The 270,676-nt window shown below is 31.7% G+C and overlaps 2 protein-coding genes across 2 annotated transcripts in view; both read right to left on the bottom strand.

Annotated features, from left to right (window-relative positions):
- Nucleotides 1–12,314, bottom strand: part of LOC115881101 (MOXD1 homolog 1) — a 91,791-nt gene extending 79,477 nt beyond the window's left edge. Inside the window, exon 1 of the mRNA XM_030898476.1 lies at nt 12,002–12,314. The gene's annotated coding sequence lies outside the window, so the exon portion shown is untranslated. The remainder of the gene's footprint in view (nt 1–12,001) is intronic.
- A 76,879-nt stretch (nt 12,315–89,193) lies between these two features.
- Nucleotides 89,194–218,431, bottom strand: LOC115881162 (neuropeptide CCHamide-1 receptor-like). Its single transcript, XM_030898540.1, has 6 exons — nt 218,191–218,431; nt 170,057–170,395; nt 117,092–117,318; nt 102,612–102,937; nt 100,041–100,282; nt 89,194–89,591 (listed from the first exon to the last, which is right to left on the bottom strand). The coding sequence occupies exons 2-6, from the start codon at nt 170,296–170,298 to the stop codon at nt 89,372–89,374; spliced, it is 1,257 nt and encodes a 418-aa protein (XP_030754400.1). The 5' UTR covers nt 170,299–170,395; nt 218,191–218,431; the 3' UTR covers nt 89,194–89,371.
- Nucleotides 218,432–270,676: the final 52,245 nt, after the last annotated feature.

Genomic DNA, 270,676 nt, shown 5'->3' with positions numbered 1-270,676 from the left:
TAATTAACTATAAAATCAATAACGTCGCATATATAAAGTAATTTATTTATAATTAAAATAATAAAATATGAATGCTGAAAAAGCGGAAATGCTATTAGAAATAGCATAATTCGAATTAAAGAATTACGTGTTGAAAATTCAAAACCGGAAATATATTATAAACATAAAATATTTAGTTTTCATCATTATTTAAATTTTATTAAGTACGAGTATAACAGAGACAAATATAGTATAGGTAATAAAGAAGTACCGCTATTACTTTTGCTAGCTAAAATTAAAAGAACACCAAAAAATTGTATGTTATATTTATTTTTCAGAATTTTGTTGATCTTTCCAGAAGTTTTTAACACGATGACGACATTATCTCGAATAATACGAAAAGTTTGCGAACTTTCCAGATGTCCAAATAAAATGTTGTCCTTATAGACTAGACATACGTCTTTAAAAATTGCAGGCAAGTCTCGCTTTTATAGTTGCATGATTTTTGCTGGAAATGCAAAAAGTTTTGAAATTTATTGCACTTGAGGGAATTCTTTAATATATTTTTATTATAAAACTTTTGAAAATTTACCTATTTTCTCTTTTATTTACATCATTAGAAATTTATATTAGTATAACCTCTCAATAAATTTATATTGTTTTTCTTTCCATATAGAGTGGCGCCTCTCCTACGACACCGAGGGCTCCATGGAGAGTGATAGTTTTTATTGAAATGAAGTTTTGGGAGCTTTATAGGGTGCGTGGTATTTATTAAATGATCTTCGGATTCTAGAAAACAAACAAGGTGAGTTTCATTGACTGTAAGGTTTTTAGTATGGAAACATTTTTAAATATCAATAAAATCGACCTAAATTGTAATTTACCCCGTATATGCAGTTAAATAAACGCTGTACTTTAAACCGAATTAGAACTTGACTTGAAACTTGGATCGCAATCTAATGGGCAAATTCGTGACAAGGCTGACTTGATTTTCCCTTACGTCTCAAGTGCTGTACGGTGGAGCCTCTACTCGTTCTGCGACCAACGCAGAAAATGCTCATTTTCTCTCATTCGGCTAGCGAAGGCGTATATGCCTTCAAAGATGGCGTGGAACTGAAATCGACATTGTTGCCATATTAAAATGTGAAGGTCTGTAATACGTTTGACGAAAATATCTTTGAATGAAAAATCCTCGTTTATGTATTGAAAATGTATTTGTGTTAAAGATAGAATAACCAACAAAAATATAAATTCCTTTATAGTTACTGAATTTTTCGTATGAACGAAAAAGTCGTTTAGATGGCTTGGAAATCATGACTATTTGACATTTACCATAATATTTTACATATGAAATAACAGCGATGTTCATTTCCCAGCCAACTCTGACGCCATTCCTTGTTTAATCATATATTGTATTAAATTGTTTAATAATAGAAAATTCGTATTATTAACTACCGTACCCAAAATCCGTAAATTTACGGATTAATCCGTAGTTCTGGCAACACTGTCTCCGGCAAATACCAACTTTGTCGACTGAAAGCAGAACTGCGGTACAGTATTCTTTATCCGCTGCGCTGTAAACGACTGTCAGAGCGCAGCGGCGCAGAGCTAAATTAAATTTCGGACAGGTTGACTAGCGGCGACGTATTGCCAGCTACATCTCAGACAGGTGTGCCACGAAATCGCCCATAAAGTTGCGCATCTTCTTATTTCTTCAATCAACGTTATTATATTTGATTTAGTTGGGTTGGGATGGTTCTCTGGTTGGAGGAAAATCTCTGCTTGACGGTGAGCGGTGAGCTTGTAGACGGTAAGAAGAGGCCGGGTGGGCAACTCAAAAGGTACACAGGATAGTTTCCACGAAAACTTAAAGGGGATTAACATGCAGAATGAGTGACAAGAAGCAGCTCACGATAGAACGCAATGGAGAAGAATTGTAAACTCAGTTAACAACAACAACCAAAAAATAGAGAAGCAACACAAAGCAATGAGATTTTTGTTTTGAAAGAATATTTTCTAATAGGTTGGAGGGTAGTTTCTCATAAAACTATTTTGTCTTAGTGAATACAGTAATGTTTACATTTGCATGATTATGATCATCGCTGGATTACCTAGGTAAGTATTAGATATATACAAGGGTATTAGTAAACAACTTTCTAAAGTGCAATATCAAGTTTAACTAAAAAAGAAAATTATCGGTTAAATAGAAAAAAAAATGCTGTAATTTTGTGACATCCTGTGCGTAGTCTTATTAACCGATTACATCATTCTTCATTATTCATGCTCGATCATAATTTAAGATTCCGAAAGAATTTTGCTGTCAGATCGGCGACATAAGATCTAACTTCCGTCGATTTAATGCAGGGTGGAGCCTGTAATAAATTCATATAATTTAGTACAGCTTTGAAGTAAATAACTGTTTATTATGTATGAAAATTGTCAATTTATGATATTTCATAGACAATTAGATATGTTATTAGGCGTGGTAACTAAAGAATAAATCTCGCTGAAGAAAATCCTGCATATTATTTGGAATAATAATGTGTATAGATTATTTCAAAAATAAGAGAAAGATAATTTAATTTCCTTTTAAATTCTAGTGCCTAAAAAATCATACTTTCTGCAAAATACCAGATTTATTTATTATACCAGGTTTTACAAATAACAAAAGTTCAAAACGAAAAATGGTTGAATATTGTGGTTTGAAGCCCATATCTACAAAAATGTGATTAGTTTTAGAGTTTGTTTTTCACCAGAAAACTAAATCTGAAATAAGGATTGGAAGAGAGAAACGTTTGCTCAGCATGAATACCGTTTGAAATTAAAGTGCTTAACTTATATGTATTCTAAGAAATCTTCCATTTAATTAAAATTTACTGTCAAATCACTATAATGGCAGTTTTAGATGCAAACGGGGTTTAGAGAGGTAAGAATGGATGAATTTTAAAAATCTTATTGCATAATATACTGATCTTTTCTGAGAAGTGTATATGTTACAGTGAAAGTCGGAAATTCAGTGATTGTTAACATTCACTAGGAAATGTTAGCACTTACGGATTGGACGAGTGAATGTGGTATTATAAAGAGATTTGTCGACTTTTCCTACTAATTTCTAACATTCACTATAGTAAAAATAACATTTACTGAAGGTTGCCAGTAAAAGTTATTCTATTGTACAGGGCGAGTGTGGTGAGGAAGAATGTTGGTAGAAGTTAGAACAAATAAATCTTTTAAGAATATTGAATCACCTCAATATTCAAACTGATCCACATATCTTAAAATTACAATTTACTCTCTTTTGGTGTATTTATTAAAACTTATACAAAATAACAATATAAGCTACTTCAAGCATATAAAAACGTTTAATAAATTCATAGTCACTAGGTTCCCTAATATCTTTTTCTCTTGCTGCTTAACTTTTGCTATGACTTCATTATATTGCAAAAATGAAAAATAAGCACTATTACGTTCTTGCGAGTGCCGAGTTTAGCTTAATTTTTCACAGAAAATTTCTTCCGTAGGGAAAATACCTCACAGCACCTTTTACAACGATAACAAAACAATTATACATAACCACAAAAATAAAGCAAAGCGAATTTACGCCAGATGTCTGTCAACGTTGCCAACGTTTAGCCCAATTTAATGTTATCCTTATATTGCCTATTATTGGCATATATATATATATATATATATATATATATATATATATATATATATATATATATATATATATATATATATATATATATATATATATATATATATATATATATATATATATATATATATATGAATATAGTAAAAGTTGGTTTCAAAAATATGTTGTTGAACTCTTACTGGCGTAGTCTTAGCAAATATATGAATGTGAGGTTTTATATAGTATATATGTTAACAATCACTGATTTCCAACTTATATACTGTAACATATACATATATATATATATATATATATATATATATATATATATATATATATATATATATATATATATATATATATATATATATATATATATATATATGAATGCTAGTAAAAGTTGGTTTCAAAAATAGCTGTTGAACTCTTACTGGCGTAGTCTTAGCAAATCAGTGAATGTGAGGTTTTACTAGTAATTGTTAACAATCACTGATTTCCAACTTTTACTGTAACATATACATCTCTGAAAATTACAGAACATATATTAATATAAACTCATATGTATTTCAAGTATCCTATGTTAAATTTACTTACAAACCCGTAAGAGGGTAGTTCTGTGGGCGTTAGAATCACGTCACCCGTACGGTAGAAAATGTAATAAACCAGAAACCTTTTACCCATCCTTGGTCCTAAGACCCTCCAGCCAGCAAAACTAGTTCGAGATTCGAAAATGTGGAGACGGTTGTTTGCCAAACCCGCGCTGATTTTGTCGAATAGTGGCACAGTCTAATTAGGCAAATGTGCTGGGAGGAAACAATTATATTTATCGCTAAAAAGTAGGTACGCCTAACGAGAAACGGATATTAGATTTTTAAATCCGAAAAAATAACTGTAAGAAGCTTGAACCCATTGAAGAAGAGAGTTTATATCTGAATAGAAAAAATCTTAATGACTGGAATTTGTTGTTGTTGATAAAAGCATAGTTTAAACATCAAAATATTATTATATTAACATTTCGATACTCTCAGTAGCGTTTTTAGGGTTCCGTACCCAAAGGGTAAAAACGGGAACCCTATATTACTAAGACTTCGCTGTCCGTCCGTACGCCCGTGTGTCACAAAGGTCTATCTTATGAACCGTTATAGCTAGACAGTTGAAATTTTCACAGATACTGTATCTATGTTGCCGCTATAAGAACAAATATAAAATCAGAATTAAATAAATGTTTATAAATAAAAAAGTACTTTTACTAAACATTATCTTTTAAGTAAGAATTTTACATAGAATCTTTCAAGTCCTCGGTGGCCGCGTGGTTAAAGCGTTAGGACTTTACGCTGCTATTACGTTGGAGCCGTAGAAAGGCAGGTTCGAAGCAGACGAGCGTTCAAACCATCTCCTTAAATCTTTTAGCCATGAGTTCTGGCGTCTTCCTACTGATCTTTTCCCTTGCAGTTTGCCCTCTATTATGAGGCGCAGTATTTCGTATCTACCACCTCTCATCACATGACCCAGGTATTGCATTTTTTCGAAGAAATTAATTGGCAGTAGTTGGCATTATTTGGCAATAGATGGCGTTATTTGGCAATAGATGGCATTATTTGGCAATAGATGGCATTATTTGACATTAGTTGGCATTAGTTGGCAATTTTTGGCATTAATTTGGCAATGGTGTACAAAATTTTAGCCGCGGTTGACCCCTCGGGAAAAAGGTTCTAACAAAAAATATCCAAAATTTACTGAAAATTATGAAGCTATTATTTATAGTACCTCTTATCTAGTCAAAATTTCTTAAAAATTCCATTTTGTTATTTTCCATACCAGTTTCGCCCTCTAGCGGCCGTTCTACAAGCTTGAAAATAATTTGCAGCAATTTCTCATGGCGTCTTTAGTTATACATATTTTTTTCTGCTGGCCCTACGACTAATACATTCCGAGATCTATTCTTAGTGGGACACCCTGTACAAAGATGTGGAACACTGAGGTCAGATATTGCAGACCATCAGATCATATAAAGACAATAGAAGGTCCTAAGTTCTTTTAGTTTCAAAAAAAAACATATAATTTCTATGTCTACGTTCTAAGATTGTTTGCGATAGATGATGGCTATGAATCTGGGGTTTAAGAAAGATTGAATGTCGGCAGTAAGTTACAAGTAATGGTCAGTTTACGTCCAACGGTTATTTGTTAGAGCTTAATAAATCGGGTCCGTTTGCTTGGAAGAAAAGATCGATATGCATATTTGGTCCAACGCACATAACTAAATTCAAGATAAACTCGTGTATTTGAATATTTTGGCAATATATTGGAGATTTATTGGCATTTACAGTATGTAAGGAGCTTTTTGAAGCTTTTATGTATTAACGTATTTCAGTAAGTTAGTGCTTTTGGGACATTTTTACTGTAAATACAGAACGAATGTAAATAAGCTCATTTTTATCTTAAATTAATATTAGTTTTCTGTACCTTTACACAATTATTTATACTGGCCACAGTGGCGTAGCGTGCGTTAGGGGAGCCAGTGGCGGAGAGCCTCTAGGGGAGAGGTTTGCCGCCCCTACAGAGTCAATCCGCCGCCTTTATAACAATTTGTTGTCGCCCCGCAGGTACTTGGAAGGACGCCGCGGATCGACCCCTGCGCCCCCGCCTTGCTACGCCACTGACTGGCCCTGATCACTTCATCTGCGTGGTCTGTATTTTAATGCGTGCGACAGAGATTAACATGTGTATACTACTGAAATAAAGATAATATATCTAAGCTAAATATAATCTATTACAGCTGGAGTAAAACGAGTAATTAATTGTGAGAAATAAAGTTCCAACCCTAGATGCAACATTTTTCATAAACGCCTACTTGTGCGGTTTGAAATTTTGATGCAAAATCCGGTAATACCGCGTAGAAGAAATCGATCAACCCAACGTTTATCTCTTTTTAATATATTTGATTTTCTAGTAAGCTGTGTATGATCTCTGTCTTACACGTTAAAATCCAGACCACGCTGTTTCGATGACCAGATCGATACAGGGTGTCCCAAGCTGAGAGTGCATTAGAAGTTTCTAGAGAAGTACAATAAGAGCTAGACCGGAAATTTTTGGCACATTATTGTTTCAGAACGAGATCTATCGATTAAAAATATTTTCAATATGGCGGCACTTCCGGAAATACTGGAAGGTGACAGCAACTTTCTTACTTTAAATGTACATCCCCATTTTGATATCAAGCACTATATATCTAACATATATACAATTTATACCTAACGTTTTTGAGAAAAAATATTTAAAATTTTTGGAGGAAAAAAACTACCTGTCAAAAAACGGGGGGGGGGTTGTACCTAAACGTCAAATTTAGTGATTACTACAGCCACTGTGGCATAAAGAGAAGACATGTCGCTATCTAATTCAAAAATTAAATTGTTTGAATGTCATATAATATTGGCCGTAGCTGTCATGGAATCTGTCTGTCATTCAAACAATTTTGTTTTTGAAATACATAACCACATGTTTTCTCTTTATGTCAAAGTGGCTGTGTTAATGTCTAAATTTGAAGTTTAGGCTATAACAATTTATTGACAGGCAGTTTTTTTCCTTTAAAATAAGAAAGTTGCGGTCAACTTCCGGTATTTTCGGAAGTGCCCCCATATTGAAAATATTTTCAATCGATAGATCTCGTTGTGAAACAATGATGTGCAAAAAATCTCCGATCTAGATATTATAGTTCTCGAGAAATTTCTAATGTACGCTCAACCTGGGAGACCCTGTATATAACTATAATGATCTCTGTATACTTTTTATTTTATCACTATAATATTATTTTTGAAACTCTGTTAATTTATTAATTTTATCGATAAAATAATTTATATTTTTATTTTTTTTTAAATAATTTTTATTTTTATCGATTAAAAATATATTAATTTTATTAATTTTACCGATTATTTATTCAGTCTCACACAACCTATATTTTTATAATATTTCTTGACATACATAAAATTATTAAAACATAAAATTATAAAAATCTTACCGGTTGTATAAATTCAGTTTATAAAAAATATATTAGTCAACACAATCTACACCAGGTTAATATTGTGCCTCAACTGATTTTTAAGGGAGGTAGTACAGTCGACGTAATCAATTCGTTTGAAAACGAGGGTAACACGAACAATACCAAACACAATCAAGGGGTAAAAATATGAGTCATGTCCGCTTTGTGCCGCTTGGCACTTGACCAAATGGCACACAATACATTCGACTTCGGTTTCGGTTGCATATTTGTTCATATAACATTCTAGCGATGCAATTTTCATACTTTTTACGTGTTCTTTCAAACCATATTGTCAGAATTTTTGTATTATATGTTTACTAACGTGAAATTGATGGAAATAAAATTATACCGTATCAATACGTTATTTTCTGGAAATATCAGTATAAAATCAGAGATATAAATCCAGATATCTGCTTTTTCATTTTAAAATTCACCAATTTACAATTAAGACGGAAACTTAATTTACGAAAATGAAAATTATTATTATTTACAAGATTTCATGAATTTAATATAGGAATAACAATTTGTGACAATGAATGAGATGAATGAGATATACAGAGTCTTAAATAACTGCAAATATGTTCAGGGCTGGTAGATCTCGATAAAAGAAATATATTTTCTCTTTACCGTTTTTCAAATAAATCCAAAATAACCGAGTTATTTTACTTGGAAAATTAAAAAAAAATTGCTAAAATTTTGAAAACCATTGGATCTTTTCTGGATTTTCTTCCTTGTAAATTTAATCTACTACCTATGTTGCCATATAATCAAGAAATTGTGTTTTTTAACTAAAATACAAAAAATACGAAAATAACCTCATAATCTTGTTTCTGGGGCCGAAATATACTCCTCCTAAAAATATTTGCACTATTTAAGACTCACCCTGTATAATAATAGGTATTTCGCCACTTGCACTCTAAGGAAATTTACAATATGAAATAACTATTTTTTTGTAAACACTGGCTGCTAATCCAACAGACCAACAACAAAAACGATTTACTAATAAACAAATTTGCTTAACGGACAAAAAAATGCTTAGGAACTGACACAAAATACAGTTTACATATGAATTAAAATGACAGGTAGGACTATCACTGACATGTACTTTCTCGTTGAACAAACTATATTTTTATTAGTTAATGTTTGGGTTATACCGAAGACCTGCTGAAAAGTCGAAGGTCAATAATTAAAGAAAATATATGTAATTGAAAAATGGGTTTAAATAAGTACACCATAAAATATGTTTTCCTACTATACCGGGTGCGCCTCAAAAGTGGCTCACCCCCTATAACTTTTTTATTTTTTCAGAGACAAAAATGAGATTCGGTATGTTAGTATATGACATAAATTAGGATTCATTCACGTAATCAATTGTTTTTGGTCACTTCCTGTTTCACCGGAAATGACTACAACTTTTGATTTTTAAATGGCACCCTCGGTATTTTTTTACTTTATTCGATAGAAAATGACATTCTGAATAGAATGACATATCATATGTCAACTTTTGACATTCTCGCTTAATAAAAAATAATATTTTAAAATTCAATTTAGGGTGTCATGGCTATGTTAAAAAAACTAATTCTTAATCAAGGAGCTTTGGAAAAATAGATTTGATCGTATAATGTTTTTTAGTGTCTTGTCCTGAACAGTTAGAAATTGCACAAATCGTATTTTTAATCATATCTCAATTTTTTCAAATAGAACGAGAGTGGCTCATTAGAGTATTTTTTTAAGAATAATTTAATACCACACACTTGGTATTTCGAGTCAAATTTTCGTTACGAACTGCAAGTTATAATTTCAAATAAACCATATGCGAAATGTCAAAAGTTGACATATCATATGTCATTCTATTCAGAGTGTTATTTTCTGATGAATAAAGTAAAAAAATACCAAGGGTGCCATTTAAAAATCAAAAGTTGTAGTCATTTCCGGTGAAACAGGAAGTGACCGAAAACAATTGAACACGTCAATCAATCCTAATTTATGTCACAAACTAATTTACCAAATCTCGTTTTTTTGACTGAAAAAATAAAAAAGTTATAGGGGTGAGCCACTTTTGAAACGCACCCGGTATAGAAATACATGTTTTTAGTTTTCCCTTGTTTTTTGTTTATAAAGAGTTTTTCTTAGTACCAGCGGAAGTTCTAGGTAACAAGGGGAGATACGGTAATTTTTGGCTTTTTGTGATAACTAATACCTATAAGGTCAATCAAATATTAGAATATTTATTTTCGGTTATCAATGTACCATTTATAAACCATATTTGCGAATTTATTTTAGCGTATCTTAACAATGTATTGCATTCTTCGCAAAATATTTTGCTTATTTTAAAATAGCTAATACCGTTTACAACATACGATCGAAAAAAAACCGCCTCAAAGATGGCTGGACAATGACAACCGATGATAATTTTGGCAAGGTCAAGCCCTAGACGTCATTAATTGACCCGTAGTCTTTTTTAATTTTAAATTAAAACAGTTTATTATATTTTAAGAACTTAACGAAAAATAACATAATTTTCCAGTATCAAGCAAGAAGCGCTAAACGAAATATTAATTAAACGTTTTTGGAGACTTTTTATTAATTTTTTAAGGGAGAATATTATATTATTATCATATATTTTTTGGGAGAATAACTCGAATAAATTTTTGTTATTTTTGACAATCGATGACAATCTCCATATAATTTTACATATAAAATGACAGCGATCTTCATTTCACAGCGATCACTGGCGCCGTTTTTTTTTGATCATACGGTAATTAGTAATAATGGAAAATAATTGATTTGACCAGAGATTATTTTTCTAAAAAATGAAACATATTTTCATAATATACTGTATGATCGAAAAAAATGATATTATTAAAAATAATATAAAAAGTCCAGTCAGCCAATGGAAGATAAAATCGTAAGTTTTTGTTGCATAGAGTAACCTTAGTATTGTACCGTATGATTGAAAAAAAAACGGCGTTTTAAAAAAAGATATACCCTTTCCAAAAACGACAAACAAATCTATTTCAAAATTTCTTTTCTGGAATTTAAAAAAATCTAACACCATTTACAAATAATTTTTACTCAATATAAAAATAAATTCCAACTTTTTTAAGGCGAACTGGCAGTAAGCGCCATTAAAGAGTAAAGTAGATATAGTATGAGCCAAGTAAATAACGTCTAGGTCTTGACCTCGCCAAAATTATCATCGATAGTCATTCTCCAGCTGTCTTTGACGCCGTTTATTTTTATCGTATGGTATCTTTTCTGAATCGGTAGTGAAAACGTAGAAACGGAATTAACTATTTTAGAACAAACAAAAACTTTAATAATTATTGTTTTTTATTTTATGTTTTTTTTCATGTAAAGACGATCCGTGGACATCCTGTATAGTTAATCACTTAGTTACAGTAAACTATCATACCCCTATCAACGTCCCATACTATAATATTAGATATTATTTATCCCCAGTAGAATTATCTTTAATGAATGACATGCTTTTTTATGAATGAAAGTTGTTTCCTTTGCCCAACTTTCTTAGTATAAAATATAAACAAGGGTATAAATGAAAAAACCACTGGTCTTCGTGTATACAGGGTGAGTCTTAAATAAGTCCAAATGTTTTTAGAGGCATTATATTTTGATCCTAGAAACACGTCTATGAGGGTTTTTCGCGAAAAAAAAAATTTTGATTTTTTTAAATTCTTAGTTAATAAACATAATATCTTCATAACATGGCAACATATGTAGTAGATTAAATTTACTAGACCCACACACAATTTACAAAACCCAGAAAAGTGGGAAACACCAGGGGGGGGGGAGGAAACCCAGTGGTTTTCAAAATTTAAGGGAAAAATATATTTTTTTTTATTTTCCAAGTAAAATATCTCGGTTGTTTTGGACTTATTTGAATAACCGTAAAGAGAAAATTTGTTCCTTTTATCGAGATCCACTAGTCCTAAAAATATTTGCACTTATTTAAAATTCACCCTGTATAACTAGTATTTATCAATAAAACTAATAAAAGTTAAGTAAAAAGTTCGACAAGTTTCGATAAATATATTGTCTATTTCCTCAGGACTATCCTGCTTTTAAAAGTCTTTTCTTTGTCAAAAACAGTAAGTCCTGAGGCTTCTTTAACTTCATTAAGGACAGTACAGTCCTGAGGAAGACAATGTATGTTTCGAAACTTCGACTTTTTACTTGATTAAATTGAGTTCCATTTGAACCAAACAAAAAAAACCTATAATTATTATAAAGTCACTATTACAATTAACAAAATACAAACGGTTTTTGTTAATTGCAAAGATCAATAAAGAAACATTTTTTCATACATTTTTAATATAAGTAGTACTTACCCACGGAATACCTACACCTTCATTATCCACTCACCAAATATAATCCAAAACAAAAACTCCAATATCGTTAACGGAAAAACCGCCGTCAAAACTTTACCAACAAACCGGACAAACATCGATCTTTGCCGCAAAAAATCTCACCATCCTTTCGTCAGAGCGTACCGCCGCGAGACTGAATCGAACTTCGCCCGCCGGTACCGGGCTCGCGATGGTCTGGTACCCATGCCCATTCGCCGTTGCCAGGGGGCGACCCTCTTCCTTTCTTCGGCAATGCACCCATCGCCAGCCACCGGCCGGCTACCTACAGATGGCTTTCAATGGGCGAGAGAGCGTCCGCGCCAGCCGGTTGTACCGCGGTAGTAATTTTCGTTTCAGGCGATGACGGTTAAAGAAGCAGTTTTTTTCCTTTTCGTGGTACGAGGATTCGTCGAAAAATTTGATGCGAAAAATTTACTATACGTTTTGGAAAGAGAGAGAAAAAAAACGGCGTCGCGGTAGCCGTTGAAATGACCCTCGATGATAGCAGCATTAATAATATCCTCGCGACAACGCGGGGTAAATAAATAGTGGGGACTGATAGTTGACAACATTGAGGCTGGTTGTTATTATGAGCAGTTCTCGAGTCGTAATCTCTCTAATGACCCGAGACTTGAAGAGTGGATAAAAATATTCTATCCTCCCCGACACAAAATTTCGCCACTCTATAAATTTGACTGTTTCATGTTTCATAACTTTCTATTTTATAATCCGATTTTTATGATTATGATATCAGTGTGAAGATAAATTTATTGGCATTATTTTTTATTATTTTAATGGCTCTTTTTTGGTTTATACCGGGGTAAAATCAAAACGTTGTTTTTAGCAACAAATTCAAAACACCCTGTGGAAAAAATGATGCGGGCATTTTAGATAAGAAACAGTTTCCTGTAATCTTAGATGTATTCCTAACATTTTATTTTTTGAATTATCCCTTTACCTCTATTCTTCTATGAGATACAACTTTTTATGTAAAGTATTGATTTCAGAGATTATTTTATTGACAAAAACAATACTTTTATAATAATTTTAATAGCGCGTATGTCCACCTCTCGCGGCAATAACAGCTTTAGGTTTTGTCGTATCGAATGAATAAGGGTAGCTATTCTTTCTTCATCTATAGCTTGATGTATAACAAGCCAAAGATCAAGAAAACCTTTTACAAGAGCTCTAGCTAGCATCCGGACGCTAGCAGAGGAATCTCCGTTAATGATAGCCATAGTTCTTGTAAAGTTTGCGGTGGAATAGGACGACGACTAATAGATCTTTTAAGTTCATCGCACAAATGTTCAATTGGATTCAGGTCGGGACAACAAGGAGGCCATTCCAATATTGGTAGTCCAACCTCATCTAGGTACTCGTTAACTACTCGTTACCCCGTTGAATGTGGGGCCTGTCATTAAGTTAAAAAAGCATCACCACAAATTGATTTCCAATAAAAGGAGCAAATGAAACAATAACTTCTTGGAGGACATCCTCAATGAAACGGTGGACATTGAGAGCTCAATTTTCAACAATTTCAAGATTGTAAAAATATCAGTACTTTATTTAAAAATGTGTAGCTCATAAAAGAATAGATATAATATGATAATTCAAAAAATGAAATGTGAGGAATACATCTAAGATGAAAGGACAATGTTTTATATCCAAAACGTCCGTCCCATGTTTTCCACAGGATGTTTTGAATTTATTGCAAAAAACGAAGTTTTCATCAATGACAACCCACCTAACCGAAATATATAAGACATTAAAATAATAAAAAATAACGCCAACAAATTTATCTACAAACTAATACCATAATCATAAAAATCAGATTACAAATTAAAAAGTTATGAAACATCAAACTTAGTCAAAATATTAGGGTGGAAAATTTTGAAAAATTTGACACAACATTTAATTATATATGTTGGTTTTCAAACAAAGATCGATAAAGGAATGCGAAGCTCACTAGAATTGCGTAAAACTATTTAGAAAACCTATGTGGTATTAATGAATATATTTCACCCGGCGATAGCAACAGAAAATACGAACAATCTACTATAAATATCCACCAGGGTTATGAAAAAAGCTCATTCAGCAACTTCTCGGTCGACCTACTTGCTCGTCTTTTGGGGTTTCGTCTCTTTTTCGACAAGATGAATCCCAAAGCCAAGGGCTGCGTCTCGCAATAGATCGCAGCGTGGAAACTGCTCTACCGAGTACAACACCCTGCGAGGTAAGTCGTCTACACACAATTCCGAGTTCCGACATCGAAACAAACGTTAATACCGCCGATCTTCCATTCCAGGTTATGGATGGAGTTTTCCAGGTTTTTAAGTTCAGCTTTAAATTGGTTTTTTGGGATGCAGAACGGTTCTGGTCCATGCAAATAGTGGAGTGTTGGTTCTTTTCTAGCTAAATTGTTTGATTTTTATTATTTTTTATCACTTGGTGGGCTAGCACTTAGAGTAGAAGAGTAGAATTTATTTGGTTATTTCTTGTTTCCGATAGTTTCCGACGGATCTTTTGATAGCCTAGATTTTTGCCTGAAAGATGCTGGGGCGTAGATGCCCATAGTATTTTTGGCTTATATCGTTTGTGGTGAAACAGACGTTTAAATATTACTATTCTATTGTTGGGAAGACTGGATCATCCTGCATTAAATTTATAAAACACAACAACAGTTTTATACATTTTTGATTTAATGATACAATTAATTTTACAAAGAATGCAATAATCGAAAACTTGGCAAATCTGTTTGCAACAACAGTTTATATCCAAAAAACACTTGATGCAACAAATTTTCTGATTTTTATTAGTGCCTTTTATATGCCTCTATATGAATTTTTTTATTGTAGCTTTTTACAGCTTCATGTCGGTACAGATTTGAAATATTTCCGGAATTAATACGTAGCATAGGGATAATGCATTCTATTACTGGAGAGGCTTTTATGTTGGTTATCCCGGATTTTTTTTTGGTAATCCTAGGTGTATTTAGCGTATTTTGAATATTCATAGCGTATGTATATACATTTTATCTGCTTAAGTTAAATGACAGCACACATTTGCATATTTGGGTTAGTTGACAGTTATTAGTTTTTTAAATATACTTTATCATTTTTGTACGAACTTGTTTAAAATTTATTAGAGAAGATTTTAGTTATTTTTTATACAAGATGAAATCGCAAGTGAATTAATCTCGGGAGACGATAATGCAATTTTATCGTCGTGTATAAAACAATATTTTTTCCATAGCGAGTTACGTCATAAAAAATATTCAGAAATTATTATTTCAAGGAATTTATTACGAGTAGAAAAAATATTGTGCTGGGTTGGCGTTGGTTTTCTATGTAATTTGACAAATAAACAAAGCTCTCTCTTTAGTTGTCAGTTTTGAGTAAATATTTTTTAATTCTCTTTCGAGCCGATTGCTGATTTTATTGGAGCCAGAAATGGCTTAAAACGAAATAAGTAAATTACCAACAGATATTCAGGCTGAGGCAAAAAACGCCATATCCAAACTACTTCCATTTAAATCCCAAATAACTTATGAAAAGGAATACGAAAATTTCCAAAATGGAAGCAATTAAAAAACGTGCGAGAAGAAATAAAGTTTTTAAGTTATCCTCGCTGTTAAAGTATTATTTAATCGACCCTTGCGGTTAAAGTATTATTTTATCTACGATTTTTGATAGATATAAGGCAATTTTAACAGTTGCTATGGAAAAAAAGAAATTATTGGACAAGAAACTTTCTGTACTAAAGTACAGTGTTAGCATTTTTTATAGTATCAATGTTTTAAAACTAGACTAAAAACCCTATAACTTTTTTAGCGAATGTTCTAATTTTAGAAACATTCATCCACACAAAAAATATATTTTTTCTTAAAGGAAAACAAAGGACATTTTAAAATTATTGCTTACCAAACAATGTAAATAAAATTTAAATTAAAAATGTAAAAGGAGACTAGTTCGTTAAGTTCTTAATTATTTCAGAGCATCATTAAAGCTCTCAAGAGAAATGACTTAAAAATAAACCAGAAAAGATAAGATGATAATTTTTAAAAACACAAGAGGAAATGTTCTAAATCTTTATTCATTCGGTTCACCAACTGAGAATTGGATTTTTTTTAATTAATTATGAGTAAATAATAAAATCTTTTTAGAGAAATTGGTATACTTTCACGAAGCAAATGTCTTTAAGCTGATATTAACTGGAATTTTATTGAAAATTCTTAGATGAAGAATTCTAGATTATATTTTACAGTCTTTTTTCCTATTAGTGAGGATACCGAGGTCTTATATAAAAACTCTCGTCAATATATACAAATAAACCAAAGCAAGAGTAATGATATAATATAAAAGAACCCTAGAGATCCCAACTGGTAAAGGAGTAAGACAGGGAAGCGCGATATCCCCAAAGCTGTTTCCAGCAACACTAGAAGAAATCTTTCGTCAACTGGACTGAACTAACAAAGAATTCGAAATAGATGGAAAATATCTTAACCATCTAAGTTACGATGATTACATAGTCCTAATTGTCAATAGTCCTGAAGAAATACAAGCAAAAATTAACGAGCTGATCTGATGACAGCCAGCAATAAAGTTAGTCTCGAAATGAATTTAGCAAAAACTAAAGTAATGAACAACGAACTACTAGACAGAAAAGACATTCTAATAAATAACAGAACACTGGAAATAGTAGAAGAATATATATATTTGGGACAACTAATAGACAGTTTCGGATCTCTACTACCAGAAATCATCAGAAGAATTAAGTTAGCATGGAGTACTTACAGAAGAAACTCAATCATATTCAAATTTGGAATGCCACTTCATCTTAAGTAAAAAAACAAGTTCGACCCAGTGTACTACTTATGTGTACTACCAGTCATAACGTATGCATGCGAAATCTGGACACTTAAACCGGATATTATAAGAAATCTGTAGGTCACACAACGCTCAATGGAACAAAATATGCTGGGAATAACCAAGAAAGACCGTAAAAAAATTTAAAAAAAAAGAAAAAAAAAAGACTCAGGTAATAAATGTCATCCACAGTATTAAATCCCTCAAACGGCAATGGGCAGGACTCCCTGGCAAGAAGGATGGATAGCAGATGGACCATATAAATTTCGGCAACAAAACAACAACAAACAACGCTTTATTGTGCAAAGAGCCAAAACAACTTCATCGACAAAGCACTCACAAAACAAACAAAAGCACAACAAAATATACAAACAACAAAAAATACACAATACAAATCATACAATTCAAAAAAAATTAAGTCATTAAAATTACAAAAAGAACATACATAGTAAGCAGTAAATAGATATAATTTTAAGAGTTATAAAATATTAAATACTTGACCTCTGACCAGTGTGTGAGATGATCAAAATTTGAAAATTCAAAATTGTTCATGATTAAACATCAACAAAAATGTCGTTTACCGTATATAGGGCTCTCTCCAGTAAGTACAATTTCAGAGCTTTGCGAAATGCGGGAAAGAATGAAAGCAATTTGATATTCAAAGGCAGATGATTGTACATTTTTTTGGCATTGTACAGTATTGAACCTTTAACTAGTTCTGAGCTCGGGGTTGGCAGATAAAGATCGTGCTCCGCATTCCTAAGGGGATAGTTATGAGATGGCTTTTCGGGAATAGCAGATATGTGCTTGCGGATTAAGCAACCGGATTCAAAAATGAATAGAGAAGGAAGAGTCAGTATTTGGAAATTTTTAAAGAAATTTTGGCAGTGAGTTCTACTGCTCAGTCCCAATAAATATCGAACTGCTCTCTTTTGAAGACTGAAAATACGATCAAATTTTGTTGCGCAGCAAGTACCCCAGAACGGAAGGGCATAACGAAGATGTGGCTCAAAAAGGGCATAATATGCTATTCTAGAGGTTGATAAGTAGGCATGCAGGTTGGCATGGGACCCATGAGAAATTAAGAGACCTAGAAGAAAACTTGAGATAGGATCATGATATTAGGAAATTAGCAGGGATAACTTGGGTCCACATAGCCAACAATAGACAACAATAATTAGAAATACTAGAATAAGCTGAAAATGATGATGGTTATGATCTGACATGGCAGCTCTACGATTTCGTTGTTTGGAGACGCTTTTTTCCTGAAGAATCCCTGGTGTAACAATTAGACGGTGGCCTAGAATTGTAATAATAATTCTTATTTCTCTTTTCATACAAAAAGCAAAGGATGAGTTGATTAGTTAGTAGAAACACCCTGTTTATTTACTACACCTTACAGAAGTGTCTGTTTAACGTCGAGCCGCTTGAAGGAGCCAGCCAGCCGTGGTGCAACAAACTTTTCTCGCAGTTACGAGTTTTATATCCGCTCGATTCATAACTACCTACGGTGTGCGTTCAGGAAATCAAGCCGTGTGAAATGCATTTTGTTGCAGCGATCGCTGCTGCCTGCTTAAGCGGCTGACGCCGGGGCCGGGGCTAAAAACCCAGACACTAATTAACTTCCGCTTTTTACAATTGTTTTTTCTTTGTATCGGTTCACCACTTTGGGATATATTCAATTTCCCGTCAAATTTGAAAGCCATTATCGTGTAGATTCGCAGTTAAAAATGTGGGAACAATTAAGAATTATTATGGCGGCTGTAATATTTATTTCACGTTGGGTTTGAATACACCGTGTGAACACATAAAAATTATATTACAGCAGGCAGATGAATATAATAGTTATTTTTTGCTTCATAATTATTGTTGGACGGTATTAAATCAGTATGCGGTTCGTTGCAAAAACGCTACAGCAATTACAAGAAATGCTGAACATATATACGATAAAACTAATTTCATGTGCATTCCCAGGAAAATCATAACAGTGCTACAAAAATCGGAGAAGAACTATTGGAATATTTATGTAGAGGAATTCAATTACCTCGGTAGTTTGATTTCGGGAAAGGCCAATATCGACTCTGAAATTCAGCATAAAATTAGCAGCGCCTCAAGAGCATTCTAGAAATTAAAGGACAGGGTTTTCAACAAACATGACTTGGGCACAAGAACGAAACTTGCAGTGTACCGAGCAATAATAATCCTCACCATGTTATATGGTAGCGAAACCTGGGTGTCGTCGGCACATTCGGCATCGTCGAACGCATTAAACAAGTTGTAACAGAGACATCTTAAACAACTATTAAGAAGCAACTGGTACCACCAATGACTAAAGAATCCAAGGACAAATAACACCCGAGAGCAAATTGTGACGATGTCACCAAACAGTGCCGTGGCACATATTTTTCTTAACCTAGCTGTTTGAAGCAATATTTATATTTTTTGATAATTGTTTTGACTACGCCTATGGTGTATCATCCTAATTAATTACAAAAAAAACGTATTAAAATGTTAACAAAAGGTACAAAACTAGTATCGACGTATAGCACATATCAGGTACATATAGATGTTAATTGAAATTGAAGAATAATTATCGAATTCAATAAGAAAACGCTAAAAAGTTGGAGTGGACTGTTTATTTACCTATGAAACGTAACTCCTGGCTCTTTCTTATCGCTGCTGCTTTTACACTTGAAAGCTGAACAACTAATCACCATTGTAATAAAGTTTATACAAAGTTTACGACACCCAAACTATTAAAAATCGCTAAAATGTCGCTGGTGACCAAATGAAACTCATTGTTTGCCACCAAAACAAAAAAAAAAGGTCACAAATTCTGCTGCAGCCCGTATAGGGGCGTTACATGTCCTTATATTCTTTAGTCATTGGGTACCACCATGTCTCAAACGTATCAGTCCTTGAAACAGCTAGTTGCGACAGCGCTGAGGTCATGATTATTAAGTCCCGACTGACCATGTTAGCATCAGCTGCAGCTGACGATGCTAACATGGTCAGTGAGACGCGCGTCCAATGTTAAAAGCATAATGTTGTGGTATATTGTAGTGAATTAGTGTTTTATTTAGCTATTTTAACACCAAAAGCTCCCAAAACAAAAGTTTCAAGATATACAAATAAGCTGTAAACAAGCAGATGTAAAAATAATAGAAAAACATTCCTATAATAATTTGTATCTGATTTTTGTATTGATATTGAAACATTTTAGAACTGCTTGTTCATCGAAAATTTTCCCACGGTATAATTTCTTAATCTCTAATATTACCATGGTTACGACTTTACTCTATGGTTACAGCACTAAAAGGGATGCAAATACAGAAAAAAATCGGGTGGCTCTCAAATTTTTTAAAAATAAATCAATTTTATAAAATTTTCAAATTTGAATAATATGTTTCTTTTATAGAGATCTACCAGCCCTGAAAATATTTGTACTTATTTGTACTTAAACTTGATAATCTCAAACTGAATATTCTTCAGATTTGAATGATATTTTCTTAAGTTTTTCCCAGCCATTCTTAATTTGTGTGTGTGGTGATGCTAGAATATCTACATTCCACTAATTTTATGACACTACCAGATACGAATCAAGTATTTTCTGAATAGCTAACTGTCTCCAAACCATACTATTCGTCTTTTTATTTTTATGAGCTTAATTAGAATTCAGCGGGCAGGCAGCTGGCATGGCGGACTGAAAAAAACACAAACTAAATCACCTGAATACCAAAACACCTGTCGCACTAACATTTCGGTATTGGACTCTGCTCAAAGCTAGAAAATTTAATAAAATACTTACTGGAAATTTCTATTTTATGTTACGTAAATATACAGGGTGGCACACCTCATTCGCCTCGGTTGATTATACAAAAACGGAAAGATGTAGAAACAAATTTTTTATGGGTATATGTAGAGAGGCAATGTGGCATAATTTAAAATTATTTTCAAATTTACAGGGTGTGTCAGAACTAAGATCCATACCAAAGTTATTTTTTTTTCTTATGGAACACCCGGTATTTTATTTCATTTTTGGATTCTTGGGTATTAAATAAGGCATGTATTATAAGAATTTTATAATGCTTTGGTTTTTGAGATATTTAAATATATTTAAATATGCCTGCTATAATAAAAAAGTTTGTCAACACCCTGTACATTACTTTTCAGAGTTAACTCTTGCGCTGACTTTGAAGCTAGAGAAATAAACTTTACGAAAAAAAATTAGTTCTTCCCTAAATGTATACAGGGGTATTAAAAATTGCTGGTCTATTTTAAATATTTATTACATAAAAACTTCGTTATTTCAAATACAACACGATGTATTTTTTTAAATAAGTCGAAGCAGATTTAAATGCTATTTCAAACTATACTAGGGTTTCCTATACCTATCTGGCTCAGATTTTGAATAAAAAGCGATTTTTCAATAAAATGGCAATCATGAATAATATTTTAAATATTGTAATGTTGTCCAAGCCATAAATACTACCCTGTATAAGATAATGTGGGTTTTCCTTCATGGATTACCCACCCCTTAAAATACTTACTACACTTATTTTTGCTACTCCTTGTATCTTACTTATAAAATGTGTGTGGATCTTTTATATACAATTAAATTACTTTTGCATGTATGGTTGACTGTGTAGGTAGGTTTATGCCTTCAATATTTTCTAAATATACTATATCAGAGAGAAATAACAATTTCCCGTGATGTCTACAAATCGAATTCCCTTGTAGTTGACTCTTTTGGGAATATCGTCTATATCGACACACAAAACCAACAAATGCAAAACAGGGAAGTAAAAATTTTATGTATCATACATGTGGGAGTGAAAATTCTTACATTGGTGGAAATATAGGTACATCTAAACGATACAGGAAGACAGCCTGAAAATTGAAAATTTAATAATAAAAATAGTGATTTTTTTTTGTAAAAAGCTAGTGGATTTGGAACTCAACAGTCTCAGTCAAAAGTTAACTCAACTAATTGTAAAAAATTGTTCTTTTCTTTAAATAACATTATACTTAACTTTTCTTCATAATAACATTCTTTTAAAACAATTTAATTTTGTCACATTTTATCTTATTTTACTTCATGAGAGGGGGTAATTACCCGCATTACCCCTCCCGTATATGTGCCCCTGCCTTAATATGCGTTTTGTTATCAAAATTTTTACGTGCAGGTAACCTAACCTATATTTTTTAATACACCAAGCTTTTTTATGCGCCCGTTATCCGTTGATAGATGGCCCAACAACGGCGCGGCGCTCTGATTGGTCATAGCGTTTTCGCGTCACTTTTCATCCATAATTTTTTTACTCCAGCCCGTCAACGGAGAAAGATCGTACGATAGCGGACGTTTTAACACTTTTTTGACAAACTAAATCTAACGTCGGGAAAACTATAATTTTAAGAAAGCTGGTTCTTTAATATATCTTGTGCTATGCTCTACTGTGCTTTCCCGACGAAAATGCGGGCCGTCTGGTTGCCGGTAGACTACTGTAGTTCACTACTGCGCATCATATCGGTACATCCCATTTTGGTGTGGTTTATAGGACTTCTCGTTTATGATTTTCACATTACTTTGCTGCTTTTTTATGAAACTAAATATGCTACACATATGTTTGTCCTAGCATCCTTAGTTCCTGAAATACAGGGCGAATTTGTGATGCGCAGTAGTGAACAGATGTTGAATACAAATATAGATGCGCAGTAGTAAACTGGCACTCTGTGCAGGAGAGAATAGCAAAAGATATTAAAGAACCATCTTTCTTAACATTCTCTCTCGAAAACGTTGCTAGCTCGTAGACAATAAGTAAAACAACGAAACCGTTATGGAAATGAAAATATAAAATGACACCAATCATACAAGCAAATCGTAAATCCGATAAACGAAGGCATGAAAATGCAATAAATTTAAAAACTCCGTACTTTTCTAACCGATCGAAGTCTTTTAACATTGAAAATGTTTCTGTTATCCTATATAAGGGAGCCCAAATCGAATTAAAATTCTACATTTGCCACACCATGACGTCATATATACAAGGGTATAGGAAATCTCGGCGCAGCGGCGGCAGTCGGCCAGCGCGCGCAAAAACCATTACATCGCTAATTGTTTATTGATATATCTTTATTAGTTTAAAAGCAAAAAATATGGGGTTTGCTTTGATACCTTGTCAAGTCATAAGCGAAACTTTTAAATTGTTTCTTTTTTTCATTTAGGCCTTCGTTTTTCGTTAAATGAAAGTTATATTAAAAAAAATCTATTTTTAAACCAAATTTTCGCATGATTGAAATGATTATTCGTGTTTAAAGTTTTTTGGTCATAAGCGCTAATGGAAATGTTTTTTGTAAATAATTATAAAAATTACTCCCTACGAAGACTTTATTGTGTACTGGATCAAAAAATAATTATTTGTTTTCTCTATACGGTGGTATTAATATATCGATTTTTGATGATAGTGCCCTTTTACCCGGTCTAATTTTGTACTACTTTCGGAATAAGGGTCCCCATATCATGTACTGTACTTCCATCCCTGAAAAATTTAGCTTGTGACACAGAAGTGAGAGGTAACGTCAAAATAAGCTTTAATCTACCTACATCATAGGTAGGTGTAGGTACTCTAGGTATATTCTATCTAGACAGTAGCTGAACTAGCTGACAGTAGTAATTAATTTGTTATCCGATAAGTAGTTGTCATTATATAAGTTTAATCATCTTATACCTCCTATAACGGTAGGTTTTGGATTTTTCCTGATTGGTTTGTTAAACAAAAATATACTGGGCATATAAATGTCTGTTACAGGTTAATTCGTTAAAGAAATATGTTACGATATTGGCGAGTCTGAATATTTATAAAAATTTGGAAAGTAAAATATGTTGGAAAAATATTTAATCCATACATATATAAAAGCTCACAGGTTTTTTTTTGTTGCATCCATCCCGCCGAAACCGCTTTACCAATCTGGATGATTCTTTTTTTAAATGAAAGGTATATATGTCTAGATTTGTTATGAAGTATTTTTATAGTACTTAATGGCTATTTCTTTGTGTAAAACGACTAAATACTAAAATATACCTGAAAAACACCTACACACAATACCTCCAGAAATAAATTATTTGTCATTGTCAGTGGTGTGTCAGTTAGATTATATATTAAGTTTTTAGATATTTTAGAGTCAGTTAATATTGCCGCCAGCAAGCGATTTTAGGAAATTCATCCTCTTAGAGAGTAAAATTATCTTTGTTGAACAGTTTGTTGTATGAAAATTCCTTACTATTTGGTCTAGAAGAATGAAATCCTACAAAAAAGAATTAGAAGAAATTTTTGAAATTCATCAACCAAATGGGTAATGTTAGTAAAAATTTATATAAAACTTGGTGACCTCTGGATTATACACATAAAAATTGGCACAAAGGTAAAGCGAATTTATGAAATTTATACCCTTAGGGAGTAGAATAGGGAATGAAAGTTTGCTGTACGAAAATGCAATACTATAACATTATAAACCAGACAGTATAAAATTTTATACAAGGGTTTATTTAGTGACATCATAACGAAATATATCTTCCTCAATTATCTTTCAAAGAATAAAAAATAACCTATAAAGAGAGTATTAGTGCTCTTAATAAATAAAAAAAAGATGAAAAATAAAAAACATCTATGCTCACTAGCTCTCTATAAAGAAGTAAAAATCATTTAAATCAATGCATGAACGATTCGAGGTGTAACGCGAACGTAGTCGCGAGAAAAAAGCTAGTAATTTATTAAATTATTTTATTTAACTCATTAATTTTCATTGAAAAGGAATTTTTGTAATTCGCCACTATATTAGTTAAAAACTAAGAAACTCATATCAAATTTAAGTTTTGCGATTTTGACTTATACTTTTTACAAAATCTGAACACATTTTAAAAGAAAAAAAAGTTTTGATAATATTTGTGTAGATTGACTACAAGTTGTATAACATAAATTTCTACGACCGGTCGACCTAGTGGTCTGCAGCATCGCCTTGTGGTGCAAACGTGGGCCTGTTAATCTGTGACGTGACGCACAACAGCAAGAAAAACAGAAGCGTGGCTAAGAATTTAGTAATTTAAATAAAAGTCTTTTAGATACAGTAGTAGGTATTAAAAAGTTTTGTGTTTAAATGGGGTTTGCCTTTAACAGTTAAAAAATTATATCGTAAAGTGTAACTTTCCGTAAGAATTCTTTATCTGTGATTGATCATGATCTGTCATCATGTTAACCTGATGTTTTGTATGTTATTTTGTTTTTTCGAGGTTTTTTGCTTGCTTGTTTTACGGATAGGTGCGATCGCATAATTATTATTGATACTGTTTTATTTAATTTTAACATTACTACTTTTTCAGTGAATCTTTAAATCTGTTGTTTTTTTTAAGTTCGTTATTTAAACATATGTATGTAATACACTCATATTAACACTAATCATATTTTTACGTTTTTATTCATCATTTTCAATGCCCCCCCGGTTGCATCTTTGTAAAGGACTGTGAATTTTTATTTAAATTCAACCAATTAATATCGTATCGTCGGATAATGAATGCATGAAAATCAAGCTTTTTAATATGCATTTTATTCGAATTTTTATCAAAACTTTTACATGCAGGTAACCTAACCTATATTTTTTAATACACATTCAATAATTAAATTAGAAAACCTGCAGATTATATCATTAAAAAAATGAATGGAAAAACAATTTAAATATCGTCAAAAACGAATTATATTAGTTAATTTTTGGTTTGTTTCGATGCTAGATTCGCATTTCTTAAGTTTATTGCTAACCAAACGTGCAAAATCAGAATATCCAACTATATCAACCATTGTTGCTCGCTCCATAGTTTTATTATAGTACCAGTTCATACAGGGTTCGTCAGAATTTGATATTCCCTCTTTATTTTTGTGTTCGTCACGTTAAGGTAATTTGGCCTTGGGAACATTATTTAAAGACGTTGTATAATTCTTACCCTGCGATGCTCCAACTGAAAAATCCCAAGGAAAGGCACAAGTTAAAGGTCCCAGGGCTGAGAAACTGACGGCGGCAACTGGAGGGTCTTTCACCATCTGCCGCTGCCATCAACAATGGGTTTCCGGTTTCACAGAATTATCACACAGATGTGCACCGGTGACGCGTGCCGCCAAAAATACGACGGGGCCCTGTGTGTATTTAGCTTTAAGTTTTATAGTGTCTCTGATATTTGTTTACTCTTATGCAAGGTGTAGACGTGACTAATTAAACGTGTGAGAAAGAAATATTATTATATTAACATCTCGACAACAACTTATAACATTCGAATGAAAAGGAAGAATAGGTACGTTGATATAATTACTCTGATATAATTTATTTTATTATGTTTGTTTGTTATTGCAGAATTTTCAGCACTGTATACTAGTGATGGGCATTACGATTCTTTTTAGTGAATCAAATCAAGCGACTCAATTTCTCATAATGAATCGGCTCTTACGATTCAATTCAATAATTGAATAAACTACACACATTTGCGTGCACAGAATGCTCTTCTTTTATCGAGCTTAATAAATATGTCATTACAGGTTGAGTTTCCTACGATGTTCTCTATGGGTATCTCGGAAACTACTGGAGATAGAGAGTCGGTTTTATTCGGGGAAAGAATTGCAGTTTTGTAGGGTCATAAAAATATGCGCCTTTCAGATTATTGAAAAAGTTCATGGCTTACAAGATATTTCGAAAAAAACAAATTTTGGCTATTTTAAAAATTGTCCTTAATTCCATTATAATCTATTTTAGACAAAAAGTTGTAGATAATCACATCCCTAATGAGTTTGTGTTCTCCGATTTTTTTCTAAAGCCTGTCATTTTTGACATATGACACAAACAAATGTTTTTTTAAATGGAAATCATAGTAGTCCATGACTTCAAAAGCGCAATTTTTTAAGCTTTTCAGCGATATAAGCTATAATATGTTTTTTTTCAAAAAATTACTGAGTTATTGCCAATTCTTACTGTACTATTCTGAAACAATAATAAACAAAAGAATTAAATATATGGAATTTAAAAAATATAGCAAAATTGGTACAATCATTCTCAACAAAGATTATTTAGCAGTAACATTAAGTTTATTAAAAAAAAATCTAAAAATTTTGAAATCCGAAGGTTTAAATTAGTTCTTCCGGATTTTCGTTTTGGTTTTTGGTACAAAAGCCTGGGATAGAAGTGGTTTGAGACGTTCTCTCGTCCTAATACGAGTTTTACCTGGCCCTTATAGATCACCAACAAAGGGCATGAGAAAAATTCCGTGAGAACCGTCCCTTGGCCGATATTACACAGTATTATTTTGAATCCTTTCTTTTTTTTGCAATCGATCGCATGGCTTAACCGAATAGAAGGATATTTTTATCATAAAGCTAGCTCTCAGAGAACAAATGACATGGCTCCATTATAGGACACCTATGACTTTTTTGTAGTTTTTTACAAAGTAACCTGCGAGGAAAAATATCTTGAACCTATCTAAATATCTTCGAAAAAAGTACTGGGCATTTTTCTACTGAAAAGAAAATCCAAGTATTTGGCCAATGGCCAATGGCTTTTTACTAGTAGGACGAATTTATCAAAATCTTTGGTACATGGTAATACTGGGTGCAAAGATTGTTCAATACCAAGTTTTATGCTCTTGCATTAAGATTTTCAAAATATTTAATTATAGTGAGATGACACGCCTATATTTAAAAATAAACATATTTGTTTAAATCCAAAACATTCAGTTTTAAGACACTCTGTATAGATAAATAATTATTGATTTTTAAAATATTTATTCACAAACTAGAGAGAGGGAAATCAGACAACGAATAGAGATGATAGGTGTTACGTAATAATTAGACTACCGTCCGAGACGCACTGATGTTATTTTAGTTTGCTTTTGGTCATTGTGACAAAGAATGTTATTAAAGGTAAAGAAAATATTTCCTCATTATTTACCTGGTGTTAATTAGAGCATAGTATATTTTATTTTTCTGTTCTAATATTCTGTGCTAAAGCTATTCCTGATTTATTGCATCTGAGAATTATATTGTATAATATGTGTATGTATTTAATGGATACCGCGCTTTCAGATGGAGCGGACCGTCCGCGACGGACCGTCCGTCGTGTTTTTTCAAGGTAGCCATCAGACGAACTCCGTCGGAACGCGCCCTTGTGAAATTGTTCATATATAAACTCATGGTACCTACTTGCTCGAAGTCGCGGACGATCCGCTCCAAATGAAAGCGCTGTTACAGCGTTTTCAGATGGAGCGGAGCGTCCGTGACGGAGCGTCCGCAACGTCGAGCAAGTACTATGAGTTTATATGAACAATTTCACATGGGTCGCGTATGCTCCGTCCGGATAAGCTATATTGAAAAAACATCCGCGCGGACGCTCCGCGCGTACGGTCCGCCCCATCTGAAAGCGCTGTTAGAGGATAATACACAATCGATGCATAATCTACGACTCGTTTTTTTATCTGAAATAATAAAATTGTTATACCGGGTGCGTCTCAACAGTGGCTCACCCCGATAATTTTTTAAAATTTTTTAGATTACAGAACGAGATTTCGTATGTTGGAATATGACATAAATTAGGATTTATTAACGGTATTCAATTGTTTTCGGTCACTTCCTGTTTTACCGAAAATGGCAATAACTTTTGACACTCTGAATAGAATGACATATATCATATGTCAACCTTTGACATTTTTGAATGTGGTTTATTTGAAATTGCGGTTCATAACGACAATTTAACTTTAAATACCAAGTGTGTGGTACCAAATTATTCGTAAAAAATGCCTTTTTCAAATTTCCCTGGTTCCATTTTGAAAAATTGAGATATGATTAAAAATACGATTCAATTCAAATAATACGATTCAAATCTTTTAACCGGCCAGAACAAGACATTAATAACATTAGTCGATTACATCTACTTTTCCAAGGTTCCTTGATTAAAAATTAGTATTTTTAACACAGACACATGGCACTCTACATTGACATTTAAAATACAATTTTGTTTTAAACAAAAATGTCAAAAGTTGACATATGATATGCCGTTCTATTCAGAGTGTCATTTTCTATCGAATAAAGTAAAAAAATACCGACGGTACCATTTAAAAATCAAACGTTGTAATCATTTCCGGGGAAACAGGAAGTGGCCGAAAACAATTGAATAAGTCAATCAATCCTAATTTATGTCATATACTAACACACAAAATCTCGTTTTTTCATCTAAAAAAATAAAAAAGTTATAGGGGTGAGCCACTTTTGAGACGCACCCGGTAAGTCTGAGCTTCTTTTGAGAGACACCCGGTATATTTTAAAGTGTTAAAGTGTTGTTTACCTAATAATATCATTTTGGTATTATTAGAAAATAAGACCAAAGCTTGAAAATAACAGGTCTGTTCCCAGAAGAATCGCTCTGACTAGTCAGTGCGTTTCTTATTGGTTGAAATGCGTAGAAACCTGACTAACAATCAGGGGTTTCTACGCATTTTAACCAATGAGAAACGTGCTGACTAGTCAGGGATTCTTCTGGGAACAGACCTAACGTTTGCTGATAATAATCACAACAATTTTATTTTCATAGTTTTCATAGAATCACAGATATCATCTGTGATAGAATGCAATTTAATATTTTCGGAATAAAGCTAAATTTTGTTATTTTTTAACTCTAAAATACGAGGTAATACTACGAAAAAAAAGAAATACTCTGCAGGTGCATGTTTTGCTCCAATGGACAGAAAAAAACATAATTTCTGGTCAAAATTCACGGTCAAAAGAATTCACAGTAAATATGGGGTTGGTTACACAACCACAACTAATCGACAAGAAATGACTCTCTATAACTAGTTAACGACGAGTGACTATTATGTTTTAATAGTGTATATTTTTGTTAAATATATTTTTTTTATATTATTATATACCACTTTTTTGACCATGTATTAATAAAATTATTTACTTTGTAGGTACAAAAATAAGTCCAATTTCTAAGAAATAGGAAGGAGCCACTTTGATGCAATACCCTACTCTTTTCAAAAGCAAGTCCGCAAATTTTTCAAATTCTTTTTTATTGTGTAGCATGCCGAAAAGAGGAATACCTTTACCTGAGATGAACTAAAAATATATGTAATCAAAGAGGACGTATATATAAGAAAAGGAAGCCTGTAGTCTAGAAATCCCATGTGATATAAAAACGATGTCACGGTAGGCGTAGAAATAACAATTCAGAGAAGCTTTTCTATGTGAAGTAATCGTGAGTTATTTGGAATCATTGATAATACCGCAGAAAGTAAATAACATATATATCTCTGGTAAAATTTTAATGTCTGCTCAGTTATTCTTTATTATTATTATGACTTCTGCTGTATGCATACCCTTTGAGATGTATCTCATTTTATACAGGGTCGCTGATAGGTATGGGAACGGTCGATTCTTAGGTAATACAGGGTTGTTCACCACATACGACACGGAGTATTGTAGCTAAATGATTAGATTTTTACAAATTGAAAATTTTAGGTTCGTTGAAGGACTATTAGAGCTACAATCTAAAAATATTTTTACAAGATACAGAGTGTCCCAAATAAATAAAAAATATCAAAGTTGTATTTCTTTAAATGGAACACCCTGTATATTATTACATTTTTAGTTTCTACGATTAAAAGTAGGATTTATAGGTAAATTTGATTAAGGTTTATTACATTTAAACCTTACCGTTTTTGAAATATTTTCAATTTTGTGAAATTGCAGTCAAAATTTTAAGGCTTCATTTCTCCAAAGGTATCAAAGTTTTTAATACTAAATATTTACTGAAGTCTGTTTATTGATCAGATATTTTGTTGCAATAATAAAAATAATACTACCTCATACAGAGTGTCTAAAAATTTATTTTAAATTATTTCTAGCTTTAAACGGCAATAACTTGTTTAATTTAAATGCCCTGTATATTTTAGGAGAATCAGATGCACAATTTAATTGTCTATCAAATTGTATTATACCACTTTTTAACTATCTTTTGAAGTTTTCGTAGAAAATTCATTTTCTTATAATTTAGACCTCATTTATCAATATACCCATGGAATATTGACATTTTAGATTGTTTTTAAAGCAACAAGTCTACAAAATGTACAGGCTAGTAATATTATCGTTTTTAGCAAAATGATAATATTACTAGCCCATTTGTATGCACATAGAAAATTATTTAAATCTTTATAAAAGAGTATACCATTAATTAAATATACCACCATTATTTCCGCCCAAATACTAATTAATTACATACTTAATTATGTTCGTTAATAAATTATTCTAAATAAATGTGAATTTGAATCAGAAGTCAATATAATAATAAGTTATGAAAATGAATGTCTCAGTTATTATAAATAAACATTTGTCAAAAAATGAAATATCATTTTTAAGGTGTTAGTTTTTACCCCACTGTCTAATACACATACAAAATTCAGTTTGGTTAGGTTAGGTTAGGTTAGGAGCAATTATTTGGAGCAATTATTATTAATCAACGCAAACAGTCAATTTAAGGTAGTTTGAATACTGGAATCATATTAATTGGTCCTCTTTAACAAATGTTTAAAAAGTTTTTTTATTTTTTAATGAAATAAACAAACTATATCGACCATATTAATACCTGTACTCTTTAAACATTTGGGACATCTTTAAAAATAATCTAAAATGTCAGTATTCCATGGGTATATTGATAAATGAGTTCTAAATTACAAGAAAATGCATTTTCTACGGAAACTTGAAGAGATGGGTAAAAAATGGTATAATACAATTTGATAGACAATTAAATTGCGCATCTGGTTCTCATAAAATATACAGGGTGTTCCATTTAATTTAAACAAGTTATTGCCGTTAAAGCTAGTAATTATTTTTTCACTCTATATCAGGTAGTATAATTTTTATTATTGCAACACAATAACTGATTAATAAATAAACTTCAGTAAATATTTAGTATTAAAAACTTTGATACTCTTGGAGAAATGAAGCCCTAAAATTTTGACTGCAATTTCACAAAATTGAAAATATTTCAAAAACGGTAAGGCGTAAGTGTAATAAATCTTTATCAAATTTACCTTTATTTTAATCGTAGAAACTAAAATGTGATAATATACAGGGTGTTCCATTTAAAAAAATACAACTTTGATATTTTTTATTTATTTGGGACACTCTGTATCTTGTAAAAATATTTTTAAATTGTAGCTCTAATAGTCCTTCAACGAACCCAAAACTTACAATTTGTAAAAATCTAATCGTTTAGCTACAATACTCCGTGTCGTATGTGGTGAACAACCCTGTATATAAGAGGTACCACAAAAAGTTAAATATAAAAGTTATAAGGTTTTTAAATATCTAATAGCGGGTAATACATTTAAGTATACAGGGTCGGTCATAAAGTCGTGGCACATCAAAGTTTCATTTTCTTAAATGGTACCTCCTGTATATTATTGCATATTTCAATTCTTCCTTCAATTCTAAGCAAAAATCGAGATACACACAATGTACCTAAAACCAACCGTTTCCGAGCTATTGACTTTTGAAAATATCACTTAAACAAATCGATTTAATTAATTTCGATGTGTTTGGTTTCATTTAACAATGCCATTCTGCCGAAACTGCGATACTTAATAATATTTGACATTAATTTTTAAGTTAGAATTTATAGATGTATAAAATGAGATTATATCAAGTCTGGAAATTACAAAATTTTCGTTTAACATTTCAAAATCAATACTTCGGAAAATGTTGAATATATAAATATATACAGGGTTGTTCACCACATACGACACGGAGTATTGTAGCTAAACGATGAGATTTTTACAAATTGTAAGTTTTGGGTTCGATGAAGGACTATTAGAGGTACAATTTAAAAATAATTTTACAAGATACAGAGTGTCCCAAATAAGTAAAAAATATCAAAGTTGTATTTTTTTAAACGGAACACCCTGTATATTATTTCATTTTTAGTTCTACGATTAAAATAAAGGTAAATTTGATTAAGGTTTATTATACTTAAACCTTACCGTTTTTGAAATATTTTCAATTTTGTGAAATTGCAGTAAAAATTTTAAGGCTTCATTTCTCCAAGGGTATCAAAGTTTTTAATACTAAATATTTACTGAAGTTTATTTATTGATCAGTTATTTTGTTGCAATAATAAAATAATACTACCTTATACAGAGTGCCTAAAAATTTATTTTAAATAATTATTAGCTTCAAACGGCAATAACTTGTTTAATTTAAACGGAACACCTTGTATATTTTACGAGAATCAGATGCACAATTTAATTGTCTATCAAATTATATTATACCATTTTTTACCTATCTCTTTAAGTTTCAAAAAATAAAAAATATAAAAAAAATAAAAAAAACTGTTTAAATATTTGTTAAAGGGGACCAATTAATATGATTCCAGTATTCAAACTACATTAACTGACTGTTTGCGTTGATTAGTAATAATTGCTCCAAATACTAAAAAACTGAATTTTGTATGGGTATTAGACAGTGTGATAAAAAGAAACACCTTAAAAATGATATTTCATTTTTTAATAAATACTTATTTATAACAACAGAGACTTTAATTTTGATAACTTATTATAATATTGATTTCTGACTCAAATCCACATTTATTTAGAATAATTTATTAACGAACACAATTAAGTATGTAATTAATTAGTATATGGGCGGAAATAATGGTGTTATATTTAATTAATGGTATACTCTTTTATAAAGATTTAAATAATTTTCTTTTTGCATACAAATGGGCTAGTAATATTATCGTTTTGCTAAAAACGATAATATTACTAGCCTGTATATTTTGTACATTTGTTGCTTTAAAAACAATCTAAAATGTCAATATTCCATGGGTATATTGATAAATAGGGTCTAAATTATAAGAAAATTCATTTTCTACGAAAACTTGAAGGGATAGGTAAAAAATGGTATAATACAATTTGATAGACAATTAAATTGTGCATCTGATTCTCCTAAAATATACAAGGCGTTCCATTTAAATTAAAGAAGTTATTAGCGTTTAAATCTGTAAATTATTTAAAATAAATTTTTAGACACTCTGTATAAGGTAGTATTATTTTTATTATTGCAACACAATAACTGATCAATAAATAAACTTCAGTAAATATTTAGTATTAAAAACTTTGATACCCTTGGAGAAATGAAGCCTAATGTGAATGAAGTATAATAAACCTTAATCAAATTTACCTTTATTTTAATCGTAGAAACTAAAAATGTAATAATATACAGGGTGTTCCATTTAAAAAAATACAACTTTGATATTTTTTATTTATTTGGGACACTCTGTATCTTGTCAAATTATTTTTAAATTGTACCTCTAATAGTCCTTCATCGAACCCAAAACTTGAAATTTGTAAAAATATAATCGTTTAGCTACAATAGTCCGTGTCGTATGTGGTGAACAACCCTATATAATATAATAATAAGTATATAATCGTAATACACATAATGTACAAGTTATTCAACAATTTCCGACAAAAGGAAAATCTTGAAAAGTCCTGAGTGACTTAGGCCGTTGGGGGGTTCCCATTTAAAATATGGTTAAGTAATAATTACTCTTAAAAATGACGTTATTTTGGATAGTAAAGAAAAGAATATACACTAGGAAAACGTATAAATATTCACTCAAAGGAAAATATATTTTCCCCGTTTAATTCAATTTAAATATAAAAGCCGGGTTTTAAAAGATATTGAATAAATCTTTAACAAAAAGAAATATATAAAAGAAAAGAGCCTTTTACCAAGGTGCTTAATGTGTTTTCGACTTTTTACTTACAAAACTAATTTAAAAGTATTATATTTTTTTATATTAAATGGAGGGAGAAATTATATAAATATGTAGAAAGTAATCTTTTAGAATTTCTTTAATTTACCAAAAAAAAACAATCTTCTTTGGAAATTCTTTTTTTTTTAAAAATATGAACAAATTATAAAATGAAATAAAACTCCTTAAAAACATAATATTTTTTTTAAATTTTATAATGCAAAATAATAACTTAACGTTTATCTAATTCATTATACCGGGCGCGTCCAGGGCCTATTTTATCATAAGGCCCATAAGGCCCGGGCCTTGGGCCCGGTGGCCTGGGGGCCCGTTGAAGGTTGTAAAATATTCATAATTTCAAATGTAAATTTACATAGCAGGGAAATTAGCATTTTTTATTCACTAAAAGATTTTTTTTTTATTTTGTTAATTTACTATTAAAAATTCTGTTTAGGAAAATTTTGTTCTCGGTTTTGTTAAAAAAAAGTATTTATTTTTTAAAATTTGAATTAATTGTTGTTTTTTTCATTATTTATTTTGCTGAATATAATAATGTTTATTTATTTTTTAAAATTATTAAAAAAAAAAAATAATTGTTTTATTTTACTAACCCAAACTAACAAGAGAATTTTTGAATTTTATTAGAAAAGAGGGTCCCAATTTTTGCTTGGGCCTTAGAGCCCGACCAGATGAAAAATAGGCCCTGGGTGCGTCTCAAAAGTGGCTCAGCTCTATAACTTTTTTATTTTTTCAGATAAAACAACGAGATTTGGTATGTTACAATATGACATTAATGGGGATTGATTAACATATTTAATTGTTTTCTGTCACTCCCGGTTTCACTGGAAATGACTACAACTTTTGATTTTTAAATGGCACCCTCAGTATATTTTTAGTTTATTCGATAGAAAATGACATACTGAATAGAATGACACTATAATATGTCAACTTTTGACATTCTCGCTCAATATAAAATCCTATTTTAAATTTCAATCTAGAGTGCCATGGCTATGTTAGAAGCACTAATTCTTAATCAAGGAACCTTGGAAAAATAGATTTGATTGTCTAAAATTTTTAGTGTCTTGTCCTGGCCAGTTTGAAAATGCCCAAATCGTATTTTTAATCATATCTCAATTTTTTCAAATGGAATTAGGGTGGCTCATTAGCATATTTGGAAAAAGCATTTTTTTACGAATAATTTGATATTACACACTTGGTATTTCGAGTGAAATTTTCGTTACGAACCGCAAATTATAATTTTAAATAAACAATATGCGAAAATGTCAAAAGTTGACATACGATATGTCATTCTATTCAGAGTGTTATTTTCTATCGAATAAAGTAAAAAAATATAGAGGGTGCCATTTAAAAATTAGAAGTTTTAGTCGTTCCGATGAAACAGGAAGTGACCGACAACAGTTGAATACCTCAATCAATCCTAATTTATGTCATGTACTAACATACCAAATCTCGTTTTTTTTAACTAAAAAAATAAAAAAGTTATAGGGGTGAGTCACTTTTGAGACGCACCCGGTATACAGGATGTCTCTATGATTGATGATGGTATACAGGATGGCTCTAATTATTTGATAGAAAATAAGTATTCTAAGTAGAATGGCATAACAAATGCCAACTTTTTCAATTAAAAAAATAATATTTCAAATTTCAATCTAGGTTGCTAAAACCACTAATTTGTAATCATGGAGCTTTGGAAAAATAGATTTGCTTGTGTAATGTTTCTAGTGCCTTCTGGCTGGTTGAAAGAAAAAATCCTATTTTTATTTATAACTCAATTTTTTCAAATAGAACGAGGAAAGGTCATTTATTTATGAATAATTTGGTATTACATACTTATACTGGGTGCATCTCAAAAGTGGCTCACCCCTATAACTTTTTTTTATTTTTTCATAAAAAAACAAGATTTGGTTTGTTAGTATATGACATAAATTAGGATTGTTTGACGTATTGAATTGTTTTTGGTAACTTCCTGTTTCACCAGAAATGACTACAAGTTTTGATTTTTAAATATAGCATCCTCGGTTTTTTTTACTTTATTCGATAGAAAATGAAACTCTGAATAGAATGGCATATCATATGCCAACTTTTAACATTTTCGCATATGGTTTATTCGAAATTGTAACATGCGGTTCATAACGACAATTTGACTGGAAATACCAAGTGTGTGGTATCAAATTATTCGTAAAAAAAGCTTTTTCAAAATATGCCAATGAGCCACCCTCGTTCCATTTGAAAAAATTGAGATATGATTAAAAATATGATTTGGGCATCTTTTAACCGGCCAGGACAAGACACTAAAAACATTAGACGAGCAAATCTATTTTTCCAAGGCTCCTTGATTAAAAATTAGTGTTTTTAACAGTCATGGCATTCTAGATTGAAATTTAAAATACAATTTGTTTTTGAGCAAATGTGTCAAAAGTTGACATATCATATGTCATTCGATTCAGAGTGTCATTTTCAATCGAATAAAGTAACAAAATACCGAGGGTGCCATTTAAAAATCAAAAGTTGTAGTAATTTCCGGTAAAACAGGAAGTGACGGAAAACAATTGAATATGTCAATCAATCCCAATTTATGTCATATACTAACGTACCAAATCTCTTTTTTTAACTGAAAAAATAAAAAAGTTATAGGGGTGAGCCACTTTTGAGAGGCATCCGGTATATCAGTCTCTCACAATCTCTCACAATTAATTGAATTTGGTAAATGCAAACCTATATCATAGCGTTAATTAATAATTGAATAATTTAAATAACTAATAAAGAAATAATTTAAATGGAATACTCTGTATATGAGTTTATGAGAATCAGATGCACAATTTAATTGTCTATCAAATTGTATTATACCACTTTTTACCTATCCATAAGAAAATGCATTTTCTTATAATTTAGACCTTATTTATCAATATACCCATGGAATATTGACATTTTAGATTGTTTTTAAAACAACAAATGGGTACAAAATGTTCAGGCTAGTAATATTATCGTTTTTAGTAAAACGATGGTATTACTAGTCCATTTTTATACAAAAAGAAAACTACCAGTATTTCCGCCCAAATACTAATTAATTACATACATACTTAATTGTGTTCGTTAATAAATTATTCTAAATTATTATTGCCGTTTAAAGCTAATAATTGTTTAAAATAAATTTTTAGACACTCTGTATAAGATAGTATAATTTTTATTATTGCAACACAATAACTGATCAATAAATAAACTTCAGTAAATATTTAGTATTAAAAACTTTGATACCCTCGGAGAAATGAAGCCTTAAAATTTATACTGCAATTTTACAAAATTGAAAATATTTCAAAAACGGTAAGGTTTAAGTGTAATAAACCTTAATCAAATTTACCTTTATTTTAATCGTAGAAACTAAAAATGCTATAATATATAGGGTGTTCCCTTTAAAAAAATACAACTTTGATATTTTTTATTTATTTGGGACACTCAGGAAGTGACGGAAAACAATTGAATATGTCAATCAATCCCAATTTATGTCATATACTAACGTACCAACGTAAAAATAAAAAAGTTATAGGGGTGAGCCACTTTTGAGAGGCACCCGGTATATCAGTCTCTCACAATCTCTCACAATTAATTGAATTTAGTAGAATGCAAACCTATATCATAAGCCGTGTCATTTTTAGCAAATATAACTTTTTTTTAATCCAGAAAAGAATTTCTCAGTCAATATAGTCTGTCCAACGACAAGATCCTTGACAGTGATAGATGTGTCTGTCATTTTATTTTCAAATTAGTTTATTTTATTTTACAAAGAATTAAGTTGGTATAACTGGAACGCATAGCAGAAAATTAATATATTTAAAATTTGAGTGACAAGTGATTACTTCAAAATATTTTGAAAAAAACTGTTTAAAATTGAGAAAATCTAATCGAGTTATTTTATTAAAAACAATTATAGTATGTGTTAATACAAAACAAGCAAGGGTTTATTTGAAAAACACCACATACCAAAAAACATAAAAAAGATTTCCGGCTTTCAAAGCTCAAGCAATTTCCTGCATTTATTGTTACTTTTATCAATATAATTATTCAATATGATTATTATTTACCTATCGTGTATTTTACCGACACTCCAGTTTTTGGTATCATATACAAGATAGTATACAAACTTTATTTGTGGATAATACATCTCTCTGGCCATAATATCTGGCAAACTGTCGCTGGCGATCACTGGGCACCGAATATTAACTGTAAACTATGGTCTGGGTCAACACTTAATTTTCCCGCGAGTTTTCCTCCACTTAATTTTAAAAAACATGAAACACACGTAATAGCACAGTCCAAAATGCAAAATATTTATCATTTCTATTTGACATAATTTGACACAAAATTATAACCTATAAATTGGCAAGAGTTTGACAACTCTCAAAAATCTTAAGACAAGTTCACACGCATCGGCGTTTGTTTGTTGTTCATCTTTCCGCCAAACCAATAATATTGAAATATGATCTGTCATTTTTGAAATAAACCAATAAAACTGGTTAAAAACAACAAGAGATGACGCATGACGGATATATATATATATATATATATATATATATATATATATATATATATATATATATATATATATATATATATGATTTATATATAAACCCATCCATAGTAAACTTAAAAAATATTAGAAATTTTTTTTAGCAAAATAAATAGATTGGTATGGGACGTCATCTGCTTTTTTTCTGTCATCGTCTGTCGAAATCTTACCTGAGAAAAAAAATAGAGTATACCAACCCTGTGCAAATGAAAAAAAAATATTTACCTTCATTACGACGATTTTAAGAAAATTTTGTGTCACCAAAAGTTAACAAAATTTAAAAGTCCAAAGAGAGAAAAATAATAAAGTTTAAGAATAAAGTAGCATGCTGAGTTGAATAAAAATTAAGACTTTTTGTTTTTGTTTGCTGTACCGGACGAACCATTTACAGGGTGTCTCTAAAAGGTCTGTCCCAAATTCTACCATATTTTAGTTCAATATTATTATTTTTTTGACGCGTGTTTAAGAAAAATGTTTATTTTAGTGTGTTTTTTAATAATTATTTTTAATAGATAATAAGGAGACTAATTTTTAATTAATTTTTGAAAGATTTTCCTGGATCAACAGCTTAAAATTATAATTCTATCACATATGTCCATTATTTTTGCTAATAACATTATTAAAAAAATATAATTTTTTTTTCTATATACAGGGTGGTCCAAACTGTATTTCGGAAACTTTAGCGGCATATTCAGCAGATAAAAATGAGCAAAAAAGTTCGTATAAATGTATGTCCTCAAATGATCAGTTTCGGAGTTACAGGGTGTAGAAGTTTCATTTTTATTTCGATTTTTTCCAAATAATTTCTGAAGTAACGTCAATATTTGGGTGAAAATTGGTGTCTGGGAGTTTTTTGACATGAGAAATTTAATTTTGATGTCAATATGACTCCTAATAGCAGGGGGCGCCACCTACATGTGTTTTAACTAGTAATAACTTTTCGCCCGTACCTGTATAAAACTGTAGAGTGAAAAAATTATACATTTCGGTGACTTTTAACGTAAAAAATATCTCTTAGTAAAAATCGTTACGAGCATCCGTTCTCAAGATATTTAGAATGGAAATAGTCAATACATGTTATTATCGACAAAACATAAACACGTTGAGTAGATAGTTATTTGACTGAAACAATAAATTTGTGGAATTTTTATTTTTTTTAAATTAATCGTAAATTTTCTGCGAAAAAATGACGATAAAATAGATTCTGTTACACTTTTGACACAAAAACATTTCAAATTTATGATTTCAGTCTAATAACTATTTAGTCAACATGTTTAATTTATGTCAATGATGACAGGTATTGATAATTTCGATTCCAAATATTTCGAGAATCATTACTCGTAGCGATTTTTACCAAGAGATCTTTTTTACGTAAAAAACGTCGTAAATGTATATTTTTTAATTCAGTAGTTTTATGCAGGTACGGACGAAAAGTTACTACTCTTCAAACCAGTTAAAAAATATGCAGGTGGTGCCCTCTACAAGTAGGAGTCATATTGACATCAAAATCAAATTTCTCATGCCAAAAAAACTCACAGACACCAATTTTCATCAAAATATTGACGTTGCTTCAGAAATTATTTGGAAAAAATCGAAATAAAAATGAAATTTCTACACCCTGTATCTCCGAAACTAAGCATTTTAGGACATACATTTATACGAACTTTTTTACTTATTTTTATCTTAAGTTTCCGGAACACAGTTATCTTACACACCACCCTATATAAAATTAATAAAAATAGATAAAAAAATAAATTTAATATTTTTCTTAAAAAAATATTAAAAATACAAGAACTGTCCCGAAATCAATACTATATTAGGTATTAACTTTAGATGGTTTGTACTTACTTTCAAAATACATATACAAGTACAATACATATAAAAGTACTGTACAGGGTGGGTCAAATTGGACGCTTTTAAAGGGCAACACCCTTTTCTATAGGAGATAGACGAAAACTTATGAAAAACATGATGGTGAAAACCGCATATCGATATCTGTTACCGTTTCGGAGTTACAGGGTGTTTTTCAAAAATGTGCATTTTTAACAAATCGCTGTACCTTTTTTGCTATGGAAAATGTTGTATTTTTATGAAAACATTTCCAAAGCACCTTTTTTACGTAGAATTTAATGGTTTAAGTATAATTTTTTTAGAATTAATAATTTAAGAAATATCAACAAAAAATTTGATTTTCTATATGGGACACCCTGTATATTTTTAATTCATTGAAAATAATTTAAAATTATCTTTCCAAAGATATAGCATGCTTGATTGTAGTGGCAGTTAAAACAAAAATAATATTTACAATGAGAGATGCAAAATTTTATAACAATTTAAATTATATTTAAATTATATTTAACATAAACATCAACATAACATAAACATCAACACATTTAAACTATATCTAATAACAACAAAAATTACTAGCAAACCACGACATGAGATTTTGCTACAGTTGTTCGACATGTCGTTTTGAAACATTTCTCGAGGTATTCATTAACTCAGTGGGGGTGAAAGTTACCCTCGCATAACCGCTAAGTACTTCTAATTCTTGTCTAGATTATACGGGAAATTTTAAAATAAAAATCTTTATTCTTCCGCAAAGGTAGAATTTTATAGGCACTAAGCTCGTCGGCCTCGTGCGATGCCTCATCTTGCTGGAAAAATATGTTTTCGAGTTCCATTAGGGGTAGATCATCAATAAGGGGTCCAAAGCTTACTAGTTAAAAGTGGCAAACTTTAAAAAATTCAGTATTTCTAAGAGGAGTAATAACAAAATATCAAGTGTGCTATATTTTTGGAAAGGTAATTTTAATTTTCTTTTCATTTAATTAAAAATATACAGGGTGTCCCAAATAAACAAATCAATGTTTCTGTTAATAACCCTTAAATTATTAATTTAAAAAAAATTATACTTAAACTATTAAATTCTACGTAAAAAGATGCTTTGGAAATGTTTTCATAAAAATACAAAATTTTCCATAGCAAAAAAGTTACAGCCATTTGTTAAAAATGCACATTTTTGAAAAATAACAGATATTGATATGCGGTTTTCACCATCATGTTTTTCATAAAAATTGAGCTCCAGACATCGATATTAGTTTTCGTCTATCTCCTATAGAAAAAGGCGTTTCCCTTTAAAAGCGTCGAATTTGACCAACCCTGTACACAATTCTACGCCAAACTTTCAAAAATATAAAATAATTGTTCTTTTTTTTTGAAAAAATAATATACAGGGTTATTATTTTTTCCCACAAATTTGCCAACAAACAAAGCACTGCGAGCGGACATTATTGGATGTCCAAAGAATATTAAACACAATACAATAAAACAAACATTTTGTACATGGTGTCCCAGAAATAAGTGCAAGTATTTTAACTGGTAGTATAGTTCAACCCTAGACACACGCCTATGAGGGTTTTTTTGCGAAAAAAAAATTGAAAATTCGGAATTTTTTGGCAAAAAATTTTTGGATTTTTTTTAGTTTTTAGTTAAAAAACATAATTTCTTGATAATATGGCAACATATGTAGTAGATTAAATTTACAAGAAAGAAAATCCAGAAAAGATTCAGTGGTTCTCAAAACATAAAATATTTTTTTTTGGAAATTTTAAAGTAAAATAACTCCGTTATTTTGGATTTATTTGAAAAACGATAAAGAGAAAAAAATACTTGCACTTATTTCTGGGATACCCTGTATAATAATTAAAAAATGGTCTTTATAAGAAATTATTTCAAGTATTAACAAAATTATTTCTTTAATCCACTTTCTTTAGAAAAGTACGAAAGCGTAGAGCTGCCATCGCAACAATGAAATATAATTTTAGCAAAATTTACACTTTTTCTGTAAATTTACAGATTTTCTGTAAATTTACACTTTTTCTGTATGTGTTAAATTTACACTTTTTCTGGAAATTTGCACATTTTCTGTAAATTTACAGATTTTCTGTAAATTTACACTTTTTCTGTAAATTTACACTTTTTCTGTAAATTTACACTTTTTCTGTAAATTGCATGCGAAATTTACTACCCAGCAGAATGACGTCTCGGCATCGACCTGCTCGTTACTCACTAGTTACAAGTGAGCATTGTTCTCCGCTGATTAAGTTGCTATTGTGCCTAAGTAGTACAGATATTCATCAGAGATTATGGACGAATACATTAAAACCTACTTTCATATCGGATTAAGTCCCAAAGAAATTTTGACATGTCTGCTAGAGGATGCCCTAAGTTTACATCATTTGCAGACGACAGTTTACGTCATCCCAGAGGTGGAGGCCATCAGATCCTCTTGCAAACAGTAATGCATCGGAAAGGGTGAAAATACTTTCCGGGTCGATTAAAAGCATATTAGAAAACATATTAAACAAAAAAATTCACAGATTTTGCAACATGCGCAACCATCATAGGCGTATTGAAAATACCAGACACAAAAGTCGGCGGTGGTCAGCAATCACCTGTTTTTTACATTTTATATTAACTTGTGACGTCATTTGGAAGAGCTCAATAGAAATATAAAAAAACTAAAGCTTGTTTGGAAAGCAATTTGACATTCGTGACATCAGCACTCCGGCAGTCTAACGTATCGCTAATTGCCATTCGCAAATATATTCCAGATACGTATAGTGAACAAGTGAACCGTTCGCAACGTTAAATAATTTTGATATTTGATTTTTATCGTGTTGGCTTTTTATAAAAGTGAAGAATTTAGTAAGAAAAATATTAATGATGAAGATTAACGTGTACGGATTCATGAATGGTCACGATCAAGGTCACGACACTATAGAAATGTGAGGTATGTATGTATATATACAGGGTGGTCCAAACTGTATTCCGGAAACTTCGGCAGCATATTCTACAGATAAAAATAAGTAAAAAAAAGTTCGTATAAATGTATGTCTTAAAATGCTTAGTTTCTGAGATACAGGGTGGTAAATTTGATTTATTTTCGATTTTTTCCACTAATTTCTGAAGTAACGTCAATATTTGATAAAATTTGGTGTCTGGGAGTTTTTTGCTGAGAGCTTTTGATTTTGATGTCAATATGATTCCTACTTTAAGGGCGCCACCTACATATTTTGTAACTGGTTTGAAGAGTAATAACATTTCGTTCGTAGCTTGTATAAAAACTACTGAGTAAAAATATATACATTTGCAACGTTTTTTTACGTAAAAAGATTTTTGGTAAAAATCGCTACGAGTAATGATTCTCGAGATATTTGGAATCGAAATTATCAATACCTGTGACCATTAACATAAATTAAACATGTTGAAATAGTTATTACATTGAAATCATAAATTTGAAATGTTTTTGTGCCAAAAGTTCAACAGAAACTGTTTTCTCATCATTTCTTCGAAGAAAAATTTATGATTAATTTAAAAAAAAAATAAAAGTTCCCAAATTAAACATTTCACTCAAATAACTATCTACTCAACATGTTTATTTTTTTGTCAATAATGACATGTATTGACTATTTCCATTCTAAATATATTGAGAACGGTTCCTCGTAGCGATTTTACCAAGAGACATGTTTTGCGTAGAAAATCACGGAAATGTATATTTTTGCACTCAGTAGTTTTATACAGGTACGAGCAAAAATTTATAACTTGTCAAAACAGTTAAAACACATGTAAGTGGCACCTCCTACAAATAGGAGTCATATTAACATCAAAATCAAATTTCATGTCAAAAAAACTCCCAGACACCAATTTTCATCCCAATATTCAAGTGACTGCAGAATTATTTGGAAAAATCGAAATAAAATCAAACTTCGACACCCCTGTATCTCCGAAACTATGCATTTTCGGACACACATTTATAAAAACTTTTTACTTATTTTTATCTGCAGAATATGCTGTCGAAGTTTCCGAATACAGGTCGGACCACCCTGTATATATAGAATTAATGGCATTAATTTGCAATAGCACCTCGAACCCACGGTTTCATTATGGAGCCAGATTAAACCAATCAGAATGAGTATTATGTTACCGTAAAGCCCGAATATTGGTTAAACGTAGGGTTACCCACGTAGGAGCCGAAATATGCAAAAGGTCACTTTAGGTTAAGTTTAGATTAGGTCTATATTTTTATTAATGCAAAACCAACTAAAACCTAATTCTAATCTAACCTAAACTCACTCCCTCTTTTGCATATTTCGGGCTATTACCTGGGTATTTCTAGGTTTAACCAATATTCGAACTTACGGTGTAAATTTATGGACGGTCCATATATTATATAGATAGTTGAGTTTTTGTAAATTTATGGACGGTCCATAAATTTAAATTCGCCGTACAAAAAATAAGTAATAGTTACTGTAGATAAAAATAAATTAAAATATAGTTCCACGATAATTTAGTTTGCAGCTTCTTTTCATCATACCCCTTATCATACCTAGTAAAACTCAAAGCACAACCACTACTCATAGTATGTATACCTATGTATTTTTTAAACATCATTATGAGATTTAAGTCATAGGTGCCCATAATATGAGTAGCGGTATTGGACGGTTTTTTGTTATGATGAAAATGTTGTGTGATATGAAAAAGCAACAAAATATATTATCGATTGCAGCAACTATACCTAGTTTACATTCAGTATGTCCGATTAATATAGAACATTATAGCTATGCATGATTTTAAAAATTTGCTACCATTATATTTTGATAGTTGAGTTTTTGAAATTATTTGCTAGCTTCTTAAACAAAACAGACCCATAATAATTCAAATCTTTATCATCCAAGACTTCCAAGAATTATAAAGTAATCTCACGTCAAAATTTTTTAAAATTATTGCATACCTTAAATGTTTGCAAAGTTAACAAAAATATGTCTTTGATTACCTGCAATTAATATATTTGGTCCAATTTATCAGTTCTGCATCATATCCGAAATTCAGATGTCAGTGTGACACAACGAAGACTCAACGTGCAACGTGAACGACAAGAAAATGGCAAGTAAAAAAAATTGTAAAGTCTTAATTACCTACTAATTACACAGTCGTTCTCTTGAGTTCTCCTGCCTAAAATCTATATTGCCTTCCCTAAGATTTTAAATATAAATGATTGAAACTCATACAAGTTTACCACAATTTAAACTTAAGATAATTATTTAATTATTAAATCCATAATTATATTAAAATATAACACTTACGAAGTTACTAAATATTAACTATTTCTACTTAATCATTTAATAATTCTGATAAAACAAGCTTGATTATTTATTTTAGAAATCATACGGGCTATAATCATTAATATGACTTTATTAACAATACATAAATCAAAATTTATTTGAAGGAATGCTACTGTATTACAATAATTGTAAAACAAGTATGTAATAATAACTCGGAATAATTATTAAAAACTGCTCATCTTGTTATAGATGTCGGCCTCTTGTCTCTATTATTTTATTAGCCGTTTAGCTATAGTTTGATTTCAGATAATGCAGATTTTAATGTGCCATTTGTGTTTTTTTTATTGGAATTATTATTTTTAGCATATTTGGTATACTCTATGAAGTTATTTTTAAGTGCTCCTGTCCATTTTTCAATTATTAAAGTGCCTTTTAGATACAATTAAAATTGATTAATTGGTGTATAGTATTTGTATTATGGGTTTGTTTATTTTTTATGAAATGAATTTTTTTCCTATTAAAATAAACATAGCTTACTAAATCACTAGCTAGCCATTTTTAAATACAGGATGTTAATTAAGTATCTGGCCAAACTTCAGGAGGTGATTCTTTGAGTGTTTTTAGGGTAAAAAGTTCATATAAGCATGTGTCCGGAAATGTATAATTTTAAAGATACAGGGGTGTCAAGGTGTTTTCTAATAGACCTTTTTTATTAATATCTCAAAGATCCGTTAGCCGATTTTGTTGAAATTTCGCCGTGTTGTGAAATTTAATAAGTTAGCATTAATTAAATGATAATTATTATTTACAACAATATTTAAACCATAAAAACTTATCTCAATAAATATTTAGCACCGCCTTGAATTCATTTTTTACGTTGGCGGTGGAAACCATGCAAGCTTTTTCTTTGTCCGAAGTTGTTAATTAAAAAAAATAATTATCATATAAAAAAATATAGGTCCTAATAGCCTAAATTTTATCAAAATATATCAGCAGATCCGATGAGAACCGAATTATTATATGTTTTGGAACTTAATGATTTAATTAATTATTCCCTTTAACGCATCGATTGTGCGCATTATCCTACGCGCCAAGAAAAAATATTGCATTAGTCTAAATTTATTATTTATGTTATTCCGCTCTTTCACATATAATTTGCCCCCTGCTTCTCATACGGAAAGACTTAGATTAAAATAGCCCAACTGTACTTAACAACCCATGTCTTGACGCATATTCTTTTTTATAATAATATCGGCTTTCCCAGACTAAACATCCATATCCCTAAAATAGTTGGCCCACACTAATAAGACCTCATTTCGGCCTTGGGACGGCCTTGCTCTATTCAGCTATCGAGTTACGTGTTGACAAGTTGATTAGGCAGGTTATTGAACTCCATGTCGCCTCTAGCATGTCGTTTTTTCAAAGATGGGTCCCATATAAACGCGGCCAGAAGTATTTTCAATACTAAAATGCCATACTATTATATCACACACATTCGAAATTTAATACATAATCCCTAAAATAAGACATCACCCGATTTTCTGTACTATGTTAGACCCAGGTTCAGTATAGACGATGAGGAATAATTCTTCAAGTATTTTTGAAGAGAGTGTGGTTTCAGAACAAAATATGTCTTTGAATATACTGGGATATTGCTTAATCTTTTCATATAGTCCGCATGTCTTCAATCCTTCAATTAATTGCCGCAGTGGTTCCCTAATTCTGTCTTTACTAGTAAAGACTTTTGTGAATAAACTGGCGTAGAACAGAATTCGATGGGAACTACTCGTAGAATAACGCACCACTGTTGCCACTAACGCATAAATTAGCAGAAAAAGTGTAAATTTACAGAAAATCTGTAAATTTACAGAAAATCTGTGAATTTACAGAAAAAGTGTAAATTTTGCTAAAAATATTTTTCAATGTTGCGATGGCAGCTCTACGCTTTCGTAGAAAAGTGTGTTAACTTTACATTTATTTGTTAAAAGTTGCTAAAACGAATTTTCATTTTCTTATAGGTTTGTTAGAAAAGCATTAATTTCTGACGTAAATATTTAAACGGTTCCAAGTTAAAGTTAAATTATAAAAGTTTAAACACACAATAATTGTTTTGAATAGTTTAGGACGCGCTTAATAGTTGGCGCAAATTTTATTAAAGCGGAATAAAGTTTTTAGCCGAATGGCTAGTTATCTTTTTAGATAGAATGGCGAATTAAATGGAAACTGCAAAGCTCAATGCAAAATGTTTTGCCAAATTTTGTATTCGTGCATTTCGGTTTTAACATCGAAAAGGGAATATTTTAAAACAAGTTTTTGTATATAAACAGGCAACGGGCTATGGATATAAATGTTTTAGCTGTTAAACGGCTTAAATTGTCCAAATATTTTTAAACTTTGTTATCTGGCATGTCGTAGTTTTGTGTATGTCTATTAGGGTGTCCGTTATTTACCAAGTTGATAATTTCTCTTACGACGAATTTTTAGTTTATTGTATAAAAAAATAACAGACCAATGTAAACCTTTAATATTCACAATTAGGGAATGCAATCCCGCACCAAAATCTCAATCCTGCAAACCCCCGGGATTAAAGCGTTCAATCCCGCGGATCCGCAAAATTGCGGGACTGTAAACAATAGTCATATATTCCCATACAACACACAATATCCGCAGGATATTCATAGAATGTCGGAATGTCCCATTATAAGATCATCTTATAAAGATATCTATAGGATATCCTCCAGACATCCTGAAATCCTGTAGATGTCTCAGAATAGAATATCCTATGGATATCTTTGTCGTATATCTAATGTACATCCAGCTGAGATATCCAAACATGCTCATGATAATAAAATATCCTAACAACAACGTCTAGATATTTAGGAAAAATAAATAATGTACTACTTTTTATATTACATAAAATTCAATAAACCATACAGATAGATATATATTACGTCAAGGCAACAAAATATCCTGTTGGTATCTTCTGGATAATCTGGATATTTATGAGCTTGGCCACTCCCAGTAATACAGAGAATTTAAAACGCCCGCGCAAAAAATTTCCCACAGTCCATCTCGACAGTTGTTTAGTTTTGATGGTTTTTGCATCGTGTATTATTCAGTTCTTTGATTTAGTGAAATTCGAGGTGAATTCGGTCGTTTGTCGATATTGGATGGGCTTAAAAATGACTGAAACTAACAAAACTGGTTGAGTTTGACTTAGTTTTTTTCTTATACTCATAGTTCTAGCCTTGTTCTAGCAGAAATTCTATCCTAACCTCAACTAATGTCGAAAAACGACGAACAACTCAGGGTCTCACAATGAAGAATTTGTGACAAAATTATAGGTGAAAATTTGTTGAAAATCGCTTGTTCTTTATCCCTAAACCCATTTTCGTGTTTGATCTATTCAAACAGAAATCCTATCTTTGGGTTTAAATTGTGAATTTCTGGAATGTGTGGCGTTAGAAATTTTACCTGTATCCTGTGTGCTAACTTTGATGTAAACTGTTGCTAGACATAAACTGCTAGACTCCATAAAGGGTAGTATAATCCATAAAATAATAAATACAAGAAGAAGTGTCAAGTCAATGTTAAATTATGGAAACAGCGTGGCTGCCTGGGTAACTAATTTTCAGATATGGCGGCTGGGACATTTGACATGACATAGACATGACAATTTCAATTTTATGAAATTTATTTCCGTTTCCGGTTTTTAATGGCGGGGTGTTCAGGATATTTAAACGAGGGTTAATATACTTTTTACTCTTTCTAGTAGTAAATAATACAACAAAATTACTCAAAAATATTTATTTGGAATTTAGAACAATGTAAATATGCAACTCAACACAATTAAAGAGCTATAAACACAACACAATTAAAGAGCTATAAACCAATAAACTACTGTATCAATATCAAATATTTAAATAATATCAGAGATGCTGTGTTAAAGTGAATTAGTAAAGTAACAGTGCATTGACTTACAGAAACTTGAAGATAAATAAATGTTTTCACAGCTTCACGGGCATAAAACTAAATAACTGGAAGCAGGAAAAAGGCAACCGGAACCCACACAAAACCTGGAATCAAAAAAAAATATGTAAAAAACATAAATATAGGTACCTACATAAGACTTTTGTGAATTAAATCGAACGATTGAAAAAAAATCGAACGATTGAAAAAATTGAATGAAAGTAAAATGAATAAAAAATATGATACATATACATCTAATACCTCATTTGTATTTTAAAAATAATCTACATACATAGATTTATAGCATTATTGCTATGAAAATACATAATAGGTACCTATGTGATATGTAATTACGCATTCCTGTTCATCTTGTAGAAAATTAATGTAGGCTACTTAATAATAGTTCAATAATCATAATTTACCTTGTATAACTTGCTTTCAATTGCTCAAAATCACCGATCAGTCTTTAAAGTAGAGATACGGAAAAATCCTTGGCAAAGAATATCCCAAGATCCTTGGGTTTAAAGCTAAAAAAATATAAAAACAGTTAATATATTACCTATTTTTACATATATAATATGGCCCATACCTATTACACGCAGAAACGTCGATTTCATCATTTTCTTCATGTAATTAATATCATATATACTTTATTAAAGTGTTAACAAGGAACTTTATATCAAAAAACATCTTTGTACTTATAAATTTCAGCCGAAATATCATAAACAAACTTCCAATCAAATCTAAACGGCAAAAATTAAAATGGCGCTCGACCTTGCCAAGGCCTCGGAGCTGCCGCTGACACACAGACAAAGACAAAAGAACAGGACGCCGACGTGCATAAAAATGTTCCGTAGCAGAAATTGACAGAAATCATATAGAAATATTCAGATTTTTGTCTAGGACAGTCTAGAAGGCCATGCTTTCTGCCTGGGTAGAACCGCGCCACAACTGTTTCCAATTTTCCGGTTTACTGTCACCCCCCTAGTATAATCTGGTATAATACCATACGATCGAAAAAACGGCGTCAGAGGTGGCTTGGAAATTAAGATTGCTGTTACTTTGTACGTAAAGTTATATGGGGAATGTCATCGATCGTAATTTTCAAGCCAAATGAACGCTGTTTTTTTTCGATGGTACAGTATAAATTGAAAGCTCTTAACTCATACAAATAAACTTCTAAATTTTGACGCAAAATTCATTGACATAATATGTAGGTATGTTTTAGAGCTGTTAATAAAAATATCCAATGAATAACGTCAAAATGTGGCTAAATAAAACTAAATCGCGAACGTTTTTAGTATAAACTCAGGATGAAGTAAGTATTGTCAAATAACAGTCCATATAATGTCCTAAAATATTCTATAATGCTCCCAACATCATCCTTGTAATATCCTAGAAATATCCTAAATAATCGTAAAAGGCTTGCCTAGGGATGTCTTGAAGATGACTTTTTTTGTCCCACTTGGATATTCCATAAATATCCTCCTCTAGTTTTTGGATATCCCTAAGATATTTACTATATCCTTGGTGGATATCCTCAAGATATCTATAGGATTGTGTTGTGTTCGAGGTTGTATTATATGGGTTTGGTCCTAAATGGTACAAAAGGCATTGTACATTTTGCATAGGCCCACAATATATTGATATAGCGTGTATCTTAAACTAAAAAAATTGTAAGACACCTTTTTTGTAAAGCGTTCAATTCTGTAGAAGAATATATGATTGTCATGGCTGCGAGAGAACAAGATCGAGAGAAAAATAAATATTTGCAAAAAGTGGCAAATTCCCATGCAACTTATATGGGAAATGAATCGTCTTTAGGGCAAGGTTTATTTCTTTTAGACAATAAACTAAAAATTTAGAGAGCGTCGTGTGAGAAATGATCAACGTGGTCAATAATGGACACCCTAATGTTTATTTTGGTGGTTTAATTCATTTTTATTTTCGGTTACTCATATCCAGTAAATTGGATTAGATCTTTGAGGTTGCGACGTCTTCAGATTTATTGTTGTCCTCTCTTGATCTCTAAGTTACATTCTCCAGCCCTCTCCTTTGCAAAAATCAAACAAGCCGTTATTGGTGAAAATATGAATAAGTTTGTAAAAATCTGAAATTTTTTGGGTTTGCCCGATTTTTTTATTATCATAAAATATGACAAAATTCAAACAAGTTCCAAAATGTGATAGCTGCTGATTCTACCTTTTAAATAAACTTTATTTCATCAAAAAATATTAAATTTTAGCCGAGTTATTAAAAATATGAAATGTTAAAATATGAGCGTTAAGACTTGGAGAGAAAATTGAAGGATCTTCGAGGCGAAATATCTCGAAAACTACTAATTCTATATAAAAAATGATAATAATCAAAAATAAATGAATAATTTTTGTAGGTAATTACCTAAACTTAATTTTTTATTTCAAGAAAAATTTTATAAATCGCATATTTTGGTAGATATTTACAAAAAACTGATTTTTTGGCCATATGGGATTATTTTTTCGGCTAAAGCACGGTGTTACAATTTTCTCCCCAAAAACTATTCCCTAAAAGATACACAATCCGCCAGAAAAGTCCCGGTTTCAACCTTTATTTACTGGACTATTTTAACAACTATATAAGATTAATAATAACATCCATCTTGTTTAATTTTTAAGTATTCTCTAATTTTTTTTTAAGTTATAAAAAAATATAAATAATAATATTTTATATTTCTACATTCATATCAGGATTTATTCGTGTTTATGAATTCTATTTTGAAGCTTTGTATTTTTATTTCTAAAATTATACCATACTTTTTTACGCACAGTTTCACATACATAGGGTTAATACACCCGAAATTAATTTTACTGTAATTATAATGAATATTTATATCTGACGTTGTAAATGATGAAAAAAACCTAGCACAGAGTTGCATTTTCAAGCATACATTTTATAATAAATTCAAATAATACATTTATAATTTAATATTTAGGAAGGATTGTACCACAGAATATTTAGCTACGCAACAGAAGCCTCGTTACATGTATAAAATCGTAGGTCTCAAAAGATCTATCTCCAAATCAGATATTTTGATGCGGTAGTTTCGCTACTACATAATAGAGGGCGATCAATTTAAAAGATAACAGTTTTCTACAAACAAAATTTAAAAGAATTTTATGCAGTGTTGCCATTTACTTCCTGATAAAGCCTACCTTCAAATTTGCTACATCATTTAAACATATTAAAATAAATATAAGTATTTAACTTGCCATGTTAGTTGGAGTTAAATCTTACGAGTTGAATTAAAATCACTTCCTGATGTTTGATTCTAACTGAATCCTGAATTTTGATTGTAATTCGACTATTATGACACCACTTCCTGACGTTCGATTGTGTTCATACCGTATGATCGGGAAAACACGGCGTTAGCGATGGCTATGAAATGAAAATCGCTGTCATTTTATGTGTAAATTTATATGGGATCGTCTTTTCCCAGCCAACTGGACGCCGTTTTTTTCGGTATGAGACGGTATTTGATATATACTTGCGTATTTTTCATGACATTGCAATATTATGGTACCATGAAGCATATCCAAGTGATACCGTAATATAGTACCATATTACGATACATGCGTTCGATTGAGCTTAAACTTGGTATATTACGTATCTTCAGTGACATTGTAATATTATGGTACCATGGAGCATATAAAGAGGTACCTTCTATAGTACCATATTATGATACCAATTCCTGACGTTCATTTGGTCTCATATTTGATATATACTTGCATATTTTTAATGACATTGCAATATTATGGTATTATGAAGCATATCAAGAGGTAGCATAATAGTACCATATACGATACCATTTCCTGGCGTGCGATTGGACTTATACTTGATATAGTAAGTATCTTCGGTGACATGTGACATTGTAATATGATGGGACTATGGTGCATATAAAGTGGTACCTTAATATAGTACCATATTACGGTACCACTTCCTGACGTTCGATTGGGCTCATATTTGATTATACTTGCGTATTTTTGATGACATTGCAATATTATGGTACCATGAAGCATATCAAGGGTACCATAATGTAGTACCATATTACGATACCACTTCCTGACGTTCGATTGGGCTCATATTTTATTATACTTGCGTATTTTTGATGACATTGCAATATTATGCAATACCATGAAGCATATGAAGTGGTACCATAATCTAGTACCATATTACGGTACCATTTCCTAGCGTTCGATTGGGCCCAAATTTGATATACTTGCGTTTCTTTATAAAGATTTGTTTAGCGAATGTTTACGAATGTTAATGTTTACGAATTTTAATTTATTGTACGATGTCGTGACAGCAATTTTTATGCCGAACTAATATATTATTAATTGTACCTGTGTCACTTTTTAAAATCTACCTAGGTCTATATAAATAACGTGGCAAACAGAAAAAAATTGTTATTATAGTATTTTTTTAGTCAAACGAAGAATAGAAAGAAATTATTATACACCAGAAAAAGAATGGGATGCCAATTAAAGTCTTTTTAAATCTGACAACTGTGCATATTTAACCGAGCTTCAAGGCCGTCGACGTGTCGTCGATCTACGTCGATCCAACACCGAAAATTGAAAATTTCCAATTATATTCTGATTATGATATTGTCGCGCCATCTAGCATTTTATTTGTGCAATTTTAGCTCTTTCATTTCGAGTATTTTTCTGTTGCGTAGCTAGATATTCTGTGATTGTACTAAATAGAGTTCTTTGTAACTAGATATTATTCTAAATGCTATACGTTAATGTAACACAATAATACAGAAATATTTTAGAACCTATCAAAAACTATAATTATCATAAATTTAAATTTTCTACTACTTTCTACTATTATATTCTGTTGATCCTTTATTTTGCTATATATTCAATATTCATTGGCATAGTATAACTTTCATATTTTTTACTTCATTTTATTAATTTTGTCCTCAATCATTATTCAGTTTCAGTTTTACTCATTTTAAGTATTTGTCAATTATTTTAGTTGCATTTTTACAGCTTTAAAAAACTATTTAATTTTGTGTCTGATTTATTCCAACCATCTTATTTTACTTTTAAAAGTACCAAATTTAATCACTTTAGTACAAATTATTTGCTCCGCCATGTTCAAATCTTATTCTGTTTAATTTTTTTGCTGTTAATAATTCAGTCAACAATAATATTGAAAATTGTTTATTTTGTTATATAGGCCAAACATTAATAATAAAATACTTACAGCCACAGCTTTAATTTTTTTATATAATTAACTTAATTTTTAAATAGAATTACTTCACCTTTTTGTCAAGAAACTGAAGGTACTAACAGTGACAGGCGGTAGGAAAATACCCAACAGGTAAGTAGATAAAATTTGGGTATATACCTGGTATAAATACAGAAGGATTTAGGGTATATATTATACCGGGTATTTACTATGCGGTCGATATAATTTATTGGCTATTGTGCACTCTTCTGTGCATTCTTTGACTAACTCGTGGTTTTCTGATCTTGTATTCCTAGATATTATTATAACGCCGAACTTATCAACAATTTTTTGTTAAAATTTGTTAGAATACTTTATAGGTATACATGTGTATACACCGGGTATAATCACAGATAACAATACTATGCTCTTTGTGGTATAATGGTATTTACCCGAATTCAATTTACCCTGTATTTACCCATTGGGTATAGCATTGGGTGCAGGACCTTGAATATTTGCCCATCTTTCAATATACCGGGTGTATGTTTTTATATTAGACAATGCTATATACAGGGCGAGTCTTAAATAACTGCAAATATTTTTAGAGGTAGTATGTTTCGACCCCAGAAAGATGCGTAGGAGGTTATTTCGCGAAATTTTTTTTTGAAAATTTGGGTTTTTTTGAAAAACATTTTATAATTTTTTTAGTTTTTAGATAAAAAAACAATATAATTTCACTTCATAATAGGGTAACATAGAGATTAGTATAGAGTAGATTAAATTTACACGAACGGAAACCCAGAAAAGATCCAGTGGTTCGCAAAATTTAAACCAAAAATCTTTTTTTTTATTTTCACAGTTAAATATCTCAGTTATTTTGGACTTATTCGAAAAACGGCAAAGAGAAAATATGTTTTTTTATAGAGATCTACCAGCACTGAAAATATTTAGACTTATTTACTTTCACCTTTAGATTTATCTCATTCATTAGTTAGTACCATAATTTACAAATTAAAAGCTAATTAAACATAAACAGAGTTATAAGATTCAAATTTTAAATTACTACACAAATTATGAAGAATTTCATAAAACTGCCTATAAATGATTTACGTCTTTTCCTATACTATAGAATATCTCTGCGAGATAAAAGAATTTGATAGCTTCAGAAAAGATATAAAATCCAGATTTCTTTTCTCTTTAAGCATACGATAATATATAATGATAGTTTCACATACTTTATCTTATTTTAAAATGAGGAAAATAGAAATCAAGAATAAAGCTTTCTAACAACGAGAATAAGAAATGTACGTATGGTTTTCTGCTATTCACTATCCTTACTAAGCTTATTTTATACTTTTTTAAACTTAATTAAATCTTTCCAACTGTGCAATTCATTTCCTGAAAATGAAACTTTAAATTATTCATGCCGTTTTATGATTAAAAACATGTACCTACAGGGTGTCCCATTTTAGTTGAAATCATACGGTATCTCCGTTATTAGTAAAGATAGGAGGATGCGGTTTGCACAAACCTGTACCACTTTTTTGTCAAACGGAAGATGCTGTCAACAAAATTTTCATAGCCCTCTTCGTTTCTGAGCTACAGGGTCTTTTCGAAAATTTTCCATTTTCGGACAACCCCCGTATCTCCGTTATTATGGATGATATCGAGAAGGTGAAAACTGATTCTTGTAGATATTTTTACGCATAATACAGTGGCGTAGTCTGTTTTTTCTACGAACAAAAAATATTTTTGAAAATATGAACTAAAGTTTTTTTTTCAAATGGAACACCCTGTATATTTACAAATCATATGATCCGCCTTGCTATGAGCTTCTCAAAAATATATATCATTCTATATTTATTTTCACTATTTACTGCAATATTTAAAATATATCATATTCTTATTAGTAGGCCATGATAAATAAGAAAATATCAAAATAGTATTTACTAAAATAGTCATACACAATACACATTAAAATTTTATTTGAAAGTGATATATTTTACTTTTGAACTGTTACCACTGAATCTCTGAATATATTTTTCTTTTTTTTATAACGGAATTTATTATAACGGATGGGTTTGCAACTATCTAAAAGCTTGCACTATTAAAGCATTTTCCAGATGTTCGACATTGTGTTAGTTGTCACGATAAATTTTATATTTCAAAAATCCCGAAAAGCACAAATCCGGGAATCAGGGAGGCCATCATATGGGTCCATTGGATCCAATTCATTGATTTGAGAGATACTAGTTTAACAAAATTGTAATATTTTCATTGTAAGTTAAGTTATGAGGGGGAAATCCCCCCATCTTGCTGAAAGTATATTTCACGTAAATTAGCTAAAGGAATATTTAAAAGTTACGATACGATAGCTTCCAAGATTTAGAAATAGCAGTAGGGAGTTAAGTTTTCCTAATATATAAAGAGTTTATTAGTGGCTATTAGTATACAATTAATAATTCTTTAGTTTCTTTTATTATCAATCATGGCCTACAAATAAATATCATCTTTTAATATATTTTTTTATATATTGCAGTAAATAGTGAAAATAAATATAGTGTGATATATATTTTTGAGAAGCTTATGGCAAGGCAGATGATATAATTTATAAATATACAGGGTGTTCCATTTAAGAAAACATAACTTTAGTTCATATCTTTATAAACATTCTTTTCGTAGAATAACAGACTACGCCACTGTATTCTACGTAAAAAGTTCTACAATAAACAGTTTTAACCTTCCCGATACCTTTAACAGTAACAGAGATACAGGGGGTGTCCCAAATTGCAAAATTTTCAAAAAGACCCTGTAGCTCAGAAACGAAGAGGGCTATGAAAATTTTGTTGGCAGCATCTTTCGTTTGACAAAAAAGTGGCACAGGTTGCAAACCGCTTCCTCCTGTCGTTACTAATAACGGAGATACCGTATGATTTCAAACTAAATTGGGACACCCTGTACAGTATAAAACTACTGTATGAAATAATAGTTCTTTTACTTTTTATTATAAATAGTTTTTTTATTAGTTTCGTTCAGATTAACAGCTCTGGTTGTAAAAACGAGACGTTTATATACAATATTTTTAATTTGATGTAAACTCTAATTTAAATAATTAAGAATATACAGGGTCCGGCAATAGAGCGTCGGGCATCTGTAGCTCCTAGAATAAAAGACTTGGGAATTTTGTTTAAGTACAAACCTAAGGTATGTTCTAGGATGTATTTCAGGAAAATATTTTAACTTCTACAGGGTGGCTCAAAAACGTGTAAGTGGTTCGGAATGATTTTTTTAAATAGAGCACTCTGTATATTGCTGTATCTGCTACAACCTAAAATATGAGTGAATATATTTCGATAGTTTCTGAGATATTAATAAATAAATAAATATATATTTTTAGCCTTTCTAAAAAAAAATTAAAAATTCAAGAATTGTCCTGAAATCAAAACAATATTAGGTATTGCGATGGTCTCTATTGACTGTGCTATAAATATGGTAATCGTAAATCATACAGGATGTTCAAAATTTTACGCCAAATTTTCTAAAATATAAAATAATTCTTCTTGGTTTTTTAAATGGAACATACTGTTATTATATTTTCAATATACGGAAAATTAAAGAATGAACATTTTTTGTATTTAGAGAATTTCAAAATTTTCAACGCTTTCGCAGATATTCGCGGTTTTATATTTCATATAGCGTTTTCAAAAGTAAATTTTATCAAAGCCACCTAATAATTTTTCTATCGTATTGTGTATTATTGTTGAAAGAGCCACATGAAATAATATGGCGAGTATCTGCGCAACCGCTAACATTTTTAAAATACTTTAAAAACAAAAAATATTTATTTTTTTATTTTCCATTTATTGAAAAAACAATATACAGGGTGTTCTATTAAAAAAAAACAAAGAAAAGTGATTTTATATTTTAGAAAGTTTGGCGTAGAATTTTGAACATCTTGTATGATTTAAGATTACGAAATTTATAGCAAAGTAAGTATAGACCATCTAAAGTAACCACTTAATATAGTTTTGATTTCAGGACAGTTCTTGTATTTGTAATATTTTTTTTAAGAAAGGCTGGAAAATGTATATTTTTTATTTATTTGTTAATATCTCTGAAATTATCGTAATATATTTACTAATATCTTAGGATTATGTAAAGTGAAAGGAAGCCAAAAATGTAATAATATAGAGAAGGTTCCATTTAAAAAAAATCATCCCAATCCACTCACACTTTTTTGAGCCACCCTATAGAAGTTAAAATATTTTCCTGAAATACATCCTCGTAGATACTTTAGGTATACACTTAAACAAAATCTCAAGTTTTTTATTCTAGGAGCTACAGATGCCCGACGCACTTTTGCTGGACCCTGTATGTATAATATTACTGCGCGCGCATGTGGGTTAATTTAAATAAAATCCTCAAGGCTTCGAATGGGTATAATAGATCTTTTTTTATAAATGTGTACACCTTGTTGGGTTCGTTTCTTCAAAATGTTTGTTTTTTATCACTTTTTTCTTTGTTCTTTGTGTTTTTTGCTTCAGACGACGGGAGGAGATATACCTAGTTGCGAAAACCCCAGAAGTATTTTCAAGAGATCTTTCTTATAATAAAATAAACACCTTTATGGTAAGCATCTTTTTTTTCAAAAGCAATTTTTTAATTAAGTAAAATAACTTTTTTATATGGGTATCTCAAGAGTACTATAAAATGTGCTAGTTCAAACTAGTTTTTTCACAGCTTCTGACTTAATTTTATTCAGCTTGAAGAAGAATGCTTCATTAGCATTTATGGCCCACAAGAGGAAAATTTTCTACTTTTTAATATTTAACAGAAATTAAAAAGTTCGAGATAACAGAAAACTGCTATTTTATTATTCGAATGTTTAACATATTTCGCAGGTTTCTTGTCAGCTTTTTATTTACATTTTTTGCGAAGAGAATTTCCGGAATGGAATAAATGGAATATATTCCTGTCATAATATAACTTTTACGATCGACGAGGTATAAAAAGTTTTGTTGGGGCAAAGAAGGAATTTTTGGAAAATATTAAGGAATGATTCTCAATATACCCGCACATTTTCTTACCAAATTTATGATATTCTCACATAGAACTAAGCAATATTCTTGGACAAAAATGTCAAACTTTCAAGGAACAATGAATTTTTAAAAATGTATCCCTTTTTTCGCTGAAAAAAATGAAAATGGAAAAAAGGACCTATTGTCCATCTCTTTACAAGTAGTTTAAATTAACTAAGAGGTTATAGTTACACAAGTTTTTGTTACTTCACAATTTTCATTGATATATTTTAAAATAGCATTTTACCACAGCCTATTATGTGGACAGTAAAGGTTGGTTCTCACTATACCTTCCGTATCAGCTACCTTCTGTTTACATAAAGTTTTATATCTTGTAAATGAATTGGACAATGCACACTATCAGTTCCGTCTCCCTTCCGTTCCATATCCTATTCTTCTATGCATTTGTTTGGCGGACAGACTGAAACGTATGTGGATTAACTGGGGAACAACTTATTCTTAATCTAAGTGAACAACGTTGTCAAGTTCTTACATTTGTACCAGCTCTGTTAATAGTTAGCAGAGTGTTAATATTTTGCTGATATTTATTTATTCTTTCACCTCTTAATTAAATATCTTCCCCTAGGAGATGCAAGACCTTGTCGTTGGTGGGGAAGCTCCTGGTCAGGTGCTGGGAGGAATCCCCTTTAGCACTTGGCTTGGTCTAAGAAGCATCTCACTCATCGTCTTGTCCCTGACTGTAGTGTCGTGGCCAGGGAATTGCACCAAGACATATAACGATACCGGGCGGGGCTACGGACAGCCTCAACATTGGGGCACCGGGGGGCACCCCATTGTATTTTACCCCTTACTTCTACATACGGGGCTCTGTAGATGTGGACCGACTGTCCCTAGCGACTCATAGGAACACTATGAGATCTGGTAATATCCACAGGGAATCTGGTAATAAAAACATCACCGGTGAAGCTGTGGGGAAACCCCCTAGCGACACTGGGAACAGTAGCAATGAAAGTTCCAAGGGGCCAAACCCAAAGAGAACTACAGGAGAGGTGGCTGACACTTGCGTGAGACCATCCTCCGCAAGTGACTTACAAGCTACCACCTCCTCCAAGAGTCGGGAGCCTACCTCCTCTAAACCCAACAGGCGACACAAGCTACCGTTTCGTCTACCCGGCCTGGGTCGTAGCTCCTCGACTGTGAGGGACACGGGTCTCCGTAGGAAGTCCTGGGACTGTATGATGAGTTATAACTCAAGAAAGGGGGACACAATAGATCTCTAAGATTGCAGAGATTAACCCCCCTCCCACTTATTCTAATTCTAATTCTAATTAAATCTACTTTTTCAAAAGATACACATTTTTAAAATGAAACTTTCGGAATGATATAAATTGTACCGGGTGGCCAACTAAGAATGGACGCCGGCTGTATCTCAGAAACTACTTATCGTATAACTTTGGGAAAAAAATTTTAATAGGTAAATCGACCAAGAGAAATCGCTGGAAATTACCTTCAAGTTCGAAAAATGCCCGCTAGGGGGCGTTTCTCTAATAGCCAATCAGAAAACAGGGTTTTTCTCAAAAATATGCAGGTGAACAGGTATTTTAAATATTACTATTGTAATCATCGATAAATTTGTAATTTTTTTGATATAGAGTATTTTGCTCTATCTCATAAAATAAAGTGGTGGGGGAAGGTTAAATTTGCTTTTATTAAAATAAGGATAACTCTGGTTTAGTTTGCCCGATTTAAACAAACTAGGGCTCGTTTAAAAGAGCTTTTCTTCCTTAATGATCTCCAGTATAAATTTTGTTTCCACAATTTTTTTCGTGATAGCTAGAGGGCGCTGTTTTAGAGACTTAGAGCACAACATTTCCAAAATATCAGCGCAAACCGCAACTTCCTATCTTCTCTCTAACCGGAGATATTAAGAGAACAAATTATGTTAGGCTGCCGCTTAGGAATATATAGTCTGAAAATTATAGTAGTAGGCTAGGAAACAAAAAGAGGTAAATTGGTTACGTCTATTTAATTATAAAATATTTTTACTCTTGATCTATTTACTTATTAGAATTTTTTTCCCAAAGTTATATGATAAGTAGTTTCTGAGATACAGCCGGCGTCCATTTTTAGTTGGTAAGTAATTAATTAAAGTCGTCAAAAGTTAGGTCTGTGGTTTCCTTGGCCGTAGAAATAGCTCCAATATTCGACAAGGTTTGGTACGAAGGGTTAAAGTCTAAAACTAAACAGAGAAATGTAACCTGCTTATAATTACTATATCCGAAAGTTTCATTAATAGGAGAAATATCTTGCGGTCAAACTGTATTTAGTCAGATCTTAAACAGAAATAAATTAAAGTGTGATATTACCGTCTCAGTACCTACCTACCTGCTGTATATTTTTTTCCAAAATTGGAAAACATTAATATTATAATTAAAGGGTTTATTGTAATAACATGGTAAACCACTCAACCAGAAATCAGTTTTATTAACAAGTAACTAGTGTTTTTCTTGCTCTTTATCCAACAAATTTGTTAGATAAATACTTAGGGAGTTCTAAACGAACTCTAAAACGACTTCAAATTTATATTTATTAATAGTTAAATTTACACATTTTTTCAAAACGCAAAGTCTATTAATTCAGAATTATGGATTTGTGGTATATCATGTTGCTACAAATTCATGTTGTTTTCATTTTATGTTGTTACAATAAGGCCTTCAATTGCATGTAGTTTTTGGTTTTTATTCTTGAAATTTTTATAGTTTCTGCGTAGACATTTTGCACGGGAATGATTTATACAGGATGAGTCTTAAATAAGTGCAAATATTTTCAGGGCTGGTAGATATCGATAAAAGAAACACATTTTCTCTGCACCGTTTTTCAATTAAGTCCAAAATAACCGAGTTTTGCTTAAATTTTGAGAACGACTGGATCTTTTCTGTGTTTTTCTTTATTGTGAATTTAATCTACTACCTATGTTGCCATTTAAAACTAAAGAACTTTCCAACAAATTCCAATTTTTCAATTTTTTTTTGCGAAAAACTTTTTTGTGGTCGACGTACCGGGTGCGTCTCAAAAGTGGCTTACCCCTATAACTTTTTTATTTTTTCAGATAAAGAAACGAGATTTGGTATGTTAGTATATGACATAAATTAGAATTGATTGACGTATTCAATTGTTTTTGGTCACTTACTGTTTCACCGGAAATGACTACAACTTTTGATTTTTAAATGGCACCCTCGGTATTTTTTTTACTTTATTCGATAGAAAATGACATTCTGAATAGAATGACATATCATATGTCAACTTTTGAGATTCCCGCTTAATAAAAAATCATATTTTAAAATTCAATCTAGAGTGCAATGGGTATGTTAAAAACACTAATTCTTAATCAAGGAGCCTTGGAAAAATAGATTTGATCGTCTAATGTTTTTAGTGTCTTGTCCTGGCCAGTTAGAGAATGCCCAAATCGTATTTTTAATCATATCTCAATATTTTCAAATGGAACGAGGGTGGCTCATTAGTATATTTGGAAAAAGCATTTTTTACGAAAGATTTGATACCACACACTTGGTATTTCGAGTCAAATTTTCGTTACGAACCTCAAGTTATAATTTCTAATAAACCATATGCGAAAATGTCAAAACTTGACATATTGTATCTCATTCCATTCAGAGTATTATCAGAGTACCTAAACCGACGAGTAGCGACAGTCCCCTTTTCAATTTGCTTTGCGGCTGCGCGAAATAAGTAGGTTATCTGTTATACGAAGAAGCGAAGTTGCCACTGTTGCCATTTATCAAATATCTCTATATACTTTATTTCAAGTATACCTCAGGTAACGAATCGTTTTTTTAATTATTTATTACCAGTAAGATATTTTATACACTCAAATTTAGAATTAAGGATAAAACAAAACAAAAAAGATATGTATAAAACTTTATAATTAATTCCACTTCACATTGTGAGCAGTGTATACCATGTTTATAGGACCACTTCATAAGTTGAGCAGTTAAATACGTAGTCTATCTGTCAAACACGTCAAAAGAGAGAGAAAGAAAATTTGGTCCCATCACATCAAAAGAGCCGACGGTTTCTGTCGCTACTCGGCGATCTACGTACTATGGTATTATTTTCTATCGAATAAAGTAAACAATACAGAGTGTGCCATTTTAAAAAGCAAAAGTTATAGTCATTTCCGGTGAAACAGAAAGTGACCGAAAACAATTGAATACGACAATCAATCCTAATTTATGTCATATACTAACATACCAAATTTCGTTTTTTTATCTGAAAAAATAAAAAAGTTATAGGGGGTGAGCCACTTTTGAGACGCACCCGGTATACTACCGCTAAAAATATTTGCACTATGTTAATTGGCTAATATGACGAATGACCCTACTGTAAAAAGTAGTCGAAAAGAACTATATTTAATTGAAGTTGTTACCATAGAGACGTCCTGTATACCGGGTGCGTCTCAAAAGTGGCTCACCCCTATAACTTTCTTATATTTTTAGTTAAAAAACGGGATTTGGTATGTTACTTTTGATTTGGTTAATTTATGTCATATAATAAATTAGGATTGATTGACGTATTCAATTGTTTTCGGTCACTTTCTGTTTCATCGGAAATGACTAAAACTTTTTATTTTTAAATGGCAGCCTCGGTATTTTTTTACTTTATTCGATAGAAAATAACACTCTGAATAGAATGACATATCATATGTCAACTTTTGACATTTTCGCATATGGTTTATTTGAAATTATAATTTGCAGTTCGTAACGAAAATTTCACTCGAAATACCAAGTGTTAATGTTAATGAGCTACCCTCTTTGCATTTCAATAAATTGAGATATGTTTCTTGATTAAGAATTAGTGTTTCGAACATAGCCATGGCACTCTAGATTGAAATTTAAAATATGATTTTTTATTAAGCTAGAATGTCAAAAGTTGACATATGATATGTCATTCTATTCATGCCATTTTCTATCGAATAAAGTAAAAAAATATCAAGGGTGCCATTTAAAAATCAAAAGTTGTAATCATTTCCGGTGACACAGGAAGTGACCAAAAACAATTGACTACGTCAATCAATCCTAATTTATGTCATATACTAGCATACCAAATCTCGTTTTTTATCTGAAAAAATAAAAAGTTATAGGTTTAAGTTATAACTTTTGAGACGCACCCGGTATACATCTCAAAAAATATTTAAACAGCTACTAACAAAAAAGGGTGCTTGTCCAGTTTGTTTTACAACGCAATTCTTACCCAATTCGCTAAAATAACGTCAGAAAAACCGCTCGAACTGCAAATCAAATATCAAGTCATCCCTTTTTTACCGTTACGTTTTTTTTCTCCTTTTTGAGGAAAGGATTTATCGACGATGATGAAAACTGCCTTCTCTAGGCTTCTATTTGGACTTTTATGGGGTATGTAAGTGGCAATTCGAGCAATAGAGCTTTATTTCTCGTTTGTCAAAAATAGCACCTTTCTTTACAAAACGAGACACAAATCTTGAAATATTTTCTTTGGCTTTTTTTGAGAGAAATTTTTCTGGTCAGTAGGTAACTCTGATCAGAAGTAGGTAAGAAGAAGTAGGTAACTCTGAAGAAGGCTTTTTTTGAGAGAAATTTTTCTGATCAGTAGGTAACTCCTCAGAAATACATACATTTAGTAAAGCTTTTTAGTGGGAATCCTGAATGGTCTAAAACAGTCAAAGACATTTCTCAGAACTTTTTTTTCCCTACACTGATAAAAAAGATAGACTTGAACCAAAGTCGTCATCGTTCTTGAAAAAAAAATTTAGTGGCAAGAGAATTTATTTTAGCGTAAAAGAAAATATTTTGCCTGAAGAAAAACCCTCTTAACTCAAGAAAACTGGTTCTCTTGAAAAATTCGAAAATTTCTCTTGAATCTATTTTCATTCAACCAAGTGCAAGTTACTTTGTTTTAGGATAATAAGAAAAATACGCTAGAAAGTACTTCATTCAAGAAACATGGCTATTTTTTCAATAGCTAAATATTCTTTTGATGAAAAATAATAACGACACGCAAAGATGATGACGAAGGACGGTATACATATACAATCAGTCGGTAGTCCGATCAGTCGTACGTCGCATTTCATAGGTCACATCATAGTACGCACGGGTTTTGTTGCTTAGAATTTCCCACTTGGAATTTTGCATAATTTGCTTTTTAAACGCATATCGTATAACAAGTTAGTGATCATTATTAACATGCATTTGTCATTTTTTATGGACAAATTTTAGGATATATGGATTCTTTAAAGGAGTTTCTGAAAAAATGGAAATTAGAGCATTTATTTGCTATATTTGAAGGTAAGAGACATTTACTTAATGCACCTGTTTAGATCATGCATGCATGACTATAGATAGAATAAGAATATAGGTACCGATTTTTTTATGCAAATAATTAAAAAAAATTTAGAATTTCAAGTCGTCGTATTAAAAAATTCAAAATGTGACCAAAGCTTATAATTTTAATAATTTATTTGCTTTGCTTTGATTAATCGTGATGTAACATTTTTTTGTAATTTGTAGAGTGATGAACCACCCCAAAAAATACCAAGGAGTGAAGAAGCAGAAATAACTACTATCGAGGAAAATAATATCACTTTACTTACTACCAGGAAACCCTAAATTTATCAGAAAATAATATACCTCGTAATATGCCTGTATATGCCTGTATATGATGTATAGACTTCTCTTAGATCAAAATAAATTTTAGTTGAGTCAATAGTATTCGCTATTCGTTTAAGAAAAGTGTCTCTTTAATCAAGAAATGGTCCCGTTTCAATCAAGAATTTTTGCATGAATCAAAGAGACTATTGTTCTTGTAGCTTCTTTGCATATTAATTTTGGGTCAAGAGTGAAATACTTTGGACAGATAGATTCTTCTATTCTCATAAGTAATTTTTTAAAGCTTATGAAAAGATAGTTAATGCTTTGGGCAAAGAAACGTCGCTCTTGGCCCTATTGAAAAGCGCCAATCTTTTGGGTCAAAGTCATATTCATTTCGGCCGAGAGATCATTTTTTTCAGTGTAATAACAAGGGGCCCTCCTGCCGGAAACACTGCGACCTGTGAGGCCTATTGTGTTTGTCCCCTTTCTATATCTGCACCGGTTCTCCTATCCCTGTGCCCTGCACTAACTTCTGCAGGTTCTTGGTAGGATGGGAGCATAGTTCCTCCGGTTCTAGCCTAACTTACCCAAATAAAAAGTGTCGCTTGCGGTATGCCTCCGAGTGACATATTATGTGCTCCGCTGTTTCAGTATCTTTATCACAGAGTCTGCAGCAAAACCTTCTTTTATACAGGTTGAGCTTGTTCACGTAACACTTGACAGTCATGTGTCCTGTCAAGAAGCCTGTTATAATCCGCACTTTATTCCTGCTAAGCATTAGCAGTTCTTTTGCGGTTTTAGAGAGGGCTCTTGGATAAAGGCCTTGCTGTGCCTGTGCCCCTGTCTGTTTCTCCAATGGACATTGTGCTTTTCCCCGATCCAGAGTTTTATTGCACTACGGGTCATACATTTGGGTATTTCCAGTACTGGCTCTGGACCAAGATAGGAGGTCGATGATCCTTGCCTAGCTAGCTCATTGGCTTTTTCGTTGCCTTGGATTCCGCTGTGGCCCGGCATCCAGAATTTCTCAGAACTTACGACGGAGAAAAATCAAAGATTTTCGTTGTTTAAGTAAAAACAGTCTTCGGATTGTCACGGGGGTTTTATCAGGACACTGTCTCCTCAACGAACACCTCAGTAGATTGAAGCTAAGAAACAACAGCAAATGCAGATTCTGTGAGAAAAGTGGGGTGAGAAACACCAGACACCTCATCACTGAGTGCGCCGGGACACACTTTGGTGTTTGGTGCAGTTGATTTGAGGCCGTATTAGATACTGGCTTTTGTTAAAGCCCTGAGACTGTATGATGAGTTATAATTCGTTATAACTCAAGAAAGGGGGACACGCAATAGATCTGTAAGGTAGCGGTGATTAACCCCCCTCCCAAACATTCTACATTCTCCAAAGCTGGTCCCAAAGACCCAAAAGCAAGACCCACAAACAAAAGGATGCTTTCAATGTTAAAATTGCTGTAAATCGTTACTGTCTTATTTAAAAGTAAATATCTTCAATAAAAATAAAGCTATTGACTTGAATCAAAAAATAAACTATTGAGAAAAGGTTTATCTAGATAATACAATGATTTTTATATTCCTCGCTTTGTTTACATATTAAATAGAACGTTTAAAATTTTTAACCAAAATATCAACATTTTGTTTTTCCTCGTATAATTGACAGATTGAAACTTTTATTTTTGTGGTGCCCGGTGGCGTAGAGGTACAGGCTCTCGTCTACCAATCTCAAGGTGTGGGTTCGATTCCCACACCCGGCATTTCATCAGCCGACTATTTTTATTAAACTAAAAATAGTTTGGGTACCTAGGTCGACTCAGCCTTAAATTAGTACTTGGGATTCACAATCCTGAGATAATAATAGGCGGTTGAAGCGTAGTGCTAGCCACATTACCTTCCTTGTATACCGAACGGCTCTAGTCTAGCAAGCTGTACCTTGCTACTCCCAAGGCGTTAAACGCTATATACGAGAGCTATTATTATTATTATTATTAAGTTTTATTTTTAATTTAGAAAGAAATACTAAAAAGTCAAATAACTTAGCTTCAAATTGTTTAAAAAATCATCAAAATCGGCACATTAGAACAAAATATATTAATCTTTAGATCACACTAGAACAAAATATATTTAAAATTTTTTCATTGATTGTTATTCCCCAAGTGGGGACGTAAATATTATTGTTACGCCTACTATGTAAAGCAGTTTATCAATTAAAAAATTATTATTCATCGGTTGAAAGTTTTGAGCGCGATATACAAACAACAATAAAATGAAAGCTTGGTCGGGTGAAGAGATATTATATTTAATTAACCGAACCAATTTTCCGGCGAAGTTATATCTTTGCCAGTGACATTTCTAATAAATGATGGCAAGTTTCAGGGAAGGAGCTTTAGAGAAAATAAATAAATGATCCTGTATATCTAATTAAGTTTGTAGAACTTGAATAATTATTGTTTCCGCCTAAACTAATCTCTGTGTCAACAAAAATAGAACTTAAACTTTTTAGTAGTGAATATGATATACTAGAACGTACCCGCGACTTCGTTCGCGTCGAATTAATCATTTGTAATGGTGATGATAAAGCAAAGCAAGGATTTCCATTAACATCCCAGACAGCACATAATATCTTAAAGACGTCTTTTTTATATCTTAATTAGGTCTTAACGCCTAAAGACTAAAATAAGACAACTTTTGGACATCATTTTAAAGATATTCATAAGATGACGAAATAAAACATCTTTAGGACGTCTCTAAAATGACATTAGAAATGATTAGAAATTTTAAATTTAATTTTTTCTATTTATCTTGTTTTTTTTTCTACAGTATCTGGTATAATATGACAGAAATATGGTATAATCTTAACAGAAATAAAAACATTATCCCGATTTAATTTATAGGCGCAAATATGACGATTGACAGGCGTGACAGTTATCTTCTGTGGTTGTGGTTGATGTTGATGTGAGGTTATGTGATCGAAAATCTCTGGAAAACCTCGCAGAAAATGTTTGTTCTTGTCGTTGTTGTAAGTTGTAAAAAGGCGCGCAAAACCGTTTGGTTAAGGGATGTGATATAAAGTTTCATCAGAGAATTTACCAAAATTTCATCATTAAAGCTGATCAAAGAAGTTAATGCTGATATTGTAGGTAAGCCATGTAAGTTTAAAACATTTAGGTTGTTAGATATATTTGAACAATTATCTTATTTCTATGATTCATATTTTAGATGCGCATGATAACACATCTGAAGATTTCCGTCTAGTGGTTGTCCAAAAAGAAAATACCACTACATAACGTTTCGGTCAGATATATCATTATTATAAAATGTTAACTGTTCACTTCATATTGGTCAGTGTAACATCTGAGAGAAACATGCTTAATTTAATAATTAAAGACAATGCCAGTCCAAGGAGATGTTATATTTTATAATTCACCATTGTCTCCCATTTTCATTCATATTAAAAGACATCTTAAGTACATTGTTAAAATATATCTTAAAGACATTGTACTCAAGACGTTTTAAAGATGTTGGGTTTTTTAACATCAGACGTTGGTAAGATGCCTTTAATACGTCTAAATGCGAAAATAGACGTCTTTGAGATGTCAGTAATGTTAAAACAAGTTGTCTTATAGATGTCTTTAAAATGTCACTGTGCTGTCTGGGATATAAACTGGATAAACTTTTCTCACATTTATGTCAGCATGAGAAAAAACAATATGGCGATATTATTATATAACTTGGTAATATTTGAGGGGAGTTTCATCTCGTTGGAATGTAATATGATGGCAGACCACCCTATATATAATATTCTAATATATGGTATAGACCACCCTGTATCTAATAAATTGTTGGTTTGTTACATATTTGGCAATAGGTAAATGTATTGCAACTATTGCATACACAGCAGAATCTATGACCCAGTCATCGGTCAATGCCTGTAATTAACATTATTAATAGAGATACTTTTGTCATGAACTAAGGTGTTTGATTCCTTCTCAACCAAGACATTATAAAAGTATTACAGGAATTTCACTTTCGAAAAATCCGTTTGCCAAAAATAAGCTTTTTACGTCAAGCAGTTTAAGCAGAATCGTGGTTAATCAATTACCCAACTTTTTGGAACACCTTGTATGATTTATTAAAATTTCAAAATTTAAAAAAAAAACAAAAAAAATATGCGTGTCCAAGCGTTTTCCCGAAAGACTAACCATTTTTTAAATAACAAATATTGTAATATTTGAGGGGCATTTTCACCCTCTTGGAATTTGAGATTCGAGAAACCCCTTCTTATCGAACCTCTACACCCCACAGTCAATCCGTTTGCCAAAAATCAGCTTTAAACGTCAAGCAGTTTAAGCAGAATCGTGATTACTCAATGGTCATATTTTATGAAACACTCTGTATAAATTTTTAAAAAACTTTAAAATATGTAAAACAACAAAATAAAATATATCTACGTGTTTAAGAGTTTTTCCGGAAAACTTACCGGTTTTTAAGTAAAAAATATTGTAATATTTGAGGGATAGTTTCACCCCCTTAGAATTCGAGTTTCAAAAAATCCCTTCTTATCGAACCTCTACACCTTAAAGTCAATCCGTTTTCCAAAATTCAGCTTTTTACGTCAAGCGCTTTAAGCAGAATCGTGATTAATCAATGACCAGGTTTTTCGAAACACCCTGTATGCATTTTTAAAAAATCTTAAAATATGTAAAAAAAATAAAATATGCCTACGTGTTTAAGCGTTTTTTCGGAAACTTGACCGTTTTTTAAATCAAAAATATTTTAATATTTGAGGGGTAGTTTCACCCCCTTGAAACTGAAATTTCGAAAAATTCCTTCTTATCGAACCTCTACACCCTAGAATCAATCTGTATATCAAAATTGAGCTTCTTACGTTGAGGGGTTTGAGCAGGATCGTGATTAATCAGTGAGTCAGTCATTTAAGGATTTTATATATTAGTATAGATCAGCGCAAAATATACCGATCTGGTCATCGAAATTGAGTGGTATGAATTTTAACGTGTAAGGCAGTGATGTAGACAGCTTATACATTAAATACATTAAAAGAGACAAAAGTTAGGTTGACATATTTATTCTATGCGGTATCTCCGGATTTGCACCAAAATTTCAAAGCTCACAAGTAAGTGTTTAAAAAAAAATGTTGCATCTAGAATTGGAACTTCATCTTTTACAATTAGTTACTCATTTTACTACAGCTGTAATATATTCACAAAGAACCGTCTAAGAGAAATGAGCATTACTGAATCATCATCATCATCATCATGAGCATCCTCAACCAACCACTAATGTTCACTGCTGGAGGTAGGCCTTCCTCTCAGAAACTGTGGATACGCCTTAAGTCGTCATGCCATCTGGTTGGAGGACGGCCTCTGCTCCTGAATGCATCATATCTTGGTCTCCATTCTATTATTTTGTTCGTCCATCGATCATCCTTGCAATGTGCCCTGCTCAATTCCATTTCAAAGTAGTTATTTTCTCTATGGGATCCATGACTTTTATTCCACCTTTGTACTTCGATATTCGATACTTTGTTTCTCAGAGATTGATCTTTCCATTGCTCTTTGCGTTGTTTTGAATTTGCTTATGATATATGATTTACTTATGATATATGATTATTCTGATTGTGATATATAATCAAAACTTAACAAAGTCTACTAGTTGCTTAACGAATAGCCTGTAGTACTACACAATTATTTTTTGACTAAGAATATTTTTGAACCTAGATGTAGAATGTTTAGGAGGGGAGTGAATCACCGCGACTTTACAGATCTATTGTGTGTTTACCTTTCTTGAGTTATAACGTCCTCATCATACAGTCTCAGGGCTTCAACAAAAGCCAGTATCTGAGACGGCTCTACAGAAGCCAGCTCTCCATCCTCGATATCAGCCGTATCAAAGTTCATGGCACGAATGGTCGCCGTCTCGGCGCACATAGTGATAAGGTGTTTTGTGGTGTTTCCCCATTTTCCCCACAAAATCTCCATTCGCCGTTGTTTCTCAACTTTAGCCTACTGAGGTGTTCGTTGAGGAGACAGTGTCCTGTTAGAAACCCCGTGACAATCGGAAGTATTGTTTTTACTTAAATCAAGGGAAACTTTTGACTTTTCTCGGTCGTAAGTTCTGAGGAACTTTTTCGAGTGTCTTAGACTGTTGGAGGACACCCCTTCTAAGTTACTCCAGTTATTTTTGAACCTAACTTATATTGATATTTTTATCATTTTTTTTATATATATTTATCCAGAAGCTTTAAATTATTTGTTCGCCATCAAAAAATTCGATATGAAAAATTAAATTTGAATATAAACTAAATTGGCAAAAAAGAATTATGGAATTGTTTTATTTCTTTTATTTTGCATACAATAATTTATGACATTTAATGGTAATAATTTAAGCTTTCATGATAAACGAATTATTAGATTTTTTTTAATTTATAGTGCATGCTTGATTTATTATAAAGTATTAATCTTTGCATGACAGTACATTTATGTGTTTTTATCGAAAATAAAATTTATATAGAAAAGTGTAGTAATTCAGGAAAAACAATCCCTCTAAATTAATTGAGAGTTTGGTATTTTACATTTAAAATTATTTGAATTTGACAAATTACAGCGTATATAATATCTGTCTGAAATTATTGTCATCAAATTTATTCAGTAAATTTCTATAGAAATTTTTCAATGCTCGCGAATAACGTCGTCAATGGAATTTTGAACAATATACATGGAATAAATAATATAATATAATTGAACACAATGGGATTTACAAGTATAAAGCTGCAATTTATTTTTAAAATAAAATAATTTGAGTACAAGCCGCGTATTATTTGTCTTTGAATTGTCAAACTTAGTTATTGTAATTTGATTGTAATATTATATAGCGTGTTACACGAAAATTTTATAAAATATTATAAACAGGATTCAATCAATATACAAAGCGATCAACAATGATCGAAATAGTTGTTTTGAAAATATTATTTTTATCTCGATTTTGTCATTTACAACGTTATTTACTACGTAAGTTTTCATATCGTCGATGAAATGTGATAAACTGCATAAGTCCATTATTCCTAATTTTACAGGAGAGCAAAAATACGGGACAAAAAAATATGTACACAGTAGGAAGTATTTGCATGCGTTAATATGATAAAGAGATAAGAATTTTATTTGCTGGGGAACAATAAAACTCAATATTTCGTGTTACATAATTTCTTTCAGGCACAATAGGGAGATAGCAGATATACGTTTCGCAGAAATAAGAAATAAAAATATACTTCTGCAGATAGCAACCTTTATTGTTTGAAATTTTGAAAACGGAATTGAATATTACCCAAATAGATTTAGAAATGATCAATTAAATTTAAAAAATATGATATTCATAACCATATATTTATAATATCGTCCAAAATAAAAAGTTCAAAAACGAATAAATTTTTAATGCATTTTGAAAGAACTGAAGTAGCAGCGTTTTGGACTTAATGAATATGAAAATAATTTAAAAATTAGACTTATAATTCTTAGAAGATATGGTAGAATCCTTCCGTGCTTATCCTAGTTTCTAGTAGTAGACCGAGCTGGTAAAACAGTGCGGTCATTATAGGATGAAAACAGCGTGATTTTTATTACATTTTCATTACTTTTCTTCTTATTTTTTTAATTTTTATAAAGATTATGTATCATTTACGTGGAAAAACGTTGAAAAGGTAAAACTGATTAGGTGTTATGGAAATTCTTGGACAAGTAAGTAATGGTTATTTAAACTATTTATAGCACCCCGATGAATTGCTCGTATATTTCGTTTTTCCCCTTACCCTTTATGGATACCCCGTATTTACAGAACGGATCGACGCAGGATCGGACTGGCCATATTATATATATAATTATTAGGGGGGGCCCAGCCTTCGCGGGCCCCCTTTAGTTCATTATTTATTCTTAACAATATTTGCTTTTGCAATGCATTATGGCATTTGCATTGCATTGATTTACCTTGCATTAGGGTAGTTCCCTGATTTCTATATAGGGTGAGTCTTAAATAAGTGCAAATTTTTTCAGGACTGGCAAATTTCGATAAAAGAAACATAATATTTTCTCTTTACCGTTTTTTCAAATAAATCCGAAACAACCGAGTTATTTCACTTTTAAAATTTCCAATTTTTTGCTAAAATTTTGAGAATCACTGGATTTTCTTTCTTGTAAATTTAATCTACTACTACCTGTGTTGCCATATTACAAACAAAGTATGTTATGTGGTGTGTTCTTAAACTAAAAATTAAAAAAAATTTCAATTTTTTTTTAAAAATTCCAAATTTTCAAAAAAAAAATTCGCGCAAAAGACCTCAGAATCGTGTTTCTTGGGTCGAAATATACTACCCCTAAAAATATTTGCACTTATTTAAGACTCACCCTGTATATAATAAGGAAACATTGACCAAAACGTAAGGCGAAAAAATACGCAAAAAAATCCACCCGGGCCCCTCCTTACATTGCCACCGGGGCCCCTTTGGCCTAGTTCGACCCTGGATCGACGTACTGTACTAAAGAAACATACGAATAAGAATCCGTGTGTTTGCTTTAAGCTCCGCGCGCACTGAATAGGTATCGGCGAGACTGAGCGGTGCGAGCGGCGCGACCGACACGACCGGTCGGAAAGTCGATTGTAGCCGCGCACTGGAGTCGCACGTTCTGCGGTCGAGTGTACGTCACCAGTATAAATTTGAGCATAGACGAGGAGCAGTTTATTCAAATTTAGTCAAATTCATTCGGCATTTCAAAAAATTATAAAGTATTATTACTATTCATATTTTTATACAACTTTTTATATTTTATACTTTATGATGGAAATTAATATTATTTAGATCTTAACCAAACACACATTAATATATTTAGATCTTAACAAACCACATAAAATTAGTGAAATAGAGTGGAAGATGGGGATAAAATATACTACATGACTCTTAGCTTGACCGATTTCAACAAATTTGGTATAATTCAAAAGGGTTTAATTTGTTCTTTAAAAATAAAGCTAGGTATGAAAAATAGCCAAATAAAACTTCTATTTTTAGTTTTTTAATCTAAATAAGTGTCATTACAAACATTTATATATAGCTTTTATTTTATGTTTTTAAAATCTTTGTTTTAAGTCAGTAGTAAATAAAACAAAACTTGTGTTTACATTTTGTTTAATGATTGACGTTTCGACCAATTTTAATTCGGTCTTCTTCAGAACCTAAAAATTATATATTAAACACATTGTTAGTGATAAAATTGTATTGTATATTATAGATTCTAAAGAAGACCGAATTAAAATTAGTCGAAACGTCAATCATTAAACAAAATGTAAACACAAGTTTCGTTTTATTCACTACTGACTTAAAACCAAGATTTTAAAAACTTAAAATATAATAAAAAAGTCAAAGAGAATTGAAAAAATAAAAAATATAAATAGTTTTTATAGTACCGTATTGTCGAAAAGGAACGGCATCAGCGATGACCATGAAATGAAGGTCGGTGCCATTTTATATGTAAATTTATATAGGAAATGTCATCAATCGTCATTTCCCATCCAACTGAACGCCGTTTTTTCTATCATACGGTAGATATATGTACAAATATTTTATTCAAACATAAATATTATTTTCTCTATTTGTACCTTTTACGGAGCGACCAACATAGTAACATAGAATGACTATTTATCAGCTGTTATTACTAACGTCAAAACAAACCAAAAATTAAATAATATGATAAGTTTTTTGACGATATTTAAATTCGATTTTCAAAGTAATGTGAGATAATCAAAACGAGATGAGAAATAAATGGGTTTAATCGGAAGGTTTTCTAATTCAGTTATTGAATAAGTGTAGTAAACAATATAGGTTACGTGCTTGTAAGAAATTTTTATCAGAAACCGCATATTAAGTATGATATAGTCTCGTACACTTTCGATTAATAATTCATCGGACATGTTTAATGTAAAACCGCTCCACTAAAAACAGTCGCTCGGCATAGTCTATTCGCCCCCTCCCATGCATTCTCTGATTTCGCCTGATGGCGCGAGTAACGCCGATAGCTCGAAGCGCACCGAGCGCACCGATCTGATGGGTGCGCGGGCTACATTTATTTCAACGTAAACTGAAAATTACGTGCCGCTCGCTCTCGCCGATACCTATTCAGTGCGCGCGGAGCTTTTAGCGTGATCGTAACGGAAATTACGGAGATAGCAGCATTTCGGTGGCTATTTTAGATCACTGGGAGTTAGCAGATATTATTGAGTTAAAATAGCAAATTCTCTTTAATGGGAAAAAATGTATTTGCTTTCCCTACTTATAGAAATCTAATCTTGTAAGTAATTGAATGTTGTAAGTAATTCTCGTTTTTTTGCTTATTTTCATAGTATTTATTTTTTTTAAATTGCACTTTTAAGCACAAACAGTTCTTTTAAGAACTAAATTTTCGAGTTTTTGTATTGCATTTCTTGAAATTTTGTGTTGAAAATATGCCGAAGCATTTAATCAGTCGAAACAAAGAGCTTGTAGCTTCCCTGTTTTTTTTTAACTATTTTGAACGGGAACGTGACTATAAAGATCTTTTATTACCCTTGACTGCAGTCCGAGAAGTATGTTTGATTGATAAGCACATTATACTACTTCCAAAGTTAGTTTTTATTTAATTCTGTGATTATTAGTTTGTGCATTAATATCACCCTCTTACTTGTTATTTACCACTTCTGGCGTTGTAAAATGTACATCAATAAATAAATAAGCCATATAATATAATAATCTTTATAATGGACTAGTTTTTGCCAATATGAAGTAAGTAAAATCAGCTATACAAATAAATCAATTAATCACTAAAATATAAGTTATTAAATTAAAAATAAAACGTAAAACTTTTTAAACTTTAAAAAATGATATAATAAATGTCAATTTTAAATTAAGATTCATCTCATTAATCCTCATTAAATAAAGTTGATCACGTGCATTTTTCACGGCTAGAAACCTGATAAGGACGCTTATATTTTTCTTCATTTTATTTTTCTCTTTTCATATACCTAAATCAGCAATACTTACGAGCTTATTACTATTCTGTGGATTCTTAAGTAGTAAGTTCGAAGTATCACAGGTTACAGATGGCTCCTTCGTGTTTCGACCAGCTGCTGCTTTTGCCAATAATTTTGGTGTGACTACTTGAATAGATATTTAGACTGATTTGCATAAACTATTTTTTATTCATTTTACAGTCAGTTGAAAGAAAGTTTAGAATAACAAATACGTAAAGTAAATAGAATACCAATTTTATGCAATAAAATACAGACATTTGGTTACTTCATTTAAAAAAGATTCATACATAATCTTCTATTTGACTCGACTTTTAGGATTTCATATATTTATGCCTTTGTCTTAAACCAAGCAAGAAAATACCGATATATCTCTTCGAAAGATTATTAATAGTATATTTCTACTCAATTGAAATCATCTTAAAGATGGTTATAAGAAATTTTAATTATGTGCAATATTAATTTCGGTATAGGTAAACAAATAAAACAACTATTATACTTAACAGATCTATTTTTTTCTTTGACGTTGATGTATACATTGAGGTTGTTCTATTTATACAATTCTTAGATTATGTGGAACATACAGTGTGGTCCGATTCTAGTCCATACAATGTTTTAGTGTTCATTAAAGTTTACCAAAGTATTGTTAATATACAATTTTGGTACATTCATTTATTTTAATCTCATATTATTATTTTAAACCAGTGAATAACATCGAAAATGTAAACTAAAAAATAAACATCCTGTTGAATATCTCTTCCGGTTTATTGTTTTCTTTTTTGAGGAATTAATAATTATTAACTCCGAATTATTGATATTATCGAATTATTCAAATTTATTACATAAAACACAATGAAATAGGGGTTTGTCCAATGATTTTGTGACAACGGTATATTTATATAAAATATATATAATGCTTCTTTTGATGGTCCTTCTGAAATCACCGTGGATATAGGTGTTGGAAAACATGAAAATATCTTCTGGATATCATCAGAGATGATAATACATCTACATTTAGTGTAGCTTATTTTATCTCCTACCAGATTTTTGTAAACCAAACCCAACATATCAAACATATTCTACTTTCTTTAGAGAAATACATTTTAGCTTAAAACTTTGGATGTTATAAACAATTATACATTTTATACCCACTACAACAAGAATTCACAAAGGCAAATCACACAATAACTTTAATTTTAAAAATTTGCTTAATCAGTATTAAGCATAATCAACATAAGGCAACATGTGCAAAATGCAGAGACTAGCATGCATCTACATCACAGAAGCCACGAGAACTTGCTTAACTGCAGCAAAGGATGGCATTCCAGATATATCACCACTACACTTTGTCATCGGTGGATCTTCCAATGCGACAATGATTAGAATGATCATTGACGGCAACTGTATTGGGAAAATTGTCAACTTCAGAGCTTGAAACACAAAAAAAATATATTTTTCTTAGTTTTAGGAGTTTAATTTATTAACCTCTCTATAATGACAAGAAAAATGAGGTGAGGAGAATCGTAAAAGAAGAAAAGAATAAAGTGTGGGATGACAAATGTAAAGAAATTAATACGTATATAGGCAGAAGAAGGAATACGGAAGTATGGAGATTTATAAAAACAACAACAACTAAAAAACAGGAGTCAGCCCCTAGAGAAATAATAACCAACAAATAGGTGAAATATTATTTAAACTTGTTGTCAGAGAACAGACCTGAGTATCAAGAACCGCCAGAGCCAGAAATAAACTTTGAAGGAGAGGAAATCTACGTGGATACCAACAAAATAAAAACCGCTATAATGTCTTTAAAGAATGGAAGAGCATGTGGTCGGTCCAGAGGGAGTATATGTGGAACTCATTAAATCTGGAAGCGAAAAACCGTTTAGAATGTTAACAAACATAGTTAACCAGTGCTTAAATGGTCATCCAGTACCTGAACAGTGGAAAAAAGCATATATCTCCTCTATATATCAAAAGGACTCAAGAAAGGATCCTAATAACTACCGGGGAATTTCGCTCACCAGCACTATGAGTCGGCTCTATGGAAGGATACTGAGGAACTTAATTGAAGAGGAATACTCCAGCTACGAAGAAGAAGAGCAGAATAGTTTCAGAGGCGGAAGATCATGTACAGATATCTTTCCATTGAAACAGATCATCGAGAAGAAATCTGCAATAAACCAGGAAGTTAATATAACATTCATCGATCTACAAAAAGCATATGATACAGTGCCAATAATAACATTATGGGAAGTATTGCAAGAATCAAGAGTTAACGCAGCTCTGATAAAAGCTGTACAAAATCTTTACCATGGAGGAAAATCACAGATAAAAACAGTCAACGGTCTCTCAGAGGAAACTTCTATCACTAAAGGGCTCCGACAGGGTTGTTGTATATCCACAACACTATTTAAAATTTATATTGCCAAGTATACAGGGTGTTTCAGAACTAAGATCCATATCAAAGTTATATTTTTTCTTATGGAATACCTGGTATTTCATTTCATTTTTGAATTCCTGGGTCCAAAAAAGGCATTTATTATAAGGGTTAAATATGTTTAAAATCATTGGTTTTTAAGATATTTAAAGATATTTAAATTTGCATGCTACTATAGAATAGATTATTAACACCCTGTACGTTACTTTTCAGAATTAATTCTTGTGCTGAATTTAAAGGTAGAGAAATAAACTTTACTGGAAAATGTTATTGCTTCCATAAATTTATATAGGGGTATCAAAAATTGTTCATCTATTTTGAGGATTTATTTTATATAAAAACTTTGTTATTTCCAATGCAACACCCTGTATTTTTTATAATAAATCGAAGCAGATTCAAATGCGCTTTCAAACTATATTAGGGTGTCCTATACCTATCTAGCTCAGATTTTGAATAAAGAGCAATTTTTCAATAAAATGGCAACCAAAAGGGCTAGTGTCGTCATGGCAAGTTTTTAGTGACAGTTAGTAGTTATTTTCAAAATCGAAATTAGTTTATGGGCTTATTTAAATACCCCCACATATACCCATAAAATATTTTGTTTCTACATCTTTCCCTTTTCGTATAATCAAGCGAGGCGAATGAGGTGCGCCACCCTGTATAATTTATTAACCATATCCAATGTTTACACTAAATAAACTTTTAAATGGTATCATAAACTAATATCTGTAACTGAAACCTTTTAGTAATTCGTAAAAACTACTTAATTTGAAATCTATTTAAACTGGTAAAAATTAATTTATTTAAAATCGAACCACTCTACATGCAAATTAGCTAGATCTACAAAATGTATTAAGAGTCACAAATATTTACCACTAATTTTACATGGTGAGAGCGATAATAAAAAAGTATTTTTTAAATTTTACGAATATTAATAGCAATATAAAATGTGCCGTCGTAAAAATGATATGTCAAAAGTTTTTACTATGCGAAATCAGGTATATATATTAAATTTCCTAATATCTGTCATAAAATATATGCTTTTCGACGACGGGAAAGTTTTTATCATTCGGCTGTAACGTTTCCGGATTGAGGACTGTAAGAGTAAATGATCGTTTTATCTCACACTGTTTGAAAAATGTTTTAAGCAAAGCGCTTACGTTTATTTTTTATCACATTTACATTGATTGATATTGATGCTTTTTAACTTTTTTTAAGTTACACGCGTAATCCAATTCAACTGTTTAATTTGGCATTTTTAGGTTAAACGTTATAAAAGAATGAGAAAGTGTTTTAGGGTTGTTTATGAAAATTTCAATTAAAAATTCTGAAATGAGTTTTAGAATGAAATGATTAAATTTGAATTTTTTACTTCACAAAGCGGATAATTTTTAGTATTATTTCTTAATTAGCTTATTATTGCCATTAATATTTTATTTAATGAAAAAAAAAGACATTGCACAAAAATATATAATTATATATTTACATATATTTATTTATAAAAAACGTCTTATTTACAATCCAAATGCAATTTTATAGTTTGAATTTAAGATTCTAGTGATCTTTTTCTGAACTGCGAATATTGGTTATTTAGTCTACTAATTTAGAGTGTATCAATTGCTAAGATATGTCAAATTTTCTCACTATTTAGTTGAGTAGTATAAATCGTCTTCAAAATGAAAATACTACATTTTGTCCATGTTGTTGGACAAACGTAATACTTTAAAACAGCCTTAACACTAAAGTTGGGATTATGTTAAAACACTTGTTTTCAACTCTGTTTTAAAGTAAATAGTGTATAGTGTAGATGGCAAGTTAAGTAGGTTGTGTAACAATACGGCGGCAAAACCTAATTCTATTTCTAAGAACTTAATAGTACTCCTCCCAGTTGGAACACAGAATAACAGGTTTAAATTATTTTAAAGTACCATGTTTTTATTAGTTCTGTAAGAGCTAAGTAGTTTTTTTTTCTATTATAATGAGTTGAACAATTTTTTTTCTAGACAACATTATGTTGAGGTGACTACTTTGATTTCCTTTCATTCCCTTAAATTGATTATCATCCTTATACAGGGTGAGTCTTAAATAAGTGCAAATATTTTCAGGGGTGGTTACACACATATTTTCTCTTTACCGTTTTTCAAATAAATCTAAAATAACCGACTTATTTTATTTTCAAAATTTTAAAAAATATATTATTTTCCTTAAATTTGAGAGTCTCTGGATTTTTTCTGTATTTGCATTCTTTTTAGTGCCGTAACCATGTTAATATTAGTAATTAACAAATTATACTGTGGTAAAATTTGCAGTAAACAGGCAGTTCTAAAAAGTTTACTAAAATATACAGGAAAATAAAAAAAATTGCACGACAAAATCAAAACAAAATACAATTTTTAACATATTTATTTGCCAAAAAAAAACATAGAGGTGTTCCTGGTGTCGAAATAAACCACTCCTGAAAATATTTGCACATAGTTAAGACTCACCTTGTATAATAGTGTTGTGTTTATATTAAATAGCCGTAAAAAGAAGTTTTTCTCAATGTTTTATTGTAAAAAACACATAAACAACTAACACGTTTAAAACAAAGCTTTATACATATCTTAAACAGTTTTAAATAAATATTTAAAACAGTTAATGCTATATTAAACACGTTTAAAAATAATTGTTTTTGATAAAAACGTTTAAAAAGTAACAACTCTATTAGTATCATATATAATAATAGCTCCCGTATATAGCGTTTAACGCCTTGGGAGTAGCAAGGTACAGCTTGCCATACTAGAGCCGTTCGTTATACAAGGAAGGTAATGTGGCTAGCACTACGCTTCAACCGCCTATTATTACCTCAGGATTGTGAGATTCCCAAGTACTCATTTAATGCCGCAATCGCACATGCGGCATTTAGCGAACTCCGAGCCCTCGTCAACTACCGAGCTCTCGTGATCGGACTTCGCCTTTCCATCCACACATGCGGGCTCTGATAGCAACAACATGGGGACGAGCGCTCGTTCTCGTCGCCGATCGAGTCGCCGAACTCTGACTTCCCCATCCACACACATAGGAAATCGGCGAAGCCCCGATCGGAGATCGCCAAATGCTGCATGTGCTGTTGCGGCATAAGGCTGAGTCGACCTAGGTACCCAAACTATTTTTATTTTAATAAAAATAGTCGGCTGATGAAATGCCGGGTGTGGGAATCGAACCCACTACCTTCAGATTGGTAGAAGAGAGCCTGTACCTCTACGTCACCGGGCACCTTCTCTTTTAGTATCATTCTTATTTTAAAAATTTTATGGAATAAAATTCAGAAATAAATAATGATAGATCAAAAACTGGTATACCAAATATAATTTATTATTAATCTTGAACTTTTATAGTTTTATATAATTTTTACTCTAAAGAAACTAGTGATTCTTGAAAGAAATATATATTAAAACTGCTTAAAACTCGAAAATATAAAACAAAACAGGTGTATGTAATTAAGGTAACGTCAAGCAAGAAATTAATAAAAAAAGCAGTTTAAAAATATATGTTTTCTTTTATCTGTTTTGATGCTTACTTATGTCAATTAAGCGTTAAATTAAAAAAAAAACACATCTTTAAGAGAATTTGATTGAAGGAATAAATATTACGAAATCCTACAAAATAAAAAAATGCGTCTCAGTATTCTTTGAAACAATCGAAGATAATTTCTGTATTATATTAAAGTAAAAATTGACATAAAGACTTTAAAAAGTGTGATATTGTTTTTAAGGACGCCAGCTTATAAAACGCTAGCGTCCTTAGTGGACAACCTTAGCTTGACTTTACACACTTCCATCACTGGTGAATGCTTCGCTGTAATAAACAGGGTAGATCTTAAATAAGTGCATATAATTTTGTGGTATATTTCGACCGCAAAACACGTCTAGAATTTTTTCCCGCGATTTTTTTTTTAAAATTTAGTGTCCAAAAAACAATGGGATTATTTTTAGGTAAAGAACATAATATCTCGATAATATGGCAACATAGGTAGTAAATTAATTTTACATAAAAGAAAGGCCAGAAAAAAATCTAGTGGTTCTTAAAATTGAAGCAAGGGAATATATACAGGGTGAGTCTTAAATAAGTGCAATTTTTTTAGGGCTGGTAGATCTCGATAGAAGAAACATATTTTCTCTTTACCGGTTTTTAAATAAGTCCAAAATAACCGAGTTATTTTACTTTGAAAATTTCCCAAAAATGATTTTTTGCTTAAAATTTGAGAACCACTGGATCTTTCCTGGGTTTTCTTTCTTGTAAATTTAATCTACTACCTATGTTGCCATATTATCAAGAAATTTTGTGTTATCCAAAAATTCCAAATTTACAATTTTTTTTGCGAACTTCTTTTTTGCGCGTTTCTGGGATTTGTTCGAAATACGCTACCTCTAAAAATATTTGCACTTATTTAAAACTCCCCCTGCATAATATATAATTTTTGAAGTAAAATAACTTGGTTATTTTGGAGTTATTTGAAAAAGGCAAAAAGAAAATAATATGTTTCTTTTATCGAGATCTGATTCTTTTACTCACCCTGTATAAGCTTAGTAAATTTAGGATTTATATTTGATAAAACCAAACTCATCTGACCAAAACGTTGTGTCAACAAAACTAAAAGCAATATCAGTAAAAGATGATATTTTATCTCTTCATCTTCTCATTGTTTTAATGACTTTATTGCATTTGTCAATATTTAATTTAAAAAAAATAAATAAATAGCTATGTAAAATTTGAAAATTTTAAACGGAAAAACATTTTAGCATTTGGGTATTTCAGAACATTTTTAACAGATAAGTACCGACGAATGAAGCAGTCTCGGTTTCTAGTCCAGTGCGCTTTGATGAAAGCTGAAACGTTTACTGCATCCACTTAATTTAGTCAAGAGCGTTATGATGATTGTGAAAACGTATTTCATTTCATAAATTGCCGATCGAACTAGTAATTTTAAGCGTAATATTCAAAATATTGGTACAATATTTTGGGGGCTTGTTTTATTAGCATCAGTTTAATATAGCAGTTTTATTTATTTTACTAATTTTAAGTTTGTTATTTGCAAATAATTTTAAAGGAATATTTATGAAGTGTGAATCATAGCAAGGAAAGTTGTGATAAATAGTCAAAATATTTTATATTAAAATTTTAGAAAAAATGTTAAAAATAAAATTTATACAGTACTTTTTACCGAATGTTTTTCAAGGTGGTTTAACTCTATAACTATTTTATTTTTCAAATAATAGAACGAGATTTTAAGTTACAATGACCAAAGTTACTGATTTTTAAATGGTACCTTGGGTATTTTTTAATTTATTTGATAGAAAATAAGTATTCTAAGTAGAATGGCATAACAAATGCCAACTTTTTCAATTAAAAAAATAATATTTCAAATTTCAATCTAGGGTGCTAAAACCACTAATTTGTAATCATGGGGCTTTGGAAAAATAGATTTGCTTGTGTAATGTTTCTCGTGCCTTTTCTGGCTGGTTGAAAGAAAAAATCCTATTTTTATTTATAACTCAATTTTTTCAAATAGAACGAGGAAAGGTCATTTATTTATGAATAATTTGATATTACATACTTATACTGGGTGCGTCTCAAAAGTGGCTCACCCCTATAACTTTTTTTTATTTTTTTCATAAAAAAACAAGATTTGGTTTGTTAGTATATGACATAAATTAGGATTGTTTGACGTATTGAATTGTTTTTGGTAACTTCCTGTTTTACCAGAAATGACTACAAGTTTTGATTTTTAAATAGCATCCTCGGTTTTTTTACTATATTCGATACAAAATGACAGTCTGAATAGTGTGACATATCATATGTCAACCTTTGAAATTTTCTCATAGGGTTTATTTGAAATTGTAACATGCGGTTACAGGACTCGAAATACCAAGTGTGTAGTACCAAATTATTCGTAAAAAAATGCTTTATCCAAATATGCTAATAAGCCATCTTTGTTCCATTTGAAAAAATTGAGATATGAATAAAAATAAGATTTGGGCATATCCTACTGGCCAGGACAAGAGACAAAAAACGTTAGACGAAACGTAAACGCTTGTTGTGGCATGAAGTATGTATTTTTCATTTATTTAAACCGACATACAGTAAAGAAAAATAAAGACGGTCTAGGAATTATGCATCAAAAAGGTGTTTAAGAAGTGAATTATGTCTTGTAAGTTTAAATACAAGTTGTTTCAAATATTGCTTAGGTAGAAATTTAATATTACCTTTGGCCTATCTAAAGTAACCTTTTTGGGATAGTCAAAAAATATAATAAAATTATTATTTTCAAAATATTTTTTACATAATAAAAAAGTATACAATTACACTACTATTTCTATTACTTTTAATTTCTTATGCAAGACACAGGTCGTACATTTCAAAATTGTTACAATATGTTAAAACAGAAAGATGTGTTTTAACATATTTGCTATGTTTAAATATTATATTGTATAACTGCAAATTTTAACGCAGTCAGTAATAACATTAAAAAGTAACGATAATTGAAAAAATTGCAAAATGTTTGTGGCAAGTTCGTTTTGATCTTAAAAATTAATGGCATGTGTTGACATGAGTTAAAAAACAAAATATTTGGGAGATATGGTTCTGACCCTTTGAATAAGAAGACTAAGGAAGGAGCATATCAAAAATCTTAGGTCCACCGCGATGGGACCCAAATATGGCCGACTTAAATTCCGGTTTATCAGTGCCGTTCTAATTTTAGTTAAAAAATGTAAAACTATGATGTAGGGTAGACGTGGGGTAGACTCAATTTTTTTTTTATTTTACGTTGTGAATAAAAACATATTATTATAATAAAAATAGATAAGTTTTAATAATTATTTATTAACACAAACATCCGATACGCTACTGAAGCAGTAAGTCAAATTGACGTATCTAAATTCTTTGACATCTAATCTTTCACAAGTAGTACATAAAAGCAAAAATGCAAGTATAAACCCTGTATAATAGACATACGTGTAGTAAACCGATCATTTATGACATTCACTAAATTATTACTATTTTTCCAAGACTCCATGATTAAAAATTAGCGTTTTTAACACAGCCATGTTGAAATTTAAAATACGATTTTTTAAGGCGAAAATGTCAAAAGTTGACATATGATATGTATTCAGAGTATTATTTTCTAAGGTTGCCATTGCCATTTAAAAATCAAAAGATGTAGTCAAACACCCGGTATATTAAAGTAAAATTTTTTATTTTCTCTGTTTTAAGTAAATGTTAACGCAGTTTATTTTCTAACTAAAATTAGACAGTAAATATAAAATATGTGAACTTGCTGGTTGACATTTAATGAAATATTTGACCCCTGGTGAAACGTAAATCCATCCTATAGGACTCAGTATTGTCCTGTAATTAATGGTCTAAATTTACTGTCAAATTATACTGGGACAAACCGGACAATGTTAACTTGTCCTCCGCTATTTTAATTACAAACAGTTATTTGACCTAGTCTAAATTTAAAAGCTATACACAAATAAATATAGCTCATTTACCGATTCTTAAATTAAAAACTATAAAAATTGCATATATTATTACAAGATGGAAAAATTTAAATAAAATACGAACAAACTACTTTAGTGCTTTGGTACAAAAATATATTTAATAGGTCCTAAATTATTCTACAACATACATAATTTATTGAACATGATAGAATTGTAATTGTACAGCAAATGTAAGTGTAATTTTTCCCTGTATTAGTTTTAAGACTCTATCTTATACAAATCTATAAGCTGTATTTTTCAATTTTATATACTAATATATTTACATATTTACAAATTTTTCTAGAACATGTTTTAAGTCATATAATTTGATTTTAGTGATATAATACTGTTCTTGTAAGTGCAATAAAAATCGTTTGATGTATATAACTTTTGATTTGCTTAATACCATATGATCGAAAAAAAACGGTGTCAGAGACGACTAGGGCCAATCGATGAAATTTTTTTCGAGATCAAGCCCTAGACATCATTACTTGGTTTGGTTTTTCTATATTTTTAATGGCGCTTACTGCCAGTTAGCTTTAAGAAGTTTGTAATTTATTTTTATATTGAGTAAAACTAATTTTTAATTTAATATTCGAGAAAAAAAATAATATTTTGGAAATAGATTTCTTTGCCTGGAAATATTCTATTCTTTTTCGATCATTCTATAGTTAGTCTTAATTTTGACAAGTTTTATGTCAATTTTTATTAAATGATGCCGTCCTTGACGCCGTTTTTTTCATACAATATTAGTGGTCCTAGTGTTTTTAAAATATAAAAAATGCATATTCAGTCAAAATAATTGATAAATATTGATATAATTATATTTTAATTTCTTCTCATAATATATAGGGCTATGATTCAGCCTTTTTTTTATAAATATATCAATTTATATGTTTAAAGAATTTTATTAATTATTGCAATTGAGATTAAAATAAATCTTTGGAACATATTTTTAAACTATATAGACGTAAGTAAATCACAGTGTTAACATTTTTGAGAGCTCAAAGCCATTCTAATAAACAAAATTGTATTATATCACCTTATTGTTAACTTGAAGATCTCCATGGCCGTTGCCTAGTAGAGTTACTGAAGTTTCCTGGGCATTTGCTGATAAATTTCTGCGATTGATGGATATAGTTGATTTTCTGTTAATAGATTGACGTTTGGTGGAAAGCATCGACATGGATGTACCGTGTTGACCTGTGCACGTGTTGCATCTTGATCTCTTCTGTTTCTTGCACAGAAGGTATCTAGAAAATAGGAAATGTAGCTTTAGTATAAATATAGTTTGCATTCTATTCTTTTAATAAAAAAACCCTCTACATATGTATACCAGAATTAATGATAATATATAACTAAGTTTGAATGCCACTTTATCCAAAGAAGAAAACATTGGTGTACTACCAGTGATGACAAATGCATGCGAAACCTGGATACTTAAAATGGACATTATAAGGAAACTGCAGGTCGCACAACGCTCAATGGAATGAAATATGCTGGGAATAACCAAGAGAGACCGTAAAAGAATAGAGTGGATACGACAAAAGACCCAGGTAATAGATGTCATCCACAGAGTCAAATCCCTCAAGTGGTAATGGGCAGGACGCCTGGCAAGAAGGACGGACAACAGATGGGCCATAAAAATGACAGTATGGTACCCACGAGGAATTAAGAGACCTAGAAGAAGGCTGAACCTGAGATGGGACCATGATATTAGGAAATTGGCAGGGATAACTTGGGCCCGCATAGCCAACAATAGATAACAATGGGTCCAACTACAAAGAGAGTATACTAAATATGTGATGGAGGCTACACCATAATTGGAAATGGTTGAATAAGCTGAAAATGATGATGATGATGATGATATAACTAAGATAATATATATATAAGAAAATCAAAGGGTACCTACAAATATACAATAATTCTAAAATAATAAATTTAACAAAAGATTGTTCCAACTTATTATTGTTATTAATATTAATTATTAAATTTTTTAATTAAATTCTTGTTAAATTTGTAATATGTACTCATTAATCCCCAATTAATAGAACGTCTATATCCCTTGTAACATTTTAATTACTGCCCTTGCGATTTTTGCTGTATAAAGTGTCATATTTAGTGTTTACTTTTTTCTTTCATTTTCCGCGTCAATAACATTGAGGCGTGGCCTATTTTTTTTTCGTTGTTTAATTCTGTTTTATGAGGCGCTGAGGCCAGAAATTGGATTTTATGCATGGGATTTTCTCACGTATACGCCGTATAATTAATGAGTATTTGACAGCGTTAACAATTTGTCACAGTCAGTTTTTTAAAAGTAACTTTAGGTATAGTATGATTATAATAGTTCTTTTATATGTTTAATTATTTTCTTTATATTTATAATTCATGCCGCAGCACACAACATTTAAAAAATGTCTATACCTATGTGGCGGATTCATCTCTACAAAAAATCCTATATGGGTATTTCGCCACTGCAAGAAAATCTACAAAATAAAATAGTTACTTTTTGTAAACACTTCTGCGTCCAAACGGAAAAAACCCAAACCGAAACTACTTGTCAGAAGTTACGTTTACAGATATACAAATTTGCCTAACGAACAAAAAAATGCTTAACGTTTCGGAAAGTTTATCTCTTTCCGTCGTCGAAAGCAAAAAAATACAAAGAATAAAGAAAAAAACTATTTAAAATATTTAAATTCAACTGTTCGAGAACACTTTAGTTTTTTAAAACAAGTACGTCTACAAAACCCGTTGACGTTCTGTTAAAATGACATTAGAACAAGTTAAATTTAATTTAACAATTACTACCTGATAAAAATTACTTAATAAGATAAAACCAAAAAGTCCCAAACTTTCTGTATGATTATTTTTAATTTTTACGTATGATATGTTTATTTATGTTATGTTCTTTAAAATCAAAGAAGCGATTGCCATACATTACTAACATCTACAGATGCATGAGCAATACATTTATTTTCGTTAGATTGTATTAAAAAAGCCTCTTTTATTTTTCTTTTAGAGGCTATCGCTTCTTTCATTATAATTTTGGCGTTATTAAAATTTATTCTGTGCCCTGTGTCCCATGAATCTTGACAAATCTTAGATTTGTGAAAATCTCCCTTTCTGAAATAATCTTTATGTTCTTTAATTCTAACATTTAAGGGTCTAGATGTTTCACCAATGTAAAATTTATCGCATTCACATGGTATTTGGTATATTACATTTTTTGTTTGTTGTTCTGTATTCATTGGTTTAGTATGTGATAAAATGGATCTAAGTGTATTTTGTGTTTTGAAAGATGTTCGTATGTTATATTGTTTTCCTATCCTTCTTATTTTTTCCGAAACGCCTCGTATGTATGAAATTGTAAGTTGTATATATTGTGTATTGTTATCATTGTGTCTATGATTTGGGGTTTGTATTTCGTTTAATGTTTTGTCAATAAAATATGGTGGATAGTCGTTTTTTATTAATGTATTTTTTAAGTGGTTTATATCTCTGTTTAGTGAAATGTCGTCTGAACATATTATTTTTACTAATCATATAAACTTTTTATAACACCTTTTTTTACACTTATACTGTGATTAGATGCGAAATTTAAATATCTATCTGTGTTTGTGTTTGTCAACAGTTTTTGCAGACGTATCTGTTTTAAAAAAACTAAAGTGTTCTCGAACAGTTGAATTTAAATATTTTAAATAGTATTTTCTTTATTATTTGTATTTTTTTTTGCTTCCGACGACGCCGACGGAAAGAGATAAACTTTCCGAAATGTTAAGCATTTTTTTGTTCGTTAGGCAATTAGTTTTCGTTTGGGTTTTTTTCCGTTTGGACGCAGAAGTGTTTACAAAAAATAACTATTTTATTTTGTAGATTTTCTTGCAGTGGCGAAATACCCTTATAGGATTTTTTTTGGTGACACAACATTTATTTTGTAAAAATCTTTTATGATTAAATATAGTCATGTATTAATTAACTATTAATTAAATTTTAATGAGTTTCCAAAATTGATACATACCCGAGAATTGAACAAGCAAAATGCACTGCAGATAATTACAGATCAAAAGCATTAAATACAGCCATTAATTAAAGTTATGTTTATAAACACGTTGTTAGTGTTTACTTATTTACTAACAACGTGCGTCTAACTATGTATTAACAGGGATATGGTAATAGCAAATAATATTTATCGAGATTGGTTTCTTTGGATAAACAATGCATTACAGATCAAATAAATTACATTGCAAAAATTAAAAATGTTATATTAAGGCAAATAATAAAATTAAAAAATACACAAAATGCTAAAAGCATCTAAAATATTATTACAAAGTTATAGAATTATTACAATAACTGTCAAAGCCACTCTATTCAACATCAAATTACTGCGAAAGCTTTTGTGTCATTTTTCGTTCTTTAAGAAAAAGAAATCCCACTAGTAAAGCATTTATCTTTTTATGTGACACCGTCGAACTTGCCTGAAATAAGAATCTCATTTTATCGTAAAAAATAGCCTCAGAATGGTGCGAAAGGCAATAAAATAAGACACTAGTATCAGTATATTTTTTTCGTATAACGTATATCTTTGTCCGTTCTCTACGTCTTCCCAGTGAAATGTCCTTTATATTCTTTCACTTCATAGGGTTAATAAAGTAGATCCTTTGTCAAGGTTTGGCGGCTTCAAAAGGACTATAGCAACTGTATTTTTAACAGTAGTCTTCTTTTTTGACTGTTTATGTATTTAAATCATAATTTAGTATTTATAATATTGATGTACAATCAATATAGTAGGTTTAATACAAAACAATAGAGGGTATATTGTTTATTAGGGTAGAAATGATAATTTTCATGGCAGGGCTGTACGCTTGACATTATAAGACAGGCGAGGCACAACAAGTATTTTTTACTCCGAATAGAACATGCTATTTTTTTCGAACGTCACAAATAATTTTTTAAAGAATTTCAAACGTTGCAAATGATATAAAAGGATTTAAAAGTAATACCTTGTAAGTAATAATATATCGAGAAACTATGGTTACACTCGTTTAATTTGATGCTTTATATCAGTTTAATAATATATTTTTGTACTTTTGTGCTTAGGCGTAAAAGTGCTTTACCTTTATGGCTAAGCGTTAAAATGACTTTTTTATATTGTCAATCACGTCGTAAAAATTAATACTTTTGTAACGTTTGAAAAAAAAAGTATTTTTACTATTTTACCTCCTGAAAATATACTACCCGTCACAAAATTCCACCACCCAACCCAAAATTTGACCAAAGTTTGATGTTTCATAACTTTTTATTTTGTAATCAGATTTTTATGATTATGGTATCAGTGTGGAGATAAATTTATTGGCATTATTTTTTATTATTTTAATGGCTTATATTCTTCGATTAGGTGGGCTTATAAGGAGTAAATCAAAACGTTGTTTTTTGGATAAAAAACACTTTCTTCTAATATTAGATGTATTCCCAACATTTCATTTTTTGAATTATCCCTTTATCTCTATTTTTTTATGAGCTACACATTTTTAAGTACTACACACTTTTATTGACAAAAACAATAATTTTAAAAATTTTAATAGCGTGTATGTCTACCTTTCGCAGCAATAACAGCTCGAGGTCTTCGTCGCCGTCGCATCGTATCGAATGAATTAGAGTAGTTACTCTTTCTTGTTCTAGGCTAGCATTAACAGGGATATGGTAATAGCAAATAATATTTATTGAGATTGGTTTCTTTGGATAAACAATGCATTACAGATCAAATAAATTACATTGCAAAAATTAAAAATGTTATATTAAGGCAAATAATAAAATTAAAAAATACACAAAATGCTAAAAGCATCTAAAATATTATTACAAAGTTATAGAATTATTACAATAATTTTAAATAATTTTAATAGCGTGTATGTCCACCTTTCGCAGCAATAACAGCTCGAGGTCTTCGTCGCCGTCGCGTCGTATCGAATGAATTATAGTAGTTACTTTTTCTTGTTCTAGGCTAGCATTAACGAAGATTTCTTCGTTAATGCTAGCCATAGCTCTTTTAAAGTTTGTGGTGGAATAGGACGACGACAAACAGTTCTTTTAAGTTAATCGCACAATTGTTCGACTGGATTTAGGTCGAGACTACAAGAAGGCCATTACAATCTTCGTAGTCCAACCTCATCCAGGTACTCGTTAACTACTCGTACTCCTAACTCGTTACCCCGCGCAACGTAGGGCCTGGCATTATCATACATCAGAATAAACTGATTTCCAATGAAAGGAGCAAATGGAAGGACAAATTCTTGGAGGACATCCTCAATATAATGGTGGGCATTGAGAGGTCCATTTTCAACAAATTCAAGACTAAAAGTATGTAATGAAATCCGTATTTTTTTTTGTTTGATCTGTTAAATGCTAGGCGTGAACATAAATTGAGCACGGCAGGATAGCTCGGCGCGAAAGTATTTCGCTGGTAGATCGAAGAGCCTGGGTTCGAAGCTGCCTTGGGACATAACTTTTTTATTTTTTTATCGTTAATATTCTGATTGTAAAATATTTAAATATTTGTTTTTTTGATCACCAGAACGGATAGCGTTTGTGGATTTATGAACCATACTGTATATGAGTAGAATTTGATATGTTTATTTGTTTTGGAGGATTATGGTAACAAATAATTCTTAGATAGGCTTAGTATGGTATATTTATTATTTTTAGAACTGTTATGATAGTCTAAAACCGAAAAATATTTTTCCTACTTTTTTTACTATTTTGCTAAAAATTATTTGCTGATAAAATTGTGTTAAATATTTCGTCGATTTGCATGGATACGTTGAAGTTTTTTTTTGGTACAAACAGCAAATGGTTTTTTTGTAGAATCGACGGGTAAAAACCGTTTTTTTTACTGTAAGGAATTTTGATGGGTGGTAGGACGATGGTAACCGAACGTGGTTCGTGGTTCCTTACGGGAAAGATTATTTAAGGGATGGGAGCGCGGAAACAGGGGTCTTCCTGTTGAGACTGAGTGCCGGTGAACTTTAGTAAGTAAACCTCGTGAGTTTAAGCCGATTCTGATCCGTTATTTTTTATCAGCGATGCTGTAAAAAAAACGAATTTTTGAGTTTAAATAAGTAAAAGTACCGTATCTCCGTTTTTGATTTTAAATAAGTATAAACCGTATTTCTGATTTATGAGTATAAATAGTTAAAAACCGAGCGTTTAAGTTTTTTTTATACCTGACCGTGAATAATTAGTGTGACCGAATTCCGGGCTGCTGTAGGCGATTCCGCAACCAGACCGATTCGTTTTGATGCGACGCCGATTTTCTTCAGAAAAAAAGGTAATCGCATTCTTTCTTTTTTTTAACCGCCAGATACGCCATCAGAGTTCTAGTAATCACAAATTTTAGTTTCAGCACAGTAGAGTTTCTATTTTATTTTAATGGTATAATATTTCATACGTATTTGAATTTAATTAAGGTTTCTATTTTATTGGATATTATAATGATTTTCTTTACAGGTTTGAATTTAAATACTGTGAACTTAATTATTTGCTATTGTAATTAACCGATTTAATTTTTTTTGGTATATAGATATTTGACCTATAACTAGATGATCTGATTTAATTTATTTTTGTTAGATTTTGCGATATTTCATGTTTTAATATTTTTTTTATATTTGAATTTGAGTACTTTGAACTTGAAGATATTGGATTCATATTTAATTTATTTAAATAAACCTCGTTATGGAATATATTCGACTTTAACTGGCTTTTACCCCATTTCCCTGGATTCTCCACTGTAGAAAAGCTACCCGTACTGCCAGTAGTGGTCTCTCAAACACTATAAATTTTGAGGGTGGCGCCCGAGAGACAAAAGACCGACGGCTCGGCGTTAGTAATAGCTCTCTAGGAAAAAAGGCTGTTACAAGTATCAGTACTTTATTTAAAAATGTGTGTCTCATAAAAGAATAAAAGTAATATGATAATTCAAAAACTAAAATGTTAGGAATACATCTAAGATTACAGGAAAGTGTTTTTTATCTAAAATGCTCGTCCCATTTTTTCCACAGGGTGTTTTGAATTTATTGCAAAAAACGAAGTTTTAATTTACCCCGGTATAAACCCACCTAACAGAAATATATAAGCCATTAAAATAATAAAAAATAATGCCAACAAATTTATCTACAAACTAATATCATTATCATAAAAATCAGATTACAAATTCAAAAGTTATGAAATATCAAACTTAATCTAAATTTTAGGGTGGCGGAATTTTGTGCCGGGGAGTTTATACAGGGTGCTCCAGAAATACGAGCAAGTATTTTAAGGGGTGTTAAGATAAAAGAAACATATTTTTTCTTTATCGTTTTTCAAATAAGTCCAAAATAACGGAGTTATTTTACTTTGAAAACTAAAAAAAAAGATTTTTTGCTAAAAATTTGAGAACCACTGGATCTTTTCTGGATTTCTTTCTTGTAAATTTTATCTAATATCTATGTTGCAATATTATCAAGATATTATGTTTTTTAACTAAAAACTAAAAAAAATCCAAAAAAATGTCGATTTTTCAAAAAAAAAATTGGCGGAAAAACCTCATAAGTGTGGTTGAACTATTCTACCAGTTAAAATACTTGCACTTATTTCTGGGACACCCTGTATAAATAAAAATTATCCTTATGCAAATTAAGCATTGGGTATTTTTAATAGGTACTTTAAGTTAAAAAAAATTGTAAAACACTTTAAATTTAAATGGAACAAACTATAATCTAATTAAGCTACATTAAGTCATTACTTTCCATTTCAATTTAAGATGAAAATAATTGTTTTAAATTAAATTATTATCTTTACTTCCCTAGTCTGCGGCATCACTTATTAAAACTAGCCCTAGAGTCAAATATACTTCATTAATTTCTAACTCCATTTACAGAGGCAGTTAAATGAACTCTGTGAGGCATCCTAAAACTTTTACTGCTAATTAGATTTATCTGTCAATAATACGAACTGCCGGCAGTTTGACTTAATAACGAATAATAAATATATTTTCTGCTTTAGCGAGAATCTCAAGCTTGTAGTCCGGGAGTGGGAGCCATTAAATCTTCTAGGATCGCATAATAATTAGTTTTATTTCTTTGTTGTTTCCCTAAGATATCATCCGTTTCGGGCAAGCCGGTAACGCTGAAACAATCATCATAGTATCATGTATTAAACAAAGGTGATTGGTTGACGGTTCTCGTACTTTTTCTTTTTTTTTTCCTCTCGTTTTCCTATTGGTCAGCGCTATCCCTGATTTTATACCCTCAAAAAAAAAATAGTGAAGATATTGACTAGTATTGAAATATCCACTGGCGGAGTTATTATATAGGGTGTTATACCTTAATTTGTGCATTTTATAATTATTAGTACATGCTTTCTAACAAATATTACTATACTTAGAAAATCACTAGACAATAGGTAGATATAAAGGGTTGTTTACCACATACAACACGGAGTATTGTAGCTAAACGACTAGATTTTTACAAATTGTAAGTTTTGCTTTCGATGTCGGACTATTAGATGTACAATTTAAACATAATTTTACAAGATACAGAGTGTCCCAAATAAGTAAAAAATATTATAGTTGTATTTTTTTCAATGGAACACCCTGTATATTATTCTATTTTTAGATTTTACGGTTGAAATAAAGGTAAATTTGATTAAAGTTTATCACACTTAAACCTTACCGTTTTTGAAATATTTTCAATTTTGTGAAATTGCAGAAAAAAATTTAAAGCCTTATTTCGCAAAGGTTTTATATACCAACTATTTACTGAATGTTATTTATTGATCAGATATTGGTGTTGCAATAATAAAATAATAAAATACCTTATACAGAGTGTCCAAAAATTTATATTCAATAATTACTAGATTTAAACGGCAATAACTTGTTTAATTTAAATAGAACACCCTGTATATTTTACGTAAATCAGATGCACAATTTAATTGTCTATCAAATTGTAATATACCATTTTTTACCTATTTCTTTAAGTTTTCGTAGAAAATGCACTTTCTTATAATTTGGACCTCGTTTATCACTATATACCCATGGAATATTGATATTTTATATTTTTTAAAACAACATATGTACAAAATGGTAAAAATAATAATATTGCAAGCCCATTTGTTTACAAGAAGAAGAGTATTTAAATCTTCGTTAAAGAGTATACCAATTATTATTAATTATTAATATACCACCATTATTTCCACCCAAAAATTAGTTAATTACATACTTAATTGTTTTAATTAATAAACTTTTCTAAATAAATGTGGATTTGATCTTGAAATCGATACAATAATAAGTTATGGAAATGAACGTCTCTGTTGTTATTAATAAGCATTTGTCAAAAAATGAAATAAAATTTATAAGGTGTTACTTTTTACCACACTGTCTAATACACATACAAAATTCACTTTTTTAGTATTTGGAGCAATTATTATTAATCAACGTAAACGGTCAATTAATGTAGTTTGAATACTGGGATCATATTAATTGGTCCTCTTTAACAAAAAATTTTTAAATAATTTAGTGTCTTTTAATGAAATAAGCGAACTACATCGACAATATTACTATCTGTATTTTTTGAAAATTTGATACATCTTTAAAAATAATCTAAAATCTCAATATTCCATGGGTATAGTGATAAATGCAGACAGCCACCGTCTCGTTACCGGTTTCGGGGCCTATACCCCATCGTCAGACGAGCCAAACGGGCTGAATTTCCCAGAACAGCAAACAAACAATGTAGTTAAATAGTTACTGTCTCTTGAATCATTGTAAATGCTATACAGGGCGAGTCTTAAATAAGTGCAAATATTTCCAGGGTTCGATAAAAGAAACATATTTTCTCTTTACCGTTTTTCAGATAAGTTCAAAATAACAAAAATGATTTTTTGCTTAAATTTTGAGAACCACTGGATCCTTTCTGTTTTTTTTTTCTTGTAAATTTAATCTACTACCTATATTGCCATATTATCAAGAAATTATGTTTCTTAACTAAAAAATAAATAAAAACATCGCAAAAAAACTCATGATCATGTCTCTGGGGTCGATATATTCCAACACCAGAAAATATTTGCGCTTATATAAGGCTCACCCTGTATATGAAACGACACAATGAAAAATATCGCCAGCTCGAGGACTATTATTTTACTATAGCCTGGAATTAGTTTGGAATTTATTACAAATGTTTAATATTCGTCCTGCCGCCATTAGGTGTAAAGAATTTAATTAATATTTCGGTAATTATGCCGAAATTGAAATTCTATAATAAATTATAATTTGGAATTTATTAGAAATATTTTATCTTTGTCTCGCCCTTTTTAATTGTTTTTATGATAAATTATATTTCTTAAATAATATAATTTCGTTGCAAGAAATACATAAATTATATAAAATGATATTTAAGCAGATTTTTTTAAAATAAACTTTAATCTACTTTAACTTGTACATTATACATATGCATATTTTCATTAAAACATTTTCTGCTTTAACTGCATGACCCATATAACGTACTAATATTTTATACAGCTCTTTTAAAATGCCACTGAAGTATATTTAAATTACACATCATATTTAAAACTCAAAGAGACTAAGTTAGATAAGCCCTTACTAAAGATAAATAAAACTTTTTGAGTCGCTTAGATGGTTACACCGAATCAACATGAATTTATAATTAAAATACCTGTTAAAATGCTTTCGAAAAGCTCCACTAACGAAGTAGAGAGCCACTGGATTGGCGCAGGAGTTGATGTAGCACAAACAGAATCCAAAAATTCTGAAATAGTGCCAGAAGGGACTGTAGAGCTCTTGAGACTGGTCGTTGAAGTAGAAGAATAGCATAAAGGCGTGGAATGGTGCAAAACATATTGCAAATACTGCTACGAAGACTAGAACAGTGACTGCTACTTTTTTTCTGGCTCTGATCTGAAAGAACAATGTTTTGTAATTAACTTTTAAAATTTTACTGTCTTATTTAAATTAATTTAGTATATATTGTATTCGTGACAATTTGAAAACGAACAGTATTTAATATTGCCTCTACCGATGATAGTATGAAAATTTTCCAAGAAACACGTTAATTTACATATCAAGGGACAATTTTTGAGGCATTTGTTGTCGTGTTACTGGTAGGTACAAACATTTTTAAATGAAGTTCTATGAGGCGGTGAATGCATTTTAAAATTAGATATTAAATACATTTCATTCATTTGTGAGGTTAAGTATTACAATTTTGACAAAATAATAATGCAGTTTATGTAGAATTTTATAAGGAACACAAAAATGGTAAAAGAAATAGGGGTTGCCATTTAAAATTTTAGGGGTAGGTGCCATGAGGGACAAAGGGTTGAAAGTAACACGACAACAAATGCCTCAAAAATTGTCCCCCTTGATATGTAAATTGACGTATTTCGCCAAATTTTCATATTATTATCGGTAGAGGTAATATTAAATACTGTTCGTTTTCAAATTGTCACTCTGTATACTAACTTGTAATTGTTGTAGCTTATTTATAATAACTAATTGTACGGAGCAATCAATAATGACTGAAATAGTTCGAGTGTTAGAGGAATTTATAATTATTAATTTTTACTAATGCTACAACAAATTATCGATAGAAAAATTGTAGCACTTTTGCTAGTTTTAACTTTGTTATATGTAAATTCGATATATTTTTTAATGTAAAATATTTTTCAGAACAACTATAGTGTTCAATATGGAAAAGGAATGCTTTCATATATAATATACTGGGTGGTCCAAACTGTATTCCGGAAACTTCGGCAGCATATTCTGCAATATATGTCCTAAAATGCTTAGTTTCGGAGATACAGGGTGTAGAAGTTTCATTTTTATTTCGATTTTTTCCAAATCATTTCCGAAGTAACGTCAACATTTGGATGAACATTTGTGTCTGGGAGTTTTTTGACATGAGAAATTTGATTTTGATGTCAATATGAATCCTACTAGTAGAGGGGCGCCACATACATATTTTTTAACTGGTTTGAATAGTAATAACTTTTCGTCCGTACCTGTATAAAACTACTGCGTAAAAAATATACATTCACGACGTTTTTTACGTAAAAAAGGTCCTTTGGTAAAAATCGCTACGAGTAATGGTTCTCGAGATATTTGGAATCGAAATTATCAATACCTGTCATCATTGACATAAATTAAACATGTTGACTAAATAGTTATTAGACTGAGATCATAAATTTGAAATGTTTTTGTGCTAAAAGTTCAACAGAAACTATTTTATCATCATTTTTTTGCAGAAAAATTTATGATTAATTTAAAAAAATAAAAATTTCCCAAATTTATTATTTCAGTAAAATAACTATCTACTCAAATTGTTTATTTTTCGTCAATAATGACATGTATTGACTCTTTCCATTCTAAATATCTTGAGAACGGTTGCTCGTAACGATTTTTAAAAAGAGATATTTTTTACGAAAAAAATCACAGAGATGTATATTTTTTGCCGTGGTAGTTTTATACAGGTACGGACAAAAAGTTATTACGCTTTAAAACAGTTAAAACACATGTAGGTGGCGCCCTCTACGAGTAGGCGTCATATTGATATCAAAATCAAATTTCTAATGTCAAAAAACTCCCAGATACCAATTTTCATCTAACTATTGATGTTACTTCAGAAATTGTTTGGAAAAAATCGAAATAAAAATGAAATTTCTACACCTTGTATCTCCGAAACTAAGCATTTTAGGACATACAATTATACGAACTTTTTGACTTATTTTTATCTGCAGAATATGCTGCCGAAGTTTCCGGAATACAGTTCGGACCACCCTGTATATAATCACGGCATATTTTCTTCCCAGCGTTCAAAACAAAGTTAGAAATTAAAACTTAATTAGTGAAGTAACTTTTAATCAATTCAGTATCACAATTTTGAGTATCGTTTAATTATTTATAAAATATCAAAAACGTATGGTGTAGCTGGTCGATTTAAAAATACTGTTAACCAGAAAGCAATGCGTCGTGAGAAATTTCCTGATTCGTGGCAAATTTTGAGATCTAGGAATGCTTTCATATATAATAAAAAATGAAATTTTAACCCAAAACACCATATTTGTGGAAATTCTACGAATCCCCAATTCGAAAAACTACTTTTGAGGGATAAAAATATATTTTCATTGCATTAATAGTCTCAGTTAGTACATTTGCTATTAAATTTAATTTTAATAAAAAATAAATGCAAATGATATACAAACAAATTATGATAAAATAGTATATTTACCTGTCTGTGCATTCCTTGCAGTTCGCCAGGTACGTTTCTAGTACTGGTGATTAAGGAAATGGCCATGCTTAGGTAGAACCCAAAAATAATGGTCAGTGGTATAATATAGAGCACCAGGAATCTGGCCATGACCATCACTTTGGGATACTGATAGTCGAGCCATTCTTCGGGAAAAGGATAACATACTTCAAAGCGCAGCACGTCATCGTCATCTCTGATCTCTTTGATGTGCGATCCGATTAATGCAGGTATAGCGCAGATAAATGCTAACACCCATATGCCAACAGCTGTGCAGATGGTGATGCGCGTTGCCCTTCTGCCTCCACCTGAAATTAAATTATATTTTTAGAGAAATTATAAAAAAATGAAATATTTTTTAAATGTGAGGAAACTCTATTTTAGAACTGTAAATTCCAATTGCTCGTTTAAGACTGTGTTGATCTAGGTTAGGTACACAAAATCAATTTTTAAAATTGATTTTTTATTGAAAACAGTTTGCAAAAAAAAACAAGTCGCATTTAAAAAGTTCTAGTCCATATTAATAATTGAAACCGTTTCATAAAGAACAATACATTTAAAATAAGAATAGAGAAAGCGTATACGTTTTCATTTCCATAAAAGTGTATAGGTTCTTACTTAAATATGATACTGCATACTGCATATTCAGATAGAGAAAGCTCGATTGTTGTAAATTAACCCTTGAAAATGACTGTAATACTGGAAATGGCGTTTTCTGTAAACGCAGAGAATAGAATGTAATGCTTTTCATTTCTACTTGTTCTTCTTTTATATCAAACCTATTTTAAAAGTTTAGTTAGTTAATTTTTGTATTTTTTAAAGTTTAATTCTAATTTTTGTTCGTATAGTTAAAGAATATTTGTGTAATATTAAGCATTTTAAAGCATAATATGTTTATAGGTACTTTTTATTTTTATCTGTAGAATCACCCACCGAAGTTAAATACACTACTCTTTGACACTCTGTATAATCAAATTTCATATGAAATATGTTATTGTAGTAAAAAATATACTTTATTTGTTGTAGTATTAAACTAGTAAGTTGTAGCTTGTTATTGCTTTTATACATACCGTGCTGGCAACTGTTACTTTTGGGTCGGCATTTACATGTGTGGAAGTAAATTGCATAGGGATCTTATTAAGTCGGAGTGAGAGAAATGCGACCGACCGACTCGACGCGCGACGGTGTGCTGTTGCGGTGTTGCCGATACGCCTTTCCCTATCAAGTAAAGTAAAATCACGATCGCAAACCGCTTTTAAAAGACTTTTTTTCAAGAGATAACTAGATAAATTCATTAGACACGTTTCTGAGCGTCTGAAATGGAATTATAAGGATATCGTTAGGGTGTCATTTTTTTTATAACGAGAAAACGTCAGTAATCGCGATAATTTAAAAACTTAACTTTTTCACACATAACAGGTCATAACTCAAGAACCACTTTAGATATTGAAACTTTTTTTATTTTCAAGATCGGATATTTTACAATATGTTTACATCAGAAAAATTCGATAAGGTTGTTTTATCCATTCAAAAATTGTAAACAATCCATACATTTACTTTTAGAGCATAGCAATTTTCAGCAATCGTGTAATTTTTTTATTCATAAAGATTTTCACATACTGTCTAGAAAAAAAATACAGCAGAAATATTAACAAAGTTCTCGAAAAAACTACAATCTATTATTTCTAATAGATTTCGAGATATCGATTTTTGAATTCAGAGTTCTAATAGCGCGACCACTATCGAACACCCACTCAATTCCACTTATTTTTACAAAAAATGCAAGTGTTTCTAGCTTGCACTTAAAAAAATTCAAGCTATAGGGAAAATTACAACGACTCGTTAATAAATAACAAATTAAGTATCACGAGACGTAATTAAATCGTGACGCTGGACGCATGACGTACACCTTTCTCTAGAACTTTAAGTACTGACAGGTATTGATTGGGTCGACCGGTCAACTGCGACAAATCTGCTATATCCCCTTCCACGTCTCTTAGCGATGTGCACAGTTTCTCGGTTTATTTTATACGTTTGGCAACTTGTTTACTGTCCTCTCTTTGTTCAGTACATTATAAACGCATTGTACTCTTCTTACATACGGAAATCTCGACCCAAGACTAACCTTTGCCAGCCCTTAGTGTATAAATTTTACAGCGTTCAACACTTTTTTAGGTTATGATAATAAACTTTTTATACAAATTTACATAGAGATATTATATTATAAAATTTCAAAAGTAACAACATATTTAAGTTTCCTATTTTCTAAATAACATGAAACCAAATTATCAAGGAAATGCCTATCATACCCTTATCGGTTATCACAATTTTCATCATTTTCAGCGATATACTATAACCATTAGGGACTTAGCATCTTATCTCTAAGAATTCCTGTTCCCTAAAGAGCAAAATATAACGCCAAGATATATAATAATGTTACGGCAAGTAATACATCATTATGTAGATTCATCAATCATATCCTTTCCTCGAAATATCGGTATAATGTTATAATAAATTAAAAATTATTATTGGTTTATATAATATAATTTATAATGATGCAAATAAAATAATTAAAATTTTATATCTATATTTAAAACTGTCTGTTTTGGAACAGCAGATATTTTACAGGAATTTTAATATAGTAACAGCTAAAATTTTAATATATTTTAATATTTAATAAATGTAACTTGCTCTACTGAACCTAAAATTCAAAATTTAATTAACATTATTTCTGTACGCACATTACATGATTTTATTTTTACATACCGTATTATATTTATAATATGCTGTGTAATATACTTGCTTTACTATTTAGGGACTTTAAACGAATACTCTGGCAAGATGGACAGACAATAGATGGACCAGAAAAATTACAGCATGGTACCCATGAGGAATCAGGAGACCTAGAGGAACACCGAACATGAGATATTAGGAAATTAGCAGGGATACATTAGGTCCGCATAGCGAACAATAGACAACAATGGGTCCAATTACAAAAAGATTATTTAAATATGTGAGGGAGGCTACCCCATAATTGGAAATGGTTGAATAAGTTGAAAATTATGATGATGATGAAACAAATATTATAAAGCTTCATTCAGAACCTCGCAATTAGTGGAATAAGTTAGTGTTTTCAATTAGCGTAGTTTGTTCCTTTAATTGTAGGTTTGTTCCTTTAATTTCAATGTAAGCATTCAGAACGTCAAAATTAGTGGTAGATATCTTTAATTAGTAGAAAAAGTTGTCAAACTTTTAACTTTTCCACTAATTGTACTTCAAAATTTGCGAGAAATGCCATTTTGGTCTTTGATTATCTTCCGTCAAGAGAAATTGTGATAAGAAATCAAAAGTTGATTGTTTTATAAGCTAAATATAAAGGTTTCTCTATGGATACAACTGACTAACGCAAGCTGTTGCTAAGATATTCTATTAATTTTAATTGTGTTTTTTAAACATTGTGAATGATCGTAAACCAAAGAGTATAAAGTGTAATTGAAACCCTAATTTATTCCACTAATTGCGAGGTTCTGAATGAAGCTTAACTGTATTTGCGATTAACGCAAAACGTTCATTTGACTGATAATTCTTCTATTTGATAATATACAGATAAAGGTGCCGTTACACGGCGCGTCGATCGCCGAGCCTACAACAAAAAATTTCGCGCCGCGCTCCGTGTGATTGGGTCGGCGAGCCGATCTTCGGGCCACGGCCAGGTATATGTGCAGTTACAGGGCGCTTGGATAGCCGAGCCTGAAACAAAAAATACGCGCCACAGGCCGTGTGAATGGGTCGGCGCGCCGATCTTCGGTCGGCGCGTCCTTCCCGTCGACTGACGGTAAATTTCAAAGTAAACGCGCCGTGCGAGGTCTTCGTCTTCACCAGTAATTCTTTTAAATTCAGTTAATTTTATTTGTTACATAATTTATTTAAATAACTCCATTTAATGCAAACATACATAATTTGATATTAGCTTAAAAAATCTATAAATATCATATTAATTAGGTATAAAAATTACTGATAAATACAGGGTATACCAATATAATCTACCATGTTATTGTTTAAAATTATTATTTATTCTAAATGCTGTATAAATGATATACTCGTATAGATAGATATAGTTTATTAGTTCTAAGTATAATAATATAAGTTACATACAAATACCCCGAAGGGTGTAGAACATGTCAAAAATGTTGACTATTACTAGAAGGGTGGGAAGCACTATATACATTTTGCTGAGGTGATTTATGTATGTGTAGTAATTGTATTTGATACTTAATTTATGCTTCTAAATTTTACAGCAGCTATAGAAATATTAATTCATAAAGATTTGTACAATTATGCTATTTAAAATTTGTATAGCTATACTAATTTATTGGCGGTAATTTGAGCGGTGGTAATTGCCGATGATTATAACAATATATTATAGGTACCAATTTACCCCTCAGTGCGATTAATTCAATCACAAATGAACTGATTTATAGCCGGCCAGGTATTAACCGGTACTACAAAAAATTGTTTATTTTGAACACAGTAGGTATGTGATAAATTTGATTATGTAACCTACCATATCTATCGAAAAACGGAGATTCGAAGAATAATTGATATTTTACATATTTCGAGACATGTTTTGGTCGAACGAGAGTATATCTGAGTTTTTACCCCTATATGAAAAAGAACAAATAACGTGGAACACCAGAAATAACGCACATAAAAATAGAAATAAAATACAGGACGGCTACCTGAGAATACATCAAAAGTTGAGTATCAATAATTATTGCACCGTGAACGAATTAAAAAATTAATTAATTAAAGAATTAAAAAAGAAGAAGAGTTGTTCTAGTCTTTTTAGTTCCTAAAATACTGGACGAATTTTAAAATGTTGCATTTTTCGATTCCATCGTATATCGGATATCTTATAACTTATCGAAAAGGTGAAAACTCAGTCTCGTTCTCGTTTAGTTTTTTACGTAGAATCCAGTGATTTTAACTAGAGAGACAGATGAGACACCCAGTATATTATTTTTTATAATTTTTGCCTTGTTATGGGCTTTCTGAAAATATGATATGCTCTAAAATTATATTTTCATAAATAAGGCAAAAAAATATTATTTAACTTTTGAACCTAAATAACCCTAGTTAAAAAGAGTATTATTTTATTTAATTTAATTTTACCAGATAATTTTGCTTTCCATCTTGTTATCTTAATAAACTACACTGAAAATAAAGTTGCGGAATAAATTATTTGATTGTATGAATTTAAACCCAATTTAAACCGATAGTCTATGTTAAAAAGTTATATAATGTATTTTTTGTTCTGTCTCCCGGTCGGTCGTGAGATTGCAAGTGCGAAAATACGCATTGGCGCGTCCTGGCTCGGCGATTCGTGCGCCAGGCGCGTGGATCGGCAAGCCACACGCCGCACAGTGGTTCAGATTGCCAAAAAGTGGCGCATAGGATATTTTTAATTTTATTACAAATATTTTTTAGACTTATTAGGTTTAATGGCTGATTTATTAACATGACAAAGATAGTCCAAGGAATGAACAAAATATATTTCAGACTATGTTTGTTTAGTATAAAAATATTAAAAAAGGTGGATTTTCTATGAATTTTATTCAAAAATTATGTTTTTTAAAAAGGTTTGAAAAATGCTTCGAACCTAGTCAAAAAAAGAATACCCATTAGGTTATCTGGTCTAAATTAAAGAAAAAACATAAATTGCAATATGCATTAAATGGAGTCTTCAAACTCATTTTTTTCATGACATTATTCACCACTACTTTCTTCTAGTTCCTCTTCACTATCTGATTGACAATAATATTCTGTTGCCATATGAGTGTCATCTGCGGGTAAATCTTCACCTATTTTTAGTTGCGACTACTTTCTCTGGAAATTCAAACCCTAGTTGGACTGCTTTTGCCGTCTCATTTTTATGTTCCTTCCTTTAATTAGAAACTGTAGCATATGCCAGAACTTCCAAGGTATAGGAATCTCTAATTTCTAGAAATAAATTGATTTTTAATCCTTGCCATTAATTAAAAGCTATTTGCAGCATTATGTAAATAAAAGACAGGTTTTTTTCTGTAAGATATTATAAATTAATTCCTTGGCAATATACACCTTTGGTCTCTTTATTTTTTGGGACTTGGACAATTCTGAAAAAAAAATTCTTGAAGGGCCAGGATCATCAAAAGATTGATTCTCTTTCATTTGAAGTAAATTTTTATTCAGCCAGAGACAATTGTTGGAAATAAAACTGCTCCAAGTATAATTACATTTCCTCCACTTTTCTGACCACTTATAAACAAAATTTTCAATTTGGTTTTTTTTTCGATAATATGTTAGAAATATTATTATCACACACAAATGAAATAATTTCATTAATAATATCCGCTTCTGACCTATTATTAAAACGCATTTTCAAAAACCTCTCACATATTGATCTACGGTTTATTGTTCCTAAATATAAAAGGAATAGAGTACGGAAGGAACGTGTGAGTCTCTATAGTTACACTTTTACCACTCCAGAGTTACTCAAAAAATATTAGTATAATAATTCAAGAAATTATCCATGGAACAAAAATCAGACTACTGGTCAATTTAAAATTCTAATTTATATACCATCTACCTCGGGGTCTCTTGGGGTAAGATACTTGTGGTAAATTAAACTTGGTATAATACCTTTTAAAAATTATAAAATACAGAAGCGGAGATCTGCGGAGTTCTAAAGATACGCAATTTCAAAGTTTATTTTTTTTCAAAAAAACGCTCTGCTATGTTTGTGGTAACTACTAGCTTCATAAAAAAATATTTAAGTTAATAAAATATTTAAGTTATTAAAAAAAGTACTTACCTTAGTCTTCAAAATCCATTATAATTTAATTTATTTCCAAGTCTCTGAACTAAGAACCAAAATATATTAGCAACACTAAACCATTATCAGCAAATAACTGATATATTTAAACTACAAAATCTAACGAAAACAACGTTCCTGTACGCTTTTTTATTACGATTAAAAAGTGGATCGTGATAAATTTGAATAAATGGACCCATCATCTGTTGAAAATAATATCATAGTTGAAATTTTCGAAATTTTTTTCTTGACCCCTATGCGTCGATTTTTTTGAATCTGAACCAATGTGCGCCGTGGATCGGCAAGCCACACGCACCTTAATAAGAATGGATTACATAAACAAATTTTTGTAGGATTAAAACTTATCATCTTTCTTATCACCTCTCTAGTTACTAGTTTGAGTTTTTTTTTGTTACCAAGATTGTTGGTTGGATAATATTAATATTGCATTCTTAATTATTTTTGACTTGTTGTTGCTAATAATTCTATTAAAAAATAAATAAATATATTTTTGGATTTGAAATTAAAAACTACTAGAAATTGTCAATTGAAAACAAAAAAAAAAATATTTTAGTTCCGAAAAACAATTTTATTTGTGTGTTTAATGTTTTAGTGAATGCTAAAACCAAAGGTGACCTGTCTACATGGATTAGATAAAGACAATAATTTCCGATTAAAAATAATATAAATATCTGCCAAAGTGCATCTTGATTAGCTGTGATTGACAAACAAGAAGACATACACGACGTCAGTAATAGCATGCGAATAAATAAAAAACGGCAAATAATAAATGAAAATTATTTCTTATATATTTTTTGAACTTTTATAATTGGAAATTAAATTTATGTTCATATTTACACACGTATGTCCTATATTTTAGGTAAACTGTTTGTTATACAGTTGGCCAAAATGTTATACTACATGATTTTTACATACACAGATGTTTTTATATTTAAGTGTTTTATTTCAGTGTACTTAGAATATATAGTATACCCAGAAGACTGGTAATAAACCCATAAAAAAAGTCTAGACACATAACGTATAATAATAATAATATATCTTCCGTATATAGCGTAGACATGTCTTGAGAGTTACACATTATATTAAAAAAAATATCAAAACATTCAAAGTTGATGGACTATGTCACTTTTCTTAAGAGAAACATTTAGAAAGATAGTATAAATGACAAAGAAAAAATAGCAGAAATATTAAGAAAGTTTTTGAAATAAGTACAATCAATTATTTCTAATGAATTTCGAGATATTAATTTTTTAATTCAGAGTTCTAATAGCGCGACCACTATCGAACACCCACTCAATTCCACTTATTTTGACAAAAAATGCAAGTGTTTCTAGCTTATTAATAATTAAACAAATAAAGTATCACGAGACGTAATTAAATCGTGAAGCTGAACGCATGATATAGACCCATAAAAAAAGTAAACATTTTTTTATTATCTTTCTCTATGGGCTGACCGGTCGACCGCGACGAATTTTCTGTATCCCCTTCCATGTCTCTTAGTAATGTGCACAGATTCCAGGTTTATTTAATACGTTTGGCAACGTTTTTTACTGTTCTCTCTTTGTTCAGTACATTATAAACGCATTGTACCCTTCTTACATAAGGAAATCTCGACCTAAACTAACCTTTGCCAGCCCTTGTATATCGAGATCTTTAGTAATATTATAACCCCGGCTGATCCCACCGCAGCGCGGGAGAGAATTTCTTTAAAAACATTATAAAAAGTGATTTTGTGGCCGAGACGTGTTATTTCATTTGGGAAGTTCTACAATCTTTATGGTAATGCCGTCACATTAAAAATAATACGTTATATAAATGCAAATCAAAAGATTTGAAAAGGGTGACTTCTTAAGCACAAGCTAAGTTATATATGTTAATAAACGACTTATTTATAATATACCCATCGGTACGATATTATAAAATGTTTAAAATTTATGGGGGGGATCGTATTATCATTGTAATTCAACGAAATATTTGAGAGATTTTTTTATACAAATCTGAAGGCGGATTCTCACGACTCGTGTACTTGTACAGGGTGTCCCATTTTGGTTGAAATCATATGGTATCTCCGTTATTAGTGAAGATAGAAGAGTGCGGTTTGCACAAACCTGTGCCACTTTTTTGTCAAACGGAAGATGCCGTAAACAAAATTTTCATAGCTGTCTTTGTTTCTGAGCTACAGGGTCTTTTTGAAAATTTTGCAATTTGGGACACCTCCTGTGTCTCTGTTACTGTTAAATCTATCGAGAAGGTGAAAACTGTTTATTGTAGAACTTTTTACGTAGAATTAGAGTTGGGATTTTGACCGTCAAAATCTTTTGTGGTCAATTGTCCAGTCAATTGACTGGTCAATTGACAAAGCACCAGTCAAATTCTTTCGTGATTCTAAAAGAATAAAAGCAGGAGAAATTAGATTTATACGTATATTAGTGATTAAAAAACAGTAAACAAAAACTAAAGAATACAACAAAACGAAACATTACATTAAATGATAATTAAATTTAAAACTTTTATATAAAATTTAATATTAATTTAAATGTAAAGCGTGGTCCACACGCGGCAACTTATCGTACGATTTGTTTGCATTACATTAAATGATACAAAAAGGACAGTAACCGAACAAGACTAAAAATTTTTAAACAAATATAAACCTACCATTCTGAGGTAGCGAAAAAAAATGCATAATAGCAATAAAAAAATACTAATGAGTGGTGGTAGCACAGGCTAATCTAGATAACGAAATCTCATCTTCATCACAGTCATCAATGAACTCATTGAGTCAACATTAAAACAGCAACTAACAATTCTTTCGCGTCGCGAGTGCTTTAGGCAAGTCAGTACCTGTTATTCGGTTTACGACAATTAAAAGATTTTGACCTGACCTGGTCAAAATCTTTCCGGTCAAAATCTGTCAAAATCTCAAAAAAGCACAACTCTACGTAGAATACAGCGACGTAGCTTGTTGTTCTACAAAAATAATATTTTTAAAGATATGAACTAAAGTTATGTTTTCTTAAATGGAACACCCTGTATATTTATGAATTAAATGATCGGACTTGCCATAAGCTTCTCAAAAATATATAACAATCTATATTTATTTTCATTATTTAATGCAATATTTACAAAAATATATTAAAAGATCATATTTATTAGTAGGCCATGATTGATAATAAAAAAAAAGAAACTGAAGAATTATCAAAAGTAATATTACTATCTGTCTCTTGTTTTATCTTGAGAGCCACTAATTAGTTCTTTGTATATTAGGGAAACTTAAATCTCTACCGCTATTTGTAAATCTTGGAAGCTATCTTATTGGAACTTTTAAATATCCCTTTAGCTAATTTACGTGAAAAATAGTTTCAGCAAGATGGGGCTCCCCCTCACAACTTAACTTACAACGAAAATATTAGAATTTTGCTAAATTATTATTTCTCAAATCAATGAATTGGAACCAATATGATGACCTCCCTGATTCCCGGATTTGTCCGTTCTCGATTTCTGATTTTAAGGATTTTTGAAATATGAAATATATCGTAACACATAAACCCATCCCATTATAATAAATTCCGTTATGAAAAGGAGAAAAATATATTCAGAGGTTCAGTGGTAACAATTCAAAAGTAAAATATATTAATCCCAAATAAAATTTTAATATGTGTATGTCTATTTTAGTAAATACCATTTTGATTTTGTTATTTATCACGGCCTACTAAAAAAGATCATATGATTTATAAATATACAGGGTGTTCCATTTGAAAAAACCTAACTTTAGTTCATATTTTCAAAAATATTTTTTTCGTAGAAAAACGCCACTGTATTCTACGTAAAAAGTTCTACAAGAATCAGTTTTCATCTTCTCGATATCATTTATAATAACGGAGATACGGGGGCTGTCACAAATTACAAAATTTTCGAAAAGACCCTGTAGCTCAGAAACAAAGAGAGCTATGAAAATTTTGTTAACAGCATCTTTCGTTTGACAAAAAAGTGGCACAGGTTTGTGCAAACCGCACCCTTCTATCTTCACAAATAACGGAGATACCGTATGATTTCAACCAAAATGGGACACCCTGTACAATCATTGGTTATTGGCATATACTTGCCATGTGAGAGCGGTTTCCTTGTACAATTATTATTTTTCATTCGTTGCTTATTACAAAAAAATGTTGGTTACAAATTACAAAGATAGTATACTTGCCAAGTACGCAAATAATGGCGTACTTGCCAAGTACGCAAATATTGGCGTACTTGCGAAGTACACGAGTTGTGAGAATCCTTCTTGACATTCAAATTTTATCTACTATTTGTATAAAGAGTTATGTTTATGAAGAACCGTTGAAAACCTTTTTATTATTAATAATTTATAAAAAATGCATTTTTTGTAAAAAAATGGGTTTATACCGTTTATACTTTTCTAAATGTTCATACAATTTTAGAGAAATAGAAGAATATCATGGAAATTAAAAATCCTAAAAATCAAAACGCGTCTATGGTAATATCAATTTGTTTTCAATCTTTGGTAGATGATTATTATGAATTTAATGGCAAAAGAAGTACATTTTTTTTGGTCCAATGCTTCGAAAAGAATGAAACATTAACAAAAGCAGAAAATGTGACGTTTATCAAAATTAATAATAATCTATCGAAGAACGAAGACAAAATTATTTTAACATAGAAAAGCGTTTTGTATACCATATTTTTATAAGTTTTTTTTATTTTTCTCTAAACGATAAGGAAATCAGGAAAATTAAAAATGAGATTTAGACCAAGCAAAAACTTTTTTGAAGAATGCATTTTTTCCAAAAAGTTAATAATAAAAAAGTGTTTCCTCTAGTAAAGAGAATTCTGAGACATACTGTAGATATTAGATATTGTATTATAAACTCAGATGCAAAAAAAACGCACCGGAGAATTTTTTGGTCAGATTAAGTATTATATTTTTGTTATTTTCAGCCCTATTTTCATGAATTTTTTAGCAAGCTATATATAATTATATCACCTTTTATTCGTAAACTCAGTTTTTTATAAACTTTGGGGGGTTGTTTTTTACCTTAACTTTAAAACACCCTGTGCATAATTGCGTGTGTAAATTTTCCTAAAATATAATTTTACGGTTAAAACCATGTCTCCTGAGCATTTCGTTTTTTGGATCATGTCAATACATGCCTTGGTTAATTTTTAAGAACGAAATGAGCCTGTCAACAACAATTTGCAATTTTTTCAATTATCATTTCTTTTTGAATTTATTTTTCAATGTGACAATGGGGCTTTGGTGATTATTGTGAACTATATACTACTATAAACTGCGATGTTCGACGTTTTGCATGTTCGACGTTTGGCAAATGCTTGGCAGGAGAGTAAAAGGTCGCGCAGTAGTACCAGCTTCATTAAATGAACTTTGCATGGTCCTTAACGAAGAATGGCAAAAGATAACGCAATATGATATATGCAGCCTTAATGACAGTATGAACAGACGTATACAGGTAGTTATACTAGCCAGGGGCGGCAATACAAAGTATTAGGGTATTTTTCTGTTTGTGTACTTGAGTATTACATATGTTTTCTTTAATATCGTTAGTTCTGTTATCATTATTACTAATGTCTATTACCACCCGGACTGTATTAACGTTAGTTTTTAACGTTTTTATCAAATTCAGTATAGAGTATCTAATGCTGGTCTAATAGGTCGTTACGACGAAAACTATCTCATCATATTAAAAAAATTACATCAAAAAGCGTGTTAAGCGTAATAATTAAAAAAAAATCAAAATTGATCATTATCTGTTCATTTCGCTCTAAAAAATTAACCAAAGCATGTATTGACATGAATCAAAAAACAAAATGTCCAGGAGTCATGGTTCTGACCGTAAAATTATATTTTAGAAAAATTTACAGACGAAATTATTGTACAGGGTGTTTTAAAGTTAAGGTAAAAAAACAACCTCTCGATTAACCCTGTATAATATGCCAATTACTAAAGTTTATAAAAAGCTGAGCTTACGAATAAAAGGTGATATAATTATATACACCTTGCTAAAAATTCATAAAAATTGGGCTAAAAATAACAAAAATATAACACTTTATTGATTGAATGAATGAACACTTAATTTGACCAAAAATTCCTCGATTGTGTTTTTTGTATCTGAGTGTATTATTAAAAACAAATTTCTATAATATATTTCTATATTTTCTCTTTTTCCCAAAAAGTTAATAATAAAAAAGTGTTTTCTCTTGTAAAGACAATTCTGAGACATACTGTAGATATTAGATATTGTATTATAAACTCAGATGCAAAAAAACGCACCGGAGAATTTTTTGGTCAAATTTAAAGTATTATATTTTTGTTATTTTCAGCCCTATTTTTCAGTTTTTTATAAACTATATATCAGTTTTTTATAAACTTTGGGGGGTTGTTTTTTACCTTAACTTTAAAACACTCTGTGCATAATTGCGTGTGTAGATTTTCCTAAAATATAATTTTACGGTTAAAACCATGTCTCCTGAGCATTTCGTTTTTTGGATCATGTCAATACATGCCTTGGTTAATTTTTAAGAACGAAATGAACCTGTCAACAACAATTTGCAATTTTTTCCATTATCATTTCCTTTTGAATTTCTTTTTCAATGTGACAATGGGGCTTTGGTGATTATTGTGAACTATATACTACTATAAACTGCCCATCATATTCGACGTTTGGCAAATGCTTGGCAGGAGAGTAAAAGGTCGCGCAGTAGTACCAGCTTCATTAAATGAACTTTGCATGGTCCTTAACGAAGAATGGCAAAAGATAACGCAATATGATATATGCAGCCTAAATGACAGTATGAACAGACGTATACAGGCAGTTATAGTAGCCAGGGGCGGCAATACAAAGTATTAGGGAATTTTTCTGTTTGTATACTTGAGTATTACATATGTTTTCTTTAATATCGTTAGTCCTGTTATCATTATTATTAATGTCTATTACCATCTGGACTGTATTAACGTTAGTTTTTAACGTTTTTATCAAATTCAGTATAGAGTAATGCTGGTCTAATAGGTCGTTACGACGAAAACTATCTCATCATATTAAAAAATTACATCAAAAAGTAATAATAATTAAAAAAAAATCGAAATTGATCATTATCTGTTCATTTCGCTCTTAAAAATTAACCAAAGCATGTATTGACATGAATCATAAAGCAAAATGTTCAGGAGTCATGGTTTTGACCGTAAAATTATATTTTAGGAAAATTTACAGACGAAATTATTGTACAGGGTGTTTTAAAGTTAAGGTAAAAAAACAACCCCTCGATTAACCCTGTATAATATGCCAATTACTAAAGTTTATAAAAAGCTGAGCTTACGAATAAAAGGTGATATAATTATATACACCTTGCTAAAAATTCATAAAAATGGGGCTAAAAATAACAAAAATATAACACTTTATTGATTGAATGAATGAACACTTAATTTGACCAAAAATTCCTCGATTGTGTTTTTTGTATCTTAGTGTATTATTAAAAACAAATTTCTATAATATATTTCTATATTTTCTCTTTTTTCTTGTACTAGAATGTAACTTCAACTTTTCCTAAATAAACTTACTGCTGGTGTGGAATTTCTTGAGGGGATCCACGATGGCGAAAAATCGATCGGCCGATAGGGCGGTCAGGGTAAAAACGGACACTCCGATGGAGATATCCTTGGCGGTTTCGGATATTTTGCAGATAAGAGCGCCCCAAGGGTAGGACTCCACCGTGTAGATGATGGATGTGAACGGGACGCTGGTAATGATGACCAGGAGGTCGGCCAGAGCCAGCGAGAAGATGTATCTGAAAAGAGAAAACACTTTTTTTAAAATATACCCTCATTTTGAAAAGGATGTTTTCCTAATCAGCGAACAAATTGGTTTTTATATAATGTCTGTACTTTGTAGCGGGTTCTTTTTAGAGGTGGGCAAAGATTGAACGTTCATTTCAGTTCAGTCGTTCATTTCAACGAGTAATAAAAAGGAATCGTGAGATTCGATTCACTGCTTCACTGATTCAATACGTAGCCAGCATGGATCCATAACATTTGAACGATGAGCCGTAAAAAAAAGTCGTGAGAATTGTATTGGATCACAAAGCGATCGTTCGCTCAGAGAGAGTAAGAATTGATGCATTGCTTATAATACGATTCGTTTAATTGAATCGTGGCCAGCCCGGATCCATAACATTTTTACGATGAGCCGTAAAAAAGAGTCGTGGGAATTGAATCGGATCACAATGAGATCATTCGTTTCTACCGCGCGACGCGGCGGTGATATAGGCATAAAGTTAGGCACCAATATTTAGACTTGAATAAAAGCTCTAAGCAAACATCATTAAATTTTTCAAAATAATCATAATTTTGTCAAAAAAGTAGAAGAGTTTGGGAATTTACCGATTGGTTAACTTTAACCGCCAATAACTTTTGAAGGGGTAGGTTTATTGAAAAATTGTACAAGACCTTTTTTGTAGAGCGTTCAATTCTGTACAAGAATATGATTGTCATGGATGCTAGAGAAAAGTGATTGTCATGGATGCTAGAGAACAAGATCGAGAGAAAAAAAAATATTTGCGCAGCCTGACAAATTCCCATGTAATTTAAACAGGTAATGAATCGTCTTTTGGGACAAACTTTATTGTGAATATTAACGGTATAAAATGGTCTGTTATTTTTTTTAGACAATAAACTAAAAATTTAGAGGGCGTCGTGAGTAGAGAATGCAATCCCGCACCAAAATCTCAATCCCGCAAACCCGCGGGATTAAAGCAATCAATCCCGCGGATCCGCAAAATTGCGGGACTGTAAACAATAAATGCTTCTCTTTTCTCTCTCCGATTTTGAGATGCGGTTTGGACCAGATTTTAGACGCATCTATTGTGATTCAGATGCTATATGGTTTTCGAAAATATATTTAGCGAATTCTCGTATACAGGGTGTTTTATAATAGTATACAAATTTGGTTAAGAATCTTTTTTACCGAAAATTTACAATTTTTGAAAAATCGAAATGTACTATGTACGACTAATCTGTATTGAAATTAGAAAAAAAAAACAATTTGGTGGGTTTTTTTTAAATTTTTTGTTTTAAGAAAAAATATGCATTAATAGTCATATATTATTTGGTCCTAAATGATACAAAAGGCATTGTACATTTTGCATAGACCCACAATATATTGATGTAGCGTGTATTTTAAACTAGCTGTACAGAAATTTGGACCGATGTATACAGGGTTTTCAAAAAAAGTTTTTTTTAACTTGTATTAGTTATCTGCTTTTAGATACACTCTATCAATAATTTTTTGGCATATGTATGCAGAATGTACAAAGCTTTTTGTACCATTTAGGACCATCGTATGACTAAAAATGCATATTTTTCGAAAAAACGTCGTATTTTCCGTAAAAACCGATCAAATTGTTTTTTTCTAATTTCAATACAGATTAGTCGTATTTGGTAAAAATTTCGATTTTTTAAAAATTGTAAATTTGCGATAAAAACGATTCTTGACCAAATTTTCACACTCTTATAAAACACCCTGTATACGAGAATTCGCTAAATATATTTTCGAAAACCACATAGTATCTTAATTACAATAGAGGCATCTAAAACCTGGTCCAAACCGTATCCCAAAATCTTTTTTTAGTTCAAGAGATATTCAACTTTAAATTTACTAGTAGTGGGAACTATCGAATGAATACTATCGAAACATTCAATAGTTGCAATTCATTCGAATAATTCGATAGTTAGTAAGAAAACATTCGTTGAAAACTATTCGAATAAAAATTATCGAATAGATCCGTCATCTGCCTTGAAATATTGTATTCTAGTAATTCGGCAGCAAAAACCATTCATTTATAAAATTCATTCATTTATGAAATTCATTTATTCGTCAGGATCGATTATAATAAAATATTAACTGAATTTTAGTTGTCGCCCGGCGACGTAGGTTTCTTTCCGAGAAACCCGACAGCGGTCGGTGGCAATGCTATGAAAGAAGCCGGCATCTTTGATTTTTTGCCGAGTCAGATATAGATAAGGACACATTATTTTTTTATTGAGGTGCTAGTATTTACACTCGTGTGAAGTTGGCACCCTTTTTTCAAAAAATGAACTGGAATTTGAGAGTTCTGGATAGATTTACAATAGTTCTATAGTTCTTGATAAGTTAGAAAAATAGTTCTGGTTAATTTCGGGAGATATGACATGGGGGTGCCAACTTCACGTAGCACCCTTTTTTTATTCTGGAACAGTTCTGATAGTGGAAATATATTCTAGAACAAGAGTTCTATAGTTCCTGACTATTGAAAAAAATAGTTCTATTGTATTAACCAAGTTATGAACAAAAATAAAACGGCAGCCTGCGCAGTTTAAATCGATTTTCTAGGTAAAAAATGATTTAAAAAATAGTTCTGAATAGAGTTCTGAATAGCACCCCAAAAATTCTATAAGATGTACTATTTGATTTTTAAAAAATACCAATAATTAAAAATTTCATTGATGCCCGACTCTATAGATAGACATAAAAATCGACTTTACGAAGGAAATCCAATGTTGAAGAACAGTTCCAGTTAGAGTTCTGAATAGCACCCCAAAAGTTCTATAAGATGTACTATTTGATTTTTAAAAAATACCAATAATTAAAAATTTCATTGATGCACGACTCTATAGATAGACATAAAAATCGACTTTACGGAGGAAATGCAATGTTGAAAAACAGTTCTGGTTAAAGTTCTGAATAGCACCCCAAAAGTTCTATAAGATGTACTATTTGATTTTTTAAAAATACCCATAATTAAAAATTTCATTGATGCACGACTCTATAGATAGACAAAAAAATCGACTCTACGAAGGAAATACAATGTTGAAAAACAGTTCTGGTGAGAGTTCCGAATAGTACCCCAAAAATTCTATAAGATATACTATTTGTTTTTTTAAAAATACCAATAATTAAAAATTTCATTGATGCACGACTCTATAGATAGACATAAAAATCGACTTTACGGAGGAAATGCAATCTTGAAAAACAGTTCTGGTTAGAGTTCTGAATAGCACCCCAAAAATTCTATAAGATATACTATTTGTTTTTTTAAAAATACCAATAATTAAAAATTTCATTGATGCACGACACTATAGATAGACATAAAAATCGACTTTACGGAGGAAATGCAATCTTGAAAAACAGTTCTGGTTAAAGTTCTGAATAGCACCCCAAAAGTTCTATAAGATGTACTATTCGATTTTTTAAAAATACCCATGATTAAAAATTTCATTGATACACGACTCTATAGATAGACATAAAAATCGTCTCTACGAAGGAAATGCAATGTTGAAAAACAGTTCTGGTTAGAGTTCTGAATAGCACCCCAAAAGTTCTATAAGATGTACTATTTGTTTTTTTAAAAATACCAATAATTAAAAATTCCATTGATGCACGACTCTATAGATAGACATAAAAATCAACTCTACGAAGGAAATGCAATGTTGAAAAACAGTTCTGGTTATAGTTCTTAATAGCACCCCAAAAGTTCTATAAGATGTACTATTTGATTTTTTAAAAATACCAATAATTAAAAATTTCATTGATGCCCGACTCTATAGATAGACATAAAAATCGACTTTACGCGCAAAATACAATGTTGAAAAACAGTTCTGGTTAGAGTTCTGAATAGCACCCAAAAGTTCTATAAGATGTACTATTTGATTTTTTAAAAATACCAATAATTAAAATTTCATTGCTGCACGACTCTATAGATAGATATAAATGTCGACTTTACGAAGGAAATGCAATGTTGAAAAACAGTTCTGGTTAGAGTTCTGAATAGCACCCCCAAAAGTTCTATAAGATGTACTATTTGAATTTTTTAAAAATACCAATAATTAAAAATTTCATTGATGCACGACTCTATAGATAGACATAAAAATCGACTTTAGGAAGGAAATGCAATGTTGAAAAACAGTTCTGGTTAGAGTTCTGAATAGCACCCCAAAAGTTCTATAAGATGTACTATTTGAATTTTTAAAAATACCAATAATAAAAAATTTCATTGATGCACGACTCTATAGATAGACATAAAAATCGACTTTAGGAAGGAAATGCAATGTTGAAAAACAGTTCTGGTTAGAGTTCTGAATAGCACCCCAAAAGTTTTATAAGATGTACTATTTGAATTTTTAAAAATACCAATAATAAAAAATTTCATTGATGCACGACTCTATAGATAGACATAAAAATCGACTTTACGAAGGAAATGCAATGTTGAAAAACAGTTCTGGTTAGAGTTCTGAATAGCACCCCAAAAGTTCTATAAGATGTACTATTTGAATTTTTAAAAATACCAATAATTAAAAATTTCATTGCTGCACGACTTTATAGATAGATATAAATGTCGACTTTACGAAGGAAATGCAATGTTGAAAAACAGTTCTGGTTAGAGTTCTGAATAGCACCCCAAAAGTTCTATAAGATGTACTATTTGATTTTTTAAAAATACCAGTAATTAAAAATTTCATTGATGCACGACTCTATAGATAGACATAAAAATCGACTTTACGAAGGAAATGCAATGTTGAAAAACAGTTCTGGTTAGAGTTCTGAATAGCACCCCAAAAGTTCTATAAGTTGTACTATTTGAATTTTTAAAAATACCAATAATTAAAAATTTCATTGATGCACGACTCTATAGATAGACATAAAAATCGACTTTAGGAAGGAAATGCAATGTTGAAAAACAGTTCTGGTTAGAGTTCTGAATAGCACCCCAAAAGTTCTATAAGATGTACTATTTGAATTTTAAAAATACCAATAATTAAAAATTTCATTGATGCACGACTGTATAGATAGATATAAATGTCGACTTTACGAAGGAAATGCAATGTTGAAAAACAGTTCTGGTTAGAGTTCTGAATAGCACCCCCAAAAGTTCTATAAGATGTACTATCTGAATTTTTTAAAATACCAATAATTAAAAATTTCATTGATGCACGACTCTATAGATAGACATAAAATCGACTTTACGAAGGAAATGCAATGTTGAAAAACAGTTCTGGTTAGAGTTCTGAATAGCACCCCAAAAGTTCTATAAGATGTACTATTTGAATTTTTAAAAATACCAATAATTAAAAATTTCATTGATGCACGACTCTATAGATAGACATAAAAATCGACTTTACGAAGGAAATGAAATGCAATGTTGAAAAACAGTTCTGGTTAGAGTTCTCTGTAGCACCCCAAAAGTTCTATAAGATGTACTATTTGATTTTTAAAATACCAATAATTAAAAAATTTCATTGATCCACGACTCTATAGATAGACATAAAAAATCGACTTTACGAAGGAAATGCAATGTTGAAAAACAGTTCTGGTTAGAGTTCTGGATAGCACCCCAAAAGTTCTATAAGATGTACTATTTGAATTTTTAAAAATACCAATAATTAAAAATTTCATTGATCCACGACTCTATAGATAGACATAAAAATCGACTTTACGAAGGAAATGCAATGTTGAAAAACAGTTCTGGTTAGAGTTCTGGATAGCACCCCAAAAGTTCTATAAGATGTACTATTTGATTTTTTAAAAATACCAATAATTAAAAATTTCATTGATCCACGACTCTATAGATAGACATAAAAATCGACTTTACGAAGGAATAGCACCCCAAAGTTCTATAAGATGTACTATTTGATTTTTTTAAAATACCCGTAATTAAAAATTTCATTGATGCCCGACCCTATAGATAGACATAAAAATCTACTTTACGAAGGAAATGCAATGTTGAAAAACAATTCTGGCTAGAGTTCTGAATAGCACCCTAAAAGTTCTATAAGTTGTGCCAAATGATTTTTTTTTAAATATTAATATTTAAAAATTTCATTGACTCCCGGCGTTATGCAGTATGTCCCCGGATTTGAGGAAAATGCATTTTTCATAAAGAGTTTTACTTGTTCTTAAATGGTTAATCCCGTTCATACTTTTCCAAATTTCCATACCGCTTTAGAAAAAATAAAAAAAAACATGGAAGTATTATTTAATTTGATCTAAGTCCTAAAAATCAAAAGGCATTTCTATGATAAATACTATAACTTCGACTAAATTCTTTGATAGATGGTTATTATAAATTTTAATTAACGTCATATTTTTTGCTCTTTTAAAATATCACACTTTTCGTAGTATTGTACTAAAAAAGATTTGTGCTTCTTTAACATTTCAAAACAGCAAAAAATATGGCTTTAATTAAAATTCTATGAATAACAATCAAAGAATGAAGATGAAATTATATTACCACAGAAACGCGTTTCGATTTTTAGGATTTTTCAACCATATTTTCATGTTTTCTTTAAATTTCTTTAAAACGGTATGGAAATTAGCAAAAGTATAAACAGAATTAACCGTTTTAGAACAAGCCAATATTTTTATGGAGAATGCATTTTTCTTTTTTCTCAAAATAGGTCTCATAGAGGTTGACTTTAAGAGCAAAAAATAATATTGAGTAATAGCAAAGTAATAGTCAGACTAGAGTTTTTAATAACAGAAATTTTATAAAAAGATGGAATTACTTTGCATCTATAAAACTTACTTACTATATCGAAAATTTGGTTGGCTCTGATTGATTCTAAATTACGTGGCAATAAAACTGATTAAATGAATATTTATGTAACATGATACGAGGCATGTTTTTTAAGTAAGTACCGTTTTGGAATTTAAAAAAAACGTGCAAAGATATCGCAATAATTTTATTTTTATATGAAAGCCTGTACCTTAATCTACTTTTCTACATAATTTCCGTGAATATTGAGGCACTTGTCATAACGTGGCACCAGTTTTTCAATACCCTCCTCATAAAATTCTGCCGCCTGACTGGTTAACCACTGTATCACAACTGTTTTGACTTCGTTATCGTCTTGAAGACGCTGACCGCCCAGGTGTTTCTTCAAGTGCAGGAATAAATTGTAGTCACTGGGCGCCAGATCAGGGCTGTATGGAGGAATCTAGAGTTTCCCATTTAAAAGATTTGATGAGATCTTTGGTCCGATTAGCCACATGTGGACGGGCATTGTCATGCAGCAAAACAATACTCTTAGTCAACTTGCCACGTCTTTTGTTTTGAATTGCACGGCGCAGATTGTTCAATGTCTCACAATAAGATGCTGCATTGATTGTCTCATTACGAGGCAGAAACTCCACTCAGTAATACTCCTTTTCTGTCCCAAAAAACTGTGCACATGATTTTCCGGGCAGAAATTGTTTGCTTAAACTTCACTGTTTTGGGTGATGATGAATGTCGCCATTCCATGGACTGTTGTTTCTGATTCTGGTGTGACGTAGGCCACCCATGTTTCGTCACCAGTAACAATTTTGTCTCAAAAATCTTCACCTTCATTGTGGTACTGCTCAAGGAAAGTCAATGCACTCGCCTAAACGTTGGGTTTTGTGCAAATCCGTCAACATTTTCGGAACCCAACGTGAACACAATTTCCGGTAATTCAAGTTCTCGGTCACAATGCGATACAAAACACTACGAGAACATTGAGGAAAGTAGTCGCACAATGATGAAATTGTAAAGCGTCTGTTTTCTTTCACCTTTTCGTCCACTTTCTGCACCAAATCTTCATTAACGACCGAAGGACGCCCACTCCGTTCTTCATCATGCACATTTGTGCGGCCATCTTTAAATGCTCTCACCCATTTCCTTACCATTCCATCACTCATAATGTTTTGTCCGTAAACTTCACAGATCTCACGATGAATATCGATCGGTTTTACGCCTTTAGCACTAAGAAATCGTATGACAGCCCGTACTTCACAATCGGCGGGGATCACGATTGTCGGAGGCATCTTAAACACTCAATAAACAACGTATACAATGAAGAATCAGACTGTATTGGCGTCTGTGCATAGACAAGAGATGTAGGTAACCAGCGGGCATGCGCGGAACGCCGACCGTAGTGCTGCGGCGGCGGAATCGCAAAACGGTACTTACTTAAAAAACATGCCTCGTATATTAATTTTTTCCTCCGTAATAGTTAGGTTAGTTTTGTCACACTGGATATCGTTATTTGGTGTATGTGTAACTCGACACCCAAACAAAATACAAGGGCGAGTTGTTCAAGAACTGGCCGATTCGTCCTAATAAAAACAAAGCCAGAGAATTTATTACAGAAAGGCTGCGTCTAAAATATACCATGGGTTTATAAAATATTGAGTCGTTATAAATAGAATATAAAGTATAGAAAGGTATTATACAAAGCGTTCTTAGGAAGAACGTACGTATTTTTGTAAGGTTAAATTTGTGATTTAATTATTTTCCCCCTTTTGAGATTAAATTATATTTTATATAAATTTGAAGCTAATAAATACATGTAACTTTTCATTCGTACTATTTGTATTCTCTTGTTTTTCATATAAATATCAAAGAATCTCACAGAACTCTAACCAGAACTTTTTTTCAACATTGCATTACCTTCGTAAAGTCGGTTTTTATGTCTATCTATAGAGTCGTACATCAATGAAATTTTTAATTATTGGTATTTTTAAAAAATCAAATAGTACATCTTATAGAACTTTTGGGGTGCTATCCAGAACTCTAACCAGAACTGTTTTTCAACATTGCATTTCCTTCGTAAAGTCGATTTTTATGTCTATCTATAGAGTCGTGGATCAATGAAATTTTTAATTATTGGTATTTTTTAAAAATCAAATAGTACATCTTATAGAACTTTTGGGGTGCTATCCAGAACTCTAACCAGAACTGTTTTTCAACATTGCATTTCCTTCGTAAAGTCGATTTTTATGTCTATCTATAGAGTCGTGGATCAATGAAATTTTTAATTATTGGTATTTTTAAAAAATCAAATAGTACATCTTATAGAACTTTTGGGGTGCTATCCAGAACTCTAACCAGAACTGTTTTTCAACTTTGCATTTCCTTCGTAAAGTCGATTTTTATGTCTATCTATAGAGTCGTGGATCAATGAAATGTTTAATTATTGGTATTTTTAAAAAATCAAATAGTACATCTTATAGAACTTTTGGGGTGCTATCCAGAACTCTAACCAGAACTGTTTTTCAACATTGCATTTCTTTCGTAAAGTCGATTTTTATGTCTATCTATAGAGTCGTGCATCAATGAAATTTTTAATTATTGGTATTTTTTAAAAATCAAATGGTACATCTTATAGAACTTTTGGGGTGCTCTTCAGAACTCTAACCAGAACTGTTTTTCAACATTGCATTTCCTTCGTCAAGTCGATTTTTATGTCTATCTATAGAGTCGTGGATCAATGAAATTTTTAATTATTGGTATTTTTTAAAAATCAAATAGTACATCTTATAGAACTTTTGGGGTGCTATCCAGAACTCTAACCAGAACTGTTTTTCAACATTGCATTTCCTTCGTAAAGTCGATTTTTATGTCTATCTATAGAGTCGTGGATCAATGAAATTTTTAATTATTGGTATTTTTAAAAAATCAAATAGTACATCTTATAGAACTTTTGGGGTGCTATCCAGAACTCTAACCAGAACTGTTTTTCAACTTTGCATTTCCTTCGTAAAGTCGATTTTTATGTCTATCTATAGAGTCGTGCATCAATGAAATTTTTAAAAAATCAAATAGTACATCTTATAGAACTTTTGGGGTGCTATCCAGAACTCTAACCAGAACTGTTTTTCAACATTGCATTTTCTTCGTAAAGTCGATTTTTATGTCTATCTATAGAGTGGTACATCAATGAAATGTTTAATTATTGGTATTTTTAAAAAATCAAATAGTACATCTTATAGAACTTTTGGGGTGCTATCCAGAACTCTAACCAGAACTGTTTTTCAACATTGCATTTCCTTCGTAAAGTCGATTTTTATGTCTATCTATAGAGTCGTGCATCAATGAAATTTTTAATTATTGGTATTTTTAAAAATTCAAATAGTACATCTTATAGAACTTTTGGGGTGCTATTCAGAACTCTAACCAGAACTCTTTTTCAACATTGTATTTTGCACGTAAAGTCGATTTTTATGTCTATCTATAGAGTCGTGGATCAATGAAATTTTTAATTATTGGTATTTTTAAAAAATCAAATAGTACATCTTATAGAACTTTTGGGGTGCTATCCAGAACTCTAACCAGAACTGTTTTTCAACATTGCATTTCCTTCGTAAAGTCGATTTTTATGTCTTATCTATAGAGTCGTGGATCAATGAAATTTTTAATTATTGGTATTTTTAAAAATTCAAATAGTATATCTTATAGAACTTTTGGGGTGCTATTCAGAACTCTAACCAGAACTGTTTTTCAACATTGCATTTCCTTCGTAAAGTCGATTTTTATGTCTATCTATAGAGTCGTGGATCAATGAAATTTTTAATTATTGGTATTTTTAAAAATTCAAATAGTACATCTTATAGAACTTTTGGGGTGCTATTCAGAACTCTAACCAGAACTGTTTTTCAACTTTGCATTTCCTTCGTAAAGTCGACATTTATGTCTATCTATAGAGTCGTGCATCAATGAAATTTTTTATTATTGGTATTTTTAAAAATTCAAATAGTACATCTTATAGAACTTTTGGGGTGCTATTCAGAACTCTAACCAGAACTGTTTTTCAACATTGCATTTCCTTCGTAAAGTCGATTTTTTTGTCTATCTATAGAGTCGTGCATCAATGAAATTTTTAATTATTGGTATTTTTAAAAAATCAAATAGTACATCTTATAGAACTTTTGGGGTGCTATCCAGAACTCTAACCAGAACTGTTTTTCAACATTGCATTTTCTTCGTAAAGTCGATTTTTATGTCTATCTATAGAGTCGTACATAAATGAAATGTTTAATTATTGGTATTTTTAAAAATTCAAATAGTACATCTTATAGAACTTTTGGGGTGCTATTCAGAACTCTAACCAGAACTGTTTTTCAACATTGCATTTCCTTCGTAAACTCGATTTTTATGTCTATCTATAGAGTCGTGCATCAATGAAATTTTTAATTATTGGTATTTTTTAAAAAAATCAAATAGTACATCTTATAGAACTTTTGGGGTGCTATTCAGAACTCTATTCAGAACTATTGTTTAAATTTATTTTTACCTAGAAAATCGATTGAAACTGCGCAGGCTGCCGTTTTATTTTTGTTCATAACTTGGTTAATACAATAGAACTATTTTGATCAATAGTCAGGAACTATAGAACTCTTGTTCTAGAATATATTTCCACTATCAGAACTGTTCCAGAATAAAAAAAGGGTGCTACGTGAAGTTGGCACCCCCATGTCATATCTCCCGAAATTAACCAGAACTATTTTTCTAACTTATCAAGAACTATAGAACTATTGTAAATCTATCCAGAACTCTCAAATTCCAGTTCATTTTTTGAAAAAAGGGTGCCAACTTCACACGAGTAGTATTTACACAGAAAACACATTATGAAGGGCGCTGTTGCCATATTTTGGTATTAGTTGATATTAGCAAAGAATATTATTGTTTGGCTTTAGTTAGTTAGGGATAGTACGTCTATATATTCTGCATTTTTTTTATTAATATTCTGTTGTTACACTGCAATAATACTTGTTATTTTGGATGTAGGAAAATTAATTTTAATGTTTTTAAGCAAAGACTGGTTTAATAAATAATAATAACAGTAATAATTTGTTATACCTATTAACAACATAATTTAAAATCATTTAATATAAATATTTTTTATTATATATTATATAAGTAGTAGCAAAATATAAACAACAAATTAGATGTCAAAATTATTTATAATAGATCCTATTTAAAAATAATATAGTCTCTAAATTTTTTGTGTGTGGCAACGTTGGTTTATTAAATAATAATAATTACAGAACTAATTTATTATATTAACAACAAATTTTAAAATCATGAAATATAAACATTTATTAATTTTCTAAGCAGTGTAATGGAAGGAAAATATAAATAAAAAATTAGAAATCAAAATTATTTATATTAGCTGCTTTATATTACTATTTAAAAATTATATTTACTTTTACTGGCATTTACTTTAAAAAATAATTGAAATATTTCTTCGCAAAAAACTACATGTAAGAGAATTAGCATAAACAAAATACAAACATCGTTAACTTTTTTTTTAAATTGGCACGTGTAAAACTTTCATTTTAGTTTTCTCACCCCATAGTTTGAGTTCGATAACGAAAATTTCCCATTAAAAAATAGACCATATACCATATAAAATTAAATAATTGAAAGATCGGACTACGGAAAACCACACAAATTTTCGGAAAAATTTTGACCACCTGCACATGCACACAATCGTCAATAAATAAAATTCAAAATTAACTACTATTTTAGTATTTTAACTATTTTAATAAACGCAAAAATAGCACAGTATTTATACGGCGAAGTTATAAAAATTTGGAAGAACTAATAATGCACTGACGCATACAAAAATCAAACGAATACTAAATTTCATTATCAAAACCATTCGATAGTCGTGGCTCAACGATAACCATTTAGCCGCACGGTGAGGTTGTCACATATGCTTTAGTATACAAATGAATGAATGATTTTATTCGAATAAAACCATTCGATAGTTGAAATCATTCATTCATTAACCATTCGATAGTCTAATTTATTCGATAGTTCCCATCGCTAAAATTTACCCTAAAATTTTGCTTCTCCCGATAATTATGTCCGGCAGTTTATTTGACGAAATTGTCTTCAAGTACTAGTTAACCGCTTTTATTCACTTACGCACATACGCCAGAAAGAAATCTAACAATAACCTGTTTGTTTCACTTATTTTTAATGGTCAAGCCGTAAGGGGAATCTCTGGTGTCGATCCCGCAGATCCCCCACGGTAAATCCCGCAACTTTGATTCCGCAGAATCTCAGAGGGACCCAGCATTTGCGGGATTGCATTCCCTAGTCGTGAGAGAAATGATCAACTTTGTAAATACCGGACACCCTAATGGACATATTCGGCGACCGACGCCGACGTGCTGACTAACTGAAATTACTCATCGCAACTTTATTAGAATATTTTGAACGGGAAAGCGGTAATAATGGCCTTTTATGTCCCTTAAGTGCTGTTAAGAAGGTGAGTTTTGTTATGGTTTTTGCAACGGTGTGCCGGTCAAGCTAAATCACGTGACCAAAAGTGTATTTGGTATGAACCATATTTAATTTCTTTATAAAGTTTCCTACTATATCAATTGATGTCAGATTATTATCATAGTATGTCACTTTTAACGCCAACAACAAAAGAGCTTCAAGAAATAATAGTTTATATAGAGAATACCAAATAGGAGATCAGAGAGCCTTATAATACTGATTAACTTAATGGCAAGAGTTTTCGAATTCAACTAAAAAAAGATTGAAAATGAAGAATCCGGATAATGTTTTACTGTCTGCGAAAAGAGAATTTCAGCCGACAAAAGAAAAATTTTCTCAAAAGATTCTATAAAGAAAAGCAGAAAAGAAGAAGCCCTGTGTGTTTATTTATTTGGACGCCCACCACAAGAGAAACTAGTTAAGGTTAAGGCTTCTAATAAATTGCGTTACGTTAGTGAAAATGTTAGTCTAATGGATCACTCGCAAAGAGTTATAAAGCGGAAAAAATTACTAAGTACTGGCAGCTTAATGATTGATGCATTTTTGACGAGGGATAAAGACATTACGAAATTACATAGCGTTTACGCTGTATTATGTTAAAAATAAAAGATGCTTTTATTTATGTACCGTACTTAAATTATTTTAGAGCTAATCTAAATTACACATCATGTTTTCATGGTTTATTAATCTACAGAATGTCCAATTTTGGATGCAAATGAGAATTATTATTATATTATATCTAGATTTCTATAGTATCAAAATAATTAAGGAACAGCAATCTGAGGATTATCAAAATAATTTTGTTTAAGTCCAAACCTAAAGTATGTACGAGGACTAAAAAGTATGTACGAGGATGCATTTCAGGAAAATATTTTAATTTCTATAGGGTGACTCAAAAAAGTACCTATATGTGGAACAGGATGATTTTTTTTTAAATGGGACACCCTGTATTTTATTTCATTTTCGGCCTCCTTTCAGATCACTCTTATATATTCCTAAGATATCAGTCAATATATTTTGAAAATTTCAGAGATATTAATAAATAAATAAAAATATACAGAAAAGTCCACAGACTTCGAGACATAGGAAAATCAAGTCCATTTAGCGTGTGTTCAAAAATGACAGTTTTGTTTAGACTGACGTTTAATTTCACCTGACCGCTCGGTGAATGGTTTCTTTTTATGGGGGTACATAAAATCTAAAATTTACAGCCATGAAGAAATTTAAAACTTGAAGCAGTTAAGGCAGAAAATATTTAATGCCTTTGATACTGTCACCCCTGATATGTTATTCAATGTGAGGAGAGGGGATTTTATGATCGTTTGGGCTATTGTTTAATGCAAGAGTGAGGCATTTTTGAACAATTTTTGTAAATTTTTAAAATTCATTATCCTGTTTTTTTACCGTTTACCCATTACTTACCTTTAAGAACATGGGAAAACAAAGGTCCTTTTCAGGACAGCAAATATTTTGATTGAGAGATTTGTTACTTTTTTTTTGATTAAAAAAACAAAAGTTATTAATATAATAGCAATTTAAAAATGTTTTGGTAGTTTTAATACACACTATGATATAAAATTTATTATTATTATAATGTACATTATTAATAATATTATTCATTCGAAATGGCATTAAGGCCCAATTGCACGAATGATTTAAGTTATTCTTAAAGATAAGTAGAGCTTAGAATGAGCTGTATTTATATTTACTTTAATATTCACCTTAAATGAGGGAATTTGCCTGATACAATTTTTGAATTTGAATTGATTTTAATGATACTAACAATTTTAGTTCAATTTTTAATAAAATTTATTTAATATTAATAGAAATCCAAGAGATTTGAAACCTCTTTTAGCGATTTATAACATTCTCTTTATTAATTTATAGCATTCTCAAATGAATGGTGCTCTTATTTTCTATGAAAACCACACAGCTTTTTTTATAGCCGCTGCAATTGCTATAGCTATAAAAACTAATTTTTTTAGGTGTGAAAATTGCGACACACGCTAAATAGACTTGATTTTTCCTATGTCTCGAAGTCTGTAGACCTTTCTGTATATATTTTCAACCTTTCTTATAAAAATTATTACAAATGCGTCAATTGTTCTGAAATCAAAACTATATTAGGTATTTACTTTAGATGGTATATACTTACTTTGCGATAAATATCGTAATATTAAATCATATAGGGTGTTCAAAATTCTACCCCAAACTTTCTAAAATATAAAATGATTTTTCTTTGTTTTTTTTTAAATGGAACACCAGGTATATATTTTTATTAGATGGAGAGTTAAAAAATGAACAATAGTATTATTTATACAAAATACACTATTTATTTAGTATTTATTTATAAAAGTATTTCAAAATACACACGCAATATTATTTCATATGTCTTTTTCAGTAACTAAAATACGGGAGAAAAATCATTGGGTCGCTTTGATAAAAATTTACTGTGGAAAATGCCATATAAAATATAAAACCGCGAGTATCTGCAAAACCGTTAAATTTCGAAATACCCTAAATACAACAAATGCTGAATACGTGCAAGAAAATAAGCTTATCATTTCTAGTTCCTGCTTTTAGGCTGTTGTTTTGCACACCATAGTATCTTTTCATATTCATTAGTTTCCTTGATATTTTTTGGTTAAGCAACCTTTTATCGATCATTATAATAATTTGTAATAGCTTTGGCTAGATCTTTAAGAAAATCGATTTGTATAGCTTTGATCTATAATATATGCATTTGTGGAGCTACCGTCAACTATTTCGAAAAAATTGTTATATATTACAATAAAAAAAATTAATATGTATTTATGGTAAATGAGTTGTATACCTATATAAATATAATATACTAGGGTCGGCATTTCTGCTCTTGGGTGCCGATTTTCGTCTGTACGAAGAGTACGGTCAACAAGCTTAGTAAAATAAGATGTACTGAATAAAGACAGAAAGCAAGGTATTCTCCCAAGCGCATGGAATATAGCGTTAGATTAAGTGATTATGTAATAAATATTTCGTATTTTTGCTCTCTCCGACTTACTAGATTGCCATAGCGATTAACTCCTATACATGTTAACGCCGACCCAAGGTTTCGCTTGCCAGCAGGATATAATAAAAGAAATAAATAAATAACGCAAACCGTATTTTTTCTTTAGTTTCAAGTTAACGTCTCCTTTTTACTGCCATGGCTAAACTGGACGAGGCTTGATTTGTTTACGCGGAATCCGAACAGCGGTCCTCGCCCATATCATGGTCAATGGCCTACCGACTTGGCGAGTGTCTAAATCGACTCTTACTCACGAGATATCTGATCTCGTCCGGCCCAAACCGGCGTGAATGAGCAGTGTGTGTCAATAGATAATAAAAACCATACAATATCCAAAAATTAAAAAACAAAATATTTACTCAATCGTTATACAGTAGTCCGGTAGACATCTCTTGAAATTCTATATTCATTAAATCAGCACTCCATACACTAATGAGGTTATCGCTTTATTAACTTATCGATCGCCCATTGACTTGAGGGTATATGCATTCTCATTACTAAAATTGCAGGCGTTTACTAAATATAGAGAAATAAGTGCTAGGTGTCTGACAGACCACTCTGTAGCCGTTAATGGTAAGGGTTTCCTTTATATTTTTTAACAGTTTTGGAATTTATGGCGTATATAAATTACGCTTTTCTGTTCATTTAATATTACTTCTTGTTAATTTTATACCGGGTGCGTCTCAAAAGTGGCTCACACCTATAACTTTTTTATTTTTTTTTTTAGATAAAACAACGAGATTTCGTATGTCAGTATATGACATAAATTAGGATTGACTGACATATTCAATTGTTTTCGGTCACTTCCGGTTTCACCGGAAATGACTACAACTTTTGATTTTAAAACGGTATCTACGGTATTTTTTTACTTTATTCGGTAGAAAATGATACTCTAAATAGAATGACATCATATATGTCAACTTTTGACATTTTCGCATATGGTTTATTTGAAATAACATGCAGTTCATAACGAAAAATTGACTTGAAATACCAAGTGTGTGGCCATATCAAATTATTCGTAAAAAAATGCTTTTTCCAAATATGCTAATGAGCCACCCTCGTTTCATTTGAAAAAATTGAGATATGATTAAAAATACGATTTGGGCATCTTTTATCCGGCCAGGATAAGACACTAAAAACATTAGATGATCAAATTTATTTTTCCAAGACTCCTTGATTAAAAATTAGTGTTTTTAATACAGCAATGGCACTCTAGAATGAAATTGAAAATACAATTTGTTTTTGAGCCAATATGTCAAAAGTTGACATATATGGCATTCAATTCAGAGTGTCATTTTCTATCGAAAAAAAGTAAAAAAATACTGAGGGTGCCATTTAAAAATCAAAAGTTGTAGTCATTTCTGGTGAAACAGGAAGTGACCGAAAACAATTGAATACGTCAATCAATCCTAATTTATGTCATATACTAACATACCAAATCTCGTTTTTTATTTGAAAAAATAAAGGGTTATAGGGGTGAGCCACTTTTGAGACGCACCCGGTAAAAAACTGTTTTATGCAGTGGGTAAATTTGGAAATTTGACAGAATAAATTATATTTCGATTGCCTGTCAGGTAAATGTTAGTAACAAACATTGTAACCGGTAACAATCTAATCATAATTTATTCAACAATCGATTTATTATGACATGTAATAAAACTTATGTTATGGTAGCCTAAGCTCCTTATTCTTTTTCCGATAAAAGACTTAATATCGTATATCTTATTAAGTAGAATCATAATTTTTCTGCAAATGCCAATAATGTTCAAAGTTTAAAAATGAATGCCGTACTAAATAAATCCATTGCATAACTAAATCTATTCGAGCCAAAATACATTTAATGATTGTTATCGTAATATGCACAGTCCTGCAAAACTTTTATATACACAAATTTAAACTTTTAATTGCCTTAAAATAGCAATTTATATTCCAGCTTTGTTGTTCGCCTTAATTTAAATTTATTCTATAAACGGCTATTAATATATTGATTTGTAATAATACTAAAATTATAATAAACTATCTGACCCTATTAGCATCGTACCGCCTATCAGTGAAGTGGGAGGTTTTTGTCAGTTTTGTGGATGAATGATGTGGAATGATTGAGCTCTATGGATTTGTTAGTTGTTGTCATTTTACAGGAATAAAAATATCATAATAGAACATGTCATTTTATTCATAGTCATTTTACAGGAATAAAAATATGATCAAGAAATCATAGAAAAAAAACCAGAGGTTCTCAAATTTTTAGCAAAAATGCTTTTTTCAAATTTTATTATTTTGGTCTGATTTGAAAACCGGTAAAGAGTAAATATGTTTCTTTTATCGAGACTTATCTACTACCCCTGAAAATAGCTGCACTTATTTAAGATTCGCCCTGTATAAAGAGATAATATTAACCAGCTTTGTGTTGTTCTGAGACATAATCTATGCTTTAAACTGCACACTACTATTAAATAAATAAGAAACAGTTGACTTGTACAGGGTGTATAATAATATCAGAAAATAATTAGGAGATACTTACAACGTGATTTCTGACACAAAATGTTAAGTTCAGTCATCCCTCATAAAAAGAGATTCTCATCAAACTACATGTACATGAAAATTTTGTTGTGTCATGTTTAGTTTTACAAAAATATAGCTTTGGTTTGCGAAAACCGCATATTACGGGTATCTGTAGCTCCTAGAATAGAAAATTTGAGAATATTGTTTTAGTGTAAACCTAAAGTATGTACGAGTATGTATTTCAGGTAAAATATCTTAACTTCTATGGGGTGGCTCAGAAAAGTTTGAGTGGATCGGGATGATTTTTTTTAAATAGAACACCCTGTATATTATTGCATTTTTGGCTTAGTTTCAAATCACTTTATATAATACTAAAATATGAGTAAATATATTTTGATAATTTTACAGATATTGTAATAAATTATAAATGTTCCCGTAAATGCCCGAAATGCGGTAAATCCTAGGATAAGCGCGGTAAAATCTAGGATAAGCACGCTAAACCTAGGACTTACCACCACCCAAATAACCACGCTAATCAACTCGAAATGCCGTAAAACCTAGGATTTACTGCATTTCGGAGATAATTTATAGTGACATATATATTTTTAATTCATGTACTCATAAAAGTATAGAGAGATACAAAAACATTTCATATTCTGTTAAATTAATGGGGGGTTCATGAAGGCTTAAATACGCATAAATTTAAAATTGCCAAGAAAAAAAATAAAAAAAATCCCTTCCATTTTTAATGTATAAATAGAAAAATAGAACTTGACCGTTATTTTATTCATTTCTCAAACCAATGGAGGTTGCTCAAGGGTTAACGAAAACTTATTTATTATTGATATTGGATGTTTTGAAAATAAAACGAGACCTTAATAGCGATGTTTATGTTATTTTGTCAGTTACTGTTTCGTTTTTGGGAGTCTTCGAGTGGCTAAAATTTCTCTCTTATAACGACTTAATGATGCTTTAAGCATTCCGTCTATACGTATTTGCTGAGGAAATGGTCCTTAAAGTAATTGAACGAGTCGTAAGAAAATAATGTCGTTAACGAAATTTTAAAAAAGGACAAAGAGAATTTGAAAGGGCTTATAAAGTGAGCTCAAGATCACTGTATACAGAGATGATAAAATAAATATTTAATATACAGGGTGGTCCGAATTGTATTCGGGAAACGTTTGGGGGATTTCCGAATTGTATTTGGCAGCATATTCTGCAGATAAAAATAAGTAAAAGAGTTCGTATAAATGTACTAGCGTGTACCCGCGACTTCGTTCGCGTCGAATTAATCATTTGTAATGATGATAAAGCAAAGCAAGAATTTTTTTTAACATAAAAACGGGATAAAATTTTCTCACATTTATGTCAGCATGAGAAAAAACAATATGGCGATATTACTACATAACTTGGTAGTATTTGAGGGGTAGTTTCATCTCGTTGGAATTTGACTTTCGAAAAATCCGTTTACCAAAAATAAGCTTTTTACGTCAAGCATTTTAAGCATAATCGTGGTTAATCAATTACCCAACTTTTTGGAACACCCTGTATGATTTAAAAAAAAATTTAATATGTAAAAAACAAAGTAAATTATGCGTGTCCAAGCGTTTTCCCGAAAGACTAACCGTTTTTTAAATAACAAATATTGTAATATTTGAGGGGCGTTTTCACCCTCTTGGAATTTAAGTTTCGAGAAACCCCTCCTTATCGAACCTCTACACCCCACAGTCAATTCGTTTGCCAAAAATCAGCTTTAAACGTCAAGCAGTTTAAGCAGAATCGTGATTACTCAATGGTCATATTTTATGAAACACCCTGTATAAATTTTTAGAAAATCTTAAAATATGTAAAACAACAAAATAAAATATACGTGTTTAAGAGTTTTTCCGAAAAACTCACCGGTTTTTAAATAAAAAAAATATTCTAATATTTGAGGGGTGGTTTCACCCCCTTAGAATTCTACACCCTAAAGTCAATCCGTTTTCCAAAAATCAGCTTTTAACGTCAAGCGCTTTAAGCAGGATCGTGATTACTCAATGACCAGATTTTTCGAAACACCCTGTATACATTTTAAAAAAATCTTCGGAAACTTGACCGTTTTTTAAATAAAAAATATTGTAATATTTGAGGGGTGGTTTCACCCCCTCGGAACTGGAATTTCGAAAAATCTCTTCTTATCCAACCTCTACACCCTACAATCAACCTGTATGCCAAAATTGAGCTTCTTACGTTAGGCATGTGTTGACATGAGTTAATAAACAAAACGCTGAGGAGACATGGTTCTGATCGAAAAATAAAGTTTTAGGAAGAGTTACTCACGAAATTATTGCACAGGATGTTTTAAATTTAAGGTAAAAAACAACCCTTCTATTAACCCTGTATAATAGCCTAAAACTAAAAAAACTCTGAGTTTATGAATTAAATATATATAATATACAGATTGTTAAAAAAAATCATGAAAATAGGGCAAAAGTAAAAAAAAAAATATGAAACTTGAAACGTGACAAAAAAATTCTAGGTTTTTGCATCTGAGTCTATATTCGAAATAACAATGCATTTCAATATCGTACATTGTTTGTTATTTATAATAAAACAAAAACTTAATATTTAAAAAGTTTTAATATAATTCCGGTATCTAGTTGTTTGCACACGCTTAATTGGCAATTAAAACTTGTTTGCAAAATATATTTGTCATTTACATTTCGGACGGATGGTATAAAACAATATAAAAATTAATTTTGTTAGGACATAATTGTAGAAAAGATAAATGCCACCACTGGAACTACGGTCATCAATTATTATCGAACGGCTATTTTGAAATTAATGTGTGGGCAGCTTTATCCCTTTTGTCAACGTTTTAAAATTAATATCAATATTCTAGACTAGCCTAAAATCTAAAGAGAGAGAAATATAGAGATAATAATGACAAATAATATCTAACAAATCGATCAAAAAGTTTCTAATATACACAATTACAAACATTACTGATTAACAATAGAATTATTAGAGATATACCGGGTGCGTCTCAAAAGCGGGTCACCCCTATAACGTTTTTATTTTTTCATTTAAAAAAACGAAATTTCGTATGTTAGTATATGACATAAATTAGGATTGAATGACATATTCTATTGTTTTCTGTAACTTCTTGTTTCACCGGAAATGACTACAACTTTTGATTTTTAAATGGCACCATCGGATAGAATGATATATCATATGTCAGCTTTTGACATTTTCGCATATGGTTTATTTGAAATTCAAACTTGCGGTTCGTAACGAAAATTTGACTCGAAATACCAAGTGTGTGTATACATTTGAAAAAATTGAGATATGATTAAAAACACGATTTGAGCATTTTCTAACTGGCCAGGACAAGACACTAAAAACATTAGACGACCAAATCTATTTTTCCAAAGCCCCTTGATTAAAAATTAATGTTTTTAACATGGCACTCTAGATTGAATTTTAAAATACAATTTTTTATTAAGCGAGAATGTCAAAAGTTGACATTTCATATGTCATTCTATTCAGAATGTCATTTCCTATCGAATAAAGTAAAAAAATACTGAGGCTGCCATTTAACAATCAGAAGATGTAGTCATTTCCGGTGAAACTGGAAGTGACCAAAACAATTGAATACGTCAATCAATCCTAATTTTTGTAATATACTAACATATCAAATCTCGTTTTTTTATCTAAAAAAATAAAAAAATTATAGGGGTGAGCCACTTTTGAGATGCCCGGCCCCCGGTATAGATTAGTTATTTAATTATTATTAATGAAGTAATAATAAGACAAATAAACTTTGTTTAGTTCTGTGAAAATCTGTATCAAAAAATAACAAAAAAAGTAGGAATACTATCTAGAATATTACTAAAATGTATATGTTATTAGCATAATATTCGATATTCCCCAAATATATTGTACAGGGTGGGTCAAATTCGACGCTTTTAAATGGAAACACCCTTTTCTATAGCAGATAGACGAAAACTAATATCGGTGTCTGGAGCTCAATTTTCATCAAAAACATGATGGTGAAAACCGCACATCAATATTTGTTACCGTTTCGGAGTTACGGGGTGTTTTTCAAAAATGTGCATTTTAAACAAATCCCTGTAACTTTTTAGCTATAGAAAATTTTGTATTTCTATGAAAACATTTCCAAAGCACCTTTTTACGTAAAATTTAATGGTATAAGTATAATTTTTTTAAAATTAATAATTTAAGAGTTATCAACAGAAAAAATGATTTTTTATTTGGGACACCCTCTATATTTTTAATTAACCGAAAAGAATTTAAAATTACCTTTCCAAAAATATTGCACACTTGATATTTTGTTATATTCCCCTTCGAAATACAGAATTTTTAAAAGTTCACCACTTTTAGCTAGTAGGCTTTGGACCCCTTATTGATGATATGCCCTTAATATGGAACTCGAAAACTCCAAAAGAAATATTTTCCAGCAAGAAGAGGCACCGCCTCAGAACGCTGAAGTTATCAGCACATTTTTGCAGCCAATTTCAAGAATAATTGAATAGCTAACCAAAATCCCAGCCGTTGGCTGTCGAGGCCACCTGACTTAGTGCCCATGGATCTAATCCTATGGATATATTTGCGGAAGAATAAAGGTTCCTTATTCTTCCGTATAATCTAGACAAGAATTAAAAATACTTAGCAGTTATGAGAGGGTATCTTTTACCCCCACTGAGTTAATGAATTCCGCGAGATATGTTTAGAAAAGGCCCCGTTTGTCCATAACAGAAGATAGTCGATATAACAGAAGACGGTTGAACACCTGCAGCAAAATCTCATGTCTTGGTTTGCCATTTATTTTTATTGTTATCAGATATAGTTTAAATGTGTTGATGTTGGTTAAATATATTTTAAATTCTTATTAAATTCTGCATCTCTCATAGCAAATATTATGTTCGTTTTAATTGATGCTCACAGCTAGAATTTTTTTGCATTACAGCCGGTGCCATTCAAAGCCTACTTATAGCCGGTGATTTTTTGTATACTCTATATCTCGAAGAGGAATCGAGCAAAATATCAAGTGTATTATATTTTTGGAAAGGTAATTTTAATTTTTTTTTCAATAAATTAAAGATATACAAGGTGTCTCATATAAAAAATCAAATTTTCTGTTGATAATTCTTAATTTATTAATTTAAAAAAAAATATACTTAAACCATTAAATTCTACGTAAAAAGGTGCTTTGGAAATGTTTTCATAAAAATACAAAATTTTCCATAGCAAAAAAGTTACAGCGATTTGTTAAAAATGCATATTTTTGAAAAACACCCCCAAACTCGTAACTCCGAAACGGTAACAGATATCGATATGCGGTTATCACCATCATGTTTTTGACAAAAATTGAGCTCCAGACACCGATATTAGTTTTGGTCACCTCCTATCTCCTATAGAATAGGGTGTTTCCATTTAAGAGCGTCGAATTTGACCCACCCTGTACAAAGCATTTAGTAATAAATATTATTCAGCAGTCATATAAAATCGAATTTCTGATTTATATTTTCTCTATTTTATTGCCTGTTGCAGATCTATCATGGTAAACAAAATATTTTACAAGAACAGATAAACGCTATAAAAGTAGAATAATTATCAGTTGGAAAATATTGTCTCTGGAATGTCTAATTATACTTCATTATAATCCAAAAATATATTTTAGAACCAGAATAATATGCAATGATAATGTAATTTTTATTGAAAATATTTTTTTTCACATCTAATTCACTTCCAGCTGGTCATTTTAGGTGTACCCACACTTCACCTGCGGTGCCGATACTAGAACACAAACTTCTGGATGCACTGCAGAGAGACGTAAAAGAAGTTATCAGTATCTTCAGATGTGGATAAAAATATGTATGGTAGGAGAATCATTGTACCAAAAATCGCAATTGCTTAACTGGTTTGTGACTTTTTTGACAAAAATTTAGAACAAATAATGAATCAAACATCCGGTAGTTAACTACCAGAAAATGATAAGAATTCCTGTATATCTTCAGATTCAAATAGTACGTACCATCAGGAGTATTACAGAGTCGAAGATTCCGTCTGTTAAACATGTTAATTATTTTTTGGCCAAATGAACTGCTCCATATCTTCAAATTTAAATAAATAATTTTAGATGAACAGGGCACTGTCTCCTTATTTTACCTCAGTAGATTGAAGCTAAGAAAAAATGACAAAAGCAGATTATGCGAGGAAAATGGGGAAATCCCAGAACACCTCAGTACTGAGTGCACCAAAACGACAACCATTCATACCATAAACTTTGGTATGATTGATATCGGAGATGTAGAACTAACCTCTGTAAAACCGTCTCAGATAGTGACTTTTTTCAAAGCCCTGAGACTGTATGAGTCCCAAGTAGCATTTTCACGACTTGCGACCACATGTTTACTAAACACAACGTTGGATTAGTTACAAAAGATAGTTAGCTCCGTACCTTGGGTATTAAAATAAATGTAAATGTTGTTGTAACGTTGTGCCGACGTTGAACTAGTACTACAACAAAGTAAACGCTTCTGCGACGTCGAATAAACGTTGTCTTGTAACCTTTTTTGCTTAAGTGATCTTTAGGTGATTCGGACAACGTAGTAACAATGTTGGGCAATAAAGAGTTTTCCGACGTCTCTTTCAGGACCTATTTCAACGTTATGCAAACGTCGTCTGTTTTACTAATTCCAACGTTTTTTAGATTTTCTTATTTTTATGTTGGTAGGACATCGAACCACTACCTTTTTGCAACTGTATTGAACCATAACCTTAAATCTTAAATTTTCACTTCATTGTTCTGTTCAGTCAGACAGTTTAGTGCTGTTTTTATTTAAATTATTATAAAAGAAACTTAATTAAAATGGGACGTAAGAAAGGCACATATAAAACTAAATTTAAATATACATCGACATATTACCGATACTTTATCCACTCCCCCGTCTATTTAGAATATAGAGGGCGGCACAAGCTAGACTCTAGGATGACTAAATTAGGCAATCTTGCGACTAGTATACTACCTGTTAAGGCTGAACTGCGACTTTATTAGTCCAGTATGCGACTACTCGAACTACTCCATCTTAATCTTCAAAGCAACAAAGTGAAAGCCGCCATGTTGTTGAATAAGAAAATATTTCGTTCCGAAAATAGCAATTCCTGCTTTTTGAATACATTAACTTGAAATATTTGACCCTAAACAACACGCGGAAACAATTTTTTTTTCAACTGCGAATAAATTATTCCCATTTTACTAAAACAAAAAATCAAGAATTTTTTTAAAACTTCTTTAATTTTAAGGCCCATTAGTATTTTTCAAAGTAGAAACAATACATTTCTCAATAAAGTTGTTTGCTTTTAACTTTTTTGTCTCGGGTAACGAGTTACAGACCCATATAGCACATCCAAATGAAATTACGTTTCTACAAGGGAGACACATGAGAAACAACATATGTTAAAGTGAACCTAAGTGTTCATCTAGTTCTAACATATACATATGAGATACACGCAGGTTTATATTGATAGAATTGTGTGATACAGTGTTTACTAGTTGTATACCGTATGCACTCAAGATTCTAAAGAATTTTTTATAACGTAACAAATAATTATTAAAGTGATGAAATCTGACGTCGGTATATGAGACATACAATGTCTAAGTCATATGTATGTGTGATACTTCGTATCATAGTTGTGCCTATAGTACACACTTTGTAAAAATGTGACGTATACACATAATACATTCTAGGATGAAATGAAGGTGTGCGCATGCGCGGATAGCCTCAGCGTAGATACACCGACCAACTGTATCTTATGTGTCCCTCTCCTTTCTCCTTTCTAGGAGTGGTATGTGTTAGCAGCCATTATTGTTTTATCATTCGGAAGCTCTATATAATATGTTCTGTTTGTGTGTAGTTTAAAAGAGATTTTAAGGTAAGTACAAGTTTTTAATTACCTTGTTACACCTTCCTAAGAGTATTATTAATATTATAGCAGCGACTCTTCCCTTACTCGATACCCAATTTACCAAATTTTGACTCCAATGAATGAAAACTCCAAATATTCTCGTATAATGATAAAGAGGTTAGCTGAGTTAGCTCTGCAATATATTTTTTTTAATTTGGAAATAATAAAAATCTAAATGGACCAGAGAAAGAAAGATTTAAACACTTCAAAGAACTTCTTACACTGATATTTGGTAAGTTATTGATGGATCGATATACAGATATGTTTAATATTCAATAATCAGTTTCATATAAATTTTAAGGGTGAGATTGTTAACCTGGAAATAAAATACAACAAAGTCCAACAGAGTGCTCCATGAATGAGTATGCTAGAATTAGAATTAGAATAAGTGGGAGGGGGGTTAATCTCTGCGACCTTAGAGATCTATTGTGTCCCCCTTTCTTGAGTTATAACTCATCATACAGTCCCAGGACTTCCTACGGATACCCGTGTCCTTCACAGTCGAGGGGCTACGACCCAGGCCGGGTAGACGAAACGGTAGCTTGTGTCGCCTGTTGGGTTTAGAGTGGTTTAGAGGTAGGAGGTAGGCTCCCGACCCTTGGAGGAGGTGGTAACTTGTATGCCACTTGCGGAGGATGGTCTCACGCAAGTGTCAGCCACCTCTCCTGTAGTTCTCTTTGGGTTTGGCCCCTTGGAACTTTCATTGTTACTGTTCCCAGTGTTGCTAGGGGTTTCCCCACAGCTTCACCGGTGATGTTTTTATTACTATTATTACCAGATCTCATAGTGTTCCCCCATGAGTCGCTAGGGACAGTCGGTCCACTTCTACAGAGCCCCGCATGTAGAAGTAAGGGTAAAATACAATGGGGTGCCCCAAGGTTGAGGCTGTCCGTAGCCCCGCCCGGTATCGTTATATGTCTTGGTGCAATTCCCTGGCCACGACACTAGAGTCAGGGACAAGACGATGAGTGAGATGCTTCTTAGACCAAGCCAAGTGCTAGGGGGGATTCCCCCAGCACCTGACCAGGAGCTTCCCCACCAACGACAAGGTCTTGCATCTCCTAGGGGAAGATGAGTATGCTAATAAACCAACTCCTTGGAGGGAAAAGAGGAGAAAAAAATGACTAAACGAGATCCACCAAATCGTGGCGATATACCAGTGTTTACCATTTTAGTATGTTGTTATACTAGGTACTTATATTTTTAATACATTTTGATACAAATTCTGTTGTTTTAAAGTGTTTTCTTACTTCTGGTTTCTGAAGTGTAAATAATTATTATTATTGTGTTATTTGCGCTATTGCGTTCAATGATATAAAGAAATATAAGAATTTTATTTTTTAACCACTTAATCCATTTTATGGAAGAAAAATGGTACATTTAATACAAAATAAAAATGGAACAATTTTAAGGCTACTTCTCTTGAACTTACGATTGAGACACTTTTGGAAAATACAAAGTTCTGCATTCCTAATTTTCGTTCTAAAAAGATATAATTGGTATCATTGAATAAATATTTCTTAAAAAGAAGTTAGGCACCTGTATTATTTCCTAAATTCGTTCATAAGAAGTAGTTTTATCTAGCACAAGATATGTTTTATCTAGCACACGAAGCAAAATACATACGTATACACGCGGTAGTCACAACTGCAACGTGTAAACATAGTTTAAACGTAATACACAAGCACTGTGTATCCTACGGCAAACTGTGTATCCCTTACTTTGTGTATACGTAAATGCTATACTGTGGCTACATTGTGAGGCGGACGTTTAACCTTTGTGCTTACGTGTTGAACTACAATGTGTAAACGTAGTATATTTACATCGGGGGAATTGTGTCACCCTGTGTCTACATCTAATAATGTAAACACATCGTAAATGTGATTTGATGTGCTGTATGGGGAGTTGGTTAAAGTGTTTCAATAATTATGATCTTCAAACATCCTCCACACTTAAATACTTTTGTTTTGTTTTCCTTTACTGCCATCTGGTATATGTCTCTAACTAAATCACAAAAATAATATTTTTACTATAATTATCCCAATTTAGGATAAAACGCGACTTAGACGCCATATTATTATAGTTTTGTATTTCTGTGAATTAGGATTTTAAACAACGTTGCAGTTTGTACTGCTGCTTGCTAAATTAGGCTGCTAACCAACGTAGGTATCCAACGTCGTTTCGACCCAAAAATTATTCTCCAAACTAGTGCAGTCTAGGGTTGGCACAAGGTTGTGCCGACGTTGCGCCCCGACGTTTGGTCGCGTGACACAACGTTGTCCCCACGTCCAAATGCTGCTTGGGGTTATAACTAAAGATAATATAATAGATATATAAGGTCGAGAATATTAACTTCACCCCTCCCATACAACCTACAACTTACAAACGATTACAGCCGGTATACTGAGACATTTAAATATGCATCGTTAGAATAAGTAAACAAAACGAATTAAAGGATTAAAAAACGCTTTTGCGATGTAAAGAACGGCCGCTTGAAAAACAAAATTGGTAATTTGAAGATATTAAAAGAATGTTTCCAGACACATTTTTTAGGGGGGATTTTGTTATAATTGAATGGGGGGATGTTGTCCGATGCTCGGTTAAAAGAAAGTATCGAAGTACAATCCGGTCGATAAAGCAACATTTAAAAGGCTCTTAAAGAGGGAAATTTTATTTTATGACCAATTCTCGATGAAGCATAAAATCGAACGCCAAGAAAGATAAATACGTTTTAAAGATTTGCCGTAAACTGGGCCTTTTGTGTTAGCACAAGGGAAAAAGATAACATTATATACGAGAATCGTTTTAAAATATGAGTAAGATTCTGTAACGAGTTAATTTTTTTTTTGGTTAGGAAACACAATATATGTGATATATACATCAATGTATTGTATTTATTTTTAATTTGCACAGTTACAAAGATTTGGATAGATGTATCACAATTAGCGATGGAAACTATCGAATGAATTAGACTATCGAATGGTACTGAATGAATGATTTCAACTATCGAATGGTTTCATTCGAATAAAATCATTCATTCATTTGTATACTAAAGCATATGTGACAACCTCGCCGTGCGACTAAATGGTTATCGTTAAGCCACGACTATCGAATGCTTTTGATAAATGAAATTTAGTATTCGTTTGATTTTTGTGTGCGTCAGTGCATTATTAGTTCTTCCAAATTTTTATAACTTGCCTTCTAAATACTGTGCTATTTTTGCGTTTATTAAAATATTTAAAATACTAAAGTAGTAGTGTTTTTTTTAAATTGACGATTCTGTGCGTGTGCAGGTGGTCAAAATTTTTCCGAAAATTTGTGTGATTTTCCGATCTTTCAATTATTTAATTTTATGCGGTATATGGTCTATTTTTTTAATGGAAAATTTTGAGAAGTAACAATTTTTCAGAGAGATGAGGTGAACTTACAATTAATTTTAAAAATACATATGTATTTGTATTTTAGATGTTTTAGTAATATGAATTAGTTGAACTTAATAATCATATTTAAGTAATGTGGTAATGTGGTTATATATCGAAGTAAAAAAAAAGTAAATGGTTATCGAAATCGAATTTTGGGATGAGAAAATTAAATTGATTGATTAAAGTTTTACACGTGCCAATTTAAAAAAAAAGTTAACGATATTTGTATTTTGTTTATGCTAATTCTCTTACATGTAAATTTTTGCGAAGAAATATTTCATTTGTTTTTTAAAGTAAATGCCAGTAAAAGCAAATACTATTTTTAAATACTAATACAAAGTAATAAAATGTAATACACGTATATAATTTTGATTTCTAATTTTTTATTTATATTTTTCTTCTATTGCACAGAAAATTAATAAATATGTTTATATTTCATGATTTTAAAATTTGTTGTTAATATAACAAATTAGTTCTGTAATTATTATTATTTAATAAACCAACGTTGCCACAAAAAATTTAGAGACTATATTATTTTTAAATAGGATCTAATATAAATAATTTTGACTTCTAATTTGTTGTTTATATTTTGCTACTACTTAAAAAAATGTTTATATTAAATGATTTTAAATTTTGGTGTTGATAGGTATAACAAATTATTACTGTTATTATTATTTATTAAACCAGTTTTGCTTAAAAACATTAAAAATCATTTTCCTACATCCAAAATAAAAAGTATTATTAAAGTGTAACAACAGAATATTAATAAAAAAATGCAAAATATATAGTCATACTATCCCTAACTAACTATAATACCAAAGAATAATATTCTTTGCTAATACCAACTAATACGAATATACGGCAACAGCGCCGTTCATAATGTATTTTTTGTGTAAAAACTAGCCCTTCAATAAAAAAATAATGTGTCCTTATCTTTATCTGACTCAAAATCAAAGATGCCGGCTTTTTTCATACCATTGCCACCGACCGCCGACCGCTGTCGGGTTTCTAGGAAAGAAACCTACGTCGCCGGGCGACAACTAAAATCCAGTTTATATTTTACTATAATCGATCCTGACGAATAAATGAATTTTACAAATGAATGAATTTTATAAATGAATGGTTTTTGCTGCCGAATTAATATATTTCAAGGCAGATGACGCATCTATTCGATATTTTTATTCGAATAGTTTTCGACGAATGTGTTCTTACTAGCTATCGAGTTATTCGAATGAATTGCAACTATCGAATGTTTCGATAGTATTCATTCGATAGTTCCCACTACTAATCACAATATATTCATAACTAGTCTGCCTGCTTATAATTATTTGCCTACCACTATACGTACCTTTCTAGATATTTGGTTATCTTATTATAGTATACGATCAAAAAAAAAACGGCGTCAAAGATGGCTGAGGAATGACAATAGATGATAATTTTGGCGAAATCAAGCCCTAGATATCATTACTTGATCTGTACTCTTGTTTATTATTAGTCTTGAAGGTTAGGTGAGGTTAGGTAGACAAGCACGAATTAATGAACTAAATACAGCCAGCAATAAAGTGGGTTTTAAAACAAATTTAACAAAAACTAAAGTAATGTACAACAAACTAGTGAAAACAACAACACTGGAAGTAGTAAAAGAATATAATCATTACATGTCTGCCTATAAAAACTTTCTAGACTGGAGGATTGCTAAAGGCATAAATTCGTTTTCCGAATCCGTGTTATTAGTATATTTAGTTGCCATTGTAAAGGAACAAAAATCAATCTCCTGATTGACTAAAGAATGTTGGTACGATATTTTCATGCAAAGAACTTGAAATAATATCAATGAAATTCAAATACATATGTAACTCTAAATAAAACACAAATTACCAACTTTAGTTAGGCAAAACAACAAAAAGTCAGATGCTGGAACTCCAATTTATCGTTCTCCAACAACTGTACTCAACTAAAGTTGGTAGAAGTATGTTTTATTGCAAAAAACTTAAAGCAGCATCAATAAAATTCAAATACATATACAGGGTGTTTCAAAACAAATGCGAAAAACTTCAGGGGGTGATTCCTTGTTCAAAATAAAGGGTAGTTTGCTTCATAAACGTTGGGTCAAAAGTTAACCATTAGGGAGATATCGCGGTACAAAGATGGCAGAAAAATAATGTTTTTATTTTTTATCTTGAAAACGAAAAAAGATAGACTAAAAAATTTTTATGGAAGCATTACTGTTATGAAAACACACTTTCTGATAATTTTTTCACTTTTTTAAAATGAGTGGAAGGGGTTGAAATAAACTACCCCTATTATTCTTGTTAACGAAATTTAAATCAAACACATGCAAAAAAATTAATTTGGATAGCTTAGTTTGTTTAGAAACTTTTTTATCTCTTGTATTTTTTTGATAAAACTCACCGATTTGAAATTAAAAAATAAAATGTAAAGCATTACATGCCAGGACAAAAAACATTGCATGTGTTTGATAAGATTTTTCTTTAAATTTCGTTAACAAGAATGATAGGGGTAGTTTATTTCAACCCCTTCCACTTATTTTAAAAAAGTGAAAAAATTACCAGAAAGTGTGTTTTCATAACAGTAATGCTTCCATAAAATTTCAATAGTCTATCTCTTTTCGTTTTCAAGATAAAAAATAAAAACATTATTTTTCCGCCATCTTTGTACTGCGATATCTCCCTAATGGTTGACTTTTGACCCAACGTTTATAAAGCAAACTACCCTTTATTTTGAACAAGGAATCACCCCCTAAAGTTTTTCGCATTTGTTTTGAAACACCCTGTATAACGATAAATAAAACACAAATTACCAACTTTAGTTACACAAAACAACAAAAAGTCAGCTGCTGGTAGTACGATCTATCATTTTTCAACAAATTTATTTTACTAAAGGTGGTAGAAAAAAGTACTAATATACAGGTATGTCGTAAAACACATCTACTCGTAACAATAAATATTTGAAAATACGAGCCCTAACAACTAAATGTTCGGACAAACAAAAATTTATTAAAAGCCTTTATTTTCATTAACTGTATTATTTGCATTTAGGAAATCATTAAAAATATATTAAAATCTAACATTTCTAATGAGTATTTAAATAGTTTAGTTTCTATAAACATTAAAATAAAGTGTAGGCCAATAAATAAACAAAAATATTGCACAATATCGTGACAACTAAATGTGCGGACACTTTAAAAATAACTGTTCTAATATGGCGTTACATCGGCATGAACTTTTGCAACAACTGCAAGCCTGTTTGGCATTGTTTTTATTAATGATTGACATACGCCAGACTAAAAATTTTGCCATAATTCACTGAATATCATCGTCAACTGGTCGACAGTTTCTTGGGGATCGTGGATCGAGGCACAATTATTTTTGTTTTGTTTTATGCCACATGTCTCGATAACATTAAGGTCCGCACTGTGGGAAGGCAATGAGGGGACCTTGATGTTCATGTCCCGAAACCATTTTTTAGTAGTTTTAGACGTATGGCATGCCCCGCCATCCTGTTGAAATATAAAATTCACATCCTGGTAAAGGTCTCTCGCACTTCGCACAAAACTGTTTTTGAAAATTTCTTGATATTTTGACACATTAGTTGTGCCTTTCTACCACCTCATACCTTCCTAGACCCATTGCGAACATAAACTCTAAAAGCATAATGTCTTTACGAAATTCCACTGTCCATCTTTCATAAAGTTCATGCATGCGTGCAGATGTAATCCTTGAAATTGCAGTTTGCGATTAGAATTATCAGCGTCGGATTGGAATTTCTGATGTCACAAACTACAAAAATGACATTAAGGTTAAATATTTAGTTATTTCCCAATCCGACGCTAATAATTCCAATCGCAAATGGCAAGTGCACGCATTACATGTGCACATGAGCCAACTTATATCGATATAATAAATATAATCGAACACCGCTAGAGTGTCTATTTGATAAAGATTGCCTCAAAAGGACAGTGAAATTTCCTAAAGGCATTATGATTTGAAGGTGTATGTCCAAAATAGGCCCAGAAAAGTATGAGGTGGTAGAAGGCATAATTGTGATGCGTCAAAAAATAAAAAAAAATTGAAAAATATTCTTGTGTCAAGTGGGAAGGTCCTTGTAACCAATTGTTCTGGTAAAGACCAGGACAATAATTTTATATTTCAACAGAATGGCGGGGCATGCCATACGGCTAAAACTAATAAAAAATGGTTTAGGGACATGAACATCAAGGTCCCCTCATGGCCTTCGCACAGTCCGGACCTTAATGTTATCGAGACATAAACATAGGTACATGGTATAAAACAAAACAAAAATTGTGCCACGATCCTCAAGAAACCGTTGCCCATTTGACGATGATATTAAGTGAATTATGGCAAAATTTTACTTTGGCGTATGTCAATCATTAATAAAAACAATACAAAACAGACTTGCAGTGGTTGCAAAAGTTCATGCCGATGTAACGCCGTATTAGAACAGTTATTTTTTAAAGTGTACGAACATTTAGTTGTCACGATATTGTGCAATCTTTTTGTTTATTTATTGGCCTACAGTTTATTTTAATGTTTATAGAAACTAAACTATTTAAATACTCATTAGAATTGTTAGATTTTAATATATTTTTAATGTATTTATTAAATGTAAATAATTCAGTTAATTAAAAGAAAGGTTTTTAATAAATTTTTGTTTGTCCGAACATTTAGTTGTTAGGGCTCGTAGAATAGTTCGAGATGACTGCGACTCACGATGCATAGCAACTGATGATATTGACGTTTTTATTTTCTTCTAGTTAATTTTGACGTTTGAAATTGCCAAATTTGAAGTAGGTAGTGACATTTTCCCATAAAACATGAATACAATAATTAATAGTAAGATTAACATTAAAAATACAAATTCAAACACTCCTCATAATTATTATAATGGCCGTGGACAAAGTATAGTATTCAACTCGCAATTTATAACCATTATTCACTCGGGTGACTTACGCTCCTCGCCTACGGCTCGTGACGCAAACGTCACCCTGCGTAAGTAATGGCTAGCATAAATTGCTCGTTCAATAATATACTTTAAGTAGTTATTATACGAAAACTTAAAAATATCACTGTTCATATCTGAGATTATGATATTTTGTCGCCCCCATAACCAACGCTATTAAAATATTTGTTCCAATATACATGAATTCCAACCTGATGATTATCGACCCTCTGTGGTATAAAGCCGTTTGATGTATCTGTAGCGTTAACAAACTAAAGGGTTTAGCAGAGGAATTGTACAGTCAAAAGGTAAGATTTCCCCAAGCGAACCTAGTAATGTTTAATTAAAATATCTAAACACTGTACGTTGTGAGTACATTATTAGAGATGTTTATTAATACACTCAGTTAGGTTTGTAAATAATGTTATTAGCTTTGGGGGGGGGGAGGGTTGAAAGTCAGTGAATGTGTATATTTATCTCTGATTTACTGTAGTGTGCTATTTACTAAAAATTGTCAAAACTAATTTTAAAATTAAAAAGAAATTCGCTAAATAATTATTGACATTCAAATCTATTTAGTAAAGGGAAACAAATATATTATTATAAAAATTAATATACAGGGTGAGTCTTAAATAACTAGAAATATTTTAGGGGTAGAATATTTCAACCCCAGAAACACGGCTATGAAGTTTTTTCCGTGAAAAATAATTAAAAATTTGGAATTTTTTGAAAACTTTTTGGATTTTTTTTAGTTTTTAATTAAAAACATAATTTCTTAAGATCCAGTGGTTCTCAAAATTTAAGCAAAAATATTTTTTTTTAATTTTTAAAGTAAAATAACTCAGTTATTTTGGACTTCTTTGAGAAACGTTAAAGGGAAAAAATATATTTCTTTTATCGACATATGCCAGACCTGAAAATATTTGCACTTATTTAAGACTCACCCTGTATAATTAAAGAAAATACTAATTTTCTATTTTCGAAAATAATTTTAAAGCATTTTGTTTTTTTTTCTAATTTATTAACTATGTATGTATATAAAAAAAGTTTGAACAAGAAAAGCCAATAAAAATTACTCCATTTCTTAGCTATAAAGTAGGTGAAAATTTTAATGTTAATTCTGCCCAGGAAATGGTAATCAAATTAAAATTTAAGCTGCAGCAGCTGTATAATTTCAGTTGTATAATCTTGCTAGCTTGTAAAATTTCTAAGTTAATTAACTAAAAAGGAATTTTGTTTCAAATATTGTTTTGTATATAACTATGCAATAGTTAGAAATAATTAGAAAAATAATTATAGATCATTTATTTAACTATTATTTTTGTTAACTAAATTTACTTAATTATGATCGAAAAAAACACAGCGTCAGCGATGGCTATGAAATGAAGATCACTGTCATTTTATATGTAAATTTATATGGGAAATGTCATCCATCGTTATTTCCCAGCTAACTGGACACCGGTTTTTTTCGATCATACGGTTCTACTGATATTTTAAGGGGTGGTAGATCTCCATAAAAGAAACATATTTTCTATTTATCGTTTTTCAAATAAGTCCAAAATAACGGACTTATTTTACTTTTTCAAAATAATTTTAATTTTTTTTTTCGCTAAAAAAACCTCATAAGCGTGTTTCTGGGGTTGAACTATACTACCAGTTAAAATATTTGCACTTATTTCTGGGACACCCTGTATAATTCTAATTAATAGCGGTAAATAAACACAGAAGCCCCATTATAATATTCCTGATATATTATTTTCCTTTCTACATATTTTAAATAAACTTAATAAAACTAGCATTAAAGTTAGACAGCAAAATAAAACTACGTATTATTCAATTCATATTTATTTTGCTACTAGAATGTAACAAAGCATAATGGTTTTATTGTATTCAGAAGAAATTTAATTTTCCACATACCAGGCTAACAGAATGAAAATTTACAAATTCTTCGAAGTAAAAAAGTTAAAGGGCCTTTAAAAGAACTCTTTGAATTAAAATTTGTGTCGGTAAATTTTCTAAAAGAATTTTCCACATCCTTTTCAATTGAATTTTGTTCTCATTTCAGTTTTGTATTAAAAATGTTATGATCTAACACTTAAGTAAACATAAACACATTTCTTTATTGCTTCGTAAATCCAACTCTGTATTTTTAACTGATTTTGTTTGTTGCTGATTAATAATTATTTAACAATTAATTGATTTACACGATTATTTTACTTAGAGTTGCCAAGATGAATCAAATGTAATTTAAAAGTAGTAAAATTATAAAAAGGAACATTAAGAAAAACAATTATTTTTATTAATGACTGAAATTAATAAAAGGTTTATTTGCGTCAGTCAAGTTAGAGAAAAAGGAAAAAGTAATGAGCAATTATTTATGATTACTGTATTTTCACTGATTAAATACTTAAATTAAATAATAAATTTGAATTTACAATCTGCGGTTATATTTATAAAAAGTCCAAAATATGGTTTCAAAATTAAATTAAAATAATAATTTATTAAATTTAATTTTTAAACTTTATTGATTAAATTGGTTAACTTTACTCATAATTCTTTTAAACAACATTATTCTATTTATTTGTTAAATTGATGCCATTATTTATAATAATATATTTCCGTAAAATTTCTATATAAAAATACTTCTACAAAATTTTCGTTATAAAGTTTATAAAATTTAGTTGTAATAAATAAAATTATAAAGCTTTTAGTTAATTTTAACCGAAATATGATTTATGATAAAAATATTTTCTTTTAAATCTGTTAAAATTAATTAACGGAATGGCCGTGTTTTATGTTCATTAAAACAACGTGAATATTTTTATAAATACCATTTAATCTAGTACTACAGTACGTCTGTCCGCTCTGTAGCTAAGGGGTATCCGTGTGAGGGGAAACGATATTTTCCCGATGTTTTTCGTAAAAAATTAGATGACGCGTCCCATCAATAAAAATTCGACAAATTTGCAAGTAGCCAATAAAATGAGTGGGCGGAGCGATTTGCGGTGACGTACTCGTCAAGTCGACGTATAAAATATATTGCTGTCTATTTAAATGTTTTTTGTTCGCATTCCTTTCATAGACACAGATCCAGCAGACGTACTGTAGTTTCATACGATTTCAAATTCACCTTCTAATACTGAAATAAATGTAATAATAGTTATTACGATATACAGACAGGAATTTAAAATTTTATTTAATTATTTTGAGATTTTTGTTTTAATTTATATGTTTCAAAGAACCTTTCTGGTGTACTAAGGGCTGGCAAAGGTTAGTCTTGGGTCAAGATTTCCGTATGTAAGAAGATTAGAATGCGTTTATAATGTACTGAACAAAGAGAGAACAGTAAACACGTTGCCAAACGTATGAAATAAACCGAGAAACTGTGCACATCGCTAAGAGACGTGGAAGGGGATATAGCATATTTGTCGCAGTTGACCGGTCGACCCAATCAATACCTCTGTCAGTACTTAAAGTTCTAGGGAAAGGTGTACGTCATGCGTTAAGCTTCACGATTTAATTACGTCTCGTGATACTTAAATTGTTTATTTATTAACGAGTCGTTGTAATTTTCCTTATAGCTTGAATTTTTTTAAGTGCAAGCTAGAAACACTTGCATTTTTAGTAAAAATAAGTGGAATTGAGTGGGTGTTCGATAGTGGTCGCGCTATTAGAACTCTGAATTCAAAAATCGATATCTATTAGAAATAATAGATTGTAGTTTTTCCAAGAACTTTGTTAATATTTCTGCTGTATCTTCTTTGTAGACAGTATGTGAAAATCTTTATCAATAAAAAAATTACACGATTGCTGAAAATTGCTATGCTCTAAAAGTAAACGGATGGATTGTTTACAATTTTTGAATGGAAAAAACAATCTTATCGAATTTTTCTTCTCCTTTCTTTCTTTCTCAGCCTGGTTCCATACAGTGTTGGATATAGGCCTCTTCTAGGTTTTTCCATGCTTCGCCATCTCTAGCCAATCTTATCCATTGTCTTCCCGCCACTGCCCTGACGTCATCGACCCATCTCTTTTTTGGTCGGCCCACACTTCTTGTTGTTCCCCTAGGTCTCCATAGGATTACTTTTTGGGGCCATCGGTCTGGATCCTGTCTTGCCACATGTCCTATCTATTGCCACTTCAGACTTCCCACTCTTTTAACGACATCTATTAATTTTGTTTTTTGACGTATGTGGGTATTCCGTATTTTTTCCCTAATGGTGACTCCCAACATGATTCTTTCCATGGCTCTTTGTGCTACTCGTAGTTGTTCTTCTGTTTTTCTAGTAATTGCCATAGTCTCTAAGCCATACGTAAGCACAGGTAGAATGCAGCTGTCGTAAGCCTTTTTCTTTGGGTTCATGGGCATCTTTTTATCGTTGAAAATATCGCTCATATTTCCAAATGCTACCCATGCCAAATGGATCCTGCGTTTGATCTCCGTATTTTGGTTTTCCTTGCCCAGCTTGATTTTATGACCTAAATATATATAATGGTCTACGTTTTCAATAATAACGTTGTCAACGGTAATGTTATGGATATTGTTGCTCATTATCTTGGTCTTCTTCAAGTTCATTTTAAGGCCAATTTTCTGGGATTGGTCATTTAGCTCATTTAATGAATTTTTCTTATGTAAACATATTGTAAAATATCCGATCTTGAAAATAAAAAAAAGTTTCAATATCTAAAGTGGTTCTTGAGTTATGGCCTGTAGGCCTGCTATGTGTTAAAAAGTTGAATTTTTAAATTATTGCGATTACTGACGTTTTCGCGTTATAAAAAAAATGACACCTTAACGATATATTTATAATTCCATTTCAGATGCTCAGAAACATGTCTAATGATTTTATCTAGTTATCTCTTGAAAAAAAAGTCTTTTAAAAATAAGCGGTTTGCGATCGTGATTTTACTTTACTTGATAGGGAAAGGCGTATCGGCAACGCCGCAACAGCACACCGTCGCGCGTCGCGTCGGTCGGTCGCATTTCTCTCACTCCGACTTAATAAGATCCCTATGCGATTTACTTCCACACATGTAAATGCCGACCAAAACAGTTGCCAGCACGGTATAAGCCGTACAAAAAATCACAAAGAACAAAACATTTTATATAAGAATTTCCTGTTTAAGGTTAAAACTAATATTATTTTATTATTTATGTTCTTCTCTTAGTGCCTAAAATGTTGTCTCTCTCGAGATATTGACGCCTCTGACTATCACTAAGATTTATATACCATCCACCTTATCTTATCTTAGCCTGTTCTTCTTCGCTTAGGACGCTATTCTATATGCCAATATTTGTTAGTAAACTCTTTGATATATGTGTTTTCGGAGTCCAATAAATTTTTACTGCAGCAAAGAAAGTTTTATTTTTTTAGATACACTGATTGGTAGTGGGCCGATTTTGACTATTTTTTAAGCAAACTTGATATTTACTATCAAGTTAAAGTTACTCTCAATCTGTCTATTATACGCGGGGTTATGAAGACTTTAATTTTTAATTTAAGAAAGGCAATATTAAAAAATAAACATTTTTTGTATTTAGAGTATTTCAAAATTTTTAACGGCTTCGCAGATATTCGCGGTTTTATATTTCATATAGCATTTTCACACAGCAAATTTTTATCAAAGCCACCCAATGATTTTTCTCGTGTATTTTACCATTGAAAGCGCAATATGGAATAATACTGCGTGATCTGCAAAACTATTAAAAATTTTAAAATACTTTAAATACAAAAAATGTTCATTCTTTAACTCTCCATCTAATAAAAAAATAATATACAGGGTGTTTCGTTTAAAAAAAACAAAGAAAAAATATGTTATATTTTAGAAAGTTTGGCGTAGAATATTAAACATCCTGTTTGATTTCTGATTACCATATTTATAGCAAAGTAAGAACAGATCATCTAAAGTAAATACCTAATATAATTTTGATTTCAGAACAGTTCTTGTATTTTTAATACATTTTTTAAGAAGGGCTGAAAAATATGTATTTTTGATTAATACCTCTGAAATTATCGAAAACTGTTTACTTACTGTTTACTTAACTGATCTTAGGATTATGTAAAGTGATCTGAAAGGAAGCCAAAAATGCAATAATATACAGGGTGTTCTATTTAAAAAAAATCATCCAGATCCACTCATACTTTTTTGAGCCACCCTATAGAAGTTAAAATATTTTCGTGAAATACATCCGGGTACATACTTTAGGTGTTCACTTAAACAAAAATCTCAAGTTTTTTATTCTAGGATCTACAGATGCCCGACGCACTATTGCCGGACCCTGTATAGTATACCTAATCTGTGTAGATAATAACAACACACATTTATATCAACTATTAAAAGTTGATTAATCTCATGTCCAATTTATTGCACACACACCTACAATGTTTACTAACAAAATAATTTCCTAGTAATGCCATGGCAAATTGTTAACAAACCTGTCTTGTAACAATATTCCTGAATTTGTGCGATTTGTGTATAAGCCGTGACTTAAATTCTATTAACACAATCGCTCTAAATTCAGTTTATAATACTGTGCATTTGCTGTAATATCCGCACATTTCCTGTCCAATGCGACTCAATTTATGTCTTGTTCAACTGTTTAAACCATATAAACAGTGTTTATATACTGAAGCGTAGACAACATAATCATATTATATTTTTATGGAGATATTACGTCGGTGTACCTTTGGTAAAACGTTTGCTGTTCTTGCGGTATTATAGCAGTGTATGCAAGATAATATTTTTGAAAACCTGTCCAGTATTTTTATTTATCTTAGTCCTGTTTATAGCTCACATGTTGTGGTGGTTAAAACAACAGTATTTTTAAGCAAAGCTTTATTTTATATCACTTATTTTTTCACCACTCAACTAATTTAATTTTTATTTGGGTTATTGTATCCACAATTTGTTGAAAATAGTTGTTCGCCATTGGAGGACAAACCTAGAAATTATAAAAGTTATTTTTTGTAAACAACACTGGCGAATCCAACAGAAACCAAAATGTCAGTGATTTTTACTAGTAAAACATACATACATATACTATACTGCCATTACTCGCTGACGAATATTCGAAATGCATCAGAAAATGGTCACGCAAGGCGTTTTTTTTCATGAGCTTTTCTGTGACTGAAAAGCCCGATACTTGATGTTATTTGCCTACGGCACTCCGGACATTCAAAAATCTCATTGCTTTTTTGTCTCTTACTTTACGATTGTCGGTTTTAACTGAGTTTACAATTATTCTTCTCCATTGAGTTCTATTGTGAACTGCTAACGTTTTTGGAGGTGTAAATCCTCCTTTTACAAGAAGCAAAATGTTTCATAATTTGTCGGGTTATGATTGGTACCTTTTAATTTTTTATAAAATTCAATGACATCCGAACTAAAGAAAGAAATAAATAAATTCAAGAAAAATTCGAAGAAATAAATTCACCACAAAGGTACATTATTTACCAACAATTCTGTTTAGCAAAATAAAACACTAAATCACCACAATACACCGAAACACTTTTAGGTACTTTTACACTGGACGCGCGTTTAGTTAACCATGTTAGCGTAATCAGCAGATGATTAAGTATAAAAAAGTTCTAAATCAGTCTTAATCATCTGCTGATGATGCTAATATGGTTAGCAAAACGCGCGTCCAGTGTAAAAGTAAAAGTGTTTTGGTGTATTGTGGTGATTTAGTGTTTTATTTTGCCGTGTCACACCAAAGGTTCCAATCTCCAACTGTAATTTTGTTTACTTTAAAATATTAATGTTCTATTTTAATCACATCGGTATCTTAAAGACAAATTTACCGCTGATATTGTATACCTTTGCAAAGTATGTCTCATGTAAGAATTTATAAATACAGTATTTTAAATTCTTAAAAACACATAGAAAAGATTTCAGTTAACGTCTCCTTTTTGCTGCCAGAGCTAATCTGGACGGGGCCTACTTTGTTTACGCGGAATCCGAACCGCGGTCCTCGGCCATATCATGTTCAATGGCCTACCGACTTAGCAAGTCCCTAAATCGACCCTTACTCACGAGATATCTGATCTCATCCGGCCTCAAACCTGCGCGAATGAGCAGTGTCTATAGATTTTACACTTTTGCCTTTTTTCTACAACAGCACGATACAGAGTTTCGAGCCGGTCACCCATCCATCCACTAGTATCGTCTTACGTCGCTTAACTTCGGTGTTCTAATGGGAACCGGTATTTCGACGTATAGCTAGGCCGTTGTCCTCTCACTCATAAAGTTTTTATTCATGTTGAAAAAGGAAGTTTAGAATACAGTAGCTATGGGAATACCGGTTCCACATGAGTCGCGTTACAATAGCGACCGTTCCAGAAAAATACTTCCAAAGTGTTGCGGTCCTCGCTAAAAATATATCTAACTTATCTATATTTGTAGATTAACTTTTATCCGCCACTCATTTTCCAAATATCGAGTTTATAATTGTGTACAGCCAATCTCTCATTTTTAGAAAAACGATGACATTCCTTGTTATTTTTTTTTCTTTATCAATTTTCGTTTAAATAAAATGAACGGCTCATATTTATGTGTATTGCAATATAATATATATATTTAATGTTAAAATCAAGAACAAAATCCAAGCCACTGTCAAAAAAAATTGTTTATTGGTCTAACCTAACTTTAAAAATAGATATAAACAATAAAACTTATATAAATGTATACAAGCAAATAGAATATTTTTATTTTATTTGCGTTTCATCTTTCAAAAAACACTATTTTATACAATGCCTGGTACATACCAAATATCGCCATTTCGAAAGTAACGTAGGGACCGGAGCACCAACGCCAATAGTAACCGACCAAATCGCGACAGGCAAAACCAAAACCCTAGAAGCGCTCCAGCGACTGCTGGAACGAAGTTCGTCGCCGCAGAGGTCGAGCGTCGATAATCAGTTACAACAGTTACTTCTGTTCGCGACAGGGAACTAAAACTCTAGGAGCGCGACGGCTTGAGCGAAGTAGGTCGCCGCCGAGGTCGAGCGTCGATGCCCAGTTACAGCAGTTACTTTTGTTCTCGACAGGGAACTACAACTCTAGAAGCGCGATGGCTGCGGCTGGAGCGAACACGTCCCGATGGTTATCGCGCGGCGCTACGGACATACCAGTTCCAGATACTACTGTTGGTGACCGATGAAATCGCGACGGCTGGAGCTAAACACGTCACTATGCGGTTACTACGGTTCGAGCTAACTTCAAGTGCGATTATAAATAAATTATTTGCAAATTATAAATAATTTATAATTTTGTCGTCATTATGATCGTCTTTCTTCAGTAACAGGTTCCTGATTCGTTGTGGAGCGCGACACGACGGACGTTACAAAAAAATACCGCTCCAAAATCGCGTTATTGAAATACCGACACATCACTAGAATACAGGGTTTTTCAGAAAACATGTACCGTGGCGAGATTCTTTATTTCTTATTAAGAAAGATAGGTCTGATTCTGCTTTGCTTTGCAGCTTAGGGGATTAAAGTCTTTTTTTTTAATTTATTATATTCTTTTTCAAAGGGCATTTAGTGATTAGAATTAAATTTTGAAGGTAAAAGTTACTATAAGTGCGACATATTTGAATGCTAAAAAATGTAGACAGATTTACCAGAGACGTGCATATGGGTTACCACTGGAATATTTTTCTAAAAAAACTGTTCACAATTGAGTTTTTTTCTTGTAAGCACAGTTGTGTAAGCCATTTAATATCGATTAAAAGTTGTCATTTAATATTTTGTCGATTTCAGTCAAGAAGATGAGATAATACAATTTTATTAATTTGCCTTAATCCAAGACTAAGAATATCTTCAAAAAAGTCCTATGGGTATTTTGCCACTTGTACTGTAAGAAAATCTACAAAATAAATTAGTTCCTTTTTGTAAACACCGCTACGTTAATCCAACGGAGACCAACTTGTCAACGATATCTTATGAATAAAACAAATTTGCCTAACGGACAAAAAATGCTTAACATTTCGGGAAGTATATCTCTTCTAATCGTCGGAAGCAAAAAAAAACACCAAGCTTCTTTTATTTTTTGTTTAGAGGCTATTGGTTCTTTCATATCATTTTTGCGTTGATAGAATCTATTCTGTGCCCTGTGTCTCATGAATGCCGAGAAATCTTAATTTTACAAAAATCGCCAATTCTTAAATAATCTTTATGTCTTTAATTCGAATATTTTTATAACTCACACTAAACCAATTATTACTTTAACGCCCTGTAGTTAAATTACTCTAGGACAAACAGAAAAAAAATATAGTAACTAATTTTTTATATATAAGTAATTTCCGATATTCAAAATGTTTCACACGTTAAAATGCATTCAAAATAAACTATTAAAGATGTGCATCGGAAATTTAAAGCAATAAAATTAAATAGGACTATTTATTTATTTTATTTTAAATGTGTGTATGTATATTATTTGTTTAATATAAATAAATAAAAAGTACATAAACAAGGATTTATTTTGTATACGTATTTAAAGTTTATAGTTACTATAAAAAAATACACATTTTTACGTAAGTAGATCAAATTATATATTAGACATTTATCTGATATATTTTTTTTAAGTTTTATTTTAATGCCATACTAGATAAATCTAAAAGAACATCTTTATATCAACGTAAATGTTTTCTGAACTCTATTTAATTTTATTTTTAAACCATATTTGCGAATTTCTTTTCAAGGTAAACAAAATTTATGATCTCGATCTGCCGTACAGCATTAACGAAATAAACATATTTTAGATGTAACGTATACAAATAATCTTATTATACGTTTGATAAAATATATCGGTGTATTTCTCTTTACCTCCTGTATTGCTCGTATAGCAGTTTGGTTTAGTTTGGATTGGTTGTAGCATAGTCAAACCATCTCTTTATTACTAAAAAATAGCAATAAAGAGATGGTTCTGTTTAGGATATTATCCTTTGTGTATTTATTGTCTCATGCAATTATTATTATAATCCTTTATATACTTAAATTTTACTTAATAGATTAATAATTAATAATAGATATGTACATACTACAAAAATATAACAACTACTCCAGACTTTTCTCTCTAAGGTCTTTAATTTTATTATAAATGTAACAATTATTTAATAAAATACCAGTGACACACACACACACACACACACAGACTGGTCTCGACAGTAGCATTTTAGAAACAAATAACACAAGCTTTGTTAAAGAATGAATACCCATAAAGCCAGAGACATTATGCAAATTCTTTAGCTTATAAGCATTTTTCATAACAAGTCGTGTTATGATTTCCTCTTTTTAATTTTGCATAAAATTCAATATAAAACTCATTTTTTATTGGTCTATTAAAGAAAAATACGAGGATTTAATACTTTAAATTTTAAATTAAGAAACTCGGTAAATGATAATATGGTAATAACTTTTACAACTAATGTTATAAATGCTGTACTAGTTATCTATAAAAAGACTTTTCAATAATGTGTAAGTATATTATGCTACTGCAATTTATAGCTAACCATCACACCAAATAAACTTTTAGTCACGTGATTAAGCTTGACCAGCACAGCGTTGCACATTTTTACATATTTTTTTAGGGAACAAAAATAAATAAATTATTATTTAGAACAACAAAACTCACCTCCTTAAGAGCACTTAAGGGAGGCATAAAGGACCATGACTACCGCTTTCCCGTTCAAAATATTCTAATAAGGTTGCGATAGTATTTTGCAACGGCTATTAAGCTATCTTGTACACTTTGCACTAAAAGAGGTTCTAAAAAGAACAACGTCCGCTAGCAAAAAAAATTAAGCTTAAAGTATCACAATTCATTTAAATCAAAAACTCATAATACACAACTAAAGTGTCAAAACGAATGGCAATGTCAGGAAATAAATAAATGAATCTGGCAACTTGACAATTTTTCCAACAGAACTACCACCTTAATCGCCAGCGGGAAATTTAAATTCCAGTTAGTCAGCCCGGTGCCGAATATGTCCATGGTTGGCAACAATGAATTTAAAAATCGTGCCCTCGAGTATAGGTACTTTTAATTAATAGTAACAAAAATAAAGTGAACAATGATATAATAATTATGATAACTCTTGTTTTTCTTTGAAATACAATCAGAAATAAGATTTTTGTCAGACAAATAAATTTAACCTTTTTTAAGTTAGTAGAATGCAAAAGACTTAAGGCTACTAAAGGCTATCCTTAATGTATTGCGCATAGCAAATCAACAATTAAAATATTAAAAATATCAGTTTATATTATTGACAAAAAAACTCTTTATTGAAAAGATTATTTTCATCTTCTTTGAAACTGAGATTAAAATTACACGTTAAAATTGTTCTATAAACGTGTTAATCACGCTTGAAGTTAAACTTGCACAAACAAAACATCCTACACGCTTACAATAAATAATTACAACAAATCTGGTAATTCTAAGGCCGCACCTTGCAATTAGAGTCCGGCAAATTTGTCTTAATTATTCGGACCATTTGCAAACAACGCAACTGGATACCCGTGCATAGGTTTTGTTACAAAAGAAATTTGTCAGTGATATCTGTTGCAGTGCTTTGTATCAGTCGGTTTTTTGTAAAACAAATTCAGATACTTTGTTATATGTATCTTCATATGCAGGCAACTTTAATGTCTCGATATGGAAATGAAAAATAAAAGTAGTACTCGTTAGTAAAGAAAGGATAAACAATTTTTGACTATACAGGGTGGTCCGAACTGTATTCTGGAAACTTCGGCAGCACATTCTGCAGCTGAAAATAAGAAAAAAAGTTTCAGGACATATATGTATAAATATATGTTCTAAAATACTTAATTTCGGAGATACAGGGTGTAGAAGTTTTATTTTTATTTCGATTTTTTCTAAATAATTTCTAAAGTAACGTCAATATATTGATGGTTTGTTATTGGTATCTAGGAGTAGCTTTTTGCCATATGACATGATATGTCACTTTGACATGATAGATTTTATTTTGATGTCAGTATGACACCTACGTTTTGAGGGCGCCACCTACATATTTTTAGCTGGTTTCAAGTGTAATAACTTTTCGATCGTACTTGTACAAAAATTCTGAGTAAAAAAATATACATTTACAATATTTTTTACGTAAAAAATGTCTCTTGGTAAAAATCGCTACGAGTAATGGTTCTCGAGATATTTGGAATCAAAATTATCAATACCTGTCATCATTGACCAATTAAACATATTGACTATTAGACTGAAATCATAAATTTAAAATATTTTTGTGCCAAAAGCTCAACAGATTCAGTCATTCAGTCATTTTTTGACACATTCAGTCATTTTTTCGAAGAAAAATTTATGATTAATTTAAAAAAAGTAAAAGTTCCCAAATTTATCGTTTCAGTCAAATAACTATCTACTCAACATGTTTGTTTTTGTCAATAATGACATGTATTGACTATTTTCAATCTAAATATCTTGAGAATGGTTGCTCGTAGCAAGTTTTAACAAGAGACATTTTTTACGTAAAAAATCACGGAAATATATATTTTTTCACTCAGTACTTTTATACAGGTACGGAAGAAAAGTTATTACCCTTCAAACCAGAAAAAAAATATGTAAAAGGCGCTCTCTACAAGTAGAAGTCATATTAACACCAAAATCAAATTTCTCATGTCAAAAAAACTCCCAGACACCAATTTTCATCCAAATATTGACATTAGTTCAAAAATTATTTGAAAAAAATTGAAATAAAAATAAAACTTCTACACCCCGTATCTCCGAAACGAAGCATTTTAGAACATACATTTTTACGAAAATTTTAATTTATTTTTATCTGTAGAGCTGCTGAAGTTTCATAAATACAATTCGGACCACCCTGCATGTGTTCTTATTCACATTTTAATTTGAATTTATAAAAAAATTCATAAAAGCCACTAATAATTTTTAAAAAAATTGTTGTTGTAAAGAATTGTCTTTAAAAACTTTAATTCAATTTTAAGGTACATGGCAGAATAATAATAAAAAATTTAAAATAAATTGCTTTTAAAAGATAGAGCATCTCCGAAATCGGTTTATGATTTACGATGCACATGACAAAGGTTCTGAAATAAAACTGTAATACTTTATTACATTTGGATCTATAGAAAGCATATTTCATTTTATTTTTAAAGATTTATCTCGCATTATCTCAGAATATCTTGAATAGACAAGAAGGGACATTTCGTTTATGTTTTATTAAAATATTCAAGGATATTTTCTTTTATTACTGTCGTCTATACATAAATAATAGATTTGAAATACCTGTTAAATAATAAATTTGAAGTATCATTTATATTTTATTAGTGAACCTAAATAACACGTTTTAATAGTTATTTACAGTACAAGTGTGTTTATGAACATGATTACAACGAGTGTGAACGATTAGAACGACGAGGTCGTAGACCGAGTCGTTCTAATCACGAGTGTTGTAATCATGTTTAAACGCACGTGTTATGTACAACGTTTTATCTACAACCGAAAAATAAGAAAATGCTGTTTTAATTTTCGTTTATTAGTCGCCCACCTTTAACACCTTTAACTATGACATTTGTCACATTTTTTTCTGAAAAATCAGTTTGCCCTGTCAAGTAAACGCGAGCACTTTTTTCCCAGAAAAATCATTTTAAAAATTACGATGAGCGATTCCGAAAGCCTCCATTCAGATGTAGAAGTCGCCGCAGTACTTGCCCGGAATCATTATTGCCGGAAAAGTTAATATATTTAGATCCGCCTTGAGTTGGTTACTACTTGGAAAGCAGAACGGTTCTGGTCCAGTTTGTGGAGTGTTCGCTCCTTTTCTAGCTAGATCATTTGCTTTTCCATTGCCTTCTATCCCTTGGTGAGCAGGCACCTAGAGTAGGTCTACGTCTTGGTGAGCGGGCACCTAGAGTAGGAGGACTTTGTTTTTTTTGCATAATTTATTCAGCTTCTCTATGCATTCTTTGACCAATTTCGAATTGATTGATACTGAATTGATATCGCTTTTAACGCTGCTTGACTATCAGATAAGATGGCTATTTTTTGTTTCCGATAGTTCCTATCTAAGATAAGTCTTTCGATAGCGTAGATTTCTGCCTGTAGGATACTGGGGTAGGTGCCCATTGGTTCGGAGTATTTAGTTCTCGACCCAAATACTGCGATCCCTGTTCCCGCATTGGTTTTCGAAGCATCAGTATACCAAGTTATGGTATGGTCTTTTTTGACTGCTGGGCAGATGTTTCTCTCTTCCAATCCTTTTTATTGCTTAATACTACATTGAGATGTTTCTCAAAGTTGTATGTTCTTGGCATATTATATCATCCACTGAGTTGCAGGAGTGGTATTTCCTTTTTGAGGGTGTTCCAAGCCCCTGATCTGACCATTCTCCCAGTACTGATTCCGTTAGTGACTATTCTAATCATTATATCATGAGCATATCTACCAATGACAATGTGCAGTGGTGTTAGATCTAGAATGACCTCCATTGCTGCTGTTGAACAGGTTCTCATGGCTCCTGTGATGCAAACGCATGCTAGTCTCTGGACTTTGCACAGGTTTAGCCTTGCCGTCCGTTGCTCAGAATACATTAGGAAACTCGTCCTATTTTAACAGACATGCCATTATTTATAATAAAAAGTGACTACTATAATGTCGGAAGTAATGGTAGGGTTAGAATCAACTAGAGAATCAGCTTAAGTTTCATAACTTCCTTACCAATTAAATTAAAGTTCATTATTGCAAATTACACCCCCCTGTTACTGCTTATCGCACTCTAAGACTGTATATAATCTATATTATATAAAATTTCTAAACGCGGTTACATTAATCAAGATTTTGCTTGTCTGATGAAAGCTTTAGAACTTTCATCAGAGACCTTGACAAAATTACCGAAATTTTGTTAACAAGATAATTGTCATTCCTTTACTATACTGTGTGAGGCATTTAGACTTAATTAGATTTAACTTATGTACTGATTGGTACAATAAGGAGCTATTGTTATTTTCATCAAGAAAATAGCTAATATCTTGAGACAAAATTATCCATTATATAACTATAATCTTTGCTGAATAAATATAAAGTAAATTTTCTGTTAAAATATAACAATATATTAAACAGTTAAACAAGTATCATTGGTTTGCTAACAATAAGTTATAATTTCAATATCTATGAGATACCTTTTGTAATCAATACTATAATTATTGATATTATAACGTTATAATAAATAGTATATTATTATAACGTTATAATATCAATAATTATAGTATTGATTACAAAAGGTATCTCATAGATATAATAATAATATACTTATATCGTTATTAGATATGCCACAGAAAATATATATTTTTTGTATGGCTAAATATTTTATTGATATGTTTGAATATAGAACCGTTCAGGTATATATAAATAATTATCAATTGCAATTTTTATTAAATATTTATTTGCTTTAAAATATATTTTAATAATTTATTAAGATACTGCATATTTCTTGATTTTTTTCTAGTATTTCTAAGTATCTCCCTATCGAGCAAAATTATTGGCAAAATATAGTTCAGCTGTAAGATCTTGCTTTGTTTCAGTAATTATAATGAATTTTAACAACCAATTAAAAAGCCCAGTTAAACTATTTTCTTTACTAGACCAATTATTGCGATAAAAATAAAAGATAAAACTATGAAAACAGAATTGCCTATATTCCGAAACAATAATAATTGGCAATTATTTTAAATGTAATGCATCGATCTTTCTTTCTAAAATATGGAACACATGATCTTATCATTACCTCATGTACCTATTTTATATCCTTATCGCATTATATATTCATTGAAAATATGTCCTGCAATATCTTTAAAATTTCGATCTATATTTTCCAGTCCACTTTATATTTTATGAGAGTATGGTTAGAGTTATATTTTACCTAATGCAACACAGACAAATTGAATTTTCTGTAATTTTTCTCTAATGTCGAATCTTCTTTAATTCGTTGGACAGATTATAAGTTCAGTGTATTCTGCGCCGGTGCCGCCACCATCGGAAAATATCGTAAATCACTAGTATATACAAATATATAGGTTTAGAGTGTTAGAAAGTATAATTTGTGAAAATTCTAAAAATAAAAAATTAAATATTTTTATATTTTTAGAAGGTCTAACTTGTATTACAATTTATTATTCAAGCTAATAAAACTTTTTAGATTGGTTCAACTCCGATAGCGAGCACAGTTTTACGCATCTTGATGAGCCTCGGAAAAATTTGTCTTGTTTTACATAGCTTTTCAGTTAAAAATCTCAGGTTTTAGAACCTTGTAAAATCTGAGTCAATTTGAATAAAGAATAATACGTATATCCCAATATTGATGTTCTTTTTTTGAATAATTTAAAGACTTTGATAATAAACTGCCGTATGCAAATATTTTAAATTTTATTTTATTACATCTATTTATATAACAGAAATGAAACATTTTAAAAACCAAAAATATGATGCTTCTACATAGATACGACCAACAAATAAATACTTAACATTTCAAAGGGTTTATTGATTTTTTACTTACGTGTTTGGTACATTCCTCATTGTCCGGTTCTTTAAAAATATGATAACTAGAGTTCCGTTTCCCAAACAGCCGACCACAAAAATTAGGAAAAATAGAACTGGCACAAAGTACGTTTCTGGTCTTTCAGAGTAAGGAATATAATCATCTGTGGCATTCGACGTGTTCACTAAACTACCGCTTATAGACACGTCACTTTGGGTCATATTAACACTGGTCAAATTTAGGATAACGTTAGAATTCATTGTGGTGAATAAATGTGGATTCTCTTATAGATGCATAGCGTTGTGTAGATCTAAAGAGCTACATTACTCCAATGGGTGTGTGTTGATTTAAAGAAATCTGAAACAAAAATACAACATATTATAAGAATTGAAGAATTAAATTTGCTTAAAGTAAAATATCCAATATTTTTGTTTTGGTACGTAGTTTCTAGTTCATTTGCCAGCTCAGAATTAAAATTTAGGGTTAGTAGGCATTAGAGAAATTCTGAAATATTTATTTCAAACCAATAATCAACGAAAATATTCGTATAATTTAATGAAATTACTGTAAATCACTATAAATAATGAACCGTGTTTAATTGAACTGTAATTTCTGTATTATTAATCCTGTAAATGATGGAGATAAACAATTGTGATTGCTTATTATTTTATTGAAAGATGAAACTTGTGTTAACAACATTCTGAGAATTAGAATAATGAATTGAATAATGACAAGACAAGTTGTAACGCAACGTAATAATAAAATAAAATGTTATTAATACATTACGGCGACGGTGCTGTTCGCCTGGAGAGCATTATAGGGTGAGTAAGGTTTGTGCTCAAATGAGCGCCGCTGAATCTACCTAGTAGTTAAATAACATTAAAGATTCAGAAAATTAGTTATTAAGAAAAGATATTTGCCAAGATGGAACCTCATTCATGCAATAAAACAAATAAGATTCTACTCTACTAAATCCAAATATATTAATTAAAATTAATGTTTGGTTATAAAATACGTTTGTTTTATAACAACCAGAAAAATAATGAAATAGGTTTAAATTTTGAAAATGAGGTTAAAATATTATTTAAATTTGTAATTAAAGTATATAATTAAATTGAAAAGTATATAATTAAGTGAAATATTACAGATGTTGAAAACTACTTATAAAAAAACTAATAAAATTAAATCAGACTTTACTATCTTTACCTTTTTATAGTGTACCCCAAAATAAAAGTATACAAGCCTGGGTAACTTATCCAACAACAGCAGCTGAGCACGGCAAGGTTGACCAGGGTGAACTCCAGGAACTATAGTTGCATCAGCAAGGCCACAAATGTTTGTTGAGTTGGAAAACAGGGTGGATGTCTCGACACCATGTGATCACGTGCACGTGAATGTAAAAAATAAAACCATCAAAGCAAGAAAGGAAAACCAGGAAAAGTAAAAACCAGAAAGAAATAACCAAAACCCTGTGGACAATATTTAAATTAATATTTGTAGATTTTAGGTTATGATATCTTACCCCAAAGCGTAACTAACAAGTCATCCAGCTACCATCGACAATTTAATGAACAAAATTAGTGGATCCATTCCACAATTGTCCAAATCTATTGAAAATTATTAAGAATCAGAATTGAAAAGACACACGTGAAAAAAAAACGTGAATAGGTGAACTTACCCAATATCTAGCCACATGGCACACAAAAAAAATCTTTACTATTTTGGTTCAGGCAAATCTTGTAAAAATTTATAAAATTATTCCAGAGCATCCAAAAATTAAACTGGTAATCCCCACAGGAACCAACAGTACAGTATTTCACCAAAAAAGACGATCTCGAAAAGAACAATCATCGATCAAAATGAACCTCCAAAGATTTGACAATCCAGAAATGGCATCAGAAAACAGAAGTTAGCGGCATTGCCGTACTGACCAAATAAACAGGTATTTTGGGGAAAATATTAGAAAGATAAATTGAAAAGAAACTGCGTAGCTCACCCGCTGCTGTTAAATATATATATAAAATTATGATAAAGACATATCTAAATATTATAATTAATTAAGGGAAATTTATAAACAATAATTAATAAAAAGAGAAAGGGCTATTATCAAAAAAGGTAGCAAGTTTAAAAAACATGCTACAAAGTGACATCTTTTAGAATGACAATTTGGTTATGTAAAATTTATAGTAACAATTTTGATTATGCAAAAGAAATACATACTCTATGACTTTGCCTAACAATTGATATTAATTTAAAAATAAATCCCCTACATGAATAATGAACAAAACATTTAAGCAATAACAGACCACAGACCACACAAGACAAATTGTTGGTTAGTAGTAGTCAGAGATATAGATGTAGTAGTATTTTGCTTTAATGGCCACAGCTGCCAGGCTATCCCGCCGAATGATAGAATTATCGTTTTTTAATAAAAATAAAAAAAAACATAAAATTATAAAGCTAAAATAGTATGCGGTTTTATATTTACTCTAATTTTTCTAAAGTTTATGTTGTTATTTTTTGAAGTTTGATGCCCTTTAACTGACAAGCGATGCACTTTTCTATAGAGGTAAATTGTGTTCAAAGGGCTTACTTTGATTCGTACAAAACGTAGTAGTTCTATCCACGGTATATTGGGACACCCTGTATAGTAAACAAATGAGAACAACTGTCAAACCGATTGATAGAAAAGATTGACAATTTTTTTTTACTTTACTTCGGTTAGCTAGTTGTATAATAAATTAATAAAGTTAATAACCACTTTAATTATTATTTTCAGATTTTTTTATAGTAATTAGACCACAACATTTATTATAATACTTGTAAAATCGTTTATTTCTGGGGCTTACTCAACCGGGTCTCACAATGCAAATTCACCTCAAATATCCATTTAGTTGGTCATTGGCAAGTACTCTCTCATTGTACATGAAAATAACAAAACAAACATTTACTGATCTTGATAAAATTGATAGTTAAATGGTAAAACTCACCCGGGGGTACTCCGCCCCCTAGCCACTGACATCACTGACATTCTATTCAATATATTCCATTCCAAATCTTCCATCTAACTCAAATATTATTCGGATCTATTGGTTAATAATCTTCAAAAACTAGCTAGTGTCACCTGAAATAGTATAGGGGCTTCCCCGGAAGCAAATCTGCCGCTAAACAGATTCGCATCCCAATCGAATAAACTAATTGGGGTACCTCACTACCCCAACGCCGCATCGTCAATCGAGAAGACAAGGGAGACCTCAAACTCTCAAGACCAACCTCGAAGGCAAGACTTCACAAGAGGTTTTCTTCTCAATGGTCAAACGACGCGTTACCTTACAGTACATGCAACTTTTATAGTCAAAAGACTCGCAACCCCCAAATGTCAGCTCTATGACAAAACACAACACTACACAGCCGGCCGGCCCGTCTACTACTGACCCGCCGCCGCCGCCGGCAAGCTAAGCCTCCTCTTACATCACAATTTTACCTGATCACAAATATTTACATCGCTTGCCAATGAATCATAAGGCGCGTTTCCACGGGTCGTCTCAAGTCGAACGACTAGGTAGTTCGACTTGAGTCGAAAAAAAAAATGTTTCCACGTTTCTACTCACGTCGAATAATTTGCACAGTTTTAAAATGGCGATGAACGGTGGCGAGGTGATTGTAACAGGTGTTGCTATTATAACCAAAGTTTTAATTGAGGAACTTAAAAATATTCTGATAAAGAAAAAGAAAAGAAGACAATGTTGGACACGCCCCTGGATATTAAGACGTAATACACTCGGAGCGTCAAATAGACTGTTAAAAGAACTGGCTATAGAAGATCCGCGGTCTCTATTATAAATGCTTCAAGTATTTTTAATTTCAGATCATTAACAGTAAGGTCAAGTGCAGAAGTTCTATCTTGATTATTATAATCTCTACTTTACTGCTTACTACTTTACTTACTACTCTCTACTTTAACATTCCATAAGCACTGGTGATTTTTGTATAAGTCCAAGAATAAACCCATTTCATTATCCTTCCACTTTGTAGCCATTTTCTAACCTTTAATTTAAACAAACCGGCAATTCCAGACACATAAACATAAAATATTTAGTCGAATTTGGCGTATACACAAGCGACTTCCAGTCGTTCGACTAAAACATCATAAATCGAAACACAAAAAGTAGACTGACTCTCGACTTCAGTCGAATCGAACCACTAATCGAGCGACTTAGTAGAATCAGTGTTTACACATTCGACTTTCGGTCGAACTACCTATTCGTTCGACTTGAGTCGACCCGTGGAAACGCGCCTATTTCTCTAATCGACTTTCAAATAGAGTGTTTTAGCATTACTATATAAATAAATAGAGAGTTTTCGAAGGAATGCATATTGTGCATTAGAACAGTGAATAAATAAAAGTATTATTCTAACGAACTTATTTTCCAAGTTTTACATACTCTTTATTTTTAGTTTAATTTTGCAAAAGAAAATTTTAATTACTTAACATTTTTACTTTGTTTTCTGTAACATCGTTTCATTAAAATGAGATTAATTTAATACTTTCCGAAAAGCATTCTGTAAAGTGACATCGGATTTTGATATCCGAATTCCGAAAATGCCTTTGCTTTACATAATACCCCACATATCGGTTTAATACAAATCGGCACACAGCTTGTGGCTGCATGTGTTTTACGATAAAGAATTTCTTGCTCTAAATCTAAATTTCTGCACGTACCCCAAATTCAGGAGTATTTTTGTTTATACATTATGGAAACAACATGCTTACTATAGAAATTTAAATATATGTACTGAGTGTTTTGTACTTACAACTATACGTTATCCCTATAATAAGCCAACACAACTTTTCTAAAGATTCTTATGTTTTGTTAAACACATGATTTGTCTATAATACACGCAACTAAACTTATATGGAATCATCTATTATTTGTCATAATTTTTCAGACGTATGAAAATTTTGTGCTTGGGAATAAAACTCAGTCCTTATCAATGACTTTTAATGAAAAATAATTCATATAGAAATAAAAAAATAATCAGTTCCTAAAATAAACACAATGGTATTTTTTTGGTTTTTGGAACGAAATTAAGTTTTAAATTTTTATGGCCAAAAAGCAAAAACAAAAAGAAAATAACTGATAATTTTAATAATCCTTGTTGCCACCTCTAGCCCTTATACAAGCTTCTATCCGCGATGGCATGCTTCTTATTAAATTATCAACGTTGTCTTGGGGTATGTTTTCCCATTCTGCTAATGCTGCATCAATAAGCTGTGCGAGATTTGTAGGATTGTTTCGACGAGATCTAAACCTTTTTTTGAGCTGGCTCCACAGTTCGATAGGGTTTAGATCTGGTGAACATGCAGGTCAGTCCAAAACTATGACACCTTCCGTTTCAAGACATCCTCTAGTCACTCTGCTGGTATGGGGAGGTGCACTATCGTACATGAAGTTACAACTATTCCCAACTGCAGCTCTCCAAAGAGAAACGATTGGTTATAGCACTAAATCAACATACCTCCGATCCGTTAAAATTTGTTGAAGTGATAACAATGAAGTTTTTGCTCCCAGCATAATACCTCCGCAGGACATTCCTTCTTTTTATCTTGGTACAGATTTAGCAGCCTAGAGTCTCGCTGGTCTTCCTGGAGCTCTGGGAATTCGAATTCGATGGTCATCTGATCTTAGGTCAATTCTGTCTCATCCGAAAAAAGAACTTTTTGCCAATTCTCAGTTGTCCAGTTTTGATGTTGAAGGCATCAATTTAGCCGGTCAATTTTATTTTGCCGAGATATCTGTGGGATGCGTAACTCTCTCCTGCTGTAAAACCCTCGATCACGAAGCCTTGTTTTATGGTTTCAACTGAAACGTTCACACCTGCAGCTGCCAGAAGTTGACTTTGGAGCTCTGGATGAGAAACATTGGGATTTATTTTAGCAATTTGTCATACAATCATACAGTCTTATTTGTTGTTTATTTAAATGTTTTTTGTCCGCATTCCTTTCATAGACACAGATCCAGCAGACGTACTGTACGTCTAAACAATAATATATTTTATACGTCGACTTGACGAGTACGTCACCGCAAATCGCTCCGCCCACTCATTTTATTGGCTACTTGCAAATTTGTCGATTTTTTATTGATGGGACGCGTCGTCTAATTTTTTACGAAAAACATGGAGAGAATACCGTTTCCCATCTCACGGATACCACGTAGCTACAGAACAGACAGATGTGCTGTACTGTAATCGTTGACACTTGAAAAATAAATAACTAACCTAACCTAACTAAACTCCCTTTTTTCAAGATAACTAGAGAAACTAAAATGATTAGTTAGCAAACAAGGTAAACATTTGTTATGTAAAACGACAGTCAGTCAGATATAGACGGCGATGTGAGAAGTGTGTCTTGTGGTTACATGAGTTTTAAATTTTGTTTGTTGATTGATTATTGTACTTTGGTGTAGAAAACCTTGGTGTAACCTTGTGAAGTAGAGGTGACATGCCTTCGATTTGCGTGTTGTAAGTTGCTAGAGGCCTTAGATATCTCTCGATTAATACGAAAGGAGTTGAGGTAAAGAGAGTTAATTGGGATTGCAAACTGTTTAGTCTTTAACTTATTTCAGGTGGTACTAGAGAGTTTTTGAAGTTGATTAACCAATAGATCCAAATAATAGTTGAATGAAATGGAAGATAAAGAATGATATGCTGAATAGAATCAATCAGTGGCTACCTCGGTTGAATTTTATCCAGGAAATAGTCGTTTTGTTATTTTTATGTGTAACAAGACTTCTGCTTGCCAATGACGCAATTGCATTGTGACATCTGTTTGGGTAAGTTTCAGAATATTAACTTTTACAGTCACTAAAATTAGCGTTTAATTTTCAACAAAAATTGTGTATTAATTAGTTATGCACATAGTCATGTATAAGAAATATACTACTATACAGGGTGAGTCTTAGTATTAGTATTACTAGTATTTTGTTTACTTAGTATTACTTAGTATTTTTTGACCCCAGAAACACGTTTATCAGGCTTTTTTCGCGAAAAAATTGAATATTTGGAATTTTTTGATAAATGAGTTCTAAATTATAAGAAAATGCATTTTCTACGAAAAGGTATAAAATGGTATAATACAATTTGAGAGACAATTAAATTGTGCAGCTGATTCTCGTAAAATATACAGGGTGTTTTAATTACCATTTAAATTAAACAAGTTATTACCGTTTAAAGCTAGTAATTATTTAATATACATTAAACTCTGTATAAGGTAGTATTATTTTTATTATTGCAGTACAATATCTGATCAATAAATAAATTTCAGTAAATATATAGCATTAAAAACTTTCATACCCTTAGAGAAATGCAACACTAAAATGTTTACTAAAATTTTACAAAATTAGATATATTTCAAAAACGATAAGGTTTAAGTGTGACAAACCTTAATCAAATTTACATTTATTTCAATCGTATAATCTAAAAATAAAATAATATACAGGGTGTTCCATTTAAAAACATAAAACTATAACATTTTTTATTTATTTGGGACACTCTGTTCTTGTAAAAATATTTTTAAATTTTAGCTCTAATAGTCCTTCAACAAATCCAAAATTTACAATTTGTAAAAATCTCGTTTAGCTACAATACGTATAGTATGTAGTGAAAAACCCTGTATAACATTTAAAAAAACGTTACTATTTTTTGATTGTGTAGTCATAGGACATACCAATAAAAATGCTAAAAGCTCACTTATGTTTAATTTAAAATTTGTCTATTTCTTTTTTTCATAACCGCAATGTAGCCATTAAAGTAATAAGTTGCTTAACCAATTGCAATTATTGCTCAAACTCAATTGCAGTAAAAATTTTTTTTTCGATTCTAAAATGTATTAATTTATTTATTATGTAAATTTTTATATTCCACAGTTTTGTATTCTTATTTTATGAAATCCGCTTTAACTTTGAGTGACATTGTTAGTTTAACAAGCCCAGATTCTACTATTATAATTTATATACTTTTTATTTTAACCGCTACCCGCCTTGATAAGACAGAGTCGACTATAAATCATATAACAAAACGCTTTTATTTTCAGTTACAAATTGTTCTGCTTGTGGCTATTCGAGCCACATTTTGTTGAAGCTGGTAAGCAAATATATTTTTCTAAAACATTTTCTTTTTAAAGCTTCTGAAGAGTTCCTTCTTTTTCATTTACGAGTTACTCTGACGAAGGAAATAGGAATTTCACGCTAGACTGAATTTTCACAAAACCGATATACTACCTCCGCTAAAAATTATTAACTGACTGATTTTATATAACCGATATACGTATTTCTATTGAGAAAGTGAAAATTATTGCTTGGTGCGGCTATATATAGCCCATAAATTTCAATTGAAAAATACTAAATTTAATCTATGTACTAACACAGGGCACAGAATAGATTTTAACAATGCCAAGCTTATAATGAAAGAAGCGATAGCCTCTAAAAGAAAAATAAAAGAAGCTTCAAAAATAAATGTATTGCTCATGCATCTGTACATGTTAGTAGTGTATGGCAATCGCTTCTTTCATTTTAAAGAACATAACATAAATAAACATAACATACGTAAAAATTAAAAATAAATTAAAAATAATCATACATAAAATATGTCGCACTGATAATAACTTTTACCCTTAAAGGTACGCTCTCACTGACCAGAGCCGCACGAACCGCACGCGCCGCATCGACCGAAGAAATGGTGGGGTGAGATGGCTGAAAAAGTTTCACATCTGGCAACCAATGCGCCCTTTTGGATTCAGAAATCAGATAGGTAGACGAGTCTAAAAAGCTCGGGACACAAATTTTTCTGGCCCTCTAGCGGTCTTGATGACGTAATCAAAATGGCCGGCAAAATTTTGAAACACGCTTCTAGATTTCCCGTTATAACTCAATTTTCTTTTCCGATATTAACATATGTTTTTAGTGATTATGAATTAGGAGAAAACATGCTTTCCAACGGTGTATTTGGTTTTATAGTTTAGGTTCACAGAACCAAAAATATTTGAAATTTTTTTTTATTTTATTTTAATTTTAATTTTTTTCATCGCATTTTGCTAAATAACACAAAATCAGTTACATTTAGCTAAAAACGTGTCATATGCTTTTTTGTTCGTCAGATAATTATCTTTCTAGCGGTATATATATGACTTCTATTTTGTCCCCAACGGTTTTTCACAATTTGCCAAAATATTATAGCGTTACACATCTAGTCGTTATGATAAAAACACAATTTATATACATCCTGAAAAGTAATACAACGACCTAATGACTATTTAACTATCAAATGTAATTGCTGGAATTTTTAATGTATTTGTAAAAATATACGGAAGATGGTGTTTACCCTCCTAAGTCGTGTCCCACTGTGTTTGTAACATCAGCAATAGATAACATTGATCACAACCAGTCTTCTTCTACTGCCGTTACTTCTTTCCATGGTTCAAGTGTTACTATTATTCAGCATCCTCACAGTGAAGCAACTATAGAGATAGACGATGACAGCATTCGTATTCAGCAGTGGAACAAACAAATTCTCAATGGTCTACCTGAATATTACACTACTCTTCCTGCAACTGGTAAAGTAACAAGTGATCCACCTTTGCCAACTGTCAATCCACAGTACACCGACCACGATCCTGCATTCACCCCTAGGAAAGTTTTAAGTCATTGGCTTAACTCTGTCCTGCAGAGAGTGTATATTGACGACATACAAGTATGTGCCTACGAGCATACATACAACAAGTATGTACATACGAGCACGTGCCTACAATATCGTTTGCCGCTTTTCATGCACACAATGAACCTGGTATTAAAAAAATTAGGTGTAATGCGTCGTTGGTTCCACTTTTTAATGACGAAATTGCAACGCTATCAATGGTACGTACTGCTACTGCAGAATTACATGCAAATTCAAATCCAGATGTACATGCTCAATTTCTTCGTGGTAACTTTACGAGCAGCAAAACTGCTACAACTTTTTCTGCAATATCTGACGATCAGCTTCATGAACACAATAATAAAGTTATAAAAGGTGAAAATGGAACATATCAAACAACATATCAAACGAGCCAGAAAAAATAAATCTTAAAAAAATACATTCCAAGCTAGGATTTGGAGCAAAAGTCGCGTTGCACAATACACGATACATTCACCAACCGAGTGGGGATGGATACTAACTTCGGAAGGATCATACCGACCTGTGTGGATAACAATTCCAGAAGTTTCAAAACACTGTGAAGAACTTACCTCCTGTACTTGCCGCAAGCGATGTACATCTTGTAAATGTGTTAAAATGGGAATACGCTGTACAAAACTTTGTGTATGTGAAGGACAGTGCTCGGATAGTGATCGGTAATCATAAGTGAACGGATAATGCAAATCCTCTACTCTATATATGACTTCTGTAACTATTGTATGTTTGAAAGCTACTTTATAGTTATACCTTGAGTGTGCTTCATGTGTGCGATTTTAAAACGGAAATCAAAGTTTCGTCTTCCGAAAAAAGCTATACTTTTACGAAATCTATAAATTACATTGCCGCCCTAACGACTAGCTGTGCAACGCTACATTGTTTTGGCAGATTTTTAGCAACTGTTTATGATAAAATAGAAGAAATATATACCTTTGTAAAGGTAATTTTTTTGCGAAGAAAAAAGTATAGAACACATTTTTAGCTAAATATAGCGAATTTCAAGTTATTTAGAAAAATCTGACGAAAAAATGAAATTAAAAAACATTTTTTTTAAGTAACAAATATTTTTGTTATTATAAACGTAACTAATTTTTGGAAATATACCATTAAAAAGCGCGTTTCCTGCTCTTTTATAATCACTAACAATATTTGTTAATATCGGAAAGTAAAACTAATTTATAGAGGGAAATATAGAAGCATGTCTAAAAATTTTGACGGCCATTTTGATTACGTCATCAAGACCGCTAGAGGGCCAGAAAAATTTGTGTCCCGAACTTTTTAGACATCTCTATTCATGTACTATCTAAATCCAAAAGTGTGCATTGGTTGCCAGATGTGAAATATTTTGGCATAATTTTAAGCTAACATACCCCACATTAAAAAACACGCTTATCACCGCAGACAGGACTCTGGAAGCAACTGAGTAGGGACAAAAAGAAACAAAATAGCGAATAATGCGGCGCGTTCGGTACGGCTTAGTGTGCACGACAAGAAAAAAAAGCGCGATTCGTGCGGCCTGTGGTGCGGCGCGTGCGGGGAGTGCGGCGCTCAATGCGTACGCTCAATGTGCGCGTACCTTGAGTCCATTTCACTAGTCCGAAAAAGTAGCAAAATAAGCGTCCGGAATTTAACGTTTTATGTGAAACTGGCTAGGTATTTTTTATACAAATGAAGAAGGAAATTAAAGATAAAGGATTATACTATATCCGTATTGTAGCACATTTTTAGTCAACTTTATTTTTAAGATTTTGATGGTCAACCATCAACAAAATATTCCGTATGTTTGGACTAAATTTTCTCGAAAATAAAGACATAATTTAAAATTCCATTACAATACGGAAATAGTTTGAAGTTTTGTGATTGCAGTGATATATAATTTATATGGTTTCGTAACAAATTGCTCGCTATTTTTCGGCAAATGCTGAAGCTCTGAAAACTTTAATCAAACCTTAATCAAAGCACGTCTGTTTGGAATTTTGGGTGTGGCTTAACACGACAGGATCCGGCTAAGCCTTAGGCAGAGTTCTGAAATATAATATATATTTCCTTCGGCCACACACCTGCTTTACCCGACCCCTGAGAGCGACCCGAACAGTACAGCGTAATAGACTCTTAAAATTTTATGCAAATCGCTAAAAGCACTTGGAAGAAAATTATAATAAATAAAAAAGGAAGATTTTAATCCTCTGTAGCTACGAAACAAAGCAGAATCGGACCTAAATGTTAATCTGAAAAATACATTTTATTTTTACTAGAAGAATCTCCCCACGAGAGATGGCACATGTTTTATGAAACACCCCGTATAGGAGCTGCTTTTAGTTAGATTCAATAAAGTCGATACAGATTCTCAGACAAAAGGTAGCAGCCGCAAATTAGAATGTTGATTAAAGGTGCTATTTGTGCATGTTTAATTCAAATATTTGCCTTAAACGGTGCTTTAATTGGGCTAAGTCAATACTGAATAGTCAAAAGATAGCAATAAGTACCTGTATGCACGAGCGTAGTTTTAAATTGAGATTTAGGGTCCTCGCCGTTTTAAATTTATGTTAATATCTTTCATGAGAGTCTATTTCAAAAGAATTTAATATTACACGCTCTTAGCGTCAAGAGACTAGGTTTTATGTTACATACGCGGAATTACGTTTAAATACTAATAAAAGTGAATATTGAAAATATGCACGAAAGTGCGTTTTACATTTTATTGACAATTTCAATATTTTTTAATTTATAAAATCCTAGATATGCATAATTAATGAAAAAGATAAAAAATACCTAACATAAAAGCAAAACAGGCGTAAAATTTGGGAAATAATAAAACTAAATAATTTTAATCTAAATAAATATTCTAATTAACATTTTAACTTATTATTTTCTATTGCATTTCTAGGAATAGTTACTTAAAATAAAGTCACTTTATGTCGTAACTATGTAAATAGAATTAAATTACATTTAAATTGCGCTGAAACACTAAATTGAACAATAAATTGTTCTAAAAATAAACACCAATTAGCAGCAGGTCTTCCTCACCTATACGTATGTTAATTAAATTATCTAAGCAAACATAAAATTTACTTTCAATAAATATCAAGGGTTAATTTAGCGTAACTATTGTATTATTTTACACGAGTGAAAGGGTTCGCCTTTGTGTAGTTAATAATACAATATACAAGGGCAGAAAATGTATACGGTTGTGTACATACCTGTGAGGCGTATTAAATAAGCACAAATATTTTGATTGGAAATGCTCTTTACCTTCCATTACTACTCGATAGTGTGTACATTTTTTTAGTGTTCCATTATTTTTCGCTAATTTTTCTATAAACATGAATTTATAAAGGCATAGTATAAAAAAATGATTATTGATTCTTACGATTGGAAAAAGTATACCCGTGAAAATGTTTAGTGTTTCTGTTTTTAATTTTTTAACAGTAAACAGTTAATCGGAAAGCTTACAAATTTTTTAGCTTACAAAGGTTTTTAACTAGTTTGTTTGGGGCTTTCAGTATATAGAGCTTCGACTGTAGACTTTGTAACGTCACTTTTGGTTTGGCCGGTGGGTTGCCATCTCATCAACGCGGCTTTTAGAAATGTTAATTTAAATCTTGCTGCATAATTTGAATCAGCTGCTATTTCGAAGCTACAGGTAAAGATGATATATTATTTTTATTAGATTCGTTATTATTATTGAGTTTGTTTCTGAGAAATTTGTTTCTCAAAAATTTTTTTGTTTCTCTTTAACGAACACCTCAGTAAATACTGAGGTGTTAGTTGAAGAGACAGTGTCCTGTTAGACACCACGTGACAACCCAAAGATTGATCTTAGTTACATCAAGGAAGTCCTTTGAGTTTTCTCGTAGTCAATCTGGCACTCCAATCAAATTACTCTCACTCTTATACTTTGCCCGTCGTTAAGTGGTCCACTGGAACAGCTTAAATTCGAAAATTCGTATCCCCCCACAGAAAATTTTATGGAACAAAAAATGAAGAGAATTATATTCTCTACACGTTCAGTCCGCGACGTTGGCAACGTTATATCTCGTAAACAGTAAAATGTAAAAAAAATTACACGTCAATTTGATATATTTTTTATGCTCTTTGCTTTTAAAAACTTTGCGACAGTAAAAAAATGGTTTCACCAGGAAAAATGCAAAAAATTTCGTTTGGGTGATTTTGGCGCCATCTAACTTTGTCCCTGTAGGTTTTAGAGGTTTGTTACTTAGAGACGAAGATGAAGAATATCTCTTCATTTTTTGTTCTATAAAATTTTCTGTGGGACCTACGGTTCAGCCAGAGAATCGAATCCAAATTTTTTTTTGAGTTTCTCAAAAACGGTGGTGTGGGGGAATACGTCTAGACCTTTTTTGATGCCAGATTAACTGTACTATCGGTTATAAATCCTGAGAATTTTTTTAGAGTGTCTTAGCCTATTGGATGATTCTAGATGATTCCCATTCCAGGTTACACAATAGTCACGGGAATATATGAGAAAAAAATATTCAAAGTATTTCTTCATTTTAAACGCGACACATTGTACAAAATGAAATTCCTTTATCGCATTCAATCTAATAACGCAACCCTAATCCAATGTGACAGGCGTCGAATTGAATTCAATATTCGATTATTTTCCTTTCGCACAAAAACTCTTATCGAGCTTGAGTTCTAGTCGGCGCCACATCAATTTGATAGTTTTTTAATGCTCTTTACTCTTAAAAACTTTGCGACAATAAAAAAAATGGTTTCACCCGGAAAAAATGCAAAGAATTGCGTTTGAGTGATTTTGGCGCCCTCTAACTTTGTCTCCGTAGATTTTAGAGGTTTGTTACTTAAAAATGAAAATGTAGAGGATTTAATTCTCTTCATTTTTTGTTTCATAAAATTTTCTGTGGGAGCTACGGTTCAGCCAGTAAATCGAATCCAAAATTTTTCTCAAAAGTTTCTCAAAAACGAAGGGGTGCATTTCTTCATTTTAAACATTCTACAAAATGAAATTCCTTTTTCGCATTCAATCTAATAACGCAGCCCTAATCCCCTGTGACAGACGTCGAATTAAATTCAATAATCGATTATTTTTCTCTCGCACAAAAACTCTTATCAGGCTTAAGTTCTAGTCGCCGCTGCAAGAAAAACAGGTTACGGCACCAAAGCGTATTATTCAAAGTGAAATTGGCGGCCTCACGCTTAACTCAGTTTATATCGAGCCATACGCGAACAATAGGTGTAGCATTCCTTTAATAACATTAGTCTCAAAGATAGACCCTTTCCGGCTCCATAATAAACTGGGCCGGAAATTTTGTAGCCCATTATTATACACGATAGTCGTCTAATTAACCGCTCTGAGAACGATAGAATTTGATGCGGGTTTATTTCGGGAAGTATTTGTTGTTTGATGTTGCTGTATGACATAAAAGCAAGCTCTTTTATACCGGGTGTTTCTCGAAAGTGGCTCACCCCTATAACACTTTTATTTTTTTTTTCAGATAAAAAACAAGATTTGATATGTTCATATATGACATAAATCAGGTTTGACTGACGTATTCAGATAGTTTCGGTAACTTCCTGTTTAAACGGAAATGACTATAAGAGCGTCCGCACACGCATCGTCTGGCTTTCGAAGCGGAAGCACAGGCGGAAGTGTCTCGAACTTCGAGCGAATATCCCTCCACTCTACCTTTGTAGGTAAATAATAGTATCAATCACTTCAACTCCGCATCGACCGCTAAACGACCCGTTCGTGAACCTACTATTATTTACGTAGGAAGTAGAACGGAGGGAGATTCCAAGTATGGAGTGTAGAGATGAGAAGATATATCTCTTACGGGACTTTATTTGAAAAAGTGATCACAAAAATGGGAAGAATAAGGGTTCACCAAATAACCACCGTGGCGCTAATGATGCAAAAATCAAGAAAGTAAAAGATAGAATAAAAGTAATATAACCAAACATTACCCAAAAAAGCTTTGTTTTTATTTTTTTAAATATAAAACAATTATTTTTATATATTAGAGGTCCAGTCTATTGCTGTTGAATAAAAATCGATTGTTTATTTCATGTGACATAAAAATAAAATTTGCATTTCTTTGAAACCCGCGCCTTCACGTCAAATATTTATCTCTTTTGAATAATTTCCTCTTCTAAAAATTTTCGGTGCATATTTTAAATTTTAGGTTTTTGCTACAGCAGCGCCATCTTAAGTCTTTCCTTTTTTATGACCCATATTTTAATGCACGAAGATATTTCCCCTTACCTCTACACTCCATAGTTCTAAGTTCAAGACGCTTCCTCTTCGAGTTTGAGACGACCCGTGTGTGCCCTGTCTAACTTTTGAATTTTAAGTGATACCCTAGGTATTTTTTTTACTTAGTTTGATAGATAATGGGATTATTAATAGAATGTCAATTATTGGCATGTACATATCATGTCGACTTATACGAAGAAGACATATAACGAAAATTTGAATCAAAATACCAAGTATGTGGTAAAAATTATTGGTAAAAATGATCTTGGAGAATGTAGAATGTTTAGGAGTGGAGTTAATCACCACGACCTTACAGATCTATTGTATATTCCCCTTTCTTGAGTTATTACGAGTTATAACTCATCATACAGTCTCAGGGCTTTAACAAAAGCCAGTATCTGAGACGGCGCCACAGAGGCCAGCCCTCCATCCTCGACATCAGCCGGACCAAAGTTCATGGCACGAATGGTCGTCGTCTCGGCGCACTCAGTGATAAGGTGTTCTGGTGTTTCCCCATTTTCCCAATAGAATCTGCATTCGCCGTTGTTTCTCAGCTTCAACCTACTCAGGTATTCGTTGAGGAGACGGTGTCCTGTTAGAAACCCCGTGACAATCCGAAGATTGTTTTCACTTAAATCAAGGAAAACCTTTGATTTTTCTCGGTCGTAAGTTCTGAGAAACTTTTTCGAGTGTCTTAGACCGTTGGAGAACACCGATTCCAAGTTACGGATGGAGTCTTCCAGATTCTTCAGTTCCGCTTTCGGAAAAAAAACTACCCAACCAAAAAAATTATCTTTCGAAATATGTTAATGACCCACCTTTGTTCCCTTTGAAAAAAATGAGTTATGATTAAAAATACGATTTGGTCATCTTTTAACCAACCTAGAACAGACACGAAAAACATTAGTCGATTAAATCTATTTTTCCAAGGTTCCCTGATTAAAAATTAGTGATTTTAGCACACTTATGGCACTCTGGATTGAATTTTAAAACACTATTTTACAAGTTAAATACTTTAAACAAGCTTCTTCCTTGATTCTCATTTTGTCCAACTAACAAGAATTAATTAACGTTTATAACCTCTATAAAGGTAACCTCATAACCCTCATGTAAAGATAATATCTATATAAATCTACTCTGCTTAATTTAGCGTTTTCCTCCTTAATTTAGACAAAATTATCTTCCTAGTGGACTCCAAAATTACTAAATTTAGTGCAGCATATTACTTCGAAAACATGGTTATTAATTATATAGATAAGCCTAACACCTAAATTATACATGGTATAATTAAAATATGTTTTACTCGTAATATAGGAACGTATATTAATTTACTCAATCGAGGGAATGTCTTGATCACATTGATGATGTTACAACAATACACAAAATATTTTGACAGCTGCATTACAATCTTTCAGGTTTTATTTGAACCTAGAACAGTTATTACTCTATAATTTCTATCTAATAATAGTATAAATATATGCATAGGATAAATTTAAATGTCAATATTTTGATCGATATTTTTATGCAACTGTATCTTATCAGCTTTAACTAATTTATCACTATTTGACATGCTTTAATTTGCTACGAAATAATAATATCTTTTATCCTGATAAGGTTTTTGTTTAGAAATATACGCGTTTGATATAAAAGAGAAATATATTTCATCTATGAAGTATATTTCTCTTTTATATCAAACGCGTATATTTATATCTTCTTTAAATGCCTAATGTACTGAGTGTTTCTCAAAAGTGGCTCACCCCTGTAACTTTTTTCAAAATTTTAAATTTTATTTTTAAATATTTAAATTTTAAATCATGAATCATGAATTGATTGAAGTATTCAATTGTTTTCGGTCACTGCCTGTTTTACAAACGAAAATGACTACAACTTTTAGTTTTTTTAAATGATACCCTTATTATTATTTTTATTTTATTCGATAGAAAATGACTCTGGCTAGAATGACAAATTATATGTCAACTTTTGACATTTTCGCATACGGGTGAGCCACTTTTGAGAAACATCCAGTATGTTTATTTCAGTTTCAGTTGAAAAACCAAACACAATATAAGTAAATTTATAATAGTTATTTCACCAGCTATATCAAAAGTAAAATTTATAGATCTATCTAAGTTTAACATAATCATATTTATCTAACGATATAAGAAGTTGTTGTCGGTTGCAACAGTTTTCTGGAAAGCCCAAAAGACATTTACGGTAATCCGGAATGAACAGCGTCAAAGTCATTAAATATAGAGTAGGATTTGGTGAAGTTTGAGCTGACACCAATTTAATAAAGTGGAATCTTAAACAACTTGAGGATGCCTTATGCGATTTAAACGACATCTAGCCGATGGAGCATCTATTACCTTAGTAGAACTGTCGCATAGTTCATAGTAGGAATGTTAAAATTTCTATAAACACTTTTGAGTTTAAAAGCGCTTTGTTATAATACTTACGAATAACCAAGATTACTAATTACCAAGAAGGACCGTAAAAGAATATAGTGGATACCGACAAAAGATCTAGGTAATAGAAGTTATCTACTAAGACAAATCCTTCAAATGGCTATGGGCAGGACACCTGGCGAGACGAACAGACAATAGATGGACCACAAAAATTACAGCATGGTACCTACGAGGAATTAAGAGACCTAGAAGAAAACCGAACCTGAGATAGGACCATGATATTATGAAATTAGCAGGGATAACTTGAGCCCGCATAGCCAACAATGCTATGCGGGCTCAACTATACAAAGAGAGTATCTAAATATGTGAGGGAGGCTACACCATAATTGGAAATGGTTGAATAAGCTGAAAATGATGATGATAATGATGATGATGACTTATGAATTATACATCTGGATCAGGGAAAAGCACCCCTTTCACGGGAGAAACAGGTATTGCAACGCCACAAAGGAAGTGTTAATGCTCAATCAGGAATAAAGTGTCGATTATAATAGATCTTTTCCGAGGATGTATGTTCTGAAGGGCAACCTGAACAAGCTAACCTCTATGAAGGGCAAACTGAACAAGCTAAACCTGCATCAAGAAAGTCTTTGCTGCACGCTCTGCGATAATGATCCTGAAACATCAGCAGATCACATATTATGTTACTGCGAAGCTTTGGATCGCAAGCTATACCTTCAATTTGATAAAGAAAGGCTAGAACTGGAGTAGTAGCTCTAATACTATCAAGGACATGCATATGCTGGTGCAGGACACAGAGATAAAAGACTGGGTTCAGACATATAAGGGAGACAAACATAATACGTCTTAAAGATTGCAGTGTCTCTGGTAATCATTTTAAGTGCAATTATTTATAGAAAAATTTATGTTAGTTTAGGTTGCTGGGGTTTGGGATCCTGTTTGATCCCTCACTCGGAGGCCTTGGGCCCATTGCGATACCCCTGTTATTATTATGCTAACCCTTCCTCTCATTCTTTCTTTGCGTTAAAGCACTTCCAGCTCAAGTCCCAAACCAAACCTTGCCCTAAGGTTTGAAAGAGTCGGTATTCCAGTGCCGGACAGTGGCACAGCAGATGCTCTATGGTTTCTTCTTCTACTCCGCATTCTCTGCAGTAGTCGTCGTTGGAAATCTTCCACCTAAGGAGGTTTACCCCCGTGGGGCAGTTAATGATGACACCTACAATGCGTAGTAGGTTCTTTTTGTGCTCTAGTAGTTGTTTTGTCTTTTTGCTAACTACCACTGGCCAGTCTTCGAGCTGTAGCTAAATATTTAGGTCATAATAATTAATTCTGAATATTAAGGATGATTTATGTAAAAAATTGCCAATAAAATATTTTCTTCAATTCATAACCCATCAATTCACTTCTCTGAATCCTGAGTGAGTAATGCCATTCGAAACCGATTAACAAAAGCAAATTAGCAGAATGAAAAATTGTGTTTAATATAAACGACACCTGATGAATGCTCCGCGCGAACTGCCGAGACTTTTTTAGCTTTCTCTTTTTGGAGCGGAGTATCATTTCCGCTGATATGAAAATAGATTGACAAATGATACGTCAACGATTTTTTTCTTGTTCGGAAATAAATTAATTTTTGATGAAACTTGATATTATATTATCTAGGTAATATAGTTGAAAATAGATAATAATATATTTTTTAATTAACAATGTGAAATAAAAGTGTTTGTTCTATACACTTCTGGATTAGCGTTTTTAGAATAGAGAACAGATGTCAAACTATAAATTTTATATGAAAAGTTGCAAAGGGTTATAGAGACGAGGATCTCTATGTGACTTTTTATTTGTGCTTAAATTTGATTAACCAGGTGGAAGCATTTGACTTTCTATAGGAGACGTGGAACACAAAGTCTCTATAACCTTTACATTTTAAATTTAACCTCTTTAAGAAAATGTCATTATGTAATGGTTTCAAAGAGGTTATTCGATAGTTATTTACAGTACAAGTGTTTTTATGAACATGATTACAACAACGAGTGTGAACGATTAGAACGTTCTAATCGCACGAGTGTTGTAATCATGTTTAAACGCACGTGTCATGTACAACGTTTTATCTTCAACCGAAAAATAAGAAAATGCTGTTTTAATTTTCGTTTATTACTCGTCCACCTTTAACTATGACATTTGTCACATTTTTTAGTAAAAAAATGCTTATCTTTAATGTCTTAATGAACCGGTGAAGTATACAGGACACGCTTTTAGACGCACATCTGCCTCATTGCTAGTGGACTCGGAGGCAGATCTACTAATGGTTAAGCTTCATGGAGGTTGTAGAAGTAGTTCCGTCGCAGAGAAATATATAGATACATCAAAAGAAAACAAGAAAATTGTTGCGCAGTACATTTTGGGATCAAAAATCGCTGAGGAAGCATGCCAGCCCGAGTGCGAGCCAAACCGATCAACAGCTCAATCTATATCAGTTAGACCTTCACTATTATCATCATCATCATCATCATCAGCAGGAATTGTTTTGAACAAGTGTAAAAAATGTGTTATTAATATTTATAATAACTAGTAGTAGGAATTTGTATCAAAATTAATATATTTAGATGTTTGTAGTTGTTTTTTATGATTATAAAAGCTAGTTGTATTATAGATTCATAACACCACTAGTTGTGTTTTGAATCTCATAACGTAACTTAAATACTAAAAAAATAGTGATGTAAAAACGTTATAACTAAACGGTTGTAGATAAATATATACATTTTCTAATTTACATTCAGATTGACCTAAATCCTTTAATTTTTTTTTTTAATTTTTAATTTATTTACTTTTGGGGACTTTAATTTTTTGAAAAAAAAAACACTTATTTTTTCCAAGGACTCTAAACCCAAATGGTCTTTTTTATATAACTAAAATAGTTTGAATTTTAGTGTTAAAATAATACAACGCAATGCTGCCTATCTATGATATATATTTTTATTTGTTTTTGACAACTGAGAGAGATATAACCCAAGGAAAAATAACATATACATACCTTTCTGGTGGGTTAATTTCTTGAAAAGAATTCTGTTTTTTTTCCTGGAAGAAAATTGACATCGAAAAAATGCTTAACGTTTCAAGAGGTATAGAAAACATAAAGAAAAAAGAAAAAATATCTAAACATATTCAAGAAAACAGCTAGAATCTATAATGTTCATTAATTTGTTGTATTTAGAAGGTGAAAAATCCAGAATTCTTTTCAAGAAAAATAACATATTGGACTTAAACTTTATTTGTTGGTTTGTTTACGAGTAAACAGTCAATAAGTAATTGGTTTCTGTAGGATTTTAAAGAAAGTTAAATTTTAGAAAAATTAAATAATAATGTTTTTTTGCGTTGTGTTTCTATATTACTTTAATTAATTTGATATCAAGATGCTCAATGCTTATAAGTTTATGGTAAAAGAAACATGATTATAATTATTTTTATAAATAGAAAATTTTTGAAAATACTGAAAATAGTATTAAAATTATCTTAAAGGATTAAAGAGGTAGATAAAAACTGAGGGAGTCAAAAAAGAAATGACAATCATGTCTTTCGGAGTTATGCAAAATTAATTTAAAAGAAAGTTATGAGAAGAAATATAAATTACATAGTATTAAAATTTATAAAATGGTTTAGTTATTTGTTTTTTAATTATTCTTAAACAATAATTTGCTACTGTTTTTAAGTAAATTAAAAGAAAAATTGCGTTAGAGTTCAACTTTTAAAACGAAGTCCAATAAATTAATCTACCTATATTTTTGTTGAACAAAACACTATTCTTGAAGAGACTTCTGGGTTTTATGTCAATAGAAATAAAATCTACAAAATAAAAATATATTTTTGTAAGCATTACTGCGTTGATCTAACGGAAACCAATTTTTCAAATACTTATTTGTTTCTATACTTTCGCAAACTTAATAATGTAATAGAAATATAAATATACATGGTGTTCCAGAAATAAGTGCAAGCATTTTAAGGGGTTGTAGATCTCGATAAAAGAAACATATTTTCTCTTTATCGTTTTTCAAATAAGTCCAAAGTCCAAAATAACGGAGAAATTTCTAAAAAAATATTTTTTCTCAAATTTTGGGAACCACTATATCTTCTCTGGATTTTCTTCCTTATAAATTTAATCTACTACCTATGTTGCCATATTATTAAGAAATTATGTTTTTTAACTAAGAACTGAAAAAATCAATTTTTTTTTTCAAAAAAATATGTTTTTTCAAAAAAAAAATTTCGCGAAAAAACCTCTTATGCGTGTTTCTGGGGTTGAATCATACTACCAGTTAAAATACTTGCACTTATTTCTGGGACACCTTGTATAGAAAAATAATATAGAAATTATACAAAACCAGATAAATGGGACATGCAGGGCATGTAAAAAAATAGTAATCTTAGACTTAAAAAAAAAACGTTTTAGATCGCAATCATAGATTGCATTAGGAATCGTGGATAAATCCATGCAATGTAGGTATACTTAAACCAATGTGTATTCTAGTTAGCTCTATATGGTATTAGACCTCCATAAAAGCAAATTAGATTTTTTGACTGGTATTTCGTCCAAATTAAACTTATCAGTTTTACTGGTAAACGTAGGTTTTTAGTTTAGTTCATTATTTTTGATTGAACTACGTTTAATTTGTATGCAGATATTGCAATTTAGTTGTAAATGATGGTTAGTTTAAATTTAGATCTAGGTAGTTGTCTAAATCAAAATTCAAAAACATTTTGGTTTCCATCAAAATAAGCTTTAACAAAGATGAAGAACTTATTTTGTATTTTTATGTACGATGAAGTATTTTTTTAGTATACAGTATGTCTCCGGGTTGTCTTTACAAGAGGAAAAAAAAATATTATTGACATTTTCAGAAAAATGCATTCTTTATAAAAAATTCCTTGTTCTAAAATGGCTAAACTCCTTTGTATTTTCTAAATTTCCATACAGTTTTAGAAAAAAATTAACAAAACTTTGTAATTATTAATTTTGATTAACATCATATTTTCTACTGTTGTTCCATAGCATTGAACTTAATTAATTTTGTGTTTCTTTACCATAAAACAGCGAAAAAATATGATGTTAAATAAATTTCTATGAATAACCATCTATCAAAGAATGAAAACGAAATGATATTACCATAGCCTTTTAATTTTTAGGACTTCAAAAATTCAACCATATTTTCATGTTTTTTTTTAATTTTCTCTAAAAAGGTATGGAAGTTTGGAAATGTATAAACGGGATTAACTATTTTTGAATAAGCAAATTTTTTTTATAAAAAATGCATTTTTTTCAAGATGTCAATAATAAAAAGATTTTACTGTAAAAAGAATCATTTGAAAAAAAAATTGTTTAACATTTTGCAGTGTTTGTCATACTGACACTGCAAAACACTCACAAGTGAGAATTATCACATACAAGAGGTCGTTTACGCTTTGTACAGAGAATCTAAGAGCTCGAACACACTGACGACCAGGTCGCACCGGGCAGGATGCTGCTAACTCTAAAACCATTAAATCAAATGATACAGCGCACACTGACGTCTTGGCCGTCCGTTGGTCGTTGCGACCAGTAGACTGCACTAAAATATTATTATTTTCTGCCGCTTGTTGCCGGTTTTCTACTAAATTAATAATTTTTCAGATGAAATCCCTCAAATTCAACGCTTATATTTTATTTTCTAGAAGATAGAGTGGATGATATAGTTTTCGCGCACGTGCAGAAAATCAAAAAAAAATCGTGCAAAGAAATAGTGTACAGACTGGATCAAAGGGAAACTTAAATCTAGTCCCTTTTTTATCAAGGGTCGATTCTAGTAAAAACTCAAAACATTTTTGTATGACATACCTACTCTATTTAAAGAAATAAAAAAAATCATATTTAAAGTTTTTCTACAAGCACTTGTTTTTTTTTATTAAATTAGTTTTTTTAGTTGTATTGTAGTCATGTACAAAGAGGACAACTGTATTTTAAATATTATATTTAATTTAACGTTTTTCAAACAGGGTCCATTAGACTATATTTCTACTAGGTACATTATTTAAAAAATAAATTAAGAGTAAAAGTAACTTAAACATTCATAAAAATAGAAATATTTACTGTTGTAGATTCTCAGTAACAACAAAAAAGAGGAATTTATATTGTAAAGATTGAAATAACTGAAGCTAAACCTTCTGCCTGCTTATATTTAGAGCCAGTATCTGACGACCTTTTTTACGATGGCCCTAATATGTTTACTCCTAAAGTCGATAAGAGCCATCAGTGGAAGTCCATATCAGTAGAAAAAAGAACCAGAATATCTCCCTTTTTGTCGGTCGCCCGCGCACCTTTAGTTCGGCCTATTTGTTCTGCTTGTTCGTGCGCACCCGGTTCGTTCGGGCTAAAATGCTCAAGTCTAGACGCACCTTTAGGAACAATACTGTTTTTGTCCTTTATTGATATAACGCTGAAAATCTCACGAGTTACATGTCTCACTCTACACATATTAAATTACATAGACCTAGAATGTAGAATATTCTGTTATGAAACGACTGATGGAATAGCGGATTTGAAAAACATGGAAATAACGACGTTATCGTGTAGTCGGGGTTGGAGATTTTACTTACTCCATTTACCACAACAGTATTTATAACGAAAAATCCAAGAATATTTTAAATGCATTATTTAATATGAGAACATTTAATATTTTTTTTAATTTTTTTATATTTTTAGTTAACTCGGATATTTTAACATTTCTGAAACTTAATTCTTTCTGAAACAATATTTTCTAATTGGCAAAATGTAAAAAATCGTTAGATCTGACAACTCTGTTGAAACTGGTCATTCATCTGGCCGCAGCTATACGCAATACATCCGACCAGCGGACGGCCAGGTCGTTGCGACCTGGTCGTCAGTGAGTTCGAGCTCTAAGAAGAAACCTAATCTGCAAAGAAAAACTTTCCAGATTAATAAAAAAATAGAAGATGGTTTTTATAAAGATTATTTATGATGCTGAAACAGAATATAAGAAAAACAAAAAAACAAACAATGCAGCTAGAGAAATATCCATTTGTTTCTGACTTTATATGTGACACTGTATATCTGGTCATGTAAATTTCGCACAATATATGTTGGCATTTCAGAAGGTGTCCCTTAGGGGAATATAAAGTAGGGTTTGTACTGGAAATCCATATGTAACTAAATCGAATGGAGGAGTCTGTCTTTAGAGGTAAAAGATATTTTTAGATGGAGACGCACTATTTCAGTGACGTGCTCTAAAATGAAATTAGTTCTGTAATGTAATGAGGGGATAAAATGGCAGTTTCAAATAAAATGTCTACACGTTTCACGACAGTCGTTTGATCGTGCTACTCAATTACGTTACTTAGTAGTAAATAATAGTTTTATTGAGCTTAATTCCATTGGTTTTACTTTGTATTAAAAAGTAATTTAATTAGGTTGTACAGGGTGGGTCAAATTTAACGTTTTTAAAGGAAAACACCCTTTTCTATAGAAGATAGACGAATACTAAGAAAACTAATATCGGTGTATGACAGGTAAAAAACATTATAGTGAAAACCGCACACCGATATCTGTTACCGTTTCAGAATTACGGTGTGTTTTTCAAAAATGTGCATTTTTAACAAATCGCTGTAAATTTTTTGCTATGGAAAATTTTGTATTTTTGTAAAAACATTTCGTAGAATTTAACGATTTAAGTATAATTTTCTTTTAAATTAATAATTTAAAAATTCTCAACAGAAAATTTGATTTTTTATATGGGACCCCCTGTATATTTTTAATTTATTGAAAAGAATTTAAATTACCTTACAAAAATATAGCATATTTGATATTTTGCTTGATTCCTCTTTGAGATATAGAGTTTTTAAAAATTCGCCCACTTTGAATAAGTTGGCTTTGAACGGCGCCGGCTAGGCTGTAATGCAAACGAATTCTAGCTGTGAGCAGCAATAAAAACGAAAAAAAAAATTGTAACAATTTTAATTATATTTAACAACATTAACACATTTAAACTATATATCTAATAACAATAAAAATTAATAACAAACCAATCCATGAGATTTTGCTACAGGTGTTTAACATGTCGACTGTCTTCCGTTCTGAACAGACGGGACCGTTTTTGAACATTTCTCGCGGAATTTATTAACTCAGTGAGGGTGAAATATACCCTCGCATAACCGCTAAGTACCTCTAAAGAGAGGACAGTAAACACGTTGCCAAACGTATGAAGTGCAAGCTAGAAACACTTGCATTTTTGGTAAAAATAAGTGGAATTGAGTGGGTGTTCGATAGTGGTCGCGCTATTAGAACTCTGAATTCAAAAATCGATATCTCGAAATCTATTAGAAATAATAGATTGTTTAATTTTTTTTACTAGTTTTGATTGTAGTTTTTTCAAGAACTTTGTTAATATTTCTGCTGTATTTTCTTTGTAAAATTACACGATTGCTTAAATTACCGACTTAATAAGATCCCTATGCGATTTACTTCCACACATGTAAATGCCGACCCAAAAGTAACAGTTGCCAGCACGGTATGTGAAAAACACCCGATAACTCATGAACGGTAATAAATATCGATGTGCGGTTTTCACCATCATGTTTTTGATAAAAATTGAGCTAGACACCAATAATAGTTTTCGCCTATCTCCTATAAAAAAGGCGTTTCCCTTTAAAACCGTCGAATTTGGCCCATCCTGTACATAAATTAAAGATAATTAAAATGTTAAAGAATCTTTATTACCAAAGTACTGGATTGACATTTAATAATTTACTGACATTCATTTATAATTTTACGATGGCTGTCTCTGGGTATCTAGGACCTTGGACCCTGGGTATGTTATAGTACAGAAACTAAATTTTAAAAAAAACAGTTATTTGCTACAAAAAGTATTTGTCTTTATATAAAATATTGAAATTTATTCTTGTATAATTTAAGAAACTATAATAACAAAGTTTGATGTTGCCAAAATCTAATATTGTGTTGTGCAATTTTGTTAAAATTATAGAAAACCGAGTTAAAGCCGAAACCTTATCCTAATATCTGTCTGGCTTCTCCATTTTAGCAGACCGCGAAAATTAATAATGTTAAATCACTCATTTCCTTGACGCCTTCCGCTGTCTATATTCCCATCCGTCAGCCAACATTTCGCTCCTCTCTAACAGCTTTTACATTACACAATTTAATTAAGCACCAAAGCTGCCTTTATAATCTGGTCCATGTTTCGACAATCCAGTTTGAACATTTGAAACTTTCGTGGTTTGGTTGGTACAATACTAGCTAAAACTGGCTAACTGGCTCAAAGTGCCCATAGAACTCAAAGATTTTCATCAAAACTTTATTGCGATTTTCAAAAATTGGAGTTGTTACGATATTTGGAGTGGTCAGAATTAAAATGGATCAAGTCCAATTCCCTACTATTTTAAGATAATCTTCTTTGTACGTTTATAAAATATTGTTTTTTCCTGTAGAGAAATGAATCAAGTCATATTTCACGCATTAAGTAGCTAGAGCCTGTTTCTGTTTGGTTTCTGAATATTCTGTTGATTTCTTTCAGAAGTGACCTGCATCAAGTCTGTGCTCGATTTTAAAACACGTGCTAAAGTTTAGAGCTAATTTTTTTTATAAAATGGATGACAATGAAACAAAGTCTGGACTATTTGCACCAAGTGAATCAGATTATCAGCCATCTGAAAGGTCTGATTCTATCGATTCTGAAAGTATAGTTTGATTTATCATAATTTTCAACAAATTATTACTACAATAAGTTAGGCTGTTTTTCTTACAAATACTTAGATATCTGACATGTTGATCTGAATAAAATTGCACCAGGAAGAAAAATATTATCATTTCAAATTGACGTAACTTAACGCACTCTAAAAGGCAACACATAAAAGATCTACTTCCCTTTATCCCGCCTATACCGTGCTGGCAACTGTTACTTTTGGGTCGGCATTTACATGTGTGGAAGTAAATCGCATAGGGATCTTATTAAGTCGGAGTTGTGCTGTTGCTGTTGCATTTTTAAAAGATTTTAAATTAAGCATCTGAAATGGAATTATAAGGATATCGTTAGGGTGTCATTTTTTTTAAAGAGAAAACGTCAGTAATCGCGATAATTTAAAAACTCAACTTTTTAACACATAACAGGCCTACATGCCATAACTCAAGAACCACTTTAGATATTGAAACTTTTTTATTTTCAAGATCGGATATTTTATAATGTTTACATAAGAAAAATTCGATAAGGTTGTTTTTTCCATTCAAAAATTGTAAACAATCCATCCTTTTACTTTTAGAGCATAGCAATTTTCAGCAATCGTTTAATTTTTTTATTGATAAAGATTTTCACATACTGTCTACAAAGAAAATACAGCAGAAATATTAACAAAGTTCTTGAAAAAACTACAATCTATTATTTCTAATAGATTTTGAGATATCGATTTTTGAATTCAGAGTTCTAATAGCGCGACCACTATCGAACACCCACTCAATTCCACTTATTTTTACCAAAAATGCAAGTGTTTCTAGCTTGCACTTAAAAAAATTCGAGCTATAGGGAAAATTACAACGACTCGTTAATAAATAGACACATAATTAAGTCGTGAAGCTGAACGCTTGACGTACACCTTTCCCTAGAACTTTAAGTACTGACAGAGGTATTGATTGGGTCGACCGGTCAACTGCGACAAATCTGCTATATCCCCTTCCACGTCCCTTAGCGATGTGCACAGTTTCTCGGTTTATTTCATACGTTTGGCAACGTGTTTACTGTCCTCTCTTTGTTCAGTACATTATAAACGCTATTGTACTCTTCTTGCATACGGAAATATCGACCCAAGACTAACCTTTGCCAGCCCTTAGTATATCATCATTTTTATAAATATCGGAGAAGACACTATTAATAGACAATGTGAGTTCAACAAATCTCTTAATTAAGAAGAAGAATATACCGATGAACCAATTTATATCTAAAATTTCAAATATTTTCAAATATAAAATGGTTCAAGTCCAAAAAATTATAAACAGGCATTCTTAAAAATGACCAAAGTTGTATTTTGAGTTACTTTAGTTTGCAGTTATACAATTTAAAATATAATAAAGCATTGTATTCAAGATTTTTTCTCCAGCTTGTTTTAATTTAATTAAGTAACGTTATATGTATAACTAACAAAATTTTAACTCTCATTTTCTCCATAATTATCTTCTAGGACTTGATCCAGTTCTCTTCTGAACCATCATTTGTAAAACGTCATGGCTAGGTTAAATTAGTCCTTGATTCTGATCAATATATTAGAACAGAGCAGAATTCAGAGAGCAGAACCAGTGGGAGGAAGTAGAGCACAATAGAACACAATAGAGAAGAATTGTAAACTCTGTTAAAAGCAATAACGAAAAAGTAAAGAGGCAAGAAATAATAAGATTTTTGGATGTACAGAATGCGGAAGAGAAATACCATTACGTATCGGGCTTTTTAGTCACAAAAAAGCTCATGAAAGAAAACGCCTTGCGTAACCATCTTCTGATGAGTGTCAAATACTCGTGAGTGAGTATTGGCCGTAAGTAAACATATTATAACAAAGTTATTGTATGTTCATAATTATTTAATGGGTACTGCGGATTTGTTTTGCTATTCGTAGAGTAGAATGTAGAGTGTTTAAGAGGGAGTTTAATTACCGCGACTTTACAGATCTATTGTGTGTTCCCCTTTCTTGAGTTATAACTTGTCATACGGTCTCAGGGCTTTGACAAAGACAGGGCTCTACAGAGGCCACCTCTCCATCTCCGACATCAGCCGTGCCAAAGTTTATAAACACGAACGGTTGGTCTCAGCGCACTCAGTGCTGCGGTGTTCTAGTGTTTCCCATTTTTCCTACAGAATCTGCATTCGCCGTTGTTTCTCAGCTGCAATCTACTGAGGTGTTCGTTATGGAGATAGTGTCCTGTTTTTTTTGAAACCCCGTGAAAATCCGAAGATTGTTCTTACTTAAATGAAGGAAAATATTTGATTTTTCTCGGTCGTAAATTCTGAGTAATTTTTTCGAGTGTCTTAATGTGGCTAAACACACTACTGCATGTTTGACAAGCATGCATAAACAATCTTTTTGTACAAGCAAACTGTAGCGTCTGTAGGGAAAATTTGCGCAAGCATTTTAATGTGCAAGCGGCTTGATGATTGATTGAATTTGAATCATGCAAGCTTGGATAAGCCATGCTTGCGCAAGCGAAACGGTGCGTGTGTGCCGCATGTATTCAGCTTGTACAAACAATTAGTTCAGTCTGTGATCGTAAATGACCTGTACGTCGCGTCGCCATCATGTCTAGCGATCTGAAAAGGAGCAATCGAGGATTATTGGAAGATTTTATTCGCGCATACGAAAATCAGCCGTGTCTTTGGCTAATAAATCACTAGAATATCATGATAGGGTGAAGAAGGATGCAGCATACAAAATTTTACTTAATAAGTATAGATTAATTGACAGCCAAGCCGATAAGGATACCGTTATTAAAAAGATAAATGACAGTATTTCTTCTTCTTTTTCGCGGACATCCTTCTTTTTTTTTTTCTATTTTTGGCCACTTGTCTATTACGACATTCAGCCAGGTTATTTCTTAATATTTTAATTAGCGTTTAAAATTGGACAAATACAGACTCACACACACATTTAACACCCATGTCCGAGGCCGAAATCGAACCGGCGACCTTGCGTCTACTAGAATGCGGCGCAATCATTTCGACCACAAGGCCGACCTTACTTCCGACATCCTTCCTCTTTTTCTTCGGATTTCCTTCTTCTTTTTCGCGGCATAAGCTTGTTCAAGCATGCATGTACCGTGTAGCGGCGAAGGTAAATTATGCATGGCTTGTACAAAAAGATTGTTCATGCATGCTTGTCAAGCTTGCAGTAGTGTGTGTAGCCACCTTTAGACCTATGGAGGATTCCCATTCCAGGTTACCGAGTTCCGTTTTTGACTTGGAAATGGGAACAGTTCTCGGCCAGTTAGTGAAGTGTTCGCTCCTTTTCTAGCTAGATTGTTTGCTTTTTCATTGCCTTCTATCCCTTGGTGAGCGAGCGCCCAGAGTAGGAGGACTTTTCCTTTGCCTAATTTGTTCAGCTTCTCTAGAGCTTCAGCTATTCATAGAGTATATAATTTTAAGAGAAAATAAAATGTTTTTCAACACGCTTGTCATATATTTTTTGATCATACCGGTCTTCTAACTACCTTTATTGCTGCTGTTTGTAGGTACTCATATATCAGAGATAAGATATTTTTTATTAGTTCTGCAAATATCAACGAGCTTATTTCCGTTTAAAAAACAGATAATTATTTACATAGAATAAAGAGATCAATGACAAAAAATACTTCATAAATAATTTATGTTACTGACAAAGTATACTATTTGTATGTCCAATTTACGGAATACGTATCTTTTTGTATATTATTAATAAATTTGATATTTACCTTTGAGTATTATTGCAAAGTGAGATGATTGGGTGCGAAAATTATCGTTAAATGTTCAAGTTCAAATATTTAGCACAAATTTGGAATTTTGAATTTTAAATAAGGGTTTTAATCATTTTTATATATAGTATTGTGACAGACTGGTTTTTAACTAGAGCATAGAAAGAATTTTTTATTCCATATTGGGTATCTCAATATAATATGTGTTTACAGGGTGAGTCTTAAATAAGTGCAAATATTGTCAGGGCTCGTAGTTCTCGATAAAAGAAACATATTTTCTCTTTACCGTTTTTCAAATGAGTCCAAAATAACCGAATTATTTTACTTTGAAAATTTCCAAAAAAAATGATTTTTGCTTAAATTTTGAGAACCACTGGATGTTTTCTGGGTTTTCTCTCTTGTAAATGTAATCTATAGTCTGTCCAACGACAAGATCCTTGACAGTGATAGATGTGTCTGTCATTTTATTTTCAAATTAGTTTATTTTATTTTACAAAGATTTAAGTTGGCATAATTGGAACGCATAGCAGAAAATTAATATATTTAAAATTTGAGTGACAAGTGATTACCTCAAAATATTGTAAAAAAACTGTATAAAATTAAGAAAATCTAATCTAGTTATTTTATTAAAAGCAATAAACAAGCAAGGGCTTATTTAAAAAAAACACCACATACCAAAAAGATATAAAAAAGATTTCCGGCTTTAAAGCTCAAGCAACTTCCTGCATTTATTGTTACATTTATCAATATAATTATTCAAATATGATTATTATTTACCTATCGTGTGCTGCTATTTTACAGACACTCTTTTACAGTTTTTGGTGTCATATACAAGATAGTATACAAACTTTATTTGTGGCTAATACATCTCTCTGGCCAAGTGGCCAAGCTAGTAATAACAGAACAAAAGCTGAAATGGGCGATCGACACCTTTCAGCCCTATAAAGCAGCAGGAGTGGATGGGATCTTTCCTGCCCTTCTAAAGGAGGGTCAGCAAATAGCTACTCACCATCTACTAAGCATTACAAGAAGCAGTCTAGCGATGGGATATATACCAACCACATGGAGAAGAGCAAAAGTAATCTTCATACCCAAAATAGGCAAAACTGACTGGACAAATCCCAAGTCATTTAGGCCTATTTGTCTCACATCGTTCATACTAAAAACGCTGGAGAAAGTAGTTGACAACCATATTGGAGAAAATCATCTAAAGGTTAAACCACTGCATGATAGTCAGCATGCATATAGAACGGGCAGATCCACAGAAACTGCTCTGTACCAATTAACGGAGCTAATACAGACAAGTCTGGATAGCAAAGAAACAGCAATTTGTGCCTTCTTGGATATTGCGGGGGCGTTTGACAATATACCACATAAGGTGGTCAGGCGATCTCTAGAAACAAGAGGGGTGAACAGAACTATTATTCGCTGGTTTTGGGAAATGCTGTCAACACGAACAGCAGAGGCTCAGATGGGCACCAAAACTGTAGCTGTTAAAACAACGCAAGGAACTCCACAAGGTGGAGTAACCTCCCCTTTGCTGTGGAGCTTGGTGGTGGATGAACTACTAGATGAATTAACTCTAGCGGGAATACACTGCATTGGGTATGCAGATGACATAGTCATGATCGCTCGGGGGAAACATGAAGGCACCTTGTGTGATATTATCCAAAGAGGACTCCGTATCACTGAGAGATGGTGTAGGACTGTCGGGCTGAGTATCAACTCAGACAAAACCGCGATAGTGCCATTCACCAGAAGGCGAAGTCTGAAAAACTTGAAAAGAATCCAACTAGATGGAAAGGAAATACTGCCAACACAGGAAGTTAAATACCTGGGAATAACCCTGGACAGTAAACTCCTGTGGAACAGGCATATTAAGAACACTACCAGCAAAGCCATAAAGGCTCTCATGATATGCAGAAGACTGGCCGGAAATAGATGGGGCTGCTCCCCTAACATTTTGCGCTGGATGTATACCATGATAGTAAGACCCATGATTACTTATGGAGCAGTTGCCTGGTACACAAAACTAGCAACGGACGGCAAGGCTAAACCTATGCAAAGTCCAGAGACTAGCATGTGTTTGCATCACAGGAGCCATGAGAACCTGTCCAACAGCAGCAATGGAGGTCATTCTAGATCTAACACCACTGCACATTGTCATTGGTAGATATGCCAATGCGACAATGATTAGAATGGTCACTAATGGAATTAGTACTGGGAGAATTGTCAGATCAGGGGCTTGGAACACCCTCAAAAAGGAAATACCACTCCTGCAACTCCCAGTGGACGATATGCCAAGAACGTACAACTTTGACAAACATGTCAATGTAGTATTGAGCAATAAGAAGGATTGGAAGAGCGAAACGCTTGCCCAGCAGTTAAAAGACCATACCATAACTTGGTATACTGATGCTTCCAAAACCAATACGGGAACAGGGATCGGAGTGTTTGGGCCGAGAGCTAATTACTCCGAACCAATGGGCACTTACCCTAGTATCCAACAGGCAGAAATCTACGCTATCGAGAGATGCGTACAACTTATCTTAGATAGGAACTATCGGAAACAAGAAATAGCCATCTTGTCTGATAGTCAAGCAGCGTTAAAGGCGATCAACTCAGTATAAATCAATTCGAAATTGGTCAAAGAATGCATAGAGAAGCTGAATAAATTAGGCAAAGAAAACAAAGTCCTCCTACACTGGGTGCCTGCTCACCAAGGGATAGTAGGCAATGAAAAAGCAAATAATCTAGCTAGGAAAGGAGCGAACACTCCACTAACTGGACCAGAACCGTTCTGCTTTCCAAGTGGTAACCAACTCAAGGCGGAACTCAAGAACTTGGAAGATTCCATCCGCAACCTGGAATGGAAATCTTGCAATGGTCTAAGACACTCGAAGAAGTTTCTGAGGGCATATGATCAAGAAAAATCACAGATCTTCCTGGGTCTGAGTAAGAACAATCTTCGGATTGTCACGGGGTTTTTAACAGGACACTGTCTCCTCAATGAACACCTCAGTAGATTGAAACTAAGAAGAAACGGCGAATGCAGATTCTGTGGGGAAGATGGTGAAACACCAGTACACCTCATCACTGAGTGCGCCGAGACCTTGTAGAACAACCATTCGTGCCATGAATTTTGGTACGACTGATATTGGAGATGGAGAACTACCCTCTATAAAACCGTCCCAGATACTGGCTTTTGTCAAAGCCCTGGGACTGTATGATGAGTTATGATTCAAGAAAGGGGGACACAATGGATCTGTAAGGTCGAAGTGAAAAACCCCCCTCCCACTCATTCTAAATTCTAAATTCTAAATCTCTCTGGCCATAATCTCTGGCATACTGTCTCTGGCGGTCTCTGGGCACCGAATATATACTGTAAACTATGGTTTGGGTCAACACTTAATTTTCCCGCGAGTTTTCCTCCACTTAATTTCAAAAAACACGAAACACACGTAATAACACAGCCCAAATTGCAAAATGCATAATATTTATCATTTCTATTTGATATAATTTGTCACAAAATTATAATCTATAAATTGGCAAGAGTTTGACAACTCTCAAAAATCTTAAGACGAGTTCACACGCATCGGCATTCATTTGTCGTACATCTTTCCGTCAAACCAATAATATTGAAATATAATCTGTCATTTTTGAACTAAAACAATAAAACTGCTTAAAAACAACAAGAGATGACGCATGACAGATTTATATATAAACCCATCCATAGTTAACTTAAAAAATATTGGAAACTTTTTTTAGTTATTACAGTTGAGGGTTGGAACCTTTGGTGTTACACAGCAAGATAAAAAATACTAAATCACTACAATACACCAAAACACTTGAAAAGAAGTCCAATTCCTTCAAGTTCTTTGTTCCTGCTACTCTAGTGGCGGAAATTTAACTGTTACGCTCGGTGGGCTCTGACTCGGTTGGCTAGATCTTGCCACGCCCACTCGGTGCCCACTGAGCGAGTATATAAACGCTCAACCTGTAGATTGTATTTTAGTTTATAATCATCTGCTGATGATGCTAACATTGTTAGCGAAACGCGCGACCAGTGTAAAAGTAAAAGTGTATTCTGGTGATTTAGTGTTTTTTATTTTGCTTTTTTTGGTTAAATAAATGGATTGCTATGGACGTCATCTGCTTTTTTTCTGTCATCATCTGTCGAAATCTTACCTGAGAAAAAAAAACAGAGTATACTACCTATGTTGCCATAATATTAAGTAATTATGTTTTTTAACTAAAAAATAAAAAAAATCCATTTTTTTTAATAAAGAGATACAACAACCTTACCTTTGATTCACCCTGTACTGAATTTATTCTATGTGGTTAATACCCCTGTATGTGAGAATATTAAAAAAATGGTATTAAATATTTTGTTCAACATTATTTTATTTCAAAAATATTTTCGATCAAAGCTATAAACAAAATTAACCCAGATTGTGCGCCACAAGAGCATGAATGATGCCACACCATTTGTTAACTTCCTCTGTCCAGATATTTCCACATTGGAATAAAGGTTTTCCTGGCAAGACACGCAAATACTTTAGCACCGAGGAGTCTAACAATAGCAAAACAACACAAAACATGACGTTTTATATTTGTCTCACTTCCTTATGCCGCCCATTAAAGCGACTAACATTTCGTGCTTTGAAAAGTTGACCTGATTTGGAGAAAGATATGTCTCTTTTAGGAATTTAAGCTTTTACTGGCCGGCATTAAGTAGACGTCATCCTAAAGAGGTCCTTTTAATATGTTTTCTTGCCTTTGTAGATCACATCTTTAGGGTCTAATTAATAAGTATAATTTAGATTAATAATAACTAAACGTGATGCAACGACAAAAGAAGAAAACAATCTAATCCAAAATTAACAGCAGATTTAACAGTAATTTTTGGCTAGATTTGTTTTATTGTCTATCACAGAGTAACATAATGTCGAAATTAATAAAAATTAATGTCGATTTTAGCCATACTACACAACCTAATTGAATGAATGTAAAGGGTGGCGCGGCGTCTTTCATACGCCGCGGAAGCTCCAAGGAGAACGGATATCGAAGTGAAATTTTGGCAGCATATGTAGGTTAACTGAAAGCATTTTATAAAAATATATAAAATTATACAGGGTGTCTCCAAAAAAAGTTACACATCAAAGTTGTGTTTTTTCTAATGGAACACCCTATATATTAATTGATTTTCGGATTCTAGGAAAAAAATAAAGGTGAGTTTTATTAAAGAAGCATATACCTAAAATCTAAGGATTTTGACATATATTTCACATTTTGTGAAAATGAAGAGTAAATCTTAAATTTTTAAACAGCTGCCTAAATTTTAGTTGACCTTGTATAGCCTGATATTTAATTACAGTACCCATTGTATGTTAAACAAAATCGAAATTTGACCCGAAAAGTTATACAGGGTGAGACAAAATTAATATGGAACATTAGTCACTTTTAAAAGCAAGTTACTCCTTTATTTTAAATGGAATACACAGTATATTTTTCCGGTGTTCAATGGAGAATTTATATATCTTCAAAATATTATTAAGGTCGCTTACCCCTCAGACAAGAATTTTCCTAGATATTTTCATTTTTATGATTTTGCGTCAGTAGATCTTTATTATTTGAAAAAATTTAGACGGCTGTGATTCACCTTTTGTTAATTTAACAAAAAATAAAGATTGTAGAGTAAAACACTTAACAGTAATAAAAAGATACAGGTTTAAAACATATTTTAATTATTAATTAATTAAGACTAGATATAAACCTATAATTATGTGACAAAAAAGCTATAAGAAATCAAATGTTCAAAATGCTTCCTTTCCTATTAACTGCATAAAATGATTGTCTTTTCAAAAGGATCTTTTCGTTTTTAAAGGCATATGTGGAGTTCTACCTCGAAAAACAGCTACAATAATTTCTCTCATGTTGTCGACAATAGTTGGTCGAGTTTTGTAAACACTGTCTTTAAGATATCCCCATAAAAAACCCAGACTAGATAAAATCAGGAGCATTTAAGTATTCTATTAATTGATGAATGCACACTGCATTTACCAACTAATAGAATCATATCACTTCTCTCTGATGCAGGATAAGTTTGCATTTTCGGCAAATTTCTGAGATTTTTTTTTGTGTTTTAACTGACACAAAATGATAACTAGTTGTTAAAGTTGGACTAATTAGACAGCTATGTTGAAGTAACGTCAGACCATATCACAGCCACCTATATTTTATCAAATAATAAAGATCTACTCAGATCAAATCACGTAAATAAATATCTAGGAAAATCTTTGTTTGAGGAGTAGGCAACCCTAATAGTATTTTGAAGAGACATGAATTCTCCATTGAATATCGGAATAATATACTGGGTGTTAACATACTTTTAAAGGTGACTAATGTTCAATATTAATTTTGTCTCACCCTGTATAACTTTTTAGATCAAGTTTTAATTTGATTTAAAGTACAATAGTTAATTTAACTACATATTAGGTTATACCGGGTAAATTCCAATTTAAGTAGCTTTTATTGTAATTTAAAAATTGTTTTTATTTCGAGAAAATGTTAAATATGTCAAAGAACCTTACATTTTATTATTTACAATTAATATATAGGGTGTTCCATTACAAAAAAACACAACTTTGAAATGTAACTTTTTTTGGGGACACCCTGTAGAACTCTATATATTTTTAAAAAATGCTCTGAATTAATCTACATATGCTCACAAAATTTAATTTCAATACAAACTGTCGTTCTCCTTGGAGCCTCCGCGGCGTATTAGAGGCGCCACCCTGTATGTATTTAGCTAATTTATAACCAAGTCTCATACAAAAACGAATATAGCTAACAAAAATTCTAACCAAGTTAAAATTATATGATAAAGGCTCTAATAAACATAAAGGAAAAGAAACTTAATTTTCGCTCTATATTTTAATGCTAAAAGAGATAGTATATTAGGTGCCGTTTGACAATTTTTCAGACAAGCGGAACAATGAAATTGCGTTAGATTCAGCTTTGTGCGATATAAAATTTATTATCGATCTAGTCAAATATTGAAGATTTTAGTATTATCGTTTCGTACATAGGAAAATATATTGCCCGACTATTTTATCGTAGTAAAATTTAAACCTTCCGGTCACAGGGTTTTATATCGATATTAAAGTAACGCCAGGCTACTTACAAAGAGTCTTGATATTGAAGAATACCGAGACAAATAGCTAGCAACTTTACAAAAACATTTGAAGCAACTTATATTGTAATATAATAAGCACTTAAATCTTACATCAAAGTCAATCAGTTGAATATTTTATAGAGCAAGATCTTGGGCTGCTAGACGTTAGTTATTTTCTCGCAAATAAAATATATAGGATAATGTACAATATGATCGAAAAAAAAACGGCGTCATCACGGCTGGGAATGATAGTCGATGGTAATTTTGGCTAGGTCAAGCCCTAGACGCCAACAGTGTCCTGTTAGAAACTCCGTGACAGTCCGAAGATTGTTCTTACTTAAATGAAGGAAAATTTTTGATTTTTCTCGGTCGTAAGTTTTGAGAAATGTTCTCTTTACTCAAATTTAAAATTTTCTTTAAGAATTTGGTCTGTGTAATAGCAGTAGCGATGTGAACTATCGAATGAATTAAACTATCGAATGGTTACTGAATGAATGATTTCAACTATCGAATGGTTTTATTCGAATAAAATCATTCATTCATTTGTATACTAAAGCATATGTGACAACCTCGCCGTGCGACTAAATGGTATCGTTGAGCCACGACTATCGAATGCTTTTGATAAATGAAATTTAGTATTCGTTTGATTTTTGTGTGCGTCAGTGCATTATTAGTTCTTCCAAATTTTTATAATTTCACCTTATAAATACTGTGCTATAAAATATTTAAAATACTAAAATAGTAGTTTTTTTTAATTGACGATTGTGTGCGTGTGCAGGTGTCAAAATTTTTCCGAAAATTTGTGTGATTTTCCGTAGCCCGATCTTTCAATTATTTTATTTTATATGGTATATCTATATGGTCTATTTTTTAATGGGTGATTTTGAGAAGTAGCAATTTTTAAGAGAGATGAGATGAACTTAGAATTAATTTTAAAAATACATATTTGTATTTTAGATGTTTTAATAATATGAATTAGTTGAACTTAATAATCATATTTAAGTAATGTGGTTAAGTAAATGGGGGGTTATCGAACTCAAACTATGGGGTGAGAAAATTAAATTTTTGCTACTACGTAAAATAATGTTTATATTAAATTATTTTAAATTGTGTTGTTAATAGGTATAACAAATTATTACTGTTATTATTATTTTTATTAAACCAGTCTTTGCTTAAAAACATTAAAAATAATTTTCCTACATCCAAAATAACAACTATTATTGCAGTGTAACAACAGAATATTAATAAAGAAATGCAATATATATATATATATATATATATATATATATATATATATATATATATATATATATATATATATATATATATATATATATATATATATATATATATATATATATATATATAGACATACTAACTAACTAAAGCCAAACAATAATATTCTTTGCTAATGTCAACTAATAGCAATATATGGCAACAGAGCCCTTCATAATATATTTTCTGTGTAAATACTAGCACCTCAATAAAAAAAAATAATATGTCCTTATCTTTATATGACTCCGCAAAAAATCAAAGATGCCGGCTTCTTTCATAGCAATGCCACCGACCGCCTGTCGGGTTTCTCGGAAAGAAACCTACGTCGCCGGGCGACAACTAAAATCCAGTTAATATTTTATTATAATCGATCCTGACGAATAAATGAATTTCATAAATGAATGAATTTTATAAATGAATGGTTTTTGCCTCCGAATTACTAGAATACAATATTTCAAGGCAGATGACGCATCTATTCGATAATTTTTATTCGAATAGTTTTCAACGAATGTTTTTTTACTAGCTATCGAATTATTCGAATGAATTGCAACTATAGAATGTTTCGATAGTTCCCACTACTAAATAGCAGTAATATTGTAGCTGCTAGCAACCGAGTAATGAACGCTAAAGTCTACACAGATGCTTCCGCCACTTCAGGAGGCACAGGTATAAGAATCTTCTTAGAGAAACTAGACATCCGACGACCTTTAAGTCTATCGGATGGGTATAATGCTCTACAAGTAGAGGTTTACGCCATAAAAGAAGCGACTAGTTGTTTACGAGAGAAAATTGCGCTTTAAAAGCATCACCATGCAATCAGTGAAATCGAAACTGTGAAGGAATGCCGAACCTGTCCTGGCTTCGTCAAAGCGGGGCTACTCTGTGCTGGGTTCCAGGCCACAGCAATGTGGTGGGCAATCAAGAAGCAGACAGACTCGCCAAAGAGGGTGCCAGGGGAGAGGTCGTGGCAGATAACCCACCACTTGTGACGATCAACACACTGAAGGAAGCTATAGGAACTACCATCAAGTCCAAGCAGCAAGAGATAGCAGTCTGGCTAACACCGTGAGGACTGTGCGCTACAGCCCAAAGACTATGGCCAGTAGTAGATAGCAAAAAGACAAAACAACTACTAGAGCACAACAAGAAGCTAGTACGCATAATTATAGTAGGTGTCGTCACTGGAAACTGCAGAGAATGCGGAGAGGAAGAAGAAACCATAGAGCACCTGCTGTGCCACTGTCCGGCACTGGAATACCGACGCTTTAAAACTTTAGGGCAAGGTTTTTTGGACAGACTAGAGGAAGCAGCAGAAGCCAACATCAGCGACATCGGGAATTTTGAAAAGAGCTAAAAGTGATTTAACACAAAGAACTATGTGACTGTGACAGGCGGCACGGAGGGCCAAACTCCAACCGTGGAAGGGTGTGTACCCTCGGAGGAAGAACCGTAGGCAGAGGAGGATGGGAAATACCCTATCCCCTCTACAACAGGGGTATGATGGGTTATAGATTGTGTGATGACTCAAGGAAGGGGGGTACAATTAGAGGTGGGAATTCTAGTTCCTTAGTTCTAGTTCCTCCAGAGGAATAATTTCTTGAACTAGGTCTTTAGTTCATAATAGTTCCTCACTAACATTGACATCCCCTGTGCTAGGGACCTAAAGTGAAACATTCCCATAAAATATTTAAAAAACAAACTAAAAATCAAAAACAGTATCCACGACAATTTTCTGTGGTAACTGCGCTGCGCCGCGTGCCGGCTGCGGCAAAAGACAAGGCCGAATCCATCGTCGTCGCCTTGTATTATATCTCGTATCTGCCGACTGAATAGATTCCCGTGAACTAGTCTTTTAATAGTTCCTCTATGTCCGGACCCGATAACATACGGCTCGCACTCCCCACGTCTGCCTAGCATCAATCGCGCTGGCTGATCCATACGTAAACTAGTCTTTTATTTAGTTCCTCTAGTTCCTTTAGATCCGGATCCGATAACATACGGCAGAAGGCTGGCACTCCCCACTCCTGCCTAGCATCGATCGCGCTGGCCCGATCCGTTCGTACGTAAACACTTGTGTCTAGCCCTAGCAAGCAACTATTAAGCCCGACCAATCACGTTAGAGTTTTTGACAAATACAAATGAATTAACATACTTCAAATAACCATGCTAACCAACCTGATTGGTCAAGCTTAAAAGTTGACTGCTAGGGCTAGACACTTCTTACGTAAACTAGTCTTTTATTTAGTTTAGTTCCTCTAGGTCCGGATCCGATAAGGTACGTCTGGCACTCCCCACTCCTGCCTACCATCGGGCTACGCGCGCTAGTTGATCCGTCGCCGTCGCATATTATTCTATATCGGATAGTCTCGATCCGGGAATAGGTCCTGAGGAACTAGTCCTTTGAGAAACCAGGAACTAGTTCCTTTCATTCCAGGGTCGGAATAGTTCATTGGAACTAGTTCGTTTACGAACTACACACCTCTAGGCACAATAGATCTTTAAGGTCGCAGTGATTAACCCCCCTCCTCTCTTACTCATTCTACATTCTTTAGTAGAAACTGTATAAGAACAATGAGTTAACGGTATTTAAACAAACAATTTTGTAACTAATCAATAAAAACACTCTAAAAACACGAATACCATCTAATATTAAATATTGAGCTCCCAAACTTAACCTAATCATGGAATTGAAGTTCTAAATAAAACAGGCAAAAGAAACGTTTAATTTTAAAAAGCTTTTCATCCATTAAAAGAACTATGCGTAGTCTAAGTAAAACCGAAATCAGATGTAAAGTGACCTACTTATTAAATTTGCACATCTTTACACCTCTTTCCTTTTACAAGTTTGCATCAAGTCGAAACAAAAGATAGTTTAGCTTTTCGGAAACTATCCAACGCTTTTCGCTATTATTGAGATTACGAGACCCGAAGTGAAAAACTTTCTTTAAATAGATAAGATAAAGATTAAAATAGTCCTTTGTTAGAAAAGTTTGTTGAAAGGAGTGGGTAAATGTTAAAGTGTTCATCAAAATTGAAATTTTAATCAATAGAAAATGCAAGGATAACTTTATTTAAGATAATAATCTGTTCTTGCATTTTTTATCACTGAAGAAATGAATGTTAAGGCGGGTTCTCACTTGTCAGTTTCGCTGACGCAGTCTGACTGATTCAGTGATACTGAACAAACAATGAACGTCAGAACACATTTTCATGTTAAATGATCAGTACATTCGTACTTTCAGTTAAAGTGAAAACCAGTTCTACTTTTTTTCATTTTGACTGATCATTATCGAATAATGAATAGAAACTGAAGCGTGAGAACTACATTTTCGTGATTTGTGCAGTTTACAAGTTAAGTTAATTAATTCTTTTAATATAGTTTCACTAGCACCCCGTTTATTTCTTCGCAATATCCAGGACCTGACCACCTACGACGTTTTTTTTTTCTTTTCTGATTCACCAGAATATTCTGTAATTCATTTGCTAATTGTAAACAAACTTCGCGAACACCTGGTTTCAATTTTGTTTTAACCATTTTCATGTCTATACGAAATCACCACATTAGAATGTTTGGACCAACTGAATACTGAATGTAGCAAAACATGAAACGTGTGAATACAATCGTTGTTTTTTATTTTTCATTGATAATGAATCAGTCAGACTGCGTCAGCGAAACTGACAAGTGAGAACCCGCCTTTATTGAAAAATGATTATTTATTTTTAAGTAAAGGCGGGTTCTCACTTGTCAGTTTCGCTGACGCAGTCTGACTGATTCATTATCAATGAAAAATAAAAAACAACGATTGTATTCACACGTTTCATGTTTTGCTACATTCAGTATTCAGTTGGTCCAAACATTCTAATGTGGTGATTTCTGTATAGACATGAAAATGGTTAAAACAAAAATTGAAACCAGGTGTTCGCGAAGTTTGTTTTAACAAATGAATTACAGATATATTCTGGTGAATCAGAAAAGAAAAAAACGTCGTAGGTGGTCAGGATCCTGGATATTGCGAAGAAATAAACGGGGTGCTAGTGAAACTATATTAAAGAATTAATTAACTTAACTTGTAAACTGCACAAATCACAAAATGTAGTTCTCACGCTTCAGTTTCTATTCATTATTCGATAATGATCAGTCAAAATGAAAAAAAGTAGAACTGGTTTTCACTTTAACTGAAAGTACGAATGTACTGATCATTTAACATGAAAATGTGTTCTGACGTTCATTGTTTGTTCAGTATCACTGAATCAGTCAGACTGCGTCAGCGAAACTGACAAGTGAGAACCCGCCTTAAATGTGATTTATTTATTTATTTTAAAACATTTTGATTAGCTTTACCTTAATTCCTGCATATGTATCAATTTACTAAAATTGTTAATCATCATTTTTACCTATTTTAATCTTCAGATTAAATTATTGTAACTTTGAAATTATCAAGGGTCGACAATTACAGGATGAGTCTTAAATAAGTGCAAATATTTTCAGGGCTGGTAGATCTCTATAAAAGAAACATATTTTCTCTTTACCATTTTTCAAATAAGTCAAAAATAACCTACATTTTGTACTTTGAAATTTAAAAAAAAAATGATTTTTCGCTTTTATTTTGAAAACCACTTGATGTTTTCTAGATTTTATTACTTGTAAATTTAATCATGCTGTTATTTTTTAATATCACGAGGTGGCTTTGGGTGATTATTGTCGTGATGTTGTATCGACACTGATTAAGACTCTATTTTGAAATTTAAAAAACGTTAAAAAGTAACGATACAAGCTTGGTTTTAATAAATAGTTGTAACACTAACAGAACAACAAAAAAAAACAGGATATCGGTGGCCGCGTGGTTAAAGCGTTAGGACTTTACGCTGCTATGACGTTGGAGCCGTAGTAAAGCAGGTTCGAATCCTAGTCAAGGGGACTTTTTATTAATCGTTTTTTTTTTATTTTTGCATATTTTTACATATTTATTTTTACTTTTTACATATTTATTATTGATTAATACAATTTTTAGTAATGTGTTTCTTCATTTTTTTTTAAATTACTTATACGCGCATTCAAAATTTCAGCTATAATAATATAGTGTTTAATGTTGTATAGATAAAATGAATGGTACGGAACCCTTCGTGCGCGAGTCCGACTCGCACTTGAGCAATTTTTTATTAGATATTAACGAGCTTGGAAAAATTAAATTTATCTTGGAATAAAGTAGTGTGCTTTCTCTTTCAGCAAATTCTCGTAAATGGAAAATCGAGAAGCAATGTTCCACGCTGCCGAGTGCGAAATGTCAAGTGTCCATCAATCATCGAAACATCTCCGAAGCCCCAAGCTAACTGAATCCTTTATGTCGGCAATCTCGCAGCCCACGCGTCCTGCAGGAGCATTTTTGTAACGAAGTGATAGAATACGTCTGGTAGGTTTTTTATCCAGGGGTATTTCTTGTTCTAGACAAGTTCCAAACCAATGTGTGGATTATCCCAAACTAATATATTAATGTTGGCATTAGGAAAAAGGTAGAAAATATTTTTTTCATAAAAGCTGATTTTCTGATTAAGTCAGCGTCTTTGTTAGAGACGTTTTTCTTAAAGCTTGATGGTTGAAATATGTAGGGACGTTTTTTTTAGGCGGGCGGGGTTAGCAATTACGTTTTTAATTAAAATTGTTATAATAAAAATTTTCCGAGATTTTTATAAACTCATTCATATTTTCAGTAATAATAGCTTATTTGTCAAGACTTTTTTAACAGTTCTTCTTAAAGTCTCTTTAAGCAAGTAAGAAAGTTTGAAATATTTGTTTAATCACGTTTTAATAAAAAAAAACAACTTTTCCTGATTGGCTTTTTCCGCTTTTTTGGGATTTCCGGAAAGTGTCGTAAACAAAAGAATTTTATAAGTAACAAGCATCAATGGAGGAATTCGAAATGAATGATAACACACCTGCAATAACTTGCAATCACAACCTGCAATAACTTGCAACTCTTTCAGAGTATACTGTTCTTGTCCATTTTCCGGGATATAATGGACTAAATTAATTTGATGATCTAGGGGCTATGGAACATGGTTTCTAAAATTGCTTATGACAATGCTTGTGATATCTGGCACGCGCACAAAAAAATTTTGACAAATAAGCTATTATTAATGAAGATATGAATAAGTTTGTAAAAATCTGAAAATTTTTGGACCAAGGAATGTTTGTCCGGTTTTTTATTATCATAAAATATGACAAAATTCAAACAAAATGTTCCAAAATGTGATAGCTGTTGATTCTACATTAAATCATCAAAAAATATTAAATTTTAGCCTAGTTATTAAACAATTTGTTCTATCAATCAATGATATGCTTATGAAATCTATCTCCGGAGCCGTTATGACTTGGAGAGAAAATTGAGGGATCTTCAACCTTCATTTACTGGACTATCTTCAGAAAAGTCAATAATAAAGTTTCTAAAAATGTTCCAAATCTTCCAATAGATTTTTGCACAGTTTGTAGCAGGTATATCTTTATACTTAGCTAATTAAGAGACTACAAGATTCGATAGAAGTTAGTTTATTTCTTTATTCATGGCAACATCTGCCGATCCAAATAAAGTTTTTTTCCTTTTTTTTCCCCTGTCTTTTTGTAATGGAATACCCTATATATTAATCGATTTTCGGATTCTAAAACATTGGGCACTTTTAAGCAAGTTACTCTTTTATTTTAAATGTTCCGATATTCAATGGAGAATTCATGTCTCTTCAAAATACTATTAAGGTTGCCTACCCCTCAAACAAAAGCTTTCCTAGATTCCTTTTCATTTTCCTAACCTAACCACCTATTGTTGATAACATGAGAGAAATGATTGTGGCTGCTTTTCGAAGTAGAATTGCACATATGATTTTTGTCATGAAAAGATCTTTTAAAAAGAGAATATAATTTTATACAGTAAACAGGAAAGGAAGCATTTTGAGCATTTCATTTCATCTAACTAATTTTTGTCACATAATTATACTTTTATATCTAGTTTTAATTCTGAAATAATTAAAATATGTTTTAAACGTGCATTTTTTTGTTCCCGTTGAGTATTTTACTTTAAATCCTTTAATTTTTGTTAACACAGTCACCTAGATTTTATCAAATAATAAAGGTCTAATGCAAAATCATAAAACTGAAAATATCTAGGTAAATATTTGTCTGATTGGTGGGTAACCTTAAGAGTGTTTTAAAGATATATGAATTCTCCATTGAATACCGCAATAACATACGGGTGTTCCATTTAAAACAAAGTGGTAACTTGCTTTTAAAAGTGACCAATGATCAATATTAATTTTGCCTCACCCTGTATAACTTTTCGGGTCAAATTTTAATTTGGTTTAACATACAGTGGTTATTGTAATTAAATATCAGGATATACAGGGTAAATTATAATTTAGCTGGCTGTGATTCAAATTTAAATTTTATTCTTCATTTTCACAAAATAATATAATAATAATGTGAAATATGTCGAAATCCTTACATTTTAGGCATATGCTTGTTTAATGAAACTCACCCTTATTTTTTTCATAGAATCCAAAAATCAATTAATATATAGGGTGTTCCATTACAAAAAACCCAACTTTGATGTGTAATTTTTTTTGGGGACACCCTGTAGAACTCTATATGATTTTACAAAATTCTTTTAATTAACCTACATATGCTCCCAAAATTTAATTTCGATATAAACTACCGTTTTCCTTAGAGCTTAGTTAATTAATCCTAAAAGCCTCTAACACAGTACTGCCAACTATTTCAGTCATATTAGCTTTGTTTTTATAAATAATAAGTATATATATAGATAATAAATTAAAACTCACCTAGTACTGAGACTTAGTTGAAATCATTGATATTCCATCCTTTCTTTGCTTATGCCACTAATACACAAAAATATAATCCCACCACAACTTTCAAAATATTTTACTCTAAAAGAAATTGTTTAAGCGTACTAACACTAACACTCGATGAAGAATAAATATCTTGATATGCTTAAGTACCTTTCATTATATTAAAACGTTATAACCCGGTTAATATGTCACTGTATAAACCGCTGGTAGTTTTAATCAAAATGTTCTACAATGATATTTATCAAAAGATCGTCCAAAGAAAAATGCGATGTGTGGCGGTGTTGTATTTACTATTGTTATTAACGGCAGCGGTAAGAGTCAATATAGTAAAATTAGTATTTGTGCGCTAACAGAGTTATCTTTTCTATTTGGGGAGCAATAATAATTATTGTTATTACTACCTAATCAAGAAATGTTTTTTATGATCGATCATACTCTAAAGACATACCTACCTACATACTCATCTTTTTTATGGCATTAACGTTTTAATAGATTAATCGTTTAGTTTAATGAGTGTCTAAATTATTTATAAGTCAATAATTTCCTATATTAGATAGTCCCCAATGTACAGGGTGGGTCAAATTGGACGCTTTTAAAGGGAAACGCTCTTTTCTATAGGAGATAGACGAACACTAATATCGGTGTCTGGAGCTCAATTTTTATCAAAAACATGATGGTGAAAACCGCACATCGATATCCGTTACCGTTTCGAAGTTAAGGGGTGTTTTTCAAAAATGTGCTTTTTAACAAATCGCTGCAACTTTTGTTGTCATTTCAGCAAATCGCTGCTAAGGAAAATTTTTATATTTTTATGAAAATATTTCCAAAGCACCTTTTTACGCAGAATTTAATGGTTTAAGTATGATTTTTTTTAATTAATAATTTAAGAGTTTTCAACAGAAAAATTGAAAAATTTTGATTTGTTGTCGATCATGTTTTTGATAAAAATTGAGCTCCAGACACCGATATTAGTTTTCGCGTATCTCCTATAGAAAAGGGTGTTTCCCTTTAAAAGCGTCCAATTTGGCCCACCCTGCACCTACAGGGTGACCATGACTTCAAGAGAAAGAGATTTGCTATTTCAAATTTTTACTCCAATTTTTTTTTAATACGTAGGCATTATTAAGGTTTGTCCAGTGGGAAAATTAACAATGACATTTGTTGTCTGTCATTATGATTCATTGATAAATTTAATTTTTTGAATGTCATTTGTCGAAATCTTCCCTCCATTGGACATACTTCAGAGCTCATCTCAAAAATAATTTTATCGTTTTCAAAGTTATTGCAATGTGCAGCAAAATCTCTAGTTTTAGATGAAATTCGGTATATTCTTCCGCTCAGTAGATTTAACATAAAATTCTAGATGATTTTAGCTTCAAAAATGTCACCATATCATAGTCTATACCGAGTGGTCTTTGAAATATGATCATTTTTAGACTTAATTTTCTACATTAGTTAAGGCTCTTTCATATTTAAAAACATCGCTATTTATTCATGATTTTTAACAAAAATTGTTTTAGTGTAGTGTCTTATTCATAACTAAACATAATAGTATTGGCTAAATTGCTTGGTATATTTCGAGAATGAGTCAAAATTTGATATGGTGATTTTCTCCGTTATTTCAAATGGGATATAACCTTGTCACAAATTACCTATAACAGATGCGAAAGAAAGCGACTGCATCGAAAACCGTTCGGCAAACCCGACACGCCTATTGAGTGGTGTAAATACACCAGTCGTTTAGTCCGGAAACCCATGCTGTGTTTTATTCGCTTGCTGGAGTGACATAGTGCATGGTTATATGTTTCTTTTTAAAAACGCGTGTAGGATTTTTGTTGAACTTTTGAACTGTTATTTCTAAGTTTTGGTAATTTGTATATCTTATTTAAAATAGGATACAAATGTGTTTATTTATAAGGAAAAATGAGATATTTATAGTATAAAAAATTAATTTATTTAACAAAATTTAATTAACAATGTGACAAAATAGTTACCTTTCTATTGGTTCTATCGGACTTTTTTCGACTATATAAATCTTTATTTGTAAACTTTAATACATCAAATATTTTCAATCTAATAAATCACTTAATGATGTAAATAAGAGGAAATTTCTCACATGGGTGCTCAAATTCTATAGTTTTCATTATATCAAACAGCCTCTGAGAAATGTTTTCAACTCAAAATGCCTTTAATTATGTTTGACTACATCATTAAAAAGGGTCTTCAAATACATCAATGTGATATTTGTCTAAAATTTGCAAAAGAATCCGAATCTCTGGATAACTCGAAATTATTTACCCATTTAAAAGCCTTTGATCATGAAAGTGGAAAAATTTGTTCATTTTATTTACAGGCTGGAAAAATTATTTATATTAAATTTTGATGAGTTTTGCATTGAAGAAAACATTCAGAGGCTGTTTGATATAATGAAAACTATAGAATTTGACCAACCATGTGAGAAATTTCCTCTTATTTACATCATTAAATTATTTATTAGATTGAAAATATTTTATGCATTAAAGTTTACAAATATAGATTTATATAGTCGAAAAAAGTCCGATAGAACCAATAGAAAAGTAACTATTTTGTCACATCTTTAATTAAATTTTGTTAAATAAATTAATTTTTTATACTATAAATATCTTTTTTTTCCTAATCTCCGACGAACTGATATAATATGACGAGTAATCTATTAAATTACTGTGGAATTATATGCCTCGATAACATATTGGTGTAGATTATTTTCACCCAAACAAATAATAACCCAAACTATACATTGATGCGGACTGTCTATGAACTCTTTCCGAAGGTCACAGAAACCTGAACGCGGAATTCGGTGTTCTTTCGCATCTGTTACAGTTAATTTGTGATCTTGTTGTGTATATACTGGGTGAGTCTTAAATAATTGCAAATATTTTCAAGGCTGGTAAATCTTGATAAAAGAAACATATTTTTTCTTTACCGTTTTACAAATAAGTTCAAAATAAACGAGGTATTTTACTATGATTATTGTTAGTTCCGAGTAGTTAATATGCAGATAAAAAAAATCGTGGGTGTTTGGGAAGGCTTGAAAGGAAACAATGTTTTTGCGACGTTTCACGACTTTATTGTCGCTTCTTCAGGCACCAAAACATAACGAAACGTCGCAAAAACATTGTTTCCTTTCAAGCCTTCCCAAACACCCACGATTTTTTTTATCTGAGGTATTTTACTTTCAAATTTAAAAAAATATATATTTTTTGCTTAAATTTTGAGAATCAATGGATTTTTTCTAGAATTTCTTTTTTGTAAATTTAATCTATTATAAATTCTATTATAATCTATAATATTTATCCACCGATGTTGCCATATTATCAACAAGTTGTGTTTTGTTAACTAAAATAATTTCCAAAATTTAAAAAAAAATCAAAATTTTCTAAATTTCCCCTTTTCGCGAAAAAAACCTCATAGGCGTGTTTCTGGCGTCGAAATATACTACCCCTAAAAATATTTGCACTTATTTAAGACCCACCCTGCATAAATTATTATAGCTTTTATCAAACTTTATGTTTTTTGGACACAGAAATTGATAATTAATGAATCATTTTCGTCTTTTTTATTATTAAAGCACGTGGTTTGTCTATCCTCTTTTTTACATACCTGCACGGAAACATTGAGGAGAATTAGTTGAAGATGTTTTAATTCATTTCACAATAAATTTTTCATTTGACAGATTAAAACAGTTTTAAAAATTAAGACAATCGATAGCATTCCCCACATCATTCCTTATATAAAATGACAATGATCTTCTTTACAAGCCATCTCAGACGCCGTTTTTTTTCAAACATTGCAATTTATTGTGCTGATACAGCTAAAAAGTATTATTATAAAACAGAAATTTAATTTATTAGCATCGGTTTTATATACAGGGTTGTTCACCACATACGACACCGAGTATTGTAGCTAAATGATTAGATTTTTACAAATTTTAAGTTTTGGGTTCGTTGAAGGACTATTAGAGCTACAATTTAGAAATAATTTTACAAGATGTGTCCCAAATATGTAAAAAATATTAAAGTTGTATTTTTTTAAATGGAACACTCTGTATATTGTTCTATTTTTAGATTCTACGATTGAAATAAAGGTAAATTTTATTAAGGTTTATCACACTTAAACCTTACCGTTTTTGAAATATTTTCAATTTTGTGAAATTGCAGTAACAATTTTAAGGCTTTATTTCTCCAAGGGTTTTTAATACTAAATATTTACTGAAGTTTATTTATTGATCAGTTATAGTGTTGCAATAATTAAAATTATACTACCTTGTACAGAGTGTCTAAAATTTTATTTTAAATAATTACTAGCTTTAAACAGCAATAACCTGTTTAATTTAAATAGAACGCCCTGTATATTTTAGGAGAATCAGATGCATAATTTAATTGTCTATCAAATTGTTTTATACCACTTTTTACCTATCCCTTCAAGTTTTCGTAGAAAATGCATTTTCTTATAATTTAGACCTCATTTATCAATATACCCACGGAATATTGACATTTTAGATTGTTTTTAAAGCAACAAATGTACAAAATGTACAGGCTAGTAATATTATCGTTTTTAACAAAATGATAATATTACTAGCCCATTTGTATGCAAAAAGAAAACTATTTAAGTCTTCATAAAAGAGTACACCATTAATTAAACATACCACCATTATTTCCGCCCAAATACTAATTAATTACATACTTAATTATGTTCGTGAATAAATTATTCTAAATAAATGTGGATTTGAATCAGAAATCAATATAACAATAAGTTATAAAAATGAATGTCTCTGTTGTTACAAATAACCATTTGTCAAAAAATGAAATATCATTTTTAAGGTGTTACTTTTTACCACACTGTCTAATACACAAAGAAAATTAAGTTTTTTAGTTTTTGGAGCAATTATTATTAATCAACGCAAACAGTCAATTAATGTAGTTTGAATACTGGAATCATATTAATTGGTCCTCTTTAACAAATATTTAAACATTTTTTTTCATTTTTCAATGAAATAAACAAACTATATCGACAATATTAGTATCTGTACTCTTTAAAAATTTGGTACATTTTTAAAAATTATCTAAAATGTCTTATTATATATTATATTTATAAATGAATTTAAAATTACAAGGAAATGCATTTTCTACGGAAACTTGAAGCTATAGGTAAAAAATGGTATAACACAATTTGATAGACAATTAAATTGTGCATCTGATTCTCATAAAATATACAGGGTGTTCCATTTAAATTAAACAAGTTATTGCCGTTTAAAGCTAGTAATTATTTAAAATAAAATTTTAGACACTCTGTATAAGGTAGTATAATTTTTATTATTGCAACACAATAACTGATCAATAAATAAACTTCAGTAAATATTTAGTATTAAAAACCCTTGGAGAAATAAAGCCTTAAAATTGTTACTGCAATTTCACAAAATTGAAAATATTTCAAAAACGGTAAGGTTTAAGTGTAATAAACCTTTATCAAATTTACCTTTATTTTAATCATAGAAACTAAAAATGTAATAATATACAAGATATTCCATTTAAAAAAATACAACTTTGATATTTTTTATTTATTTGGGACACTCTGTATCTTGTAAAAATATTTTTAAATTGTAGCTCTAATAGTCCTTCAACGAACCCAAAACATACAATTTGTAAAAATCAAATCGTTTAGCTACAATACTCCGTGTCGTATGTGGTGAACAACACTGTATATAAATTATTTTTCAAAATATAAAATTGGTTGAAAACTTTGTCCATTTATATTTCTAAATATTGTTCATGTCATGGTGTTCCATTTCAAATAGTAGAGAAAAGTACAACATCTAGTCTCGATTCACCCTGTATATATAAAGCATCATAGCAAATTATATTATATTTAGTTTTGAGAACGAGACTATTATAATTCATTTGCAATTAAAAAAATTTGATGATATCTTATAACTTGGCGAGAAGTTTAAAAATTCAGAAGTTATTGGTGTAAAAATATTCTCTATATATATAATTTTTTTTTGGCTATAGAACTTTAGTGTAAAAATCAATTTGAATTACCCTGTATATCTTCGAGAAGGTACGCTACCAATGTTACATTTTTTGGAAACAAACTTAAAATGAAAATACAAAACCTGATATGTTTTTTTTTCAGAATATTGGAACACCTTGTATATTACTAAAATAACATTAATTTAATTAATTTCATTTTTTCCTTCAATTTAGGTTAATGCAGGACCCTGCTTATCCCTGCAATATTCCTCTGCTCAATTCATATAATTTTTAACGTAAATAAATTTGTTTTTCATAATTTGATTATCGTTCCTTCGAGAAAATGACAACCTACTTTGGTTTTCATCAGATTTTGTTGTTATATACAGTACATTTTATGTTAAATTTGTCGCTCCTATATATACTGATAATGCTCAACCACTTAACAGGTAAACCATTCAATTTGCAATACGTTGCCTAAGTTTTTTTTTTATTTTTGATAATAATTTTGTTTGTGCATTGCTAAAGACAACACCAAAAAGTTTTTATATAAATAATATCCGAGTTTGTATCTGTCAAATATGTTTGATTGATGATTCGTATAGAAAATAGAAATCAGTGAAAAGTTTTAAAATTAAATAAGGAAGTGAAAAGAAAAGTAATATTTTTGTGGAATCTTATTTGTGGTTTATATTTATTAAATTTAAATGAATATTGACAGAAATAAAATGGATTTCTTTCTATCAAGTCCGATTTTAAAACTTTTATGATAAATGGGTCACTATAAAAATTCATTTGCATATTTTTCAAATTTAGTTTAAAATCCAAATTGTTGTCGTTCTAAATACGAAGCGATTCTACATGAAATAGTTGGCCTTCTATTAGCAATACATATAAGAAATTCAAATATTGATCACCTGTTTTGACTAGCATCAAATCAAACCAAGCATTAAATCATATGATTAATTTTTTACGGCATTTTAAATCTGCTTTCTATAATAAGATTTAATCTAAAGGTTTTATAATATAATTATTGAATCATCATCATCATCATTTAGCTTATTCTGTCCACTGCTGAACAAAAGCCTCCCTCAACTCTAGCCATTTCTTTCTATTTTCAGCCACTCGAATCCAGTTTCCAGCCACTCTCTTAATATCATCTATCCATCGACTAGGAGGTCATTTTCTGCTTCTGTAGGCCTCGTGTCTTGGTCTCCATTCCACAAGTCTCTTTGTCCACCATCCATCTGTCATCCTAGCCACATGTCCTGCCCAAGTGCATTTAAGATGTAAGGTTAAGTTACTCCTGTACGATTTTGTATATTATGATTGGGCATTTTATCCCTAAATGTAACTTCCAATATGGATTTTTCCATTTTCCGTTGCATGACCTGTATTCTGTGTATGTTCTTTTTTATCAAAGTAAGTCTTTCAGCTCCATATGTGAAGACAGGCAAGACACACTGGTTAAAGTCCTTTCTTTTTAAACATATTGGAAGATCAGGTAGCGAGTAGGTACTCATTTATGATCCCGATAGGAGTCAGATCTACTTGAGGGATAAGCTTGTGCCTACGTGAGCCTTGGGTTATCTCCTAATTCCATACAGGGGAAACCATTGTCCTATCCTCAGTCCCTGTTCAAACCTAAAAATTTCCCTGCCCGTATCAAATCCAATCTTTCAAGACGTTTGGCCAATGTGTAAGATTATGGCTAAAACCCCCAAAAACATGGCGAATTCTAAAACAGAAAAGGAAAGTGTAGCCCAGGTGGTGGGTAGAACGATTTATTGAATAAGTATATTAAAAAATATAGATCAGCTTCTGTTATTTTTATAAATTAAAAGGCAAAATGTATCTTCCCTATTTCTATTTCTAACCTTATAATAATAATAGTAAATAACGCTTTATTGTACAAAAAGTCAAAATAGCATTTACAAAATAAACAAAAGGAGAAAAAATATACAAATAATAAAAAATATTATACAATACAAATCATACATTTCAAAAAAAATTACGTCATTAAAATTACTACATTAATACATAGACTTTGCAGAACACAAAAATTTTACAAAAGGAAAATTGTAAAGGGATATAATCCTTTAAGAATCATAAAATATTAAATGCTAGACTTTTAACCAGAGTGTGAAATGATCAAAATTTTAAAATTCAAAATTGTTCATGATTAAATATCAACAAAAATGTCGTTTACCGCATATAGGACTCTCTCCAGTAAGTATAATTTCAGAGCTTTGCAAAATGCGGGAAAGAATGAAAGCGACTTGATATTAAGAGGCAGATGATTGTACATTTTTTGGCATTGTACAGTATTGAGCCTTTAACTAGTTCTGAGCTTGGGGTTGGCAGATAAAGATCGTGCTTTGCATTCCTAAGTGGATAGTTGTGAGATGGCCTTTCGGGAATAGCAGATATGTGCTTGCGGATTAAGCAAACGGATTCAAAAATGAATAAAGAAGGAAGAGTCAGTATTTTGAAATTTTTAAATAAATTCTGGCAGTGAGTTCTACTGTTCAGTCCCAACAAATATCGAACTGCTATCTTTTGAAGTTTGAAAATATGATCAAATTTTGTCGCGCAGAAAGTACCCCAGAGTGGAAGGGTTTAACGAAGATGCGACTCAAAAAGGGCATAATAGACAATTCTAGAGGTTGATAAGTTAAGTTCCTTAGAAACTGATCTTAGCGCAAAACAGGCAGCGCTTAGTTTCTTTGATAAAGCTTTGATGTTCAATTCCCATTTTAACGAGTTGTCAACAAGTCCTAAGAATTTCACAGAGTCCACGACGTCAATAGTGGTGTTATTAAGTACAAAAGGCTGTATAGTACTTTTATATGACAAAACCTTAGTTTTTGATAGGTTGAGGCATAGGAGCGAGTAGACTACCTCCACCTCAGTAGATTAAAGCTAAGAAACAACGGAGAATGCAGATTCTTTGGGGAAAATGAAGAAACACCAAAATACTTCATCACTGAGTACGCCGAGATAACAACCATTCGTGTCATAAACTTTGGTACGAAGATATCGGAGATGGAGAACTAACTTCTGGAAAACCGTCTCAGATACTGGCTTTTGTCAAAGCTCTGAGACTGTATGACGAATTCTAGCACTTAAGAAAGAGGGACACCATAAGTTAAGCGGTGATTAACATCCACCCTCCCATAAAATCTACACTTTTTTCGTTATTAGACACTTTTTTATATTGAAAAATATGTTGATTTCATAATACTATTTCAATTATTGTTGGTCGCTCCGTATTAATAAAATCTCTAAGAAGTTAAAAAGTAAGTCGTTTTTATTACGGCTTGATTTGAACAAGGGTAATAGCTGCGGTAAAGATAAAACTTGTGCCTAGAGCTAGTTATTTCTATGTTTACCGGTTTCCGGAATGGTAGTTTCCTAGGTAAATATCGTAACCGTATCCCCATTACTTAAATAAAAGTCGTAGTTTACTTCTAACTTGTGTTATGTTATCTGTCAAAATGAGCAGATTTATAAAGAGAATGGTGTAATATTTTTGATACTTAAAAAAAATAAAATTAATCATTATAGCTAATTTTAAAATTTTGAGTGCGTATAAAAATACGGAGTGATCCACAATGACTGAAATACCGTATGATCGAATAAAAACGGCGTCAGCGATGGCTATGAAATGAAGATCGCTGTCATTTTATATGTAAAATTATATGGAAAATGTCATTGATCGTCATTTCCAAGCCAACTGGACGCCATTTTTTTTTCGATCATACGGTAATTTGCTGTACATTATTAGAAAATTTTAGGATTAGTAATGGCAAAGAAAATTATAGTTAACACAAGGAGTAGGATTATTTTTGGTGATAAGGTATCGCTTCTAAAACAAAGTTATTGATCGATTTTTTTTTTCAATGTAAAAAATACTATTTTTTGGTACAAATATACTGTTCAACATGGTGAAGGTATACTGCCTTAATCATTGCTTATTTCTGTCCCGGCATTCAAAAAAAAGCTTAGAAATTGATGGTAATCGACAAAGTAACATTTAATCAATATATATTTGCCTTTTCAGACTATTTTTGTTAAATATCAGATTGATAAATAAATATAGTTTGACGATTTCAGAGAGTAACTAAATAACATGCAGCAATATGATAAATCCATAAAAAGATACATTTGGCTTTATAAATTTAAAAGAATGTGTAGGTAGAATGTTTTGTTGCTAATTTTGGATCACCTGGATGGATACTTTCTAACCAACATTAGTTGGAGTAACACCACTTTATAAAACATTAATATGCGTTTTATTATCAAATACAACAAAATATTTCTTTCTATAACTTTTTTCTTTAACTTTTTCTATGTTCTATGTTCATGTTTGAGCAATATAGGGTAACTGATATACAGGGTGGACCGAACTGTACTCCGGAAACTTCGGCAGCATATTCTGCAGATAAAAATAAGTAAAACAGTTCGTATAAATGTATGTCCTAAAATGCTTAGTTTTGGAGATACAGGGTGTAGACGTTTCATTTTTATTTAGATTTTTTCCAAATAATTTCTGTAAAAGTAACGTCAATATTTTGATGAAAATTGGTGTCTGGTAGTTTCTTGACATGAGAAGTTTGATTTTGATGTCATTACGACTCCTATTTGTAGAGGGCACCACCTACACTACGTCTTTTAACTGTTTTGAAGAGTAATAACTTTTTGTGCGTACCTGTCTAGAACTACTGAGTGAGAAAATATACATTTTCGTAATTTTTTACGTAAAAAATGTCTCTTGGTACAAATTGTTATGAACAACCGTTCTCAAGATATTTAGAATGGAAATAGTCAATACATGTCATTATTGACAAAAAATACACATGTTGAGTAGATATTTAACTGAAATGATAAATTTGCGATTTTTTTTAAATTAATCATAAAATTTTCTTCGAAAAAATAATAATTGATGATGATTTGACACAAAAACATTTCAAATTTATCATTTCAGTTTAATAATTATTTAGTCGACATGTTTAATTTATGTCAATGATGACAGGTATTGATAATTTCGATTCCAAATATCTCAAGAACTATTATTAGTAGCAATTTTTATTAAAAGACTTTTTTCGCGTTAAAAACGTCATAAATGTATATTTTTTTTACTTAGTAGTTTCATACAGGTACAGACGAAAAGTTATTACTCTTCAAACCAGTTAAAAATATGTAGGTGGCGCCCTCTACAAGTAGGAGTCACATTGACATCAAAATCAAATTTCCCATGTCAAAAAACTCCCAGACACCAAATTTCATCTAAATATTGACGTTACTTCAGAAATTATTTCGAAAAAATGGAAATAAAAATGGAACTTCTACACCCTGTATCTCCGAATCTAAATATTTTAGGACTTACATTTATAAGACCTTTTTAAATTATTTTTACTTGCAGAATATGTTGCAGAAGTTTCCGGAATACAGTTCGGACCATCATTTATAATAGGTTCATTGTGCTAGAGTGAATGAAACACAGGCATTTAGAGATATCTTTTGACTTGCAAATTGACCGAAATACACAATAATTTTGATACTCTGACACCGGCTCTGAGGCGATATTGTGGCGATATCTTGATCTAACAATGTAAATAACTCGTTGATGTGGAAAATAGTAGGAACGCTCGGGTTTCAATGGATGTAGGTTAGAGTTAATCTGCTGGATACATTAGTTGTTGTTGTTATACGGTTGATGGTAGATGCGGGATTTGCGGTATAGGACTAAATTAACATACATACATGGCAATGACAAATAATGCTGGAATATTACGTATTTTAACAGTTGTAAACAAATAGCTATAATCACTGATACCTCGAAAAATAGCATACTTATTTTCTGCTTTTTGTTAAATATTTTCATATTTTTTTTGATACTATCTATACAGGATGTGGCAATATTTCGTGGACATAGAATTACTACGTATTTTTCGAACCAAAATAAGTTACCTTAGTTACTAGACACACTTTACCTTTACAGAAATGATTTTTTTTTCGAAAAATGGTTCTTCTAGGATTTACAATCTTTTTGTATTTTTGTTAAAAATGCCACGTCGTATAGTTCTTGTGAAAAAAATTGACAATGTTTTTTCCGAAGAAGACCTACAAAAGGTACAGGGAGTTTCAATATTCCGTGGGCATACCACACTATAGTCTGTCCAACGACAAAGTCCTTGACAGTGATAGATGGATCTGTAATTTTTTTTCGAAGTAGTTTATTTTATTTTAGAAAGAAATAAGTTGGTACAATTGGAACGCATAAAGGCTGAAAATTAACTTCAAAATACTGTGAAAAAAGAGAGAAAAAAACTGTTTCTGCAGTACTAAAATTTATTATTTACCTAATGTGTGATGTTATTTTACAGATACTCTAGTTTTTGGTACCATATACGAGATGATATGCAAACTTTAATTGTGGCTAATACAACTCCCTGGCAAATTGTGTCTCTGGTGGTCTCTGGGCACCGAATATTAACTCTAAACTATGGTCTGGGTCAACACTTAATTTTCCCTCGAGTTTTCCTCCACTTAATTTTAAAAAACACGAAACACACGTAATAACACAGGCCAAAATGCAAAATATTTATCAATTCTATTTGACATAATTTGACACAAAATTATAACCTATAATTTGGCAAGAGTTTGACCACTCTAAGTCGAGTTCATATGCATTGACTTCCGTTTATCGTTCATCGTTGCGTCAAACCAATAGTATTGAAATATGATCTGTCATTTTTGAAATAAACCAATAAAACTTGTTAAAAATTCATTTAGGATTCATATTTAAACCCATCCATAGTTAACTTAAAAAATATTATATTTTTTTTTAATGAACAAAATTGATTGGTATGGACGTTCCCTGCTTTTTTTCTGTCATCGTCTGTCGAAATCTTACTTAAGAAAAAAACAGAGTATACGTATTTTATAAATTAAAATAAGTTAATTGCGCATAACTTACCTCTATACAAAGTGCTTCGTTTGTCTGTTAGAGGGCACCAATAAAAATAAACCCGAACATTAATTTGTTTAAAATTTATGAAGATTATTGTCAAAGATCATTTTTGTGATACTAACTCCATATTTTCGCCATCTAGATTATTAGCCCCCACACTAGAATGTATGCGACTACATAGTTGGATGTAACAATAAATATTTTTTGTAAGTCAGCTTGGGGAAAACCTTTTTTTGTTAAAAAGTATGCGCGGTGGCGTTATTTTACAAGAGACAAAAATGTAATAAATACTAGAAGGAACATTTTACGAAAAAAAAAACAACCGTCGCGGTGCAGTGCAGTGGAAAATATTTCTACTAAAATTTATGTAGGGGTAGGGGTAGTTTTCACCCTCTCCATACTTTTTCGTATTTTTCGTAAAAATGAAATGTTAAAACATAAGCACCTCAAATCTCATTCAAATTGGAATAACGGTTCTTAAGATGCACACACCAGAAAAATCTAGGGATATCATTTGATTAAAATTAAAAATAAATGTTTTGAATAAACAACGACATATTTGTAGGCCGATTATTTCTACTTCGATTGAAACGAAGTAGTCACACTAGTTATTTCTAAATTTGGGATATTTCCAGAAGTGTTTGTGCATTTTTTGTCAAATGTATAAAAAGCACCTAGCATCAATTGTTCGAATTTAACCTGTACTGGCTATGTTTTTATGATAACTGACCAGAATTCATTCAAATAACTCTTTTTAATATTAAACGACATTATGGAGCGTAGACATCTTAACAGATACGAAATGCTAAGGGCCATGGGTATGCTCGAAGCTGGAATGCGCCAAATCGACGTAGCTAGAGCATTAAATACAACGCAAAGTGTAATATCGCGATTAAGTGCACGCTACCGTGAAAGTGGTGATGTTGCTGAAAGGCACACAGGGCGACATCGCATTACTACCCCTCAGCAAGATCATTTTTTACAATTAAATGGTCGACGCCGACCGACTCTTACAGCACCACAGCTTAGTTTAATTCTCCAGGAAACACATAATGTAACCGTTAGTCCTGGTCCTGACCCTGTTCGCAATAGATTAAGATAGGCCAACTTAAGAAGCAGACGCCCCTGGAGAGCTCAACCCTTAACGAGAGGAAATCGAGGGGTACGATATTTGTGGGCTCAAGATCATGTTCAGTGGTGGAATGAACAATGTTCTCTTCACGGATGAGTCACGCTTTTGAATTCATCCGGATTCGAGAAGGCTTAGGGTATGGAGAGAACCGAGAAATCTTATTCGGTTGGATCATGTTTAGGAAGCGCACCCTTATCAAGGTGGAACAGTTATGGTCTGGAGAGGAGTCCAGTTAGGCCAAAAAACCGATCTCGTTTTTTTTGAAAGGTTTCTAACAGGAATCACATATCGTGATTTAATTGTTGAGCCTGTTTGTTACCATATGCCAATGATTTTGGGAGAAACTTCATTCTCATGCATGACAATGCACGGCCTCATACAGCCAGAGTGGTAAGTGAATTTATCAATGCTCATCAATTAAACATCTTATCCTGGCCGGCAAAATCTCCTGACCTCAACCCCATCGAGCACGTATGGGACGCGGTCCAAAGAAGAATTTTGAGAATGGGTATGCCTCGTGAAACTCGTAGGGATCTTGTTCGGGCCGTGAATGCAGCGTGGCAGGCTGTACCTCAAGAAGAGATCGATAACCTGATCAGGAGCATGGAGAGACGATGTAGGGCTGTAATGAACAGTAGAGGAGGCCATACCCTTTATTAAGTAAAAATGGTTTTATCTTTTTTTTTAATTGACAGTTTAGAATAAAAAAAAATGTGTGTATTTTTTTGAATTCAATAAAAATCAAGGTAAATTTGAAAAATTCGGTAAATTTTGCATTTTTATTTCCAATACGTCCTGTAAACTATTTGTTTATTTTAATTTTATTATATCAGAAATGCAAATAATAAAATTACTGACGATGGCTGGATAAAATTGTAATATCCCTAGACTTTTCCGGTGTGTGTATTATAAAAAATATGTTCATTTTTTTAAGTTTGATGCGCTCTAACGGACTAACTAAGCACTTTTGTATAGAGGTAAATTGTGTCCAATGAACTTATTTTGATTCCAAAAATGCATAGTAGTTCTATGCCCACGGAATATTGGGACACCCTGTATATTACCTCTTTTTGCCACCTGAACTAAAAAAATGTTTAAAGTTCAAAAATAAGATTATTTATTTTTATTATCGTAAAATTTTAGCATTAACTGAAATGAAAGATGAAAATAATACAGGGTGAGTCTTAAACAAGTGCAAATATTTTCAGGGCTGGTAGATCTCGATAAAAGAAACATATTTTCTCTTTACCGTTTTTCAAATAAGTCCAAAATAAACGAGTTGTTTTACATTGAACATTTTCAAAAAAAATAATCTACCTAAGTATGTTTTTATATTATAAAAATATTTTTTTTACTAGAAACTAAAAAAAAATTCGAAAAAAATTTTCCCAAATTTTAATTTTCCCAAATAATTTCTGGGATCAAAATATACTACCGCAAACAATATTTGCAGTTATTTAAAACTAACCCAGTATTCGGTTTGGTATTATCTGCTTTTCTCTTTTTCACTTTGATGTTGCGGTAAGGCCTGTTAATGGCGCTTCTGTACCTTCCGCCTCTTCACATAGTGATCCAGGCGGAGTCAAAAATAGGACTTTATCGAAAACAATTAGCATTCTCTCTGGAAAAAACTAAAAACAATTCGAAGCGATTAAAAAGGATCGAGGAATGTGAACATTCCTTCCGGACGGACTAACCTGGTATACAGAGGGGTCAAGGATCGCTGACGGAACGGGAACTAAACTATTTGAGGAGAGACAAAGGGTAAGCTTATCCTTTTCCTTGGGTGAAAAATCAACCGTGTTACAGAAAACTTCGCTATTTTGCAATGCACAAAAGAAAACAATAAAAAAATTTACTCAGGAAAACTCATTAGTATAGCCTCAGAAAGTCAAACAGGCACTTAAGCCACTCGTGAGCCCAAAGGCATTGCCTAGAAATTGCTGTAAAACTATGGACAGGGAAAAAGCAAACCGTTCACTGAGAAAACAGACAGGGGTACAGGCAAAAACCTTCATTCAAGGACCTAATTCTGGAACCACAAAGGAACCGCAAATGCTCGGTAAGATGGCTGTCAAACAGGGGCGTATACAGGAATTTATTTTAGGGGGTGAGCCAAATCAAAAATAATATGTAATTTGCCTTTTAGGGCACCATAGAACGATCGTATGTTTGATGCTGAACATAATACTTAAAATCGTATTTAAACTTTTAATACAAATTTCTTCAAATACATATTTAGAAAGCCATAATTTAATCAACTAAAATCGAATTTTATTGAAAAATTCACCCAAAGCTATATATTATGGTATACAATATATGCGTTTCTTGTTAAAGATATTTAATATGTGGGAAATTTATAGAGCAAATTATGGATTAAATAAATGACTTAATTCATGTACCCCATACAAAAGTTGTAGCCCATATTTTAACGAATAATTTAAAAGAAATTTTGAAACCACTTGGGTGTTTATTTAACTCTATTCTCCGTGAAAATATACATTTTTCAGCGAAATTTATTATAGTTTGCGTCTTTCTTTCGTAATTATCAAAAAGTCCCATCGAGTCCCGATGCCCCTCTCTGTGCTACCTGAACAATCTCAACATGTATCCAGGAAGTTTTTGCTGCAGACTCCACGATTAAGATCTTGAAACATGTCATAGGATATCATAAGCAGATAAAAACGCGCTTCCAGAGTTAAAAGTAAAACATTTTGGTGTACTGTAGAAGTGAATTGGTGTTTTATTTTGCTCTTATTTAGCCACTGTACAGACACGATTTTTAATGGACTTTCATTTCATATTTTCCAATTTTTGATGTTTTAACTTTAACCCGTCTTTTTCTTTTTTGTTCTAGATTTCAAAACCAATCTGCTAATGGTAGAGTATTTTTAATTACAGAAGAGTGATGTATACTTTATATAATAAAAATGACGATAAAACTTACAACGAGTATCATCTGGTACTAATTACTTAGATAGGACAAAGCTTACATTACTCGCACTTCGTTAGACTGTCATGAAGTCTCTTAATAGTCCTCTTTTATGAGCCAGAACGATAGTTTATTTCCTATTGTTAAGAAGGTATGCTATTTCTTAATCTAGAATTAATGATTAACATTTATAACTGAATTTAGTTTGTTGGGACTATTACCGAACACAAAAAAATAATTTTAATTGCTGTCGACAAGAAATCTATTCTTAATAATTATTATTAATGAATCAAATCAAAAAATTGTCCAATTTAACTGAAATTTGGTATGTCGATAGACAAGGCCAACATGACCGTGTACGACACGTATCACTGTGATAGTTAGTTTTGACGTAAGAGACGTCAAAAGACGGACATTTTATTTTGATACAAAATAAAATGAAAAAAATGAATGAAGAGATTTTTGAAATTCATCAACCAAATGGGTAAAGTTAGTAAAAATTTGCAAGAATTCAAAAACATTTTGTGGCCAAAATTGAACTTCTTTGAAATACTTTGATTTCGATAACTTCTAGAATTATTAAGATTTTTTATTTCAGACGGCTCTAGTCAAAAGTTTTATTTTTGGTATACAAAGTGTGTCATAAAGTCATATACAGGCGATGAAAAAATAAAAAACGGTTTTTAAATTTTCGAATTATCTTAAGTACATAATAATATTTAAAGAGAATAAAAATGCTCTTGAAATTGGAATATTGAGGGCTTTTTATAAGTTTTCAGTAAAAAATATGTAATAAGTCAAAAATAACAATATCGATTTTTTGTCGAGCGAGTCTTAAATAAGTGCAATTATTCTTAGCGGTAGTAGGTATATTTGACCCCAGAAACACGATTATGAGTTTTTTCGCGAAATTTTTTTTGAAAATCTGGAATTTTTTGAAAAATCTTTTGGATTCTTTTTAGTTTTTAGTTAAAAACCATAATTTCTTGATAATATGGCAACATAGATAGGTAGTAGATTAAATTTACAAGACAGAAAAATCCGAAAAGCTGCAGTGGTTCTCAAAATTTAAGCAAAAAATATTTTTTTTTTGAAATTTTTAAAGTAATTTGAAAGAGTTATTTGAAAAACGGTAAAGAGAAAATATGTTTTTTTATCGAGATCTACCAGCCCTGAAAATATTTGCACTTATTCAAGACTTGCCCTGTATAATACCCAGAAAATCGACAATTGATAACTTTCATATGAAATACGAGTAGCTCTAAAACTCTTAAAAACATAGTTAAAATAGGGCATTTGTAAGGCTCACTGGCTCTATTTACAAAGTAAATAATTTAAATCAATGCATGAACTATTCGAGGTGTCGCGAACGTAGTCGCGGGAAAAACCTAGTTTATAATAACATCAAAATCAGTCAAAGTCGCAGTTTTCGAGATATTAACATATTTTAGTATGGGCGGCTATACGTGCCTCCCAGCGCCAATTTTTTAAAAAAAGAATCTCAGTGGTTGGAGGCTACATTTTCTTGGCCAGAATGTGTTGAAAATGAGTTTTTGTTGCAACAGGTCTCAACTAGCAAAGACAACCCCAAGCCAAAATCATTAAAACCATTCGGCGATTTGAGTACGAAACAGAAAAAAAGAAGAACACTTAGCCTAACTCATGAAAATACTTTTGAAGAGTTGGCATTTGCTACAAAATTGAGGTCAAAAATGGAAGGTCGAAAAGAACTAAGCAAAATTATGGGGCACCTTTTAGAAAACGATGATGATGTTACAATAGTGAGTGATTTTTTTATTTAAAACTTCAAAAAAACTAATTTGCATTCATCCGGGAAAATCGCTTGCTTTAATAACTTCCTTAAAATTATCAACATATCAATACAATACTTTGAGAGACTTTACAATTGAACATATGGGGAATAATATACTACCATCATACTACAAGCTCAAAAAAGAAATGGAAAATTGTTATCCACCACAAGAAGATGTTGTTGTAACAGAGAAAATGGCAAAGATACGCTTACAATCAATTCTAGATCTAACAGCTAAAAGAACTGTTAAAACTTGCAACTTGAACATACAGCCAAATTCAGAATTAATTCTCACTACTAAATGGGGTTTTGATGGTGCATCTAGACAGAGCTTATATAAACAAAAATTTGAAGACCGCGAAAATTTAGAACAGGAAGAATCTTCGGTGTTCGTGATAAGTTGTGTACCTCTCCATTTGAAAATGGGTAGTAGAACTATATGGGAAAATGCACCCGCACCCGCATCAACGCGATATTGTAGACCGATAAAGTTTGAGTTTACTAAAGAATCAGCTGATATGGTTACTCAACAGTTTAAAAGATATGCAAACCGAAATCGAAAATCTTATTCCAACATATTGCAATGTAGATATTATTATTAAGCACGATCTTCATTTGACTATGATAGACGGCAAAATTCGCACCATAATATCTGAAACATCGTCTTCATCCACTTGTCCTATTTGTCTTACCAAACCTTCTGAAATGAATAATCTTTTGGATGTTTATAAAAAACCTTTAAGGGAAGATATTTAAGTATGGACTTTCAACCCTTCATTTGTGGATAAGATGTATGGAATGTCTCCTTCATATTGCATACTAGTGATGGGTTGTTATTTAACTATCTGTTATTTTATAACAATTATTTATAAATAACAACGCAACCGTTACTACTTCTAAAAAATAACAGATATAAAATAACGACAGGTAGAGATCGGCCGCTCGTAAAACGAAAAACGAAGTCGGCGCTCTGCACCGTCACGAAATTCTATGCTGCTCGAAGCAATTCCAAAAAACAACTAGTATGGATGGAAAACATGTTATTTCGTCAACCATCGATACAGGCGGCGAGACAACGGACAACGGAGTGGGGAATGCGTTTGGCGAACGTAGCTGCTTCGGTCGATACCGCTTAAAAATAATAGGATATAAAAGAAGCAGGTTTTTTGAAACAGTTGCGGGCATAACGCCTGGCGGTCGAGATAACAGGAGTGGGAAAGGAAAGCTGCTGCATCGGTCGATTGTCGATGGAGGCTCGCAACGGGTTGGAGAAGCAGTCATTTTAGACACGTTGTTTTTCAACCTGTTATGAGCATAACAGGGCGGTGGTCGAGATAATCGGAGTGGGAAAGGAACGCTGCTGCATCGGTCGATTGTCGATGGAGGTTCGAAACAGTTTGGAGAATAACGCATCAGTTATTTTAGATAGTAAATTGTTTTTCAACCTGTTACGAGCATAACGGGCGGAGGTCGAGATATTATGGCGCTGTATGTTTCAGTACTTACTTATTAAGTTTCAATATTTAGGTATTTATTTATTCTGAAAAATTTTCAGAATATTTTAAGATTTTTTAAAAATGTATACAGGGTGTTTTGAAAAATCTGGTGATTGATTAATCACGATCCTGCTTAAAGCCCTTGACGTAAAAAGCTGATTTTTGGAAAACGGATTGACTTTAGGGTGTAGAGGTTCAATAAGAAGGGATTTTTCGAAACTCGAATTCTAAGAGGGTGAAACTACCCTCAAATATTAGAATATTTTTTATTTAAAAACCGGTGAGTTTTTCGGAAAAACTCTTAAAACACGTATATTTTATTATGTTGTTTTACATATATTCAGATTTTTAACAAATATATACAGGGTGTTTCATAAAATATGACCATTGAGTAATCACTATTCTGCTTAAACTGCTTGACGTTTAAAGCTGATTTTTGGCAAACGGATTGACTGTGGGGTTGAGGTTCGATAAGGAGGGGTTTCTCGAATCTCAAATTCCAACAGGGTGAAAACGTCCCTCAAATATTACAATATTTGTTATTTAAAAACGGTTAGTCTTTCGGGAAAACGCCTGACACGCATAATTTATTTTGTTTTTTACATATGTTGACATTTTTCAAAAATCATACAGGGTATTCCAAAAAGCTGAGTAATTGATTAACCACGATTCTGTTTAAACTGCTCGACGTTTAAAGCTTATTTTTGGCACATGTGAGAAAATTTTATCCAGTCTGTATGTTAATTGAAATTTTTGTTTTGCTTTATCATCACCATTAGAAATTATTAATTCGACACGAACGAAGTCGCGGGTACACGCTAGTTTAAGTGTAAAATAAATTCGAACTCTAGTGTGTAGTTGGTTTACTTATGAAGAATATACTACACATTTTCTTATATTGTTATTTTTTGACCGCAAATGGTAAAATCATAACTAAGAGCTTCTCGCCCGTCGAGTAAGATGCACCCTGTACACTGCTACTCAATTCAGGATCTACGCGGATCGAGGGGCAGGGCGTAGGTAGATCGGAATGTATAGGTATAGACGGGTGGCGGAATTTTGACTTTTTTATATCGCAATTTGTAAACAGCGCTTATTTGTAAACAACCACCGTTTTTAGAGAGGTATTTTAGATAACAATCGATATTTAGAAATGTTTTGACACCCTGGAAGTATTACCACCGAGCACGTCATTGTTGCAACTTGCAACTGCGTTAATACGCCTGGCGGTGACCGCCTCATACTTTCAGTTATTTAGCAGTAAAATAAAGAAACCTGTTATTTTTAAGCTGTTATTTTAAGCTGTTTTTTATAAATAACTATAACAGTTTTAACTGTTATCTAAAAATAACAGTTTTGCCCGTCACTATTGCATACAATATAGATTTTAAGTCATGGTCTGCAAAGGGAGAAAACAAAACCTTGAAAGAAGAAAGAAAGAAAGCAATTAAAAAAGGCTTTAGAGATGAGCTAGGAATAATATTGGATGTCGTAAAACAAGGACATGGAACAACAAACGATGGCAACACGGCCAGAACTTTCTTCAGAAATCACGAAGTAACCTCGCGAATAACAGGTATAGACAGCAACCTAATTTATCGGTTTGCAGTTATCCTTCAAGTCACTTCATGTGAGAAAAAAATTAATTTCGTAAAGTTTCGTGCGTACTTGAATGTCACTGCAGAGATGTACATATCTTTATACAGCTGGTATTATATGCCCTCAAGTGTTCACATCCTTTTGATACATGGTGCAGACATTTGTAAACATTTTAATTTGATTCCAATTGGGAAATTGACCGGAGAAGCTTCCGAAGCTAGAAATAAAGAATTTAGGACATTCCGTCAAAACTTTTCTAGAAAAATTGGTAGAAAACAAAACATGGAAGATATTTTACATAATTTGTTAATTTCGTCAGACCCACTAATTTCATCTATTAGACGAAAATACAGTTGGAAAAAGAATTTCTCACTATATCCAGAAGCGCAGGAATTATTAGATGATATGGATATGGAAGTAGGAGATGAGGATAACGATTCGGATTAACATTATTTACAATTAGGTAAGAATATATTTTTTTTATTTTTAACATTTCTTTAGATCTGGGAATTTTTTGTTTCTAAATAAACTTATAACCTCTGTAATAATAAATTGAAAAAATATTTTCGCTCAATTTTATCAATATTCACTTATAATATCACAAGAGCTTAAATTATTTTCGGAAATTTTTTTGAGGGCACGAATATTTTGAAAATTATCCCGAGTCGAAGACGAGGGATAATTTTCCTAAAATATTCGTGCCCGAAAGAAAATTTCCAGGAATAATTTAAGCTTGCGTGGTATTCGGTAAGAAAATTTCACACCTAAATTTGAAAAAAAAAATATTAATCCAACATGACATTTTAAAATAATTTCAATTTGTTAAGTTCAACCTTTTCAACTGTCAAAAAATTTCCACTAAAGTTTCGTGGCGCCTCGAAAAAATTTCCGGAATTTTTTTCAGTTGCCATGGTAACTAGTCAACATTAAAGCATGTTATTGGTTGAAAAGTAGAGGTGTGAAATTTTCATGGTAATTATATCAATACTAACATTCGATAATTTAAAATCATTGATGTCCATTGTTTTTCAATTTCGTCACACTGTGCGGCGGTATGTCTGGGAATGTGCTTTTTATGGATTTCAGTTAGCGACCCCAAAACCTATAAACCTGCAAAGTTTCAAAACTTCCGGACTTTTTTCCAAGCAGGCCTCTTTTTTGATCCCCAATGACTGAACTATCATTACTTTTTTTACCAACGTTTCCAACAACACTTTTTCAAACATGTCCTTCAAATCCTTCAATTTAATAGCTGTTAGTAAGAAGTTTCACTTCAAATATGCGCACTTAGTGCACACTCAATTTTTTTTCTTCACAAAACATATGTTACCGAAACTTCAAATATATGCTGATGGACATGACCCAAAACAGAATCGAATAAATTCGTCAATCAATGACCACATTCCATTTGGCACATTTCTATCAGCCCGTCCAAACTTTGAAACAAAAGGCTGAAACCGGGACAGTAAACATGTGCATGGTGCCGATGCGGTTGACCGATATTTCCATTCTTATTTTTCCGATAGCATTAAGCGTTTTTCTGCTTATCAGCGAAACAACAACAGGGCGCGCAATTTTATTTTGAAATATCTGCAAAATCCAGGTTTAAATTTGACATAATTCGGATTTGGATTGAAAGGTTGGTTAGTGATGCTCTAAATTGCTCTAATTACCACGCATTTTCCGAATGAAAACAGATAAATAATGTTTAGCAGAACAGAAAATGTTATTTCTGATTGAGTATTTACAGTGTATATTTTGTACACATTCAACAATGTATAACTCTTTATTTTTAGAAACAGATTATTCATTAAAAATACTCGATACCTATTAGAAATAATTTTCTTTTTATGTTTTCTTTTCATCAGAATACAAATTACGAAAAAATGTTAGTATCTTCTTCAGAAGCGAATATCTCCAACAAAAATAAAGATATTCAGATGAACCAAAAAAATACTCACAATCGAAAAAAAGATGTGGTACCTAGGTAATAAAATGATTTTGAAATTCCTTGCTTTGTTAATATAGGTACCGTATGATCGAGAAAAAACGGCGTCCAGTTGACTGGGAAATGAAGATCGCTGTCATTTTATATGTAAATTTATATGGGAAATGTCATCGATCGTCATTTCCCAGCCAACTGGACGCCATTTTTATTCGATCATACGGTATAACTTTCACCAAAATATCAACATTTTGTTTTCCCCTGTAAAACGTAAAATTGACAGATGGAAACTTTCATTTCTAATTTAGAAAGAGATACTAAAAATTCAAATAATTTAGCTATAAAATACTTAAAAAATAATCAAAGTCGGCTCTCTACAACTAAATATACCGGATGCGTCTCAAAAGCGGCTCACCCCTATAACTTTTTTATTTTTTCAGTTAAAAAAACGAGATTTGGTACGTTAGTATATGACAAAAATTGGGATTGATTGACGTATTCAATTGTTTTCTGTCACTTCCGGTTTAGCCGGAAATGACTACAACTTTTGATTTTTAAATGGCACCCTCGGTATTTTTTTTACTTTATTCGTAGACAAACAAATAAAAAGAGACTGATAAATCTCATGGTAAAGAGTGGGACCGCGTTCCCGTAGCGCAATTCAGAATAACAATTTTGAAACAAATTAGCAGGACCATGGCAGGACGTACGTCTTTATTGCTATCTTTCTTTATTATGTGTGCTTTATATGAAAAAAAAAGAGCTAGGTATAAAACGTATCGTAAGACATTATCGCACATTCTGGCTGGCGGGAAATTTAAATTAGCCATTATTAGTAGAATTCTTTCATTCTGAAACTGAAAATTTTCACTTAAACTGAGTTATTCCCTATACCACAAATTACCTATAACAGATGCGAAAGAACACCGAATTACGCGTTCAGGTTTCTGTGACCTTCAGAAAGAGTTCATAGACAATCCGCATCAATGTATAGTTTGGGTTATTATTTGTTTGGGTGAAAATAATCTGCACCAATATGTTATCGAGGCATATAATCTCACAGTAATTTAATAGAATGCTCGTCATATTATATCAGTTCGTAGGAGATTAGGAAAAAAAAGATATTTATAGTATAAGAAAATAAAATTTATTTAACAAAATTTAATTAACGATGTGACAAAATAGTTACTTTTCTATTGGTTCTATCGGACTTTTTTCGACTATATAAATCTTTATTTTTTGTAAACTTTAATGCATAAAATATTTTCAATCTAATAAATAATTTAATGATGTAAATAAGAGGAAATTTCTCACATGGGTGGTCAAATTCTATAGTTTTCATTATATCAAACAGCCTCTGAATGTTTTCTTCAGTGCAAAACTCATCAAAATTTAATATAAATAATTTTTCCATTTCCAGTAAATAAAATGAACAAATTTTTCCACTTTCATATTCAAAAGCTTTTAAGGGGTAATTTTTTTTTAAAGGATTAGTTTTTTTTAAAGGATTTTAAATGGGTAAATAATTTCGAGTTATCCAGAGATTCGGATTCTTTTGCAAATTTTAGACAAATATCACATTGATGTATTTGAAGACCCTTTTAATTGATGTAGTCAAACATAATTAAAGGCATTTTGAGTTGAAAACATTTCTCAGAGGCTGTTTGATATAATGAAAACTATAGAATTTGACCACCCATGTGAGAAATTTCCTCTTATTTACTAGTGCTGTACGGATCCGAGTTTTTAACGGATCGGGGGCCCTTTAAAAAAAATCGAATCCGGATTTATCCGTATCCGGATTTGAATATGTGATTCGGATCTAGATCCCAGATTCGGATCTTAAAATCGGATCTGAAATCCGAATCTTAAATTCGGATACCATATCCGGGTTATGGTAATTTCGAGAGTAATTTATAAATTATGGGCATAAAAAAGTAGTTTAATTTGCAGCACAACATATTTAATTTTCAAACAAAACAAAACATTTTAATTTGATGCAACACCCCTATTTTCATATAAAAATACTAGTATGTCTATATTTCCCGAAGAAAGGCAACTTCTCTTAGCGCGAACAATATTCCCTGCTGTTGAAAACACTCTTTCGGAAAGTCTGGAGGTCGCGGGAATACACAGGAATTTTCTCGCTAGATTTGACAACTTTGTATATTTTTTTTCATTGGCTTCCCATCATTTTAGTGGACATCTATTTTTGTCGAGATCTTGCTCTTGAATGTATCTTCCCACTTCATTCAACTCCTTACTGCCTGATGGTTTCGAGAAGAGAAAATCCATTGCACTTGAGCTCTCTGCATTTCGCTCTTCTTCGCATGAATTATTAAATCTTTCAAATATCAGTTCCATATATAGAAGTGCAATTTTGAATACGAATACAAGGATCTTGAATCCAGATCTTAAATCCGGACTTAAATCCGGACTTAAATCCGGATCTTAAATCCGAATATTTATACCCGGATCGATCCGGTTCCGGATTGTACACTTTAAAAAATCCGGATCAGATCCGGATCTGATCCGGATTGAAAAAGGATCCGGATTTGTTGTACAGCACTATTATTTACATCATTAAATGATTTATTAGATTGAAAATATTTGATGTATTAAAGTTTACAAATAAAGATTTATATAGTCGAAAAAAGTCCGATAGAACCAATAGAAAGGTACTATTTTGTCACATTTTTAATTAAATTTTGTTAAAAAAATTAATTTTTTATACTATAAATATCTTTTTTTTCCTTATAAATAAACACATTTGTATCCCATTTTAAATAAGATATACAAATTACCAAAACTTAGAAATAACAGTTCAAAAGTTCAACAAAAATCCTACACCCGTTTTTAAAAAGAAACCCACCTACCAATTTTAAATGCAGAAGAACTGACTGTTGCAGGAAACGATAGGCCAATTTTTAGAAGGCATTAAAAATCTCATTTTCGAAAAAACTGCCTAATTGCAATAACAAAGTGAATATCCAAGCAAAGAAGACTTTACGAGAATCATGATCCTGAACCATTTTCAAGTCTAGTTTTAATCCTAAAACAAAAGTAAAATAGGTATATTAATAAAGTTTCTGGTTACTATAAACCAGCTATAAACTACCTACCCAAAAAATGAAAAAAATTAATTGTATTAATTTGTTATGTTAAGAGAGGTTCGAAATATTTTTCACACTACTACTTCTACTTTTTTCTTAATAAGATGATAAATATAACTACTTACTTTTATTTTACCGGGTGTCTTTAACATATCTATCAGAGAAAGGGGACACCAATACATATAAAAAATAGATGATACTGGCTCCTGCAGCAAATAAAATAACAAATAGTATAACCTAAAATTATAAGTAACAAAATATAAATACTTATATGGAACAAAGGAATTTGTTCCCTATCCATAGATAAAAAAAATAATCTACTATTAAGATAGATATGAAACTTAATAGTAAAATTTTGGGTCAAAGCGCCCCTCCGTGTTTTTAGTGGAGACTACGTTTAACCCAGCGCCTTCGCCTTTTCTGCTGTAAATGTTTTTTATGTTTATATTTAAATTCAAAGGATTTATTTTTAAAATTACACTCATATATTAGTATATCAGAGTAACTTTAATAAAACATAAGAATATATATATTTTACAATTTATTTTTTATTTATTTTACAGAGTTTCATGTAAATGATCGTAAGTCGACTGGCTGTCTAATGAATAGACCGAGATTTATAGATTTTAAAGCGAACGAAAAAAAATCAAACAACGAATACATACCATATATTTTTCTTTTATCTAAGATACATACCTTATCGTCTTTTGGAAACACGTACATTTTTGCAGTTTTGTTAGTTTCTTTGCAAGATGCAACACAAGAAAACACCATTTTTACAGTTAACAAATAATAAAACTATTTCTGACTACGATATTTAAAATTTAGATAGATAAAAAATTAAAAAACAAACCAGCATTTGCAAACGCAGGCCCAAATTCAATAAAAATCAAAATTTTTCCTGCGAAAATGAGGATTTTTTCACTGAAATGTATTTTTTGATTTATCAGCAGTCATTGTCAAGTTGACAATAATATACAGGGTGTTTTCGAATTAGTCTAAAAAAAATTATGGTGTGATTCCTCATGTGTTCTTAAAACAATTTTTATATAACCATTGGGTCAAAAGTACTTCCTTTCTGATCTACAGGGTGTTAAAAATTAAACAAAATCGATTTTTTGCTTAACATAAATGGTACACCACTGCTTTTTTAAAGAAAATATATTTTTTTCTTGACTGGCCATCCTTTTTCAACAAAATTGATCTTTTGAGTTTTTCTTGATTATCAAACGGTTGTCGAGAAAAAATAAATATAAGAGCCCGCCTTAATTCGTTTTCTAACGATTTTATATTTTTTAGATTAATTAGGAAACACCCTGTATATGCATATCACAGGCAACCAAATAAACTAGTAACCTCTAAAAATTATTTTTCCTACCACTAGCGACATACCGTGTTTTTGGTTTTGCAATGTCCCTATCCATATTCATAAGTCAATAAAATGCAGAGTTTAGAAAAAAAGGTAAATCGCCAAAAGAAAAATTAACAAACATGACGAATTGTCATGTTGTTGTCATCATGGTTGTCATGATGACGAAAACGAAAGGCGATTGTTCTAATTTCTATTTAGAAATTACGTTTTATATGGCTTCTTTCTCTCTTGTTATATTAGAATGAGATAGTGGGCCCAATAGACGCAATGCGCAGTTCAACATAAATAGAACGAATTTTTGCGTTCTGAATTGCGCTACGGGAACGTTGTCTCTCTCTTTGTCATTTAATTTGAATCGAATTTCTCTGAATCGAATGACATATCATATGTTAACTTTTGACATTTTGGCATACGGTTTATTTGAAATTGTAACATGCGGTTCATAACGACAATTTAATCAAATTATTCATAAAAAAATGCTTTTTCCAAATATGCTATTGAGCCACCCTCGTTCCATTTGAAAAAATTGTGATATGATTAAAAATACGATTTGGGCATCTTTTAACCGGCCAGGACAAGACACTAAAAACATTAGACGATCAAATCTATTTTTCCAAGGCTCCTTGATTGAAAATTAGTGTTTTTAACACAGCCATGGCACTCTAGATTGAAATTTAAAATAGAATTTGTTTTTGAGTGATTATGTCAAAAATTGACAAATGATATGTCGTTCGATTCAGAGTGTCATTTTCTATCGAATAAAGTAAAAAAATACCGAGGGTGCTATTTAAAAATCAAAAGTTGTAGTCATTTCCGGCTAAACCGGAAGTGACAGAAAACAATTGAATAAGTCAATCTATCCCAATTTATGTCATATAGTAATATACCAAATCTCGTTGTTTTATCTGAAAAAATAAAAAAGTTATAGGGGGTGAGCCACTTTTGAGACGCACCCGGTATTTAAACTTTAAAGTACATGAAAAGTTTAATTAATGTTTGTAGTGCCTGTGGGTGTATTAAATATTGTACGTATGTAAAGCTTCACATTTAAGCAAAAAACGAAAAAAAGAAAATAACGTTTTTTTCAATGATTTTTTTGACACCCGGTATATAGGTCATGCAATTTATAATAAATGATAAATTAATGTACTGCCTCAAACTTTCCTACGTTCGCTATACTCTTAATGTTTCGGACACCACCCGTTATACCAGCCTCTACTATAAGAAAGTTTTGAAACTTCATGGTTAGAAGAAACTTTTTGAGAAGTACAATTAGCAAAGCAAGATTAAATACCCTAACTGGACCACTTATTGAAAATTAATTTACCATAAAATCAAGCAAATTAAGTTAATATGTTTATTTTTATTTAGATTAATGTATCACATTTTACAAATTATATGTGTATACATGGCGTTTACTCACGTAAAAATATATATAACACTTATAGTAAGTTTCACCCTCAAAATTTCATCCCAATCGTTAAAAACACTTTGAAGAAAACTAGAATAAATCGAAAAAACAATGAAAACTTTAACCCCCCGTATCTATGGAACAAAGCTGAATCGGACCTATGTTGGCATAAGAAATAAATCTTATTTTTACACAGGTTTTTTGAAACACCCTGTATATTTCCTGATATAGTATATTCATGATATTTTCTTTATAGTACGTAGACTGTTTTGTACCCTTTCCAGTCTTTTACATAATATATTTATAAGAGTTTAATAATTTACATAATATGTCTTATATTTCGGAAGAAGATTTGAAAAATGCTCAGGCCGTACAAGGCAGTAAGCTAAAACCTAAGATGGGTTTCTTACGATGTTCTTTATGGATATCTCAGGAAACTCACCCTGTATACTATTTGTATATGAATAAACTGTCTTTCGAAGACAGAAAACCATTTTGACAAATAACCATTCAAAAAGTAATTTAAAAATAAAATAATCTACTTTTGAATTGCGATGAAAGAGCAATAATCACTATAGTTTATTCTCATATTTACACAGACTATAATAAACGCTTTAGAAGATAATAGAAGACTATATGTTTTTTGCTATCATCACAGCTATTATAGTACAAGCTGGCCATGTTCATCTTGAGTATCCGCGTTTGCTTCTCCTGTGCCAGTCTCGACCGTTCAGAAAACAGTCTCGGTCGTTTTTTAAACCAAATTTACATATACTTCATATCAATTAAACTTTTAGTTACGTAATCGAAGGCGCGATTTTTAAATTCATTGTTGCCAACCATAGACATATTCGGCGCCGTGCTGACTAACTGGAACTTAAATTTCGCGCCTGGGGATTCAGGTGGTAGCTCTGCTGTAAAAAGTGTCAAGTTGTCGCATTTATTTATTTATTTCCTGACATTGTCATTCGTTTTGACACTTTAGTTTTGTATTACGTGTTTTTGGTTCAAATAAATAGTGTTGTGATACTTGAAGCTTGAAAATGTTTACTAGAAGACCTTGCATTCGAACATTGTTTTTTTTAGAACCTCTTTTAGTGCGAATTGGTACAAGATAGCTTAATAGCCGTAAAAAACTTATTCCAACCTTATTAGAATATTTTGAACGGGAAAGCAGTAGTAATGGCCCTTTATGTCCCTTAAGTGTTATTAAGAAGGCAAGTTTTGTTGATGTAAATAATAACTATTTATATATTTATAATTAATTTATTTTTGTTTCCTAAAATATTTTGATTAAAAAAATATATAAAAGTTGGCAACGCTTAATCACGTGACTAAAAGTTTATTTGGTACGAATTCTATATTTGTACCCAACTTATTACAAAACATAACATAAGCGAATATATAAGTAACAGATTTTCCTGCAAATGATTTCAAGTCGACAGGCTGGTTACGGAGAGCCTGTGGTATCAACTATCATCATATTTTCCACTAGTATGAATAACTTAATTGGCCTATTTGTGTATCACTGTAAAAATGGACCAACTAATATATGTATGTGTAAATGGATTTTCTTTATCGCTTATATCGGTATAACGACCAAAGGCAACATTTTTGATAAAATAAAACCCTTGTAAAAAGTTAATTCAATTGAGCTAAAAAGTTCCAGAAGACTAAAATTAAAAAAGCCAAAAAAATGTAATAAATTTTTTTAACGTTTAGTCATTAATCTTTCGTGGGTCTGTTAATTATATATAAAACTTGTAAAATATTGAATTATATTGTCAAATATTAAATATAAAATAAAAATTATTAGTATATTAATACTGGCAACCTAACTGACTTATTATAAGTTATTAGTTTATAGAGATAAACTGGATTTATATCATATACTAACATATCAAATCTCGTTTTTTTATCTGAAAAAATAAAAAAGTTATATGGGTGAGTCACTTTAAAAAAAACACCCGGTATTGTATGAATAATTTCTGAAAGTTTTATTTTCAGACTGCCACTGTTGATTACATGGATTATCCCAACTTTAGTGGATGCATTAATCGGAGATAACCTTAATAAACTCAAACGTGAGTTTAATGAAGGTTATATTTACTTAATTAACTTTTTAATAGGACATGTCAGCTGAATTATTGTAAAACGTGTGCTATCGACCAGAAGATGAGAATTCAGCGCCGTTTCCTGGAGGGTTTACAATAATGACAGGAAGAAGGAAACTCGTTTTCAAATGAAAAACTCCAGCCCAGGAAATAAAGAAGAATAAAAGATAATTTACTTTTGTATTAAAGAAATTTATGGTTCAGGGAATTTGTTGTTCCGTTTTTTGAAATACCTACATTGAATACCTCGGAGTTTGATTTCGGAAAAGGCCAATATCGACTCTGAAATACAGCACAGAATTAGCAGCGCCTCAAGAGCATTCTGGAAATTAAGAGACAGCGTTTTCTATAGTCATGACTTGAGCACAAAAACGAAACTGGCAGTGTACCGATCAATACTTATCCCCACCATGTTAAATGGAAGTGAAACCTGGGTGCCGTACTGCCGGCACATGAACGCATTAAACAAGTTGCAACAGACACACCTTACGTAACAATTAACAATGAAATAGTACCACCATGTGTCTCAAACGTATCGGTCCTTGAAAAAGCTAGCTAGCGCTGAAGTCACGGTTACGTATGCAGATGTAAGAAAATCGCCTATCGAAATCTCTTCCTTTCGGTGAGCTTGTAGACGGTAAGAGGAAACCGGGTTGACAACTCAAAAAGGTACAAGGATATTTCCCACGTAATGTTAAAGGGAATAAGCATGCAGAATAAATGGGAAAAGAAGCAGTGCACAATAAAACGCAATGGAGAAGAATTGTAAACTTAGTTAACGACAACAAAAAAGTAAAGAAGCAACAAGGTAATTAGATGTTTGAATATCCGGAGTGCTGAAGAAAGATAATATCGCGTATCGGACTTTTCAGTCACAGAAAAGCTCATGAAAGAAGCGCCTTGCGTAACCATTTTCTGATGCGTGCCAAATACTCGTCAGCGAGTAATGGCAGTAGTAGTAGTAGTATTTCAAATATAAAATAGCGATGGTTTATTTCATGACAGTTTGGTGCCTTGTAGGATATTAACGGGCTGTAAAAATTAATGACTGGGTTTAAACAAAAATACTACAAAAACTAAATTTATGGCTGTTAGCAGAAACAATATTCCGAACACCAGAATTTACTTAAATGGAGAGGTCATGAAGCAGGTCACACAATTTAAATATTTGGGATGCATGGTTAACGAAACGTGGGATACAGATCAGGAGATCAAATGCAGGATCGAACAAGCAAGATCTACGTTTCTGAGACTGCGAAGATTTCTCACACATAGGAACTTGAACTTCGGCCTTAGATACAGAATGGTGAAGTGCTATGTCTGGTACGTTTTGTTATATGGTGTGGAAGCATAGACACTGAAGGTAGCAACAATAAACCGAATTGAAGCCTTCGAAATGTGGACCTTACGACGAATGCTAAGAGTGCCCTGGGTGTGAGGAATGAAGACATTCTCAGAAGAGCTGGTCTAGAAGAACGTGAACTCTTCGAAATCATCAAGAAGAGGAAAATAGCCTATTTGGGACCCATACTACGTGGAGAACGCTATCACTTTCAGCGTCTAATTCTCCAGGGTAAAATAGAGGGGGGCAAAAGGGGAATAGGCCGAAGGAAGCTATCCTGGCTGAGAAATATACGTCATTGGACAGGCATACAGGACTTCCAAGCACTCCAAGTCGCTGCAGTTAGTAGAACCACTGCCGTTCTTTAAAAGATCAGCCTGGGGGCGGACTTTTGTTTACTTCATCAGCTGTACATACTTAGATATTGGGTTAGATTCCGTTTCATATTTTGTCGGTTGATTTTTGGTTTTAACTCTATGATTTTTGGTATTATTTATTATTGTAGTGCAAAAAACTAATTATTTTGGTGTTTAAGTGACATAAACTACTACCAGATATATGGTCACTCTCGGTTTCGCATAAAAAAATAGAAAAATTGAAAAATTACACGTTGTGTAAGTGATTTAACCTAAAAGTGCCCATACATTTTTTACTCATCTTGATTTTTGTGTGTGTTTTTTAAGACTCTAACAATTCATCAATAAAGCTTAAGTGGAGTGTGTTTTCGGTGCTATGCCTCATCTTTGTTGTGTGGAAAGGATAGTTATACTAGGCAGCCTAAAGTGTCCGGAAGAGCAAGAAAAGTGGGTACGAGTTATAAATCAAGAGAATTCTATTGAAAATATCTTTAATAAATTTAAAAATAATATTCTCCCATGATGGTATTAATGAAAACTGGACAATTATGTTTATTTTATTCATATTGTGGAATCTCCACTCCAAGTGTTGTTGGTTCAGCTTCGATAGATTCAAACACCTAAGTAGGTATTATGATCTGGGGTAAAATAAAGAATATGTATATTAAAAATCATGAAAAAGATTATTATTTTGAGTTCAAATTTTAAAAAAGATTTTTGTAAAGACAAGACTGATACAGTTTAAAAGAAGAATGTGTTTTTGTTTGATAATATGTAATGTAGGTCAAGTTGTCAAGCATAACATATATTTTTGTTCAGTAATTTTTAATGAATAGTGTTGATTATTTATAATACCAAATTAATATCAAATATTTAAGTGATGGCTGAATACAATATGAATAAAATAACAATAAAATTGGTATATTTGCATAATACAAAATTAAGTTTTAAGAATAAAGGTGTTACTAAAAATACTAAGAAATTCATATTTCTTTGTATCATCGAAAAAAATCGGCGTCTAGTTGGCTTGGAAATGAACATCGATGACATTCCCTAAATAACTGTACACATAAAATAATTAACTAGAATTTTACAATCTTGGAAAATTTGATATTCTTGAACCTTGTTTTAAATACTTGGGGCTTGATTTTCTGATGGGTTCAGAAAAACGTGATTGCTTCATTTATTATTATTTTTATTTGTTTAGGGAACGTTTCGGCTAACATTATAGCCTTCATCAGTGTTGTGTCATATGAAAAATAGTGTCGAATATAATCCAAAAATTACATATAAAATATTCACACCACACACATAATGTTTACTGCGTACTCCATAGTCAATGTAGATAATTTTAGTGTTAAGAATAATAATTTTAAAAATATGTGGTCATCTTTTGATAAGTTTATATTAGTTTACACTGCAGTAAACATTATGAGGTGTGAATTATATTGTATATGTAATTTTTGGATTTTATTCGACACTCATTTTTCTCATATGACACAACACTGATGAAGGCTAGAAGTTAGCCGAAACGTTTTTTAAACCAAATAAAAATAATGAAAACCCAAATGAAAACTTAAATCAGCGTTTTTCTCCCGAACCTAAAAATCCCAAGAAAAATAAAAATTTTAGAATGATATAAATGCCAGCGATCTTCATTTCATAGCCATCGCTGACGCTCTTTTAGATAATATTGTATTATTTGTAAATATAATTTTTCGAACATTGATACTTGCAAAATATACATATAAATTTTGGTGAATGCAAATAATAATACATCACTATTAGTAGATATTGAATGTTTTTTGTTAAATTAGATCGATTTTCAAACCCCAAAATTTACAATATATTTATTTTACCCATTATCTTATGTACCATACATTATTTGTACATTGTAAAACATTTAAGGCATTTGTATGGTTCATAGTTTATTTGCCGAAGATGACATTACTATAAATAGGTATATATGTTGTAGTTATTAACTGTATATTATGTATATTTCATGTAAACTATATCATTTTTAAAATACAAACCAAAAATCTGAGGAATAATTATGTTTTCCATGTATTCTACAACATATTTATTAATCCGTTATATCTAACTAGCGTGACGTCATAAATCTCGCCGGCAGGCTGATCTTTTAACAGAAGGCACTGGTAGAACCATCTGATGAGGAAGAAAAAGATGAACGCCTACGCAGAAATCTGCACAGCACCTTAAGAAGAAAAATTAATAATATATTTTTCCAGTTCAAAGGTTACTCTGACGTCTTTTTTTTTCGTCTCGTATTTCGGGACAGTGTATCTCGGGTCAGTTAATATATTAACTTAACCGCCAATTTATATAGTTTTACATATAGTTTCCCTGTGTTAATCGTATTTGACCAATATTGTAGGAAACGTATTATAAAACAATGGAAGAATTAACAGTACCAAGCAGCTGAATTATGTCCCTTGATTAAACCGAGATTTATGGGAAGTGTAATTTTAGCTGTACTACATCTGTTAGCACATTAAGAATGATATATGTTTCTAATATAATTTGAGCAAATTGTGAATTGTGAGTAGGTAACATAAATTAAATAAGGAGTATTTCAAAGCACCGTACTTAATAAAACTAAACTTAAATTTTCAAAGATATACAGGGTGAGTCTTAAATAATTGTTTAATTATTTAATAAACATATTTTCTCTTTACCGATTTTCAAAAAAATAAAAAGTAATTAAGCTATTTTATATTCAAAATTAAAAAAAAAGTCTTAAGCAGGGTTGGCATGATTTACATCAGGTGATTTTTTTTAATTTTAATCATGTGATTTAAATAAAAAAATATAATTTTATTGAAACTTTATTATAAATCAAAAGATAACTGTAAAAGTTATAAAAATGTGTCCTAGTCAACTATAAAAAATATTTCTATAACAGGTATAACAGATAATAAATCGAAAAATAATTGTAAATGTTATAAAACTATATAAAAATATCTATTCATCAATTTAATTATTCTTTGGTCGATTTTTGAACTAATTTCGTATGAAGCCATTAGACCGCTAAACGCAGGGATTTATTTTAAAATTTATGTATAAGTGACAAAAATTCGCTGTTCGAATACTTATCATTCGCAAAGTCTAGTGCAGAACTAGGTTCTTCTAATATAGAGACTATAATATCTTCATTCCCGAGAATCTATAATCGTTGTCAGAAAATATGTTGTTTTATATTTTTTTTGAAACGGTTGTATGTTTCCAAATTCCTACCGACATTTTGATCTGCAGTAAGTACTTTACATTTTGACATTAGATAATAGCCTTGTATATGAATTTTTAAAGTAGCTCAACCTAAGTCGTTTATGGATGTAAAGCACCAGATGGCGGGGCGTATTTCACAGTCTTTTACTACAGAAAAATATTTTTTGTTGCTCTGAATTTTGAAGCGACCAATAAAAACAGAGAAAATAAAAATCGATAATTTTCGGACTGTGCCAATTGGTTACTAATCGACCAGATACTTTTTATCTATTAGATATGCTATAAAAGCTGGTAATTATTCAATTCGACCATTGTAAATACCCGACAAATTCCGCAAGGCCGACGAGGCCGATGCTTTTCACTGATAAGAAAAAAAATTGTTTGTTTAGATCATTTTCGAGATATTTTTTTCTTTCTGAATGCACATTTTTAAAGTATTTTATATTCTTTGTCAGCTTGATCTATTATACTGGTCGCACGTATCGAAGTTTTGTTTCTTCTAGTTTTAAAAAATGTTCTTATTTCTTTGTAGTTGTAGTGGTTTGGTTTAGTGGTAGTGTAAAATTAGATTAATTTTATTAAGTTTAATTATAATGTTTAGTGTAGAATACCAGAATTAGTTTAGTAGTGTTTTTATAGTTTAATATTTTGTAGTTAAGTAGTAGGTGACGGGATAATTTGGTTATTTTTTCTTTTTGTTTGGTTAATTAGTAAGTTTGATAATTTTTTCAGTGTAAAATGCAAGTAGTTGTGTAGTGTTTTTATAAGAGATTATATTCGTTTATTTTGTAGATGAGTTGTAGGTGAAGGTATTTGGGTATTTTTTCTTTTTGTTTTTCTTCTAATTGTAGTAATTCTATTAGGTATTGTGATAGATACATTATATCTTCTTTCAACTTCGTTGAAAAGTGCGTTATCATATAATTTTGGTTTTCTGGTAGTAGAATATATTATATTTTAAAATAAATTAATCGAGTCTTATTAATCAAATTAATCTAGTCAAATAATAATAATAGTTAGTTTCTAAATACTATACAGGGTGAGTTTCCTACGATGTTCACTATGAGTATCTCGGAAACTATTGGAGACAGAGAGTTGGTTAAAGGGGGAAAGAATTGCAGTTTTGTGGGGTCATAAATATGCGTCTTTCGGATTTTTCGGAGAAGTTCAAGGCCTCGTTCAAGGCTTACTAGATATATCGAAAAAAAAACAAATTTTGGCTATTTTAAAACTTGTCTCTAATTCCATTATAATCTACCGTATGATCGAATAAAAACGGCGTCAATGATGGCTATGAAATGAAGATCGTTATCATTTTATATGTAAAATTATATGGGAAATATCATCGATCGTCATTTCATAGCCATCGCTGACGCCATTTTTATTCGATCATACGGTATTTTAGACAAAAAGTTTTCAGATAAAAGTTGTAGATAATCATATACCTAATGAATTTGTGTTTTCTGTTTTTTTTTCTAAAGCCTGTCATTTTTGACATATGACACAAACAGTATGTTTTTTTTTAAATGGAAACCCTAGTTGGCCATGACTTCATAAAAAGCGCCATTCTTTAAGCTTTTCAGCGATATAGGTATAATATGTTTTTTTTCGAAAAATTACAAGTTATAGACAATTGTTTTCTTTCTTGGCTAATTCCCATACCAATAATACCATGCCAACTAGTTGGCATCAAAAATGTAAAAAGTTTTATGTTCTCAAAAAAATATCGTAAAATTCGTAAAGCACTCAATTTAGAATAAAATAATCTAAGAATGAAATGATTCTTTTATAAACCTGCATTAAATCAAATTAAAATAGGTATGTAACTTTTTTTTAAATATTAATTAACAGCAATTAGCATTATCATAAATTATAAATAATGTACCAACATATCGAAATAATAATTTCTTTGTTAATACGGTTTAGAATTCTTAAAATAACAGGTAAAAATAATCCACAATTTACAATAAAATAAAAGTTTCGTTTAAATTTCTTAATCAGCTGATCACTATTAAAGTTCGCAGAAACCCGGGGCTATATTATTACATTACTCTGAGGAAAATAACGAAAATAATCGATATTTTTGACTCCGCCCCGAAAGGTTCACGATTTGTCCTCCAGTTGGCAGCACATTTTGTCTAGTCGTTTGAACAACTTTAAGAATATATAAACAAGGATAATACATACTAATTTCATTCTCTACTTAAGAGTATTTCCGAAAAATAATGTATTGTTTTATTAGGAGTAAAAATTATACTTTTTTTGACGATGCTGTGCCTTTGACGGACCATCGTACAGCTATTCCGACGTTACAGGGAGGCACAAAAATAAAAACGAAACAATAAAAAAAGAACATACTATTTTTTTTTAAACATTACAAATAGTTTTTTAATCAATTTCAAACGTTGCAAATAATATAAACAGTAATGGAGCAACAATTTGTACACTCGTTGAATGTGACACTTAATATCAGTTTAATAATATATTTTTGTACTTTTGAGCTTAGGCGTAACAGTGCTTTACTTTTTTGCCTAGGGGTTAAAATGACAAAAATTAATACTCTTCAGACGTTTGAAAAAAAATCCTTTTGATCTGAAGCGAACAACTTTTTTTGGATATTTTTTTTAGTCAATTTTTTTTTATTCTGCTGCTTGGCTGCCGCCTAACAGATTAAAAAGAAATGCTGCTGTTAAAAATTTATTATAAAAATATGACTTAAGCTTTTTATAAAAAGAGTGTAAATCACAAATCGTTTTCAAAAAGACTTAAATTTTAAGTCGGCTTTCAAAAAATGACTTAAAATCCAATGACTTAAGTCATTCAAATTATTTAAATCAAAAAAAGACTTAAGTTGCCTGTGAGCTTGCAGCTTTGGTGGTAGTATTTCCAGAAGATTTCACTTATTTTTCAATTAATTTGAGAGAAAATATTAAAAATTTATTATCCAGTGGAAAATTAATATTAATCCGTATTTTTACATAAATTCAATAATCTCCAGCGAAAATAAGTATTTGCGAGATTATCTAAGATAAAGCCTTGCAAATTGATCGCAAATTAAATTCTCCTTTCCTGAGCGATCGCCGAATTGTTTTTCAATGCGAAATATTCAGCAAGGGCTGTTAACTTCTCAAATAGAATTCGGTTAAATAAAACTTTTAAAATTAAATTTCGATCTGGTTTGGTCAGGGCGGGGAAGCTGAATAAAGCTGCGTCACACGGAGACGGGATAATTAAGCTTTTTCTCTGCGAATCGGTCTCTGGACTCGTTACTGATGCGATTAGAGTTGTCTCACACGAAGTTTTTATTTTGGCTAAGTTTGTTAAAAGCTTACTAGTTAACAAGCCGTGAACAAGGAAATCTGGCAATCCTGGTTTCAGATCGATCGATACACGTTTAGCCATATGATTTACGTTCATTGATCTGTTGCTCCGTTCTGTTTTTATAAATAAATCCGCTTTTTTGAAAGAAAATATTGTTTAGTTAAAGACTGAAGTTGTGAAAAGTCTTACAGTGTGAGGTTTGTAAGTTACCGGAACAATTTTTTTTGCGTAAGACATTGCGTAAAAACAAATATCCGTGAGTGAAAAATTCGCCGGGTTATAAGCGAGGTTAAGTGCTTTCTTCAAAGAATGGCGGTAAATTCGGCGGCCAATGAATATTTTGTGGTGCTTTTTAAAACAATTTATTGAGAGTTAGTTGTTGTTGTAATCAAAAATTACCATGCCAAGTCCTTGTTGTGTGCCTGAGTGCAAATCCAATTATAAAACTTGTCTTGAAGCAGGAAACCAGCGGTATCTGTTTTTACCTTTTCAAAGGATGAAAATCTTAAAGCCCAATGGTTTAGGAATATTCCTAGGGAGACATGGTCACCCTCAAATTATTCTGTGGTTTGTGCTAAGCATTTTGTAGAAAGTGACATTATTAGGGAGGAGGATTATCGCTTGCCAGATGGATCAATGCAAAAGGTACCTACTAAAACTAGACTAAAGTTAAATACAGGTATCTTTCCAAATTTGCCACATTACTTGTCAAAAACAGTCCCTGTTCCCCTAAGAAGAAAGAAGAATTGCTTAAATTGCTCACTTTGACCTTGCATTTCTTTGGTTCTTTCAGAAGGACTTTTTCGGGGCACGGCGACTGTTTTTGACAAGTAATGTGGCAATTTTTTTTTTAGTTTTATGTGGCAAATTTGAGCAAACCTTAAATTAATTTAAAAATACGCACCTCGATTCCTCGATAGCCAGCAAAACGGCCGATCGCGCATTTGCGCTCGCTAGAAACCGATCTGAATCTGCTGCCGGTTGCGGCGTTGCCAAATGGTTGTTCACGGCTTGTTAAGTAGAGTCGAGCTGTTGTACCGGGTTCGATCTCCAGCCTCCAGTATACAGCTTTAAAGGTTTATTCTTGAACGTATGAGAACAGAAGACTCCCTCTGTGGCAGTAATAAACAGTAGGATTATTTTTAGTGAATCGAATATCACGATTCAATTTCTCATATTGAATCGACTATTGTGATTCGTTCATTTGAACAAACTACATACACATTTTACGTCATTACCATTTTTACCCTCATACTCTCTTTGTAGTTGGGCTCATTGTTGTCTATTGTTGGCTGCAAGCCCAAGTTATTCCTGCTAATTTCCTAATATCATGGTCCCATCTCATTTCTGGTCTTCTTCTAGGTCTCTTAATTCCTCGTGGGCACCATGCTGTAATTTTTCTAGTCCATCTGTTGTTCGTTCTTCTTGCCAGGTGTGCTGCACATTGCCATTTGAGGGATTTGACTCTGTGGATGACATCTATTTACTGAGTCTTTAGTCGTATCCACTCTATTCTTTTACGGTCTGCCTTGGTTATTCCCAGCATATTTCGTTCCATAGGGCGTTGAACAGTTAAGACTGACAGGTAAAACCTTATGTGTAGACTTGCCTTAAAAGACTATTGAATAAGGAAATATAAAGTATATAGATGATTATTTATAAAATAAACTACTTTGTAGCTATTTTCGGCTAAATTCATCCGTTAAATAACCAACTAATAATTTTATCACAGATTATACAGATTATAATCTTTGTTTTTTCTTTATTATTTTTCGTGGTTCCAATTTTCGGAATCGGGCACTAGTTAGGTGACTAGTTTGCGCACATAGCACGCCCACTTATGGCCTCTAAAATTGTGCACAGCGCCTGACCTACACAGTTATTAGAGAGATATCGGAAAACCGAATAGCGTCATCCAGTATTTACGCATGTATTTACGCGTACCTTATCATGGTTACGATATGCGCGAGTCAATTTTTAACGCAACACCCGCTAATAACGTTACCGCCGGACGTAATTTGCGGATCAATTACACCAAGCGCTCTTTCTAAATAACCTCTGATAACGTTTAAAAATTGCTTAAATGGGCATGTGCGTTTGACAACCGTAGCCGGCCGGCGAGATCTTTTATTTTAGGTTATGTTTGAATTGTTTTGAATTATTGCTTTGGTTTTATTAGGTAATTTGATATTTAAGTAGCTGGGATTAGTTTTAATTAAATAAATATGGCCCAAAATATGGATTCCACCTCTTCCAATACTAAAGAACCTATAAAGAGTCTTAGGTTTACAGCAGATGACGACTTAGCCCTTCTAAGAGAATTTGTTGCTTGTTGCCCTAAACCCACTGGCAGACGTTGAACAATAAAGCACTGGAAATAAGCACTTTAGCCCTTTAGTTTTAAAATACCTAGTAAACAAAACAATTTCAAAGTTTTAAATAGTTATATTTAAATAGTTATAAATAAAGTTAGGTTAAGTTTAAATAGCGGACGCGACGCGATCAGAATTCTTTCCGATCCGATTACTATAAATGAAGAGAGTTAATACCACCTCACGTAAAGGAAATAACACCTGGTCTTATTAACGTCCATGCACGCTATTCGGTTTAGCGATATCTCTCTATTACGCTGTTTATTGTTATTTTACGCGAGTTTATTTTTGCGCACAGGAAATTTGACTCGTTTGCACATCGTCATAAAAAACAATTTTCGTACCACGAATTAGGGACAAGATTTTTATCTGTATACAGTAAAACCTCGGTTATCCGAGTTTTGAGCAAACCTTAAATTAATTTAAAAATACGCACCTCGATTCCTCGATAGCCAGTTAAACGGCCGATCGCGCATTTGCGCTCGCTAGAAACCGATCTGAATCTGCTGCCGGTTGCGGTGTTGCCAAATGGTTGTTCACGGCTTGTTAAGTAGAGTCGAGCTGTTGTACCGGGTTCGATCTCCAGCCTCCAGTATACAGCTTTAAAGGTTTATTCTTGGACGTATGAGAACAGAAGACTCCCTCTGTGGCAGTAATAAACAGTAAATTCTTTTAGTGAATCGAATATCACGATTCAATTTCTCATATTGAATCGACTATTGTGATTCGTTCATTTGAACAAACTACATACACATTTTACGTCATCACCATTTTCACCCTCATACTCTCTTTGTAGTTGGGCTCATTGTTGTCTATTGTTGGCTGCAAGCCCAAGTTATCCCTGCTAATTTCCTAATATCATGGTCCCATCTCAGACTCGGTCTTCTTCTAGGTCTCTTAATTCCTCGTGGGTACCATGCTGTATTTTTTGTGGTCCATCTGTAGTCCGTTTTTCTTGCCAGGTGTTCTGCCCATTGCCATTTGAAGGATTTGACTCTGTGGATGACATCTATTACCTCGGTCTTTTGTCGTATCCACTCAATTCTTTTACGGTCTCTCTTGATTATTCCCAGCATATTTCAGAATTACAATTTAGAATAAGTGGGAGGGGGGTTAATCTCTGCGACCTTAGGGATCTATTGTGTCTCCCTTTCTTGAGTTATAACTCATCATACAGTCCCAGGACTTCCTACGGAGACCCGTGTCCTTCACAGTCGAGGAGCTACGACCCAGGCCGGGTAGACGAAACGGTAGCTTGTATCGTCTGTTGGGTTTAGAGGTAGGAGGTAGGCTCCCGACCCTTGGAGGAGGTGGTAACTTGTATGCCACTTGCGGAGGATGGTCTCACGCAAGTGTCAGCCACCTCTCCTGTAGTTCTCTTTGGGTTTGGCCCCTTGGAACTTTCATTGTTACTGTTCCCAGTGTTGCTAGGGGGTTTCCCCACAGCTTCACCGGTGATGTTTTATTACTATTATTACCAGATCTCATAGTGTTTCCATGAGTCGCTAGGGACAGTCGGTCCACTTCTACAGAGTCCCGCATGTAGAAGTAAGGGGTAAAATATAATGGGGTGCCTCCCGATGCCCTAAGGTTGAGGCTGTCCGTAGCCCCGCCCGGAATCGTTATATGTCTTGGTGCAATTCCCTGGCCACGACAGTACAGTCTGGGACAAGACGATGGGTGAGTTGCTTCTTAGACTAAGCCAAGTGCTATGGGGGATTCCCCCCAGCACCTGACCAGGAGCTTCCCCACCAACGACAAGGTCTTGCATCTCCTAGGGGAAGTCCCAGCATATTTCGTTCCTGCCGTTTTCTTATGATGTCCATTTCAAGTGTCCAGGTTTCGCTTACATAGAACATGATTGGTAGTACACATTGAATGTTTTCTTCTTTAGATAGAGTGGCATTCTAGATTTGAATATGCTTGAGCTTCTTCCATAAGTACTCTATGCTAACTTAATTCTTCTGTTGATTTCTGGTAGTAGAGATCCCGAGCTATGTATTAGTTGTCCCAAATATATATATCCTTCTACTATTTCCAGTGTTGTGTTATTTATTAGAACGTCTTTTCTTTCCACTAGTTCATTGTACATTACTTTAGTTTTTGCTAAATTCATTTTAAGACCCGCTTTATTCCTGGCTGTATTTATTTTATTAATTTGTGCTTCAGAACTATTGACAATTAGGACTATGTCATCAGCGAATCCTAGATGGTTAAGGTATCCTCCATCTATGTTTAACCCTTTGTTGGTCTAGACCAGTTGATGGAGGATTTCTGTAATGTTGCTGTAAATAGCTTTGGGGATATCGCGTCTCCCTGTCGTTCTCCATTACCAGTTGGGAACTCTAGGGTCGTTTGATATATCATTATTCTTGCTTTGGCTTCTTTGTATATATTGGCGAGAGTTTCTATATAAGGCCTGTCAATGTCTTGTTTTGCTCGGGCTTTTATTATTGCCTTAGGATATATCGAGTCAAAAGCCGTCTCAAAGTCTATAAAGGCTATCCTTCGGGTGATAGTTTCTCTCAAGCTACGTTGACACGGGTAGTGAAACACGATCGTGGCCCACACTCTAGTGGACCACGCCTCATGTCAACAGTAGATTCGTTAAAGAAGAATAGAAACGAATCAATACGAAAGAAGCCACGATCGTGAATAAGCAAATCAAACGTGTTAGATATTTCACGAACCAAATCGATCCTGAATAAGAAATCGCAGAAGAAGTTGAAGTAAAAAAGTCATATATTGCACTATTCTCGCATTAGAAAATATTGATTGACCGATTATAATCTTTGTTGCAAAAAAAAGTTCGAATGTTTATTTGTTACATTTTGTTTTAATATATTTTATTATATGATTATAAAAATTAACTTCATATGCATAACAAAACCATAATTGAAATAAATAAATATCAATTCAATTTTGATATGCAGTAATCACTCGCAAGTAAATTAGAAATGAATGTGAAATGATGAAAAAAGGTAAAATAGTACATATTGGCAACTCTGTGAAGAGATCCACAATTAATTATTTTCACTCGTCTTTTAATGTCGTAATATTTGGTACAACCTTCCACGAAAAGAACTTTATAGAAGACTGGCACGTTTGCCGTGTAAAGTTCTTTTCGTGGAAGGTTGTACACTAATGTGCCAAATATTACGACATTAAAAGACGAGTGAAAATTATTAGAGTTATCAATATTTACTATTTTACGTCTTTTCATCAGACATTTCTAATTTACTTCCGAGTCATTACTGTATATAAAAATTGAATTTTTATATTTATTTATTTTAATTATGGTTTTGTTATGCATATGAGAAGTCAATCAATATTTTCTAATGCGAGAATAGTGCAAAATATGCCTTTTTTACTTCAACTTCCTTTGCGATTTCTTATTCACTATCGATTTGGTTCGTGAAATATCTAACACGTTTGATTTGCTTATTCACGATCGTGGCGTCTTTCGTATTGATTCGCTTCTATTCTTCTTTCACGAATCTACTGTTGACATGAGGCGTGGTTCACGAAAATGTGGGCCACTACTTTCTTGCTTCACTACCCATATCAACGTAGCTTAGTGTATGTCTGTGATCAATCGTGCTGAAGCCGCTTCTAAAACCTGCTTGTTCTCGTAGTTGTGCAGCATCTAGCGTGTTTTGTTTTCTGTTGTTTATTATTTTTGCGAATATCTTATATGTTACTAGTAGTAGGCTTATTGGTTTATAGTTTCTGATGTATGTCTTCGTTGCTGCCTTTCTTATGAATTAGAATTCTGTTTGGCGCTATTCCAGTCTTTTGGTATTTATTTTCTTCTTAGACATCTGGTGTATATATTAGCTAGGATTTTCCAAGTTCTCCTACCAGCGTACTTAAGTATTTCAGCTGTTATTCCGTCGTTCCCCGCTGCTTTTTCATTTGTCATATCTTGCCTTTTTTACTTCTCCCATGAGAACTTCTGGGGCGTCATTTTACGTAAAAAAATATTAATAGATATTTTTTAGTTGCCCAAGCTCATAGTATTTCATACTAATATTCATTTAAACGAGCCGTACTGTAAGCAATGGATCAATTCTCACGATTCTCTCTCAAAAAAGTAATTTTTTTGTTAAATTTCATATAAAACGTCCACGTCATATAACTTCACACAACACACTTTTTTCTCTATACATTTGTCTCCTAATACCTCAATATTATGTCTGCTGTCAGAGATATTAAGAAATGTATATAAAAGCCAGTACAAAAAATTATATTGTATTTTTTTACGTCAAACAGCTGCCAATAGCAAGGCTCAGGGAAAAATGTTTGCTACGTGGTTTATTGTAACAAATTTATAGACATATTAGGGTTTGTTTTCTTTGTCTTGTGTACGTCACGTTTTTCGATCTATCGAGCAAAAAGAATGATGTATGATGTTATTTTGATTCCTAACGTTTAAGAAAATTTATCAACGTCAAACTTGAGAGGCTTATAAATACATACGCTGTATTTTTTCATTCCTTGAATTAAATTATTTCTTTTTAGAGCCTATACGGGTTTATAACAAACATTAGAAAATCTAAAAGAGTTAATTTGTTATTTGTATCTTAAAAAGAACATCACGATAAAAAGTAGATTCTAATGTAAATTTTAATGTAATGAAAAAAGCAAGGGTAAGTTAAATTCTCTCCAAACTAGGAAAAGCACGATTTAATGTTCAAAACGTTACAAAAATAGAGTACAGGAACTTATAAACATAACGTGTAATAGAGATTTGTTAGAACTTGGTAAAGGTATATTTTATTAGGACAAACTTTCAAGCTCAACTCTTTTGCTTTTTTTTACTCTTTTTGCTTGACTTGTCTGCTGTTATTCTTTTACAGTATAACTTTTGGACCACATAACTTTGGGGTGCAAGGGGTATTGAAGCGATACATATAGCCTAGCTTACCCAAAAGTCAACCTCACCTTCACGTGGTGCACCCTGTTTACACAAACGAGGCTCTGACGTCCGAGTATAGGCGGTATAACCTTATACAACCCTCAGACCTACCATCTTCTGGGGGAAAGGAGTAATAAAATACACCTAGCCGGCCGAGAACGTAGCACAAGGGAACTATCGTCGCAGTCCTCACTGTGCCATAGCCATCCCGTGCTACAGTTGCAGCCAAAACTGTGCGGCAGCGTAACCGCCACAGTTAAACCTTTTCACGCAGCTTACACACAGCAATGATGGAACATTCGAGTGGGACAAAATTATCGTCCGGAGGTAAAATACCCCCTCAATCGGATCTCCGGGAGGGGTGCCTACTCGACGTATCATCGGAGAAACAAAAAACATCAATGTTTCACGTTCGCGGCGTGGAACGTCCGCACTCTACTGGACAAGATAAATTCAAATCGACCAGAGAAGAACAGCACTGGTCTCACAGGAACTCCACCGATTAAATATAGATGTTGCCGCTCTAAGCGAAACACGCTTTGCAGATGAAGGTAGTCTCACTGAGGAGCATTACACCTTCTTTTGGAAAGGTCACCCCGCAACACACAGGAGAATTCATGGTGTAGGCATTGCGATCAAAAACGAAATCGCCACCAAGTTAACAGAAGTACCTATTGGTGTCTCCGAACGTCTTATGACCCTAAGGTACCCCATATCAGACAAAACTTACGTCAACAACATTAGTGCCTACGCTCCCACCCTTGACGCTAAAATTGAAGATAAGGATAAATTTTACCAAGCATTACAAAATGCCTTTCAACGAATTCCAAAGCACGAACGAATCATCTTGCTAGGTGACTTTAATGCCCGTGTAGGCAAACAACAGGAAATATGGCCTGACGTATTGGGAAAACAATGGAAAACGCAAATAGCAATGGTGAACGCTTATTAACAACATGCGCAGAGTATAATCTTTGCATCACCAATACGTGGTTCATGTTGATGAACAAGTTTAAAGATACCTGGAAACATCCTAGATCAGGCCACTGGCATCAATTGGACCACATAATCGTTCGAAGGATGCATCTAAAAGATGTTAGGCTCACAAAAGCTAGAATAGATGCCGAATGCGGCACTGACCACCGACTTTTAATTTCAAAAATGAAAATCCAGTTAAAACCCAAACATCCACGCTGTAAAAAGCAAAACAACATGACCAGATTGAACGTACGGGATCTAGAGAACAAGAATACCGCCGACGCCCTCCGGGAAGCCATCAAAGAATCACTTCCACCGATAACTTCAATCTCAATATTGGAAGCTGAACAAGACTGGACACAATTAAGGGATGCGATTCATAAAACCAGCGAAGCAGTACTGGGAAAGTCGAACAAAAAGAAACAACCAGACTGGTTTGACGAAAATCAACAGCATATACAGGCTTTTTTGGAACAAAAGCATAGAGCACATCAAGCCGTCACTGCAAATCCACTTAATCCAAGACTGGTAGATAACTTTAAAGCAGCCAACAACACCCTTCGAAGAGAACTGCGCCAAGTAAAGGATAACTGGTGGTCACAAAAAGCGAATCAGATTCAAGAGTACGCCACTCATCACGATTATCGTAAATTCTTCGAGGCTGTAAAAGAAGTATACGGTCCAACTAAGAAGGTAAGCTGCCCAATCATGGCTCAAAATGGCGAACTTCTAAAAGAGGAAGAACAAATCAGAAATCACTGGAAAGAACATTACAGCCATATCCTTAACCAAGAAAACAACCCCAATATGGAAGCACTAAACACAATACCTCAGTATAACAGCCTCGATGTATTAGACATCCCAATAACAGAACAAGAAATAAAGACCTCCATAAAACAGCAACAAATCAGCTGGCTGTGACGCGATTCCGGCGGAAATCTATAAGTGTGCAAGTAAAGAAATTATGGATCATCTTAAGGCTCTCTTTGATGTCGTATGGGAAAGCGGAGAGGTACCTCACGATTTTCGCAACGCGAATATAGTGAATATATTTAAGAACAAAGGAAGTGCATCAGACTGCGGTAATTACCGGGGAATTTTGCTATTAGCTATCGGCGGAAAAATTCTTGCAAAAATAATGTCAAACCGCCTGCACCCATATATAGAAAAAAAATCCTCCCAGGATCGCAAACGGGTTTTCGTACCAACCGCGGCACCGTCGATTCCATATTTTCCATCCGTCAACTACAGGAAAAAGTAAAAAAGCAGCAGTCTAAACTTTATGTTGCATTCATCGATCTAACAAAAGCCTTCGACTCTGTGAACAGAGAGCGCTTTGGGCAATTATGGAAAAGTTCGGAGTACCCAACAAATTTCTTACAGTGTGTAAAAGCCTCCATAACAACAACAAGTCAAAGAGTGTCACATCATGGATCACTGAGCGACCCATTTCTAACGAATACAGGAGTTAGGCAGGGATGTGTCTTAGCGCCTCTCCTATTCAACATATTCATGGCAGCGCTCTCCATTATAGTGGACAGCAAACTGCAGGAGAGAGGATTGGGCATTAGATACAGATATGACGGCGGTCTGTTCAACATAAAAAGACTCAGGGCAAAAACACGTAGACAAACGGGTTTTCGTACCAACCGCGGCACCGTCGATTCCATATTTTCCATCCGTCAACTACAGGAAAAAGTAAAAGAGCAGCAGTCTAAACTTTATGTTGCATTCATCGATCTAACAAAAGCCTTCGACTCTGTGAACAGAGATGCGCTTTGGGCAATTATGGAAAAGTTCGGAGTACCCAACAAATTTCTTACAGTGTGTAAAAGCCTCCAAAACAACAAGTCAAGAGTGTCACATCATGGATCACTGAGAGACCCATTCCTAACAAATACAGGAGTTAGGCAGGGATGTGTCTTAGCGCCTCTCCTATTCAACATATTCATGGCAGCGCTCTCCATTATAGTGGACAGCAAACTGCAGGAGAGAGGATTGGGCATTAGATACTGATATGACGGCGGTCTGTTCAACATAAAAAGACTCAGGGCAAAAACACGTACAAAATTTATCACAGAACTTCAATACGCTGACGACTGCGCTCTAGTTGCAAACACGGTACAACAATTACAAGAAATGTTGAACACATATACCTGGGCATACGAGGCTTTGGGCCTTAAGCTGAACATCGGCAAAACTAAAATCATGTGCACTCCCCCGGAAGATCACAACAATGCTATAAAAATCGGAGAAGAACTATTCGAATATGTGGCGGAATTCAATTACCTTGGCAGTTTGATTTCGGAAAAGGCCAATATTGACTCTGAAATTCAGCACAGGATTAGTAGCGCCTCAAGAGCATTCTGGAAATTAAAAGACAGGGTTTTCTACAATCATGACTTGAGTACAAAAACAAAACTTGCAGTATACCGAGCAATTATAATCCCCACCATGATATATGGGAGCGAAACCTGGGTGCCTTACCGCCGACACATGAACGCATTGAACAAGTTGCAACAGAGACACCTTAGACAACTCTTAAGAGTCCGGTGGTTCCATCATGTCTCAAACGTATCGGTCCTTGAAAAATCTAACTGCGAGAGTATTGAAGTCATGGTCACAAAATCCCGCTTAAGATGGGCTGGTCACGTATGCAGAATGCAAGAAAACCGCATACCAAAATCTCTGCTTTACGGTGAGCTTGTGGACGGTAAGAGGAGGCCGGGTGGACAACTGAAAAGATACAAGGACATTTTCCACGAAAATTTAAAGGGAATTAACATGCAGAATGAGTGGGAAAAAGCAGCTCACAATAGAACTCAATGGAGAAGGGTTGTAAACTCAGTTAACAGCGGCAACCAAAAAGTAGAGAGGCAACAAAGCAATGAGATTTTTGAATGTCCGGAGTGCGGTAGGCAGATAACATCACGTATCGGGCTTTTCAGTCACAGAAAAGCTCATGAAAGAAAACGCCTTGCGTGACCATTTTCTTTATGTGTGTCGAATACTCGTCAGCGAGTAACGGCTGTATGTATATACAGTATAACTTTGACGCTATACCGGGTGCATCTCAAAAGTGGCTCACCCCTACAACTTTTTATTTTTCCAGAAAAAAAACGGCATTTGGTAGTATGTTAGTATATGACATAAATTAGGATTGATTGACGTAGTCAATTTTTTTGGTCATTTCCTATTTCACCGGAAATGACTGCAACTTTGAGCTAGTTTTTCAATGATTAAATAATACAAGAACTAATAACACCCGAGACCAAATTGTTACCATACTTCCAAACAGTGTCGTGCCACAAATTTTTCTGAACATAGCTGCTTGAAGAGATATTTACATTTTTGAGAAATATTTTGACGACGCCTATGGTGTATTCTGTGGTCTGTGGTATACTATTTAAAAAAAAGTATTAAAATGTTAACAAAAGATACAAAACTATTATCGACGTATAGCACATATCTCTTTCTCATCGCTGCGGCTTTTACACTTGAATGGTGAACAACTAATCACCATTGTAATAAAATTTATACAAAGTTCACTACACAAACTATTAAAAATCGCTAAAATTGTCGCTTACTGATGACCAGCTGACGACTCATTCGTTACTTCCAAAAAAATTGCGTCAAACATCACAAATTCTGTTGCAGCCCGTATATGGACCTTGCATGTATTCTTTAGTCATTGTAGTTTTTAATAAAAAAATTAGTGGTATTTTTTTATACAATATTGACAATTTTTTCGTATATCCCCCTTTAATTCTAATTTCACAATATATTTTTGTCACCAAAGAAAATTAATTACTCTAAAAGGCTTATACCGACGCAGCGGTATAAAATAAGACTATAAGAATAAGAATATAAAAAGTTTTATGAGGATAATATAAAATCGATCATTATTTTTATTACAATAAAAGCCTTAATCATCAGAAAAGGCTCAACTAGTCGCATTATGACATCAGAGTTCGAAAAGGGATTTAATAATCCTAGAATAGATTTATCAGCTAAA

This window comes from Sitophilus oryzae, unplaced genomic scaffold (genome assembly GCF_002938485.1).
Source record: "Sitophilus oryzae breed Bouriz unplaced genomic scaffold, Soryzae_2.0 scaffold_169_pilon_pilon, whole genome shotgun sequence".
Classification (NCBI taxonomy): Eukaryota; Metazoa; Arthropoda; class Insecta; order Coleoptera; family Curculionidae; genus Sitophilus; species Sitophilus oryzae.
Note: the sequence above shows the minus strand (reverse complement) of the source record. Positions and strands in the feature narration are given on the sequence as shown.

Coding starts and splice junctions, on each gene's coding strand:
- LOC115881162 (XM_030898540.1), bottom strand. CDS start 170,298: ATGAATTCTAACGTTATCCTAAATTTGACCAGTGTTAATATGACCCAA. Junction 102,938..117,091: donor CAAGAAATTCCACACCAGCA/GTAAGTTTATTT, acceptor ATTTAATTTCAG/GTGGAGGCAGAAGGGCAACG. Junction 100,283..102,611: donor TGCAAGGAATGCACAGACAG/GTAAATATACTA, acceptor TTGTTCTTTCAG/ATCAGAGCCAGAAAAAAAGT.